We start from the raw sequence: 248,789 nt of genomic DNA, 5'->3' as shown, positions 1-248,789 counted from the left end.
GGGTGGAGTTAGTGCAGAATATACATTAAAACACATGGGTGTCTGTGTAAAAAATAAGTTTGCATGAACATAAATGAGAAAAAAGTGCTTATGAAGAATTGATCACTTTTGTTTGTCACAGAACAGACTGCTATTTCTCATAGAGAGCAAAACACTATAAAATGTTTTTAAAAACTGTATGCATTTGCCTGTAAGTACAGTAACGAGTCAACAGTGTTTAACAAATGCTGGTTATAAGAGAGTTAGTGCAGCACCTGAAGACATGAAAAATGATTCTTTTCTTTTTCAGTCCATAATTACTGGCAGCAGCACAAAATTCTCAGTACTTTTAACCTTTGCTACTTTAGCTCTTATTTTTATTTAGTGCTTTTATTCTTATTCAGCACTTTTTGGCTCTTATTTTTAGCTCTTCTTAGCTGTTTTATAGGTGAACGGTAAAACTGTTTTCACTACAAGCCAGTGTGTTCATAATTAAGACAGTACATTAAAATAATATGCTGAGAAACGCAGTATCAAGCAGCACAGCGAGAGTTTTGTACATCAAAAGCCAGCGGGAAGTGAATCACACCGGATTCTAAACACATTCCTCTACAGTGTGTAACTGACCACATCCATCTTACATGAAGAATAAAGTGGATAGTTTACAGATAATATCTCATATTAAACATTTACATAACCTGATTTATTGTCACTTCCACTTCGTATAATGTTCATTCTCTCTCTGCTGTCCATAATACCGTTTATATTAACACATAAATATATAGGCTACTTTATGTTGTATTTTGTTTTCTCCGTTCATCATAGACCACACATGTGGAAATTATCCAGATATGGATCGCTCCAGTTTCTCTAAACAGAAACTTCCACCAGCATTACTTGTGATTAACCGAACCCTTTAAAGGTTCAGTGTGTAATATTTAGGAGGATCTATTGACAGAAATGCAATATAATATACATAACTATGTTTTCAGTGGTGTATAAAGATCTTACATAATGAACCGTGTTTTTATTACCTGAGAATGAGTCATTTCTATCTTCTCTTAGAAGTTCATTCAACATTTTGCGGCACCATGTTTCTACAGTAGCCCTAAACAGATAAACTGCTCTACAGAGAGTGTTTCGTCACTATATGGTTCTTCGTTGGTGTTTTTAGACTACATTGAATACGAATGAAGAAGAAGAACTAGCAGTCGTCGTCTGGTTTATTAGAAACAGAGACCGTTCTTTGTTAGAAGTAAGAAGAACCTCATTGATTGACTGGCTCTCTGCGGTCTCAGACGACATCTTTGTCCTGTGTCGGCCAAAACATTTGGAATACTTTGTAAAGAAAGAAAGAAAGAAAGATAAATGTAATGGAAAAATGTTATGTTGTAAAAAGTATTATGGGTAATGTTGTTATCTTTAAAGGGGGAAAGAAATGTGAAGTTCCAAAGGAATTATTATTTTTGTTTTGAGTTAAGAGTAAACCAACTAAATGTTTAACACATTTCTTGAAACTATGCCTCATATTCTCAAAACAGTGTACGTATTAACCCAATTCCCCAAAAATCCTATTTTCAGGTCGAAATGAAGCTCTACACCCAAAACCATTCACTCTTGCTGAAAAACCAAACTTTGCTCTCAGACATCACACACACAAGCCCTCAAAAACACACACACTACAACATAGTCCTACACACTGCTGAGATAAATTCAAAACAATACTACAAAAACAAAAACCAGTGATAAGTTGTGTTGCTTGTGTTTCTCCCCCTCAAGGAACTTTTCACATGATGAACACGTGTGCATTTGCACATTTTTTTTATTCCTTAATGTACTGTACAGTACAATACACCAAACAACAACAAAAAATATTCTGCCCCAGCATCACATCTGGGACAGGCCAGAGAATCTCGTCAACATCACAGGCTGTACTGGCCCTGTCCAGGCGGCAGGGGGAAATCCTCTTGTGTGCCTGATCCACCCCCGGCACGCATCAACTGAAATGTCCAGTCAGGCTTCTTCCATTCCATCATCTCTGTGTCCTACAAAAATACAAGTACTGATTACTGTAACTGCAACACATCCTTTTTACAAAATAGAAGCAGACAGAAACTTTATCTGTACCCTAGTGAAAAATAAATATACTAAAATCGATTTGAAATACATTTATTTTATGTACTACAATTGCATTTACATTTGCAAGTACTTAATATAAATACCCTGCAATTGTACTTTTAGTGTACTAAATTGGTATACTTAAAGTCTGCTAAACTGGAACAAGTATTTTTGTGTTGAGGTCCAACTAAAGATATACTTAAGTATATTTGATTATGCTAAAGTGGAACTATTGCAAGTATACTTTAGGTACACTTCATATATCTTGCATTCAAATTATACAGTGATCATACTATCCTTACTAATAGTGATATTACAGTTTCTTACAATTGCTAACAAGCGTTTACCAATACTTTAAATACTTTTTCTAAACTCTTAACACAGCAACACACCTACATCACACAATTAGCCAAATAGTTGATTTTCTGCCCAAAACCATATTTTGTTATATAAACACAAACTCTACATTTCAAAATGCTAAAAACCTTTTCCACACATACTAACTCTATCAAAACACAGCAAACCTGATTCAAAAGAGAGCTGTCAAACACTAGCACTAGTTTTCTATCCAACATGAACATATTGTCAATCAAAGTGCAAAATACTAACAGTTGATGGCATTATGAAAACTGCATTACTGTCATATTTCAGTTCTACCAACAGAAAAAATATGAAATGAATAGTTTTTAAAATTCAGTTTCCTTACAAGTAAGCCATTCTACATTTTTGGTTGAGTGTTGAATGTGTGCATTCTTGGCAACATAGCAACTATCTAAAAGTGAATGAGTCATTACTTTATAATGTGCCCTACCATCACCAATAAATAAATTACTTTTAAAGCACAAAATTGTTTACAAGAGAACAAGTTTCTTCATTGATCTACAAAATGTTCCTCTGGTGGGCACAGATGTCCACCCACCACAGGCTTTAGCTGCTTTTCATTGAAAATAGTTGGCAATACACAGCAAAAGAGCATAAACCTGAAGGTGAATGTGTGGTGATCTAGAAGAGGAGAAGCACATATTCTCCTCAATGCTTGTTTAAGCAACAGTTCCTGGATTGTACATTAAGTTCACCACAATTCTATTCAGTTCATAAGCTGTCAGATGAGACAAAACATGTTAGAACATACGGAGCCCCGCACATGACATGCAAGAAAAAAATTAAATTGTGCGCACGATTTGCTCGGTGCACGATGAGTTTAACCTGTTTGTGTTTGTTCTGCAGTGTTTGGTGATGAGGAAGATGGATTGAAGAGAGTGTCAGTGAAGGAGGGAGATTCTGTCACTCTAGACACTGGTTTAAGAGAGAAATTTAATCTTATAAAGTGGAGGCTTGGAGATTTAGCCTCAATCATTGCTGAAATTGATACAAATAAGATCTCATATACTGATGATGAGAGATTCAGAGACAGACTGAAGCTGAATAATCAGACTGGATCTCTGATCATCAACAACATGAGAATCACAGACTCTGGAGATTATCATCTATGGATCGATCACAGCGCTGGGACCTCAAATCAGAAATACAATGTTACTGTCTGTAGTGAGGACACTTTTTTACTTTTCAGAATAAATAGTTTTGAATGTGTTTTTGTTTTATAAACTGAATTAAACAGTTTTAAAGTGCAGCAAATACGGTTATAATGTGTTCATCAGTCTTACAGTGTTGTAGTTTCTCAATATCACAGTCATGCTGTTGTTCTGTATATAATCACAACTGTGATTGGGCCGCAGGTGATCACATGACTGATATTCAGAACAACCCATTTTGATTTTATACCACAGTACTATAAAAATGAACAGTGATTGACTTACATTTGATTTCACACACATTATGAGCAGATATTTTTAGTTTCATGCCACCAGTAGTTATAACTCCAAAACAAGTCAAAGCAGGATCAGTCGTTCTGTAGAATAAGGAAATGAAACTGAACATAGACAGGTTTATGATAAACGTTCCTGTGCTGTTATATGAAATAAGATCCTTGTGGCCAATCAGAGTAGTTTATGTTTGATATTCATTGCTACTGTAATTGGTGGGTAACTCAAGTATTTTAAAGGGTTCACGCAAAAATGTAAATTCGGTCATCATTTACTCCTCAAGTTGTTCCAAACCTGAATTAATTTCTTTGTTCTGCTGAACACAAAGGAAGATATTTGGAATGATGTTAGTAACCAAACAGATCTCAGCCCCCATTGACTACCATAGTACCATAGGAAAAATAAATACTATAGTAGTTAATGGTGGCCGAGATCTTTTTAGTTATGTAATGATTGTTTATCAGATGCCTGTGAATATTAATGACTGTCTGTCTTTATCATTACAGGATCATGTCTGTCTCCAGGTGCTGTAGCAGGAATAGTTCTTGCCGTTCTGCTGCTGTTGCTGTTTTTTACTTTCGTCAAAAGTTCTTTAAATAAGAAAGGCCACACCATGAGTATTACAGCTGATATAGTTTAAAAATATGATTTTTGTTAACATGTTATTCCTCCCCTACTCTGTTCATTACAACATAAGGCGCTTCGATTATGTTAAATACGGTACGGTGTGCCATAGGTTGTTTTGCGCATGTGCAGCGCGGGTTGTTCAGTGTGTTCGAGACGGTGAGGCGAGAAGCTGAATAAAGTGGTGGAAATAATAAACGTCGTGTTTATTTGAAATAACATGGTAGCAGAGGATGGTTGAAGGATGGCAGCGAGTTATAAAGTTCCGCCGAAGTTTGATGAAGCCAGGCCATACGAGTGTTGGAAAAATGAAGTTAACATCTGGACGCGGGTTACAGATCTGGATAAAAAGAAGCAAGCCCTTGCTGTCGCTTTGGGGCTTGAAGGGAGAGCACGTGAAACGGCAATGGAAATACCTGCGGAAGATTTGGACTGCGATAACGGCATGGCAACGTTGATGGCAAAGCTGGACGGCGTGTTCCTTAAAAAGGAAAAAGATCGCGCGTATGAAGCATATTCATACTTTGATGGCATAACAAAGAATAATTCCGTTTCCATGGAGGACTACATAATTGACTTTGAACAGCGATACAACCGGATGAAAAGGTATAATATGACACTTCCTGATGCTGTACTGGCTTTTAAGCTTTTAGACACGGCCTGTCTCGATGATAAAAGCAGACAACTGGCACTGACGGCCAGCACCGAGCTGACGTTTTCCTCCATGAAATCGGCTCTAAAAAGGATTTTCGGAGGGAAAACGACAGGCTCATCAAACGCAATACAGGTGAACCAGGACGTGGCGTTTTTCAAAGAACAAAGACAACAATGCAGAGGAAAACGGATCACAACTTTCCAAAGCGGACAATTAAAGCAACCATTAGTGGGGACTAATCCACTGGATAAGTTCGGTAAGAGATCCAAATGTGCTATCTGCCAGTGTACATTTCATTGGGCTAAAGACTGTCCCCACAAGAAAACGGAACAAGTAAGATTAACTACAGAGGTAGAGGAATGTAACATCACTTTGTTTACAAAGGCCGCCATCTCAGATGCAGAGATATTTATGACTGAATCATTGGGATCGGCAATTATTGGCACTGCTTGTACTCGTACTGTGTGTGGGGAGAAATGGCTGAAAAGCTATATTGATGATCTTTCCCAAGATCAAGTAAACCAGTTGATGCAAACAGAAACTCCTAGTTGCAGACCATTTCGATTCGGCGATGGGAATTTGTTATATTCCACAAAAAATTTGAAACTGCCAGCTAAAATAGGACTGACAAAATGCCAAATTGAAACTGAAGGCTGACATTCCACTTCTGCTGAGTAAAACATCACTGAAGAAAGCAGGGACCGTTTTGGACATGGAAAATGATAGTGCAGTGATGTTCAAACAATGCATTCCTCTTGAATTTACTAGTTCTGGACATTACTGTGTCAATATCAGAGACAAAGAAACTAAAAGAGGTCAAACTGAAGAAAAAGTCCTAACAGTGACAGAAAATATGTCTCCAGATGAGAAACGCAAAGTCCTTCTCAAACTCCACAAACAGTTTGGTCACGCGTCGGCAGACAGGTTACGGAGACTCATTCACAGTTCAGGAAACAATGATAAAGAATGCTTTACTATTTTACAACACATAGTATCTGACTGTGAAATATGCCAGAAGTACAAAAGGACAAAGCCAAGGCCTGCTGTGGGGCTGCCCTTAGCTTCGGAATATAACGAGACTGTGGCAGTAGATCTACACGAGCTGGAGCCAGGTGTGTGGTATCTTCATATTATCGACCACTTTACACGTTTCAGTGCTGGAAACATTGTTAAAACTAAGAAGTCATCTGAAATTGTAAAGTGTCCATGGCGCCCCCCAGAGGCTGTACAGTGACAATGGGGGGGAATTCAACAATGAAGAGATCAGAGACATGGCTGAAAACTTTAATATTGAGACAAAAACAACAGCAGGGTACAGTCCATGGAGCAACGGACTACTTGAGAGGCATAATCAAACGCTTACTGAGATAATCCAGAAGGTCAAACGAGAAAATGGATGTGACTGGCAAACTGGCCCTCATGGCCAAGAACAGTATGTTGAATGTTCATGGCCACAGTCCATATCAATTAGTTTTTGGACAGAATCCGAACCTTCCTTCTGTATTAGTCGACAAACTACCTGCTCTAGAAGGAACCACTATGAGTGCAAGAGTTGGAGAACACATTTCTGCATTACATGCTTCTAGGAAAGCATTCACTGAAGCAGAGACTTCTGAGCGGATAAGAAGAGCACTACGTTAACAGCTCAGACCCACAGACGACATGTATGTGACGGGAGACAAGGTATACTACAAAAGAGCAGACTGTCCTGAGTGGAAGGGACCAGGAGCAGTTATCGGTCAAGATGGAGCTGTTGTGTTTGTAAGACATGGGGGGACTCTTGTTAGAGTACATCAGTCCAGGCTCTACAAGATAAACTCTCAGGATCAGGAACCTGCACAGCAAACTGTTCAGAACACAGACACAGCAAATGAAAAAGGCAGTTTAAACAACTCAGATGGTGAAGAAAACACAGACAGCGAACAGGAAAACATCAGCGACGATGAGGTGAATACAGGAGAAGTGTTCCATCCTATGACACAAACTGAAACAGATCACAATGTTAGTGATAACCCTGTCTCTTCTGCTGGTGTGAAGATAAGAGCAGGACAGACCGTGACATTTATGAAACGGGATGGTGATGGGCTACAGAGAGCTAAGGTTTTAGGCAGAGCAGGTAAAGCCTCCGGAAAATACAAACACTGGTTTAATTTGCAATATATTGAACCTGACGGCAGTGATGGACAAAAGGAGCCAGTGGATATGTCATGTGTTGATAATCTTAACATTGAATCAACTGATAGGGAGAATGATGTACTCATTACAAAAGACATTTCTTTTGATGCAGCCAAGCAGGATGAAATTATGAATTGGAGCAAAAACAATGTTTTTGAGGAAGTTGATGATGCAGGTCAAAAGTGTGTTTCTACCCGATGGGTCTGTAGCCTCAAAGAAACTCCCAGTGGCATTATCCCCAAAGCACGACTTGTAGCCAGAGGTTTTGAAGAGCTTAACATTCACAAGCTACAGAAAGACTCCCCAACATGTGCTTCCGACTCTCTGAGGCTATTGTTAGCAGTAATCTGTCAAAATAAGTGGCAAGTTCATTCTATGGACATCAAATCTGCTTTCTTACAAGGCATGCAGTTGTCCAGAGAAATCTATATCCGGCCCCCTCCTGAAGCAGAAAAGAAAGGCATTCTATGGAAACTAAACAAATGCGTTTATGGTCTCGCAGATGCATCACTGTATTGGTACAACAAGGTGAAAGACATCATGCTGAGCACAGGTGGGAGAATGTCTCAAGTAGATCCGGCAGTGTTCTATTGGTTGGATGAACAGTGTAAGGTTACTGGAGTACTCGCATGTCATGTTGATGATTTTCTTTGGGCAGGCTCAGAAAACTTTTCAACAGATGTGATACCCATACTAAAGTCTGCATTCCATGTTGGATGTGAAGAACATGACAATTTCTGCTATGTCGGAATGGACTTTGTCACTATTAATGGTGTAGTTCATGTACATCAACATACTTAAATTGAAAACCTACAGCCTATTCGCCTGCAAGCAGCACGTGCAGTGCAGAGAGATGCCTCGCTTAATGAGACTGAAAAAGAGCAGCTTAGGTCAAAAATAGGACAGGTACTATGGGTTGCAAAACAAACCAGACCAGACATTATGTTTGATGCAAGCAGCTTAGCGTCTAATATAAAAGATGCCACAGTCCAGTCTATTCATGAGACAAATAAGGTCATTAGAAAGATTAAATCTGAAGAGGTGACTCTTAAGTTTCAGCATTTGGGAAACAATGATGCTCTGAACTTTATTGTTTTCAGTGACGCTTCCCTTGGAAATCTCCCTGATGGGGGCACACAAGGGGGAACATTGATTGGTCTCATGGGAGAAGGAGGGAAATTTTCTCCTCTCAGCTGGCAATCTAAGAGAATTCGACGTGTGGTGAGGAATACTCTGGCGGGGGAAACTTTGGCCCGGTCAGATGGAATAGATAATGCTGTGTTTCTGGCTACCCTATTTTCTGAGCTCACCACTGGAAATGCTGAGATGAATGCTCCTCCCTTGATCTGTGTTACGGACAATCACTCTCTGTTTGATGCACTTAAGTCAACGAAACAGGTCTCTGAGAAACGACTTCGACTGGACATCAGCAGTATAAAGGAGCTCATACAGAACAAAAGGATAAAGAAAATACTCTGGTCTGATACAAAAACTCAACTCGCTGACTGTCTTACAAAAAAGGGAGCATCTGCTCTGGTGTTATTGAAAGCACTCAGTGAAGGACTATGGTGCTATGGAAAGCACTCAGCCTAGGACTGTAGATATTAAGCTTAAAAAGGAACATTTGAAAAGATTGAACACTTCCAATGGTGTGTGTAACAAATGTTTTGTTTACGGTAATTTTGGACTTTGTTATACAAGTTTTTTTATTTATAACTAAAAAAAAAAGGAAGAAGTTTTTATTTCTTTAAGTAAAGGGAGATTGTTAACATGTTATTCCTCCCCTACTCTGTTCATTACAACATAAGGCGCTTCTATTATGTTAAATACGGTACGGTGTGCCATAGGTTGTTTTGCGCATGTGCAGCGTGGGTTGTTCAGTGTGTTCGAGACGGTGAGGCGAGAAGCTGAATAAAGTGGTGGAAATAATAAACGTCGTGTTTATTTGAAATAACAATTTTAATATGATTTTTCATACTCAGCATTTCTACTTTTTTCCCACAACTTCTGCTCGTGATTGTTTGAGTACAACAATTAAATGTGTGATTATTCATTATTGAGCTGCATGACATTATTATACTGATTAATGAATTTCTCTGTTTAAAATGCAATGCAATTAACAGTACAGAAAGAAAAGGGAGTCAATATTCACTGATCATCTGAAAGAACACACATTGGGCCCTATTTTAACAATCTAAGCTCATGGCCTGAAGCACACTTTTGCAGGTGTCCGCATCCACTTTTGCTCGGTTAATAACAGGAAAAGTTATCTAAAAGGGTTGTACCTAGTTTCTTATTGAGTCATGGGTGTATTAGTATTTATTTTAATGCAACATGCATTAAAACAATCAGTGTCTCATCTCCGATTCCCTTTAAAAGACCAGTTGGGCTCGCGCCATGGCGGGTTGATATTTACATGGCATAATTTGAAAGACTCCATTCGCGCTCTTTAAATAACAAAAAAAATACTGTGGTTTGTGTTGGTCAATGGCGCAGTCGTTTTCAGTTCCTCAAAATAGCAACACGCCAACAATGCACCTGAACACGCCTCGTTTCAGACCAGCACACCCATGGGTAAACAGATGGGTGCAAATGCATTTGCTATTTAAACAACGTGGTGCTGGATGTGAAAATGATAACTGCGTTGGGCTGAAACTAGCAAAAAACACTTGTGTCGTGTATGCCATTGCATTGAGCCGGGTGTATGATAGGGGCCAAAAGAGCTACAAACATATAACCAGATTTGCAGTTATCAATTAGTTAATTAATTTAATAGCCAGACATAATTCATGAGTTTGAGTATAAAAATTTTAGATTTGAGAGTTGCAGCAAATAACCACTTAAATTTCATATAAAGCTTTAGTATGAGTTCAGAAGAAATGCTTATTAGCACACAACTTTTCTGCTGTTTTCAATGACAGTTTCTGATTTTCACAAAGACGGTCATAATAATCTGCCACTGGATGGAACAGAGATGAAAGAAACCTCAAGCCTTGTGTGTCTAGAAGAACAGACAGTACAGTACAAGTCAAAATGTTGTGTTTAGTGATATATAATGACTGATTTAGGCCCCATTTACACGTACATGAGACATTTCCCTTCATTTGTGCCCTTCGTTTACACGCAAACGGAGAATTTACCTCTGAAAACGAGTCTTTCTAAAAACTCAGACCAGAGTGGAGATTTTGAAAATCTTCATTTGCAAGTTTGTATGTAAACTGAGACAAACGGGTCTTAAGGTAGCCAACGTCACAGTATGCGCCAGAGCTCGCCCCCACGTCAATATATGTTTACATGTGATCATGGAAGCGTTCAGAGTAGCAGTCGCATTTATGTTGGTGCGAGTCTTCTCGTGTGTTATTCGTTGCCATTTATGTTGTTATTCATTGCTATTTATGCATTTATGTTGGTGCAAACTCTTCTCGTGTATTATTTGTTGCTATTTTCGGGATTCTGATTGGCTTACGTGGGCTTGAGCTTCTCGTTACACCGCCACCTACAGGTTTGGCATGCTCTTGACGGCATATATACACGGGTACGTGTAAATGAACACTTTTCTGAAAACTGACATGTGTGCACAATGTTATTTTTGAAACCGGAGAGGTTGAAATGTCAGTTTTTGAAAATAGCCGCCCACATGTAAACGTAGCCTTGTTAATTAGTTACATCAGATTCATTCATTTAGTTTTGTTTATTATTATTTATATGAAAGAGGTCAGTTCCTTTGTTTAAAACAATATATATGTTTTTCAATGGTAATTGTTGTCATATCTATAGAATTATGGCTACTCGAACAAATGTTAAAAATATATAAATTAATATTAACCAATAAATGTTGTGGAAAATACTCACATTAATGACAGATTAACTCTTGGCCTATGAAGACCTCAAGCAGGCCATTTTACAGCACGTCCGCCACTCTCCAGGACAGTATCGTCTTTACTAGCAGAGATCGTGTCATCTAGACAAGTGTTTCCCAACCCTGTTCCTGGAGGGAAAACTACAGTACACATCTTAGATGTTGCCCTTATCTGACCCATGCATTTTTGGTGTTGGAGTTGAATCAAGTGTGTTTGATTAGGAGAGTTGGAAAATGTGTAGTGTTGTGTGCCTCCAGGAACAGGGTTGGGAAACGCTGATCTAGACAATTTCTGAAGAGTCGACTTGACAGCCAGTGGCACGGATCCTCAGCAAAAGCGTCTCCATACCGGCGTGATGAGTCCAATCTTTGACCAGATGGATTAAATATTTGGACTTTGCTCATTTTTATCATTTCGTAGGAGCTGCAGCTCATTTGCATTTAAAGGGACACACACAAAAACAGTTTGTTGACCCTCAAAAAGTGACAAATTTAAAATGCTATAAAAATGATCTGTAGGGCAAAAAATTTAAATACATATTCTGGGAACATCAGAGACTTATTTTACATCTTGTAACAGTGGCATTATATGACCTCTTTAATAACCGAGTTTACATGTTCTGAAGGTGCGTGACTGAGTTCACAAATGTAAGACATGATCTTTTCTGCCCAAGCAAGACTGAACCTGGTGGTTGCTAATTTAATTTTGATGTCTGAGATCTATTTTTTTCTTTCACTAATTGTCTCTGTTTTTCAGATTCCACTGGAAACAGACTGAATGAATCAACAAGCAGTAGCGGTTTTAGGCACGGGCGAACCGGGCAGCCGCCCGGGGCGTCATTTTTTCGTGACACATTGGGGGCGGCAGCACGAGCAGATAAAAAAAAAAAAAATCCTCTGCGTCGCGAGGCGGCTTTTCATCATTTATATAATTTCACTGTGTGTGGTATTGGCAAATTGGCGCTCCCTGCTGCTGCCGGCGCCCCTGCTTGCTGAAAATGTACCATGCACAGACGCTGTGTGTTGTGAGAGAAGTGTAAAAGGGGGTGGGGGGAGAGGCGCGGGCGAAATTTCACCTCTGGGTCTCTCTCAAATGGAACGTACAGGGCGGGGGGGGGTGGACGGGGACGGGGGATCCACACCAAGGCTGCGTTCCAGTTTTTAAATGCCCTTCCCTCGCTAACTTCACTCGGTCTCGTTGACTCGGATGTACGTCATTGCTACGTTGCACGAGTGCCCACTTCTGGCGGAACCTTTGTATGGGCTGAACTGGAACGTCCTAAGCCCTTGATCACTTGGAATCCGCAATGGAGCTGATTTATTATTTATTTTTTCCCCTTACAAAATTGTTTAATACAGCATTCTATATGTATATATGTGTGTTTTAAATGTTTAAAAAATAATTAATATATCATAGAGTTGTTTGTGGTCGGGTAAAATAAACGCGATATGCGGTGACGTCACAATCGTGTTGCATTGTGGGTTATGGAGCTGCCTGAAGTGTACATATGAAGTAGACTCGCTCCCTCGATTTTGACCGAGGGTCTGTCCATATAAACTTCCCTCGTCCACTTCACGGTCTCGAAAGGGGTCTCGCCCAGGGTGTATTTCAATGTAGAACCGCCACTGTCAACAAGTATAGTGATGTCGCTGTTAAATGAAGAAGTTCCTGATGGAGTGAATGTACAGCAGGAGATGACTTCAGTTTGATAAGACACGCCTATTAGTGTCAATCACTCTGACATCAACAACCAGTGCTGATTATAAGCAGAAATGCATTTGTCTTGCACTATTTAATATTTCAGGTACTTGTCAGTTTTTAATCAAAGAAAAAATGTTTTGTTTCTTGCCTTCAGAGATTTTGGAAAATATGCCACTCTCCACAAGAGATTATTTTATGGCATATTTTGGCACTTTTTTAGTCTCATATCAGCAACTGCCTTTTATTGGATTGGGATGATGTTATCCGAAATCTGAATTGAATTATTTTTGATCGAATGTATTTAATTTCATTTTTTGCATTTGCATTGACTACTTTAGTACTTACAGTAATGTGCTATTATATATTCAAGGTTCCCCACCTTCTTGAAAGTACTTGAATTTCAGACTCAAGGCCTGGAAAGTCTGTGAAAACAAACACTTGAAAGTGCTTGAATTAAACTTGAACTCAATTTTGTTAGAGCAGCACGGTGCTATTGGCCTTTAAAAATTGGCCTTTATCTGTTGTGAAAGCCAGAATGAAATTCTTGATTATTTTATCTTCGTTATTTTGTGTGAAGGGAAAAACCGCTGAACTTCTACAGAGTAGTCATGTGATTCGCGCTGCACGGTTTAAACTGGTCAGCGCTGGTGAGATTATTTGGCTCGGTCCACTTTTGGTGTGAATGCGAAGATCAATATCATATTTTCACACAGCTTTGTAAATGTTAATCAATGGTTAAGGAAGCTAATGTGCTTTCAAAAAACGTAGAATAGTAAGACAGCTAGAATATTATATATAATCATATTTTAAATGAATACGTATAATCATTTATAATTTTGACTCGTCCATTTTCTTAAAAAATGGTTTAAAGGCTGAAATGTGATCTTTATAAATTACCTTAATGTACATTTGTATAAAAATCTTTTTGCTCAAAACATTATTTGAACTGTTGTTGAAATCATCATTTTATGGTTAGGATGTTACAATAAACACTAATTATTTGTGCAGGTTGTTGGAGAGGCTTTGGACTGTTAGGTTTTGATTCTAGTAAAGGAGGAGTAAACCCTTCTGAGTGCCGGTCAGAGCACCAATAATGAGGAGACAGATGATCAGGTTATACTTTTGTATTGGTAGAAAAAGGTAGGGCCACAGATGTACCGTCAAAGATGTATATAGTCTGAAAATAATAAATACAATAAAGATAATGAATAAACTAATATATATTTATATATATTTATATATATATATATATATATATATATATATATATATATATATATATATATATATATATATAAAAAACAATAATAACAACCCCCGTCATTAATGTCATTAATAACATGCAGTGCCTATATACTGATAGTAGTGGCGCAATCGAGCAGCATTTAAGTAAACATCGTTACATTAAACACAAAATAACAGTTAACAGATCGACATGATATTATTAGGAACCTATAGTAATCATCTGCATCTCCATATTGAAAGAAATAAATCTCAAGGGAAATAATATGACTGATCTGTATAACAGAATGATTGTTACAGGACATGTCTGGGCTTGTCCGTAAGATACAGATGCTTTTCAGATAACTATTAACACAAATATAAACAAAGGAACTTACTTTGTGGTCAATGACAAACACCCAACGGTTACATCTGCAGCAATTTCCCCGAAATTAACTGGAATTAGCGTTCTTTCAGCTAACAGCTCACACTGAACACCCAAACACAACAAATAGCAGCCAATCAACTAACTACGCTGCCCTCTACTGGAATGATATGGATTTGTTTCATAATAAAAGTCTCTCTTGTAGGAGCCTTTAATGCAGCCACCCCCAAAGATGCGGTGCATCTTTGCTTCCTGTAAAGGCGACTCAACTAATCAGGGTTGGGGGCGTTAAGTCCATCCTTTGGTAAGGCCGGCAGGATGACCAGGCAGGCTACTGGTCTGGTATAAACTTGGCCCTTTATCTCCACATCAGCTGACCTGATATGACCATCTGGGCTTAGGTGGGTCTTGACTACTTGTCCTACAGGCCATAGGCCCCGCGGTAGTTGGAGGTCTACAATTAAAACAAATGTTTTCTCCAAGTCAGGAGGAGAAGCTTGCCATTTCTGCCGCGTTTGGAGGCCAGGAAGATAGTCCCTTATGAACCTGGTCCAGAATCGCTCAGCTAGGACCTGAGAATGCCTCCAGAGCAGACAACTCAATATCTCTGATTCGGGATAAACTACCTGAGGTAGAGATCCATCGGGCCGCCCCATCAAGAGACTATTTGGCGTTACTGGGTCAGCATCAGCCACGTCTGACGAAACATACCCCAAGGGTTTTGAGTTCAGGATGGCTTCTACTTCCAGCAAGACTGTCATTAAGACTTCCTCAGGAACTGACTGTGAACCCAAAACTGTGTACAAGGCCGATTTAACGGATCTAACCTCCCTCTCCCAAACTCCACCAAAGTGAGGGGCCGATGGGGGATTAAAGTGGAAGTGGATCCTCTGGCGGGCAAGCTGACGCTGTAGGTTAGGAACCAGTGCGGCATAAGCTTCCCGTAACTCCCTTTCACCTCCGCGGAAGTTCGTACTTCGATCCGACCATAACTCAGCTGGTGTCCCTCTCCTCGCCACAAACCTTCTAAGAGCCATGAGGAATGAGTCTGTAGTCATGCTAGGGAGTAGGTCTAAATGGACTGCTCTGGTGGTCAGACATTTAAAGAATACCCCATCGCTTCTCTGTCCGTCTCCCAATTTTGACCAATAGGGGGCCAAAGCAGTCCACTCCACAAGAATGGAAGCCGAGTGTAGCCGAAGGCGAGCAGAGGGTAGATCCGCCATCTTAGGGATTGTCGGCTGGGCCTTCCACCGTTGAAACCGCCGAACAGCTTCGCGGCCACGTAGAACCCAGTAGTATCTCCGTATTTCCACGAACAGCCGTTCCGATCCAGAATGATGTAACTGATGGTCATAATGGTGAATGATCAAACGGGTGACTGGATGATTAGGATCTAGGACCACAGGATGTAAAACGGAGTCCTCAATGCCTACAACTCTCCTCAAACGACCTCCTACCCTGATCAGACCACTGGACAGATCCATTTCTGGGGCTAGGGTAACCAGTCAACTTCTGGACCTGACCGACTTTCCCATTTGTAACAGCTTGTAATCCTCAGGAAAGGATTCTTGCTGCACACATTTGAGGATATGAACCTCAGCCTGGCGGTAATCCTCAGCCTCTGGAGAAGTCCCTGGAGCAAGGCCAGCTCGAAGCTCCAGGGCAGTAACATCCAATAGCTCCTGCCAGGTGTTATAGTTCCATACATCAGGGTGACCAGACGAAAGAGATAAAGTATTGGTCCCACAGAAGGCAGATTTCCGCAGTTCCGCCTTGTCTTCCATGGCCTCAGTTTTAGGGATTACTGGCCATTCTTTGGAATCCTGGAGGAGGAAGGAGGGTCTTTGAGACCAACGGTTTGGTGCAGCAAGATATTGGAGAGGTTTCCCTTTCGTGAGATCGTCAGCAGGGTTGTCCGTGGAGCTTACATAACGGTAAGAACAATTTTCCGTCATCTCCTGGATCTCATAAATTCTGTTTCCCACAAAGACTATGTATCTACAAGACTCCGAATTCAACCATTGGAGAACTGTGGTAGAGTCTGTCCATAGGGAAATGGACTTGATGCATAGGGTCAACTCATTCTCAAGTAACTTAGCCAACTGCGCTGCAACTAGACTTCCGCAGAGTTCCAGCCTTGGAATGGAGTGAGCTCATTTAGGAGTGACAAGGGAGCGGGCCAAAATAAAGGGCAGGTAGGTCCGACCTTCCTGGTCGGTAGTCCGGAGGTAAGCCACCGCTCCATATGCCTGCTCAGAGGCATCCGAGAAGATATGCACTTCATGAGTAGCTCCATCCATTCCAACTTCAGCAGGAACGTAAGGCCGGGGAAGGTGATACAAGGAAGGTATTGGAGTTCCTCCTCCCATGCATTCCAAGACTGGAGGAGCTCAGGTGGTAGGTTGGGGTCATCCCACCCTCTCTGTTTGTCCCACAGTTGTTTAATGATGACTTTAGCTCGAGTTGTGAAAGGCAGAAGCCATCCCAGAGGGTCATACTGGGTAGCTAGGACCTTATATATGTTCCTCAAAGTGGGAGTCTCGTATACTACAGGTCGGTGTTTGTAGGAAAAGGTGTCCGTCTGCCAGTTCCAGCTCAGACCCAGCGTTGACTCAGGGATGTCTGACTTCTCCTGCGTTAACCACAGTTCTACATTCACAGCTCGGGCATTGGACGGTAGGTGACTTAGCACACCAGGATCATTGGAGGCCCACTGGCGAATTTCAAATCAGGCTCCAGAGAGGATGTTTTGTAGTTGATCAATCAAGCTTCGAGCTGCATCAGCAGTAGGCAGGCTCTGCAGGCAGTTCTCAACATAAAAACATCTCTCCACCGAAAACCGAATCGCCTCATCCGTCAGGGGGTGTTGCCGCACATGGCGTTGTAGTGCGTAGGTAGCACTACATGGACTGGAGGTTGTGCCAAAAGGTAATACATGCCGCTCAAGAATCTTGGGTGCCTCATCCATCTTCAGGTCCCGCCAGAGGAAACGGAGTAAAGGACGGTCCTCAGGGAGAAGACGAACCTGGTGGAACATCGCTTTGATATCTCCACTCACAGCCACAGGATGTTCTCTGAAACGGATAAGGACACCCAACAGAGAGGCACCGAGGGTGGGCCCTGGCAACAGGTACTGATTGAGGCTTTGTCCTTGGTATTGATGGGAGCAGTTAAACACAATGCGGAACTTTCCGTTGTGACTAACAATGTGGTGAGGGATGTACCAGCATTCAGGTGATTCGGGTATAGACTCAACCACTTCCCAAACAGCTCCAGTCTCAAGGAGTTTCCTCATTTCCTCTTTATAGACCTCAGCCTTTTTAGGGTCTTTCCGCAGACGCCTCTCAACACTGCGAAGAGTAGGTAGGACAGACTCATTAGGTGCATTCAACAAAGGCATATCCTTACGTCGCAGTAAGGGCGTAGCCAACCGATTGATTCCTTCCATTTCCAGAGTGAGAGTCTTCCTTTCCAGAAGCTGAAAAGCATCTTGATCTTGCTTGGACCGGGTTACCTCTTTGCCCTCCCACTGCGGAACCGTATCCAACTGCCACAGCCGCTGAACGTTCTGGAAGAGTTCGTCCTGAATTTGAGTCATTGAGGTTAGCAGACATTGCCGTGCAGCAGGAGACCAACCCATGGAAGGTATGGGTCCCTGTAGGGTCCATCCTAGGCGTGTGTGGACTGAGGCTGGTGCACCCAGGCCGCCCCATCGAACAGGCTCTGTCGGAGTTATGAGGTGGGGCTGATCAGAACCAATGAGAAGTAAAGGTTGGATGTCCATAAGTGTACGGATTGGGAGACCCCGCAGATGTCTATACTTCTGTTGTAGCTGTTCTACAGGGTAAGACTGGCGTGACAAGTTCAGACGGTCTGCAGTAAAGGCATGATTGATTTTATAACGGGTCTGAGGTTTACAGAGGGGAGATATCTGAAAGGATATGGAGGAACCATGAAGGACCTGAATATCATCCCTCACTGTCCGCAAAGGAAGATCTTCAGGGACACCCTGAATGCCCAGTGCCTTAACTGCAGTGGAGAGGAGAATAGTCCTCTCTGAGCCATCATCAAGAAGAGCAAAGTGTCCAGGGTGCGATCTTCATAATGTAAATTCACAGGAACCACTTTGAGCATAACTCGTCCTTCGACAGAGGGTTTATCAAGGAAGAAACGATCGGGAGGGGAATTTGTCAGGCAGCTCTTCTCCACATTGGCTGAATCCTCTTTGTGGGATGGATTCACATTCACCTCATGGAGCGGGCGGAGATGGGTGCCTTGACAGATGTTGCAGGGCTTCTTTAGGTCACATTGAGCAGCATGGTGTGCCCTGGCGCAGCGCCAACAACGGTTGTTGCTACGAATCCATGTCCTGACCTGATCGGAGGTAAGCTTAGCAAAAGATGCACACTGGCTCAGGTAATGCTCGGTCTTGTCACAGAAAGGACAATAACGTTTCACTTTAACCGGCTTGGTTTGTGAAACAGGACCCTTCCAAAGGATGGGAGTTTCACTCTGGGATTCTACAACACCATGCAGGATGGTCACAGTTCTCTTCCCAGAGTCTGACTTACTGTGCAAGATCTTAGACATCGGCTCAGCATCGTAACTGTGGCACCAGGTTTCATAACGGAGCCAGTTCGAAAGGTCAACCAGATTAGGGGCTGTACCAGGTTGGCGGAACATATGTCGACGAAACTCAGCACGCTGCTCAGGGGGAAGCTTACTTAGCAGTCGTGCGACATGGGACCCACAACTCAGCTCCAATTCACCATCATGTCCCAGGGTTCTCAGTAGACCCACTAGTGACTGCACCTGGAGAGCAAACCTCTGGAAGGCAGAGATATCACCTCGTTTTATGTCAGGACTCTCAAGGACAATAGCAATTCTCCTTAAGGCTAACTGATGCGGTTGGCCGAATTTCTCATGGAGCGCTGCCATTGTATCAGTGAATGGAGTTGGTGAGTTCAAGTAAGCATCTGCTAGCATTCTGGCTTCCTCAAGCTTAAGGTGATCCACTAAGATCTGGTATTTAAAAAGTTCAGTCCCGTCCGGAGGGAGCAAGTTCTCCAAAGCTATCCGGAGTCGAGCGAACTCACCCGGATCAGGACGACTGAACTTAGGGATCGTAGGAGCAGGTCCTCTGTAGACGAATTCAGACCCAGCATAAGGTGCTACAGGTCGTAGATTGGGCTCTGTCTTCAGTGTTAAGGCTGGAAGACTTGAATAAGCTGGCACCGCACTGAATCGTGGGGAAATGGGCACTGTCGTGTGGTGGGCAGGCAAGGGTATGGCCGCAGGTGTTAGCAACTCCTGAAGCTCTTGAGGTGTAGGAGGAGGAGGAAATCCACAAGCATCAGGAGCATAAAGCTTATAAGAGTGTGCTTGTATAGCTGGGAAAGCAAAAGGATATTTTCTAGGCCCTGGCACCACCGGCTGGTAAGTAGTGGCGCCCATGTCAGACAGTGTGAGGTTACCCATCCGTGTCCTCAGGTCAACATCAGGTTCAGGCCATGGCGGTGAGGGAAGCTCAGCGAAGTTTCCATCCTCCGCTACAGTTGTGGATTCATACTGCTTCACAGGTGGACTGGATAACTGTGATGCTGATGGCTGTGCTGGTGAGAGGTTCTGGCCTTCTGGCTTGACTGATGTCAGCTCAAAGGGACTGAGCTACTTGAACTAATTCTCTGACTTCCGCACGGACTTCTCTCAACTCCCTCAGGTCTGCCTGGAAGGACTGATGTGTCTGCATTAGTTTTACATGCTCACTGCGAAGATGCTGTAGCTCACTGTCGTGTGCGGAGGAAGTGAAATCAACTGCCTGAGGTGAAGAGAGGGGTGGCTGAGGGAGGGTGCTGTTGATGCTTATAACTCGAAGACATGACCTGTGTGCCATCAAAACATACCAGGTCACCACCAGGTGGAGTGGTGTAAGGCTGGAAGGATGTGGGAGGAGTCCAGTGAACAGGTGCCTCCCAGGTGCATACAATATCATGCTCTGTGACAGGTCTGCCTCGTCTATATTGTACCTCATACTGCTGGAGGTAAGCTGGAGGACAAGTATGGCGCTTAGGGTGAGCTCCTCCAATAATCTCCTCATCAGAGTCCATAATGTCAGATGGGAATACTCAATCCGGCTCGAAGGACCAATTTTGTTGGAGAGGCTTTGGACTGTTAGGTTTTGATTCTAGTAAAGGAGGAGTAAACCCTTCTGAGTGCCGGTCAGAGCACCAATAATGAGGAGACAGATGATCAGGTTATACTTTTGTATTGGTAGAAAAAGGTAGGGCCACAGATGTACCGTCAAAGATGTATATAGTCTGAAAATAATAAATACAATAAAGATAATGAATAAAATAAATATATATATATAAACAATAATAACAATCCCCGTCATTAATGTCATTAATAACATGCAGTGCCTATATACTGATAGTAGTGGCGCAATTGAGCAGCATTTAAGTAAACATCGTTACATTAAACACAAAATAACAGTTAACAGATCGACATGATATTATTAGGAACCTATAGTAATCATCTGCATCTCCATATTGAAAGAAATAAATCACAAGGGAAATAATATGACTGATCTGTATAACAGAATGATTGTTACAGGACATGTCTGGGCTTGTCCGTAAGATACAGATGCATACAAAGCTATTCAGATAACTTAACAGAAATATAAACAAAGGAGCTTACTTTGTGGTCAATGACAAACACCCAACGGTTACATCCGCAGCAATTTCCCCGAAATTAACTGGAATTAGCGTTCTTTCAGCTAACAGCTCACACTGAACACTCAAACACAACAAATAGCAGCCGATCAACTAACTACGCTGCCCTCTACTGGATTGATATGGATTTGTTTCATAATAAAAGTCTCTCTTGTAGGAGCCTTTAATACACAGGTGTTAAAGTCTTAAAAGCCTTAAAATTGCAGATATCCTGTACAGGTGGGTAACAAATATTTTAAATATTTTTGATGCCAACAATTACCTTATCTATATTTAATTTAATTGCAAAATTCATGTATGTAATATTCTCTCTATATTTTAATGTTTTAAATCAAGCTAATGATTCATATAAAAAGACAAAAACTAATGTGAAATAAATATTAAAAGCAGGAATAGGAAAGCTACAGACTGCATCCCTGGTTCAAACCCATCTCTTTCTGTACCAGCCCTCTCTCATAGGATTTTAAAAAGGACATATTCTCCTTAAATTAGATTTTTGTTGTCAGTATATGCCTTAACATTGCTGTATAATAATAGACACAGGTACTGTATGTGTTTGATGCTGTCCAGATTGGCAGTAACAAACCCACCTTTATTGTGCTTGATATAATATAAAAGGTGCTTTAAAAAGTCCTTGAATCAGGTGTAAATGAAAGAGTGGGAACCCTGTATATTGCATTATGTCAAATGTACTGTTTGTATTGTTCTCATTTGTATTTTGTTAAATGAATAAATGTTCATGTAAGGTATTGTCATCCATCATGAATCATGTCTCTCCTCTCGTGTGCAGAACTGACTCAGTTGCTCACTGATACAAAATATAAATATACATTTGCATATGAACAGGTTTTTGTTGTTGTTAGTTCAGACACAAGGGGGAGATAAAGCGCTGTATCTGAGTCTTCTGGAGGCAAAAACTGGCTGATGAAGCCACCAGACATTTCATCATTAGCATTTTGATGCACAAATGCACAGGCACTTCTCTAAGATGTCTGCTAAAGATCTAGGAAAACATCTGATAAACGTCTTAGAAAAAGCAGTTACATACATACATTCTAAAACAAACTTAAAGACATTTTCTACATGTCTATATGACATCTGACAGGAGGAGACGTATTGCAGATGAGCAAACACAGATGTAAATGGACGTCTCTGAGATGTACGTGTGCTATCAGGGAGTGTCTTAATTTGAGGCCATGAATGTTAATGCATGGTTTGTTAAAAGTGAAGGTAAAACATAACAAAAAAGTCAAACATAATACACATCATCATAATAATATTGGTCTGTTAGAACAGTTAACAATCTGTAGACCGTTTTATATACTTTTTTCTGCGTCAAGTCGAACAAGCCTAACCAGACGCGCGCCTTCTGCGCATGCGCATCAGCTTGATTCAGACTGAAAACGTTTTTTTGTCATGATTCGAGCATCTCGAAAAAACATTTATGAGACAATTGTTGTCAGATTTCATTGATGATTACAAATATTACATTTAATTGAAAGCTTGGCAAACAGCTTTGGAGAATTTGATGTTTCCCCATTCAGAAAGATGGGAGCTGCACTTGGATCAGTGCCCAAGGAAGTCGACCGGAAGTTGAAGTCGGCCGGGTGCCGCCATCTTGTAGCAGAACTTCACTTGCGTTAGCATCCCCATTGACTCCCATTCATTTTGGCGTCACTTTGACAGTGAATAACTTTACATCTGAGGTGTTTAAAGACTCCATTTGTCCATTATTTATTTCCAAAGATACACGACAATGTATAAAGGGCTCCATTACCTTCTATGTTACATTATGGCCCCGTAGAAACAGTTTTTGTAAAAATAGGCTAACGATTGCGTCATAACCACTCGACTCTCTGTCGCACATTAGAGAAATTACCGTACAGACAGGAGGAGAAGCTCGCAGGCAATCGGGGAGATTATCTTAATATGGCGTACTGGCGTTACATTTTAAAATACTATACAAAATAATTAATCAGAATACTTACTCCTGCTCACTCACGCCAAAGAACTCCCCGCTCAAGCTCGCCGTCTCTGCAAGATTAACGATGGCAGTTTGCACGCACAGCTACTAGAAGATTTACAGCTGTTAGACAGGTTGCTGACATCATCAAGCTTAGTGTGAGTCTGCGCGTCAGAAAAGGAAGTGCTAAAAATCGCTAAAAATGGGCTTCACTTGATTCAATTGAGTTCCAATGGGGTCGCTGTGTCCATTTCTTTTACTGTCTATGACTTGGATGCCCGAGAGGAGTTTCTAAGATGGCCGCCGAGTGAAATGACTTGTCTTAAAGGGACTTTGCTATTAACAAAGACTTTAGAAAGATATACCAAAGAGGTGCTCTTATATTACTGTGAATGGGAACGTTTAATGTGGAAAACCCTGTAATCACAATTTAGAAAAGGCAATTACAATGAGGAAAAAAATAATACTTTTTTCATTATTATTACTTCATTCTATTGCTAAAACAATAATTACTTTATAAATTGTTAAAAAAAATTATAATGTTGCTATCATTTTTCTATTTTATTTTTCATAAATCATTACTATCATTCCCCCTTTAGGTCTGTCTCTGGGTTTTGCAAATATTTAATCCAATGAAAAGAGCTTGTGACTAAACATCGTAACTCCATTGGATCATCAAACCGTCATTCAAACCTCTAACTCCACCCCGACTCTATCGTGAATGACGTGCCTGGCGCAGTGAAAGGATTAGTTCACTTTCAAATGAAAATTTCCCCAAGTTTTACTCACCCTCAATCCATGCTAGGTGTATATGACTCTCTTCTTTCTGATGAACACAGTCAGAGATATATTAAAGGGATAGTTCAACCAAAAATGAAAATTTGATGTTTATCTGCTTAGATGTAGGTGACTTTTTTTCTTCAGTAGAACACAAATGATGATTTTTAACTGCAACCAGTCAAATAATGGGAGTAGATGGGGACTTCTGCTATGAGAGTAAATAAAACTTGCTTAGACAAATCCGAATTAAACCCTGCGGCTCGTGACGACACATTGATGTCCTAAGACACGAAACGATCGGTTTGCTCAAGAAACCAAACAGTATTTATATAATTTTTTACCTCTCATACACCTCTATGTCCAGCATTCGCTTAGTGAGGTCTGATCGCGCTCTGACAGCGGCAGTGACGTCTGACACTCATTGAAGTATATGTGCGAGACATCACTGCCGCTGTCAGAGTGCGATCAGACATCACTAAACGAGTGCTGAACGAAGTTGGACTTTATATATTTGAAATTGTTCAAATATATTTAACCATTTTATATTTTAAATACCTAGCATCTAAATATCTAGTAAAATAACTAGTTCCCGTCAGACCGCCTTCTACGTACAAAAAAAGTGTAAAACTCTTGCAGTTCAAAAGGCTTACGCTATGTCCTACACCTTCCCTATTCAACTTACGGAAAAAGCTTGTTGGTCTCGTTCACTGACATTATAAAGCTCGGATGCGTCAGGATATTTATTAATATATCTCAGATTATGTTCATCAGAAAGAAGAAAGTCATATACACCTAGGATGGCTTGAAGGCGAGTAAAGCTTGTGCTAATTTCCATTTGAAAGTGAACTAATCCTTTAAGAACATCTCTGCTTGTTTGCAATGCAATGGTAAAGAAAGAACTGATTCTTTGAATAAGTACAGCATTTTCTTTACTTAAAAACACATATAAAGACTAACGTTTAGAGTATTTTACGCATCTGTAATCGAGTCACAACCATTACTGTCTTTAGCCTGTGTCACAATATGAGCCTGAGGTAAATCCTGGTCAGAGCATTTGATGGAGGTCAGATGAGCTCAGCTGCTAATCTCATACGATTTAAGTGTTATTGTGATCATAGCCGAACAACATCTACATTCCTGCTTCCAGAACCGGAGGCACAGAATGATTCCGGAGAGAGACAGAGAGGATCTGTTTACTCTCTAGTGCCGTAGGCTTCCCTTTCTCTGGCTGACCTCCATTCAACCGCAGCTGCTGCTGTCAATCACCTGAAACCCGATGTTGGACAGAGACACGCACAGAGACCACTGAGGGAAAGTTGAAGGCACTTGTGTGAATTTGCACTTATAAGGACCTTCGGCTGTCAGATCCAAATGGAGCAGGATGAAAACAATGAGGGTGGGTGTGAATATATTGTCTTCTATATGTAATTTTAACAGCTATAGAAAAATACAAACTCTGAGTAAAGTGAAATGTGGTTCCTGCGGCACAGGAATAACTCAAACACTTCCAGAGTGACAGGTGAAATGAGTCAAATGACTCTCTTAATGTCTTTTCTCTTAGATAAATGTGCATTGGTGTGTATAGGGAATGAATGACTCCATTAGTGTAGTGCGTATGAGCTCATTATTGATCTGTCATCTGTCATCAATCACACAGTGCCATCAGTTATGTAACACATCAAGAAGATCTGGAGCGAGAGACAGCATCTATACGCTTCATACTGACACCAAACACTTGTGTAGCTACTGTGTCTGTGTTTATGACACTTTCCATGAATGATAAGTACATATTTTTACAATTTAATAGTAAGATAAAAGAGTCTTATTCAGCAAGGACACATTCAATTTATATAATTGATATCATCAAATGCTGTTCTTTTGAACTTTCTATTCATCAGTGAACCTGAAAATCAAAATGTATGACGGTTTCCACAAATATATGCACTGTTTTCAACATTGATAATAATCATAAATGTTTCTTGAGCATTAAATCATCATAATAAAATGATTTCTGAAGGATCATGTGACACTGGAGACTGGAGTAATGATGCTGAAAATGCAGCTTTGATCACTGGATATAAATTATAATTTACTATATATTCACATAGAAAACAGCTGATTTACATTCTAATAATATTTCACTATTTTTACTGTATTTTTGATCATATAATTGCAGTGAGCAGAAGAGAATTATTTCCAAAATCTTTAGTAGTTGCTAAACCTTTAGAAAGTCAAACTAAACATTGTTTGAGCTGTTTTATTTTAGTTGTTTAATATGAGGTTTGATCTAAATGTTGCTGTTTTATTTTAAACTAATAAATGTAATCGTTAAACAGTTTGAAGATTTTCTGTTTATTTTAATGAGGTTTGCCATTTTTTGCAACATATCTAAAAATTCTGAGATGTCTAAAGTTTAAACCCCTGATTTATTTTCTAACGATACATATTAACACAAAAAATCATGAATGCTACATTAAACAAAATGTAATAAAATTGTTAACTGTTGCAGATTTAATATTCAATTAAACTCAGTAGCAGCTATAGTGAGTTTGACACCGAAAGATCGTTCTTCTTAAAATAACTGGTTACACTTTACAATAAAATCCATTAGATAATGCATTAACTAACAATGAGCAATGCATTCGTTACAATATTTATTTGGTAATGTTACATAATAAAAGCACAGCTGTTCATTGTTCATTTCAGTTCAGGTCCATTAAATAACATTAGATGTGAGTTTTGACTTTAATAATGTATTTATGAATTATAGTATATGGGGCCTTTGAATGAAGAAGTTTGTGTGTTTGCAGGCGTCGCTGCAGATGCTGAACTGGCAGCAGCGATTATGAAACGACACTTTCGTCCGTCATTGATCCGAACGGAAGCGTGGGAAGGCTACGGGTTTGCAGACATTGAGATTAAGATCAAGGAGTCGACGGACTGCTACGGGGCCGTTCTGTGGCCCTCGGTACGCATCACTCTCTCACACACTTCACATTGAGGAGCAGAACTAGTGTTAACTGTTATCTGATTGTGACCTTCTCTTTCAAGGCCATGGTCTTGTGTCATTTCCTCGACACTCACCGTGAGGAATACAACCTCATGGACAAGAACATCATTGAGCTGGGAGCCGGAACGGGCCTCGTTACCATAGTGACCAGCCTCCTCGGTGAGAGAGACCAGATACCGTGTGAAATATAATAATACTTCAGATACCTTGGTATTAAAATCGAGGTTGTGTCCAAAAAAAAAAAATCATAGCAATATTACAGTATTGTTTTTTTTAAATTGAATTCCAATAAAGTACAACACAAAAACAGTCAGAACCGCAATAATGTACCAAGCCAGAAGGGGGCACTAATCATTATATAAATTCACTAATCTTTATATAAATATTATATAAAAATAAATATATCGCTATTTAAATACACAAATCGCTATATAAATTTGCTAATTTTTATATAAATTCGCTAATCGCTATGTAAATTCAGTAATCACTGTATAAATTCGCTAATTGCTATATAAATACATTAATCACTGTATAAATGCGCTAACCACTATATAAATGCGTTAATCGCTATATAAATACGCAAATCGCTATATAAATGCACTAATCGCTATATAAATTTTCATATATAAATGTACAAATTGCTATATAAATACACTAATCGCTATAAAAATTTTCATATATAAATGCGCAAATCGCTATATAAATACACTAATCGCTATAAAAATTCATATATAAATGCACAAATCGCTATATTAATACACTAATCGCTATAAAAATTTTCATATATGAATGCACAAATCGCTATATAAATACACTAATCGCTATAAAAATTCATATATAAATGCACAAATCGCTATATAAATACACTAATCGCTATAAAAATGTTCATATATGAATGCACAAATCGCTATATAAATACACTAATCGCTATAAAACTGTTCATATATGAATGCACAAATCGCTATATAAATACACTAATCGCTATAAAAATGTTCATATATAAATGCACAAATCGCTATATAAATACACTACTCGCTATAAAAATTTTCATATATAAATGCACAAATCGCTATATAAATATGCTAATCGCTAAAAAAAGTTCATATATAAATACGCAAATCGCTATATAAATACACTAATCGCTATAAAAATGTTCATATATAAATGCACAAATCGCTATATAAATGCGCTAATTGCAATATTCGCTAAGCGCTATATAAATACGCAAATCGCTATATAAATACACTAATCGCTATAAAATTTTCATATAGAAATGCACAAATCGCTATATAAATGCGCTAATTGCAATATTCGCTAAGCGCTATATAAATACGCAAATCGCTATATAAATACACTAATTGCTATAAAATTTTCATATATAAATGCACAAATCGCTATATAAATGCGCTAATTGCAATATTCGCTAAGCGCTATATAAATACGCAAAGCGCTATATAAATACACTAATCGCTATAAAATTTTCATTTAGAAATGCACAAATCACTATATAAATACACTAATCGCTATAAAATTTGTATATAGAAATGCACAAATCGCTATATAAATACACTAATCGCTATAAAAATTTTCATATATAAATATGCAAATCACTACATGCAATAATCGCTATATAAATACAGTAATCAGTATGTAAATACACTAATTACTATAATTGCTAATCGTTAAATAAATGCTCTAATTTATATATGTGCTAATTGTTATATTCACTAATTGCTATATAAATACATTAATCGCTACATAAATTCGCTAATCGCTATAAAAATTTTCATATATAAATATGCTTATCGCTATATAAATCTGCTAACCCCTATAAATGCACAATATAAATATATATAAATGCGCTAATTGCTATATTCGCTAAGCGTTATATAAATACGTTAATTGCTATATACGCTATATACGTTAATCATAATATGCTAATCACTATACAAATATGCAAATCACTATAAATGATTTGCATATTAGATTTGCATATTGCTTATATAAATAAGTAAATTGTTATATAAATACAGGAATCACTATTTAAATACACCAATCATTATATAAATGCATTAATAATATAAATAATTGAATACTTACTGTATATGAATACTTTAATAGTTACAGTATCAGTATGTATATAAAAAACTAATAGTTATAAATATGCTAATAGTTATTTAAATACTAGACTTGCATAATACGCAATGCATCTTAACAGCTTTCTTGTCATATGAAGAATAGTCTTGATACACATTTTAATCTCTCTTTGGTTTGATTTTACTTTGTTTACATTTATGACATTTAAAACTAAATGAATAATGTTTTCAGGAGCGAAGGTAACGTCCACAGACCTGCCGGATATCCTGGGTAACCTGAGGCACAACGTGATGCGCAACACCAGAGGGCGCTGCAGGCATGAGCCGCACGTGACAGAGCTCAGCTGGGGGAAAGAGCTGGAGGAGCGATTCCCGCGCGCGACCTGCCACTTCGATTACATCATGGCCGCAGACGTGGTGTACTCACACCCGTTCCTGCACGAGCTCATGGAGACCTTCATGCACCTGAGTTCAGATGACACCATCATCTTATGGGCCATGAGGTTCCGTCTGGACCCAGAGAACAGCTTTGTGGACACTTTTGAGAAACACTTTCACCTGAAAGAGCTCTATGACCTTCCCAGCCTGAGGATAAAGCTGTACAGCGCACGCAAACGTAGACCAACACAAAATTAACAAAACGCCAACCATATATATATATATATATATATATATATATATATACAGCTATGTAAAAAATTAAGAGACCACTCCAAGTTCAGAAATCAATGTTAAGTGGTCTCTTAATTTTTTCCATAGCTGTATATATATATATATATATATATATATATATATACAGTATCTCACAGAAGTGAGTACACCTCTCTAATTTTTGTAAATAGAAGAAATGACACTTTGCTACAATGTAAAGTAGTGAGTGTACAGCTTGTATAGTGTAAATTTGCTGTGCCCTCAAAATAACTCAACACACAGCCATTAATGTCTAAACTGCTGAAAAATATATTTTGTGTGGCCACCATTATTTTCCAGCACTGCCTTAACCCTCTTGGGCACTGGAGTTCCATCTCCTTCACCCTCAGCTTCTTTAGCAAGGCAGTGGTCATCTTGGAGGTACCAGTAATTAATTTCCTTAGTCTGCTTGTCTTCAGCAAACTGTTTTTGTGCATCATCTTTAGAATAGAGGCTTTTTTCTGGGACGACTGATTTGATGCAGTGTGTGGCGTGTGGTCTGAGCACCGACAGTCCCTGAGCACTGTGCAGCCCACCCCTTCAACCTCTGCAACAAATCTGGCAGCACTCATACATCTATTTCCCAAACACAACCTCTGGATATGACGCTGAGCATGTACACTAAACTTCTTTGGTCGCCCATGACGGGGCCTGTTCTGAGAGGAACCTATCCTGTTAAACCGCTGTATGGTCTTGTCCACCGTGCTGCAGCTCAGTTTCAGGGTCTTGGCAATCTTCTTATAGCCTACGCCATCTTTATGTAGAGCAACAATTCTTTCTTTCAGATCCTCAGAGGGTTCTTTGCCATGAGGTGCCATGTTGAACTTCCAGTGACCAGTATGAGAGAGAGAGAGAGCGATAACACCAAATTTAACACACCTGCTCCCCATTCACACCTGAGACCTTGTAACACTAACAAGTCACATGACACTGGGGAGACTAATTTGGCTAATTGGGCCTAATTTGGACATTTTCACTTAGGGGTGTACTCACTTTTGTGGCCAGCAGTTTAGACATTAATGGCTGTGTGTTGAGTTATTTTGAGGGGATTCACACTGTTATACAAGCTGTACACTCATTACTTTACATTGTAGCAAAGTGTCATTTCTTCAGTGTTGTCACATGAAAAGATAATAATAATAAAATATTTACAAAAATGTGAGGGATGTACTCATATAGATACTATATATATAGATAGATAGATAGAATTTTTTGTTCTTCATAGTATTTAATATTATATAGTTTCAAGAACTGTTCTAAGGAGAAAAAATCATTTCAGTTTACATCTTGATTTTGTTTACATCTCGATTTTACATATATATATATATATATATATATATATATATATATATATATATATATATATATATATATATATATATATATATATAATTTTAAATCATCCTATAGATTGTATCTGACACTTTAATGGTATATTTATGTTTTTAATGTGAACATAAAATTAAAACGGACTCTGTTTACTTCTGTTTAACTTAATTTACGTTCCTGGTCTTTAGTTCCTGATTAAAACAACAATGATCATGTCTTCATAATCTTTCAAAGTTTATTCCTCCACCTCTAAAATAAAAAGATATAGATCACATGGCTACTGGACAATGTTAACTAATAGTCAAATGTGTTTTTAGTAGTTATTTTAGGCTGCTGTTGTAGGTGATGCAGCTTTCCGAAATCACACCAATCATTTAATGCAGGTTAATTTCATGATGATTACATCAATAATATGAAAATATAGCTGCAAGCAGCAATTAAGGGGTCAAGCACAACAGAAGCAAATAAGGAAGCTAGCAGCAGACCAACCACGTCATAATGGACTATGATAACAACTGAGACAAAGAGACTGCAGGTCATTATTGAAGTCAGTCAGACCAGCAGTACTGTAGTTAAAGCCAATTTCATGTTCTGTTCAAGTATAGCGCCACCAAGTGGTGCAGTCCCACTTTTTTATGTCTGTCCTCAGAGTTCCCCCCATACATAAGTGTCAAATGTGGTGAAAATATCTAATTTCATTTAGAAAATATTTATATTTATGAGCACATAAAAAATGGCCACCCCTGACTTTAATTGCATTTATTTTTGCCATTTACTATCAAAATTTTGACATATATAGGCAACGACCTGTTTCAGATTTTCCTACTGTGGTTTCATCTCAATTGGACAAACCGTTTCATAGATATTTGCATGTTTGGTATCTCTGGACTCGGCAAGAACTCCAAGGAGACTGCTCGAAACTTCTGCTGATGGCCCATACCGAGTTTCGTAATGATACGCTAATGCATTCATAAAATACAGTATTTTACTACAAAATTCAAAATGTCTGATGCCCAAACTGGCTGTTATGGGAAAATTGGATATCATTTGACTTGGCATGATGCCCCAAATCTAACTTTTATGATTTTTTGGCAAGCCATTCAGAAGTTTTGAATTTTTTTGGGAAGCTTTGCATCCAATTCGCTGTACTCTTTGTCAAATTTGTTTGCGTGTTATTCGAGAACGAAAGAGCTTTTCACAACTTTTTGCCAGCAAGGTCTGAAGATGATCTGATTTGATTTTCATGAAAATTGGACAAACTGTCTAGGAGGTTTTTTATTTGTTTGTTTTTTTTGGTGGTGGTGGGAACATTTTTATTACTAGAGGGGATTGAGTTAGAGACTCCCAAATTTGCTGTGGAGAATATTTGGACTGTCCTCAATCTGTGTATCAAATTTCACTGCAAGCGGTTTTATGAGCTCGAGAGTGGAAGAAGAAGAAACAGAAGGAGAATGGCAATGGATACAATAGCTGCCTACAAAATAGTAGAAGCAGTAAAATTTCATGATGACTTTACAATCATGTAATCCGTGTAAATGCAAATATGATCACTGTAAGTCATTCATACACTCAAGCAGTGCTGTTATTTTATATGATCATGTTTTATTACATTCACTCTCTCAAGTTTTTAAGACTTTTTGATAGAGACATTTTACTTCTACAGCTTTAACATGAGCCTTTTTATTATTGGAAATAAACATGAACATTTCTGATGAAAATAATAGTATGAGTGATTAATATCTTCATGTCAGGTTTCTTTCTCCAAATTATTGCTTCTTAAACATTGATTACATTTGGAACTTCTTGATGGTAAATATGGCCAAATAAGAAGTAGAACATGTAATTTTTCTAAGCTCAGAGGACAGTAACCAGATGTGTTCATGACTAACAGCACGTACCAGTAATGGTTTACAAACATGTTTTGGTTCTTCTGAGAACATGTCTGATGATGATATACACAGATATTTGATACTGGGATCATGTGCTTGAGCTTGGCAGTGTCACTACATCACACAAACATAGATACACCATATATGATCGATTTAGAAAACATCTGCATGAAAGCCAATCATTTTAACATTTTAATGAGACTTTTACCTGCACACATCTGCCAATGTTGCCAATGTAAATGTTGCTCAATGTCTCCAAGTGCCAGACCACCAAAATATACCAGGACCCTACATGGTGAAGGCGTTCAATCGCCAGCCGATTCCAGAGGGTTTTGACAGTCATACTAGAAACTGGAGAAGATACAGTGAGGATTTAAAGGCAGTTGGATGAGAGTTTACCAGTGTTGAACTCGTGGCCTTGAGAGATATAATGAGTGTTATATTGGGTTTCCCTTCTGTGGAATCCATTTAGCACATGCCATCTGCCTGGAATCATAGAAACCAATAGGGATATAATTATTGGGGCAAAAAATAATCTCACATGAATCTGAATTTCACATTTACATATTACATTGCACCACAAAAACAACAAAAAACTATATATGTATGCATTACAATAAATAATGCAATGATGTATAAATTATTACATTTACATGTTTTAATTAGGGAACCTTATGTTGGTTTTCTTGTTATTCTTCCTGAATGGGAGTCTATGGCAGCCCTATCAACCGTACATAGGAAAATTATGACATTTGGTACACTGATAGAGGAGGTCCTCAACAGTAATCTGACCAACTTTGGGGTCTCTAGGATAAACTCTATAGCGCCACCACCATTTCAAAAATCCACTTTTCTAGTGGTTATAACTTTTGAACTTTTTGTCCTAGAAAAAAAATTCTTAGTATTCCTGATTACTCTCTGCATGCTGGCCACAGTCAATATGTTATATTAAGATATATCCATTTTAAAATTGGCTCAGATGATCACTGGAACTTTGATATGGCTTTTGGTTATGATAACGTGAAGATAAAGATGTTGATGAGCATAAAATCTCAATGAACCGTTTTGAAGAATCCATTGATTGTTTTTCTTTCTTTCTGATTTTTGGGGTGAAACATGACCTGAACATACATGTATGTTCTTAGCAGTCTTTATAAGATTCACCCAGAAGTAAAATATTTGTACAATGCAATATATGCAGTGTATGTTTTACTTTAATTCTGAGCAATAAGAAACAACATATGCAGTGAGAATGGAGTTATTGTCATGCATGATAATGTGTGAGACGTGTGGAACTTCCTAGAGTCAAACCAGTGCTATATTATCTTACTATACAAACAGACTGCAGGCGTTAGCATTCTGAATAGCTCCGTTATCTCAGGGCTTTAGTGTTTATTTTCCTGATCTCTTTGTGCCAACAGAAAGTTGATTCCTCATATAGACCTGCACTGCCCATCACCTACATCATGCTCTATTTCTCTGTGTTTGTGTGGATGTCTGTGCCACTGCTTCATGAATCTCCAGCTAAATATAGTCATCCCAGTGTGACGCCGGAGTGTTGGATGATGCTCGTCTATAACCTCGCTGAGGATGCAGTTGCAGAAGCACTAACCAGAGAGCTGTGGACCGGACAGAATCAAGTAAAACCCACCTTCGCAGTCAGAAGACCCTTGGCTGATTTAAACCAGATGAAGATGCATCTGAATCTATGAAATGCATTTGAGGAAATACAGTAAGAGGTGATTTCAGGTAAATTTGGACACTTTTGACCTTTAAAAGCTGCTCTAGTGTATCTGATTGCACCAATTCCTTTTCACTTGCTTACTATTTAAGATTCTGAAATACCTTGTTGTTGACGTTTCTCCAAATGCAAAGTCCTATTTTAAAAAAAGACATGCTGATAACATCAAATTATGCACTTCATTGTTTTTGTTACTTTATTTGATTTTCTTAATTGTTTCACTTGCATACATCATAAAGTAATCTGACAAAACAATTTTTGAGAAAATATAGCATCAGTGGATTTTAACAGGTCAACATAAAAAAAAAAAAAAATTGTTTTGTTTTAAATCAGTCTGTCCTGTCAACGAGCAGATATCATCATGGATAGTTGTCCATCTAGAAATGCAGCAAAGATGGAGGCGAGCTTGAACACTGGGGAAGATGATACAGATGGTAAGTCACTTAAAAAATATTGTCAAATAATCCCAACCTTCTCTTAAACTCTAAATGCAAACATTTTAATGAGGAATGCATCTGTTTTTCATTGGTTATATTGAACAGAAGTTGAAGTCCGTGTGCCCAAGGCATCCTGGGAGCCCACTGTAATGTCCACCATTGGAAAGGAGATCCATTATTTTGCTGGTCATGAGATCAGAATCTGGGAGTCCATTGATTCATTTGGTTCTGTCATCTGGCCGGCAGTAAGACAATTACTTTATAACATATTTGAAATATTATAGATAACCCTGTTCATTAGTTTGGATGTTCAAATACTTTCTGGTGCGTCAGTTTTGTGTTAGTCAGTCAGTCAGTCATTGGTAGTTCAATTCCCCAAGAGTGAAACACTGTGACACTATCACAACATTGATCTGTTTGTCTGACTCAACCAATCACGTGAGTTTGGAGCAGGACTAACTGACTGACTGACCAATGGTAGACAGGGACTGGCTGGTGGTAAGAGTGTTTGAGAAACCAGTCTGAAACTAATTATTTTCACGACTACATTTGATGCCTCTAGTCTAGAGCAGTGGTTTTCATCCAGGGGCCAGGACCCACTGGGGGGCCTCAACAAACCCTTTTTACATTTGTTGCTGATTGATGTATCATCATAAAATAATAATCATGAATTCTTATGTAGGCTCTGGCTCTGTGTCACTACCTTGAGTCCAATCGAGCGACGGTTGATCTTCTTGACAAGGCGGTGCTAGAGATTGGAGCCGGCACGGGTCTTGTGTCCATCGTGGCCAGTCTTTTGGGTATGTACTAACAATTCTGATTGTTCAAAATATATTGTGAGCATATGGTTGTCTTATGCATATTCACACCAATATAAATCATCTCCAGGGGGTTGGGTGACAGCAACAGACCTGCCGGAGGTCCTCGGGAACCTGAGATGCAACCTGTCCAGAAACACACGGGGCCACTGCAGATACACCCCGCAGGTGGCGGAGCTCTCTTGGGGTTATGAGCTCGATAAGACCTTCCCTCATTCAGTCTACAGATACGACTACATTTTAGCAGCCGATGTGGTCTATCATCATGACTTCCTAGCAGAATTACTGGTCACCATGCGCCACTTCTGCCAGCCCGGAACAACCCTCATATGGGCCAACAAGACCCGCTTTGATTCTGATCTATTTTTTTTGGAGAACTTCAAAAAAACGTTCAACACCACCCTGCTGGCAGACAACGGAGAGGTTAAAATTTACTCTGCCACCACAAGAGATGAAAGTGGACTAGCAACGTCAAAAGAGACCAAAGGGGTTGCGAGGAAAGGAGAGGACCAAGATGAAGTGGTCAAGGAAGAGTCAAAGCAAGAAGGAAAGATTAAACTGACAGTAGAACAGATGCAAGAATATGAAAAGAAAAATGTGCAAATGAAACCAGGGTGTGCTGATATGGAAAATTTGGAGGATGAAAATGTGAACAATACAGAAGAAGAAGAGGAGGAAAACACAAACTTTGAAAGTGAGGACAGTGGAGATGAAGAGAACGATGGCTGCTCTGAGATGGATTCAACATTAGTAGAGCAGAAATCTGGTCAGTAACACATTCTGAAAATTAGACCACAGTCGCTTCTCTAATAAATTAAAAGTCTGATTTGGCCTTTTCTTTCAGAGAAAGTGAACACAGAGAATGAGTATGTGAGATCATGGGCACCAACTATTTACTACACACCTGGGAAAGAAGTTTACAATTTTTTGGGACAGGAAATCACAATTCAGGAGTCGATCGATTCTTACGGTGCTACTATATGGCCAGCGGTGAGACACTTTCAGCTGCAGAAATAATGTGAGACAAATACACAGAGTATATCTAGATTGAAATTAGTAACCAAAGAACTTCCGTCAGTATAAAGTCCAAGATAACAGGCATAGAATCAAGTAAAGCAGACACGGTGCACCTTTAAAATGTGATTTGTGTCCTTTCCATATAGGCACTTGCACTTTGCAGATTCTTAGAAACACCACAGGGTCGTCAACAGATTGACTTACTCGACAAATCTGTACTTGAGCTTGGAGCTGGAACCGGCATACTTTCGGTTGTCATCACGCTGTTGGGTAAGTGTTGTGATGAGACTGAGGTGTTAATCTATTTGATTTTGTATCTTGCAAGATAATCACTGAAATTGCTCTACAGGTGCCAAACTAACAGCTACGGATTTACCCGAGATTCTGAGTAATCTGACATGCAACCTCAACAGGAACACAAGAGGCCGGCGGAGGCACGAGCCCCAGGTAGCAAAACTCTTCTGGGGTCACAAGCTGGACGAGACCTTCCCTAAATCCACATACCAGTATGATTATGTGTTTGCGACTGATGTGGTCTATCACCACGACTTCTTGGCCGAGCTGCTGGTCACCATGCGTCACTTCTGCCAGCCGGGAACTACTCTTGTCTGGGCGAACAAGGTCCGCTATGCCTCAGATCTGGGCTTCATTGACAACTTCCTCAGATATTTTGATATCACACTGCTTGAAGAGTTGGATGATGTGAGGATTTATGTAGCAACCAGCAAGACACCAGAGAAGGAAGGTGACCAGGTTCAAGAGACGAGCGAGAAAGTGGAGGACAACTGTGACCTTGAGTCAAGCAAGCAGGATGCTAGGGAAACAAACTCTACAAGCGAGACAAGAAACAGTGCAGAGGAAGTCGAACAAGAGCAGGAATGTGACGATGCTCAAAGTTTAGAAAACATCACAAAGGAGAAACAAGTAGAGGAAGAACTCCAGGATTCTGGAAGATCTGTGGAGGAAGAACTCCAGGATTATGGAACAACTGTGGAGGAAGAGGAAGAAGGTAAGGCTTGCAAACTGTAAACTGTAATACCAAGGTGAACATGATTTCACCAAGTATATGTTGCTGGACCAACATCTGGAACATTCCAGGCATCAGATTTGAAGGACAAATTTGCAATTTGTTAGGTTTACAAGTTATGGTTAGGTTTAAGGGTAGGGCTATGCTGTCGGAGAGGAATATTGTTCCAGGATCAACAAAATGCGTCTTGGCAAAATCACAGTGACCCTAATACCAATGTGCTTGTATGGAAACCTATTTAATTGGATACTCTTCTTTCCCTCAGCTGAACCTGACAAGACAGAACCAGCTGAACAGAGATCTTGGGCTCCCTCTGTCTACTACAGTCATGGCATGGAGATCTACTACTTTCTGGGTCATGAAATCAGGATTCAGGAATCCATAGACCATTATGGCAGCGTAGTATGGCCAGCGGTGAGCATGAAACATTCAGTACCATTAGGCCAACCAATCCAATAAAGAAGAAACTGTGTGTACTTAGTGCGAAGGTAAAATGCATTGAGTCTATGAACACTTGGTTTTGAATGTCATAGGCAGTGGCCCTTTGCCGATTCCTGGACACCGCAACGGGCCGACAGCAGATCAATCTACTTGACAAATCGACCCTGGAGCTTGGAGCAGGAACAGGCCTCATCTCGATAGTTGCCACACTTCTAGGTAAGTCTTGGGGAGTGTTCCACTTTGCTTTTAGACACCCACTCACAAATGTTTCCCAAAGTACTCAGCAGATTATTGCAGAAGTGAATAATCTGCTAAGATTTAACCACATAATACTCTATGTAGTTAATACTACCTCAGGCTGACTGTTTCTTAGACAGTAGGTAATTGTATTAAAATTTTGTGCAATGTTATATATTTTCTCTAACAGCCCAAGCATACCTATAGGCATACTGAATGACTTTTAATGGTGAGACTTTTGTAATCAGGCTCTCAAAAATTATATAAAAATTTGGATTTAGAGTCATCAGTTATCGGTATCCGCCAAAATGTTCATATCAGTGCCTCCCTAATGTAAATAATAAATCAGCTCCATAGGTGATTCCAAGTGATTAAGGCTTCAGGACATTCCAATTCAACCCACTCCACGGGTTACGATAGTAGTAGGCGCTCATGTAACATAAGCTATGACGTACATCCGAGTCAATGAGACGGAGTGAAGTTAGCAAGGGAAGTGAAGTATAAAAAAGTGAAGTGGAACGCAGGCTTGATATCTGATGTAATCATCCCTGAGCTACTCTATACCAGGGGTGACCAATCCTGCTCTTGGAGGGCCAACGTCCTGCAGAGTTGAGATCCAACTCCATTTCTAGCAATCCTGAAAGATCTTGATTGGCTGGTTCAGGTGTGTTAAATTGGGATTGGAGCAAAACTCTGCAGTATAGTGGTCCCAGTATTGGACACTTCTGGTATAGACAAAGCAAAACTAAATAATGCTTTGATTTGTAGGTGCTAAACTGACAGCCACAGATCTGCCAGAAATCCTTGGAAATCTGAGGTACAACTTGAACCGGAACACCAGGTGGCAGCGAAGACATGAGCCTCAGGTTACAGCATTGGCATGGGGCTACAAACTGGAGATGTTTCCCCGCTCCACCCACCAATACGATTATGTGTTGGCAGCTGATGTGGTCTATCACCACGACTGTCTGGCAGAGCTTCTTGAAACCATGCGTCACTTCTGTGGACCGGAGACCACTGTAATCTTTGCAAACAAGGTCCGGTATCAGTCCGATCTTGTATTTATAGAGAACTTTCAGAAAACTTTTAACACCACATTACTGACAGAGCTGGATGAGGTGAGGATTTACTCGGGCACCATGAGAATCTGATGATAGGGGATGTGACTGATGTGAACTTTATGCACCGGCTTTCCAAACTACACTGCTGGCAGAGGTAGAGGAGGTGAAGGTCTGCATGGCTGTGGCTCATGGACAGCTTCTTTTTTTTTTAATGAACCAATGCCGTGTTCACATTGCAGGCAATTCCCATTTGTTTTAGAAACAATCTTTAGGACCGAATGACTGGCCAAAACCTTCTACAACAATGGTTTGACAGTGTGATAACTGGACTGGCCAACTCACCAAATCTTCAGATACCTACTATATAACATGTTGCGATTGACACGATCCTTTGAATCAGAAATTTTATTCAGATTTCAAACCACATAATGGCTGACCAAATAAGATTTTTTTTTTTTTTTTTTTTTACATTTACAAATTACAAATCAACTTATTTAACTGTGGTTTTGAATGATATTTCAAAACATTTATTTAATGTTTTTGCCGTTTTACACTTCTGCATATGTATATGTGCTTTCAAGTGGTATCCATTCCGGTATGAACAGTCAGACTGGAATTCATATTGTTTTGTCATCTTTCAGCTCAACAGATTTGATTCGGACTGATTGAAAATAAAACAGTATGAACAGTAATTTCTCCAGATGAGATTTGAAAAACAAATCTGGATTGTCTGCATTGTAAATAAAGCCATGCTGATGTTAAAATAAATATAGCTGCTTAAGGAAAACAAGTTTGCACGTATTAGCACAAAATTATTAAATAAAAACAGACCCTGTAAAATACTAAGAAAACGTTTTACCGTGCCTTGATGGAGAATCTTGTGCTTAAGAAATCAAAAAGTTAATTTCATATGAAATGCATTTCTTGATGAAAATGATGAATTAGGAATCGTATACCCTTTCTAAGCAGATGTTTTCAATACTATGGAGAGATTGTGGGGAGTAAATATGTGACCCTGGACCACAAAACCAGTCATAATGGTACATTTTTTGAAAATGAGATTTATATCTCAGCTGAATAAAGAAGCTTCCCACTGATGTATGGTTTGTTAGGACAGGACAATATTTGACTGAGATCCAACTTTTTGAGGGTGCAAAAAAATCTAAATATTGAGAAAATAGCCTTTAAAGTTGTCCAAATGAAGTCCTTAGCAATGCATATTACATACAAAAATAAAATTTGATATATTTATGGTAGGAAATTTACAAAATAACTTCATGGAACATGATCTTTACTTAATATCCTAATGATTTTTGGCATACAAGAAAAATTTATAATTTTGACCCTTACAATGTATTGTTGGCTATTGCCACAAATATACCGGTGTGACTGGTTTTGTGGTCCATGGTCACATATGCCCTATATAATCAGATTTTGTTTAAATGAATAAAATAAAGACAGGCTATTAAGTGACATTTCGCAAGATTTTGAGGTGGGATTATTTTTGTGTTGGTTGGGTGTTTATTTCATTTTGCTTTATTCTTATTTTCATAAAGGGAATGTATAAGATTTAACCATGTCAAAAGGTATAAAAATAGATTCTTTGGTTTCAAAGTCACATGATACTTTAATGCAATCAATATCGTTTTTGAGATTATTAACTGTTTTACATTGATAATTTTTGTATTTCCCTATAAAGATTGTTTGTATTCCCTTTTTTGGATAAATAAACAAAAATAATGTAAAAAAAATAATAATAATGCACATAACCATATATATTCATGATATCCCAAATATTGTTTAGCACATCATAGAACTATACATGTCCATCTAAAAAGGTAAATATCGTTCTTTAACAAAAAAAACAATTCTAATAAAATGCAACTCTACTGTTGTCCACAACATTCAACATGAAAAAACTGTCACAAAAATGAGCAATATGTTGTCAGTTCCAGATAATTTTATTCAGAATCTTCATCAAATACACCGTTCAGCACATTTACCGTGTTAACAAAATAACCGGCTGTTACTTCTGAAACGTCTCACGAGGAGTAATGGATATAAAATAACACCTACCTACTCTATGCATGAATTAAAATGACTTTAAAATATTGGCATTACCTAGTATTCATTTATACTTTATAAATACAAGACATCCATAAATATATCTGAAGATATTCAAGGGTTTTTGATACAGAATAATGTGATATTTCCTGAAGAAACGCAGAGGTGGACGGGGGTTGATTGTGAATATTTAAGGCCATTTTTTAAGAACCTGTCGTTGGAAACGCCTCGAGCCCTGAACAAACATCGCAAACAGGCATGATAATAAAATAAGTGAAAGCAGGATGTGACATGTCTGGAGGTACTGGATCCTTTGACACGGCGTACTAGAGAAAAACTGTAGCATGAATTGCTGGCTTCGTTTCTTTTGAAAGTTCCTCACCTTTCAAAACGGTGAGTTTAATCCGTTTCAATGTCTAAACCCTGAATGAAGTTCAAGACACAAAAGATGAGAACACGTTTAAACGTGTGACAATCTCACGACAAAAGGTGTTCGAGTCCAGGCTCAGAACGAGAGAAAACTGAAGATGGACGACTTTCAATCACACAAAATCTTCCAAGAACGTAAAATGACCCTTGTGTCTTTATAAAACATGCATACATTTGACATACATCAGGGGTCAATCACAAAAAACAAACAAATCTCACCCCCAAAATTTAAAAAAGAAAGCAAGAAAAGAAATAAGATTATATATTCTTTTGATTCTGGAGTGAAATACGGACATTTCACCCTCAGAACTCAACCGGACGTCCATCATATTGCCTTATATAAAATGTCCACCGAGCAAACGCCCAGTAATCACATTTCAAATAACAGAATCGGGTTATTGTACGAGCGTAACGCACAGATATGATAGGAACTGTGGGTTCAGTGCGGTGATGTGCAGAGATCCTCACGCAGGAAGGCATTGTGGGATCCGTGTGATATGAGGTGTTTGGTTTCTGATGGTTTCCAGAAGGCATTAAAAGTCTCCTCAGTTAAAAACTGCATGAGTGAGTGTGTTAGAAGGGCGTGAAGTCAGACGGGAACATGATGGGCAGCCAGTTCTCCGTGTAGGAGACGCAGTGAATCCAGCCGAGAGATCGCAGCAGCTGCAGGAGACGGACACATCCATCACTCGTCTGATTTCACACAGGAAACATCTCATTTATTGGAGACGGTCTCTTACCTGTATGCAGTTCCTCCAGTTCTCTTTGATGGGCTTGTCCTCGACGATCTTAGTGGCGTACTTCAAGGCCCGCGCGTACATTTTGTTTGCCAGCGCGTGTTTGTAGGAAAACGTTAAAACCTGCGGAGAGGGAATGGGTGTGTTAAATGAAATCTAGCAGATATTAAATCACTGTTAAACTCCTGAGCAGCTCACCTTAGAGTCGGTGAGCTCCGCCCACTTCTGCACCTCCCAGAAGGTGTCAGTCAAAGCTTTGGCCACGCCCTGCGGCTCGTCGTCAGAGCTGCCCACCTCACCGGCGCTGGCACCGTCCTGTGCCGCCGGCTGCATCAGCTGATCCGCCAGAGCGCAGCCCTTCCTGCACAGAGCGTCCAGCAGAGACGACTTCTGCTTCTCCATGTCACTGCAGAACACATGACACAACAGGAAATGACATCAGCTACACATCATCCTGCTCTGTTCGTGAGATGTGTTTGATGTTTACAGCTTTTCTCCAAACTTATAAAACTGTAAAAACTGAACTTTAAAGTTTCCCTGAAGTTTTTCACCAAAATAAAAGCTTGATGGTTTAATTTTTGAAAGAAGAATTTAAGACATTAATAGTAGTATTGAAATTGTACTTTTGTCTTGTAAAATAAAACATTAAAATATCATCATAATTATCAAATATTCATTTCATCAAACAGTACAAAGTCTTAATTTTTTAAAACATTGTTTAAATTAATATAATATTAAAAGCAATAATAATAATAATAATAATAATAATAATAACAACAAGAATAATAATCATTATTACTTATACTACTACTACTATTATTATTATTATTATGATGAATATAAATATATAAATAAATATATATATATATATATATATATATATATATATATATATATATATATATATATATATATATATATATATATATATATAAATTATTAAATATTGTTTAAAATAATAACAATAACAATTATAATAATAATAATAATAATGTTTCTTAAATATAGTTTTTTATTTAACAGTTTAATGGTAAAATATTGCTGTCTTCATTTTTAAAACATTGTTTAATATAAAAATATATTATTAAATATTAATAATTTTTCACTTAATTCAAAGGTAATATATTGCGTCTTAATTTATAAAACATTGTTAAATATAAATAATAATAATAATATTTTTGATTAAATATTAATTTAATTAATTCAATGGCAAAACATTGTTCAATGCAATAATAATAATAATAATATTATTATTTTCTTTTTTCATAATTCAGTGGTAATATATTTCTGTCCTAATTTTTAAAATATTTTTTAATATAATAATAATATTTTTTTTTACTTAATTCAATGGTAATATATTGCCGTCTTAATTTTTAAAATAAAATAATATTAATAATGATATTTTTAATAAATATAATTGTTATTAATTCAATAGTAATATAGTGCTGTCTTAATTTTATTAAATATTAATTGTGTAATTTAATAATATATTGCTGTCTTAACTTTTAAAACATTGTTTAATATAATACTATTTTTTATTAAATATTAATTTAATTAAATGGCAAAACATTGTTCAATGCAATAATAATAATAATATTTTTTTACTTAATTCAAATGGTAATAAAGTGCTGTCTTAATTTTTAAAACAATGTTTAATATATTTTTTATCAAATATTAATTTTTAAATAATTCAATGGCAATACATTGCTGTCTTAATTAAAAAAAATCATTAATAAAATAATAGCTTTATTAAATATACATTTTACTTTTTACAATTCAATGATGATATACTGTCTTAATTGTAAAATTATGTCTAAATTAATAATAATAATAAATAGCTCAAATTGCAATCACAGTATATGACAAAATAATTGCAATCTGACTTAGTGAAGTCACGAGCATGTATTTGCACACATCTCCGTCCCAGAATGCAGTGCTGTACACATGAGCGGCGGCTCCACACCTCTTGATGGTGGCGGCGTCCGGCCGCGGGTCCGTCTTCATGGTGAGGTAAACGGCCAGTGCCGTCTGGTCGATGTGTGACATCACCGTATCCGCCGCGGCCGCGATCTCTCCCAGCCGCTTCAGACGCTCCTGCAGGGAGACAGAGGGAGTCGGTCACGTGTTTGAGCGAGCGACGACCGAAGGTGCCGCGTGTCTGACCCGTACCTTCTCCGAGTCCAGCTGATGGAGTCTCTGGACGTGCAGCGGCAGGTGTGTGGGGAACGTCTCCTTCAGCTCCTCGTACAGCGAGCTGCTGTCCAACCTGACCACAGCAGCGTGAACTGATTACAGTCATGTGACAACAGATGACAACACTGAGATAACAACGACTGAAGACTGACTTGGTCATCCACTGGATCTTCAGGTCTCGCAGCGCCTCGCTGAACTCCTCCTTCACGTCTTTCTCCTTCTCCGCTTCCTTCTCCTTCTCTTTGCCGTTCTTGGTTTTGTTGGGAGCAGGAACCAGGTGGTAAAAGATCGGCACGATGTCCTGTGTGAGAGAGACGGCAAAGATGTGACCGCTGAATCACATTACCCACAAACCCTCAAACCCGTCTATTCACATCTGTACAGCCAGACTCATCGTGTCATGTGTGAGTTTAGACACCAACAACTAATGACTGACGATGGAGGAATAATGGAAGGACGAGTTTATCATGTGAGAGCGATGAAGACGTGCTACTGTAGGGTTATATATTACTGTCTTTAATTAATAATAATTTTATTAAATATTCATGTTTTACTTGCTTCAATGGTAATATATTGCAGTCTTATTTTTTTGTTTAAACTGTTTAATTTGTTTAATTAACTTTGCTTAATATTTTTATTAAATATAATTTTTTTTACTTAATTCAATGGTCTTATATTGCTGTCTTAACTGTAGAATTGTTTAAATTTAACATTAATAATAATAATAAACATTACTGTTTTACATAATTCAATGGTAATATATTGCTGCCTTAATTTTTATTAAATTTCTTTTTTTTTTACTTAAATCAATAGTAATATGTTGCCGTCTTAATTTTTAAAACATTGTTTTATATAATAATATATTACTGTCTTAAATTGTAAAATTGTTTTTAAATTAATAATAATGAAAATTTTATTAAATATTCATGTTTTACATAATTCAATGGTAATATATTGCCGTCTTATTTTTTTGTTTAAATTGTTTAATTTGTTTAATTCATTTTGCTTAATTCTTAATATTTTCATTAAAATATAATTTTTTTACTTAACAATTCAATGGTCTTATATTTCTGTCTTAATTGTAGAATTGTTTAAATTTAACATTAATAATAATAATAATAATAATAATAATATTAAACATTACTGTTTTACATAATTCAATGGTAATATATTGCTGCCTTAATTTTGCTGTCTTAATTAACATTGTTTCTTATAATAATAACAATATTATGTTTATTTATTTATTTATTTTTTTTTACTTAATTCAATGGTAATATGTTGCTGTCTTAATTTTTAAAACATTGTTTAATATAATAATAACAAAAATAATTATTATTATTACTACTACTATATGAAAAAGTAAATGTGATTATTTCTTTTGAATCTTTTGATTTGAGTCCATCAAGTTTAAAATTAAATAAAAAATAATTAAATACTTAAATTAAGGCAAGTAAAAACTAAATATATATTCCCTAGATTTTTTATTAAGACGATTATTTTGTATTACAAGTTAGTTAAGTGTTGTTTAAATATGAAAATGATGCATTATCTAATTAAATATGCACCAATTTGCATTAGATTAGCCGGGTTCAAAAACACTTGTTTGATTTTGTTGACATACTAAATTTAAAGTTTTTTGGATTTAAATAAAAAAAATAACTGATTTTCACCATGTTTTTAGCAGTAAAATGTTGCATAAATCAGGTGAACGATGTATAAACAACCCTTCTGAATATAGATATGAATAAAAGAAGTTTGGAGTGTGTAAAGATGCTGAAGTGAAGATTTATGACTCGAACTCACAGTAAAAGTGCACTAAAATAAACTCTTAAATGTGTGTTTTGGATGTTTTCTCACTAGTCTGAATGTTACTGAAGCCAAAACTGAGCAGTGCATGACAGAGTCTTGTCTTAAATAATTGCACAGGGTGTCATTTAATGGATTATAACACATTAACACATGATTAATCGAGTATTCAAAACATCTTGCTGTTGTATTTCCAGCAGAAACAACCTGAGATATAAGATATTGGCCATACTGTCCAGCACTAGTGTGTGTGTGAATATGCCATTTAAAGGGATAGTTCACCCTAAAACAGAAGTTAAGTCATCATTTACTCACACTGTTGATGTTCTAATGCTGTACGCCCTTCTTTCTTTTTCAGACCACAAACTATTCGCTATTCACCGCCATTATACAGACGAGCGTGAACATTTTATTAATCATCTCCTTTTGTGGTCCGAAGAAGAACGGCATCAGATCAACAGCAGGTTGACTTAATTTAGGGTGCACTGTCCCTTTAAATGGATCATTTAATTGAGCCCCTGCAGTATTATGATGTTACAAGGTTCTTTTGGATCTCTACCCGTCCAGTACCTTTTTAAATTTTCCTTGTCGTTTGGCTGATGCTTGTCCCTGCTGGTCAGAATAACACACATCAGAGAGAGAACACACACACACACACACACACACACACACGCTCTCTGTCCTCTCTATCCTCTGCTCTCTACTCCTTCACATCATCGTGATTCACTGTAAGTGCAGCAGTACAGGACGATCATATACAGGACAGTGAGACCAAACCCCACAGACGAGCCCTTCAACTCAGAAACAGACAGACAGACGCGCTTCATCACTGACACGGTGCTGGATAAACGCAGGCCAAATGCACAGAAACAGCTTTCCTGTATCAGCACCATGACAGTGGAAAAGCAACACATGTGAAAGACATGCTCTTGTTTCCTGTTACTGCACTCGAAACAAGATTCACAGAGTCAGTGTGAAGCACATCCGCCACCAGCTGATGAGACACAAATCAAGTAATGATCAAATATTGCAGTAAGGGTGTGCGATACGAATCATCTTCTGTATGATAATGTCAAAATTGCTGTTTTAATGATGAATGTCACTCATGTTGATGCAAAAAACACATGTTTCCTGTTTCTTTCCTGAACGAATCAATGATTCAATGAGTCATTCATAAAGAATCACTCATTCATGGGTTGAATGAATGATTCAATGAGTCACTCATTAAGATTTGCCGCCACCTACTGTCAAAGACCACACTTAAGTCTAGTCCCAGATTAAAATGCATGTTTGAGCCATTTTAGCTGAAAGGCTCATTAGTGCCTTTATTTTGTCTCAAGACACACACCAGTAATGTTTTTGTTTCTAAGGCACATTTATAAAAACTAATTAAATGTCCTAATTGAACTAAGGCTTAATCTAAACCCTGTCTGTGAAACCAGGCCTTAAAATATTTGATCATAAAGTCATATTTTAATATTGAAATCTAAATTATGCTCCAGATGCAGCTTTTGTGCCATTTTTGCAATGCAAAAATAGATTTTGTTTTCCATTTTATTGGTAATAGTGTCTTATTTCCAACTGAATTTGAATCAATGTATGAATTTGACAAAAGATTATTAATGCATCTAATAAAAGATATGAAGAACTGCTCTTATTAAAAATGTTTTATAATCAATAAGTTAACAAGTTGAGTTACATGTAGACAAAAATATTATCTGATTTAGCTTTATTTTGTCAATAACAGCGGTTTTTGCATCTCAGAGAAACACACAGCAGTGCTTCATTACTGAACAAATCAGTTAAATGAATGATTCAATGACTGAATGATTCAGCAGTTTGAATGAATCATTTAAATGAATGACTCACTCACTCATTAATTGATTAGTTCAGTTCAGAATGAAAATTCCCTGATAATTTACTCTCCTCCATGTCATCCAAGATGTTCATGTCTTTCTTTCTTCAGTTGGAAAGAAATGAAGGAAAACATTCCAGGATTTTTCTCCATATAGTGGACTTCACTGGGGTTCAACGGGTTGAAGGTCCAAATGTCAGTTTCAGTGCAGCTTCAAAGAGCTCTACATGATCCCAGACGAGGAATAAGAGTCTCATCTAGAGAAACCATCGCTCATTTTCTAAAAATAATAAAAATTATATACTTTTTAACCACAAATGCTCGTCTTGCACTGCTCTGTGATGCTGCACGCATGACGTAATCATGTTGGAAAGGTCACGCGTGACGTAAGAGGAAGAACCGATCCAGTGTTTATAAAGACTAAATCAAATGGTCTTTACAAAAAAAGGGTAAAACAACGATTTTGAAGTTGGAGGAGAAAATGAGAACCTTTCCAACATGATTACGTCATGCGTGGAGCATCACAGAGCAGTGCAAGACGAGCATTTGTGGTTAAAAAGTATATAATTTTTATTATTTTTAGAAAAAGACCAATGGTTTCTCTAGATAAGACTCTTATTCCTCGTCTGGGATCATGTAGAGCTCTTTGAAGCTGCACTGAAACTGACATTTGGACCTTCAACCCGTTGAACCCCAGTGAAGTCCACTATATGGAGAAAATCCTAGAATGTTTTCCTTCATTTCTTTTCCACTGAAGACAGAAAGACATGAACATCTCGGATGACATGGAGGAGAGTAAATTATCAGGAAATTTTCATTCTGAACTGAACTAATTAACCTACTGGCAGCTTTATAGTTTCATATTTAACGTATTAATTAGGTATAAAGCTGCTTTGAAACAATATGCATTGAGAAAAGTGCTATCTATACAAATAAACATGAATTTAATTTAACAACAAAGTTGTTAGGAGTGATCATTTTCTGTCAGTATCGCACACCCCTACATGAGAAGAGAGAAAGACACAGATGGGCTGATGGGAGCGAAGCGGCAGCATGCAGATCTACAGACGAGCTGAATGAACATCGTGTTTGAAGAAACTGCCGACTCACTGCTTTTTTGCCGAACTCACTCTTGGGCAGAACCAGAGAGCCGGTGATGTATCCGCCCGGACCGGCACCTTTAGGGATCCTGAAACACAAAGACAAACATCTGCATCCTCTGAAGGCTCAAAGTCGACAGCAGCGGCTGACGGACACTCACTTGTCATCGGGCAGAGCGGTGATATAGAAGGGCTGCGAGGCGCCGGGGCTCAGCGTGACGGAGTTGGCCTTCTTCTTGGCCAGCATGGCGGCGCGGTGCGTCTCGTAGACGTCCAGCGAGAGGGTGTTGGAGAGACGGTGCGAGACAACGAACGGCAGGTCCTTCAGACGCTCCAGCTCGCTCTGCTGCTCGTGACGCACCTGCAGACGCACCGTGTAGTCGCCCTTCTCCAGCTTCAGAGAGTACTGCGGGAGAGAAACATCATCTCAGAAACATGACACGATGCTGCGCTGAAGATATCATCTGCCGACATTTGTACCTGGTGTGGGTAGGCGTCTCCGGAGCCCATGAGCCTCTTGTTCTGGTCGAACAGGAGCCAGAGCTGACTGTCAAACTCAGACTCGTATAACAACTCACACAGCAGCGGACAGCTGGGCGTCACCTCGCCACTCTTGGGCTGAAAAATCAAGATGAATAACTCGATAAGAGTCGATCATACTGACTGAAGACGACAACATGAACGTGTAAAAACCCACCTGATGGAAATTATACGTGAGGACGATCTCATAGAGCTGTCTGTTGTTGGGTAACACATCTCTGACGCCCAGGGGTTTGATTTTAGCGCTCACAGGCCTGTAGAGGTGAATCATCGTGCATATTTCATGAAGACATATAAAGTATTTAAACGCTTGAAAAGCTCCCTGAGGAAGGCTTCGGCTCATTTATAAGAGTGTTTATGATCTTATAATCCCACTTTAACTATTTATGGGCATCAGTGAACATCATTCTGACAGCATGTTTGAGTATGTACACTGATGCACACTAGATCAGGATAGTGAGGTGCTTTAAAAGCAAGCTTAGGAAGTCATTGAACATTTATATGAAATGTATTTAAAGTCAGCATGAAACCAACAATACTGCAGTTTATCAGTGCACATTATTATTGTGTTAAATTCATAATCTTGAATCAGAATATCTTGCAGCAGCTCTTGTCTGATGACGAGGGCAGAGCAACCTGTCACTCACATGAGATCCACCAATAGCAAACCACAACCCTCCAATCAATTCCCTACACACAAAATCAAGCTCCGCCCTACATTTGTTCTTGTTTGTGAAGCGTTTCACTTGGATATACGACACAATAGAGAAGAAAAGACCAGCGCAACTTCACTTTCATGATGACTTTGATGAGCAGATGAGTGAAACTGAAGCGTTTCTGCATATTATTCAGTGATTATCTTAGTTGTGTGCGATTACCTGAGGGGCTGAACCCAATTCTTCAACGTGATTGTTGGAGAAACATCTTCATATCTCAATGGAGACCAGACCTCAAAACTAGAAATCCCTTCAGAGGCGTGCTAGACATACAGGAACACACAAAACAAGAGCCCTTAATGAACCACACATCTGACACATGGTGCTAAATCTACCGTTCAACAGTCTCTTCTGCTCACCAAGGATGCATTTAATTGATCAAAAATACAGTAAAAATAGTGAAATATTATTACAATGTAAATCAGCTGTTTTCTATGTGAATATGTAGTAAAGTGTAATTTATATCCTGTGATCAAAGCTGAATTTTCATTATCTTCAGAATTACATGATCCTTCAGAAATCATTCTAATATGGTGATTTGCTGCTCAAGAAACATTTATGATTATTATCAATGTTCATGTTTTTGCAAAAACTGTGATATATGTTATATTTTAGGATTCTTTGAGGAATAAAAGTTCAAAAGAACAGCATTTATTTGAATTAGAAATCTTTATAACATCATAAATGATCGATTTAATGCACCTTGATGAATAAAAGTATTAACAGGAAGGTGCTATTAAATACGAAAGCCTAAAGCAACTCACAATATGAATAGGCGAGGGTGATGTCACCAGCCCGTGGAAGGAAATGACATAATCAATGGTGACGTCACCGAGACTCGCCCACCAGCGAGCGACACAGAGTTCCAGAGTCCGTCCTGGCTGAGAAAGACACACACAGAGATGAACATGTGACCTGCAGCAAAACAAATATTACTCATATGTTAGACAGACAGTCTATGTATTGCATACCAGCACAGGAAACGCCTCTGTGAGCGAGCCTTTCTCCAGCAGAGACGAGAACTTGTAGAACTCATTGGCTCGATACGCCCGCTGCTTCACCAGATGAACCGCATGCAGGACGAACTTCGACGACACGTCTCCAGAGTGAGACGTCAATGAGATCTCTGAAAGGACAATCATAGTTGCATTGATGCATCATTCGTTCACACTTCAGAAGTCCAGTAAATGCCACTAATATTTCACTTTTCTCGGCCAGATAGTTCACTAAAACCATAACCACTTTAGACAACACTAGTTCACTCACACATTACCTGCCCATGATGCTCCGTGAGGGACGGTAATGAAATGTCGTCGTATCTGTCCTGGTCTGAAGTGGACGTCTGTGAACGTGACCTCCTGACTGCGACTATCAGCTACTCTATAAGACACAAAAACACGTCAGAAACGCACCATCACAGACGCAGGCGGCACAGAGAAGCTGGACTCACTTGGCAGGGATTATAACCGTTATAGGCACTCTGAAGAGAGGACCAGCGCTGAGAGCCGACGTGTCGAATCCACACACCTGCAAAACACCATCGTTACGACACATTACACGGCAGGACATTGAAATGCAGCGTGAAGATGGAGGGAATGAGCTGCCGTACCTCAGTGTAGTGCAGCCCCTCTCGCAGGCCCTGCGGGTCGATGCGGACGTTGAGGTGGCGGCACTGATTCATGAGCTCCAGGTGCGACGGACAGTGAACCCAGGTGGCGTTGCAGACCAGAGCCAGATGCAGCTGCAGAGAGATACGGGCCGAGTTCTCTGTGGAGGAAACATCACACAATCCGTCACACATGGGTACAAACTCACATGTGATTGATCGTAGGCCTCATTGATCTGAGATCAATCAGATCCAAAAAGAAATATAGCTGCAGGCAGCAATTAAGGGGTCAAGCACAAAGAAGGCAAGATAAGTCATGCCATCATGGCCACTGCAACAATGAGCAATTAAAGACATTAAGATGATTTTAGGCTGAACAATTCATAAAAATCATAAAAATAGTCACTTGTAAGGTGATTTAATGGTTTATTACTTTTGACCAATAGGTGGTGCTGTTCATGAAATTCATGTTGTGACAATGACACATGCCAAGTTTGGTGTCAATATGCCAAAGCATTGCAGGGATACAGCCTCAGTCTAAGAGGAGTTTGAATGACTGATTCAATGACTGAATGAATCTGCCTTTTAAACAAATCAGTTCAATGAATGATTCAACGATTGAATAAATCCGGCTTTTAAACAAATCAATTCAATGAATGATTCAATGACAATGAATCCGGCTTTTAAACAAATCAGTTCAATGAATGATTCAATGACTTAATGAATCCGACTCTGACCACACCATTGAACTGATTTGTTTAAGAGTAAGGTGACAATGACACATTCCAAGTTTGGTGTCAATATGCCAAAGCATTGTAGAAGAGTTTGAAAAAGTTGGTTTTAAAAGAAAATCAAAATGGCAGACAGGAAGTTCGGGCGACTATGGCAAAATTGGTATCTATGCTCTCGACATGAGCCAAGGAATCTATCAAGAATTATTACAATAGGCTAATGTAATAAGTTATTAGCATTTTTGCAATTTTTTTGACGCATACCGAATTTCATTTGTAAAATATACTATTTGGCCGATGCCCAAAATGGCCGATATGGGAAATTTGGGTATGATTCAACTCAGCATGCTGCACCAAATCTAAAAGGACCAGTTTTGTGATTTTTGGCCAAACCGTTCAGAAATCTTTGTTCTTGGCATGAGAATCTATCAAGACTAGTTTCATTACAATAGCCTGATTTAATCAAAAGTCATTAGCATTTTTGGAAATATTCATTATTTGACCACAAGGTGGCATGGTCTTAAAACTTTTTTCCCCTTCAGGGCATGGAAGACACATACCGAAGTTCAAAATGATACACCAATGCATTCATAAAATATATGATTTTACAACAAAATTCAAAATGGCCAATGCTCCAAAATGGCAGATATGGGAAAATTGGGTATGGTTCAGCTATTTTTCATACCTCCTGACCACTAGGTGGCACTGCACCAAAACTCTGCAGGTATCCTCAGGTCATAGTTGTCGTAACATACACCAAGTTTGGTCAGAATACACTAAAGCGGTGTGGCGTTCACTTTTGGCATGCTTTTTGCAGAATTCTTTCGCGCGGCTTGACAAATTAACTTGAATTCCATAACTTTTTGTTGCGTATTCTGAAGATGATCTGATTACATTTTTGAGAAAATTGTAGCAACAGCCTAGGAGGAGTTTGAAAAAGTCGTTTTTTTGGAAACTTCAAAATGGCGGTAAATGACGCATTTCATAATCGCACTAAGCCAAATCTTTTAAGCGCGATTTCAATGATTTTTTTCTAATCGTCCTATTAATCGTGCAGCCCTAGTGCATTTGAATCGTCTTGAGCCACGGAATCAGAGAAAAATTAATTTTGTTTCTAGCCATTATGGGTCAAAAGAAAGGTTATTAGCATTAACGAGTGGTGGCGCTAGAGGGATTGAGATAGAGACTCCAAATTTGCTATAGTGGCAGTTCAGACTGTCCTCTCTCTGTGTGCCAAATTTCACAACTTTCCCGCAAGCAGTTCTACGAGATGCCATAGACTCAAGCAGAAGAACAACAACATTTAAAAGGCGGCTCATTTTTGACCCGGAACACCAAATTAGGTATTTTCAGCACAGGGTTAAGCTCAAACTCTGAGTGAGCTCTAACACATCCAGCTCCTGTATGAAGTGTAGTGTGTACCGGAGTTCTCAGGAAACACAGGCTCAATGCCGACGCTGTGATCAGACGGGCCGGTGACGTGGGTCGGGTCCCTGAGGTAGATGCCTCGCTGCGATCCAACGGTCACGGTGAAGCCGAGGCTACTGGTGGGCAGCGACGCGTGCTGCATGAGGTAGTCGAAAGCCCGCTCCACCTGAGAAACACATAAACACAGTCATGATTCATGAAGACGAGCATGAGCCGGGCGTCACTGCTCTGCGTCAGTACCTGAATGATGCCGTGGCCCTGTGCAAACACTTCTATATCCTCCACTTTAAGAGCCGTGTTCTCCAGAGCCCGACGCACCGCCGGCACCGTGGGACGCATGCCGTTCTGCTTCAAACCTGCCAAAAACACACACAAGTTCACAGTATAAATATATGAGCCAAGGCTGTGCGATATGCATCGTATGATAATATTATTAAATATTGATATTATAAAACAGTTCAATAAACAATAAGCTAACGTTTTGAGTTTTATTTTGGCAATGAACATTCCCAACAAACTTTTCTGCATCTCAGAGCAACACATAACGGTGCTTCATTACTAAATGAACCCGGCTTTTAAACAAATCAGTTCAATGAATGATTCAATGACTGAATGAATCCGGCTTTTAAACAAATCAGTTCAATGAATGATTCAATGACTGAATGAATCCGGCTTTTAAACAAATCAGTTCAATGAATGATTCAATGACTGAATGAATCCGGCTTTTAAACAAATCAGTTCAATGAATGATTCAATGACTGAATGAATCTGGCTTTTAAACAAATCAGTTCAATGAATGATTCAATGACTGAATGAATCTGGCTTTTAAACAAATCAGTTCAATGAATGATTCAATGACTGAATGAATCTGGCTTTTAAACAAATCAGTTCAATGAATGATTCAATGACTGAATGAATCTGGCTTTTAAACAAATCAGTTCAATGAATGATTCAATGACAGAATGAATCCGGCTTTTAAACAAATCAGTTCAATGAATGATTCAATGACTGAATGAATCCGGCTTTTAAACAAATCAGTTCAATGAATGATTCAATGACTGAATGAATCCGGCTTTTAAACAAATCAGTTCAATGAATGATTCAATGACTGAATGAATCCGGCTTTTAAACAAATCAGTTCAATGAATGATTCAATGAATGAATCCAGAATGAATCTGGCTTTTAAACAAATCAGTTCAATGAATGATTCAATGACAGAATGAATCCGGCTTTTAAACAAATCAGTTCAATGAATGATTCAATGACTGAATGAATCCGGCTTTTAAACAAATCAGTTCAATGAATGATTCAATGACTGAATGAATCCGGCTTTTAAACAAATCAGTTCAATGAATGATTCAATGACTGAATGAATCTGGCTTTTAAACAAATCAGTTCAATGAATGATTCAATGACTGAATGAATCCGGCTTTTAAACAAATCAGTTCAATGAATGATTCAATGACTGAATGAATCTGGCTTTTAAACAAATCAGTTCAATGAATGATTCAATGACTGAATGAATCTGGCTTTTAAACAAATCAGTTCAATGAATGATTCAATGACTGAATGAATCTGGCTTTTAAACAAATCAGTTCAATGAATGATTCAATGACTGAATGAATCCGGCTTTTAAACAAATCAGTTCAATGAATGATTCAATGACTGAATGAATCCCGCTTTTAAACAAATCAGTTCAATGAATGATTCAATGACTGAATGAATCCGGCTTTTAAACAAATCAGTTCAATGAATGATTCAATGACTGAATGAATCCGGCTTTTAAACAAATCAGTTCAATGAATGATTCAATGAATGAATCCAGAATGAATCTGGCTTTTAAACAAATCAGTTCAATGAATGATTCAATGACAGAATGAATCCGGCTTTTAAACAAATCAGTTCAATGAATGATTCAATGACTGAATGAATCCGGCTTTTAAACAAATCAGTTCAATGAATGATTCAATGACTGAATGAATCCTGCTTTTAAACAAATCAGTTCAATGAATGATTCAATGACTGAATGAATCCGGCTTTTAAACAAATCAGTTCAATGAATGATTCAATGACTGAATGAATCCGGCTTTTAAACAAATCAGTTCAATGAATGATTCAATGAATGAATCCAGAATGAATCTGGCTTTTAAACAAATCAGTTCAATGAATGATTCAATGACAGAATGAATCCGGCTTTTAAACAAATCAGTTCAATGAATGATTCAATGACTGAATGAATCTGGCTTTTAAACAAATCAGTTCAATGAATGATTCAATGACTGAATGAATCTGGCTTTTAAACAAATCAGTTCAATGAATGATTCAATGACTGAATGAATCCGGCTTTTAAACAAATCAGTTCAATGAATGATTCAATGACTGAATGAATCTGGCTTTTAAACAAATCAGTTCAATGAATGATTCAATGACTGAATGAATCTGGCTTTTAAACAAATCAGTTCAATGAATGATTCAATGACAGAATGAATCCGGCTTTTAAACAAATCAGTTCAATGAATGATTCAATGACTGAATGAATCCGGCTTTTAAACAAATCAGTTCAATGAATGATTCAATGACTGAATGAATCCGGCTTTTAAACAAATCAGTTCAATGAATGATTCAATGACTGAATGAATCCGGCTTTTAAACAAATCAGTTCAATGAATGATTCAATGACTGAATGAATCTGGCTTTTAAACAAATCAGTTCAATGAATGATTCAATGACAGAATGAATCCGGCTTTTAAACAAATCAGTTCAATGAATGATTCAATGACTGAATGAATCTGGCTTTTAAACAAATCAGTTCAATGAATGATTCAATGACTGAATGAATCTGGCTTTTAAACAAATCAGTTCAATGAATGATTCAATGACTGAATGAATCCGGCTTTTAAACAAATCAGTTCAATGAATGATTCAATGACTGAATGAATCCGGCTTTTAAACAAATCAGTTCAATGAATGATTCAATGACTGAATGAATCCGGCTTTTAAACAAATCAGTTCAATGAATGATTCAATGACAGAATGAATCCGGCTTTTAAACAAATCAGTTCAATGAATGATTCAATGACTGAATGAATCCGGCTTTTAAACAAATCAGTTCAATGAATGATTCAATGACTGAATGAATCCGGCTTTTAAACAAATCAGTTCAATGAATGATTCAATGACTGAATGAATCCGGCTTTTAAACAAATCAGTTCAATGAATGATTCAATGACTCAACACCTTAGTTTCATATTAAAAGCATTTAAAATTTTAAAAAATTATTTCATAATTAAATATTGAAAAACATCTCTATTGTCTAATTATCGTTACTGACAAAATCCCAGAAAATTTGTCATGAAAATTCCGGTTGAGCGCACATCTCCAAACGGACGGTGTCGGTACCTGAGAGCACAAGCGCGATTCCTCCGCAGGCGTTCGGCGAGGACATGGAGGTTCCGTTCATCAGCTGCGTGCCGCGGAGCGTCCAGTTGGGAACGGAGGCGATGGCTCCGCCGGGAGCGCTGATGCTGACGCCCAGAGCTCCGTCCGTGCTGGGCCCGCGAGACGACCACGTGTACTGGTTCGGAGGAAGCTTCTCTCTCAGCGAGTATTCGGCCACCATCATGTCAGGGGTGACGTAAGCGCCCACACCTGCACATCAGGATCAACAGGTCAGTGTTTTCTGATTGGATGATCATATTATTATCTACTATTGTTTTATTCTAGGTCAATACCGATCACGCTGCTGGTCGTTCCTCCGGGGCAGCCCACGGTGGACAGACACGGGCCGTTATTCCCAGCGCTCGACACAAACAAAACATTATACTTCTGTACAGCCTCCGTGATGACCTCACAGATTCTCCTGAAGAACAAGCAGAGTCACATTAACGGCGTCATGTTTCTGAACACAAGATGGCGCCCTGAGGTTGTGGACAAAAACTAGTGTGTAGTTTTGCACATCTAATCAAAAGCTCACCCTGAGTTCGGCCAGTGCGTCGCCTCACCGTAACTGTAGTTCACGAGATCACACTTATAGTTCACGACTTCAATCATCTGCAAAAAACAACAAACTTTGTTTCAGTGTGTTTGAATCAGCTGCTGTTTTTGCGAGTTTTAGTAAAGGTATTAAGTCTGTAACACTCAAGTTTAAACTGGTGAATCTTATTACCAACATGATGAACATGATAATAAATAAACCCTTTTTTTGATATCTTGTATCTAATGAATGACATTCAGACATATTTAATGTGATTTAAGACCCTGTGAATGATTGATATTATATGTAAAATATTTAGTATCTATTATATTACATCATTACATTTAAAGATAGATGCATTTTATGAATTATCAATTTTTTTTATTTATTTAAATCAAATTTAATTTATTTTAATTCAATTATTTAGTTAGATTAATCTTATTTATCTTAATTTTACACTACTTTATTTAAATCAAGAATTATTTATTTTTATCATATATGTGTATATATGTGTGTATAAATTATTTAAATAAAATTACTGATTTTAATCATTTATTTACTTATTTAATCAACTTATTTCAAACCAATGAATTCATTTTTATTTACAATTTTGCTCATTTATTTTAATTTTTTACTTTACTCAAAATTATTTAATTAGTTTAAACTTATTTTTATTTATTTATTTTCTTTACTTAAATCAAGAATTAATTATTTAGTTTTATATATATATTTTAAAATAAAATTTTACTTATTTTAATCAATTATTTAAATTAATCCAATTATTTATTTATTTTTTAATTTTGCTCATTTATTTTAATTTTAAACTTTACTCAAATTTATTTAAATAGCTAGTTTAAACTTATTTTTATTTATTTATTTTTACATTTTTTACACTGTTTTTCTCTAAACATTTCCATGAAGCCCAGTTTGAAAACCCCTGATTTTAAGACATAATTGTTATTGTAAAATAATACTAACTATATATTACATGAAAAACCTAAACTTGGCATCTGAGATAAAACAAGTTCGACTTGAAGTACTAAATTACTAAAACATAAATAAAATAGAAATACTAAAAAAATATTTAAAAAATGACAAAAGCATAATAAAAATGGAAAATATACATTTAAAAGCTCATTCAAAATATTAATAAATACTATAATAGTATATAAATAACCCTGATTCGAGAGTTTCAGTAGTTCTTGATGATGATGTCATGCTGATTGACAGGTCTCTTACAGCTCGTATGAGGCCGGTGCCCGTCTCCATGGTGCTGAGGCGCGTGTCTCCTATCTTCACAGCCAGGATCTGAGCTCCCGGAGCCACGCCGTTGCGCTCGGGCTCGTCGGGGAAGTGACCCGCGGCGATGCTGGCGACGTGCGTCCCATGAGCTCCTGCAGACACATGCAGATCCGCGTACAATCACTTACACGTACATTAAATCCCATAAAGCACTGATGTAACTATCTATTTGTATCTAACAAGCGCCTCACTTTGAGTTTGACTATATATATTTTATAATAGTTTGCATTGATTCTGTTATTTTCCTGTTGCTTGATTACTTGATTAAGTTTATCTTAAAGTCATTTTGCATATTTTTTGCATGTTATTTAACTGGAAAATAGCATGAAAACACCCAACGAATGTAATGTTTCTGCTTGACTATTAACACCTCACCTCCGCTGGTGACGATACACAGCGTGTTTCCCTCGTCGTAGATGTTGACGGAGTAGTTGAGCATCTCGGCGTATCCCAGCGTGGCGTACTCCTGTCTCTCCCTGTAGGAGCTCAGGACGGAGCAGGACGACAGGTCTCCGGTCTCGGACGTGTCCACCACAGCCCTGACACACAAACACACTCGTACACTCAAACTGCCGCCTGTCAGTCATTCACATTCAACTAAAATCCAGGAATAAGTACAGTATAATGTGGTGGAAGCCCTAGTGTGTTTATTTTGTTATTGAGAGGAAGGCATGCAAAAACTAAACGAGGATGGCGTTGTGATGTATAATCGCTTCTGCTGGTTCAGTTGGGGATGTTCTGACCTCCATGTGACGCCGTCGTGCCACGATACACAGTCATAAACCGGCCCGGGGTCACTGTACTTCTTCTCCAGGGTTCCCAACAGCTCCACGTGACACTGCAGTTCCTCCTTCTGTAGTTTCTCCATCTGAAAACACAAACACACAAGATCTCAGTCATCTTCAGACGTATTCAACATGCAAAACAATCCAACAATACTTTACTTTCTTACGTTTTATTGGCAGAATTTACATAAGTTGAACAATTCTTATTTTTTTAATGGAATATTGCACATTATTAATGTGTTAAATTCATAATCTTCCCCTCCCTCTTGCAGCATCTCCTCTCTTCTCTGATGATGAGATCTACATTTGTTCTTGTTTGCGAAGCGTTTCACTCGGATATACGACACAATAGAGAAGAAAAGATGAGCATAACTTCCTTTTTATGCCACTTTAACCCTTGTGCGGTCTTCGTTTGGGAAGTACACTCAGGGTATTTGAGGTCTCCACAGACCCCAGGAAACAAAATGTAATTTTGTAACAAAATAATTGTTTTATTTAAAACAAATGTAATTGTAGTCTATTTATTAATGTTTTTACTCGACATTTGTGCAGTTTTTGGAGGATTTATCTTTATTTTTTTTAAATAGGTTTTTATACAAAAACAGCTTTTTATGTGAAATTCCCTTTATAAAAGACCCACATTTGTAACTTTCATTCATGGGGATAACATGGATAATCTGACATGGTTTAGTGTGAGATTTTTGCCCATCTTTTGGAAAATGCAGTTTTAAAAGTAAAAAATGATCACTTTATCCAGCAGATGGCAGCAGAGCTCCACTATTTGCTGTTTGACTGACTGAAAGACATCTTTTCACAAGTATTTTCAGCTGATTCATATCTAAATATTATCAAATCAAAATTATGACAATAAAAGCTACTTTTTGTCAAAGTTTAGTATTTTTGTAATAAAAAAATAAATTTTTCAATATTGTTACATTATGATGAGACCCCGCTTAAAAAATGGAAAAAATGAATCCTCAAAAATCAACATTTTTGAAAACCTTTTTTTTTTCCAGTACAAAAAATGCTAAACTTTGACAAAAAGCAGCTTTTATTGTCATAATTGTGATTTCATAATATTTAGACATGAATCAGCTGAAAATACTTGTGTAAAGATGTCTTTCAGTCAGTCAAACAGCATCTACTGGATAAAGTGATCATTTTTTACTTTTAAAACTGCATTTTCCAAAAGATGGGCAAAAATCTCACACTAAACCATGTCAGATTATCCATGTTATCCCCATGAATGAAAGTTAGAAATGTGGGTCTTTTATAAAGTGAATTTCACATAAAAAGCTGTTTTTGTATAAAAACATTTTAAAAAATATTTTTTAATTTATTTATATAAATTTAAAAGATATGATAAATCCTCCAAAAACTGCACAAATGTGGAGTAAAAACATTAATGAAGAGTAAAATTACATTAGTTTTTTTTTAAAACAATTATTTTGTTACAAAATTACATTTTGTTGCCTGGAGACCAAAATTTGTTTTATTTGTAGATCTAGAAAGTGTTAAAAAGTTTCATGTCATTTGGACAAAGAGAACATTTTTCTATTTTAGCAAACGTCATTTGTGGTCTAAAAAGTCCCTATAAGGGTTAAATAAAAAGAACGTTAATTATTCAAGTATGCAATTGTGTGACCTGTGACGGGTTCGGGTGAGTCTGGTCAAACTCTTCTATCCGGCGGCTGGCCTCAGCGAGAGCCGCTCTGTGCGCCGGATCCCACAGCTTCTCCTTGCGCTCCTTCTGAACCGCCGTGATGAAGACAGACATGGAATTATCATGTATAAACAACGCATTGGTTTAAAATCGAGTGCTGTCGAACCATCATGTGTTACCTGTATTCTCTCTTTGAGAGCTTTAGGGAAAAAATCATAACCGTTCTTAATTCCGATGTGATACTTCCCAGACGGATTCACCCAAGCAGCAGGAATCTGAAAAGAAACAGGAAAACCTTTAGTAGTTTTAGTAACCTGAGCATCTGTTGTGACGGATGAATATAAAGGTGCAGAATCAGAGCGCCGGCCTTACTTTGAGCGTTCGTCCCGTTAGTCCGGTCACGATCCCTTCCTTCACTTCCGCCACGGTGGACATGTTGACGTCGCCGCTGCCCGTCGTGTCGATGATGTCCACGATCTTGGGTTTCCCGTCTGTGGTGGTCTGAGTGAAAGAGCATGAGATACTTCAGCATGGTGTTAGACAAATCAGATCAGCTTACACGAAAAGATGCGCCTGAAAACTTGAGCTCGCTACAGAGCACATGATCCCAAGTGTTGCCGAATGAGAGTTACATAGGATCATTCTTCTTTTAAAAATGATCGGCTGAGGTGACAGACAGAAATGAGACATGCACGCCACATGAATCCCTCAGTAGTGTACAACTAGAACAGCTGACAGTTGAGTGAGGGATCAAAACAGCTGCTGGATCCTCTTACAGCTCCTTCGTGTGTTTCTGAGGTCTGGGATCCCCCGGGGGAAAAGCAGCGTAAAAATGTAAAAAATAATAAATATAAATAAGATTACATTTAAATAAATAAATTTGATTAATATGAAAAAGATTATAAAATAATATTTAAATAAATAAATAAATAATGTATACATTAGATTAAAATGGATTAAATAAATAATTAAACAAATCAATCAAAACCTTTGACCTTTGAATACAAAAGGATTCAAAAACAAATCTTGATTTAAATAAAATAAGAAAATCAGTGCAAAGTTTAACAGTAAATAAATAAAAATAAGATTACATTTCAATAAATAAATTTGATTATTGTGAAAAAAAAAATAATAATAATAATAAATAATAATGTATGCATTAGATAAAAATTAAAAAAAAATAAATAAATCAAAACCTTTTGATTAAAATAAATACAAAAGGATTCACAAATAAATAAATCTTGATTAAATAAATAAAATAATAAAATCAGAAAATCAGTGTAAAAATGTAACAGTAAATAAAAAAATAAGATTACATTTAAATAAATAAATTTGATTAATATAAAAAAAGATTAGAAAAAATAACATTTTATTTAAATAAAAAATGTATGCATTAGATAGATTAAAAATGAATAAAAAAATAAATATAAAAAATAAATCAAAACCTTTTGATTAAAATAAATACAAAAGGATTCACAAATAAATAAATCTTGATTTAAATAAATAAAATAAGAAAATCAGTGTAAAATGTAACAGTAGATAAAAAATAAGATTACATTTAAGTAAATAAATTTGATTAATATAAAAAAGATTAGAACATACATACATTAAAATAACTAAATCTAAATTAATTTAAATAAAAATAAAACATTTGATTAAAATAAATACAAATTAAAATAAATAAATAAAAGATCGAAATAACCAAAAACAATGAAAAAATAAAAATAAGAAAAGCAGCGTAAAAATAACTAAATGCACTGATTAAAATAAATAAAAAAACACATTATTAAAATAATTGCATTAAAAATAATAAATGAATAAAATACATCTAACAGCACAACACTAACAGTGAGCAGTAATGTTATGTAATGTTAATATATGAACTGAATATTTTACACATTTATAATTTATCAATTTTTCACAGTATTAAAAGAGTTTTTATTTGGTGATCATATTTGGAGGTCAGTGACACACAACACAGCACTAACTAGTGAGCTGCCTACCTAGACAGCAGTTCAGCCTTTGATGCTGTCTATATAGGGCAGATCACAGGTTTGGAAACAGCCATTGTCATAGGGAACACAATGATTATTTGATGTCTGTCATGACAAATGACTACCATAATAACTCATAATTAAATCTACCATATCAAATACCATGGTAGTGTCATAGTACATGTCTAAGGCACTATGATTTTACCATGGTGCTTCTTTGTAAGTCAGAGTCATTGATGAGGATGACACAGCTTGCCCTTTCAAACATGCCGTTTATGTGTTTAACAGCTTTAATCAGCTTAATTCGCTCCGGATGTGTTTGTGCTTCACTGTTTAAATATGACACCGGAGTCCCGGTAACGTCCAGTGTTTGTGGTCCCTTAAAAGGGAGTAAAATCCACTGCGGCCTAGTGCTGAGCCGCAGCCGCGGGCTCGATTTACCTGCATGCCCGGGGCCCCTGGATCCACCCCGGTGTCGAGGATCGCGATGAGGACCCCTCGGCCATCGTACTCCGGAAACTTGGTGAGGAACGAGGCAGCGCCGGTCTCTTTTTTCGGAAGCAGCCCGTGGAACGGGAACGGATCTTCAGCGGAATGAACAGACATGACCGTACAGAGCGAGGATGAAAACACAACACGACTGACTGACCGGTACCGACACAATGTGCGCGAGAGCGGAGCGACTTTCTTAAAGGGGCAGTAACACTCAATCTCAGTCACAATAAACATACACTACTTCACCTCACTTTCATAGCGGTTTGTTACATAATTATTTCACACATAATATTTGATCATTAATAAACTTATATAGGAATACAAAACAATAGTTACTCAAAGTTACGAACAAATGTTCTTCCAGTAGTAACATTAAAGGATTAGTACACTTTCAAATTAAAATTTCCTGATAATTTACTTATACTTATAATTACTTATGTCTTTCTCTCTTCATTTGAAAAGAAATGAAGGTTTTTGATGAAAACATTCCAGGATTTTTCTCCATATAGTGGACTTCAATGGACCCCAAACGGTTGAAGGTCAAAATTACAGTTTCAGTGCAGCTTCAGAGGGCTTTAAATGATCCCAGGTGAGAAATAAGGGTCTTATCTAGAGAAACCATCGCTCATTTTCTAATAAAAAAAAATTATATTAAAAATGATATAAATTTAACCATAAATGCTCATCTTGAACTAGCTCTCTTCTTCTTCTCTATTAGAATTCCAGCAGTGTAGATGCTGCTAAGTGTAATACTGCCCTCCACAGGTCAAAGTTTGAACTAATTGTTATATACTTGCACTTGCATATTGAATATGACAATTTAGTTCAAACTTTGACCTGTAGAGGGCAGTAATACTCTTAGCAGTGTCTACACTGCTGGAATTCAAATAGAGAAGAAGAAGAGAGCTATAGTTCAAGATGAGCATTTATGGTTAAAACGATAAAATTGAGCGATGGTTTCTCTAGATAAGACCTTTATTTCTCATCTGGGATCGTGTAGAACGCTTTGAAGCTGCACTGAAACTGTAATTTTGGCCATCAACCGTTTGGGGTACAGTGAAGTCCACTATAAGGAGAAAAATCCTGGAATGTTTTCATCAAAAACGTTCATTTCTTTTCGACTGAAGAAAAAAATACATGAACATCTTGGATGACATGGAGGTGAGTAAATTATCAGGAAATTTTACTTTGAAAGTGAACTAATCCTTTAAAAGAAGTTAAATGGTTTTTATTAATGTACTCAAAACATTAGCACAAAAACCTGTCACTCACATGAGATCCACATCCATCCAATCAATTCCCCACAGACAAATTCAAGCCCCGCCCTCCATTTGTTCTTGTTTGAGAAGCCGTTCATATCACTCGGATATACGACACAATAGAGAAGAAAAGATGAGCATAACTTCCTTTTCATGCCATTAAATAACATTAAATGTTCTTTAATAATGTACTCAAAGCATTACAAAAAAAACATTATTTATACATCGTTCATGGAACGAAAAAAAGTTTTAGTTGGATGTTCATCTAATGTTTTACTTGTTGCTTCTGAATGTTCTCTGAACGTTCTAAAACTAATGTTTGCAAAATAATACAATGGATTGTTTCCTTGAAATTGCATAATCAAGAAAAATATTGAAGAAATAAATCAAAGAACATTCAAAAGTAGCATTTTTATAACACCAATCGTTTGTAGAACACGTGTTTGTTAGCTGTGGGCAGTGGTTACTCTCTAGGGATGTGGATTAATTTTACAATACAACTACAGTAAGTGCAGTGAGGGTTTTGGGAACTTGATGCTAAAATGTGTTCAACCACTAGATGGCTTTATTGTTCCACTATGAGTTATTATTAGTGGCCATAGCAAGTTGTAGGGAGTCAAAGTCTGCAATATATTGTGCAATTTACACCAGCAAACTGCACAATTACTACAACAATGCAGTGAAATTACCAGATCACTCAATGTAAGAGAGGGAAATAATATAACACAGCATGTAATGACTTCTAGTGTTTGATGTGCATGAGAATCTGGGACAGAAGCGATTATAGAAACATATTAAAGCAGCACAATGGAGGCTTTATGAATATGGATTTTACTGCTGTGTTTTCTGCATTTCATTTGAATGTGTTGTGTATTAGGGACATGAAACTAGAGAGATCCGCTTTATTTCCCGTGCTAATCTCCATATGGATGCTGTGAATCCAGTGTGTTCGCTGTGAGGCATTACCAGCCCTGCGACATCAAGACATGCCAGCTCTATAATTTTGTGTGTGTGAACATCTATTTCAAGTTCATCTCTATTGTTTCTCTGGCTTGTGAGTGAAAGTGAAGCACTGTTGAGCATCTCTCCATCCTTCATTCAGCACAAATAAAGCTCACAGACACACACACACCCTCACACACGACACTGAAACGCCCTCTGCACAGATATGATGTTTGCATATATATATGTATAAAATGACAAAAAAAGAAGGGAATCAAATGTAAGCATTTATATTTATACCCACATTTGAAAGTGACCCAAATTGGATGTGAGAAATGAGTTTTTGCTGTTTATATGCATGCAAGATTTGCAGAGGAATAATCAGAATTGTTTGGCAATAAATGTAGGTCAGAATTCTGAATGAATGCTTATGTGTTAAATTAATAAATGCAAATGATCCTTTATCACTTCATACAAGAATAGAAACACAAGACTTATCCTGTAATGTAACACACACACACATTCACACACACACCCCTGATGGTTTACCACAGGGCGTAGTCAGTGCTGTTTTGACTAAAATAAAAGCATCTAATAGACGGTTACATTGACCTCATTACACACTGCCCTGTGTGTGTGTGTGTGTGTGTGTGTGTGTGTGTGTGTGTGTGTGTGTGTGTGAAAACAGACTCTTCCTTCACTTGCAACCTGTGATGTGATATTTGCATGCGGCTGGTGCTTGTGACAAAGTATTGTTTGTTTCAGAATGCTTTGTATATGCGTCAAAGTCTATCAGTTGCATCCATGCAAACGTCACTCACTCTGACGCGCAGCACCGGAGCAGTAATTAGCTTTGCTGCTATTTTAAAAGGGTCAGACACTAATACTGATGGAAGCAGTGTGGCAACAACAGTCCGTCCTCAGCGTCTTCCTCTTCACTGCTGACAAAGACTGGAAGGATGAAGCATCCGGCAAACAGTTCAATGAGCTTAAGTCCAACAATTAGCCCACACAATCGAGGCCCAACAGTTCTAGTCCGGATAAGACCAGCTTCAGGGTCATTAAAACATCACCCTGTACTTCATCATCCTTCAGTTAGAGGCTCAGGGACAAATCTGCCGTTTATACTGAAGCCTAATGGATGCATGACATGAGATCTGTTTTACAGGTTTACATTACACTCTTTCTCTTTTCACAGCCAAGGTGAGATTTCAATGACTGGTAACAAACTAGATGAGCTTTCAGTGGATTATAATATATATTACTTAGTCACATTATTATATCTTTATTCCATGTTATTAGGGGTTCAAGCACTGAAACTCTAGTGTTATTTTTTTTTTGAAAATAGGCTCATTTTCCAGCTCCCCTAGAGTTAAACAGTTGAGTTTACCGTTTTCGAATCCATTCAGCCGATCTCCGGGTCTGGCGGTACCACTTTTAGCATAGCTTAGCATAATACATTGAATCTGATTAGACCGTTAGCATCTTGCTCAAAAATGACCAAAGAGTTTTGATATTTTTCCTATTTAAAACTTGGACTCTTCTGTAGTTACATTGTGTACTAAGACCAATGGAAAATGAAAAGTTGTAATTGTCTAGGCCGATATGGCTATGAACTATACTCTCATTCCGGCGTAATAATCGAGGAACTTTGCTGCCGTACTATGGGTGCAGCAGGCGCAATGATATTACGCAACTTTTCATTTTCTGTCAGTCTTAGTACACGATGTAACTTCAGAAGAGTCAAGATTTATATAGGAAAAATATCGAAACTCTTTGGTCATTTTTGAGTGAGATGCTAATGGTCTAATCTGATTCAATTAACTATGCTAAGCTATGCTAAAAGTGGTACCGCCAGACCCGGAGATCGGCTGAATGGATTAGAAAATGGTAAAACTCAACTGTTTAACTCTAGGGGAGTTGGAATTAAAAAAAAAAAAAAAAATTATTTAAAAAAAAAAGTGGTGTTCCTTTAAATTTTTTTTTTTTTTTTTTTTTTTTTTTTTTAAAACCTACTTTTGTGAACAAGTCCGTTTTAGCCCAATGGGAACCAAACCAGTGCAGTGAGATTCTCCGGATTCTGATTGTCAATAGTTAGCAAGAAAAAAGTTAAAATTCTGATTCACGGTCCCTAAGGACCGCCAAAACGTTCAAAGTGGGCGGAGGCACTTTTACTAAAATGGCTATAACTCGTGAACGGAATGAGATATTGTCACCAAATTTGGTACAACTATGTTAGAGCTCATTCTGTGGTTGTGTGAAAAAGGATGTGGTGACTGGCCACTTGGTGGTGCTATAACAGGGAAAAAACATGAAAATGGCTATAACTACTTCACCGATGGTCTGATCAACTTGAAAACTGGCATGCAGCATCTTTGTCTGAGGTGCCATGATTGATTATGAGGACAATGACGCATCTCAAAAAACATGTCCATCATCGGCCAATGCAGTTTGAGCAGCTATCATACAAGGAAGCTCGCTGAGCCTGTTTGACTCACGGCCCTAGAGGCCTGTGAGAAATGTAAAAAAAAATTGGCCACTGGGGGGCGCCTTCATGTTTTTTATGTGCATAAAGTGATTTTTGCACACGCCCACGACATTTGTACCACATGGTAGAACTCCTCATTCTGAGCAACTTTGCCTCTAGGACCGCTGCTGTCCACCGAATCGTTTGTTAAAAATTGTAGATTATTTCAACAACCAACTTTGGCAAACTAATTCTAGGTTTTTGTTTCAACCTCGATAACCATAAATTCCTATGGTAAATTGCCTGTATTGGCTGTAAATGGTCTTTTACAGTGTTTACATGCTTGCTAAATAAAACATAATACCTTTTTACGCATGTGCTTCAAAGTGCTTGAACCCCGACATTGCTGCTCGCAGCTATATTGTGATATATGCATCTATCAAGCCAGATGAGGACATATCCAGCACATATTCCCTTAAAACAATGATTTTAACTGAGTTATTATTGTTAATACTGTAAAACTATAGCAGCTTTTTTTCTTTTAAAGATTCTGTACTGTGCAGGTCTCATATTCATAAATATTTTGTAATCCAGTTAACAAAAATATGCTCTAAGAACATTTGGGTAATGTTCCCATTAAGTTTCTGAATGTCTGAATGAAATATCAATATGGCATTGATGGTACAAGTTGACTAATTTGGTACAAATTACATGATAAACATGGTTCAAACATAAGTGCATTATTCAACAGTAAGTGTAAGTGTGTGATATTACTGACAATCGCGCCTTTCTATGATAATTAGTGCTTTCAGGATGACTAATTTGGGTAACATCTGCAATCAACGCGACGCGACCAAACTAGAAAGCTGATTTGGACGCGACGCTTTCGCTGTAGACGCGGTGTAATGTGACAGTCCCCGCCCGCTCCATGACGCAACCGCGCTGCTATCCAATCAGCGCATGATAAGCCTTTTCCAGACCCCTCCCCCTCACTCGCGTTTGAGCTGTGCGTTCGCGGCGCGCTGCTCAGTCCGGTGAGTCACCGTCCGCGCTGGAATACACGGAGAGAGAGAGAGACAGTGGCGGATAGCGAACGGAAAACGGGAACGAGCTGGAGCTGCGAGCATGGCGGTCGAAGAGGAAGGTCTTCGGGTTTTCCAGAGTGTCAAAATAAAAATCGGTGAGTTCTGGCGCGAAGCGTTACTGCGCGAGATCACTTTCCTTATTCTGACTGGAATCAAACGGTCGCGCTCAGTTTCTATTGTGAGGATAATTTGTGGATTTTCATACAAATATGCTCAAATGTACGTGCAATAATCTCATTCAGATGTTAATGGAGATACATAAGCAGCATTTTATCATATCACAAGCTAATATTTGTGTGAATGACGCCTCAGCTTAGTTTAAAGTCAAATAGCTGCACATCCAGATGCGCGAAAACACGATATCTGTCCTTTATTCGTGTCTTAAATGTGTGTTTTTCCTTAATAGACACAGATCAGCTCTGCTGTGTGACAGATAACACGTTTATTGTTCTGAAAACGTGGGAAGAGTGATTTGTAATGTTTTTCTGTCGTTATTTAAAAGGTTACAACATTCTCCTAACCGTTTTTTTACTCACAATATAACATTCTTTGAATGTTTATTTGTAATATTCATCAAGTACACTGTACATACGCATTATAAAAGAAATGTTTTCTCTCAACGTTATGTGAACGTTCTAAAAATGTTATCAGAACGTTTTATCTTAACGTTATAAAGAACGTCGTTCTAAGAACGTTTCTCTTCACGTCAACAGAACGTGTATCGATTATAAGAACGTTCTCTAAGTGTTATTAGAACGTTTTATCTGAACATGTACGTACAGAGCAGCAGTGAAGGTTGTGGGAACGCTCCCTGTGTGACAGATGTGTGTCTCTCACTCCAGCTGTAGATGTTTAAAAGGAGCAGGACATTTTTAGCCCTGGACTCATAAATGAAACTGGCGTTTTTTGTGTGTGTTCTGCATCTGAAATCATTTACACAGGCATTGCAACAAGTAAAACATGCATGTGGAATCATTCTTTCCGAGAAATGAACAGAAATACATGTGATTTTCTTCCTGGACAGACAGACAGACAGTCAGATGTTCTCTGTGTTCTCAGTTTGACTGGTGGCGTGTTGTTTCTGGTTTGACTGATGTAAACACGGTAAACACTCAGAAAAAGATTTCTGTTTGACTGTGCGTGACATTTGAAATTGTACATTTGTATTGCCAAAGTATAGAATCCCATTACAGCCACATAAGAAAAAAAATAATGCTTTATGTTTGTGATATTAAAACTAGATATGATGAAATGCTAAGTCATGTTTATGAGATGGAAAGTCAAAATTATGACAGAAAACATTATTACATAACATACATAGTCAAAAATGATCAGATAAAAAGTCATTATGACAAAGTGAAAATTATGAAGATATTTTTTTTTGTCTTAAAATGATAATTATGGCAAAAAAAATCAAAATTGACAAAGTTGAAATTTTGACTTAAAAGTCATTATGACAAAAAGTCGATATGACATGATACTAAGTCAAAATTTTGACTTAAAATCATAACTATGATATAAAATGTTGAAATTGACACGTCAGTTATCAGGTACAAAGTCAAAATTATGGCATACTAACTCATATTTATGAGATGAAGTCACAATTATGACATAAAAAGTCACAATTATTGCATATTAAGTCACAATTATTAGATGGAAAGTCAAAATTATGACATACCAACTTATATTTATGAGATGAAACGTCATAAATATGACATAAAAAGTCAAAATTATGACATACCAAGTTATATTATTAGACAGAACGTCATAAATATGACATAAGTCAAAATTATGACATACCAAGTTAAATTTATGAGATAATGTCATAATTATGACATAAAAAGTCACAGTTATTACATAATAAGTCTCTATTAGTTATAAGTCACAAGTTATATTTGAGAAAAAAACGTCAGAATTATGATATAAAAAGTTGAATTTTTGACGTAAAAGTCATAATTATGACATATAAAGTCTTAATTATCAAATATAAAGTCAAGAATATGACATATTTAGTTATATTTATGAGATAAAACGTCAAAATTAAGACATAAGAAGTCGAAATTATGGCTTTCTATGTTATAATTATGACTTCATATGTATAATTTAGATTTTTATGTCATAATTTCGACTTTATCTCATAAATATGACTTGTATGTCATGAATTTGGCTTTTTATGTCGTTATTACTACTTTATTACGACCTTATGTGGCGGAAATGAGCTTCCATACCAAAGCATTTCTGTGTGTTCATTTGTGCATTGTTGTTCTCTTCCTTCATCTCTGCTGGTCCAGCACACACACATATGAAGTGAGAGAGCTGCTGTCATTGAGTTGTTTTCGACTCAGATTAAAGCAGAACACACACACACACACACACGCAGTCTAATCTAATCTCTGTACGGCACAGTAAACGCGGCGCGGCGTCAGGCACGTGTTTGGCTCCGAGCGCCAGGCTCTTCATTTCCATATGGACCACAGTGGACACATTTATAAGAGCCTGCTTTAAATATCACTCCGTTTGATTTATAACACAAACATAAATAATGACCCGTACAAAAGCTAACCATGCACAGTTTCTGCCAGAAATACAGTGCAAAAGCGGGCATTAAAAAGTGAAATTGTTATCAACACTGTAAGATCTTATAAACAGTAACATCATGATTTTGCTGTAAAGCTGCTCTGAAGCGATGTGTATTGTGAAAAGCGCTACACTAATCATTTTGACTTGATCCAGATCAAATCCAGAACACTTTAGCTTGCTGAAACTCTCGTCCTGATTGCGACTGTTGTTTCCTAACATCTTCACGTCCCTGTGTGGCGGTTTGGTATTTTTAACCCGATTGCTTCACAGTTGCGCATGTTTTGGAGAAGTAGTTCCAGTCCCGCCTCGGTTCGACGGCTCGCTTCACGCACCTTCAACCAGCGAGAGGAAACCCAACGTGATCTTTCAGTGAAATCTTGTCTGTGGTAGATGTTATCAGGCTCATGAAGGCAGTCACACCCTGCTTTACTGAAAGTTTTGTGTCCAGCTGATTGGGCAGACGCACTGTAACGTCTCTCACTGCTAGTCAACTGTTGCCTTGTCAAGGTGTCCTGAATGCTGATATGAGGCTGGAGACTGTGAGAGCATCTGAGGTTTCTTTTGGGCATGGGGTTGGCAATTTTGTAACGACTGAAACAATATCTGTGTGACCACTGGATGATATAATGCTTCAAAATGAACAAAAATGGCCAGTGTGTTGTTCTGTCAGTAGTAATGGGTTTATAGTAAGTCCCATAATTGTTTTTTGCGATCAAAATGGCTGTGGTGGTAATTTCCAGAAATTCGCGAAAAATTACTACATCTGCCATATTATCTATTATGGCCAATAAACATCATAAATCATGACACAAGATAAATCATGTTTGTTTTGGTCTCTTATCAAATTTTAACCATTCGCTCATTTTTGACAGAAAAAAAAAATTACGTTTTGTTTTTTTAGAATTTTTTACTTCATTGGAATGTTACGAAACTTGGTAAAGGTTTTGGCACTTAGGGTAAAAAATCATGGACATGATTCGAAAAGGTTAAATGGTCCTGAAAAAATAGTCACACTTATGGGCCCTATCATACACACGGCACAATGCGACACCAGGCACAAAGTGTTTTTTGCTAGTTTCAGCCCGACGCAGTTATCATTTTCACGTCCAGGGCCACGTTGTTTAAATAGCTAATGCACTCTTGCCCATCTGTTCACCCATGGACTGAAAACAAGGCGTGTTCAGGTGCATTGTTGGCGTGTTGCAACTGGCTTTTAAAGAGAATGGGAGATGAGACTCTGATTGGTTTATTGCACGTTACGCCCAAAACACACCTATTACTCATTAAAAGAATAGGTACAACCCTTTTAGACCATGCGCCTGATGCGCAGATTATTTTTCCCATCGTTAAACTAGCAAAAGTGGATTCAGATACGCCCTAAGATCGTTAAAATAGGGCCCATAATGTTCACGGTCAAAAATGAGTGCATTTGAAAGGAATGAGAAATGAATTTCATCTAGTGGAAGCATTTGGTACTGCGCCCAAACAAAATCTGACTGAAAGCTCATTTTTTGAGATATCAAGCTCAAATTTGGAACACAACTTGTTCAGATTTATAGCTTTGATTTTCTCACAGTTTTAGAGTAAAACATGTTTTGGAAAAAAATGTATTTCATATAAAATATTACTTTTGTGCATTTTTCATAATAATAAACTTTTTTTATTTGTACTTCAGCAATAATCTGACAAGTGTCTTCTTTAAAAAGAGACCAAACTTCAGACTGTGATCCAAAGATTTACAAGTTGGAAATTTCATTTTTATGCTCCAAAAGTGATTAACAGGTAATAAATGTATCATAACAATTCCATACATATAATTTAATACCATAAAATCCACTAAAAATACAAAAAAAAATATAGTGTATCAATTTCAATATAACCGAAATCTTATAAGCAAACCACTGCAAAACAAATACTTGCCTAACATATGTAAAAAGTTCTCAAGTAATTACATAATAATAAAATAAGAACAATGAAACGAATGATGACAAATAAATATAACATAAAGATTCAGATACAAAGAGTTCTTTAAGTTTAAGTACATGTTTGATTGCGGGTATATTAGGTTGCTTTCACTTTAAACAATCTAAACGATTGGCTGCATAAATCTCTTACAGTTGTGTTTAACAATAACAATAATGACTGTTTCCAAACATGCTTCCAAACACTCATCCATCATTGGTCAGTCAGTCAGATAGCCACGCCCTAAACTCATGTGATTGGTTGAGTCAGAACTTGACATCACAGAAAGCAGCATCACAGTTTTACTCTTCAGGAATCAAAATAACAATGACTGAAAATGCTGAAAATCTCAACATTTTGATCTTTCTGCAGGTCAGATTGTGTTTAAATGTTGTTTCTTTGTTGAACTGGCATCCTTGATTCCTGACATCTCTTGTGCACAGGGCATTCTGGGTGTTTGCTGTGAATAATGGTGTCACGGTTAGTAGATTTGGCCGATGTGTCGACGGAAGGAAACGGAAGCTCCCTGTTCGCTGCGGTACATAAATGGAGTTCTGCTCCGGGTTTCCTGACGGAGCTCGTGTGTCTAGAGGAAACGCTGTCGGGCTTTTAGGGGTCAGGAGCTTCTGGTAGGGGGAGCGACGAGGAAACAGGAAACTGCTTCAAATCACTTCCTGATTTGGCTGGACGAGCTGCAAAGCTGCTTGTTTTTTTTGTGTGTTTTTTTCCATATTCCTGGGAAGCAGCGGGATAATGCAAACCAGATGGAGGTTCACTTGGACTGTCGGTGAAGAATCATGAATTTGTGTCGTTGCTTCCTTCTTTTCACTCACACCTCAAATCAACACGACTCTGTTTACTCTCATGATCATGATCGTATTATGCATGATTTATCAGTGATGTCAGTAATCTAATCATGCAGATGGTTAATGCTGTTAACTAGTAGTCAACTGTCTTGTTATTTAGGCACTCTTGTCAGTAGTTCAGCTGGTTAATGTGATGAAGGTTGCTAGTAAACCAGGACAGACGTGTGTGGTTTGTGGTGTTGAAGGAGGAGTGCGGTCGGTCGGTCAAGCAGAGGTTTGCAGACTTTGATTTGCACCGCCCTCGGATGAAGAAACCATCCCAGTGCTCCGTCTGAAGGAGGTCATGGGCGAGTTTATGAGGGGTTACGGGTTCTCTGTTCATCTGGCAGCGTTTCTAGACGTCCTCCTGTGGACCTGACCTCCAGCGACACTCTTCCTCTTCAGTAGTGGTCAAAATCTGCATGATAGTAATTTCTCCCCTATTGTGACGTATATCTAGGGCCCTATGAAATCCATTTTATTATTTCCCCAATTTTATTTTATTTTTTTCTAAATTTTCAAAAAAAAAAAATTATTGGACTCGATTTTAATGGTTAAACTTAATTTAGGTAATCAAAAAGCATGTCTAATTAATTGAAATCATTAAAAAAAATTTAAAAGTTGAACAAAAAATACATTTTAGGTTCCTGTGAAATACGTTTTATTTTTACCTAATTCATTTTACCAGATTCAATTTTAATGGTTTAATTAAATTTTAATAATCAAAAAGCATATTTAGGTAATTAATTGAATTCATAAAAACAACAAAATTTATTATTATTTAAAAAATTCATTTAAAATGTTTTTTTGTTTTTTAATTTTTCTGTCAATCAAATGAAGGCATAAAACGTTAATTTAATTTATCTTTTAATTATATGAAATTAAACAAAACATTTTGTCAAACAAAGTTCTGCACAACAGAGCTTTACTGTTAAAATGAATGGAAGAAAATTAAAAAAATAAAGTTTTAATTGTTATTATTGTTAGCATTATTATTGCATTAAGACGTAGCTACATTCTACTGCACGACAGTAATATATTTCTGTCACAATTTCTTCAAGTTAAACCAAACTTTTATTTTGACAGTGAAGACCTTTGAGTTATGATATTGATGATAGTTTTTCTCAAATGAAACCGTAAAATGCTGATGAAGCAGTGAATATTCTTTTTGCGGTTTAATATTCACAGACACTACTCTAAGTGTACTGACATACTTTTTATTTATTCATCAAAAAAATTCCACGTTATGCAGTAAATTCAATTTTTATTATTGGATTCTGCGATTCCGTCCATGTTTTCTGCATCACAGAAATCATAGGGCCCTAAATATCCAAGTGAAATGCATCACAAACAAGAACAAATGTAGGGCGTCCTCATCATCAGATAAGAGATGCTGCAAGATATTCTGATTCAAGATTATGAATTACACAATTATGATGTGCACTGATAAATCATCACTGCAATATTCCATACAAATGTTGATTTGTGATTTCAGCTCAGCTCATAGGGGAAGTGATGTCTCAGACAGTACTTATGACTCAGTTCCCGGCGCACAGATTGAAGTAGTATTCCAGGAACACCACAAAAGTATGTAGTGGTTTTGGAGTATTTAAGAAAACTCAAAGTGTAATGAGTTTAATGAATGAGCTGGTTTCCTGTCTTTGTGCTCGTCTGCTGGACATTTAACAGTGTTTTCATGTAAACCTCAACACGCATTTCCTGTTGACATAATCATGTTGTCATTGGAATATCTGCGTCTGTTGATGGTGGACTCCCTCGCAGGCCTGTAACATCCGCACATGTCCACCTGCCTCGTGTGTTTCTGTCCTTGTTTCCACCTTCCGCACTCATTCGGGGCAAACAGACGCACGTCCTTCAGAAGTTAACAGAGCAGATCCGATATATAACTCTCATACTGCAGGATTTATGGACCGGCACAGTCATGAAAAATGGGTTGACTAGTTATATATATATATAAATTATAATGCTGTGATTAAGGTGTTCTTCATGTTGGTCACAATTATTATGAATAATATAATATTAACCCTTAAATACACAAATGTTTCACTAATTATTATTACATATTTGGGTCTCCAGTGACCAGGATCTATAATTTATTTTATAATATTATAACACAGATGGATCTATAACTGCCACAATAGTATAAAACTCTCCTGATATTTTAATAACAATTACAAGAGAATAAAATTCATATTCACGTAAGCATATTTTGTTACCTTTTGGACCTTGGAAGGATTAAATTTGAACAGATGGTTTATATCAACATTGCTGTCGTCATCAGAGCTCATTTCTCCAGAGTTGAATTCGCCACAGAATTAATAACATCGCAGGGAGATCTAGTGGGAAGCATTTAGATTCTCTGTTATAAACTACAGGTATCAGATCAAACAGTGCTGATGTGGAAACCAGGAGAAATATTGAGTCATGAATGAACATGTTATGTAAGGCTCTCCAGTGAGTAACGCTAACTGTATCATGGTCACAAAAATAGTCAAATGTTTTTACATTATTCATTTCAAGGTTCATGCAAACTTTTGGGAGTGAAATTCAAGTACTTTTCAAGGACTTCACACTTTTTCCAGCACTTCAAATGTCTAAATATAATGAATTTTAATGTTATTTTAATGTGATGATTTGTAAAACTAAAAGTTTAAAGATGAAGGAACACTTTGGGCCCTATTTTAATGATCTAAGCTATTTACATGGTGGAATTTGCAAGCGGAAAAACTGAACGCTTCTCTAGTGAGGAAACGGATCTGCTCATGCGCAAGGTTAAAACGTTGTAATCCTTTTGTTGGTCAATGGCGCAGTCGTTTTCAGTTGCCTCAAAATAGCAACACGCCAACAATGCACCTGAACATGGCCAAACACTGTAGTTCAGCTGGTTAATGTGATGAAGGTTGCTAGTAAACCAGGACAGACGTGTGTGGTTTGTGGTGTTGAAGGAGGAGTGCGGTCGGTCGGTCAAGCAGAGGTTTGCAGACTTTGATTTGCACTGCCCTCGGATGAAGAAACCATCCCAGTGCTCCGTCTGAAGGAGGTCATGGGCGAGTTTATGAGGGGTTACGAGTTCTCTGTTCATCTGGCAGCGTTTCTAGACGTCCTCCTGTGGACCTGACCTCCAGCGACACTCTTCCTCTTCAGTAGTGGTCAAAGTCTGCATGAGAGTAATTTCTCCCCTATTGTGACGCATATCTAGGGCCCTATGAAATCCATTTTATTATTTCCCCAATTTTATTTTATTTTTTTTCTAAATTCCATTGTTTTTTTGTTTGTTTTTTACTTGATTTTAATGGTTAAACTTAATTTAGGTAATCAAAAAGCATGTCCAATTAATTGAAATCAATAAACACATACAATTTAACAATTTTTAAAAGTTGAACAAAAAATACATTTTTAGGTTCTTATGAAATATGTTTTATTTTTACCAAATTCATTTTACCAGATTCAAAATTTAAATTGTAATAATCAAAAAGCATATTTAGGTAATTAATTGAATTCATAAAAACAACAAAATTTATTATTATTTTAATAATTAATTTAAAATGTTTTGTTTTTTTCAGAAATTCTGTGTTGTGTTTTTTAATTTTTCTGTCAATCAAATGAAGGCATAAAATGTTAATTTAATTTATATTTTAATCATATGAAATTAAACAAAACATTTTGTCAAACAAAGTGCTGCACAACAGAGCTTTTTGTGATTAAAATTTGTGTTTATTCCTTAAAAAAATAAAGTTTTAATAATTATTATTATTATTATTACAGTCGTTTTCTGTTGCCTCAAAATAGCAACACGCCAACAATGCACCTGAACATGGCCAAACAGATGGGCGCGTTAAACAACGTGGCGCGGGACAGGAAATTGATAACTGCGTCTGGCTGAAACTAGCAAAAAACTTTTGCATTGTGCCTGTATGATGGGGCCCTTTTATTTAAAAAGACATGAAAGATGCCAGTAGATGGCAGCAGAAGAGCACTTATTGGCTTATTAGCCATTTTCACTCCCTAATATATTGGGGAAAAGTAGGAAAAGTCTCATGAAAAACAAAAACTTTTCTTCAAACTGTGACTGAATTACACAGAAAGCAAGTAAAGAGTGCTCATTTTATAATCACTGAAGCTGTCGGTCAGTTCATTTAATAAGAGAAGGTTTTTGCAAGTTAATTTGATCTACATCTCAATTCAAGCTCAGTGCTTTACTGTCACATTTCGATATATAAGCATGTAATACTATTAGTAACTGCACTTATTAATGCAAAACAACAGTAATATGATTTACAGAGCCATGCGCTATAAAAGTGATTTTTCAAAACTAAATAAAACTAAGATTATTGAAGTATGTTTAATGAGAAAATACTATTTTGGTCTTTTTTACTTCAGAATTTTTAATTGAAAGTGTTGCTTGCTGATTCTTTGTAATTATTTGTGAAATTTACCAGCAATTTCAAAGTAAATGTTTCCAGCAGAATTTATTTTATATGAAAAATTATATTTCATAGGTTGATCAAATGTGTAAATATTTTAATGAAATATTTCACTGAGCTTGTGTCTATTTCTGTAATGCTGGGAAGCTGGAGGTTAACTGGTAGTTAGACTTTAATTTCAGCAATTTCATCTTCACCATGTAATTTGATAATTTGATGCTGTTATACTGCACTGTTTCATTTAGTATCTTGCAGAGTGATTGTGTCACTGAACCTCACAGGCATTTGAATAAAGTTGCCCTATGGGAAGGGACGGCACCGGATCACAACTTACTGAAAACATGTCAACATTTCACGCATCATAACACTGAGGATTGACGAATCTTCTAATGCACAGACGTGAATGTGAAATATGAATCAGTCCAGAGTGTTTTGCTTTCACTCTCAAGCCTGTAAAGGAAATGCCATTTGAAACTCTACACCCACTTCCTGTTTTGATGCACCGGGTTGTTGACAGTAAATGGGTGTAGCATGCAGTCTAACTCTCAGACTTTTGTTTTTTAACATCACAGCGTTTGTCAAACCTGTTTGAAAACAGTCATTATTAATTCTGCAGGTCAGTTCAGATCAGAAAACACACAGTGCCACTTTAAAAACTTATAACATTCCCAAACAGTGCATTATTGTTTAAATGACGGGTGTAGATGTATTGATCTGTTTTACATTACAGGAATAATTCACTCAAAGATGGAAATTCTGTGGGATCGATCTAACAAAATGTAGTCGCACCAGCAGGACACAAAAATAATGATGCGCACCGATTAATCCTTTATAAATAAACGCATGTACGTGAGCACACGCATTGGCGGCTTATTATACATAATCGGGTTAAGAAAGTGCATGTAAACACAGTCATTGTTTCGTAACGGAAAGTTTGAATATGTGGAAATGCAAATAAGTTTTGGCAAGATTAAATTTCTCAAAGCTCTCATAAAGCACACTGTATGTGTCTGAACATGCGGCCGCTCTTCGTGTCCCAAGAACGCTCCTGTTTAGAGACGCTAAACTGCATCTTGAATGCAGTGGGAATTCCTTTCTTACGATCTCATTTCCTGTCGATGCCCCCTCTCTCTCTCTCTCTCTCTCTCTCTCTCTCTCTCTCAGCAGCTCTGTTGTGTCTTTATCTGTGTCTGTCTTTATCTGTGTGTATGGAGGGTTTGTGTCTGTTATTGGAGCCGTTTGTCCACTAACTGTAAATGGTCAAAGTGTGTGTATGTGTGTGTGTGTGTGTGTGTGTGTGTGTGTGTGTGTGTGTGTTTGAGAGAGAGAGAGAGAGAGTGCGAACTTTTAACCTAGTTTATAAGATACACCACTAGATCTACTAGATCAGGGATTCAAAAACTTTTTTATCAGCCGAACCCTTTGAGATTAAATATTACACCTTGATATTTTAAGTTTAAAAATAATTAATTCTATTCAATGTATTTTTTATTAAAGTTTTTATTAAATGTAATTTTACAGTAAAAATATCGCAAGAGTAATGTTTCTTATTTTTGTTTTTATTTATACATTTTTTTATTATTATTTTGCAGTAGTAATAATAATAATAAGGAAATTAATTAATTAATATTATTATTAAATAGCCATATTGATATTTGGGCCAAGTTCTGCAGCCCTACAACAAGCACAGCAAACCTGGATCATCACTTTTTAAAATTTAATCAGAAAAATCGCAATTAGATTTTTCCGCTAAATGGTCCAGCCATTGTTAGTAATGTAATTTAACAGTTGTGTAAAATATAAAATAATCATAACTGTTATATTATTTTCTTAAATATTTTTTGTATTTAATTATGAAAAATATAAATATACAAATATTTACAAAAAAATATAAATATAAAAATATTTACAAAATATTTCATAAATATTTTTATTTTTATTATTACTAAATACAAATAATAAATAAATAAAAAATATTACTTTTGTAATATATTTTACCATAAAACAATACATTATTATTATTGTAAATTATTAATGAATTTATGAATGAAAAATGATTATTATAATAATTATTATTAGTGCTGTCAAATGATTAATCATGATTAATCCCATCCAAAATAAAAGTTTGTTTACACAATGTTTGTGTGTGTAGTGTGTATAAGTATTATGTACAGATAAATACACACAAAAGCATATAAATATTTAAAAATATATATATTATATTTATAAATGTATAATATAAATATTTTTTAAATATATACATGCATGTGTGTATTTATATAAACAGTAAACACATATATTATGTAAACACAAATGTTTTTTGTGGATGCGATTAATTGCGCTTAATTGTTTAACAGCACTTATTATTATTATATAGCCATATTGGTATATAATTACAAAACGCTACAAACAAGCACAGCAAACCTGGATTTTATTCAATTGCATTTTAAAGCAATATATTCAGAATAATTACAATTAGATTTTTTTCACTAAATTGTGCAGCACTAGCCGTTCTTTATCCATAACTCTGTTCCTCTCATTCCCTAAATATCCCTGTATCTTCATTTTCACCTGGTTAGTTGGTTTTCTTCCTCTGTCAGCATCATCATCTCACTTTCTCTCTCTGTTTATTCCCTCTCTCTCTCTCAGGTGTCCTGACCTCATTTCCTGTGACTGTGATTTGCTCTTCACACCTACTCAGTGTGTTTGTGTTTGTGAGGTGTGTGTGTGTGTTCATGAGCCTCTTTATGTGTGTCTATAAATGTAGTCTCACACATTCAAATAAAGCAGGAACACATGATCATTAGTTGTCATCAGCAGCTCATAGAGAAATGATTGAGATCTCTTCATCTGAGATGACTGGAGGCTTTTTGTTCTCCTTTTGCTCTCGTCACAGTCGAGATGTTCCTGAAATCTCATGTGTGATTGTCTTTCCTCGGGGATGCAGAAGTAGAAAGAGTCGCCCGTATGATGACGCGTTACAGAGGAAGGCTATTTTTGGCTCTCGTTCAGTTTCACACTCATTTACACTGTCTGCTGAGGCCCGAAACAGGAAGCAGTTCCTGCAGTGAGTCTGTTGCCATGGCGACAAGCATGCGTTCCCACACACACGTGTCGAAGTGAATGTATTTACAGATGTTTCGTGTTTACGCCTCCGCAGTGTCAGGAACGCTCCTCGGGCCCAGATTCTCCAGGTCGGGGGCGTCGATTAAAGAATCACGCCGGAAACAAACTGGAAATGACTACATGGTCAGAAACGTTGTTCAACCTGTAATAAATTAAAGTTTCATGCATTCTGATTACTGAAATTTAATGTAAGCCTGAAAACATAATCCAGAAAATTAAGAAGGAAAAAAATGGAATCCAGAAAAATGTAAAATATATTTTGTTTAGACTAAAGTCACTTCAGTTTCATAGATGGATGCGAGTGTGAACAGCAGCATCACAGACGCTGACGGACACTGACATGGACTGTGATATCACATGATCACACAAGACGCTGCCTTTCTGTCCCTCTTGTTGAGAGAGGAAACACATGCCGGGAACGGAGAGCCGCACTTCCTGTTTTCCTGTGGTGTGAAGGCTTGTTGCATCGGGGATTAGTTGTTTTCTTAGCGCTGTGTGTGTTTTTGTGTGTGTGTGTGTGTGTGTGTGTGGGGTGATGAAAAATAGATGCTAAGGTAGTCTGGGTGGTTGCTAGGGTGTTGCTAACTTACTTTACTTCCAGTCTGGGGCTTAAGTATGAAAATGGTGAGTGATCACTTAGTAAAGTAGCAGCACACTTTCCTCAGAAAAACACACTCAACGTTAATATTCAGTGCCAGAGGTGAAGAACCAAATTATATTTTTTTACATTTTACATTCAAATTCCCATTTTAAATTTTCCTGGATTCTGTTTTAATGGTTAAATTACATTTTAGTAATCAAAAATCATGTCTATTTAAATGAAATAATGAAACAATTTAACAACAATTTATTAAAAGTTTATTATTGTGGATTTATGATTTAATATAAATGCATTATCAAAAATGGTGTTAAATGAAGACTTTTAAAATATAATCAAAGCAAATTCATAATTAATCCTCTTTTTTTTTAATTTTGCTGCACATACTTTTACTTTTAAAATTAAAACATGCACGAAAATTTGTGAAACGTTTCTTAAAAAATAGTCTTAAATTTTTTATCATTTTGTGATTATGGTTTATGGAAGTTAAGATTATTGATTTAATACAAAATTAAGACATAAAATATTAACAATTTAATTAATCTATTAAATTCCTTTCATTTTTTATAGTGCTATAAAACAGGTTTACTGTTTAAATTTAAAACAGAAGAAAAATTGTGATTATTTCATGAAGTTTTAATAATTTTATTGTTACAAATCGATTAATCATGATTAATCGAATCTAACATAAAAGATATATATATATATATATAATGTGTGTGTATGTATGTATATAAACACAAACACACACATATTATATATTTACAAACTTTTATGTTGGATGCGATTAATCATGATTAATCGATTTGACGGAAACTTTACAATAGTATAGTAGTAATTTCTGTCATAATTTCTTCAAGTTAAATCAAACTTTTATTTTTGTTTGTGATGAAGAACTTTGAGTTTGTGTGTCTCAGACGAGCGTCACGCGAGGCTTCAGATGTATACGGCGGCCTTTAACATTCACACACACTCATCCATATCGCCTTTTGATTAAGTGTGCATCTCTACTTTCCCAACATTTGCCAAATTCCCTAACATTCTGCGTTATACTGGATTCCATGAATTGCCGCATCATCGGACCCTACAGGTTGATCAGGATGCGTTCTCGCACTAGTGATGACTGAGCACACACAGCTCCAGTAATCCCACAATGCCGTGGTCTCCAGAGTGACCTGCGAGCTGTAATCCAATCAGGATCTGTGTGATTATGTGCACTGGGAGGGAGTGGACAGGAAATAGAGATGCTTCCAGATCCGGAATGTCATTCATGGATCGGCTTACCACGTCAGCACCTCGACACCGTCTGTCTGCAGCATCACTGATCTGCTTAGAGTCTCACTGCAATCCACTGACTCACTTCATTGCACGTTAAACTTTTATTTTGGCGGGTTGTGGTGAAAACGTAATATGTCAGTTGGGTCCCACAGATGCAACTGTTATTGTACAGCAGCCGGAGACGTGCTGGTGGAGTGCGCTGAGATTGATTGACAGCTTCAGTGGTGTGGGTGGGGTGTTGAGGGTGTAACAGGACACCAGTTCTTTCTGTGGAAACACACACCGCAACACACCCAACTTCCTCCCAAAGTGTTGCATTCTTCCTGCTGCAGGGCCGCAGCCGCGTGTCCGTGCGCGCGTGTGTGTGTGCGTGCGAGCGGACCGCCAGCATTCCTCCGCTCACGTGTGTGATGTGTGTATTGGGTTGCAGATCCCACACAGATTTTTGCGTTGAACCCACCCTGCCCCACCAGACTGGAGAATATTGAGCTGTATTGTTCAGTGCAGCAGCTGGAGAGCAAAGTTATGAGCAAACGTTCTTCCTGTAACGTTAATAGAACGTTCGTTCAACGTTATCTGGTCTTTAACACAAAAAACATACATCGCTCATGGAGTGTTTTAATTGGATGTTCTTCTGATGTTTTTTAAATGTTTCATTGTAACATTCAGAGTAACATTCCATTTTATCATTCTTCAAACATTGTTACTCTGAATGTTACAATGAAACATTTAAAAAAATTATGATGAAATGGAATGTTCTTCTGATGTTTTTTAAATGTTTCACTGTAACATTCAGAGTAACATTCTATTTTATCATTCTTCAAACATTATTGGAATGTTACTCTGAATGTTACAATGAAACATTTAAAAAAATAATGATGAAATGAAATGTTCTTCTGATGTTTTTTAAATGTTTCATTGTAACATTCAGAGTAACATTCCAATAATGTTTGAAGAATGATGAAATGGAATGTTACTCTGAATGTTACAATGAAACATTTAAAAAAATAATGATGAAATGGAATGTTCTTCTGATGTTTTTTAAATGTTTCACTGTAACATTCAGAGTAACATTCCAATAATGTTTGAAGAATGATGAAATGGAATGTTACTCTAAATGTTACAATGAAACATTTAAAAAAGAATGATGGAATGGAATGTTCTTCTGTTTCATTGTAACATTCAGAGTAACATTCCATTTTATCATTCTTCAAACATTGTTACTCTGAATGTTACAATGAAACATTTAAAAAAATAATGATGAAATGGAATGTTCTTCTGATGTTTTTTAAATGTTTCACTGTAACATTCAGAGTAACATTCCATTTTATCATTCTTCAAACATTATTGGAATGTTACTCTGAATGTTACAATGAAACATTTAAAAAAATAATGATGAAATGGAATGTTCTTCTGATGTTTTTTAAATGTTTCACTGTAACATTCAGAGTAACAATGTTTGAAGAATGATACAATGGAATGTTACTCTGAATGTTACAATGAAACAGAAGAACATTCCATTCCATCATTCTTTTTTAAATGTTTCATTGTAACATTTAGAGTAACATTCCAATAATGTTTGAAGAATGATAAAAATGGAATGTTCCCTTAACGTTCACATAACCAAGAAAAAACGTTTAAAAAACTTTTTTCTTGGTTATCATAACTTAATGGGAACATTAGAACAACGTTCTTAGAACGTATTTTTGTTTGCTGGATGGTTGTGAGAGGATTCTGGTGCATTTTAGTTACTGTGTTTGTTTTTTGTTTTAGTTCGTGTTGAATTGTCTTAATAAATCTCAAAACATCGACACAATTGCAACAGGATGTTAAAATACTGCCTTTTGCAATCACCAGAATGAACGGTAGCTCAGACGTGTGTCTCACGCATAAATCATCATCCTCATAAACGACTGAACGACTGTCTGTCTCTCTGCAGGTGAAGCCAAGAACATCCCTCCGTATCCAGGTCCGAATAAAATGCGGGATTGTTACTGTACAGTGAATCTGGACCAGGAGGAAGTTTTCCGAACCAAAACCATAGAGAAGTCTTTGTGGTGAGGACACACACACACACACACACTCATGCATCAATCTGACAATGAAAAATAATTTTATTAAGATACAGAATAACTGATTATAATTGAATCTCTCTCTCTGTCCGCTGCAGTCCGTTCTACGGCGAGGACTTTTATTGTGAAATCCCGCGCAGTTTCCGCCATCTCTCCTTCTACATCTTTGACAGAGACGTGTTCAGGAGGGATTCCAGCATCGGTGAGCGTTTCTCATTAATATCTTTTCTTTGAATCGCAGGATGTCGCAAGATGTACTTCCTGCAAGATGTATCTTTTCGCAGTACAGTTCATTTTTGTGGTCCCCATGAGGAAAACAGCTTAAAAAACATAATAAATGAAGTACTTTGAAAATGTAAAATAGCAGAAAGTTTTCTGTGAAGTTTTCAGTTTTCCTGTGTGCGGAAAGAATATACAGTTTGTTCAGTATAAAAACCAATACATCTATGGGAAGTCCCCATAAAACATGCAAATCTGTGTCTGTGTGTGTGGGCTTCCATTCAGCCAATGAAAACATTTCATTGCGACCAACCACGTCGTTACGATTCATTCATGATTAACGCAGCTGCAGGCTTTAATATGTCACAGAGATATTGAGGAGGAAAGAGAATGAGAAAGCGTTCAATTGTTAACTAGAAACTTTCTCATTCTTTGATGCCAAAATCTTAAAGATCCAGAGCATGCTAAGACATTTCTAGGGTGTTCTGGGTAGTTGCTAGGTTTTCTGAGTGCTTGAGATGTGATCATGTGATGAGCTGATCTGTAATCTGTGATGTGTCTTTAGGTAAAGTGGCCGTGAAGAAGGAAGACCTGCAGAAATACCACGGTAAAGACCACTGGTTCCCGCTGCAGTCCGTCTGCGCAGACTCTGAGGTGCAGGTACGTGTTCAGTGTGTGTGTGTGTGTGTGTGTGTGTGCTGGCGTTCAGGTCCAGCGGAATTCAAAACAAATACAGTGTGTGTTGAGCACAAACATGAGTGAATCCATTTCACCTTGAGCTCCTGAATGTCACATGACCACTAACAGAGCTCCAAACGGCCATGATTTGCACAGGAACTCAGTCTGAGCTCTTCCTGCTCTCTTCATTTGATGCTGAGATGTCGGATCCGCAGAAACACAGACGCATTCATTGAGAGGAAGGATGTGTGTGTGTGATGAAGAGCGACAGTCTCTGTCCATAGAGCGCTCATTGTTGTGCTGTGTGTGAAGAAGAGCCGCCCATCCTCTTCTCAAGGCTCATTTGTATATTGATGATGTCAGCTGAAGTCAGACAGAGAAACTTTGTTTCGACTGGAGGAAAGTTTCATTTGCTCAGAAGAAGAGCTGACTGACATATAAATTATATTATAAGACTCAAAACAGACACACATCAGATCACATCTACTGCACCGTAGTACCGCCCACCCCGAGTGTTTTGTGTGACTCATCACCCAGCAAAGACTCATGGGACCCTGCAGTCGTTCTTCATTGGTTTCTCTCCTCCGTCTCTCCCTCTCTTCGGGTGGCGGGAGTAACCATGGTAACGCTGCTCTCTCTCTCTCTCTCCTCCGCAGGGGAAGGTTCACCTGGAGCTGCGTCTCAGTGAGGTCATCACAGACAGCGGTGTCGTCTGCCACAAGCTGGCAACACGGTGAGCCAATCACAAGTTCCACACAGCCGCCCGTCAGCCAATCAGAGCTCACGAGTGGCAGCGCTTGTGTCTCATCTTGTTTTCAGAGAGCCTGTTCACAGTTATTTTTTATATTTGGTGTTTTCTTACCTTGGCATTAAATTACATTAAATTAAACTAATTAAGTATTTTTAAGAGTTGAAGAGAGAGATGTGAAGACTTTGCCTTCCAGCAACCATCTAATCAGTCGTATTGACTAATTTATCTAGATTTCATCCTTGTTTTTAGCTTGTAACGTTGTTTAGATGTTCACATAGTGTCTGGTGTGTCGGATTAATGTTAAATCACGGAGTCAACCAATCATGTGCATTTGGAGGCGGGACTATCTGACAGTCTGACCAATGACTGATGAGTGTTTGGAAAAATGTTTGGAAACAGTCATTATTCTTGCAGTGAATGTCTCAGTTGAGCTTTATTTATTTGTATTCGGTTCATTTCACTGTGGATTCTTTGGTAAATCAATCGCATTTCAGTGCAAACAGACTTTTACGATATGAACTCGACAGTAATGCAACAACATGTCAGTAACTGTGTTCATTCTGATGCCTGATCTGATATTAATGATTCATGTACAGTCACATGATCTTTGTCTGTGTGTCAGTAAATCAAACCAGCGACTAAACTTCACCTTGTTTCTCTTAGTAGGTTAAAATAATCTGTTAAATAAACGGTGATTAAATTATATATAGAAATCAATCAAAAAACGCTCCCTTTGCAATCGCTGGAGCTGTCAATCAAACTGAGTTTTTCAGTGACTGAGTTCTGGACCGTTTTATTCAGTGAATCTCTTAGTTTTATGGTGTTTGCACTGTTAGTTATGATGAAAGCATTCGTTAGCGTGCAGAAATGAACAAGATCACTGCTTTCATGAGCTCAACAACATGTCTGTGATCGAATACAGTGTTCATCACTGCAACCTTTCATGCCACGATCTCAATATAATGCAACACTTTTCATGATTAGTTAACCTTGAGAGCTTTAATAAAAACACTAGAAAGTAATGCTTAGCTATTTCATATGCAAAAATGTCACGGAGACACGCCCCCTAAAACAGAGCGTTCAAATCAGGGTAGGAAAAATGCCTTTTATTTCTAAATTATGGCAATTTTGATGTAAAAAGCATACTAACATTATAAGTACACTCCAGGAAACATTATAAAATAATAAAACAACGCAGTTCATGACCCTTTAAAGATGGGTTTATCATGTTGTCAGTCTAATAGTTTCTAAAATGAACATGAAAAATGCCTGTTCTTTGTTGTTTATGTATCTAGCTCATGGGTTTGATTCCCAGGGAATGCATGAACTAATAAAACGTATCCCTTGAATGTCACTTTGGATAAAAAGCATCTGCCAAATGCATAAATAAAAATATAAATCAGTTCATTTTAGAGCATGTGATGATCACGAGAGCTTTTGCCTTCAATCTGCACTTATCAGTGTTGCATTTTCACAATTCCAGCTCTCTGCTGATCCGTCACTGTGAATGTGGTTTGATTAGCATTTGCCGCTTTATTTTAAGAGACGAGAGAAACGCAACACTCAGACTGAGAGTAAATAAGTGAACTGATGTGTGCACGAGTGCGTCTGTGCTGGACTCTGGGTTATCTGGATAAAAATGAGCTTGTTTGATGTCGTGTGTGTGTGCTCATATAGGCGACCGTACAGCACTGCATGTCTTTGCTTTCGCAGCATCAGTGGCTCCATGTCTGGACCGTTTCCCACACTGGAGCACTCTGGGTAATGAGCTTAGTGTCACAGTGAGCAGCGCTCTCATTCACAGGATATTTATGCAGCTTCCATTTTAAGACACAGTGAGGATGACGTCTTCACACACACACATATTCACTCATGACTGCGCTGCTGTGAATGTGGTGTGAGAGACTTTGACATGGGAAGGTTTTTTTTCTCTTAGACAAAACAAGCAATGGTCAATATTAGAAATGTATTTTTGACACTGTTTTTGATATTGATAGCCAAGTATAATGATGCAATCTGCAATCATCAGTGCTTCAGTGTCTGCGATGTTGCAGCGCTGGACGTCACGGCTGGTGTATTTATGGGCGGCTGTATGACCAGGTCAGACCGCAGTATTATATAAAGAGGCTTAACACACAGGAAGTGCTCTGGAAGGATCTGATGGTATTAGAGATGCTGTAGATCCTATTCATTCATCAGCATTAGAGCGCCGCTTCATTTACATTATCTGAATATAGAATAGCACTGTACGTTTGTGACGTGTTGACATTATTTATTTTTTATAATGTCAAAAAAATATGTTTTTCTACTTTTCATGATTGCAAAAAATCTAATTCTGAACGATGACTGAATTACCAGCACTTTAAGTTTATTGTCTCTTTACGATTAATCACTTGTTGTATCTCTAGGCCTAATCTCTAATTGTCTGATTGTGGTTATTCTATCTAATCACAATTATTTGAGATAACCACAATAACTGTGCAGTTTAAATTTCAATCACACATAAAGAACATAAAGGCCTTCCTTCATACGAAATTAATGTTTGTAGGTTTAATCAGACTGCAATATTATATTATAGGTGTGTGGGTTTAATCAGCAAATTTTTTATTTTATTATTATATTATACTGTATATGATTCCATGTAAAAAATACCATTATTATGAATAAATGTACTGTATATTAGGTCTGACAATTGCGAGCTGAGCACCAATATTTGAGTCTAATTACCAGCGCTTGTTTTCCTACACTGATGTGAATTTAGTGTCCTTCACTTCATGGTGAGCTGTTTATTTAGGGTGAACGCACTTGCAAAACGCTCCCAGCAGCTCTTGCGTGTGAAGCTCATAATGATTTTCTTCCGCAGGGTTCTGGAGTGTCAGGATCTGCCGATCGTGAATGGCCAGTGTGATCCGTACGCGGCCGTGTCGTTACTGGGCCCCTCCAGGTGAGATCAAACCCCAAAGTTTATCCTCTCATCCAATTTACAAGTGCCGATTAAGTCTTTACTATGGCGTGGTTCCCACCGCAGCTCAAGGCTTAGCGTGTGACCTTAGAAGAATAAACATACGCTTGACAACAACGCACATGCATTGCTTTAAAACGTGTAATATGTGAAACTCAGTGTTTCCCTGGTTGAAGCTGCTGTTTCTATCACATGCAACAAAGGAAGCTAGCAGCAGACCAACAACGTCATAATGGACTATGATAGCAACTGAGACAAAGACACTGCATGCCAATTTTGAAGTCAATTAGACCAAGAGTACTGTAGTTAGAGCCAATTTCATGTTTTGTTCAATTATAGTGCCACCATGTGGCGCAGTGCCCCATTACTTAAGCTTGTCAAATTTGGTGAAAATATCTCATTTCGTTTAGGAGTTATAGACATATGAAGACATAAGAAATGACCCACTTCTGACTTTGATTGCATTTTTTTGCCATTTACTATCAAAATGTTGACATTTGGCCATTAGTGTTTAGTCAACGACCTGTTTCTGATGTTCCTACTGTGGTTTCATTTCGATCAGACTAACGGTTTCTAAGATATTCGCGAATGTTGTTTAAACACTAAATCACAACGTTGCACAAACCATAAAGCAAAAACTAGCATGTTTGGTAGCGTTGGACTCAGCAAGGAATCAGGAATCCAGTGAAAATAAGATGACAATATCCAAAGTTATAAGCATGTAAATATTTTTTTTCCACCACTAGGTGGCGCTGGTCTGAAACTTCTCAGACTCCTTCAGGGCATCGTGCCGATGACCCATACCGAGTTTCATAATGATACATTCATGCTTTCATAAAACACATTTTACTACAAAGTTAAAAATGGCTGACGCCCAAAATGGCCGATATGGGAAAATTTGATATAATTTGACATAATGCCGCTTTTATGATTTTTGGACAAAAAATTTAGAAGTTATAAGCAAAAATAGCCATTTTTTGTATCTCCAGACCAGTAGGTGGTGCTGCACTGAAATGCAGCATGTAACCTCAAGTCATGCTTGTGATGATATGTACCAAGTTTGGTCTGTATATGATAAAGCGTTGAGGAGATTATGTCTATTTTCGCAATCGTTACGTAAAATTCGTTCACACGTTTTTCTGAAATTTTTCAATAAATCAACTTGAATTCCACAACTTTTTGTCGGCATTGTCTGAAGATGATCAGATTCTATTTTTGTGAAAATCGGCACAACGTCCTAAGTGGAGTTAAAAAAATTCAAAATGGTGGGAAAATTTTAATGATGGAAAATGACGTCATAGAGTCTTCAGTGTCACATGATCCTTCAGAAATCATTCTAATATGCTGATTTGCTGCTCAACAAACATTTACGATTATCATCAATGTTGAAAACAGACTGTAATACGTTTTATTTTTCAGGATTCTTTGATGAATAGAAAGTTCAAAAGAACAGCGTTTATTTGAAACAGAATCTTTTGTAACATTATAAATGTCTTTACTGTCACTTTTGATCAATTTAATGCGTCTTTGATGAATAAAAGTATTAATTTATCACTGTGATTCAGTCACTGGTTTCAACTTTGCTGTTGCTCACGTCACCTAAAATAGCTGCAAATCCCTCCTCACAGGTCAGAGGCCAAGAAGACGAAGGTCAAGCGGAAAACCAACAATCCTCAGTTTGACGAGGTCTTCTTCTTTGAGGTATCTGCACGTCAACATAATAACACACTTGTTTATGTGCGCATCAAACATGTACGCATAAAGAATCTACACAGTGAAAGTGTGATTTATTTTCAGTAAAGTCTTGAGATGAGTGATGAGAGCGTCAATGATGTTTCAGATTGAAAGTTTAATCAATGAGGTTTCAGGTGTTTATACTCATGGATTGTGGTTTCTCACTTTAACACTTCTCACACCCTCCACACACATCTCTCTCTACATAATGCCAGTATTTTAGCGTTCAGACGACAGCCGCTCGTGTTATCAGACGTGACAGCTGTTTTCTCTCTGTCCTCGGCTCTGGACTGGATGAGTCACGCACACACACAAACGCGTCCCAGAGGACGACGAGACAAGAGTGTGATTGATTGTGAGACACACAATCCGCTCCATTTATCTCGCAGCCCTCGCGGTCTTTCCCACCCACACTGGACACACACATTATTATCATCATCAGTGCAAATATAACTCCGTATCATCAAACACACGTTATTCGCGGATTAGTCAAGTGGTTTGCTGTGTTTCAGACAGACGTTACCTCGTCTTATATGTGCAGAGGCACGTCTCAGGTGTGTCATGTGTCCTGTTTCATCACACAGGTGACCAAACCGCTGAGCTACACCAAACGACAGTTCGACGTGGAGGAGGACGACGTGGACAAGCTGGCGCTCAAGTGAGTGTGTGATTCTCAGAAGTTTACACTGAACCAGTGACGTAACTGAGTGTGTTAGTGTATAAACTTCCCATGGTGCATCATGGTCTGTGTTTACGAGTCACACTTGCAGCAACTGCCCCTATTATGATTTTCGGATATTGCCTTTCATGTAAAACGTAAATAAAAAGTTTCAAAGACCAAAGTGCAGATAAATTGAGTTTTTGTCTCCTAAAAGGAAGAAGTGATTCTGAACTGAAACGAGTCGTCAGCAATTTCAGTCTCACTTCCTGCTGAAACTGCATAGGTTTGTAACTCATTTGCATAATGCCAGCCTCTGGTCTTCATTGGCTGAACAGCGTCTCTTTGCCCCGCCCTCAATCACTGTAGTCTGAGACTGGAAGAGTTTGGTTCGTGTTGTTCGTGGCGAGAAGATGTTGTTTTCTGCTGAGATTGATACGGTAAAACCGACGCCATCGTTACTGTTCGTATCACTGTGAATCAAGAGCTGAGATTCAGATATGATAATGAGCGTCTGGTTTTTGGCCAATCAGAGCAGAGCAGCTCTCAGAAAGGCGGGGTTTAGAGAGACCGAATCCTTGATCGAAGCGTTTCAGACACTGAGAGAAAAGAGTTGTTGTTTTGTAATCTGTACGCAGTGAGAGTAACATGCTAATCATGCTAGCAAAACATGGTAATTATGCTAACTCATGTTAACAATGTGTTAAAGCATGCTGGCAACATGTTATAACAAAGTAGCAATGTGTTAAATCATGCTAACAATATGCTAATAATGCTAACTCATGTTAGCAATATGTTAGATCATGGTAGCAACATGTTAACAACATGGTAATCATGTTAGCAACATGTTAAAACATGTCAGCAATGTGTTAAAACATGCTACCAAAATGCTAATCTTGCCAAAACATGTTAACTCATGCTAGCAATGTGTTAAATCATGCTGGAAACATGCCTAATCATGTTATAAAATGCTAGCAACATGTTAAATCATGGTAATAAAATGTTAATCATGCTAAAACATGTTATCAACGTGTTAAATCATGTTAACATGTTAGCCAACTGCTAATAATGCTAACAACATGTTAAATCATACAAACAACATGCTAGTAGTTTGTTGAATCATTGTAGCAACGTATTAAAACATGCTAGCAAAATGCTAATCATGCTAAATAATGTTAAGTCATATTGACAATGTGTGAAATCATGCTAGACACATGCTAATCGTGTTAACAACATGTTATAACATGCTAGAAATGTGCTAAATCATGCTAACAACATAATAATCATAGTAACAATATGTTAAAACATGTTAACAACATGTTAGCACAAAATGCTAATAATGCTGAAACATGTTATGTTAAATCATGCTAATATGCTAGCAACATGTTAATTAATGCTAACAACATGTTAAATCATACAAGCAGCATGCTAGCAGGGTGTTGGATAATGGTAGCTACATGTTAAAACATGCTAGCAATGAGCTAAATCATGCTAGCAACAGGCTAGTTCATGCTAACAACATGTTAAATCATACAAGCAACATGTTAGTAGTTTGTTTAATTATGGTAGCAAAATGTTAAAAAATGCTATCAACATGCTAAATCATGCTAGCAAAATGCTAATAATGCTGAAACATGCTATCATGCTAATAACAAAAACAAATACTTTCTGCAAGTAAGACCTTCAAATTTCAAGCTTTTCAAAGTTATTTTAAACTTTCAGACCTGACTTTATCAAGCCAACACAAACTTTACCCCTCTAGTTTAATATTATTATTTAATTTGATTTCATCTTTACTTTAATGAACGCTCTGAGTCCAGTAATGTGAGCGCAGACTCTCTTCTCAGGGTGGACCTGTGGAACGCCAGCAATCTGAAGTTCGGAGACGAGTTTCTGGGAGAGGTACGGGTGCAGCTGAAGGTGCTGGGACAGTCGGGTGTTCATGACGCATGGTACGAGCCTCGTCACGCGTGTTCTGTGTGAGCCGCTCGTGTTTCCAGGGCAGGAGCTCATCCTCTGCTCTCTTTCAGGTACTTCCTACAGCCCAGAGATAATGGACATAAATCGGTGAAGGCTGATGAGCTGGGCTCGTTACGGCTCAACATCGTTTACACGGAGGACCACGTGTTCCCCACGGAGCATTATAACCCGCTCCGTGACCTGCTGCTGCACTCGGCGCACGTCGAGGTCAGTGAGGTCAAGGCAAAGGTGTGTCTGGGGGTTTGGACTGACTAAACAATGATGCTCTTCCTCAGTATTTCTGACTTGTTTTCCAATACAAACATCTAAACTTAAATCAAAACACAATCAAAAAAGTGACTTTACGCTTAAAACAAAACAAATATCTGCCAATGGGGTCCGAAAAATAATCTTGTTTTTCCTTTGAATAATTAAGATTATGTTTCTGACTCCACTGACAGATTGTTTTAAGCATGAATTCAGCTTTAAAGGATTAGTTCACTTTCAAATAAAATTTTCCTGATAATTTACTCACCCTCATGTCATCCAAGATGTTCATGTCTTTCTTTCTTCAGTCGAAAAGAAATGAAGGTTTTTAAAGAAAACATTCCAGGATTATTCTCCATATAGTGGACTTCAATGATGCTGCTAAGTGTATTACTGCCCTCTTCAGGTCAAAGTTTGAACTAATTGTTATATACTTGCACTAGCATATTGTATATGACAATTTAGTTCAAACTTTGACCTGTGGAGGGCAGTAATACTCTTAGCAGTGTCTACACTGCCAGAATTCAAATAGAGAAGAAGAAGAGAGCTAGTTCAAGATGAGCATTTATGGTTAAAACGTATATAATTTTAATTTTTTTAGAAAATAAGCAATGCTTTCTCTAGATAAGACCCTTATTTCTTGTCTTGGATCGCTGTAAACTGTAATTTTGACCTTTAACCCCAGTGAAGTCCATTATATGGAGAAAAATCCTGGAATGTTTTCATCAAAAACCTTCATTTCTTTTCAACTGAAGAAAGAAAGACATGAACATCTTGGATGACATGGAGGAGAGTAAATTATCAGGAAATTTTAATTTGATAGTGAACTAATCCTTTAAGCTGCTCTAAAAACACAAAAGTGTCTTTTTCAGATCAATTCAGTTATCTAATAGTGTCGGTGCAGTCAAATCGATAATGCACAAATTAATCTAATTTGTCACTATTGATCAATCGCAGTGCTTCTCTCTACAGCCCGTCTCGGCGTCGGCGGCTCATATCTTGGGCGAGGCGTGCCGTGAGAAGCAGGAGGCGGCCGTCCCGCTGGTGCGACTCTTCCTGCACTACGGCAAGATCGTGCCTTTCCTCAGTGCCATCGCACACGCAGAGATCAACCGCACACAGTGAGTAAAACACACTTCATCTGCCTTCAGACGTCTCGACTCGTTCCTCACCTTCCTCTTGTCTCCGCAGGGATCCCAACACTATATTCCGGGGAAACTCGCTCACGTCGAAATGCATCGATGAGACCATGAAGCTGGCGGGGATGCATTACCTGCGTGTCACGCTCAAGCCCATCATTGATGAGGTGAGTCTCCTCTCAGCCTCTCCTGCGTTATAACTCAGGAGCGCTGCGTTCACCGTGTTGTTTGTGTGTAGATCTGCGCCGACCACAAACCGTGCGAGATCGACCCCGTCAAGCTGAAGGAGTCGGAGAACTTGGACACAAACAGGGTGAGTCTGTTTGCTTTTGCTTTGGTGAATAAACTCGTCATTTGTCTTTTCTTCTCTATTGTGCTATATATCCGAGTGAAACGCTTCGCAAACAAGAACAAATGTAGGGCGCGGCTTGAGTTTGTTGATTGGATGGTTGTAGTTTGCTATTGGTGGATCTCATGTGAGTGACAGATTGCCCCGCCCTCATCATCAAAGAAGATATTCTGATTCAAGATTATGAATTTAAGACATTTAGAATAAACACTGCAGTTTCGATCGATTGATCTTGCACTGGTGTCACGGCTTGTCCGTTATTGTCTCTTCAGGAAAACCTGCGTCAGTACGTCGACCGGATCTTCAACGCCATCACCAGCTCGGGTGTCAGCTGCCCGACGGTCATGTGTGACATCTTCTTCTCGCTGCGAGAGTCTGCGGCGTCACGCTTTCAAGGTAAACGCTCACAACAAACATATGTTCTAAGAACGTTTCGCTAACATTCATGTTAAGTTGTGAAAATGTTATTTCTGAATGTTCTCAAAATGTTAAAAATGTCCAGGGCTGCATTTCCCAAAAGCACTTCCAACATTATGGGAACGTTACTTTTGAATGTTCTCTGAACGTTCTGAAACAAGTAGTAACATTTAAAAAACATTAGATGAACGTCCAACTAAAACCTTTCAGAAAAAACGTTCCATGAATTTTGTGTTTAAAGACCAGATAACTTTGAACGAACGTTCTTTTAACATTACTGGAAGAACGTTTCTTAATAACTTTGAGAGAACCTTGCCAGAACGTTTTCTGTCAGCTGGGGATTAATGCAGTTAGAATCAATAGAAAGAGCTTTAAAGGAGTTTGAACAAAGCTCAAGCTTAGTGAAATGATATGAAATGTGAAATCATTTTCGCCTCTCAGATGCTGCAAGACGACACCAGAAATCTTTCATTTGTGGTTTTGAAAGTAGTTTAACAGCAGCTGATAAACATTAAGATGTCAGATTTCACTGAAGTGTTTCTCAGGCTGTCGTTAGCAGTAATAGCTGTACTGTCGACTCAGGCATTCGTGTTTTTTCTCCAGAATACTCCACAGCTTTCTGCTGTGTTTACCTGTCAGTGTTATACTGCCACCTCCTGATCACAGATCAGTACTGCAGAGGACAGGAATGGCTTGTTCTCAAACCTCTCAAAGTATGAACAAACGTTCTTCCTAGAACGTTAATTGAACGTTCATTCAAAGTTATCTGGTCTTTAATATTGTTCTCAAAACATTAAAAAATTCTATTTATACATCATTCATGGAATGTTTTTTTCCTGAAATGTTTCAGATGTTCGGAATTTTGAGAGAACACTCAAAACTAACGTTCCCATAATGTTTGAAAAATGGATTGTACCCTTAACAGTAGACATTAGAAAAAACAATGTTTTGAACGTTCTGAGAACATTCAGAAATAATGTTAATGGAAACGTTATCAAAACATTCTGAGAACATATTATTTATTATTTGTCACAGTCTTAATTGAGTGTCCCTTCTGATGATGCTGTGCTGTGTGTTTTTGCAGTCGATCCGGACGTGCGGTACACAGCCGTCAGTAGTTTCATCTTCCTGCGCTTCTTTGCTCCTGCCATCCTGTCACCGAGCCTCTTCCACCTGCGGCCGCATCACCCGGTGTGTACCACGCCCTCCCGCACACGCTCAGTTTTTCGTCGTGATCTGATGCTTGATGTTTATCAGTTTTGTCTCTTGTTGTCTGCGTAAAGGATCCGTGCACATCTCGGACGCTGACGCTCATTTCCAAAACCATCCAAACTCTGGGAAGTCTGGCCAAGTCCAAATCTGTAAGTGTGCTCGCAATAATTATTTACAGTTACACATCCTAAAGTGATACATTATTTATAATATAATATAATGTAATATATAGAATTATTCATATAACATTATAACATTAAAACATTCTAACTATAATGAAATACTCATAAGTACTGTAAGAGAAAGCGTTATGATGTCTCTGAAAGATCCAGTGTTAATTTTGTGTCATTTAAATACTATTACAATATCATATATATATATTAAAAAAAAAAAATAGCTTTAGTAATTTTTAGATTTTTATTAGTTTTTTGTTTGTAAATATTTCTATATCTTAAATGTATAAATGCTACTTTAAGTTTTAGTAATTTTTAATCTTTAAAACTTTAAGTTTTAGGTATTTTGTCATGTGCTTTTGGCCTTTTCATTAGTTTGTGTTTTGTATATTTCTAAATACATTTGAATGAATACATTTTTCTTTCAGTCTTATTTTTAATAATTTTTTATGTGCTTTTGACATTTTTATTACTTTTTTATATTTCTATATAGATTTAATTAATAAATTTTATTTTTTAAGTTTTATTCATTTTAATATTTAAAACTTTTTTCAGTTTTTTATGGCTGACTTTTTTTTTCTTTTCTTTTTTTAGTTTTTCATCTAAAATTAATTTTATTTCATTTCAGCTTGATTTCACTTATCGAAAATTATTTTTAATAGTTTTAGTGAACAATAATAACTCTAAAGATCAAACCATTATTTTTAAAAGCAGGTAATGTTGCGCATAACACGTTTGTTTTGCACAAAAAATGTATATGCATGATATTTTCATTTTAATAAAAAGCATTTAGGTAGTAAATTCAATGCTTTTTATTCTTTATAACCCATTTAAATGTAGTGATGGTGACATGCAGACTGATATTCTGATCAATAACATAAGAACTCAAACGTTTCAGTTGGACGTGCATCTAACATTTTTTAAATGATACTTCTTGTTTCAGCACATTCAGAGAACACTCAAAAGTAACATTCATATAATGTTTGCAAAATGGAATGTTCTCTTAATGTTCAAAACAAACATTTAAAAGTGTTTTTCATAACTTAATGGGAACGTTCTTAGAACATATTTCTCTTCTCGCCGTTACAGGCCAATTTCAAAGAGTCCTACATGGCCGCATTCTACGACTACTTCAATGAACAAAAGTACGCTGACGCAGTGAAGAACGTGAGTACATCTACACATCATTTATCTCGTATATCTCTGTGTCAGCGTGTTCTGACGTGAGCTGTGCGTGCTCTGTGTCATAGTTCCTGGATCTGATATCGTCCTCGGCTCGCTGGGATCAGAAGAGCATCGAGACGCCCATCATGCTGAAGGAAGGGTGAGAGACGCTCATGGTCCAATCATACGGCTCATACGGCCGTCACGTGTCACAGAGGCTTTATCAGTGTGAGGACGAATCAGCATGTGTGTGTGTGTTTGTGTTTCTCTGCTGGACGCAGGAGCGTTAAACTCGTTATTAAGAGGTTTGATGCCAAGGGCTCTGGCAGGTAAGATGCCGTTGTGACCTTTGACCCTTAATACGTGACCTCCTGACCCTCCCCAGCATCTGAGACCGAATTAGAATAGTTCTAGTCGTGATGTTCCTGCTGGACTCTCCCTTCCCGATTATAGTGGGCACAGAGCCACACCCACCTATGATATCATCACCACAGGCCAATGGGAGTTCACAGGTGTTTAGCAACCAGAGTGAACTTTTCCAGAAAGCTGTTTCAAACTCCAAACGAACTTCCTTTTGGCCTGATTTTGTTCTAAATTAAGTCACAGCAGTTCATTCAAGTCTATCGAGGCCTTGAGTGACACACAGACCCTTTCTAGTGCTCGTCTGATGTTTAGAGAGCAGATGACAGATAGATGCAAACTGAGACAGAGAACAAGACTGATCATTGCTGCTTCAGAGAACATGTGACTGAACTTGATCCAACAAATCAGACTCAAACGAGTCACTAGTCGTCATCCAGTAAGAGTCCAGAGATATAAATGAACGCAGAGCAGCTTAGATCATCTGATGAGAAATATTTGCTGTAAATCTCACTGTTGCGAGACACTATTATATTTTGAATTTGTGTTTTTGTCTGTTTTGTTTTTAGACATGTTTTAGTAAAAGTACATTTTATGTCATTTTTATTGCAAAAGTTTATTTGCCCATCAATTGAGATATTTAAATGTTTTAAAAACATTTTTCTTGGTTATGTGAACGTTCCATTTTATCACTCTGCAAACGTTATCGAAACGTTTTAAATTGAAACATTTAAAAAAACGTCAGATGAACGTTCAACTAAAACATTCAGTGAACAATGTATAAATAATGTTTTTGTGTTAACGTTCTGAGAACATTATTAAAGACCGGATAACTTTGAACAAATGCTCACTGGAATAACGTTTGTTTGTAACCTTGAGATAACCTTCCCAGAACGTTCCCTGTTAGCTAGGAATGTGAATCAGTGATTTAGACTGGAGGGAGTTTGAGTTTCTGAAGGGTTTTTCTGCTCTGACCTTCCAGGTTCATGATCAAACGAGCTCAAGGGCGAAACCGCTTCGGTCTGAAGAACTTCAAGAAGAGATGGTTCCGCCTCACGAACCACGAGTTCACCTACCATAAAACCAAAGGTAACGCAAAAGGTTTGTCCCAAACTCTCATTACAGGTGTGTGAGGCGTCTGTTCGTCTGTGATCTGATCATCAACAGAGCATCAACATTGCTGAATAGCAGTCCAAAAACACTGATTCTCTTTGATGCACGAGTTATTAAAAGAAAACAATAAATAGTCATTTCACATGAAGTGCTCATCGGTCGACAGAAATAATGGCAAATATTCCAGATGTTCGATGCATATTTATGTTGTCATTAATTGAAAAAAACACACAAAACATACAGTACAGTTCAAAGGTTTGGAGTCATTTTGAGTTTTTTTTAAATACTTTTATTCATTAAGGATGCATTAAATGTATCAAAAGTGACAGTAAAGGCATTTATAATGTTAGAAAAGATTTTATTTTAAATAAATGCTGTTATTTTGAACTTTCTATTCATCAAAACATTCGGAAAAATAAAATGTATCACGGTTTCCACAAAAATATAGTGTGAAAAACACTGATTCTCTCTTTCATAAGTTATTAAAAGAAAACAATTAATAGTAATTTCACATGAAGTGCTCATTGGTCGACAGAAATAATGGCAAATATTCCAGATGTTCGATGCATATTTATGTTGTCATGAATTTAAAAAAAAAACACTAAAAAAAATTAATCTGTACAGTTCAAAAGTTTGGAGTCATTTGGAGTGTTTTTTTTAAAGACTTTTATTCATTAAAGATGCATTAAATGTATCAAAAGTGACAGTAAAGACATTTATAATGTTAGAAAAGATTTTTTTTTAAATAAATGCTGTTCTTTTGAACTTTCTATTCATCAAAACATTCGGAAAAATAAAAAACGGTTTCCACAAAAATCTAGTGTGAAAAACACTGATTCTCTCTTTCACAAGATATTAAAAGAAAACAATTAATAGTAATTTCACATGAAGTTGCTCATTGGTCGACAGAAATAATGGCAAATATTCCAGATGTTCAATGCATCACCACTTTGGTCAACCATTATGACTATTTATGTTTTCATGAATTAAAAAAAAAAACACAAAACATACAGTACAGTTCAAAAGTTTGGGGTCATTTTAATACTTTTATCAATTAAGGACGCATTAAATTTATCAAAAGTGACAGTAAAGACATTTATAATGTTCTTTTGAACTTTCCACCCATCAAAACATCCTGAAAAATAAAATGTATCACGGTTTCCACAAAAATATGAAGCAGAAAACACTGACATGCACTAATAATTCAAAGATTTTCCTGTCTATTCGCCGTTTATAAATCCATCCATCCATCCAGTCCAGTTTGTGTTGGTCATTGATGAGTTTCGTGTGTTCTTCAGTGCTGATGTGTGTCTGTTGTTGTGTCCAGGAGAGGGCGCTCTGTGCAGCATCCCTATAGAAAACATCCTGGCTGTGGAGAGACTAGAGGAAGAGTCCTTCAAAATGAAGAACGTAAGAGGAACTCTTTCAGATTCAGATTTGATTTGTGTGTGTATGCAGCATCCGTGATTCTTCTTGTTCCTCCAGATGTTCCAGGTCATCCAGCCAGAGAGGGCGCTCTACATCCAAGCCAATAACTGCGTGGAGGCCCGCGACTGGATCGACATCCTGACCAAGGTCAGTCAGTGTAACCGCAAGCGTCTGAGCACGTACCACCCGTCGGCCTACCTCAACGGACACTGGCTCTGCTGCAAGCTGTCGGCGGACGCGGCGCCCGGCTGTACGCCCTGCACGGGGTGAGTCCCGAATCCGTTTTTTTGTCTCCCAAAAGAAAGAAGCGAACGAGTCGTCAGTAATTCCAGTCTCAAACCTGTGGAGGTTTATAACTAATTTGCATAAAGCCAGCTCATTGGCTGCTGGTGAACAGCGTCTCTTTGCCCTAGTGATTTTTTTTTGTCGTAGGAAAGTCTAAAACAAATCGAGCAACTTTTAAAACGGCAGAATAGACTTGCTTTAATTTAAAAAAACAGCTGAAAACATGCTGGAAAATACTGTGATGTCATCATGTCTGTGTTCTGTCGCTCAGGGGACTTCCTGCCAACATCCAGCTGGACGTGGATGGAGACCGAGAGACAGAGAGGATCTACTCGCTCTACAGCACCTACATGTCCAAACTCGTGAAGATGCAGGGTGAGCGAGAGACAACACACACTATACACACATGATCCGTCACGCTGGCATTCATGCATGAGGCAGACACTTTAATCCAAGCATTCTCGTTATACATTCATTCATTCGGGGTCAAGCACTGAAGGTCAGTAGGGCGTATTGTAATCTTTGAGGTTCTTATTCTTCTTCTTCCTGCACTATGGAAGTCTTGCTGGAAGTTTGGCACACTGATAGTCCAATATTAACCACATCAATTTTGGAGTCCCTAACTCAATCTCTCTAGCACCACCACCTGTCCAAAATTTCACTCATTTTTGCTAATAACATTTGAACCGTAAGGGCTAGAAACAAAATTCTGTTACGAAATTTGTTCTGCCCAGTGCTTCCCACAGGTTTGAAATATACTTGCTATTACCCACAGCACAGAAATTGTCTGCTACATGTGACAAACAAATAATGTGTGATTTTTTTTACAGTTTTTTTATTTTTTTAAATTAATTTGAATTACATAGCATACTATTACATTTAATTACTTACTAATATTATGCACTATCATGCATTGTAAATTATGCAAAATTACAGCATTTAAATGGTTCACCTTTTCCTATGTTCTCCTTGCTGTCATATAGTGTCTCTTTCAGTGAATGGGACACAGATTTTACTAGTAAAATTTATATAATGAATAATATATGTGTCAAATAATGTTCTTAGTCTTTTCTTCCTGTGGGCGAGACTACAATAATTGACTATGAATTAAATGGAAATCAAATTAAATACGATTTACTGTGTAACCAAAATACCAATAATGCCCAGAAGAAAAAGAAAAAACTTAGCGTGTGACTTTTAATTATAAACAAGCCCGGAATACACCGGGACTCTTATTGTGAAATGTCTGTACTATTGCCGGCTGATCCTTCAGATTCTCGTCTAAAACATTTTATATAAAGGCCATAAAGTAGACATTTCATTGATTGAGAATCACTTTGAAGCAGTCTGAAGCTCTGTTGCACGAGCTTGTAGAACGCACAACAGCGCCCCCTTGTGACTTTTCAAAATGCAGCACATGTGAGAATGTCAGCAGGAGTAAACAGTTCTGACGCACACATAACGAGCAGGTACGAAACTATTTTATCGATCGCGGATGGTTTTTTTATCTTGGGTGGATATAAAAGTATAAAAGGATAAAAATAATAAAAGGTAAAATGCGCCTCCAAATATACTTGGGCGGCCGTTATTGTACCTGGGACGGCCCACCCAAATAAAGTCTATGTGTGGGAAGCACTGGTTCCGCCACTTTGAATTTTTCTGAAAAAAAAAAAACTTTTTCGAAGTCCTACTAGACACTTTGTCCAAATTTCACGAAAACTGAACCAGATCATCTTCAGACCATGGCGACAAAAAGTTATGGAGTTGATTTGTCAAAGCGTTCTTGAATAATGCGCAAAAGAAATTTGCGAAAATAGACGTAAGGCTGTATCTCCACAGCGCTTTATCGTATTCAGACCAAACTTGGTCCGTGTCATCACAAGCATGACCTGACATTACATGCTGAATTTTGCTGCAGCGCCACCTACTGGTCTGGAGATATGAAAAAATGACATGCCAGTGGAATGATATCCAATTTTCCCTATTTTGAATTTTCCGAAAAACGTTCTTTTCGGACTCCTCCTAGATGATTTGTCTGATTTTCATGAAAATTTAACCATCTTCAGACCATGCCGACAAAAGTTATGGAATTCAAGTCAATTTGTCAAACCTTTCTTGAATATTACACAAATTAATTAATTAAAAATAGACGTAAGGCTGTATCTCTGCAGCGCTTTATCATATTCAGATCATACTTGGTCCATGTCATCACAAGCATGACCTGACATTACATGCTGAATTTTGCTGCAGCGCCACCTACTGGTCTGGAGATATGAAAAAATGACATGCCAGTGGAATGATATCCAATTTTCCCATATCGGCTATTTTGAATTTTCCGAAAAACCTTGTTTTCGGACTCCTCCTATATGCTTTGTCTGATTTTCATGAAAATTTAACCATCTTCAGACCATGCCGACAAAAAGTTATGGAATTCAAGTCAATTTGTCAAACCTTTCTTGAATATTACACAAATTAATTAATTAAAAATAGACGTAAGGCTGTATCTCTGCAGAGCTTTATCGTATTCAGACCAAGCTTGGTCCATGTCATCACAAGCATGACCTGAGGCTACATGCTGCGTTTCACCACAGCACCACCTACTGGTCTGGAGATACTTTTTTTTGCTTATGAGATCTGAATGGTTTGCCCAAAAATCGTAAAAGTTGTTATATTCAGGGCATCATGCCGTGTCGAATGATGCAAATTTCCATGCAAATTGAACCAGGTCATCTTCAGACCATGGCAACAAAAAGTTTGAGAATTCAAGTCGACTTGTCAAACAGTTCCCGAATAATGTGCAAATTATTGCACAAAATAAGTTTGCAAAAATAGAAAATGGCATTGGCCATTTGGAGAAATATAAACATATCGTTACGAAACTCAGTATGGGTCATCGGCACGATGCCCTGAAGGAGTATTTATGCTTTTTCAGCCATTTTGCCTACAGTCATCTTAATATGTCTTTAATTGCTCATTGATGCAGTTGGTCTGACCCTCCCAGCCATGCTGGCATGACTTATCGTGCCCCTTAATTGATGCTTGCAGCTATATTTTTATCAGTGCATGCATTCCCTCAGGAATCGAACCCATGACCCTGATGTCTACTGCACATTAGAATAAGCATGATGAGGTTGCAAACGTGATGCATCAGTGCTGTAACGCGTCTCTTCTCTCCATCCAGAGGCGTGTGGCAGTAAGTCCGTGTACGACGGCCCGGAGCAGGAGGAATACTCCACGTTTGTGATCGACGACCCGCAGGAGACGTACAAAACCCTGAGACTCGTCATCTCAGCCGTACAGACACTGGAGCAGCAGCACATGCAGTACAAACGCGACAAGTTCAGGAAAACCAAGTATGGAAGCCAGTAAGTAGTCAAGTGCTTTTCACGTCGTTTCAAAGCAGCTTTAGAAAGTAGGAAATAGACTTCCCTTTTACGTTACAATGCATCATGTTTGTGTTTACAGGGAACATCCAATCGGCGATCAGAGCTTCCAGTGCTACATCCGGCAGCAGTCAGAAAGCTCCACCTACTCCATCTGACCACTCCCACTGCACGGTCTCCACGGCAACAGTTGTGATTGACAGGAAGGCGGCCACAGACGAAAGCTAAAACTGGTGTTTTTATACGATAACCAACCGACAGCTGAACGGCGTCGGCCGCGCACTTTATGCGTTGCGCGCTCCGGAGGACGATGTAGCTTCGCCTCGCAGCGCGTTTTAACATTTCCCGATGTTTTTAAGCTAGAAGGCAGCGAGACGTCCTCTAGTTGTGGATGTTTTTATAAACGGAGTATTCCAGTCGAAGTCTTCAGGACCACAATCCTTTGCTTTCACAGGGTTTTGAGATGTTCGGCTGAACCTGATGTTTTTAACTGGTGTAACTAGATGATGAGAAATGTTCTGCTCTGTTTCTGCCTGCACTTGCCCTCCGTTCAGACGTGTCCAGTGTTGACTCACCCTCTCGGTAGCAGCTGAAGAAGTGCTGCATTGTGGGAAACGTGTCGTGTCGTGTGTGTCGGAGCATGCCAGACGTCCTCATCCCAGCATGTGGCGTGACACTGAACGAGTTTCTCACGGTTTGTGGGTCCAGTCGTGTTCAGCGTCACATGAACGAGATTTTGTGTTTTTATACTTTCTGTTGTGTCTCACGTCCTGTAGGAACGTGTTTTAAATTGTGTGAGTGTGAGAGAGTGTGTGTGAGAAAATGAAGCGAGCGCGCATGAGTGTGTTCTATTGAGTAATAATGAATAATAACTCCCAGTCCATCTTTATAGAAACTTTTGATATGGATGTGATTATTTTGATGCATTTCATGAAACCTGTCAAGAACACGTCCTGGTCATATTTCACCCTAAAATCAAAATAATATATATAAATATATATAAATATTATATATATATTTAAGATTATTTGGATAAAAGTGTCTGCTAAATGAACTAAATGTGAATGTGTGTGTGTGTCTATATATATTTATATGTATATATATAATATATATTAGAGATGCACCGATACTAAATTTCTCCACCGGTACCGATAGCCGATTATTCAGAGTGATATCTGCCGATAATTTAGGGGTTCTGCCTTTTACACCTTCTTTTAAATTAATGATAATTTCATTATGAATAATAATTAATCATTATATTTTGAAATAAATGCAAAGAAAAACTTTATTCTCTCCATTTCATCAACTTGTTTCAGAGTAACTGGTATCAGTTATAAACAAACACATTACTCCAATTAATATTAACATATATTAACTAAATTCTGAAGATTAAATTGATATTTCTTAACTTTCTCAATGTTATTCATAAATATAATTAATGTTAATATTGAACATCAAACTGGTTTCTTATCATTTACTTTACACAAAGCCCAAATTCAGTGCATTTTCTGGCCGTCTTTTGATTGACAGGATAAATCGGCCCTGATTACCGGCTGTTTTTATAAAAAGTGAAAATTTGTTTTTATCGGCCGATACCGATTATTGACTGATATATCGGTGCATCTCTAATATATATATATATATATATATATATATATATATTTCACACTGTCGGCTATTGAAAATTAGCTTTTATCGGTCGATACCGATTATTGGCCGATATATCGGTGCATCTCTAATATATATATATATATATATATATATATATATATTTTTTTTTTTTTTTTTTTTTTTTTTTTTCCTCACACTATCGGCTATAAGAATATTTGTTTTTATTGGCCAAAACCGATTATTGGCCGATATATTGGTGCATCTCTTATACCTATATTTTTTTTTTTTCTCACTATCGGCTATCAAAAAATGTGCTTTTATCGGCCAATACCGATTATATTTTAACATATTATATATATATATATATATATATATATATATATATATATATATATATATATATATATATATAAACACACAAATATTAATATATATATATATTAGTTTTTAAAGAAACTCGAAGCCATTTGTGAGCATTCTGACATTATTTTGACGATAATTTAACGCATTTAACCCTGCAAGTTTCTTATTTTCTAATGATTTAGGGGTGAAATATGCGCTGGAGATTCACGTTTCTGTCCGCAGATGTTTGTATGGTGTTGTATTTTTGTTAACACACAGTTCCTGTTCGTCCTTCAGTCATGCATGTTTCAGTGCTTATCATTTCAGCCCTGTTTTCCAGCCCAAATGAATTGCTATTTATTTTTATATCACAGAATAATGCTTTTGTGAAGAAAAAAAAAACTCAGAATAATCCAAACGCACAGTATGAAGTATGCAATAATGTCACTTGTGAGTAATTCTCCTGTTCTTGATGTGTTCAGTAACTGATGAAGGAGCTCCAGAATGGTGTGTGTACAGACCAACTGAGTGAATGAGATGCACCTTTCTTTTGTCCAAATGAAGGCAATAGCAAAGAGATCCGTGTCTGAGTCTTTATTCTCAAAATCTGTTAGCTTCTCAAAGACACTAAACATAAAAGAAAAGTTTAAGCTCCTCAAGAGCTCAGATGTTTCTCCTAAAACATCTTTGGAGAAATAAAATGAGTTCAGCTCGTGTCATTTAATGGGAAATGTTTGAGATGATATTGAGATCTGGTATCCTTGGAAATCACTTTTTGAGATCTTTTCTGAAACTTTTTTTCCCCATTTGTCCAGTAAATAAAAACACAAACTGAAGAACTGGAGAAATTAAGAGGTTAAATTCATTATTTATCAAGAGCAAAATCAGCTTTAATTTCTGTTACATAATTCCCTGCTGGAGCGCATTCACCAGCCGAGGGCTACTAGTTGACCCATGGTTAACCCATACTGGTCAGACATGAGCTCGCTCGCGCTGTGCTTCTGAACTAGAGGAAAGTGAACGGGAAGAATCGAGTGTTTGAATTCGGATCCGAACCGGAAGGCGTTTGGAGTGTGACTGACTGGATCACACAGCGCGAGGATGAGGAGACTGAAGGCGGCGCGGCGCGGCTCTCTGCTCGGCCTCGTGCTGCTGCTGCTGCGCGCTGAACTCTGCGAGTCTCACCGATGTGAGTAAAACCGGTCAAACTAATGAATAACGTCTCGGAGAGAGAAAAACAGCTCTTTTACGCGATGTGATTAAAAGCGCCGTAGCAGCAACCGTTACTTTGATGAGCCGCTTGTTGAACAGTGTTTACCTTCACATTACCACAGTTTATCCATAATTTAGTTAATGTTACTACCGTAAACCTGTGGTAACATGGTATTAGTCGCTGTCATAAAAAAATAAATCCAAAATGACTAAAATTCCGAGTCTTTAAATCAGATCTCATATACTGTGGTTTTATATCAGAAACAATAACTAGTAACTGTGGTACTTGGTAGAGGAAACTATACCATGGTTACCATAGTAATTTTTGGTAGTACATGACATTAATATGATGACCGTCTAATAACTTGTAATTAAATGATTCATACAGTGTTACAATGTAGCAGTGTGTACAAAAGTTACTGCAACAGTGTTGCCAATAAATACTGTACAAAGTAACGATGTAGCAGTGCTTACAAAATTATCGTACAATGTTGATAAATTAACAGTATTTAAGAAGTAACAATGTATCATTGTTTACAAAAGTAACTATGTTGACAAAATTAACAGTATTTATGAAGTGTTTACAAAATTATCTTACTATGTTGACAAAATTAACAATGTTTACAGCATAACAATGTAGCAGTGTTTACAAAAGTGTCCAAATGAACAGTATTTACAAAGTAAATAAGTAACAATGTAGCAGTGTTTACAAAAGTAACTATGTTGTCAAAATTAACAGTAAGAAGTAACAATGTAGCAGTGTTTACAAAAGTAACTGTAACAGTTTTGCCAAATTTCACGTTTTTTATAACATGTAACCGTGTTTACAAAAGTAACTATGAAGACAAAATTAACAATATTTACAAATTAACAATGTAGCAGTGTTTAGATGAACAGTATTTACAAAGTAAATAAGTAACAATGTAGCAGTGTTTACAAAAGTAACTATGTTGACAAAATTAACAGTATGAAGTAACAATGTAACTGTTTACAAAATGATCTTACAATGTTGACAAAATTAACAGTATTTACAAATTAACAATGTATCAGTTTACAAAAGTAACTGTAACAGTTTTGCCAAAACATGTAACCGTGTTTACAAAAGTAAATAACAATGTTGACAATATAAACAGCTTTTATAACGTAACAGTGTAGCAGTGTTTACAAAAGTAACTAAGTTGACAAAATTAACAGTATTTCTGAAGTAACAATGTAGCAGTGTTTACAAAATGATCTTACAATGTTGATAAAATTTACAATATTTAAAGCATAACAATGTAGCCGTGTTTACAAAAGTAACTAACAATGTTGACAAAATTAACAGTATTAACAAATTAACAATATATCAGTTTACAAAAGTAACTGTAACAGTTTTGCCAAAAGTAACTGTTTTTATAACATGTAGCCGTGTTTACAAAAATAACTATGAAGACAAAATTAACAATATTTACAAATTAACAATGTAGCAGTGTTTAGATGAACAGTATTTACAAAGTAAATAAGTAACAGTGTAGCAGTGTTTACAAAAGTATGTTGATAAAAATAACAGTATGAAGTAACAATGTAACTGTTTACAAAATGATCTTACAAATTTGACAAAATTAACAGTATTTACGAATTAACAATGTATCAGTTTACAAAAGTAACTGTAACAGTTTTGCTAAAATTAACAGTTTTTATAACATGTAACCATGTTTACAAAAGTAAATAACAATGTTGACAATATAAACAGCATTTATAACGTAACAATGTAGCAGTGTTTACAAAAGTAACTAAGTTGACAAACTTAACAGTATTTCTGAAGTAACAATGCAGCAGTGTTTACAAAATGATCTTACAATGTTGATAAAATTAACAGTATTTACAGCATAACAATGTAGCCGTGTTTACAAAAGTAACTAACAGTTTAGCCAAAATTAACAGGTTTTATAACATGTAGCCGTGTTTACAAAAGTAACTAACCATGTTGACAAAATAAACAGTATTTCTGAAGTTACAATGCATCAGTGTTTACCGTGTAACCGTGTAACAACATTTAACTATGTAACCAGCATGATCCAGAACTGGTTTAGAACTCTTTACAGAAGTGACAGTGTGTAGTGACTGAAGATGTGCAGTGTGCAGTGAATCTGTCGTGGATTATAGAGTGTTAAAATCATGTTTAAACTAGTCTTGTGTCAGTGTTGAAGATGTTTGTTCTGTTATGATGTTTATTCCAGAAACGTCATTCTCTCTAGAGACTCCAGCAGCAGCAGCAGCAGCACGTGGGGAACAAATCCCTCTGTAACACAATGAAGGGATTTAATGGGGTTAAAGCTGACATTCATGAAGCTGACTCATTTCTGTCATCTGTCTGGTGTGCAGTGCGGTTTATGTTTTTATCTAATGTTTGAATTCTTGTGTACATTGACATAAACCATGACTGCAATAGTAATGTACCGTGGTATTTACATGACACTCAATGTAGTGAAGGACTGATGTATGTAGCCAGCCTGATCAATCAGAAATATTGGCTGATAGTGGAGCACATGTTTGTCCGACAGAAGCTATAGCTCGTGTTTGAGAGTCTAGAGACTGTTTGTAAAGGAATCATGTTCTGTTTTCAGCATTTCTGAGTAAATATTGTGCACTCTCACTTGCATCACCATTGGTCATTCAAAGCCGCGGTGATTGACCAAACAATCGATATTTTCTAGTTCTTTCACAGAATCAAGCCTCTCAGTTCCTGCAGCGACACAGACGCGCCAACACTCTGTTCGAGGAGAGCAAGAAGGGAAACCTGGAGCGCGAGTGCATCGAGGAGCTGTGCAATAAAGAGGAGGCGCGGGAGATCTTCGAGAACAATCTAGAAACGGTGAGTTCTGCTCGTCCGATCAATACTGTGATGTTTGTGTTGTGATCCGTCACGCTGTTGACTTTGACATTGACCCGTCCAGCTTGTGTTTGTGGAGGGAATGAATCACTGGATGTTTTTGCTGTGAATAATCTCATGTTCTTTTAATCTTCCAGGAATATTTCTATCCCAAGTATGTTGGTAAGTCGCCCTCATTTTTGTTTTTTTGTGCAGATAAACACTTACTGTAATCCACAGCGTGTACAGTGCTGAATAAGTGATCTGTGATGTCACCAGGCTCCGCCCACCGCGGTTGCGTGTGGGGGAACACGCTCGGGTTCACGTTCCAGTGGCCGTCACACTTTAATCTGATTGCAAAAGCCGCTTGGACTCAGAGTCGCTCCGTTGAACACTGACCCAAACATGACAATCACTATAAACATGATATGAAGAAAATAAATACAAATGACACTGCAGGTGAACGGGGAGAAACCAACAGATCTCGTCATACTTTCAAAGCATACATTAAATGTAATGTTTAAATATGCAAATGAGGCATTATCTAATTAAATATGCACTAATTTGCATACATTTCAATTGAACATTGGATAAAGTCAGATTCAAAACTCTAGTTTGATTGACACATTAGAGTTAAAGATGGGCTTCTGGATATAAATCAGAAAATACTGTCAACAAACCATGTTTTTAGGAGTAAAATGTTGTATAAATCATGATATATGAACAAATATAGATGTGTAAAGTTTGGCTTGTGTAAAACTGAAGTGATTTCTGACTCAAACTCAACGCCTTTAAAGAGATGGATTGAGATCAAATAAACACTTAAATGTGTGTTTTGGATGTGATGGAAGCAAAATAGAGCTGAAAACTGGTTTTGCCTGTAGAGTCTCGCCTTAAAAGAAAAGCAATGATGACAGAATGGCTGATCTGGGGTGCGTTTCCCGTACGATGATGATGTAACTCGCTGATCTGTTACCGCAGTAACGTGGTCGCGTCACATTGGTTCAACAGTACTGTCGTTAATGACGTCACGCAGATGGAGATACTCCGGTCGTCACACACAGCGGTGTTTCGTTTCTGAACAAATCCGTGTTTTTAAGCGAACCAATCGGGTGAACAAATGATTCAATGATCTATTCATAACGAAAGCTGATAGGCTTGTTCGAGATGCATCAGCGCGGCGTAGACCGATCGGCGCATGACATCAAAGAGAGCAAACGACTCCTGTGCTTTTGAATCTCTCTCGCTGTACTTTGATGTCAAACGTCAGTCGGTCAGTGATGCGTTTCGAACAAGATTATTTACGTCATTCCTGAATGAATCAGCCTTTGAAGAAATCGAATGAATGACTTACTCATTTAGACATTTACCGCCACCTACTGGCAGTTTTAGTTTCTTGTTTTAGTTTCTAAAACATTATGGGTCCTATCAAACACCCGGTGCAATGCGGCGCAACGCAAGTGTTTTTTGCTAGTTTCTGCCCGACGCAGTTATCATTTTCATGTTCAGCGCCACGTTGTTTAAATTCCGCTCACGCCCATCTGTTCGCCCATGGGTGTGCTGGTCTGAAACCAGGTGTGTTCAGGCGCATTGTTGGCGTGTTGCTATTTTGAGGAACTGAAAACGACTGCGCCATTGACTTTAGAGCAGGTTTCAGTTGGTCAATGGCGCAGTCGTTTTTAGTTGCCTCAAAATAGCAACACGCCAACAATGCACCTGAACGCAAGTATTTTTTAGTTATTTTTTTGTTATTTAAAGAACGTGTTATTAATGCGCCTATAGGCACTCTGCTTGTTACACACACAGGGACGCGCAGCATCGCACAAACATGACAAATATTAAAAATTAAAGAATTCCTCGTTCCGTTTTTCCGCTTGCATGTAAATAGCGAATCCGTCATGGCGCGAGCACAGCTGGCTTTTAAAGGGAATGGTAGATGAGACTCTGATTGGTTTATTGCACGTTACACCCAAAACACGGCCATTACTCATTAAGAGACTAGAAACAACCCTTTTAGACCATGTGCCGGGCGCACCGATCATTTTTTCCGTCGTTAAACTAGCAAAAGTGGATTCGGACACGCCCTAAGTGCACCTGCGTCGTGTCCTTCAGACCAAAATAGGGTCCTAAAATATCATATTTTGGGGATAGTTTGCCCAATAAGTAAAAATTCTGTTTACAAACCTGTATGACTTTCTTTCTTTTGTGGAACATAAAAAAATATATTTTGAAGAAAGTTGGTAACCAAACCTTTTTTGATCTGTAAATATCTAAATACCAATTCAGATGCAGCTTCTATAAAAACTTAAACGTTTTTGTGTAATAAATTCTATATTTAATCAAATATTTCTTTCTAAAGCTAATTTTTGTGATGTCTATTTGATGCTTTTTTCATTTAACACAATAATGACTTTACATTATCTCTTAGGGATCACTTCTCAGTCAAATTTGGTGTGCCGTTAAATTACGATTTATTATGTATTAATGTATTTATTATGAACATCATGTAATTAATTAGATATTTGCGACACTTTTTACAAATTGAACTATGTTGGTAACCACGAAACTTGCGACCATAGTTGACTAATAAGGGTCTGTTCACACAGAACGCGTTTTTCGTGTTTTTTTTTCGCTACTTTTCCATTGTTTTTCGATGTAAACGCACTAGAAAGATGTGAATGACACTCGCGTCTTTCCTTTTCCCTGCATTTTTAAAACGCTGTGTAAAATTAAAAGAATGTTAGCATTCGCACGCAGCGTCGCTCATTAATGTCAGTTCCAAAACAGTGGACCAATCAGAAGAACTCGGAGGCGGGGCAAGCGTTGTGTGCGTTTTGTTTACAGTAGCATGTTGGCATGGCAACTGTTTTAATTGTTCGTTATTGCAGTTATTGCATCACGTCTCAAAAGTGCATCTCGAGACCCTCCTGTTCTGCGCTGGACTTTTTTAAATCATTCCTGAGCGTTTTTAGACGCGTTCTGTGTGATCGAGCCCCAATGCTTTCAGGAAACGCACCCCTGTTTGTGAATAAATGAAGGACTTTTATCATGTTTTCTCATGTTGTTGTGCTTTAGTGTGTCTGGGCTCTCATCGCGTCGGGATCAATAATCCAAACTCCCAGAATCCAGGAATCCCACAGAACCTGCGCACCTGCGTTCAAGGTGATCCCTCGCTAGTGAGCGCTGCTGATGGAGAGATCTGGCTGTGCTGAGCTTGAGTTTGAGTTTGAGCTGCTGCTGTGTTTCAGAGATCAGTAACCAGTGTCTGCCGCTGCCGTGTCATCCGGAGGGTTACGAGCGCTGCGTGGACGGTCAGGGGTCGTACACCTGTGTGTGTAAACCGGGCTGGAGGGGTCAGCGCTGTGACCAGGGTGAGACAGAGTTAGAGTCATCTGATCCATCATTATCAGTTTATTTTCTCGCGTTTACCGACTCATTTTCTCACAGATATTAATGAGTGTGAAGACCCAGAATTCCCTGCGGGCTGCAACCAAATGTGTTACAACCTCCCCGGGAGCTTCGTGTGCAGCTGTGAGAAGGGCTTCTACACACACGACAACATCCACTGCATCGGTGAGCATCACTGCACAGGGCACAGGTCAGAGGTCAGAGGTCAGCCATGCTTTGAGTTCTGCAGGAGTGAAGTGTGCTGGACTGTTTGCTTCACGTCTGCCAGATGAGTTTGAGCTGTTCCAGGAATTCTGGGATTTTCCTGTAAAGGAGAAACATGATTCCCCTCCAGCTGTGAGGTCCGTGTTCACGAGGAAACCGCATCGACGCGTTGAATGTGGCTCAATCCACCGAAACAGTCTTAAATGTTCATTACGTAACAGTGTTTTTAAAGTCGTAAATCATCAGACGCCGTTTCGCTCCAGCGCAAACAATGAGCCTGCGAGTTTATCTACAGGACCCACAATGCCGAGCGTGTGTGATCGTGTTGTTTGTGTAGCTGCACACACATCTACTGGTTTTGTTAGAATAATAAACTCTGAAATCACAACAGTGGAAGTCTGGGAATGATGAAAACTCTCTAATGTTTGAGTTTTGAAACACTAGTGAAGGAGAAACGTGTGTGATGAGCGAATCATGAACTCATTTCAAGCGTTTGGATCAGATGATTCAGTCCGATTGTGATGATGTCGATCATGTGTCAGTGTTCAGACAGGATGTTAGATAACTGTTATTATCGATAACTGAAAACTGAAGCCAGAAACATTTATGTTACTTAAAATAACCATTAACTCAAATGAAAACTTAAAACTTGTTTTATTTCAGCTAGTTACCAAGCATTTTCATTTAAAGTTGAAATACTAAAATAACAAAAACTAAATTAATAAATACTATATAGATATAATTTTAAAAAATTACTAAAACTTTAAAGATTAAAGTGAAACATAGAATATAAAAATATAGACATTTTAAAATATATAATAAAAATAATAAAAACAACAAATACTAAAAAAAGTGAAAACATAAATATGAAAAGTGAAAAAACTCTAATAAAAGAACTAATAAAAATCACAAAAACAAAATTAGTACAACTAACTAAAAATTTAAGTGAAAATAAAATATAAAAATATATAATTTATTTTTTTAAACAAAGATTAAAACTAACTAAAAATTAAAGTTAAAACGTAAAATATAAAAATATAGAATTTAAACAAAAATAAAAATCACAAAAACAACAAATATTAAAACTAACTAAAAATTAAAGTTAAATCAAAATATAAAAATATATAATTAAAAACATCACAAAAACAACAAATATTAAAAATATTACTAAAAATTAGTATAAAAATAAAATATAAACATATTTTAAAAAACTAATACAAACCACAAAACCCAACAAAATTAGTAAAAATAAGTAAAAAGTGAAAACATGAAAATATAAAAATAAAAATAGACCATTTAAAAAAAAAAAAAAAAAAATCACAAAAATAACAAAATTACTAAAACTTTAACTAAAATGAAAGTTTAACAGTTAAAATACAAATAAAATCTCTAATAAAAAAACTAATAAAAATCACAAAAACACAAAATAAGTAAAACTAACTAAACATTTAAGTGAAAACATAAAATATAAAAATATATAAATTTTTTTAAAAAGAAATAAAAATCACAAAAACAACAAATATTAAAACTTTAACTAAAAAATAAAGTTAAAACAAAATATAAAAAATAAAATATCAACATTAAAAAAAAACCTAATAAAAACCACAAAACACAATAAAAGTAGTAAAAAGTAAAAAAGAAAAAAAATGTAATTTTTAAAAAAAAATCACAAAAACAAAATTACTAAAACTTTAACTAAAAATTAAAGTAAACAGTTAAAATACAAATAAAATCTCACTGAAAATAAAAACTGTAATAGTGTGTCAGTGATACTGGGGCAACACAGGCTCGTGTCTGTAATACTGCAGTGTGTTTATGTATCTGATGGTGTGTGTGTGTCGTTGCAGATATCAATGAGTGTATCCTGTTTCCCAGTGTGTGTGAGGAACCGTCTAAATGTGTCAACGCTCTGGGGTCATTCGAGTGCCGCTGCCCGCTGGGATACCATTACAACAGAACCTCACGCGAGTGTGTCGGTGAGACAATAACACACACCTTCATCGCTGTCACACCATCATCATCCTCGAAACTCATGTGAACGCTCTATTAACGTTTCTGGAAGAACATTTGTTCCCTGTGGATCTGCGTATCATGTGACTCAAGCTTTGCTTTAGGAGAAACTCGGATGTTTTATTACGTTTCATTAGATCTGGACGAGTGTGAGCAGGACGTGTGCGACGGCGAGTGTGTGAACACCATCGGCAGCTTCTCGTGTCACTGCGACGGACGGAAGGGTGTGAAGCTGGCGGAGAATGGGCACGTCTGTGAGAAGATCCCGCAGTGTCTGGATCTGTACGACTACAAGCACGAGGAGATGCTGTATCTGGGAGAGCAGTTCTCCGGATTACCCGTCATTTACCTGCGCTTCCGTCTGCAGGCCGACACCAGGTATGACTGCCACCGGGATCATGAGCCGATCTGAGCAGGGTTAACTTTTCCTGAGCATCATTTTCTGTGATTTATTCAGAGAGAAATGTCTCGAATTTAAAGATGAGAAACTGTGTTTCACTGATTTTCACACAGGTTTGCAGCTGAATTTGATTTCCGCACGTTTGATCCGGAGGGAGTGATTCTGTACGCAGAGTCTTCACCGGACTCGTGGTTCATGCTGGGTTTACGGAGCGGCCGCATCGAGGTCCAGTTCAAGAACGAACACTCCGTCAAAATGACCAGCGGAGGAAAAGCCATCAATGACGGACAGTGGCACGTGGTGCGTTCATGACTCACTGATTATAGATCATAAACATCATCATCAATGTTCTGCTATCTGGTTTACTGTCTGAACTTTCACATTGTTCTGCACAAACATTCACATTTCCTTCAGGAAACACTCATTTTCGATTAACGATTATTGACGATTATTTTGATGATTAATCGGATATAAACAGGTGCATTTTAAAATGTTTTAACTAATCATAGGCTGTGACTAACGATTATTTTGGCATTCGAGTAATCGGTCGATTATTTTAGTATTCGAGTAATCAGTCGATTATTTTGATGTTCAGGTAATCGGTCGATTATTTTTGGTATTCGGATAATCGGTCGATTATTTTAGTATTCGGGTAATCGGCCTATTATTTCAGTATTCGGGTAATCAGTCGATTATTTTGGTATTCGGATAATCGGTCGATTATTTTAGTATTCGGGTAATCGGTCTGTTATTTTAGTATTCGAGTAATCGGGTGATTATTTTAGTATTCGGGTAATCGGTCTGTTATTTCAGTATTCGGGTAATCAGTCGATTATTTTGGTATTCGGATAATCGGTCGATTATTTTAGTATTCGAGTAATCGGGCGATTATTTTAGTATTCGGGTAATCGGTCTGTTATTTTAGTATTCGAGTAATCGGGCGATTATTTTAGTATTCGGGTAATCAGTCGATTATTTTGGTATTCGGTTAATCAGTCGATTATTTTAGTATTCGGGTAATCAGTCGATTATTTTAGTATTCGGGTAATCAGTCGATTATTTTAGTATTCGGGTAATCAGTCGATTATTTTGGTATTCGGATAATCGGTCGCTTATTTTAGTATTCGGGTAATCGGTCTGTTATTTTAGTATTCGAGTAATCGGACGATTATTTTAGTATTCGGGTAATCAGTCGATTATTTTAGTATTCGGGTAATCAGTCGATTATTTTAGTATTCGAGTAATCAGTCGATTATTTTAGTATTCGGGTAATCAGTCGATTATTTTAGTATTCGAGTAATCAGTCGATTATTTTAGTATTCGAGTAATCAGTCGATTATTTTAGTATTCGGGTAATCAGTCGATTATTTTAGTATTCGGGTAATCAGTCGATTATTTTAGTATTCGGGTAATCAGTCGATTATTTTAGTATTCGAGTAATCAGTCGATTATTTTAGTATTCGGGTAATCAGTCGATTATTTTAGTATTCGGGTAATCAGTCGATTATTTTAGTATTCGGGTAATCAGTCGATTATTTTAGTATTCGGGTAATCAGTCGATTATTTTAGTATTCGGGTAATCAGTCGATTATTTTAGTATTCGAGTAATCAGTCGATTATTTTAGTATTCGGGTAATCAGTCGATTATTTTAGTATTCGGGTAATCAGTCGATTATTTTAGTATTCGGGTAATCAGTCGATTATTTTAGTATTCGAGTAATCAGTCGATTATTTTAGTATTCGGGTAATCAGTCGATTATTTTAGTATTCGGGTAATCAGTCGATTATTTTAGTATTCGGGTAATCAGTCGATTATTTTAGTATTCGGGTAATCAGTCGATTATTTTAGTATTCGGGTAATCAGTCGATTATTTTAGTATTCGAGTAATCAGTCGATTATTTTAGTATTCGAGTAATCAGTCGATTGTTTTGGTATTCGGATAATCGGTCGCTTATTTTAGTATTCGGGTAATCGGTCTGTTATTTTAGTATTCAAGTAATCGGACGATTATTTTAGTATTCGGGTAATCAGTCGATTATTTTAGTATTCGGGTAATCAGTCGATTATTTTAGTATTCGGGTAATCATTCGATTGTTTTGGTATTCGGGTAATCAGTCGATTATTTTAGTATTCGGGTAATCGGTTGATTATTTTAGTATTCGAGTAATCAGTCGATTATTTTGGTATTTGGGTAATCGGTCGATTATTTTAGTGTTCGGGTAATCAGTCGATTATTTTAGTGTTCGGGTAATCGGTCGATTATTCTGTATTCGGGTAATCGGTCGATTATTTTAGTGTTCGGGTAATCGGTCGATTATTTTGGTATTCGGGCAATCGTCGATTTATTTTGATGATTATTCGGATACAAACACACCTGCATTTTGAAGTGTTTTTTTTTAAGCGACTAACGATTATTTTGATATTTGAGTAATCAGTTGATTATTTTGATGATTAATTGGATACAAACAGACACATTTTGAAATGGTTTAACTATTCTAGGGCTGTAACTAATGAATATTTTGGTAATTGAGTAATCATTTGATTATTTAGATGATTAATCCGATACAAACACACCTGCATTTTGAAGTGTTTTAACTAATCATGGGTTGTGACTAACAATTATTTTGGTATTCAGGTAATCGGACGATTATTTTGGTATTCGGGTAATCGGTCGATTGTTTTAGTATTCGAGCAATCGGTCGATTTATTTTGATGATTATTCCGATAGAAATAGGTGCATTTTGAAATGTTTTAACTAATCTAGGACTGCGACTAACGATTACTTTGGTATTCGGGTAATCGGTCGATTATTTTGGTATTCGGGTAATCGGACGATTATTTTGGTATTCGGGTAATCGGACGATTATTTTGATGATTAATCAGATACAAACACACCTGCATTTTGAAGTGTTTTAACTAATCATGGGCTGTGACTAACAATTATTTTGATAATAGAGTGATTGGTTGATTATTTTGATGATTAATCTGATTTTTTTGTGGTAATTAAAATAGACCTAAGTCAAACAATGACCTTTAAAATGACTTAAAATACATATATAATAACAATTAGGCCATAATAATTGGTTCAAATAAATAAGCAACTCAAACTCACAGCATATGCGGAGATGGCGTTTGTTAGCCGAGCTGCTGAGACGTTATGTTGTCATGTTTAGTCACATCCCTAATAAAAATGTTATAACAGCAGTGTATGTACATAGTCCGATGATGTTTGTTCTGTGTGGTTCTGTAGATCTCGGTGGAGGAGCTGATGGGAAGCGTCAGTGTGAAGATCAGTAAAGAGGCCGTCATGAGCATCAACAGCCCTGAGCGTCTCTTCACACCCGTCAACGACAAACTGGAGACGAAGGTTTACATCGCCGGTCTGCCCAATCGCAACGAGAGCCTCATCAAACCGGCAAGTGTTCACTGACACCCCTACAGTCAGAGCTGTGTAATTACACATTAATGCATTCCATTCACAAACTTCAAAAATCAAAAGGAATTTTTTTTCATTTAACTTATAATAATAAATTATAATTGCACTTAACTAATGGAATTTATAATTTTAAATAATTTTTTTCATTGCATTAATAAGGGTTTGCTCAGGATTTAGTGAAAAATGTGATTAATTGTCATGAAAATAATACAAAAAATTTGTAACACTTTACTTAAAGCCTTTGTTTAATGCATTAGTAAAGGTATTCATAATGTACATCATAACGCATTATATTTTTATCTTTATTATAGAAAATGGTAACCAAAGTTAAAATGCTTTTATAACATTTTCACATTCCTTGTTACATCTGAAATTGGTTGTTTGTTGTGTGTTTTTAAGTATTATACATTCTAAAAGTGTGTTCAATGAAGAATTATGATGTATTATAACTGTGGTTACAGTTATTCATGAGATCATATAATGCATTATAAGGTGTGTAATTAATCCATTAAAAATACTTTTATAATGCATTAAATATGAGGGCTTTAAGTAAAGTGTTACCCAACATATTTTACATTGACATTTGTTGATTTAGTAGCGACAGCGTTTGTGTTACTCAATTACAAATGAGTAACACAACAAGCGATTCATCTTAAAGCGGCAAAGAGAATATAATTTCTTGTTTGTTTATCATGATTTCTGTGGTGACTTGGACAAGTTTCTGATAGATCTTGTGGTGTTGATGTGGCCGCTGTGCGTGTGATAGTGTTTTGTTTATTGTTGTTTGTGTGGATGTGGATCAGATCAACCCGAGGCTGGACGGCTGCATCCGCGGCTGGAATCTGATGAATCAGGGCGCGTCTGGAGTGAAGGAGGTGATTCAGGAGAAGGAGAGCAAGCACTGTTACGTGTATGTGGAGAAGGGCTCGTTCTTCAGCGGTGGAGGTCTGGCGTTCTTCAACATCAACTACAGTGAGTTCACACTCAATCTGATCTGTTACTGGAACATCCGGAGCTAAATAAGGTCTAATGGATCTGAAGCATGTCCGTTTCCACAGAAAACTCAGTTTGAACTCGGATCATATTTAATAAGAGCGCTTTGCTTCAGTCAAGTCAGCTCTATTTCTACAGCAATTTATACAATACAGATTGACTCAAAGCAGCTTCACAGTAATGAACAGAAAAATAATGAAACAAATTCAGTTCAGTGTTGATTCTGTTCAGTTCAATAACAGTTTCAGTGTTGCAAAGCTTATCAATTATGAAACTAAATCAGTTCAGTTCAATGTTGATTCAAATCAGTTCAAGAACTGGTTCAATGTTGCAAAATTCATCAGTTATGAAATAAATTCAGTTCCGTTTAATGTTGATTCAATTCAGTTCAAGAACAGTGTCAGTGTTGCAGTTCATCAATTATGAAATGAATTGAATTCAGTTCAATGTTGATTCAGTTCTGTTCAATAACGGTTTCAGTGTTGCAAAATTCATCAATTATGAAACAAATTTAATTCAGTTCAGTGTTGATTCGAATCAGTTCAATAACTGGTTCAATGTTGCAAAGTTAATCAATTATGAAGCAAATTCAGTTCAGTTCAGTGTTGATTCAATTCAGTTTAAAAGCTGTCAATGTTACAAAATTCATCAATTATGAAACAAATTCAATTCAGTTCAGTGATTCAATTCAGTTCAAGAACTATTTCAATGTTGCAAAATTCATCAATTATAAAACAAATTCAGTTCAAAAGCTGTGTCAATGTTACAAGATTCATCAGTTATTAAACAAATTCAGTTCAGTGTTGATTCAATTCAGTTTTAAAACAGTGTCAATGTTGCAGTTCATCAATGAAATTAATTGAATTCAGTTCAGTGTTGATTCAACTCAGTTTAAAAACTGTCAGTGTTACAAAATTCATCAATTATGAAACAAATTAAATTCTGTTCATTGTCGATTCAATTCAGTTCAAGAACCATTTCAATGTTGCAAAATTCATCAATTATAAAACAAATTCTATTCAGTTCACTGTTGATTTAATTCAGTTTTAAAACAGTGTCAATGTTGCAGTTCATCAAATATTAACTAATTCAATTCAGTACAATAATTCAATTCAGTTTAAGAACTATTTCAACATTGCAAACTTCATCAATAATGAAACAAGTTCAGTTCAGTTCAGTTCAATGTTGATTAAATTCACTTTAAATTTGTCAATGTTGCAATATTAATCAATTATGGAACAAATTCAATTCAATGTTGATTCACTTCACTTTAAATTTGTCAATGTTACAAAATTCATCAATTATTAAACACATTCAATTCAGTTCAAGAACTATTTCAATGTTGCAAAATTCATCAATTATGAAACAAATTGAATTCAGTTCAATGTTGATTCAATTCACTTCAATAACAGTGTCAGTGTTGCAGTTCATCAATGAAATTAATTGAATTCAGTTCAATGTTAATTCAGTTCTGTTCAATAACGGTTTCAGTGTTGCAAAATTCATCAATTATGAAACAAATTGAATTCAGTTCATAAGCTGTGTCAATGTTACAAGATTCATCAGTTATTAAACAAATTCAATTCAGTTCAGTGTTGATTCAATTCAGTTTAAAAACTCTGTCAATGTTACAAAATTCATCAATTATGAAACAAATTCAATTCTGTTCACTGTCCATTCAATTCAGTTCAAGAACCATTTCAATGTTGCAAAATTGATCAATTATAAAACAAATTAAATTCAGTTCACTGTTGATTTAATTCAGTTTTAAAACAGTGTCAATGTTGCAGTTCATCAATTAAACAAATTAAATTCAGTTCAATTATTCAATTCAGTTTAAGAAATATTTCAACATTGCAAACTTCATCAATAATGAAACAAGTTCAGTTCAGTTCAATGTTGATTAAATTCACTTTAAATTTGTCAATGTTGCAATATTAATCAATTATGGAACAAATTCAATTCAATGTTGATTCACTTCACTTTAAATTTTTCAATGTTACAAAATTAATCAATTATTAAACACATTAAATTCAGTTCAAGAACTGTTGCAAAATTCATCAATTATGAAACTAATTGAATTCAGTTCAATGTTGATTCAATTAATTTTAAATTTGTGTCAGTTGCAAAATTCATCAATTATGAAACAAATTCAATTCTGTTCACTGTTGATTTAATTCAGTTTTAAAACAGTGTCAATGTTGCAGTTCATCAATTATTAAACAAATTCAATTCAGTTCAAGAACTATTTTAACACTGCAAAATTCATCAATAATGAAACATTCAATTCAGTTCAATGATGATTCAATTCATTTTAAATTTGTCAATGTTGCAAACTTCATCAATTATGAAACAAATTGAATTCAGTTCAATGTTGTTTTAATTAATTGTAAATTCGTGTCAATGTTGCAAAATTCATCAATTATGAAACAAATTCAATTCAGTTCACTGTTGATTTAATTCAGTTTTAAAACAGTGTCAATGTTGCAGTTCATCAATTATTAAACAAATTCAATTCAGTTAAATGATTCAATTCAGTTCAAGAACTATTTTAACACTGCAAAATTCATCAATAATGAAACAAATTCAATTCAGTTCAATGTTGATTCAGTTCATTTTAAATTTGTCAATGTTGCAAAATTAATCAATTATGGAACAAATTCAATTCAGTTCAATGTTGATTCAGTTCATTTGAAATTTGTGTCAATGTTGCAGTTCATCACTTATGAATTATTCAATTCAGTTCAATAATGGTTTCAATGTAGCAAAATTCATAAATTATGAAACAAATTGAATTCAGTTCAATGTTAATTCAATTCAGTTTAAGACCTATTTCAAAGTTGAAAAATTCAATAATTATGAAACAAATTCAACTGTAAAGCATCTCTACTGTAGACTATAATGACATATATTCAGCTCTGTTCAGTTCAATTCAGTTCAATAACGGTTTCAATGTTGCAAAATTCATCAATTATGAAATTACTTCAATTCAGTTCAGTTCAACAACTGTTTTAAGTGAATCAATCATTTATTCAAAGGCAGCTCTACAGAAGACAACATGCATTCAAGTGCTCACATGAATAATTGAATTAATAAAGCTGTGACTCTGTTCTTGACGTCGCAGACAGAAGCGGTCAGTGGAAGGTGGATGTCGTGATGAGCATACGTCCGTCCAGCAGCACCGGTGTATTATTCGCCCTGGTTACCAACAACACTGTCCCTCTGTCCGTTGCCGTGGTAACACGGGGACCCGACGATGCGGTAAGCTGCTCCTCTGACATCACATCCTGTTGAAGTCTCCAGCACTCGCTACACACACGTTCTCTTGTGTTCCAGGACCTGCTGGTGTTCGTGGACGGCGTCAGCGTGGCGACGCTGCAGTCTCTGATGTTGTGTTATCCGGATCGGATGGTGGTGGAGATGAGAGCGTCAGCCGATGGACTCCACATCACAGCGAACTCCTCGAGCGTGACCTACAGCGACTCGGAGACCCTGAGAGAGGCTTTAGCTAAACTCGACCGCGCCATGCAGGGACACGTCGACACTTACATAGGAGGACTTCCAGGTCAGTGAGCTTCTTTACTTCATTTTTTAACTAGATTTCTGTTTATAAAGATGACTTGCCAATAGATGCTCACTAATATATTGATAAATCCATGCTTTCCATGGTGCTTGCAACACCAAGGTTATGGGTTTGATTCCCTGCAAGCTGACCCTGGAAAGCTCAATTGCTTGGACAGCATTTCTGTCTGAGCGATGTATAGTGGGCGTCCATACGGGTTTGATGCGGGTTCCATGACGACACATGCTAGTGGATGAGTTGAATCAACTCCACAGCAACTACATCAATTTATCCACTAACCATTCAGAAACGTCTAAAAGTTGTAACTTCTTCCTGAGTCTCTCCATCAGTGTCGACTCCGGTTTGAACAATGTAAGGCTGAACACTTTCCTCATTTTGGCTGCGTGAGATTCTCCAGCTTTGTTGTTGTTGAGCTGTTAAAGCTCCGCCCTCTTCTGGAAAGTGGAGCTCATTTGCATTTAAAGGGACACACACAAAAACGGCGTGTTTTTGCTCACACCCAAATAGAGGCAAATTTGACAAGCTATAATAAATGATCTGTGGGGGATTTTGAGCTGAAACATTCTGGAGACACCAGAGACTGATATTACATCTTGTGAAAGGAGCATTATAAGTCCGCTTTTATCCTGAAAATCAATTTAGAGTATTAATAAAACCTATAATAGTATCTCAGTCATACTGAAATAACACTGGTCTCCAATCTTCAGGCTTCAGAACTGCATTTAACTGGTAAAGTTAATGTCAGCATCTCTGCAGATTCGCTCTGACGCCAACACTCCTTCAGTTCCTGACATCTAATCGTCTTAATCTTGACTTTAAATCAATACATTTATCAATAATGGTGTCTTATAATGGTTTTAAAGCACTAACATCAGACTGTACGTCCATTCTGAACACCAGGTGAAGATGATGTTGGTAAATCCAGTCAAATGTCGTATATATATCCGAGTGAAACGCTTCTCAAACAAGAACAGATGTAGGGCGGGGCTTGATTTTGATTGGATGGTTGTGGTTTGCTATTGGTGGATCTCATGTTAGTGACAGGTTGCCCCGCCCTCGTCATCAGAGACGATATTCTGATTCAAGATTATGAATTTAACACAACAATAATGTGCACTGATAAATCATTGATATTTTCTCTGTCTGTGTGCAGATCTCCCTCTGTCCATCACTCCCATCTCAGCGTTCTACCACGGCTGTCTGGAGATCCGTGTGGACGGACAGCAGCTGGACTTGGACGAGGCTGTTAGTAAAGACAACAGCATCAAGTCTCACTCCTGCCCTCCTGTTTCTGCCCCGGACACGCCGTTTCGCCGAATCCCAGCCGCAGTAAACAGGAAGTGACATCACAGGAGACACGTGACGCGCTGCCTTGGTCTAGAGTTCCCATCAGACACGAAATCCGCCCTGCTTCTGGATTCAACAGGGACGGGGAATGCATGATGTTTCTTTGTGTTTTAAATGAGTGTTTTAATTGATCCACTCATTAGACTAACCTGTGAAAGTGTGAAAGTGCCTCTATTTAAACATGCGACAGACTTTCATCCTGACGGTGGTAGTATTTTTATTCCTGGCGTGTCCGTTGTCTGTCGTTAATCAGGTTTTTCTCTCAGTATAGAGCCGTCAGTTTTTATCTTGTATATAACACTAATTTGAATGTGATGTGAATATGTTTAGGTGGATACTGAACACTAGTGCCACATTAATGCAAAAATTCAATAAATAAAAGAAAAAATTAAATGCAGCATGTTATTTTTGTCGACGTCATGGAATTCAAATTTCATCTTAAGAAGTAAAATCCTGTTTTGGACATGAATGAGAATGTTAAATTAACTCTAAGGTCTCATTAGTTATTGGATTAACAATGAGCAATACATTTGTTCCAGTATTTATTCATCTTTGTTAATGTTACTTAATAAAAATACAACTGTTCATTGTTAGTTCATGTTCGCTCATGTCCATTAAATACTATTAAAAGATACAACTTTTGATTTATATAATGTATTAGTAAATGTTGACATTTACATTAACTAGGATTAATAAATTCTTTAGAAGTATTTTCAGTTTTAGTTTGTGTTAACAGTAATGTAGTTAACAAATGAAACCTTATTGTAAAGTTTTACTACATTTGTGTTTTTCTCACGGGAATGCAAACGAAAAATCATTGAAATATTGTTTTTCCTCTCATCTCATAAAGCAGTTCATTGTGGTTTTTGGAATTTTTTTTCTAAGAATTGCCGTGTCTATTAATGGGGTAAAACTACAGTAACGTCTTTAGCTAGTCAGCTTGAGATTCATCCGCACACACTGAGCCGAAGCACAACCAAAACAATGTTCTTCCGCAAAATGCATGCATTTTTATTTTTTAATCACTAGAGGGATATTTGCGTTTTGTGAGTGTAATCTTTATATGTTAAATGCTTGTCTAGAAAAAAACACTAAAAGTCCTGGAAATGAATTTCCCTGAAGGTCTGGAAGCTGCTGTTATTAATAGCAAGTGCTCTACTTTTGACTCCCTTTTTTGTGTAGTTTAAAGGCACATGAATGTTTCCATATGACAATAACTGGATCTTAATCTCTGCGAAGCTGACATGAGATATACAGTGTGTTTTACAGATGGACGCTGACCTGACCTCAATGTTGCATAAAAAAAAAACAGATGGGAAATGGGAGGGAGGAAGAGAATGAAAACACTGGGTCAGAAAAACAAGAGGAGAGCGAGCGAGGTAAACACTGAGAACAGCTGCAGGAGGAGGAATGTAACCTCACATCAGAGTCAGATCAACAAACATCTGATCAGAGTAGGTCTGTCCAGTTGAAATAATACTAACAATATCAAAGTTATGATAAAAATAAAAAGTAAAGATTTCACAGCCGAAAGACACCTTCAGGATGACATTTGTATAACTATACTAAAAGAATTTTACTTGATAAAAAGTCCAAACTATCAATCAGATGTCATCACTGATGTCATTAATAGATAACTGGAACAGTTCACCTAAAAATGAAACTTGTGTCATCATTGATTCGTGTCGTTCTGTATTCTGTGGAACTCTGCAGATTCACTGGAAATCTGTCGCAGCTCTCAAATGTGTCGCAATCAGTTCCACTTTACTGACATGTGCCAGCGAGGAGGCTGCCAAACACTGAGCAAACAAAGAGCATGATGGGAAACAACTTGATATGGCTGTTAACCTGCTTGTGATTGTGCATTCGGTGTAGACGGATATAAAATCATGTTCCTCGTAATCTTGAATCAGAATATCTTGCAGCATCTCTTCTCTTCTCTGATGATGAGGGCGGGGGAACCTGTCACTCACATGAGATCCACCAATAGCAAACCACAACCATCCAATCAATTCCCCACAGACTAAATCAAGCTCCGCCCTACATTTGTTCTTGTTTGTGAAGCGTTTCAATCGGATATACGACACAATAGATAAGAAAAGATGACATTTAACCCAGTGGTTAGGTTAAATGTTTTATTTAAATGTTAAAACAACTCATTCGCTGGGTTAAAACACCCTTTTGCTGGGTTAAAACACCCGTCCGCTGGGTTAAAACACCCCGTTCACTGGGTTAAAACACAAAACACCCGTTCGCTGGGTTAAAACACCCATTCGCTGGGTTAAAACACCCGTTTGCTGGGTTAAAACACCCGTTTGCTGGGTTAAAACACCCGTTTGCTGGGTTAAAACACCCGTTCGATGGGTTAAAACACCCATTCGCTGGGTTAAAACACCCATTCGCTGGGTTAAAACACAAAACACCCGTTCGCTGGGTTAAAACACCCGTTTGCTGGGTTAAAACACCCGTTCGATGGGTTAAAACACCCATTCGCTGGGTTAAAACACAAAACACCCGTTCGCTGGGTTAAAACACCCGTTTGCTGGGTTAAAACACCCGTTTGCTGGGTTAAAACACCCGTTTGCTGGGTTAAAACACCCGTTCGATGGGTTAAAACACCCATTCGCTGGGTTAAAACACAAAACACCCGTTCGATGGGTTAAAACACCCATTCGTTGGGTTAAAACACAAAACACCCGTTCGCTGGGTTAAAACACCCGTTCGATGGGTTAAAACACCCATTCGCTGGGTTAAAACACAAAACACCCGTTCGCTGGGTTAAAACACCCATTCGTTGGGTTAAAACACAAAACACCCGTTTGCTGGGTTAAAACACCCGTTCGATGGGTTAAAACACCCATTCGCTGGGTTAAAACACAAAACACCCGTTCGCTGGGTTAAAACACCCGTTTGCTGGGTTAAAACACCCGTTTGCTGGGTTAAAACACCCGTTCGCTGGATTAAAACACCCATTCGCTGGGTTAAAACACAAAACACCCGTTTGCTGGGTTAAAACACCCGTTCGATGGGTTAAAACACCCATTCGCTGGGTTAAAACACAAAACACCCGTTCGCTGGGTTAAAACACCCATTCGCTGGGTTAAAACACAAAACACCCGTTCGCTGGGTTAAAACACCCGTTTGCTGGGTTAAAACACCCGTTTGCTGGGTTAAAACACCCGTTTGCTGGGTTAAAACACCCGTTCGCTGGATTAAAACACCCATTCGCTGGGTTAAAACACAAAACACCCGTTTGCTGGGTTAAAACACCCGTTTGCTGGGTTAAAACACCCGTTTGCTGGGTTAAAACACCCGTTCGCTGGATTAAAACACCCATTCGCTGGGTTAAAACACAAAACACCCGTTCGCTGGGTTAAAACACCCGTTCGATGGGTTAAAACACCCATTCGCTGGGTTAAAACACAAAACACCCGTTCGCTGGGTTAAAACACCCGTTTGCTGGGTTAAAACACCCGTTTGCTGGGTTAAAACACCCGTTTGCTGGGTTAAAACACCCGTTCGCTGGATTAAAACACCCATTCGCTGGGTTAAAACACAAAACACCCGTTTGCTGGGTTAAAACACCCGTTTGCTGGGTTAAAACACCCGTTTGCTGGGTTAAAACACCCGTTCGCTGGATTAAAACACCCGTTCGATGGGTTAAAACACCCATTCGCTGGGTTAAAACACAAAACACCCGTTCGCTGGGTTAAAACACCTATTGGCTGGCTAAAAACACCCGTTTGCTGGGTTAAAACACCCGTTCGATGGGTTAAAACACCCATTCGCTGGGTTAAAACACAAAACACCCGTTCGCTGGGTTAAAACACCCGTTCGCTGGGTTAAAACACCCGTTCGCTGGGTTAAAACACCCGTTCGCTGGGTTAAAACACCCGTTTGCTGGGTTAAAACACCCGTTTGCTGGGTTAAAACACCCATTCGCTGGGTTAAAACACCCGTTTGCTGGGTTAAAACACCCGTTCGATGGGTTAAAACACCCATTCGCTGGGTTAAAACACAAAACACCCGTTCGCTGGGTTAAAACACCCGTTTGCTGGGTTAAAACACCCGTTTGCTGGGTTAAAACACCCGTTCGATGGGTTAAAACACCCATTCGCTGGGTTAAAACACAAAACACCCATTCGATGGGTTAAAACACCCATTCGTTGGGTTAAAACACAAAACACCCGTTCGCTGGGTTAAAACACCCGTTTGCTGGGTTAAAACACCCATTCGCTGGGTTAAAACACAAAACACCTGTTCGCTGGGTTAAAACACCTATTGGCTGGCTAAAAACACCCGTTTGCTGGGTTAAAACACCCGTTCGATGGGTTAAAACACCCATTCGCTGGGTTAAAACACAAAACACCCGTTCGCTGGGTTAAAACACCCGTTTGCTGGGTTAAAACACCCGTTTGCTGGGTTAAAACACCCGTTCGATGGGTTAAAACACCCATTCGCTGGGTTAAAACACAAAACACCCGTTTGCTGGGTTAAAACACCCGTTTGCTGGGTTAAAACACCCGTTCGCTGGGTTAAAACACCCGTTCGCTGGGTTAAAACACCCGTTTGCTGGGTTAAAACACCCGTTCGCTGGGTTAAAACACCCGTTTGCTGGGTTAAAACACCCATTCGCTGGGTTAAAACACCCATTCGCTGGGTTAAAACACAAAACACCCGTCGCTGGGTTAAAACACCCGTTAACTGGGTTAAAACACCCATTCGCTGGGTTAAAACACCCGTTTGCTGGGTTAAAACACCCGTTTGCTGGGTTAAAACACCCATTCGCTGGGTTAAAACACATAACACCCGTTCACTGGGTTAAAACACCCGTTTGCTGGGTTAAAACACCCATTCGCTGGGTTAAAACACAAAACACCCGTTCGCTGGGTTAAAACACCCTTTTGCTGGGTTAAAACACCCGTTCGCTGGGTTAAAACACCCTTTTGCTGGGTTAAAACACCCGTTCGCTGGGTTAAAACACCCTTTTGCTGGGTTAAAACACCCGTTCGCTGGGTTAAAACACAAAACACCCGTTCGCTGGGTTAAAACACCTATTGGCTGGCTAAAAACACCCGTTTGCTGGGTTAAAACACCCGTTCGCTGGGTTAAAACACCCGTTCGCTGGGTTAAAACACCTATTGGCTGGCTAAAAACACCCGTTTGCTGGGTTAAAACACCCGTTCGCTGGGTTAAAACACCCGTTTGCTGGGTTAAAACACCCGTTCGCTGGGTTAAAACACCTATTGGCTGGCTAAAAACACCCGTTTGCTGGGTTAAAACACCCGTTCGCTGGGTTAAAACACCCGTTCGCTGGGTTAAAACACCCGTTTGCTGGGTTAAAACACCCGTTCGCTGGGTTAAAACACCCATTCGCTGGGTTAAAACACCCGTTTGCTGGGTTAAAACACCCGTTTGCTGGGTTAAAACACCCATTCGCTGGGTTAAAACACAAAACACCCGTTCGCTGGGTTAAAACACCTATTGGCTGGCTAAAAATACCCGTTCGCTGGGTTAAAACACCCTTTTGCTGGGTTAAAACACCCGTTCGCTGGGTTAAAACACCCTTTTGCTGGGTTAAAACACTCATTCGCTGGGTTAAAACACCCGTTCGCTGGGTTAAAAAACCCGTTTGCTGGGTTAAAACACCCGTTCGCTGGATTAAAACACCCTTTTGCTGGGTTAAAACACACATTCGCTGGGTTAAAACACCCATTCGCTGGGTTAAAACACCCGTTCGCTGGGTTAAAAAACCCGTTCGCTGGGTTAAAAAACCCGTTTGCTGGGTTAAAACACCCGTTCGCTGGATTAAAACACCCTTTTGCTGGGTTAAAACACACATTCGCTGGGTTAAAACACCCGTTCGCTGGGTTAAAACACCCGTTCGCTGGGTTAAAACACCCTTTTGCTGGGTTAAAACACACATTCGCTGGGTTAAAATAGCTGTTGTTAACAGTTGTTTTTAACCCAGCATTGTTTAGTGTTGGATAATGCAGAGCAGTGTGAACATTCTGCTGAGTGTCTCCTTTTGTGTTCCTCTAAAGAAAGAAAGTCACAGGGGTTTGAAGGACATGATGAGAAACAGTAAATGGGGACAGAATGCTCATTTATTTTGGGTGAACCAAACCTTTAAAGGGTTATTTTCTCTGTGCTAGTGTAGTTTGTGCTGCAGTGATCTGCTCTTGCAGAGGAAAATTCTGCATCGGGAACTCCCTGCGCGTGCTGCAACTTTCACCAATAAACCGACGAATCTGCCGCTCACGTTTGTGGAGAGAGAGAGAGACAGAGAGAGAGAGAGAGAGAGAGAGAGACAGAGGAGCCGAATACAGAGAGTGCTCAAGAGAGAAAGAGGGAGGCTGAATGCGCCGCAGAGACGCTCGTGTTCGGGGTTGAATGTGGCGGTTCAGTGCAGGATTCTGATCCAGAACGAGCGAAAGTTTGCCGCAGAATGAACATGAGAGAGTTCGTGTCGAGCTGCTGCTTCGTCCTGCTCTGCATCGGCTGCTCCTCGCAATGTAAGTACACGAAACAAGCCGCTATTCCTGCGTAGTGCAGCAGCGCAAACTTGTCCCGGGCAGAAGTTGAGAGTCTCTGCTGTTTTCAGTGTCCGTGTCGCCGAAGCAGGCGAACGAGTTTCTCCGCAGACACCGGAGGGCGAACCAGGTGTTCGAGGAGACCAAGCAGGGTCACCTGGAGAGGGAGTGTGTGGAGGAGAGATGCACTAAAGAGGAGGCGAGAGAAGTGTTCGAGAATGACCCTGAGACGGTAAGAGAGTCCGCCGCAGACGAGCTGACGACCGATTAATCGGTTAGTGCACGCGCTGATGTTTTATCGGTAAATATGTATCGATCCCTAATGATTCTCTGCCGCTCCCTAGTTAGTGTGCACTATGTAGGGCTGCAGTGGTCCATTTGACAGGGCGCCTGTCACATTTATAGAGCATGTCTTATTATTGGTAAAATATATTGAATATTTGTATTGAACATAATGGAATTACAGTGCTAAATCTGTGAATATATATATATATATATATAATTTTTTATTTTTTTTTCCCACAGATTTAGCACTGTAATTATATATATGAACCAAACCCTAATTCTAACCCTAACTCTATAGTATTAAGTACTCAGTACTCATGTTTAACTACAGTGTAACTAGGGCAGTGTAACCCTTAATGTGAAATATAATAAATCAGAAGTTCTCATGCTGCATTGATGCTATTATTACCGTCATATTTTCCCATGAGGCTGTGCGCTGCACCTGATTTCACATCAATAACCCCGCATGAATATGACTCCTCATACACAGACTGTTCTCCTCCGGGAGCTGATATGCAAATGAGCCTGTAAGTGGCACTTCTGATTGGTCCCTGAGGGGCGTGTCACTGTGTTGTTGACTGACTGTTGAGCCTGGAATGTGTTTTTGATACAGAATGAATTCCAGTGTGGCGGCGCGCGTCTGACTCGTCCAGATTTAATCCTGTTTGGCCTGTAAATAAGGATCAGGGTATTCACCGTGCGGATTGGGAATGTTTAGGAAGTGTGAAAGATTATGATGACATCATCAGAGCTCTAAAGCTTTCTATTTTTAGCTTGACCATGATAAATTGTGGAATCAACTTTATTTGATTGTCGGAGTGCCAGTGACTGTCAGTGTTGCAGAATTTCTCAAAGCAGAAGACAATAGTGTCATTATTCAGCTCAGCTCAAGGTTTGCAGTCAAATCAATATTATTACTGGATATTAAATGTCTTTTCAGCCCCAGCTAAGGTGAATCAAGGTGATGTGAAGAGACGCGGGTCTCTGTCGGTGAGGTTTGCGTGCCTCTTCCTCCTGGCCGTGTCAGAGACGTTGGATTTCCAGTCCCTGAATGCATTATTCACCGGCAGCGCGTGCGACCGGCTTCTCTGACGCTGCAGATTTCTCACTGCAGTGTGTGTGAGTGAGTCAGCACGCCGGTTCCCAGCTGAAGTTTGACTTTAATGCATAGAGGACTCGACATCGATTATCTCAGAGCTCGTGTGAGGACGTCAGTGGTCATCGCAGTCACACGTCTAATCGTTTGCTCTCATTAATGCTGCTGGATTTATTAATGTACATAGACAATGACAGAGAGAGATTAAAGTCAACTGTGTAGATTTACTCCACCCATACCTCTGCAGAGAGAGAGTGTGTGTGTGTGTGTGTGTGTTCTTTCATACCAGCTCAGAAACATTATCCACCCTGATGTAAGACAAGATATGAGCTCAACATGTCAGGACAGGATCACAGACGCTCTGTCTTCAAATCTGACATTCATTCATTAACAAAAATCCTGTTCATAATAATGAATCATTTCTCTTTTATAGGATTATTTCTACCCCAAGTATCAGGGTGAGTCTCCTTCTTCTCTCTGTTTTTAATGAAGGTTGGAATCATTTAAAGGATTAGTTCACTTCAGAATGAAAATTTCCTGATAATTTACTCTCCTCCATGTCATCCGAGATGTTCATGTCTTTCTGTCTTCAGTGGAAAAGAAATGAAGGAAAACATTCCAGGATTTTCTCCATATAGTGGACTTCACTGGGGTTCAACGGGTTGAAGGTCCAAATGTCAGTTTCAGTGCAGCTTCAAAGAGCTCTACATGATCCCAGACGAGGAATAAGAGTCTCATCTAGAGAAACCATCGGTCATTTTCTAAAAATAATAAAAATTATATACTTTTTAACCACAAATGCTCGTCTTGCACTGCTCTGTGATGCTGCACGCATGACGTAATCATGTTGGAAAGGTCACGCGTGACGTAAGAGGAAGAACCGATCCAGTGTTTATAAAGACTGAATCAAACGGCCTTTACAAAAAAAGGGTAAAACAACGATTTTGAAGTTGGAGGAGAAAATGAGAACCTTTCCAACATGATTACGTCATGCGTGGAGCATCACAGAGCAGTGCAAGACGAGCATTTGTGGTTAAAAAGTATATAATTTGTATTATTTTTAGTAAATGTCTGATGGTTTCTCTAGATGAGACTCTTATTCCTCGTCTGGGATCATGTAGAGCTCTTTGAAGCTGCACTGAAACCCGTTGAACCCCAGTGAAGTCCACTATATGGAGAAAATCCTGGAATGTTTTTCCACTGAAGAAAGAAAGACATGAACAACTTGGATGACATGGAGGAGAGTAAATAATCAAGGAATTTTAATTCTGAACTGAATGAATCGTTTACTATAATGTGAGTCGATTGTTTGCTGAATCTGCTGATCCTGATGAAGATGTTTGATTCTCTTTAATAATAAAGCTTGTTTGGACAAATTTGGAGGCTCTGAGAAGAAGAAATCGGATCTCATCACCTGCGTTCACAGTGAGTGTCTCTCTCTCTCTCTATCTATCTATCTATCTATCTATCTATCTATCTATCTATCTATCTATCTATCTATCTAGTGCAGTGCTGCAGTGCGTTTGAAGCTGTCGTCTGCTCTCCTCTGGAGTTATTTATATCTTCAGAAAGCGCTCATGGGTAGTTTGCTCTTGCATCTGAACGTCTCTCTCCTCTCGTTATCATCCTGTCGCCCAACATCTCAGTAAATCACACTAATGTGAAGGTCTGAGGTGTGTGTGAATGAGTGGGCGTGTGTGTGTGACGGTGTTCGCTGACGTCTGCTGGAGGCTCGTCCTGCTTTACTCGCTTCTGCTGATTCGGAGGCAGCCTCGTGCTGCGCTGTGATTGGTCGATCTGTGTCCAACAGAAACCCTGAGTCAGAGAGAGAGAGGGACGCTGCGTCTCTGAGCTCTTCCTGTCTCTCTCCTCTGTGGTCGGACGTGCTTCGTGCGCTGTCAGCAAACACATCACTGACAACCGGAGAGTCATCGGAATAAAGAGCTGGGACTGGATGTTCGTCCTCATAATCTGTCATCAGCTTCCGATGTGCATTTTCAGCTGACGTCATGTGATGTTCGTTAATATTTACACTAACACTTTACAAGAAGGACTCATTATTTCACAATGAATTAAAGGGATAGTTCACCCAAAAAATGATTTGCTCTCCCACAAGCCTTTCAGACGAACACAATCTGAGATATATTTAAAAATATATCCGAGCTTTATAATGGGAGTGAATGAGGGGCGAGATTTTGAAGTCCAAAAAAGTGCATCTTGCATTTTCTCCCGCAGACATTCCAGACCAGTGTTCCCCGAACCCCTGCAATCATCTCGGGATGGTGCGCTGTGAGGACAAAAAGGGCGGATTCCAGTGTCACTGTTTCACCGGATGGAGCGGCGTCAGGTGTGAGAAAGGTACAAACATGCCACATGTAAAGATGACGATGGTTGTTGCTCTCTGGATTTATTCATTCACTCAAAACTGCAGTGAATCTGTATCTGAACACCTCCGTTATGGTTTCATATTCTCAAAGATTGCATTTCTAAGAACCTCCCACTAGATTTTTAAAAGTTGACAAACTGCACAGCAACATGTTGGAGAGTTTCTGCAGTTTGAGTCTAGATGTGTTCAGCACAGATGGGCTGTGACTCATCAAACCCGATGAGAGCGTCCAGGCCGAGCACAGAGCCGCATTCATCACCGTCTGCTCAGGATGTTCTTCATCACGAAAGTGTGGCCGGTTTCTGCCAGGCCGCCCGACACTGAGCCTCTGTGTTCCTGCAGGACTCCGCCCGCCGGCTCCGCAGGCTTTGAATCCTGAGCTCCACCTGATTGGCTAACGGTGCACTGTCTGTTTGTGATTGGCAGATGTAGACGAGTGCAGCAAAGAGAACGGAGGCTGTGAGCACGAGTGTAACAACAGCATGGGAAGTTACCACTGCTCCTGTCGTGACGGATACAGGCTCTCGGGTCACCACGCGTGTCTGGGTAAGTGAGGATTTCAGTGTCGAACCAAACACAAATAACAATAACTTTATTTCTGTAGATTTTGATTTTTGCAAAAAGATATCTCAAACATTAGATCAGGAGTTTTGAACCTTTTAGATGTAAAAAGCCCCCAAATATCATCATCCTCGTGCGTTTTTAATGTATAAACATACAATTTATACAATGAAAAATTAATATTATATATAGGTGAAACATCTTATTTGGAAAATATTTAGTTTCTGTTATGTTACATTAGGCTTTTAACTACCTGCTAGTCAGAAGCGGTCTTTGCAATTCGGAGGCTTGTTTCAAAGAAACTGAATTTATGTTATCTCTGTTATATTTACCATGTTATCTCATATTTCACTCTTAGTCAATTTATAATTTTATTATAATCTCTTTAACCAGAACTATTGTTAGAATCACGACCGAAAACAAAACCAACATTCAATCTTCATCCCTCAGCTAAAATGAAATTATACTAAAGCCACCAGTAGGTGGCGGCAAATCATTGTTTTAACGAGCGAGTCATTGAATCAGTCAGTCAAACGATTCGTTCAAAATATCTGATTCATTCAGGGACAAAGCTGAAGTGACTGAGAGAGTCGTCGAGTCATTCATTAGAAAAACGTGGATTTATTCAGTAACGAAACTGAAACTGTTCCTTGGAGACGTGCAATAGGTCTATATTTTGGAACTATTTTTGTTGCAAAACAGACAATATTGTGTCACCTAATAGCCTATTATTGTTTGTTAAAATGTATAAAATCAATATCTCATTTGCAAACGTGCTAATAGTCGGGAAAACAGCATTTTTGCTCGTGTGATTTTTGCTTATAAATATTAAAAACAAGAACCTATACAGAGACTTTTTTTGCACCGTATCTTGGTTTTTGGAAGCATTTTTATTCATTTTGACCGAAAACAAAAACAGCATTCAATATTCCCTCAGCTAAAATGAAATTATACTAAAACTGTCAGTGGGTGGCAGCAAATCATTGTCTTAATGAGTGAGTCATTGAATCATTCAGTCAAACGTTTCATTCAAAATGGCTGATTCATTCAGGGACAAAACAGAAGTGACTGACCCTGCATCCCAATGTGCATACTATCCACCCTATACACCCTAAATAGTACTGAATATTACTAGTTTCACATGCTATTTAGGATGGATAGTATGCACATTGAGACGCAGGCTGAGAGAGTCATCGAGTCATTCATTAGAACGATTCATTCAAAAACGAGGATTTATTCAGTAACGAAACTGAAACTGTGTTCTTTGGAGACACGCAATGGGTCTAATGTTTGGAACTATTTTCGTTGGCAAAATGGAGGAAAAACAGACAATATTGAGTTAAACTGTTATATAAAATCAATATCTCTTTTGCAAATGTGCTAATATTCGGGAAAACAGCACTTTTGCTCATGTGATATTGCTTATAAATATTGAAAACAAGAACTTATACAGAGACTTTTTTGGCACCATATCTTGGTTTTTGGAAGCATTTTTATTCATTTTGGTGGCATTTTTGTCGCAATTATGTTATCGCTGTTATATTTACGATGTTATCTCATATTTCGCTCTGAATAGTGAATTTATAAACATATTCTATCTCTTTAACCAGAACTATTGTTACAATTGGGACCGAAAACAAAAACAGCATTCAATATTCGTCCCTCAGCTAAAATGAAATAATTCTAGCCAGTAGGTTGTGGCAAATCATTGTTGTAACGAGTAATTCATTGAATCATTCAGTCAAACGATTCATTCAAAATGGCTGATTCATTCAGGGATAAAGCAGAAGTGACTCATTGAGTCGTTGAGTTAAAATGATTCATTCAAAAACACGGATTCATTCAGTAATGTTGCTCAGAGACGCGCAATAAGTCTATTTTTGTTGCCAAAATTGAGTCACCTTAGAGCCTATTAACTTATTGTTCATTGAATAGTTACATAAAATTTACAAATGTGCTGATATTCAGGAAAACAGTACTTTTGCTCATGTGATATTGCTTATAAATTTTCAAAACAAGAACTTATACGGATTTTTTTGCACCATATTTTGGTTTTTGGAAGAATTTTTATTAATTTTGGTGGCATTTTTGTTGCATTTACCTTTATTTTGCGGCAGAAACAAGCTTCCAAACTTTCTCCTCCAGAATGAAAACTACAGCAGAAATCACATTTGTGATCATATTCTGAGAAGCGCATCAGTAAGAGTGCAGTGCCTGTATGATCTCCAGCGGTAGAATCGCTGTACATGTGAACGGAGTGTTCGAAAGTGTTTCCTGGTTTTCTCCACAGATGTGGACGAGTGTGTGGAGACTCCAGATGTGTGCGGAACCGCGCGCTGCTCCAACCTCGTCGGGAGCTACGACTGCCTGTGCGAGGAGGGCTACGTCTACGACAACATCACCAAGAGCTGCGCAGGTGCGTTTACAGGACGTTACCATGAGCCGAAGCTACGAGACCGTTTGTGCTGAGAGTTTCAGAAGTGACTGAGAGCAAAAATACTGATCAAGCACTCGTATGCAAATGAGCATCGTCATGAGAGTAATGAGATGTCAGTAAATGTGTCTGCATCAGTCATTGAGATACTCTTATTTGTTTATTAATATTTAGAATTTGGTTTTATTTTCATGTTTTCCATTTTGTTTTGTTTTTTGAATGTCTATATAGTTTTCATAAATTTTTATTTTACTTTTAGTTTTACTACATAAAGTAAAACTAAAAGAAAATGATAAATGTTGTCTTGGCGTATATTAAATTTTAAAATTTGATTTTAGTTAAAATTTTCATAATTTAGATTTTTTTTTTTTAAACATGTTCGTGACCGCAGATTAACCCTCGACTGGACAGCTGTATGTCTATATAGTAGGGCTGTCAAGCTATTAAAATTTTTAATCTAATTAATTATGATGTGCCGATTAATTAATTAATCGCACAAAAAATTACCCCCATAAGATCATTTAAACTCATTATTGTGTTAAATAAGAAAAGCATTAAATAGACATTACAAAAAGTAAGTTTTGAGAGGAATATTTTATTTGATTCAACATAGAATTTATTAAACAAACTTTTAGGCTACAACAACCATAATTTGTTTTCAAACATTTATGACTTTCTTTCTATTGTGGAACATAAAAGAAGATACAATGGAAGTCAATGGAAACCAAAACAGTTTAGTATCTTCTTTTATGTTCCACAAAAGAAAGAAAGTCATACAGGTTTGAAATGACCTGACAGTGGGTAAATGTTCACAGAATTTCCCTTTTGTTTTTGTTTTTTATTAATATGGAAAAATGAATTTATAATTTTGTTTAATGAAATGATACTCTAAATAAGAATCTAAGCTGGCGGCAAATGTCTAAATCATTCATTCGATTTGTTCAAACGGCAGAATCATTCAGGAATGAAGTAAATGACTCTCTTTATGAATGAGCCATTGAATCAATCACCTGATTCATTCAAAACGTGGATTCATTCGGAAACTAAATGCTGTGTGTTGCTCGGAGATGCACAGCAGTTCTGCTCTGACTTTATAAGTAATATTTGAGCAAAAGTGAGCAAAAACAGACTATATTGTGTCTAAAATATAGCAGAATATTAACTTCTTATTTATTGAACTGTTGAGCGTCCTGCAGCAGTCTGAAGGAACTGATCATTTCCTCATAATGTTCATCCTGACCTTCATCCCTGAACTCGCTAAAATGTCTCTCAGTCTCAGTACAGGAGGTTTCAGTCTCATTATCTCATGTGTTTTTGGGAATATCTATTTTTTTGTGACTTTTCACCTAGTCAGAAATGTTGAGAGGAAGTGTTTTCCGGTTACATAACTCCAGCTCCGCTTTAGTTTCCGACACTCTTGAGCAGGGAAATTCTTGCTGCTTATTTGTGGTCAGTTCATCTGAGCGTCTTTCATGGTCCAAAACAAGAGGAAGAAGGTTATATAATGTGTCTTTCACTTCAGGTCACTTCCTGTTGACTCATTTAAGACACATGGAGCAAAAGCATTTATTCCAGATTATGGTTTATAAATGAGAGGAAAAAATAGAGTTTTATGATTTGTGTTTGATGAGGATGTTCTGATGATGTTGAACTAATTTTTCCCACCAGACGTGGACGAGTGTGAGACGCGTGTGTGTGAGGAGGAGTGTGTGAACACAGCGGGAAGTTTCCGCTGCTACTGTGACGGACGGCAGGGGAAGAGACTGGGCCCTGATTTCAGGAGCTGTGAGGTGATCTCACACACACACACACACACACGGATCTCTAAACTCTCATGGATGGGATATTTATATGAGATTTTTCAGATAATCTTCCGTCTATACAGAGTCACATGATCAGTGACACTCATTTACTAAAGGCCCCGATATACTCTCCAGTGTGTTCATGTTTTTACTCGCGACGGACTGAACAGAAGAAATGAACCGGAGATGATTTACACCTCAAAGAGGGTGGAACCTCAAAGCCACACCCACCTGTTACATCATCACCACACAGACCAATGGGAGTTCAGAGGCGTATAACCAGCTTTTTCAGAACGTTCACTTTGACAAGATGTTTCAGACTCCACAAACGAATCGTTTTGTCCTGATTTGAATTGACGTCACACCAGTTCGTTCTGCGATTTCACTTGAAGTATTTCGGGGTCTTTACATTCGATCAGTCACATAGAAATACAGCACAGTCTGAAAGATGATATTTATTGTTATTATTTGCATCGTAACTTGTCGTAACATTGAAAATTGTTTAAAATTCTAAAGCTTTATTTCCAGGTTTAAAATAAATATGCATACATAAACATATATGCAAGATAGAAGATCAGTATGATTCATATTTCATATTTTTTCAGATGTGTTTTTTCAGAACGAACACTTCCTCACACCCTCAAACTGCAAACGGAAAAACGGCTTTGTGTCTTTGATATTGTAATTTCATTTTGAAAGTTCGATTTCAGTTAAGTTTCAGCTTTATCTTTCACTTTTAGCTGGTGCTGAAGTAATTTTACTTTCATTTCTGTCTTTTGAAAATGACTTCTAGTTTCATTTCTGTTTTTAGTATCAGTGTTAGTATATGCGGTTTCTTCATGCTTTCATCAGAAGTGAATCATAGTCACAATCATGTCAGACTGGACTAGTTTTACCACTGCTGCAGAGCATTTTAACTATCATAACTACAAACCTGATTCCAAAAAAGTTGGGACACTGTACAAATTATGAATTAATAAGGAATGCAATAATTTAAAAATCTCATAAGCTTATATTTTATTCACAATAGAATATAGATCACATATCAAATGTTTAAAGGGAGACATTTTGAAATGTCATGCCAAATATTGGCTCATTTTGGATTTCATGAGAGATACACATTCCAAAAAAGTTGTGACAGGTAGCAATTAGAGGCCGGAAAAGTTAAATGTACATATAAGGAACAGCTGGAGGACCAATTTGCAACTTATTAGGTCAATTGGCAACATGATTGGGTATAAAAAGAGCCTCTCAGAGTGGCAGTGTCTCTCAGAAGTCAAGATGGGAAGAGGATCACCAATTCCCCCAATGCTGCGGCCAAAAAAGGAGTTTCTCAGAGAAAAACTGCAAAGAGTTTGAAGTTATCATCATCTACAGTGCATAATATCATCCAAAGATTCAGAGAATCTGGAACAATCTCTGTGCGTAAGGATCAAGGCCGGAAAACCATACTGGATGCCCGTGATCTTCGGGCCCTTAGACGGCACTGCATCACATACAGGAATGCTGCTGTAATGGAAATCACAACATGGGCTCAGGAGAACTTCAAGAAAACATTGTCGGTGAACACAATCCACCGTGCCATTCGCCGTTGCCGGCTAAAACTCTATAGGTCAAAAAAGAAGCCATATCTAAACATGATCCAGAAGCGCAGGCGTTTTCTCTGGGCCAAGGCTCATTTAAAATGGACTGTGGCAAAGTGGAAAACTGTTCTGTGGTCAGACGAATCAAAATTTGAAGTTCTTTTTGGAAAACTGGGACAAAAAAGTCATCCGGACTAAAGAGGACAGGGACAACCCAAGTTGTTATCAGCGCTCAGTTCAGAAGCCTGCATCTCTGATGGTATGGGGTTGCATGAGTGCGTGTGGCATGGGCAGCTTACACATCTGGAAAGGCACCATCAATGCTGAAAGGTATATCCAAGTTCTAGAACAACATATGCTCCCATCCGGATGTTGTCTCTTTCAGGGAAGACCTTGCATTTTCCAACATGACAATGCCAGACCACATACTGCATCAATAACAACATCATGGCTGCGCTGAAGAAGGATCCGGGTACTGAAATGGCCAGCCTGCAGTCCAGATCTTTCACCCATAGAAAACATTTGCCGCATCATAAAGAGGAAGATGCGTCAAAGAAGACCAAAGACAGTTGAGCAACTAGAAGCCTGTATTAGACATGAATGGGACAACATTCCTATTCCTAAACTTGAGCAACTTGTCTCCTCAGTCCCCAGACGTTTGCAGACTGTTATAAAAAGAAGAGGGGATGCCACACAGTGGTAAACATGGCCTTGTCCCAACTTTTTTGAGATGTGTTGATGCCATGAATTTTAAAATCAACTTATTTTTCCCTTAAAATTATACATTTTCTCAGTTTAAACATTTGATATGTCATCTATGTTGTGTTCTGAATAAAATATTGAAATTTGGGTTTGTCATAATAATTCTGCAACATTGACTGGATCAACTTTAGACAAACCAGCAATAAAAACAAGCCATTCATTCTCAAGCTGTTTAATGAGTTCATCCAACATTTCACCTCCTCAAGGTAATTCAGCTAAGAATTTTCAGCTGCATTATTTCCTGCTTTCAAAGGAAGGTACAACTGTGTGTCATCAGCAAATTTCTTAAATATAGAGCCCAGTGGAATCATGTATAGAAAAAAAAGCAACGGTCCTAAAACAGAGCCCTGAGGCACCCCGTAACTTACAGGAGCAGCAGAAGAACAGTTATCCCCAATATTTACAGTGAAAGTTCAACGCTTCAGGTAAGAATGGAAGCAATGTAAAGCCGCCCCACTTACCCCAGCAAAGCTTTAACAAAATGGTGTGATCCAGTGTGTCAAAGGCCGTGCTCAGGTCTAACAAGACAAGACCGACACAATTTCCATTGTCAACTGCATTGTCGCTACCGCATGTTTCAAACTCGCTGGCGCACAACCTTCAGCCAGACTTTTGTTTTGATTGATAAAATGTATGGACCAAAAATGTCAAAAACATCAACAAATATCAAAAAATAATGCAGGAAAACCTGTTAGAGCCCAAAAACAACATCAAGACCTTTGCGATTTTTGGGCGTTTTTGCTCTTGTGCAAATTCTCAGTTTGATTATTTGCAGATCTTTTGATCTTCTTCCTCTCTGTGTGTGTCTGAAGACCATCGAGCTTCACCTGCCGCAGGACATAAAGAGGAACTCGCGCTCGCTGTATCTCGGACGCATGTTCAGCGGGATTCCTGTGGTCCGGCTGCGCTTCCGCCGCAGGGTCCAGACCGGGTGAGCGCAGATGACGGGATCACATGATCTCAGTGACGTAAACATGCAGCATCACTTCAGTAGCTCTGTTTCCCCTCAGATTCACAGCAGAGTTTGACCTCAGGACCTACGACCCCGAGGGCGTGATCTTCTTCGCCGGCGGCCACCTAAACAGCTCCTGGATTGTTCTGGTGATGCATAATGGGAAACTGGAGCTGCAGCTGAAATATGGAGCCGTGAGCCGAGTGACGAGCAGTGGACCGCAGGTCAATGACGGCCAGTGGCATAAGGTGAGAGGTCACTGCAGGGGTCATGACTGAAACACAGAATCACACTCAACACAAAAGAATCACGTCATTAAAGAATCTGATCACTTTTTCAGGGTTTCTGCAGTTCTTAAAAAGTCTTAATTTGAAAAGAGCTTAAATCAGTCATGGCATTATGATGGATTGTTTGTATGTAATGAATTCATAAGTACAGTCGATCTGCTGAAAGCTGTATTTATAGCAACTCTTCGAGTGCCTGTTCAGAACACACAATGATGTGCGTGATGTCACAGATCTCCGTGGAGGAGCAGGGGCGGAGCCTCGTCATCAAGATCGACAGGGAGGCGGTGATGAAGATCGCAGTGAACGGGGATCTGTTCACGCTCAATAAAGGCATGCATGAGCTCAACCTGACGGTGGGCGGTGTTCCCTTCAGAGACGACGGGCTGGTCAGCAGGGTGAGCGTGATGAACTACAGCTTCAAATTATAATGATAATCCCAGAAGGCATCCCGTGCACGTTACATATGTGTCTTGATATGTGCGGCCCGTCTGAACACTGATCATGTGTTCGTGATCGCAGATTAACCCTCGACTGGACGGCTGTATGAAGGACTGGCGCTGGTTAACTGGTGAGGACACGTCCATTCAGGAAACCATCCGGAACAACGAGCGCATGCAGTGTTACGCCGTCGAGGACCACAGCGCCTTCTACCCCGGACACGGCTTCGCCTACTTCAACCAAAGCCACGGTCTGATTCATATTTTAAATTGACTTTTAGTTTTCATTTTAGTTTTTGTTTTAGTCATTTTTGTGCTTTTTAATAGTTTTTGTGCTAACACTTTACTGCAAGGTTCCATTTGTTAACACAAACTCACTAAGAAAAGTACTTGTAAAGCATTTATTAATCTTAGTTAATGGTATTTCATCTATTTATATTTTGTGTTATTACAGATTTTTCAATTAGAGTTTTAGTTAATAACAATATGTGTTATTTTGTTTGTAAATAGTTGTAAATAATTGTTTTTTTATAACAAATGTAATTTTACTCTGTTTATTAATGTTTTTACACCCTGTTTGTGCAGTTTTTGGAGGATTTATCTTATCTTTTAAATTTATATAAATAAATTACAAAAATATTTTTTTAAATAGGTTTTTATACAAAAACAGCTTTTTATGTAAAATTCACTATAAAGACCCACATTTCTAACTTTCATTCATGGGGATCACATGGATAATCTGACATGGTTTAGTGTGAGATTTTTGCCCATCTTTTGGAAAATGCAGTTTTAAAAGTAAAAAATGATCACTTTATCCAGTAGATGCTGCAGAGCTCCACTATTTGCTGTTTGACTGACTGAAAGACATCTTTACACAAGTATTTTCAGCTGATTCATATCTAAATATTATGAAATCACAATTATGACAATAAAAGCTACTTTTGTCAAAGTTTAGCTTTTTTTGTAATAGAAAAAAAATCAGTTTTTCAATATTGTTACATTATGATGAGATCCCACATAGAAAACGGACAAAATTCATCCTCAAAATCAACATTATTGAAAAGCTGCTTTTTTTCAGTACAAAAAATTGTTACTTAAAATTGTTAAATTAAAATTGTTAAACTTTGACAAAAAGTAGCTTTTATTGTCATAATTGTGATTTCATAATATTTAGATATGAATCCATCTGAAAATACTTGTGTAAAGATGTCTTTCAGTCAGTCAAACAGCAAATAGTGGAGCTCTGCTGCCATCTGCTGGATAAAGTGATCATTTTTTACTTTTAAAACTGCATTTTCCAAAAGATGGGCAAAAATCTCACACTAAACCATGTCAGATTATCCATGTTATCCCCATTAATGAAAGTTACAAATGTGGGTCTTTTATAAAGTGAATTTTACATAAAAAGCTGTTTTTGTATAAAAACCTATTCAACAAAATATTTATTTATTTATATAAATTTAAAAGATATGATAAATCCTCCAAAAACTGCACAAATATGAAGTAAAAACATTAATAAACAGAGTAAAATTACATTTGTTTTAAAAAAACAATTATTTTGTTACAAAATTATATTTTGTTGCCTGGAGACCCTGAGTGTGACTTTATTTCTACACTAACATAAAAACAAGATATCACTCTAATTTTTTTATTATTATTATTTGCAGATCTAGAAAGAATGAGCAACTGTACAAAATTTCATATCAAAATTTCAATTTTATTTAATTTTAGCAAACGTCATTTGGGGTCTAAAAAGATCCCAAAGACCGTATAAGGGTTAATAATCGTTTTAGCTAACGATGATATCCCTGCTTTCCGTAGGGGACGATCAGAAGCTCCATGTGCACATGACTCTGCGTCCCGCCTCCTCTGTGGGCGTCCTGTTCGCTCTGGTTCGTCAGGACAGGGTCCCGTTCTCCATCTCTCTGTCAGACTATCATCCCGGGACACTGGAGTGGACTGAGGTGTGTGTGTGTGTGTGTGTGTGAGATGATGGTGTTTGACGTGTCTGATCTGAAGCTCCAGATGCATCTCGTGTTGATCTGTGACCCTACAGCACGTGCTGGTGTCGTTCGGTGAGGTGGTGGTGGCCAGTGTCCCAGTGAACCTGTGTGACGGTCAGCAGCACACAGTGACGGTTAATGTGTCCGGGAACAGCTCCAAACTGGAGGTGGACGGGCAGCTTGCTCAGATGGAGCTGGTGGAGAATGTAGACGCTCTGGATCTGACGTCTTCATACAGCACCTTTATAGGAGGCATCCCAGGTAACGTCTCATTCGTGTCTGAGGCACATGTAATTTCATCCAATTTAAAGCAAATGATCTTAAAATGACCCCTGAAATCCCACTTTCTTTACTGTTCCTTCAAATGTGGCCAGTGCTTGTGTGTCATATTTGCTGATTTCACCAGCACTGGTGAAAGTTGTTCACAGGCTGTGAGTGAATCTGCAGACTCTTCACATGTGCTGAATCTGTTGTTTGTGCAGATGTATCGTTGGTGTCCACCCCAGTGTCGGCCTTCTTCACGGGCTGCATGGACGTGCAGATCAACGATCAGCTGCTGGACGTGGACGAGGCCCAACACAAGCACAACGACATCCGCTCTCACTCCTGCCCCCTGGTGGGCGCGCAGCAATAACAGCCGGACGTCACGTCAGACTCCTTCAAAGTGCTTCCGACTGCTGGAGGATGTTTAATCAGGATCCACTCGACCGATCCACGAAGGCCTTAGTCAAGCCCGAGATCCTCGCCACACTCGCGTCACGCACATATAGCACAGCCAGAGACGCGTCCACACTGTATCGATGTATTATTACTCACTGACACGCTTACATTAGACCAATCGAACACAAGCTACTGAGAGTGTGCTGTAAAATACTGTACCTGTACATATGCCACTGTAAAATGCTTTAGAGGAGGACGACTAAAAACAGCCAACGACCTTCACGCTCATCAATAAAGGCCCTCCGGCCTCGATGTAGGTGCTCAACTTCATCATCATCATCATCATCTTCATGGTTTCATTCAGTGGTTTGAGTTGGAGTTTTTCTAGTCCCTCGTTTGAGTTTTTTAATCTTGTTTTTATTGTTAATGTTTTGTATTTCGTTCATGTTTGCTCTGTGTGTGAGACTGAAACGCTTGTTGAAAACAAATAAAGGCGAATGTTGTTATTACGACCAATTCTGTCCTTTAAGTCCGCAGACGTTCAGCGGCTCGCGCAAACAAAACCTGATGAGAGCAAAGTGTTACTTTTGGGATTCAAACACCAGAAAAAAAAAAAAAAAAGACTTCTTGAAAATGTTAAAATGTTGAGGAAAAAATATTTCTGAAATAATTCTGCAGTTTAAAGTAGAAACCTTAAAATTTTGTGAAGATATTTAATATTTTTCAGGGAAAGGAAGTGATGTCGTAAATGTGATGTCCTCAATTTTGTCTTCCAGCTCAATTCAGGTGTTTGTGATTTATTTAAAGATAACATATTACAGAATGAGAACTTATGAAAACATGATATTATAAACTGAAATTCATTCTTTATAGAGACATTTTTAAATTTCAGAGGTGAGTTTGGTTGATCATATTTTCAGACATGATCTCCATCACAAAATGGATGTGAATAAAATACTGAAATTAATTTATCAATGAAATAATGACAGAACCAAAGGTGATTCTGTAACATTAAAGAACAAGTGATTCTATAAACCAAAGAAAAGCTCATGATTAAGATGAAATTGATAATTTTTTAATTCACACTGGTAACTTGCAGAGACGAACGGGTTAAGAACATCTTGAGATATTTCTCTTGAGAGTAAATTGACGGGCTTTTGTACAACTTTTAAAACTTCACATTAGTGAATCCTAACCATATATTTGTCCATCTATGAACTCTTTAAGTAGCAAACACGTGCTCATTTATGTTAATGACAATAACTACATTATAAAAAACTAAAATCTTGTAATAGTCATATAGCAGCTTCAATGTTTATTATTTGAAAATACCAAATAAATTCATGGGATTTAAGACAAATTGGTGGTTATCCTAACTTTAGGAACATTCAAAGAATTCTAAAGTTTAGCCTTCGGACATGAGAAAAAAAATACATTAATATTTTTGTGAAAACAGAATATTCTTAATCTTGTTAGAAAACATGAGGTAACAATAAAGTCCCATTAGTCAATGCATTAACATTAACTAGTTACAGTATTTATTAACTCTTTCCCCTCCAGCCAGTTTTTCAAAAGTTGCCAGCAGCAGCATTTCTGATCATTTTCACAAAACTTTCATGGCCCCAGAATATTTTGTTGTATAAATATCTGAACATCATCAAAAGAAAGAACAGAGCCTCTGCTTTTAAACAACAAAAATGTTTTATTCTAGCTTAATGCATTCTTTTTTTATCTCTTGAATGTGGATATGCTTCATAAAAAAAGCAACATTTTGAACAAAAAGCTGAGAAAATCAAAGTCTTTGTCTGTATGATCAAAACCTCAAAGCTTCACAGTCGTTTCCTCTTCATGGGTTCGACATTTCGTTCAGTAACAGACACTTTTGATTTATATGCTGTTTAATGATCATGTAATTTATGTGCGTCAGCAATGCTTCTATTGCTTGTTTCTGCTGCTTCTTCACCTCTGTTTTGATCTGGAGATTCTGTACTCTTTCAGAAGATGTGTAATAGCGCCCCCTAATGTATAACAGTCAGAGCACAGATTCACGGAAAAAACTTGTCAATGCCGGGGAAAGAGTTAATATTTAACATTAGTTAATAAAAATGCAACTGTTGATTGTTAGTTCATGTTAACTAATGTAGTTAACTAATGGAACCTGTTATTAAACCATACGTGTTATTCAGGAATCTGATATAAACATGACGACACTTGTCTTCAAACTGATGACTAGTTGATCCGCCCGCAGAAGAAGAATAAAGCACTGTGTTGTACTCTTGTGTTATGACTAGAGTCGGACACATTTCACAACACAATAGCTTGTTCAGCCGGAAGCGTTTGTGTTGTGATCCGGTGAATCAAACAATGAAGATCCCACCACAGGAACAGGGAGTTAAACATTAAAGTTCAGAGGTAAACTACTGAAGAACAACAACATCGATCACATTTGCTACGAGAAACACTGACGATTACAGAGGTCATTAGCGGCGACGGTCACACAGATCTTCACGGGTCAGACGTCCCGTCAGAGGTCAGTGTTCCTGGTTCAGGTGTTTCAGCAGGCGTAGGGCGGAGGCTTCTCGAAGGGCCCTAAGGAGTGAGCGTAGAGCGAGGGAGCGTTTGGAGTCAGCATGTATCCGCTGGTGTCCTGAGACGAGGTTTGAGTCGGTGGGCCTGGGTTCGTCCCGCTTTGAGCGGCCGGTTGAGCCTCATCAGACGGGGAGGCCGAGACCTCGGGGATGGACGGACTTGCGGATGGAGCTGGGTAACCGTTCAGATGCTGGAAGACAAAGAATCAAAAATAATGTCAGAAATGACCAGATTAAAGCATTGTGTGTTGACTTTATAGCAGCTGCTTGTTTAAATTATTTAGAGGTGGGCAATATAACCCAAAAACTTTACTATGAAGTCAGTCATTTTCAACCACTGTAAGGAAATACATCATGATATAGTAATTCTGCCTGAAATCAGACACTTTACAATTTGAAATTTAAGTCAGTTACATTTGGGCAAAGTTAAACTTTCATCAGACACTTTGACAACCAGCTATTTTTCCACTTAAGAACAAAACGGACCGATATTTAAATCTGTTAATAGAACAAAACAAACCGATATTTAAATCTGTTAATAGAACAAAACAAACCGATATTTAAATCTGTTAATAGAACAAAACAAACCGATATTTAAATCTGTTAATAGAACAAAAACCGATATTTAAATCTGTTAATAGAACAAAACAAACCAATATTTAAATGTGTTAAAACAAAGACTAATATTTAATTCTTTTATAGGCACAAAACAAACCGATATTTAAATCTTTTATAGGCACAAAACAGGCTGATATTTAAATCTATTAATAGAACAAAACAAACCGATATTTAAATCCGTTATTAAACAAAACAAACCGATATTTAAATCCGTTAATAGAACAAAACAAACTGATATTTAAATCCGTTATTAAACAAAACAAACCGATATTTAAATCCGTTATTAAACAAAACAAACCGATATTTAAATCCGTTATTAAACAAAACAAACCGATATTTAAATCCGTTATTAAACAAAACAAACCGATATTTAAATCCGTTATTAAACAAAACAAACCGATATTTAAATCCGTTATTAAACAAAACAAACCGATATTTAAATCCGTTAATAGAACAAAACAAACCGATATTTAAATCTGTTAAAACAAAGACTAATATTTAATTATTTTATAGGCACAAAACAAACCGATATTTAAATCTGTTAATAGAACAAAACAAACCGATATTGAAATCTTTTATAGGCACAAAACAGACGATATTTGAATCTGTAAAAAAAAAAAAAAAAAAAAAAACAATATTTAAAATCTGTTAATAGAACAAAACAGACCGATATTTAAAATCTGTTAATAGAACAAAACAAACCGATATTTAAATCCGTTATTAAACAAAACAAACCGATATTTAAATCCGTTAATAGAACAAAACAAACCGATATTTAAATCCGTTATTAAACAAAACAAACCGATATTTAAATCCGTTAATAGAACAAAACAAACCGATATTTAAATCTGTTACTAGAACAAAACAGACCGATATTTAAATCTGTTAATAGAACAAAACAGACCGATATTTAAATCTGTTAATAGAACAAAACAAACCGATATTTAAATCTTTTATAGGCACAAAACAGACCGACATTTAAATCTATTAATAGAACAAAACAAACCGATATTTAAAATCTGTTAATAGAACAAAACAAACCGATATTTAAATCTGTTACTAGAACAAAACCGACAACATTTAAAACTTTTAAAGGAACAATATTTTGTGCTAGACAACACTATAAATACAACACATCCAGATCTAAATCGGAGGATCACTCGTATCATCTTTAAACATCATAATAATCACCCAGCACTAAAACTGAAGCACTACAGAACTACAGGCATAACAGCATGACTTTCTGTAAAGTTGCTTTGAAAATTGTGAACAGCACTATAGAGATACAAATGAATTTGAAATTTGCAATGGCAATTTATTCTTCATCTCTGTGATTGTGATTGATCAGTCATTCTGTGCCTAATACTGTAATTAATATTTATTGAAGCATGAATGGAATATTACTCAGTCATGTTGGTATCCGGAGAGCGGTGGGTTGGTTAGCGGCGCTCACCTGCATGGGCAGCGGGTAGTTTGGATAGGCGGGTAGAGTTTGTCCGGAGGGGCAGAAGCCGGCGTAGGTGATCAGGTGTTGGCTGGGATTGTACATGATGTGAGGGGGTGGAGCCGGACTGGGTGTCATGTGATTGTGAGCCGTAGGCGCCTGAACACACACACACACACACACACACACACACCTCTACATCAACTACAGACTCATGAAGACATCAGAGACACATGAACGTGGAAGTTATGACACTGACAGTGAGAATCATTCCTGTGAAGCTGCTTTGACGCGATCTGTATTGTATAAAGCGCTGCAGAAACTGTGAATTGTGAAAGTTTATTGAAGACTCACCAGGTCTTTGAAGGCTCCCAGTACGGCGGCGTTGATGATGCCCAGAAACACTCCCAGCACGTTGAGCGTCACACCGGCCCACATCAGACGGTACAGATTCACCACGTCCCAGCAGCTGCTGACGCCCGTGAACTCGTAGTACTGCACATGATAGTCCAGACTAACACACACACACACACACACACACACACAGTTACTGCACACACACACTCTGCTGTAAATGTGCAGTGATTCATGAGCGTCGCTCACCTGTCGCAGTGGAATAAGTCGCAGCAGTAGCAGGTGTTGCTCTTCACCTTCATTTTACACGGATTACAGTGAACCTGATCACAGCAGAGCAACAGTCATTTATGGGAAAATTTAAGATGTTTACTTAGATCCTTCTATTATCTACTGAATCCCACAATATTATTTAAAATAGCAGTAAGATTAATATATATAAAATTGTCTGTCCTGAACTTAAGAAAATTATATTGAAATAATTTTTTGCAATTTTTTCCCATTGTAGTTTTAAAAAAAATATAGTTTTGATTTCTTATTATTTAAAAAAGTTAAATTTTCATGATTTAAAAATAAAATAATACTTTTATGTAAAAAAAAAAAAAAAAAAAGTCCCGCATGTTCATGTCACTACAGAAACAGTGTGTGTTTGAGACTGATTTTAACACACTTCTACATTTCTGATCAGGAGATATTCCTCTCACAGCCTCTCTTTCACAGCAGATAGATCATCATTCTGAGTTAAATGTGTTCAGAAGTCTGAAAATCTGTTTGGAGCTTTAAGACCGTCACTAACAAACACCTTTTTCTGCAATTAAGCAAACTTTTTTGGGTGTTATTCAATAAAATGTAGTTTTTATGTGTGAACAACGGTTCAGAACTGTGATAGATAACCATGTGCTGATCAGCATCTTTGAGCGGCTCAAAAGTGTTGAAAATTGTCACCACATTTTGTTTCAGTTGTGACTGTAGTGAACACAATCATTTATTTGGGGGAAATAAACAATTTTAGCACAGTTATTCAAATCATTAGTGTTTTGATGTGTTTTAGTATGCAAGTTAAATTGTGTCATGTGATGTGTCACTACCAACACATTACTGTCACTACTGAAACTGTGCATCACTACCGAAACATGGGATGTTTTGTCAAAAATAAAGTATATTGAATGATCAGCTCAGAAGTTATTATAGTGTTTGGTTCAATGTTTATTCAAACTAATGAATCCTTCACTTTGAAATCAGTTTGATAAACTTTATGACTTTTACAAAGAAAGATTGGATTCAAAATACAACAAATCCCATAAATTACACTTTAAATATTGTTAAAATTGTAATTGTTATTGATTTACCTGTGAAAAATTTTTTTAAATAGCAAAAATATATATATTTCAAAGGTAGACGTAAACAAAATCTTAATAGGTCATTGTGAATCTTCTTATGAAATGATTTATTATTGTGTTTCGGTCGTGACAAATTCAGGGAGAGGAAAAATATTCAAAACTTTCTGAAAATACAATGAGAATTAACTGCACAATTACTAGAAATGTGTATCTTGGATATTATACAACTATAAATTAGTATATATGTAATAAAAACGTATATATTATACGTTTCAAACTCTGACTTTGAACCAGTTCTGTAGAATGACCCAAATATACGTTCAAATTTACAGCTTTATATTTCTGATTGAAACTGATGTCATGTTTATATCTGACCAGCAGAGGGAAGCAGAGCACATGAACACAAACCCTGCAGCGCTCCATTGATCAAGCCCGTCTCTGAATGTTTCTAATTCATGTTCAAGAGTGTGAGGTCATGATGCTTCAGATGAACTCACCTCAGTGTAGTAGCTGTCATAGGAGTAAGATGATGAGCTGGAGTAAAACTCACAGCGGCCCTCCATCAGCGGCCTCCTTTCCTACACACACACACACACACTCTCAGTATGGATGATTTTCTGCATGAGCAGTGAGAGAGCAGCATGTGAGCAGATACTCACGATGAACTCGGCTGCGATGATGCCGTCGATGATGGAGCAGAGGAAACACGACACGACTCCCAGACTGATGAAGATGATGGACGCCACCAGCTGACGGACACAGACAGTGTTAAACTCACCGTTTTATAGAGTATTGCAGTACTTATTCATTATTGTGTCAAATTCATAATCTTGAATCAGCATCTCTTCTCTGATAATGAAGCACCAATAGCAAACCACAACCATCCAATCAATTCCACACAGACAAAATCAAGCCCCGCCCTACATTTGTTCTTGTTTGCGAAGCGTTTCACTCAGATATACAGCGCAACTTCTGTTTCATGTTGATTTATTAAACTGCTGCAGACTATTTGATGTTAATTTCTAAAGCATACTATATCAGACTCAACATAAAGCACACGTGTGAAATAAACTGGCCCATTTCAAAAATTCAGATTTTTCTGAGTATTATTTTATACGTCAGGCTTTACAGGGTTAAAATCATCATAAATTAAACAGAACACCACACAAAATCCTCAGGCTCATACAGCGAGAGCAGAAGGTTTGGGTTTGCGGTGTTTGCTGCAGGTGAGCGTCTGCCGTCGACTGACTGCAGTAATAAAGTAAATGTAGAGCTGTGGCGCCTCAGTCTGCTGGCACAGGGCTTTATGGGTGATTTACTGTCCCGAGAGCAGCACACCACACAGGAAAGGTCGCTCTCATCGCAGCGAGTCTCGTCATGTCGCTGCGTTTGTTTAATCAAGGCTCTGAGCAGCTGAAGCTGTAAATACTGACCAGATAAAACTCACATTCACACGCTAGAGCTGATCACTGGAGCAAGAGACCACACACACACACACACACACACACACACACTGATGATGATAATGATGGTCAGGGTTCAAATCATTAACTAAAACTGTTAATTGAAGTAAACAGAAAAAAATCAAATATAAATATTACATACAGTAGTGGCCAAAAGTGATGAGCAGCCTGTAGTAAAGTCACACCTTCAGCCTTTATTCAAAGATTATTAAAGGTGCCCTAGAATCAAAAAGTGAATTTACCTCGGCATAGTTGAATAACAAGAGTTCAGTACATGGAAATGACATACAGTGAGTCTCAAACTCCATTGTTTCCTCCTCCTTATATAAATCTCATTTGTTTAAAAGACTTCTGAAGAACAGGCGAATCTCAACATAACACTGACTGTTACGTAACAGTCGGGATCATTAATATGTACGACCCCAATATTTGCATATGCCAGCCCATGATCAAGGCATTAGACAAGGGCAGCCAGTATTAACGTCTGGATCTGAGCACAGCTGAATCATCAGACTAGGTAAGCAAGCAAGAACAACAGCAAAAAATGGCAAATGGAGCAATAATAACTGACATGATCCATGATATCATGATATTTTTAGTGATATTTGTGAATTGTCTTTCTAAATGTTTCGTTAGCATGTTGCTAATGTACTGTTAAATGTGGTTAAAGTTACCATCGTTTCTTACTGTATTCACAGAGACAAGCAGCGCTATTTTCATTTTTAAACACTTGCAGTCTGTATAATTCATAAACACAACTTCATTCTCTATAAATCTCTCCAGCAGTGTAGCATTAGCCTTTAGCCACGGAGCATAGCCTCAAATTCATTCAGAATCAAATGTAAACGTCCAAATAAATACCATACTAACGCAATTAGACATGCTGCATGACGAACACTTCGTAAAGATCCATTTGATGGTTATATTAGCTGTGTGAACTTTGTTTATGCACTGTATTATAGTCAAGAGATCGGGGGGGCGGGGAGCACGATATTTAAAGGGGCCGCGGCCTGAATCGGCGCATAGTTAATGATGCCCCAAAATAGACAAAAAAATTAATTTAAAAAAAAATCTATGGGGTATTTTGAGCTGAAACTTCACAGACACATTCAGGGGACAGCTTAGACTTATATTACATCTTGTGAAAAAACGTTCTAGAGCACCTTTAAAGAGTTTGTAATTATATTGTGTAGTTGTGCTTGGAGTCAATTTTTGATAACACAATGAAACAACAAATTCTCTGACGTAATGTTTTGGCAAGAGAACTTATGAACATGTGAAACCGAGAGAACCAGCAAAATAATAATAACTGATAATGTTGTAGTCAGTGTTTGCTTTTTGTTTTTCTATGCTTTATTTAAAAAGTAAAACAAAACCTGTAGCCTCTAACTTCTTTTTTGCCAAATAATTTGTCAGATAAAATACCTTCAACAAGTTTAGTGTTTTTTTCTCCCTTCATATATGAGTATTTAAAATATATAAAGTATTTTCAGCATATTTTGATGGTTTAATCAAACTTGTAGTGTCATTAAAAACAAACATCTCCTCTGGTGATCACTTTTGGACACTACTGTAAATATTAATAAATATGTTAAAATATTAAAAAATATATAACAATATTAATTGCCTTGGCAATTAACTGAAATAAATTGCAGTTGCAGCTCTAAAATTACTAAGTGTAAAATAAATAAAAAATAAAACTGGAATAATAATCAAAACTAACAGAAACAGTCAAATAAACATAAAACCACAAACTCAATTAAAAAATGTAATTAAAAACAGAAAATATAAAAACTAAAAAGGTATTTCAAAATATTAATAAAAATTATAATAGTAAATAAATCATACTAAAATCTCACCAACACTCACAACATCTCACATTTTGATATTTTGTAACTTCATTTGAAAATTTGAAAAGCTTCCGTTTGATTTCAATTTATATAAATATGAACATACTGATATGATTGGTCAACAAATATGGGATGCTTTAATGAACAGTTAGGCTGTCTGAATATGCGCACTTCCCTATATAGTAGGCAAAAAACAGTATCGGGAGCATGTATTCATAAAACAGATGAATGTTGGTTTCTGACACAGCCAGATGCGATGAGATTCCAGCGACAATCAATCCGTCTGTCCATACCAAACTCGACAACTACGAAACACGACCAAATCGATCAAATCACAGCCAATCAGAAGATCGTGTGGGCGGAGTCTCTCTGTGCTAACTAACTCTGCTTACCTCAAGAGTGTGTTTATAATTCATCTGAACACATAAATAAGATCATTTTCTTAGTATCAGGGTGTTTCAGATAAATGAAAGAATATCTTTATGGTCCACTAGAGTGGAAATTTGACAAGCATCCATATAATCATCTAAATTTTAAACAATTATCTACTATCCCACATTTCTCCTTTATAAGATGATTTGTGGTCAGTTAAATATCAAATATCATCACATTGACATCTGAATAATGAGACTGTCTTCAGAGCTGCTTATAGCTGAACTGAATTTGTTTCATAATTGATGAACCGTAATAAACAGGAAAATAACAGTGCAACACAAAAGAAATAAAGCTGACTTTCTGCTGAATTCATGACACATGAGATAAAGTTCGATCTGTCACGTATCAGATTGTCAATCATCTGATTACTGAAGTGCTGCAGAAACAGATCATCATCAATCACTGTTAACGAGCTTTTAAAGGCTCCTGACAGACCTGCAGCTCTACCAGCGTGTCATCTTCCTGCTTAATTGTGCTAACTAAATTCATTGGTGATAAACGAACCGAGGCAAAACATCACATGACCTCAGAACAAACCAATAAAACGAGTCACCTGCGATCATTAAACCTGAAACTGATCCAAACCGCATCATCAGTCAGCTGACCGGACTAAAGTAAACTGCAAGTCACTGGTGACTATCTGATCTGCCATTGTGTGAATAAAACAATCACTTAATCAAAAAAAAAGTAATCTAATCTAATTACAAGTACTTGATTTTTGTAATCGGATTACATTATCAGTTACTTTCAGCTCTGCATGTAGTTTGAGTTTCACTGATGTTCAACAAAAGCTTTCCTCAGGCCCTTTTTTATTTGTTTAATAATGACATTTTAGCAAGAGATACGCCGACTTCATCTAACCCACAAACTCTGAACACGAACGCTTTAAAGATGCATGTGAGAAGCTCCGTGTCAGTAACTCGACACCGGCTCTCTGCTTACCTGTCCTCACTCCAGCTCCACTAACCACCGACATCCACGAACCAGCGGAGGTAATTAACAATTAAAACAGACATGATGCACGTCTACACACACACACACACACACACTGAATCAGCACAGGACTTGTAATCTTTCAAGGGCAGGTGCTGTATTTGAAGGGGAAGAGAGCGTCTGCTGGAAGATTATGACACAGACAGAAGAGCGCTTGAGCTGAAGATGAAGAGAAATGTGACAGATCTCACTGATTCAAACACACACGAACACTGATTCTTTGATGGAAGCTCATCCGACTGGCCTTTTTACTGCACAAAAGGTTCTTTACAGTGGATCTTTGGGATTAAAAAAAATACTGAAAGGTTCTTTGGAATCATTACAAAAAAAAACAGCATTTGGAACCTTTATTTTTAAGCGCGCACTTCTTAAAAGAACACTATAAAGAACCTTTAGTGGAATGGAAAGATTGCATGGACGTTCTTCATGGAAGCATTAATGCCAGTAAAGCAGCTTATTATTAAGAGTGATGATAAAACAGAAGAAGCGGTTCTGCACCTGCGAGTGTCTCACTTTATCTTTAAAGCGTTTCATAATGGATGATGTTTGAGGATCTTGTTCTCTGAGGCTGAAGGTGACGACACCGAAACATCTGAATCATCATCATCCTGACGTCTTATTCTATTACAGCCATAATTCTGCAGCGTTTGACCTCCAAACTCGCCGGCAACAGTGTTCTGGTCACTTCCTCTCATCTCTGAGGGGTCAGAGGTCACGGGACTGTGTCTTCAGTGACACCCAGGAAATGAAACATAAAGCTGCAGTGTGATACGGGCTGTTGCACATTAATGTGTTCATCTGAGCGCCTGCTCTCAGCTTACTCTGTGTGTGTGTGTGTGTGTGTGTGTGTGTGTGTGTGTGTGTGTGTGTGTGTGTGTGTGTGTGTGTGTGTGTGTGTGTGTGTGTGTGTGTGTGTGTGTGTGTGTGTGTGTGTGTGTGTGTAGAACATATAGAACCGTCTTGTATAATGGAGTGTGTGCATGATGATTTTGTGAATGAGTGTGTGTGTGTGTGTGTGGGTGCTCATTAAATGTTAAAGGCTGTACTGGGATCAGAGCTCAGGACACAACAGAAACCTAAATCAGACGTCTCACAGACTAATGACACGTCACCATGGTTACAGACCCACAACTTCCCTTCACCGTGGTATCATTCTGATGGAGTTTGTGTGCATTAGCAACCACATTGAAGGCGTTAGTCACATAGCAACACCCTAGCAACCACACTGAACACATTACAGTCACATAGCAACACCCTAGCAATCACACGAAACATTAGTCACGTAGCAACACCTTAACAACAACATTGAATGCATTAGTCAAATAGCAACACCCTAGCAACCACACAGAACACATTACAGTCACATAGCAACACCCTAATAACCACACTGAATGCATTAGTCACATAGCAACACCCTAGCAACCACACAGAACACATTACAGTCACATAGCAACACCTTAACAGCCACACTGAACGTATTAGTCACATTGCAACACCCTAGCAACCACACGAAACACATTACAGTCAAATAGCAACACCTTAGTAACCACAACATTGAACGCATTAGTCAAATAGCAACACCTTAGTAACCACATTGAACGCATTAGTCACATAGCAACACCCTAGCAACCACACAGAACACATTACAGTCACATAGACACACCCTAGCAACAACACGGAACACATTACAGTCACATAGCAACCACATTGAACACATTACAGTCACATAGCAACACCTTAGCAACCGCACTGACTGCATTAGTCACATAGCAACACCCTAGCAACCACACAGAACACATTCAAATCACATAGCAACACCTTAGCAACCGCACTGAATGCATTAGTCTCATACCAACAGCCTAGCAACCACACGGAACACATTACAGTCGCATAGCAACACCTTAGCAACCACATTGAACACATTAGCCTCATAGCAAAACACCTTAGCAACCACACTGAATGCATTAGCCCCATAGCAACACCTTAGCAACCAGATTGAACGCATTAGCCACAAAGCAACACCCTAGCAACCACATGGAACACATTAGTCACATAGCAACACCTTAGCATCATGCTGGTGAGTTTTAGATAGGCAAACAGCAAACATCTGGTGTAGATAACCCTGTAAGTTGATCAGGAAGGTGGGCGCAGCTCCTGTAGCCCAGTGATGCTCTTCTGGGGCATTTGCTTCATATAGTCATCAATGCTAATCTAATTCATCTAAAGCTTCGCCTGACATGTCAGCCAATCACGTTCAGCATTACTGAACACGTGTCCAATCGCGCTCATCGATCTGACAGAGGATGTGCCTTGTGAGATATGGGCCATCAAATTGTGTTTCTACCAGGAAACACGAGTAATATTATCTGAAATATATTTCACAGGGACAGAAACAAACAGCACCTGAAATACACCGGCTGTAATTGTATTGACAAGCCATTATGCCACTCAGAGATCCGATACTCTGTTTACCCGCGTCTAAAATAGACCGTAAAGCCTTTTTTGCTGGTTTTGAGCTGGTACTCACCATCGGTCGCCGATTCTCCACCAGGTTCAGACCAACAACGCCCAAAAACGTTCCAAAACTCAGCTGCCATCAACAAGAGAACAAACCAACACTTGATTTAGTATGCAATAATAACCTGAATTCATCTTTCAGCCAAATAATGACAGACTTTAAGGCTCAAACACACCACACTCACACTGCTGCTGTCCTGGTGTTTTATTGCACGAATGAAAGGACAAAACAGAGTTCATTAAAGTAATGTGAAGTTTTCTCCTCACTCACTATAATCCCGGGATAGTATCCAGACACGGCCACATTATCCGTCTGCGTGGCTGCCAGCAGCCCGACCACCAGAATCAGAACTGAGAGTCCGAACAGAGACACTGAACACCAGAGAGCCGTCCGCCGCCGCTTCACAAACACATCTGTACAAACACACAACACAAGTGTTAGTCTCTCGGACTGGGTTACACTGGCACAAACGCCCAGTCCTAAAACGTGCACTATGGTAAAGCACTGAAGCATTATAGAAATAACAGAATGACTTTCAGTAAAGATGCTTTGAAATCATGTGTATTGTGAAAAACACTATACCAAGCAGCTTCTTATATGTAAAGTCAATTCTGCCTGAATACATACAGTACAATCAGCTCATTGACGAATAAGGTTTTTAAATGTGTATAAAACAAAAACATAATGGAGATATAATTAATTTTGAAGTTTTATTAAGTGTTAACAATGAGATTATGTGGTTTTTATAATCAATTAACACTGCTTTTGTCTTTTTTTTTTACAAGAGGGACAAAAAAAGTCATTTGGTTTAACCAAAACTGCGGTTTTACCGAATGACACTTTTGGTTATACCGAATGACGATATTTTCAATCAATGCTAACAGGCTGATATCTAGCAACAAGACAAACAAACATTTTATATTTAGTACAAGTTTTCAAATATTCCAACATTTTCCATGTTTTATAGCGGTTGCACCGAATGACCTGATGTTTCGGGACATGCGTATGATCAAGAGAAAACATGAATTTATCAAATAGTTAAGAGAGAGTTAGTTACTTTGCTTCATGACCATGTGGTCCTTTGCAGGTGTCTGAATGATGTCACATCCTGTCACATGATATTGACCACATGACTTGATCAAATGACATCAATGAAATTAGTTTTTCCGGACATTCTTTCTCATAACAAAGCAACGACTTCTACACATAATTTTAATGTCATTTTGCACTATGTTGATATATGATGTTATAAAATCATGCCAGAATAAAAAAATATATACATTTATTAAATTTTAAGATATTTTAATCACAAATGAAATGGCTGTATTGGCCTTTGGACGGTTAAACGAATGACCTTTTGACAATCTTTAAAATACCTTTATATGTAGAAAAATATCATTAAAACCTTTTGGATTCAATAAAAGAGTACTACCTTACATACTTTGGATGTCATATCTTTATAATTATTATTATTATTATTATTATTATTATTATTAAGGACTTTGGACAAAAAAAAAAAAAATTACCAAACACGTCACTGACCCAATCACATAATGGGAACAATGTATATCGCTTTAAGTTATTTCAGAATGTTCTCTGAACATGAAACTCTAATCTGCTGATTGTGACAAAGAATGAAGATATTATAAACATTAACATCTCTAAAGCTCCTCAGAAACAATTTGTTTTGTGAAAAGTGCTATACACATGCAACGGACTTGACTCGTCTCTTATATTAAATATAAAAACAAAATGGACAGTAAACATGTCGACCAGCAGCGGTGTGTTATTTGTTAAACATCCCAAAATGTAAAACTTTACTGTATCATATGCAATTCTGAGGTTAATAAATAAAACGTGTTAAAAAAAAAAAAAAGGGTAACACTTTATTTTACAGTGTCCTTGTTAAATGTAGTAATTATAAAAATAACTATTAAATTATGCATAATTACATGCAATTAACCCTAAACCTAACCCTATAGTAAGTAAAAGTAGTCAATTCATTTTACTCAGTTCTTAAATGTATAATTCCACTGTAACAAAGACACTAAAATAGTGGGTTACACTTTATTTTAAGGTATCTGTGTTACACTGTAATTAAGTACTGAGTAAAATTAACTACTTTGAACTTACTATAGGGTTAGGTTTAGGGTTAATTGCATGTAATTATATATAATTTATAGTTATTACATCTACAGTAACAATATGTAACGTGTAACAAAAACACTAAAATAAAGCGTTACCAAAAAGTGTAACCAAAAAACTAACCCTGAACTTCATTATAAATAGATATATTTTACTTAAGGTACTCCACAGAATATTTGTACTTTAAATTCATAAAAAAATGTTATATTGCTTGACAAAAAAAAAAAAAAAAATGAACAACACTAAAAATAAACACTTACACGCAGTCCTCATTTTAATTACTAAATAAACAGTTGTTTATAAACTCATGCATCATCTCTAATGATGGTCTGTTATTACAGATCAGCTGCCGTTATCATAGATCACATTATGTAACCTTAATGAATTAACTGATGTTATTAGATGAGGGTTTATTAGAGGAGCAGAACTCACCTGCTGGATCCGCGTTCTGCTGCTGCTGCATCGCGTCTGATGTTCCACACACACAGACAATTCTATCCACAAAATAAAGTTTATAATTTCCTCTGTATTTGTAACAAATCCTCGCGGTAAGTAAGCACGCGCAGCTCCGCTCAGGTAAAGTGAAGCGCGCGGGACTGACAACAAAAACTCACGCGACTGAGCTGACGGTGACGCATGAGCGGAGGAGCGCGCGCGCGCGCACACACCGCGACGCGACAAAACCAGACAGAGTTCAGGAGAATCCGTTTCACTGGAAATAAATTAATCTAGAGCTCAAAGACAACATGCAAAGTAGAGTTCAAGACAAACTTTGAATGTTGGCCTGAAAACATTTAAAATCAATGCATTTAGTTCAATTAGATTAATCTTATTTTACTCCATTTTTCACTTAACCCTGGTTTAGCAGATACATGCATGAATAAAACCATAAACATTCAATCCTTCTGAAACAATAATGGATTTCAATAAATCAGAAAGAGCTTTAATAAACTCAGAGGAAACAAATCAACACTGAACATTTTTTATTTACATAAAACATCACAACATTAAAAAAAAGCAAACATACATGAAAGAAATCTAGATTTGTAAAAGAACAATCTTAGTGCTCACTGAAGATGAACATCAGTTTTTGCATCATAAAATGCATGAGTTCAGAACTTCAGCAGGGCGTGAGGGTCGATCACTGCGTCGGGCACGCGTTAGCACTGACGCTGGCATCATGCTTTGAGGGCGAAGCGTCAGAAATCTTCCACCAGTCGTCTAGCGGTGTGGCACTGGATGCGACGGCTGCGCTGGAATCTAAAACAGAATCGGCACAATCATTCATTTCTACAGCGATTTATACAACAGAGAGTTTCAAAGCAGCTTCACGGTAATAAGAAAACTGTTAATGTCGTGAAATTCAATTATGAAATGACTAAATTCAGCCGTAAAGCAGCTCTACAGAAGACTAATTGAACTTTGCAACATTGAAATGAATTGAATCAACACTGAACTGAGCTGAATAATACCACCATCTTTAGAGATTAATTGAATTTTTCATAATTGATGAACTTTGCGGCAATGACCGTTATTGAAGTGAATTGAGCTGAATAATGAATGACTGTCTTCTGTAGAGATTACTGTATTCAGCTCAATTTATTCAATTAAGTTCAAAAGGTATTAATGTTGCCAAGTTTAATATTCTGTAGAACTGCTTTACAGCTGAATTGAATTTCATAATTATTGAATTTTGCAACATTGCCACCGTTTAATTCAGTTGAATAACATTGAACTGAATTGACATGAATAACACTATTGTCTTCAGAGATGAATTGAATTTTTCCATAAAATCGATGAACTTTGCAGCATTATCCATTATTGTCTATCAATAATAACACTATAGTCTTTAGAGATTAATTGAATTTCATAATTGATGAACTTTACAGCAATGACTGTTATTGAACTGAATTTAATAAATTGAGCAGAATAATGAAAGTAATTTCAGCTTTAAAACAGCTCTACAGAAGTCAAGTCATAATTCAGCTCAATTTATTCAATTCAGTTCAATAAATATCAATGCTGCAAAGTTCAATTAGTCTTCTGTAGAACTGCAGCTGAATAGAATTTCTCATAATTTCTGAATTTCTTCAACATTGACAGTTTATTTAATTCAGTTGAACACAGCCGAACAACACTATTGTCTTTAGAGATTAATTGAATTTCATAATTGATGAACTTTGCAGCATTGACCATTATTGAAGTGAATTGAATAAATTGAGATGAATTATGATGATTGTCTTCTGTAGAGCTGTTTTACAGCTGAAATTGAAGGTATTAAGCTCAATTCAGTTTGATATTATTTTGTGATCTCATGCGATAGTGTCAGTAGGGTCAGATCAGTAACATTTTTATAAATATTAATCATCTTTTAAACCTCAAGCGGTCCAGTCAGAGCGACAGTGACGAGGAAATAAAACTCCATCAGGTGACCGTAATGAAGAACCCAGGCACCATTATAGAGTGTCTGAACCAGAAGCAACAAGATCCTCCCTGACACCACACCAGTCAACCAGGTGATGTTGATCTTTTATCTCAGTGTGGCAGGTTAGGAGTTAAACACTGTAAGAGTGTTAGTGAGAAACACCCCACACGTGCAGTTACCCTCTTCATCACTGTCTGAAGAATCCTCGACTGGATCAGCTGACCAACACGAAACCTCTGACATCAAAACACACAGTGAGCATTTAAAACTCCTGTGCGACACAACTAGGGCTGTGCGACACATCCACATTAAATCATGATATGGCCATTTACACGACAGTTTTCAACTTAAACCGGAAAACTATGCGTTTTGTTCATTCATTTACGCGACAACAGCGTTTTGGGAAACGCAAACTTTTGAATACAGGATTCAAAGTGCAAGCTTTTGATAGTTATCGGTCTCTGCGTAAACTAAAATAAATTTGTAAAAAATTTTTTAAAGAAGTGATGTCATGCATTTACGCGTTTAGTCTATAGGTGCGTAGTGTTTCTTTACAAAGTGACAGCGCCATCTACTGGCCTGACAGCAGAATACAGCATTTCATGTAGATGAACTATCTATTCAAGTCATTTTTGTAATATCACAGAAAAACGAAATATCACAGTGCGAGTTTTTCCCAGTATCTAAGACCTAACACAGCGCTCGAGTACCTGGAACCGTCCCGAGGCTGGAGTTGTCGAAGAACTGCGTGGGATGGTTGAGGGAGATGGGAACGCTGGAGCGCACATCAAAGAACTTGCTCTTAGGAGAGTCCAGGAAGGCCTTCTTGGGCGAGTTGACTTCGGTCTCCATCAGAGGCGGCTGGCGTTTGGTTGGAGTGGACAGAGCGTCTTTCCTGCCCTCCTTAATCTTGTACGCTCGCCGCTTCCACTTGTTGATCTCCTCCTGTTGTTTGCTCAGCAGACTACATGAAGCAGGAAACAGGTTTGATTAGGGTTAGATGATGTATACTTTATGTCACCATTCAGCCTAAAATACAGATTTGATTTTTGGTCCATATCACCCAGCGCTATGGAAGCTTTTAACACTTAAAAAAAAAAAAAAGAAAAAAAAAAAAGGCAGAATCGTAAGTTTGCCCCCCTCAGTTGGACATGATTCGCACTTCCGACTTTATATCACACAATTCTGACTTTATGATTCGCAATTCTGAGGAAAGAAATGTCAGAATTATACGGAAGAGGATTAGGGCCAAGCAATAATAAAAAAATAAAACCATCGAGATTAAATTTGTTAAATTTCAAGAAAAAAAAAAAAGTTTAAAAAAAATTGAGAATAAACTTGTTAAATTACAAGAACAAATTCGTTAAATTATGAAAAAATTGTTAAATTACAAGAAAAAAGTCGAGATAAAATGTTGAGAATAAAAACATTCAATTACAAGAAAAAAGTAATTGAGAACAAATTCGTTAAATCATGAGAAAAATGTTGTTAAATTACGAGAATAAATTTGTCAAATTATGAGAAAAATTTTGTTAAATTACGAGAAAGTAGTAGAGATAAAATATTGAGAATAAAGTCATTAAATTACGAGAACAAATTCGTTAAATTATGAGAAAAATTGTTAAATTACAAGAAAAAAGTAGAGATGAAATGTTGAGAATAAAGTCATTAAATTACGAGAAAAAAATTAAATTATGAGGACAAATTCGTTAAATTATGAAAAAGTCGTTAAATTACGAGAAAAAAGTCATTAAATTATGAGAAAAATTGTTAAATTACAAGAACAAATTCGTTAAATTACGATAATAAATTCGTTAATTTAATGACATTATTCTCAACATTTTATCTCGATTTTTTTTTCTCAATTTAACGTAATTTCTCATAATTTGACGAATGTGTTCTCATAATTTAATGACTTTATTCTCATTTTATCTAGACTTTTTTCTCGAAATTTAACAACTTTAATCTGAAGATGATTTTTTTATTATTGCTTGGCCCTAATCCTCTTCCGTAGAATTGAGAGACAAAAAGTCAATTACCTTTTTTATTTTATTTTTTATTTCATGGCGGAAACAAGCTTCAATACTAACGCCATTAACCATGAAACTCCAAAATGTTGCCATGCAGATCACCACATCAGCCATCACAACATCTGGAGTCACTCCTGTATTCTGTTCACACACTGAATCGCAGTGTGAACGCCACTTAATCAGCTGATCTGAAGTGATGTTTGAGTGCGGTCACCTCTCAAACTGAGCGTTCTTCTTCTGCAGCTCCTCCATCTTCTTGTCTTGAAGTGATGTGACTGGTCTGTTTGAGCCCAATTTCAGGTCAAACTCCTCACCTTCTGCGACTGCAGAAGACATTTACAACACTTATAAAGTCACATGACAAACTGTTCCTCTCTAAAAGAGAATTTAAAGATGTGAAATCTGCTTTAGATATAAACTCAAATGGATTCAGGGTCTTCTAAAGCGTGATCAATCGTTAGTGAATTCAGTAGCTAATCGAGCAGCGTCTTACAGGACTGTTCATCGTCCTGCTGCATTTTCCTCAGGGTCTCTTTCAGCTTGCGAATGACGTCAGCTCTGTGCTCCAACATGGAGCTCATCTGTGCGATCCTAGAAGAAAAGAAAAGAATCACAGAAAAACGCATGATTAAACCGCACGTCACCGGATCATCACTACACTGATAAACGGCACGCATACTCTTTCTCGTGACTTGTGGTGACTGCGATGTGATCCAGCTCCATTTTGACGAGTTTGTCCTTCAGGGCGGCGAGTTCAGCGGCAGCTGGTGTCATGTTCCTCTTAGACAGGACCTGCAGGATAAATTTAAGGAGAAAACCAAGTGTGATGTGAATACTAAGAGAAACCGAAAGGTGTAAAATCATCTGATGGTATGGCAGCGGTGAGGTCAGTGTGACACTGTGTGATGGCTAGAGGTTTGACACAGCTAGTCAACCATTAACAAACCTCTGACTCTTTTAGTTTGGCTTCTAACTTCTGAATGAGAGCTTCCTTCTGCTTCAGCTGGGCACAGAGTTCCTGGATTTGAAGATGTTTCTGGTTCAAGGAATCAGACTGAACCTTCAGTTCCTTCATCTGGTCCTGAATCTCCTGCCAGACACACAATTTACAATCAGCCCTCATTAGTCAATGCGTTAACTAAAACTACCTGCCATTAAGCAATTCATTTGTTGCAGTATTTATTAACCTCTGTTAATGTTATTCTTTAAATGAAATGACACCAATTCTGAAAGTCGACCTGACTAGTAACAAAAGAACCCATGCACGGACGAATTGTTCAGTAACATGCACATCTGACACTTTGGGCCGCTCCGTACCTCCATCTGCTTCTGCGTCTGCTGCAGCTGCAGCGACAGATGTTGATTGTCCCGCAGAAGCTCCGCCTCAGTTTTGGGCAGGGTGCCGTTTTGCGCTTGCAGCAGAGTTACGGTCTCTCTTCTCAGATCCTTCAGCCGCCGCTCGGACTCAGAAGATGATGATCTGAGCGGGGCGCTCTCGGACTCACATTCGTCCAGCAGAGCCTGTTGACGAGCACAGAAGGGTCAGGAGAGGAGCAGGACAAAAACAAATAAAACCATTTCAGAAATGCATCACTTACAAAATAACGTGCTTTCAGATGATCTGCCGCTTCAGTGCGCCGAGCGATTTGTTGCTCGTGCAGATGTAAAATAGCGGCGGTCTGAGGAGATCTTAGCAGAGCCTTGAGATCCTCGAGCTCACGAGTCCTGTGCCGACACTCCTCTGACATCATCACTGCGTGTTTGGCTAAACCGTCCTCTAGAACCCTTAGAACGCTCTCCAATTTCTGATGAGCACACACACACACACATACACACAAATTACCAGAGAGTAACACATGAAATAATAACAGTCAAATCACATTTACTGATTTATCAGTACGGAGTACCACAAGGCTCAGTATTAGGACCGTTCCTATTCACCCTAAAACCCTTCGGAGATGATATTAGCAAACATGGTGTTTTTCTGCTAATGATACTCAGCTCTATTTTTCAATCTGGCCTGACGAAAAGTACCAATCCACAAATCTAACAGATAGTATAGCTGATATTAGGGCTGGGTATTGACACAATGTTCATGATTCGATTACTATTCACATTCTTTCGATTCAATATCGATTATTTTGGATGCAGTATTTCAGTTTCAGCACATGGCAAATTTTCTAGAGGAAATAAATCTCAGCTAATGCTGTAAACTACACATGAGAGTCAGCTGGTGCTACTATAATAATACTGAAGATTAAATTAACTTATTTATATACAAACACTTAAATTACACTCAATGTTTTTATTATCAATAAAGTTTAGAATTACATAATCATATTTCTACTCCAATTCATTATTTATTTTTTTATCGCAGCTGTCATAACTGATTTATTCAAACATGCATTAAATATTGAAGAACATGATAATGAATATGTAACGGTGCACAGCTATATTTATCTTTCTAGAGTCACTTTTCTAGCTGACTAATGAGTTTATGGTCACTGAATGTTTTTCTGAGGTAAATGTGACGTCACGTGACATTGAAGCTGTTTTATTGAGGTTGAAGCACTGATTGAGCGATTACACGAGACATGATACGGATTTCAGTAAGTTGTACTGTATATTTTAACATACCTTCAGATGTTCATGATTATTTTGCAGTAACTGTATTAAAGCGGAGGAGAGGATGATCACATGCTTCTCTTTAACTGAGGCGCTAAAGCGATCCGTCACGCCACATTAAACAGCGCCGAAACGCTATTTATTTTCTGAATCTCATAATAAGATGGACGTCATTTGAAATCTGAGACTTTGCTTCATATCAAAAGTAACAAAGATTATTGTGATTTATTGAATGGGAGGAGCTACATATTCTGCTCATTCATCCACTGAAAACAGACCAAACTAATCGATTCTTGTAATTTAAGAATCGATATCGGTTCATAAAAATGAGAATCGATTAAAAATCGAGAAATCAATATTCTTTCGCATTTTTTTCCCAGCCCTAGCTGAGATATATATATATATATATATATAAAAGAAAATCGTTATTTGTGAATTTTCTGGGGTAAATGCCTGTGGCCAAACAATGACCATGATCTTACCTGCAGGTACTGCTGACGTCTTTCCACCAGACATGACAGTCTCTGATCCCAGACCTGCTGGAAGTCATCCTGAAGATATCGGAGAGCCCGTGACGGATCCCGAGTCATGAGCAGGTCCTGCAGTCGAGACTCCTCAAACGAAGCCAGGTCACGCTGCACCTCCGTCTCGAAGTGCGTCTTGCAGCGCTGCGCCAGTCTCCTGTATGCCTCCTACAATGGTTTTTCCTTCCGTTAGCAACTCAGTTTGACGAAACCATCAATCAGATATTGTCTGTGCCGACTCTTACCGCAGTCTTGATCAGCAGGTGATTCAGTCTGGTGGTTTTAGTGGTGTGTGTCACGTGGACGCTCCTCTGAGCCAAAGGAATGAACGGCAGCAGCTGATAGATCACAGTCCATTCTTCACGGTTCACATCAGATAAAGCGTCAGTGGGACGATCGATGATCAGCTGGAGCTTCGCAAACGCCGCCTTCACATGGAAGAAAAACCTCACGTCAGTCTTGAGAAAGTTCACATGCAAACCAAATCTTTCAGACATCAGCATTTACCTGCAGCTTCTCATCAGACGCATCAATCTCAGAGATCAGATGTGTGTGTTTGAGCTGATCAGAAGACACGCTACAGTTCACCTCAGTGAGAGACTGAAACACAACAACACTCGGCTTTATGGGTTTGGAACGACAGAATTTGGTTATTCTGGGTTAGAACATGAATCAGACACGCACCTGACTGAGAGAATGGACTTCAGATTCCAGCAGGATCTTCTGCTTCTCCAGCTGCTCTGCTTTTGACTCAACATGTGTCAGCTGTGGTGGAGAACGACGGCAGTGTTAACACAAATACACGCTCACTAACTAGTGACCTGAACTCTGAGGTTTATTAGTTCACGCACTCTTTCCCGGCACACTTTAAGACCTCACCTTCTCCAACTTCCCCTCCAGCTCTTGTCTGAGTCGATCCCTCTCTTCTGTGACGTCTCTTAGAGACTCGAGGACCTGCTCAGCGCGAGTCTTCTCATTCTTCAGCTGATCGGTCACTCCACTGAGAGACTTGAGCTCCTCAGTCAGCTGGTTTCTCTAAAGAAACAGCAGATTACTGTAAGAAAGGAGCAGTTTTCATGGCAGAATGAACTAAAACCCCCAGATTAACACGCTTACCGTCAGCTCGCTCTTCTGAAGATCCTGTTTCAGCAGGTCTTCCTCCTCTCTCGTTCTCTTCAGCGTCTCCAGGAGCTCGTCCTTCTCTTTCGTAAGCGAGGTGAGGTTCGTCTGGAGGTTCTGGATCTCAGTGTTGTGCTGGTCTCGTACGGCCGAGAGATCTTCGCTCATTTGACTCAACTGAGAGGAAACAGAATTTAGTCAAAATAAAAGTACGGTTTACCTTGAAATTATGACAAATATTTTACTATTTCAAAGACACACACACATATTATATATATTTTTATTATTATTTCTTCTTTATTTTTTAATGTTTTAATTTTAAATCGTAAACCTCAGTTTGTACAGCAATTGGGTTATTTTATTAATTTTTAAAATATAAATGTTAATTTTATTTTATTTTTTATGTCTTTTATGAGCACACTGTTTTTAACAATACATATTTATTAAATCATGCATGAGGAAAAATTTATAAAGACAGCACTGAATTTTTGAAAGAAAAAATAAATGATTAAATTGTTAAAGTTTTATAAATTCAATTGATTAGACATGGCTTTTATTTATTAAAGTTTAATTTAACCATTTAAAATAGAATTAGGGTCCTAAAAAATTTATAAATTGTTGTTAAATTGTATAAATTTCATAACTTCAATAAATCAGACAGGCTTTAACTATTAAAATGAAACGCAGAAAAATTAAAATGGTAGAACACAGAATTTGATGGGTCTGTAACTCACTCGCTGCTGAAGCTGGGACTCTTTCTCCATCAGGTCTTCCTTCTCTTTCTGCTGCTGCTTCAGTTCCTCTTTAGTCACATGCAGTAAGTCCTGATACATTTTAGACTGCAGGAAAGAATAAAGAGAGTCAGTGGTGTTGTGAGGATGTCAGATGACATTACAGAGATGACATGAAGCCTCACAATCGCTGCTGCCTCCTGAAGGTCTTTCCGGAGCACCTCCCTCTGACTCCTCAGAGACTCCAGCTCCTCCCTGAGAGCTTGAATCTGGACGAGATCACAAAGAAATCAAGCACACATTTTTTAAAAATAAAAATTCTGTATTACAGTGATGCAATATGTTAAAATGCATTTAAAGAATGCACAGACTGTTACACACCTGCTCGAGCTGAACTTTCTGCTTCTCTGTGGGACTCAGCTGATCTGACACCTGATGCTTCTTCTGTTTGAGCTCTCCTTGGACCTGGATCAGCTGAAGAGAGATTTTAATGAGAAAACACACTTAAATTGCTTCATTCACTCAGAAAGCCAAACGGGTCAGAAATCAGTTACCATGAAATCAACATTAATAATCATTATCACAATATCAGGAGAAATAATGATGCGTTACTATATTACAGTTTTTTTTCTATTTTATAATTTATATATATATTATATGTATGCTATTTGCATTATGCAAAATAATGCATTTGTCATGCAAGTACATGTATGCCACGTATTAAGCTGTCCTTGTGTTTGTTTAACTATATATTTAAGTTCTGAGTAATATTAATTAACATGTACTTTAATGGCTTAGATTAGTTGCATGTAATTATGCATAATTTACTGTTATTACTATTAATAAAGTGTTACCTAAAGATGACTTTTGCTGCTAAATGTACGTTTAACAATTACTTCAATCAAGCAGAACACATTTGTTATCAATAAAACTAAAGAATTTGACATAAAACAGATACATTTAATACGGTAAATTATAAAAATGGCCCAGAAATCTGTTCCGGGGCCCTTTAATGGAAGAGTTAAGTTCTGCCCCTGCTGCCTGTGTGTCGTTACCTCTCTGACGCCCTGCAGGATCTCCTGAAGGTCTCCTCCCTCAGTCAGTGATGTCATACTGGTGGAAGCGCTGGATTGGTTACATGCAGCGTCTCTCGCTCTCTCTGCCAGCAGACGGTCTCTCTCACCACAAGCAGTCAGCAGCTCCTGCCTCAACAGCACCATCTGTGGATCAGCCGAGAAAAAACGCACTTGAATCACAGGAGCCGATCATGTGCATGAAGCTTCAGCAACACTTTATTCTCTAACACTGCACCTACATATCAGCTAACTCTCAGAGTATTAATAGTCTGCACGAGTGCGCCGTCTTTGCTTATAATGAAGTGTAACCGAAGCGTCTTACCATCTCGCTCTTCTCCAGCTGCTCTCTCTGGAGCTGCTCTCTCTCGTCTCTGACGGTCTGCAGCGACTCCAGCAGCCGGTCTCTCTCTCCAGTCAGAGCGCTGATGTTAGCTTTAGCCGCCTTCATCTCCTGCTGCTCTCTGGTTCTCTCAGAAATCAGCTGCTGTTTCTCTGCAGAAGACGACTGAAGCTCTTCACGCAGCTGCAGCATCTGATGAGGAGGAAACAAGATCAGATTCTTCAGAAACTTTTCTGACCCCCAGGATGATTTAATAGCAAAAAAACGAGAGAATATTATTTTAAACCCGAAAAATAAGTTAAACATGCAGTTACATAAATTTAACTGCAATATTAGTGATCAACTGCACTGATATGATCAGATTGAAAATGCTAAATAAGTAAATGTGACCATGATGTAAAAAGAGCATAAAATCCACTTGAAGATTGTGAAATGTGTTTTTTAATATAGATTAAGTTAATTAGCAATGAGGCTCACGGTCTCATCCTTCTCCTCCAGCTCTCTCCTCAGCTGGTTCTTCTCCTCTCGGTTGAGCTTCAGGATCTCCAGGAGCTGCTCTCTCTCCTCGCTGACGGAGGCGAGGCTGGTCTGCACCTCCTCTAGAGTAGTCTTCTCTAGATCGCTGATGGTCTTCTCAGACAGCAGACCGTCTCTTTCGGCACAGGCGGACCGCAGCTGCTCTCTCACCTGGACCAGCTGGGAATGAATCATGGGAGAACGGTGATTTACATTTGAACATACAGGAACAGAGCAGACGTGAACTGAAGAGAGTCTCACCGTCTCGTCCAGTAGCTGCTGATCTCTCTCGAGCTGCTCGCTCTCGCCCGTGAGCCGCTGTACAGTCTCCAGCAGCCGATCTCGCTCCTCGGTCACAGAGCTCATGTTGGAGATCATCCGGTCCATCTGCTCCATGTCTCCGCTTCTTTCAGAGGACAAGCGGTCTCTCTCGGCACACGCAGACTGGAGCTCTGACCTCAGCTGGGCCATCTGAACAAAGGGAACACTTTATTAATATAGATATATAAACTCTGGTGTCTCCAGAATGTGTGTGTGAAGTTTCAGCTCAAAATACCCACAGATCATTTATTATATTTTGTCAAATTACCGTCTGGTCTCTCTCCTGCTGCTCTCTCTTCAGATGCTCCAGCTCGTCTCGGAGGCTCTGCAGGGTCTGCTGGAGCTGGTCTCGCTCTTCCGTCAGCGAGGTGATGCTGGCCTTCATCTCTATCATCTCAGGGTCATCAAGTGTGTTCATGGAGCGCTCCAACACACACACGCTCTCCGACTGCTCTCTCAGCTGCGTCAGATGTGGAAGGAGAAACGGTCTCATTTCTGATCTCAAACCATGATTCAATAATTAATATTACTGTACAATTCTTGAATGCTGCCATTACTAAAGCCAAAACTAAGAACGTGTGTCTTGCATTTTTAACTGCAAAAACACGCATTTTTGCATATTTTTGCAATTAAACCAGATCAGTAGAACTTGTGTCTTGCATTAACTGCAAAAACACGCATTTTTGCATGTTAACTTGTGTCTTGCATTAACTGCAAAAACACGCATTTTTTTCTATGTTAACTTGTGTCTTGCATTTTAACTGCAAAAACACGCATTTTTGCATGTTAACTTGTGTCTTGCATTTTTGCATGTTAACTTGTGTCTTGCATTTTTGCATGTTAACTTGTGTCTTGCATTTTTGCATGTTAACTTGTGTCTTGCATTTTTGCATGTTAACTTGTGTCTTGCATTTTTGCATGTTAACTTGTGTCTTGCATTTTTGCATGTTAACTTGTGTCTTGCATTTTTGCATGTTAACTTGTGTCTTGCATTTTTGCATGTTAACTTGTGTCTTGCATTTTTGCATGTTAACTTGTGTCTTGCATTTTTGCATGTTAACTTGTGTCTTGCATTTTTGCATGTTAACTTGTGTCTTGCATTTTTGCATGTTAACTTGTGTCTTGCATTAACTGCATGTTAACTTGTGTCTTGCATTTTTGCATGTTAACTTGTGTCTTGCATTTTTGCATGTTAACTTGTGTCTTGCATTTTTGCATGTTAACTTGTGTCTTGCATTTTTGCATGTTAACTTGTGTCTTGCATTTTTGCATGTTAACTTGTGTCTTGCATTTTTGCATGTTAACTTGTGTCTTGCATTTTTGCATGTTAACTTGTGTCTTGCATTTTTGCATGTTAACTTGTGTCTTGCATTTTTGCATGTTAACTTGTGTCTTGCATTTTTGCATGTTAACTTGTGTCTTGCATTTTTGCATGTTAACTTGTGTCTTGCATTTTTGCATGTTAACTTGTGTCTTGCAACTGCAAAAACACGCATTTTTGCATATTTTTGCAATTAAACCAGATCAGTAGAACTTGTGTCTTGCATTTTAACTGCAAAAACACGCATTTTTTTCTATGTTAACTTGTGTCTTGCATTAACTGCAAAAACACGCATTTTTGCATATTTTTGCAATTAAACCAGATCAGTAGAACTTGTGTCTTGCATTTTAACTGCAAAAACACGCATTTTTTTCTATGTTAACTTGTGTCTTGCATTAACTGCAAAAACACGCATTTTTGCATGTTAACTTGTGTCTTGCATTTTAACTGCAAAAACACGCATTTTTTTCTATGTTAACTTGTGTCTTGCATTAACTGCAAAAACACGCATTTTTTTCTATGTTAACTTGTGTCTTGCATTTTTGCATGTTAACTTGTGTCTTGCATTTTTGCATGTTAACTTGTGTCTTGCATTTTTGCATGTTAACTTGTGTCTTGCATTTTTGCATGTTAACTTGTGTCTTGCATTTTTGCAAGTTTAATTTTGTCTTTCAATTTTTCTATGTTAACTTGTGTATTGCATTTAATGAAAACTTGTGTCTTGCATTTTTGCATGTTAACTTGTGTCTTGCATTTTTGCATGTTAACTTGTGTCTTGCATTTTTGCATGTTAACTTGTGTCTTGCATTTTTGCATGTTAACTTGTGTCTTGCATTTTTGCATGTTAACTTGTGTCTTGCATTTTTGCATGTTAACTTGTGTCTTGCATTTTTGCATGTTAACTTGTGTCTTGCATTTTTGCATGTTAACTTGTGTCTTGCATTTTAACTGCAAAAACACGCATTTTTTTCTATGTTAACTTGTGTCTTGCATTAACTGCAAAAACACGCATTTTTTTCTATGTTAACTTGTGTCTTGCATTAACTGCAAAAACACGCATTTTTGCATGTTAACTTGTGTCTTGCATTTTAACTGCAAAAACACGCATTTTTTTCTATGTTAACTTGTGTCTTGCATTAACTGCAAAAACACGCATTTTTGCATGTTAACTTGTGTCTTGCATTTTTAACTGCAAAAACACGCATTTTTGCATATTTTTGCAATTAAACCAGATCAGTAGAACTTGTGTCTTGCATTTTAACTGCAAAAACACGCATTTTTTTCTATGTTAACTTGTGTCTTGCATTAACTGCAAAAACACGCATTTTTGCATGTTAACTTGTGTCTTGCATTTTTAACTGCAAAAACACGCATTTTTGCATATTTTTGCAGTTAAACCAGATCAGTAGAACTTGTGTCTTGCATTTGTGTCTTGCCCTCTGGGGCCATTCTCACATGTTTTTGCAGTTAAAAATGCAAGACACAAGTTCTACTGATCTGGTACATATCACAGTAAATGAGAAGTCAATCAGTCACATGATGCACCTGCTGCGATGCATTTTCAGAGAGTTTAGACTCCATGAGCGTCCGCTGAGACTCCAGCTCCAGTACGGTGTTCTGAAGATCCTTCACCTTCTCAAGAGCTCCTCTCAACTCATCTTGATTTTCAATCATCTGCATTTGAAAATGAGTATAAATAAATAATCTCAAAAAGGTGCAATGACATTGCAGCCTATATGTGGTTCAGAAACCCTCAGATTTCATCAAAAATATCTTAATTTGGGTTCCGAAGATGAACGAAGGTCTTTCGGGTGTGGAACGACTTAATGACAAATTTCCATCTCACCATCTCCACATTCTCCTGTAGATCAGACTTTAACTGGTTCTTCTCCTCATTCACAGCATCCAGTTCCTCCTTCAGCAGCTGAATCTGAGAAACACAATTCACTCATTATAATAATCATCACGATCATCAGTATCTGAAGAGCTCGTGAAGGTCTCTGACTACCTGCTGGAGGAGTTCATCGTGATGTGTGTCCGTCTGCGGGCCGCTGCGATCCTGCTGAACCTGCATAAGCTGAGAAAAACACTTCCTATAGAAACACATGCACCTCACTTTAAAGAGGACCAATTACGCTTTACATTTATGGTTTTGAGCATGAGAAATTATTCACTATATCAGTGTCACCGTTTCTGAACTCCCTGAAACATTCAAGCACATAAGGCCAAAAACAACATCAAGACTTTGTAAGAGCATAACAGGTCCTCATATATATATATATATATATATAAAAATGTTAAAAAGTCTGAATTCAGTATTTACCATCCCATTACTCTCCTCGAGGTCGCTCTTGAGCTGGTCTCTCTCGTCTCTCAGGCCCTGTAGGATCTCCTGCAGCTGCTCTCGCTCTTCAGTGATGGAGCTGATCGTGCGTCGCAGGTTCTCCGTCTCATCCGGGTCGCTCTGAACTCGCTCCATCTTCTCAGACAGAAGCGCGTCTCTCTCGCGGCGAACAGACTCCAGCTCTGAGCTCAACTGCAGCGAAAAACAGTGTTAAATCACTGCGGTCTGGTGGTTGATGGGACTGTGTGTGGTGTGAACGCACCTTCTGCGTGGCCTCCTCTAACGACGCGAGCAGTGCGCTCTTCTCCGTCTGGAGCCGCTCTGAAGTCTCCGTCAGCTGTTGGGTCAGTTCTGCTTCCTTCAGCTGAGCGTCGACCAGATCGCTCTCCATCTTCAGCAGCTGATCCTGAGCGTTCGCCGTCTGCTCTTTCAGCCTCTGATGATCTTCATTCAAACTGGACTGAGCTGATATCAGAGCGTCTCGCTCCTCTCTAAGAGAACGCAGCTCTTCTGACAGACCAGACACCTGAGAAACACCAAATATATTCACGTGTGTCACATGCATTTAGTGACGTCTACATCAAAGCTGAGTTTCAGATCTCCACCTGTTCAGATGTCTCTTGAAGGTCTAATGTCAGCTGGTTTCTCTGCTGTAATAAAGTCTCAAGCTCTTCCTTTAGCGTCTGGATCTGTAGAACATGTTGATCAGATTAACCCGCACAAACGCTCACATCATGTAGAGCAGAAGAACAATATCACAAACCTGCTGAAGCGGAGCGCCGTTCTCCTCACTGGAATCATGATGTTCTCGCTGTTCCTGTAACTCTGACTGAACCTGCAGCATCTGAAACAAAACACGTCCATTACAGATATTTCAACAGCATCACTTACACGTCACATGCATTTATTATTCTCGTGGCCTAACTCTCTCACCATCTCATTCTTCTCTTCCAGGTGTGTTTTCATCTGCTGTAGTTCCTCCTGAAGCTGATCTCTCTCCTCCGTTACAGATGTGAGATCTGCTTTGATCTTCTCCATCGCGTCAGACAGCTCATGAAGCTCCGATCTCTCCGACAGCAGTCGCTCCTTCTCACCCGCAGCAGCGCTGAGCTCTTCTGTCAGCCACTTGATCTGCAAACAAACAGCATATAAATTAAATAAACTGCGCTTTTAGTTTTCTATCTGATGGCAGCATTTAGAGCTGCATGATTAATCGTTAAAAGCTGGCAATCTCGATACAAAAAACCATGTGATCTTATTCCTAAATGACGATGATGTGAAGTATGAACAGCGTTCAAATCTGCGTTCTGATCCAGAGAGAGCTGTTGTCATGTATATCTGTATGAAAGCTACACAAACAGTCTTTTCAACAATCACAGAAGTACTGCGATAAAAGTTTATAGTTCAGATATAAACACTGACGTCTACTGAAGTGATCAAAAGAGCAAATCACCCTTTCAAAGTAACTTGACACTTCAAATAAAGATTGTATCAATTACATCATTACCCCAGTAGGTGGCAACAAGTGACATTTATTCTAGGGGTGCAGCGGTTCTCGGTAAAACAAAAAACAAACCGTACAGTTCTCCACTTACGATTCGGTACACACTTGCACCGCGGTCCATCTCGAATGATGACGCATCTATTGGTTAATATGGTTTGTTTAAAAGGTCCCGTTTTTCGTGTTTTTTTGAAGCTTTGATTGTGTTTATAGTGTGCAATATAACATGTGTTCATGTTTCGCGTGTAAAAAAAAAAGCAGTATTTTTCACATAAGTAAATTATCTGTATACGCTGTTTCCACTGTCATAAAAACGGGCTGATGACTTCCTTGTTCTATGAAGTCCCTCCTTCAGGAATACGTAACGAGTTCTGATTGTGCCAGCGGTTCCTGTGTTGTGATTCGACAGCAGCTTTTTAACGCTCCTTGCCCGGAAAGGTCACGCCTCTTACCATAACGTGTGCTGCACATAGTTTTACATGTGGATTATTGTGGTGTTGTGCCGAATGAACACAAAAGACAATAATTCCCGAGAGACTGAACTCTTTAATCTCCACAAGCAGCGACAGAAAATGTACAACGTTAGCACTCACTCAGAAGAGTCCCTCATACGGAAAACAGCCATATACATAAACATAGTCCCCTCTTGTGGCCATTATGTGCACTGCAGTCCAACATTAACTACTGCAGTAAGGATACCACAATTATAATTTTCTGGAACCGAGTTAAACATAGATTGTAACCATGATCTCTAAGTACAGCGTCCCTGGGAAGGCCAAACAAAGGTGATTGGACTGCGGGATGAAAATAACACCGTTTCGACGACATGGCGACAAACACACTCTACAAACGCAACTCTTGCTCTTCTCCGTGGGAGCGCAACAAGACCACGCCCCCTTTTTTGTGTATTCCTGTGGGCGGAGGTTAATAAAAACGTCATTAAAGAAGGAAGTAGAGGGATGTAGTCCAAACTGGCCGTTCGATGTAGGCGACTTCTGTTAAATAAAATATCTTGCTTGGCATTGAACTTTGAGCTTTAACATTTAACAGATTTTATTTATACTCTAACAACAACATTACACACTAACTAAAGTTTGAAACCTGGGATCACGAAGAACGGGACCTTTAAAATAGCAACGTGGAAAACAGACAGACAGAGTTCAGATAATGTATGTTTTAGTCGATGGATGCGCAAAACATTACAACAACGATAATCAGAAAGCGTGGACAAATCACTTTTCTTTAAAAATGTTAACGGCGAGTGCCGTCTGCTCTCATGTCCTGTCATCTACGCCGTCATCACCTGGGTGTTGATAGCGCGTGAGCGCAGGTGAGACCTGAACAGCACACGCTGCTATCTGTGTTTAAACTAACTCATTTAAGCCTTGCTGATCTAAACCTTCAGGAACAAGACGCGAAAGAGAACTCGCACGCGCTGTGAGAAGATTTGTGTGCGCTCATCCGAAGCGCGCACACGCTTATTCCAGTCAGCGCGCAAATACTGAGTTCTCTTTCAAGTCTTGCGCTTCGGCGGACAAATTCATGCAAAAATGATGTCAGCATGCCCGTCATAGCGAGTATCCCAGCAAACATAGTCGGTTATGTCTTAAGTGAACGTATATTAGTCGAGAAAGACAGTGCATGTGTAACAGTACTGGATCGTTCATGTCTTAAAGGGAAAAACAACTATTCCTGCTGCCTGTTTTTAATGTTAAATCAAACAACAAATCACAAAAGTCACTCACTGCTCTTGACTGAACAGTTTTTGTAACTTCAATAATGATTCATCTTTATTTATTTTATACAGTAAAAATAATATGCAGTGATATTTTATATTTGATTACTTTATCCATTTTCTGTACGTGAAAACGACTGTTAGATACCTGAAAACCACTGTTTATTTTATTTGAATATTTGCTTTATTGTATTTAATATGTGATGTTGCTTGTACTTTGTTCTTTTTTTATTTGACAGTAGTCCCATTTTCCCTAGACATAGCACATACCGAACCCTAAGGCCGTGTGTCCACCTAAGCGTTTTTTCCAGCGACTAGCGTACTTTTTCCAATTGTTTTCAATGGGAACGGCGCGTTTTTTAAACACCAGGAGCATAACGAGGCGCTGAGCGTCTTTTTCACGCTCAAGCGCTGAGATCTCTGCGTTTTTTACCGGTCGCCTCGAGTTGAAGAATGTTCAACTTTGAGTAAAATGCTGCGCTCATCACTGTCACTTTTGACACAGACAAGACTGAATGCACTGATTTTCTCCTATACACTTAGAAAGAAACCGACTGTTTACGTAAATTTTGAAGCTCAAAGTATACTTTGCTTGTAAGCTTTTCACTCCGCCTCAGAGCACACGAACAGAACGTTCTCGAGCCGTATAATACCGTTTAATATCAAGCACGTCCTGCAGTAGACATTTCACATTTTACGACACATTTAACTGGTTTTGAAGTTAAAGTCTGGGCTTCTAGGGAACAATGAAATCACACTGCTGTGAAGGAAACACAAATCATCTCAAACAATAAACATTTTATCCGCATTATCTTCTTTCCAAAATCAAAAACAGCTCTGATTTACAAGCACCTGATCATCTTTGCTCTTCTGGTCCTCATGTTGGTCAGCCGTCTGAACTCTCTGTGACTCCAGAGTGTGTATTTTTCCCTGAAGGTCCTTCACCGTCTCCTGAGCATCTCTCAGTTCTGCTTGAGTCTCAATCATCTGCAGTGAATAAAGTAAAGGGTTTGATCGAGTGAGATCACCACGTTTGACCTGGCAGCAGTCTCGTAAGCGCTCACCATCTCCACATTTTCCTCCATGTCGCTCTTGAGCTGGTCTCTCTCGTCTCTCAGGCCCTGTAGGATCTCCTGCAGCTGCTCTCGCTCTTCAGTGATCGAGCTGATCGTGTGTCGCAGGTTCTCCGTCTCATCCGGGTCGCTCTGAACTCGCTCCATCTTCTCAGACAGAAGCGCGTCTCTCTCGCGGCGAACAGACTCCAGCTCTGAGCTCAACTACAGCGAAAAACAGTGTTAAAATCACTGCGGTCTGGTGGCTGATGGGACGGTGTGTGGTGTGAACGCACCTTCTGCGTGGCCTCCTCTAACGACGCGAGCAGTGCGCTCTTCTCCGTCTGGAGCCGCTCTGAAGTCTCCGTCAGCTGTTGGGTCAGTTCTGCTTCCTTCAGCTGAGCGTCGACCAGATCGCTCTCCATCTTCAGCAGCTGATCCTGAGCGTTCGCCGTCTGCTCTTTCAGCCTCTGATGATCTTCATTCAAACTGGACTGAGCCGATATCAGAGCATCTCGCTCCTCTCTAAGAGAACGCAGCTCTTCTGACAGACCAGACACCTGATAACGAACCATAATGGATGAGATTCAGCCACGTAGAAGCAAGATTGAGACCGTGATAGAAGTTTCTCTAACCTGTCTCAGTAATTCATCCACTTTAACAGGAAGTGTCTCCAACTCCTCCATCTTACTCTGCAGACTTCGCTCCCGCTCGTGACTCTGATCAAGCTCCTTACGCAAGTCACACACAGTTTTCTCCAACACAAGATTATCGGTCAGATCTGTGAAGGGACAGAAGACCAGGAACGTGAATTTAGACAGTAAACGCAGTCAGTTTTGATTCACATGACGGTTCTGCACCTACTTTTGGGCACTTTTCCGTCCAGCAGAGCGGTGAGTTTAGTGTTCTCGTCGAAGGCGCCCATCAGCTCTTTCTGAAGATCCGTTTGCATCTTCTTGAAGCGAGACTTCTCGTGCTCGAGCTTGTCCTGAAGCGTCTTCACCTCAGCTTCCATCTTCCCATAGTCAGTTGTCAGGGTCACCTGGGCGAAAGTCACATGACTCACATTAATCACTCCTCATAACACACACGGATCTCTCCCAGAGCTCCACTCTACTCACGTCTCGCTCTTTGAGGCAGATGTTCTCGCTGCGCAGGAAGGCCCATTCTTTCTTGGTATCCAAACTGAGAGTCTCCGCATCATCTAGAGAGCGCCGCAGACGAGTCACTTCGTGCAAAAGATCCTTGTCGCTCTGCAGATTGAAATATAGCATAAATAAATATGAAATATGATATTGTATTAATAAATATTTTGTGAACAAACTAATAGTGCTGTGACTCGGTGACGTACAAAACTCTGCAGCTCAGCGTTCAGATCCGTCTTCTTCTGAAGCTCGGATGACATCATCGCCAGATCAGCCTATGGAGAACAATGTATATCACATGTGGACATTTTACACACGTTTATTTGAAAGCAAATAAAGAAAGCGAACAGACCTTCAGCTGCTGGATCATTTCTTCTGATCGTTTTGAATCCTGCTGCAGTCTGGAGTTTTCAGCCTCTAGTTCTCTCTGAATTAAAACAGCGGACATGGATTATCAGTGGAAGGAGAAGAACATGTAAACGAGAAAGCTGAGAATTAAAGCTCTGATCACCTCATACTCTCTCTTGCTCTCCTCCTCTAGTTTCTCAAACTCATCTGCGTCTCTCCTCTCATCGATGTCCTTCTGCAGGGCGTCTTTGTCTTTCTGAAGTGAGTCTTTCTCAGTCTTCAGACTCTCCAGTTCTTCGTTCACCAGCTGAAGCGTGTGTTTGACCAGGTCTCGCTCAGCAATAACAGCATCCTTTACAAAATAAATAAACATGATGTTTATTCGCAGGGTTCACACATGATGCATTTATAAAAAGACAAAAACAAACAAAAAAAAAACAAAAAAAAAAAAACACAGGATGATGTTCACTCACCTTCTCAAACCCGACGGTCTCACAGAGCTGAATGGCCTCTTCCAGATCTCTCTTCATCTTCATAAACACATTTTAAATCAACAATCACAGTCAGGAGAGAAAAGAGAAAACATCACTGTAAACACATAAAACAGAGCTGCAGTTGTACCTGTTCACACATGTTCTGAGAGTGCAGGAGGGCTTCTGAAGGTTTCTCCAGCTCCGCCACCTTCAGCTCCAGCGCGGCGCTTCTCTCCTCAGCCGTCCGTCTCTCCTGAACCTCCGTCTCTAGTTGATGCTGCAGCTCCGCAATCTGTTTCTCCAGCTCAGAGACGGGCTTCTCCTCTTCAGAGGGCGTGGCTTGAGCCTCCAGCTTGTTCTGCAGCTCAGAGATCTTCATCTGGAGCTCAGCGCTCATCTCCTCTGCTCTCTGTTTGCTCTGAGTCTCTGCCTCCAACTGACGCTGCAGAGACGCCACCTTCAGCGTCAGCTCGCTCGCCTGGGGAGAATCGAGGAACGGATTCCTGAACAGAGAGGGGAAATGACAAACGTATTCATGATGCAGAAAAGCATGTGAGCAACGCTGAATAATGAAAAGATTACGTGTTTGCATAAACAAGGCATGCAGAAGTTCATGCAAAAGTGAGAAATGTAACGGCAAATTATGCAATTTTTTTTTGCAGTAAACAAAACTATACAAATACTTTTCCTTCCAGAATATAAATTTTTAGCTGTAAATAAAACTGGGCAAAAAATTTCAAACAGCCCATTAGAGAGTCACAGCGGTTGTGATCGTGTGGTGAGGATGATGATGTGTCCTCACCCCTCCGAGGAGCTGCGGACAGTGATGCTGCTCATCTCCATGTCCATGTTGGGTTCGTCCAGTGCAGTGAAGTCAAACCGGCTGTCGAACTCATCCATATCTGGACACAAAACAAAATAACTGAGTAAACACCTCATGAACCTTTAGGGACAGACACACAAAAATTAAGAAAAAGTTCTTATTAGGTGCAGATCTTAAAGAAAATATTTGAGGAGATTTTTTAATTTTATCATTCTTTCAAGAAAATTATATATTTTTATATTTTATATTTTGGCTTGACCGGAATTCAACAACCATCATTGTGTTTTTAAAATAATTATTTTTAATGAGCTCATTAGACCAGGTGGATGCTTTTATTTGCACTGCCTTCATATGCTTAATTAATCTTACATAAGCAAAAAAAACAAACAAAAAAAATATCATGAAAGACTAGAAGGATTTAAGACCACATGAAGGATATCCTAACTTTAAGTTATTTTGTTTAAATTGTATATTTTAAATGTCACAAAGTTTTGAGCCACTCAGATGGAGGAAAATCTGTCAAATTTTACAGTTTTATACAAGCAACAGACTAAAATAATAAAAACATTTTTCACATTCAACAATTTAAATTCTTCCTAAGTTTTGTCTCGAGAATAATGGCAAGAAAAAAAAAAAAAAAGGAATTCTTTAGTAGTATTTTTGGTAAAACAAAATAGTTCTAACTTTTTCCTCAAGTTAGAAAACAGCAGTTTTGAAGAACTTTATTCTTAAGAGTGTTTTGTGGTCAACACGATAGCCTCGTGGGCAGCACGCCGACATATAGCATTGTTGCGCTTAAGGCCGACCCAAGTTCGAATCCCGGCTTGCGGACCTTTCCTGATCCCGCCCCCCTCTCTCTCCCACTTCACTTCCTGTCTATATACTTTCCTATTATAATAAAGGCAAAACCTGCCAAAAAAAAAAAAAAAAAATAATAATAATAATAATAATAATAATAATAGTGAATCTGGTGGATTTTGTGAATCCAGTCCCTGGTGTAGCACTGACCACAGTGACACAGTGATTATCTGATTAAGGTTTTTTTTGGTCAAAATGTTCATTCTGAAAATGACGTTGCGCTTCACAGCTACTGCAGAATCATTTTCTCAAACGGTAAGGCAGAATTCGTACCCTCTCCCTCCTCGGGCAGAGAGCAGTCGGCTCTTCTCTTCTTGATGTACGGCTCTGCGAAACTCATGTCAGTGCAGCCGAGATCTTCCTTCAACAGATGTGCAGATCTCAGGAGTTTCCCGCCCCACGTCACTCTCCGCTTGGGAACCTTAACGTGTAAATGCAACAATCAGATTCACAGACTTCACTAACACTGAGATGTTCAGACTGGTGATCTCATTACCTTCGGGATCAGGGCAACATTTGAGGCAGTGACGAGTAACTTGGTCAAGTTCTTGATCCGGTCCTCCTGCTCTCTCTGGAGTTGGTCTTTCTCTTGCAGAAGCTGACAGAGCGACTCTCGCTCGGTTGCGGTTGTTTGTGTGACTGACGAAACCTGTGAGATGAGATGGGAAAGCGATCATGTGAGGAGATGATGGGTCATGTTATTACCGCACAACTGTCAAACATGTGATGCACACGCTCACCTCTTGCAGACGCCGTTTAAGATCAACGATCTCATTGCGGTATCTTCTTAGTAGAGCGCCTTCATCGGACACCTCCGTCACGTGAGGGTCGTTCTTCATGCGCTTCGCCGCACTCGCAAACTTTAAATGGCAGTAAAAACACAGATGAATTCAACACATCTGCCCATATCCCAGCAGACCGCAGTGAAGAAGAGTGTCGTCTCTTACCTGTAAGGTGCTGACGGTCTCGTCCACGGTGGCCGGCGTGATGGTGCAGATTATCACAGTCTTCGCATTCCCACCCAACGAGTTCTGAAGGATTCGAGTCAGTTTGCTGTCTCTATAATTCAAGAAGCCCCTTTTGGATGGAACGGAAACAAGGCATTATGGTTTGCTGCGGTTTGCAACCAAAAACAGTGTCATGAAATAAAACTCACTTCTGACTCTCATCAGATAACTTCTTAATGACTTGACCCAGTGTGAACAAACTGCGGTTTATGTTGCAGCCTTCTTTAAACCGGGTTCCTGAAACAAAACAGAGCTTTTAACAGATAAACTCATTTAAGCTTTTCAGAAAAGGCTCACAGTTTGGATGTATACCATCATTTTGACCAGAAACAGTTTTATGCAGTAGAGATGCACCGATTGCAATTTTCTTGGCTGTTTACGATTTCCGATTTTTTATTAGTGAGATCGGCCGATTCCGATTTTCTTTCTAAGAACTATAATTGACAACATATACAAAGAAAAATCTACTTTTCTTCATTGCAAAGTTTTATTTTCATTAAAAGTCAAGTAAATTCAGTAATAAAATGCTGCCTGCTGTGAAAGAATACCAGATTTTATGCTTGGAAAATAAACATTTGGATAGGGGTGTGACGGGACAGTTAGCTCACAAGTTGAGACTAGGCATGTGATGGTATCAAATTTTCATGTTGCGATTAATTGCTGAAGCTTTTATCACGGTATACGGTTTTATTGCAATATTGAAAATTTGCACAAAAAAAAAAAAAGTGCTGTCATGGTATAATAGGTTTAAGAACTCTTTCTTATAACAAAAATAACTGTTTAAATACAATACACAAATATATAACATTTTCAAACAGATTAAAGTGCAAAATAATTATAAAGCACAAAAGATAACACTTCATTATTTAATGCATTAACTAAGATTAGTTAGTTAATTGTCATTGAGAAATTAACTAAGATTAATAAATGCTTTATAAGTGTTTTTCATTGTGAGTTTGGTTAACATGTTAACTAATGAAGCCGTATGTCTCAGTTTTACTGAACAATAACACATAATCAGAACATTTATAATCATTAGTGCATGTTGTAGTCCACATTAAAATATAAAAATGTTTAAGTTTGAAATAAATAGCCTATTAAGTCATTAAGTATTAAGTATTAGGTGCTGTGATGAACAACATTGAGATTACAAAAAAAAAAATTAATGGCTGTTTGAAGCATTTTAAAAACTTCAGTTGCTTTGTTTGCAGGGTTTCCGGGGTAACCGCTGCATTTCTGCTGTTCCATCAGCGCCCTCTGCTGTCAGAGAGTGAACATGCGCCTTCATTCAGCGCTTCACTCGTTAGGCCATGTGCTTTTCATGCACGTTGGGCTTAATTACATCCGAGTGTGTGTCCCTTTGACGCAGAATACAGTGGTGCTGTGCATTTTATACGGTTGATGGGGAAAGCATTCTTAAATGCATTATAAAAATTAATAATTGGTAATAAATTATTATTATTTACAGTATTTTTAAATTCCAATGATAACAATATCATGCATATTCATTATAGTGACTGTTTGACTAGTTGAGACATGACAGTCAGTGTTATTATGCAATTTTGACTCCTAAATTCTTGTGTCGTGGACAAGAACGCCATCAGACTTTGCGACCACTCATCGCTCGTCTTTTTAGCGTGATGTCATCAAGAAGGTGGAACTAGTGACTGAATCCCGGATTAATTCTTGCATTCCATGTCATTGTCGTGTACGAATCACTACGACAATCCACGTCAACGGTTTGTGCCAAAATTGGGTTGATATCATATAGTTTGAACCCAGCTTTAATCTGTGAATGAATTTAGTCAATTTTTCTGTTCAAAACAAGCAACAGACGAAAAGAATCAAGAATAAAAACACAAATCATTACCTTCAGCTCCCGTCTGACTCGCTCGTTCAGCACCGGCAAGATCCACCAAGTTCTACAGAAACAGGAAACGGTGCGTAATAAATGCTGCTTATCCACATGACATCACACAAAAGGCTTGTGGTCCGTTTTGAACTCACCAGGTGCGACACTATGATGGCTCCATCAGCGTTTTCACCAGACGCCGGATCACTCCTCTCACGGCTCTCCAAGATCTGACAGACAAAACAAACCAGACGCTTCAGAGATGAACCTTAAATCAGAGTCCAAACATGCTGCGGTTCAGATCACCTCTTACCATGCGGAAAATGGTGTGCGAGCGGCTGCTGCGCTGGTTCATTTTCGTCTTTCCATAATGCCGGTTTTCTATATGAATCAAGTGACGATCACATAAGTACTGCAGTATGGCGAAATAAAGAACGAGTGAGTGAGTGATGCAATGACTTTACTTTCTCCTTTGGTGATCCAGGACAGGGCTTGTTCCGGTGACGTCACCATCTCTTCGGTCAGATCAGCCACGTACACGTTTTTCTGCGGACAGACTGAAAGTTACGAAATGAAACTACGCAATGAAAACGCAACGAAAGACGAACGACTTACGTAGTTCCCTTCACGAATTTCCAGAGGTTTTCTTTTCCAGCTTTCACAGAGCAAATCTGTGACCGTCTCGTTGTAGATCTCCATGTAGCTCACGCGCAGGAGGAACTCCTTCTTTGGGCACTAGAAAAGATGCAAGCTATTAAATGCTCACTGCCATAAAGGCATTGATTATTAACAAATGTACAAGACAGACGTACAGAAATAAGTATCCACTACTCTTTAAATCAGGTCTTCAACAACAATAATTCACCCCAAAATGATAACGGCGTCATCATTTTTAATTATTCGTGAGGTGAAAGACTGAAATGTAAGGAGGAGCGCTCAGATCTCAAAAGTTCGCTTACGTTTTTAATAGTTTTGAAGACGTCAGCCATGGCGAGAGGAATCACTCCGGGGTTATGCTCACTTCCCATCATGGTGAAAGTCTTTCCGGAAGATGTCTGTCCGTAGGCAAATATCGTGCCTGAAAATAGGAGATTATGCATTTAGATTTAACAGTAAAACACATCTAGTGCACAATATAATCCACCTGTGTGCATTGTGCTCATACAGCAAGCATTTTTATTAGGGATGAACCAATATGAAAATTTTGGCCGATAACCGATAAATCTAAAGCAAAGTTGAACATACACATCAGTCAAAAGTTTGGAAACATTACTATTTTTAATGTTTTTGAACAAAGTCTCTTATGCTCATTAAGGCTGCATTTATTTCATAATAAATACAGAAAAAACTGCAATATTGTGAAATATTATTACAATTTAAAATTATGGTTTTCTTTCTTAATATACTTTAAAATATAATTTATATCCAGTGATCAAAGCTGAATTTTCAGCATCATTACCCCGATCTTCAGTGTCACATGATCCTTCAGAAATCAAATATGATGATTTGCTGCTCAGTTATTATTAATGTTGAAAACAAGGTTTTTTTGGAACCTGTGATACTTTTTTCAGGATTCAATGATGAATAAAAGGTTAAAAAGAACAGCATTTATTCAAAATATAAACATTTTCTAACAATATAAATCTTCACTATCACTTTATCAATTTAACACATCTGTACTGAATAAAAGTATTAATTAAAATACTTTAAAAAAAAAAGAACGGTAGTGTATATTGTTACAAAATATTTCTATTTTAAATAAATGCTGATTTTTTTTTTACTTTTTATTCATCAAAAGAATCCTGAAAAAGTATCACAGGTTATAAAATAATATGAAGCAGCACAACTGTTTCCAACATCATATCAGAATGATTTCTGAAGGATCATGTGACACTGAAGACTGGAGTAATGATGCTGAAAATTAAGCTTTAAATCACAGGAATAAGTTATATTTTAAAGTATATTAAAATAAAAAACCATAATTTTAAATTGCAATAATATTTCACAATATTTGTTTATAAATGCTGCATTAATGAGCATAAGAGACTTTGTTCAAAAACATTAAAAATAATAACTTTGGACTGGTAGTGTATATCGGCCGATATACCGTGCATCCCTAATTTTTTTTTTCTCTACATTTGTGTCTTATATTGCACAATGTCTTCAGAGGGATCAAATGGATCTGATTTGCTGTGAGATTGTAGTTGCATGTTCTGGACTCACCGTTATAGCCTTCGACTGCGGACACGACCAGCGGCTTTGCGATGTCCTGGTAGAGCTGACCGGTGCTCTCTTCAGCACTGAACACACGGTCTGAAACACATGAAGGTCAGATTCACTGCTCTGCTGGTCACTCTGGTGGTCAAGATCCACTGAAGATCAACTCACCAAAACTGAAGCTCTTAGTTTGAGTTCCATCATCATCCAGCTGATGGATGGCCTGTTTGTCTGCTCTCCAGAACAGCTGGACCGGTTCTGAACTCTCAGACTCCTCCCTGAAAACATCAGTGTCATCATCAGATGAGTCTAAAAACACTGAAAATCTACTTTAAACACAACATTAATGGAATAAACTGACACGAACCTGCAGGTTGCATAAACCGCCAAAGTTAGTCATTTAATTTTTTTTCTTTAAGATTAAATCATAACTTTTTAGATACATAAAGTAGATACTATGGTCTAAAAAATGAGACTATTATTAACCGCTAGTTGGTCAGATTAGCTCTTAAGACACACAGAGGACGTGTTTATGCAACTGGCTACTGGTAAACCAGCGAAATATGAAGATATATTATTATTGAATTGCTCAAATTCCGTTTTTAGAAAACTTTTACTTAAGAAATATGACAAAAAACAACCTTTTGTATTGATTTATGAAGATGTCATTAGCAACTGTTCACTCCTCCCCAGAGAATCTGTCAGCAATAACTGTTTTATGAGTTAAATTTACCTCCATGCTCAAAATATAAATATTTTCTTACCTTTTAATAAGGGGTCTGACCCTAACGCACACTTTGACGGCGGATTCTTCCGTCATTTTCGGTCACTCCATTAGCGCTGAACTGAGCTGTTGAAACTGACTGAGCGCTCAGCGAGATTTAAAAATTTAACAGACTTTTCATTGGACGGCGAACTGTGCGCATGCGCAGATCAGCGGCCGCTCTCATTTGTCCCTGTTGAAATGCTTCTGGAGAGACTCCGCCCATGTGATTTTAAACGAGATCTGATAGAATATGCATGAACGTACATGACGCCTCATGAATATTACAGTTCGTGGAAAGTCGTTATGTTTATACAATTCATTAATTTCATTAGTTTAATATTTTTGAATGTTTCCTTTTCCGTGTTTTTTTGTTTTAATTCAGGAGTGTTTTACTTCTTAAATATATATTTAGCCTATACGTTTTGAGTATAGTATTATTACAGGTGTTTTTCTCAAATCAGTCAATAAACAGCGTCATTAAGCCCCAATGTTAAATGAACAATATGTTTGGGTTTTTGGGAAGTGTGGAAATGTTCAATAGCCTGTTTTAAAGGATTAGTTCAATTTCAAATTAAAATTTTCTGATAATTTACTCACCCTCATGTCATCCAAGATGTTCATGTCTTTCTTTCTTCAGTCGAAAAGAAATGAAGGTTTTTGATGAAAACATTCCAGGATTATTCTACTTATAGTGGACTTCAATGGAGCCCAAACGGTTGAAGGTTAAGTCCTTACCTAAACGGTTCGGTGTACCGTTACACCCCTATTAAACATTCATGTTATATTAGAGGTGGTTTGTGACATGCATAATGAATGAATGCTGATGGGAAATGAGGAAATATGGGATCACTATTAAATCTCTTAATAACAAGCTTTTGAAAAAAGAGTAGCCTAAAAATCACTCACATTCACTCAATCAGGGACGTGTTTTCTAATGGCAGAAACCAAACCATTATGACACTCAGTAGAAGTGCTTCAAGTTAATTCCTTCATGACTGAAACTTTAAAGAATGAATTCAAATGTATTGTTTATAACTTTATCTTATATAATCTTTTAATTAATTGTGTGAAATCTATGCATCACGTGGCTTTGGGTACGTAGCCATGCCGAAGTTTCAGGATGACCTTAGAGTCATTGGGCCCCATTTCAGGGCATAGAGGCGTCTTGTAGACGGGGCTCTAGCCTGGGAGATAGTGTTTAGCACACTCTCGGGGAGGTCCACAGGCTCCCATCGAGAAGCCAAAGATGAAGTGCCCACAGCTCGGGATGGGGGTGCCAGATTGTTCTGTTCGCCTGAGGGGAATGGGCCATGGGGCTGTTACGAGCAGCTGAGGTTGGTTCTTCCAGATTGGGGCCACCAGAAGCACCCTGTGGTTGTGTTCCCTGATTTGCCTCATGACCTGAGGGGCAGTGAGAGTTGGGCAATGAGAGTTGTCTTCTGAGGTGAAGAGATCGATCTCTGCCTTCCCGAAGATCTCCCAAATTTCTTGAATCGTCTGGGGATGGAGCATCCACTCCTCTGAGGGAATGTTGCTCCGGGGCAGCATGTCTACTCCCTGGTTCAATTTGCCCAGAACATGCAATGCTCTCAGCGAATGCAGGTTGGGCTGCACCCATTCTAAGAGGTGCTTCGCCAGCACGAAAAGACTCTTTGATGATAGCGCCCATGGGCGTACGGGACACCCCCGCAGCCCCCGCGGCGCGTGGGGCCTCCACCCTATGATGGGCCCCATCGCAGATTCACCTATTTGCTATATAACCTTTGCTTTCTTTAGAACTGAACTCAATTGACTCAAGATGAAAATAAAGTGAAGACAAAAAATGCAAGCAGAAGACCATAGAAAAGAGTAGTAAATTACCAGAAAAGAGGGAAAAATTCACCGTTGTTTCCATCGCTCATAAGGTAGCCAAGACAACAGCGTTGACTCGCTATATTAGCGGACGTGTGCCGTTAACTGAGACAAATAAACATGTTTGGTCTTTGCTGAGACATTATTATTATTATTATTATATTTTGCACAAACGTAGGCCTATTTACCCCATCGCAAGCTCTGCTAATGGTCAGCTATCGGAATGGCTGAAGTCAGCTATCGGAATGTAGCCTTTATAGAGTTCTTTATTCTTTTACTGTAAATACATGAATTTAGTTTAGGCCTATATCATTTGATGCACCGATCGAAATTACTGAAAATTTGCCGCCAGAAACAGCAATTTTTGTTTTCGGTCGAAATAGTTTTGGAGGGCTGAAATCATTGGACGAAACTGCGAGGTTTAGCTTCTTCTCACGTTTTGACTGTGTTCTAATTCGTGAACATCGTGGATGAACTACAAATATGTTGATTTTCTTTTTTTATTATTATTAGGCTATTGATAGCCTATGTATTTTCAAGTTCAATCTTTCAGTCTTTTTTTTTTTTTTTTTTCAGTTGATGCGTGAACAAAACTACACTAAAATTTGTAGCGCACCCATCCAATAATAACAACAATAAACTCTGTTTTAATATGAAACAAAGTCTTTCTCAATTTTTAAATCCTGTCAAAAACAAAATTTTAAAAGATCATTTTTAATCTCACAATTCTGACTTATTTCCTCAGAATTGAGAGATATAAAGTCCAATTCTGAGGGGCATTTTTTCTCAGAAATGCAAGTTTATATCTCACAATAAATTTATGCACGAATTTGCGACTTTATTTCATGCAATTCTAAGGGGGGGAAAAGTCAGAATTGAGAGATACATTTGTAGTTATATTTTATTATTGTTCATTGACGGAAAAGCTCAGCTCAGACAGCACGGATCAAGCGTGAACTAATCATCTCTTCCTCTTTAGTCTTCTTTACTACTATTACAGCAGCAACTTAACATGAATGAACAGCAGAAAGAATGTTGAAAGGTACAGAACAATTTCCCGAAATGTATCGCGTATCAAACTATTGCGTCTTAATATTGCGTAATCGATCAATCAGTGTTTCAACCGCGGAAAGACGACAATAAATAACGCCACATTTACCTCAGAAAAGCCATTCAATGACCATAAACTGGATAGTTAGCTAGAAATAACCCTAAAACAGCATTTCATATACATAGGGCCTATCTGTATTCATTATATTTTGACTTAACCTGTTGTTGTCTTCGTTAATGTATGTTAAGTATACCGCCATCATTTAAATGTTTATATTTAACCAACAAATTGTAGTAGAAACAATTATTTTAAAAAGTTTATATAAAAATTCCTTATATAGCTTAATGTTTTATTTTCAAAATTGTAGGCTATTTGATTGTTGATTATTAAATGCATTTTATTTAATTAATTGATTAACCAAATTTATTTTCGTTTTCCGTTCATTTTGTTTCTGTAAAAAAAAAAAAAATCGGGGCAACACTAAAATTAATTGAACTAATTAAGAAGTTTAATATTAATAAAAATTATTTTTTTCTAATGGAACCTTGAAGAAACCTGCCATTTTTTGGAGCAGAGGCATGTTTAGCTGCAAGTTCATAAAATATTTAGGGCCCGAGCACCGATGGTGTGAGGACCCTATTGGAATTGCTCAGCCAATTCTTCTTCTTCTCCAAAATGAATCGCATTTTTGAGGGCCTAAACATTCTCAAAAACTCATAAAACTTTGCACACGCGTCAGAAGTGGTGAAAATTTACATCTGATATGGGTTTCAGAATTAGGTGTGGCAAAATGGCTCGATAGCGCCACCTACAAAATTTCAATTAAGCGCCCTTGGTGCTACGTTTCACTTACAGTTATGAAATTCGGTAGACAGATGTAACAGCCCAATACCTACAAAAAAGGGTGCAAAGTTTGTAAACCCAACAGGAAGTGAGATATTTTGAATTTTCTCTACAAAATTTTTGGCAGTTTTTGCCATTTCCACATGTACTTTAACGAACTCCTCCTAGAGCTTTAATCAGATCAACATCATATTTGGTCAGTCTAATCTAAAGGCCTTTGAGACGTTAAATTGCGAAGATCTAGAGTTTTCGCTGAAGGGCGTGTCCACGGCGGCCTAGCAAAATTCGATGTTTCGCCATGAAACAGGAAGTTGTTGTAACTCGGGCATACAATGTCCAATCTGCCCCAAACTTCACATGTGTGATAAGAGTCCTGGCCTAAAGACATCTATATGACAATATACAGTTAGCTATAGCGCCACCTGTTGGCAGCAGGAAGTGTGGCACTTTTACATGATTTTGCCATAATTCTCCTGTATTTACTTGCTCACATGCATGGGCCCTTTCATCGCTGCTTGCAGCTTTAATATTCCTGTTGGGATTTTAGTTCAACTAAAAAAACTAGGTTACATATGCCAAAATTACATTATATGAATGTTAATAATAACATTAGAAGCATCAGTACAATGATAACTGCATACGGGGTACAGCAGCAGCAGGTGTGTGCACAACAAAATGTCATACGTGACGTCACTGCTGGTGGGAGGGGCCCCATCTCATGCTTTGCGGGGGGGCCTCACAGATGTGCGGTATGCCACTGATAGCGCCCCCTGGCATTTTATGTAGGACACCACTGTCATGATCTCTGACCGAACAAGACGTGGTGACTTCTCAGGTCTGGCAGGAACATCTGGAAGAACTGATAGCATCTCTAGGCAGTTGATGTGCAGCTGACTTTCCTCCTCCGGCCAGGAGCCAAAGGCCGGTCTGCCTTCGCACAGAGCTCCCCAACCGGTGTTGGACGCATCTTTTGAGACAACCTTCCTTCTGGGACCATTCCCTGGTGCACACCTCGGTTGAACCAATGTGGGTCCTTCCAGGGGGCCAGGGCTGTCAAGCATGAGGTGGAACCTGAGGTTTCAGCCAATCTGTAGGGGCTGCATGCATAACAGGCCCAGCTGAAGTACTGGGGAGACAGAGGCCATAAGGCCTAGCAACATCTGAAACGATCTGAGAGGAAAGAAGCCACGAGCCGTTGAATGGCCAGAGCATTCTCTGGCGAGACTGTAGTCCTTATTTGGGCTGAATCGAAAACTGCCCCAACTGTCTGAGATCTAGGATGGGCCAGAGGTCGCCATCCTTTTTGGGGATGAGGAAGTAGCGGCTGTAAAACCTGACTCACTCTGGACTGGGGGAACCATTTCTATGGCTCCTTATCACCTCGGAGCCGAGGACGTGAGCATCCTTTGCTCTCAGTGAGGTGGGGAGCACGCCGCTGAAACGCGGGGGTCTTCGAGCGAATTGAAGTGAGTATCCTCGTTTTATAATCCCCATCACCCAACTTGAGAATCAGAAGTAAATCAGTGAACATTATTAAAGCAGTGCAGAATCAAACTAACTCAAAGTTTACTGACGGACGATGTGGAGCTTCACAAACATCAGAATCTGGAATGAAACTGAAAATAAAGATGCAGAGATTTTGTTTTCAGTAGTAAATGTTGCTCTAAGATTTTTCTTTATTTTGCTCTATCAAAGTTTATTTGATAAACTTGCAGAATGACAGAATCAGAGTATTATATCACTGTACACATTTTCCTGTCTATAACACTTGAGGCTCTTTTGTGGTTTTCTAATATGAAGTTTGGTTTTGTTTGCTGATGCGGCTGCATGTACATTAAGTGTAAATGATGTTTAATGCATCTTCGTTTGATGTTTCCAGAGTTATTCAGGCTATAAAAAAGCAGCTCATAAACACCATCATCTTCTGATGAACAGCATCTTCAGTCTGCAGTCTGATTCCTGGTAAGATCATGTCGTCTCATGTGTGAATTATTGTGTCATTGTGTTTCGGCCTTTAGTCAAACATGTTGTTCAGCTTGTTGACTCTCTAGTGTGCTTGTTTATGTGGAACAGTGTAGAAGAAAGTAAAGAAATTACAATGGAATTATTTAATGCAGCTTTGGAAGTTTTCTTTCAGGTCCTTGTTGGACCCACTTTCCATTTTAGGTTCTTGAGATTCATTGATAATAATGATGATCAGCTCATAAACATCATCATCTGTTTTGTAGTTTGATGTTTATTATGATTCCAGGTCAGATCATGAGATGAAGTTTATATTGTCAGCTATCTTTGTGTTTCAGCCTCTGGAATCATGTGATCATTTGTGCTTAAACCAGTTTCATTTAATTAACCTTGTGTGATTTCTGTACAGCAGATCCAAATGGAAAAACTAAAAGTTTACTTCAGTCATCGTAGCCGAACCAGTTCTGGAAGTAAATAAAGCTCTATGTGGATGGTAATTGTCTCTCATGTACGACTGTAAAAATAAATTTGCATTGCACCTCAGTGATCACTCAAACATTCAGATCGCAATTTATTCACAGAGGAGTTTTGTGCAATCAGCTTCATGATTGTCTGCTGTCAATTAAAATGGCACATGCTTGGAACAATGAGACTAAATTCAAGTTAAAGTAATAAATAATATTTATTATTTGATTCTTAAAATCTTTTGACTTTAGTTAAGATTAGTGATGGTTGATACCGGGGCTCCGACGCAGTTTTTACATCACTATTGTATCACACACCGTACTGATGCTTGTATTGAAATGACAATAACATGTTATTGATGAAGCTTTGAACTTCATGCAGTTTTGGAAAGTCGGGACAGCGGATTTTTGATGAAAGCGGCACAATTTGATGGAAGCCTCAAACGCTTCAGAAAGACTCAGCTTCCCATCAGCAGTTAAGATCCAAGTTTAATAGGAAAATCCAGAATCGTTGTCACAGCCAGGCAAATGGTCAAAACACATGAAAACAAAAAGAGCAAGAGTGCTCAGACGTACAACGTAACAATAAAAAAACCTAAACTGACAGAAACAAACCAGAATGACATAAGTGAAGACAGCTGTGCGCAGTGATCAGTGACGAGTCTGGAACAAAGGGTTATGGGAGATGGAGTCCGTGATAGTGAGACAATAGTCCGGGGTGGAGTGCACTCCAGCAGGTTATCATGACAGATTTAAATAATCAAATAAATAGGAAGAAAGACACGCTAAATATAGTTGAAGTGATTTTGTCTTGCATTTGATCTCAAATTATGTCATTTTAAAAATGGGGAATTTAGCGGAACTAATGCAGCCTCTTACAGCACATGAGGTAGGCTAAACACAAAGCTGCTTGGTTTATATTCTAATGTAATTTTACATAATAGTACATATTTTAACATTTTATTGCACACCTGTTGCTGCCAGAACAACTGCCATTCGTGATTTATTTCTCTCTCTCCTTTTTGTTCTTAAAATCTTCCCACCGCTGTGCTGGATGAGGTGATGAAATATTGTTCATGTAAATAATTTCCAGAATGTATGTGTTACGGTACTGGTGTAGAGATGAGGCAGATGCAGATTTCCACAATCAAACACTCTTTAATATAAACAACGGCAGGGAATCACCAAACATACACATAACACAACAGAGAACGGACCAGGAGTGAAGGGAGTGAGTGCAATATATGGGGAGTGCTGACAATGGAGTCCAGGTGCAGGTGATGAGTGACGATGAGGAGCTGACGAGGGAAGTGAGTGCAGGTGTGGAGAACAGGAGGATCTTGGGAAATTGAGTCCAGGGGAACACGGGATCTGTAACAGTACCTCCCGGTAGGCGTGTCCTCGCGCCGTAGATGTAACAACCGGGAGGGGGGCGGGCGCCCTGGAGACCTCAAACCGGAGCAGGGGGAGGAGTAGACTGGAGTGGAGGTCTCCAGGGCAGGCTCAAAAGCCATGGCGGGTCAGGGGCCGTGGGCAGCCATGGCGGGTCAGGGGCCGTGGGCAGCCATGGCGGGTCAGGGGCCGTGGGCAGCCATGGCGGGTCAGGGGCCGTGGGCAGCCATGGCGGGTCAGGGGCCGTGGGCAGCCATGGCGGGTCAGGGGCCGTGGGCAGCCATGGCGGGTCAGGGGCCGTGGGCAGCCATGGCGGGTCAGGGGCCGTGGGCAGCCATGGCGGGTCAGGGGCCGTGGGCAGCCATGGCGGGTCAGGGGCCGTGGGCAGCCATGGCGGGTCAGGGGCCGTGGGCAGCCATGGCGGGTCAGGGGCCGTGGGCAGCCATGGCGGGTCAGGGGCCGTGGGCAGCCATGGCGGGTCAGGGGCCGTGGGCAGCCATGGCGGGTCAGGGGCCGTGGGCAGCCATGGCGGGTCAGGGGCCGTGGGCAGCCATGGCGGGTCAGGGGCCGTGGGCAGCCATGGCGGGTCAGGGGCCGTGGGCAGCCATGGCGGGTCAGGGGCCGTGGGCAGCCATGGCGGGTCAGGGGCCGTGGGCAGCCATGGCGGGTCAGGGGCCGTGGGCAGCCATGGCGGGTCAGGGGCCGTGGGCAGCCATGGCGGGTCAGGGGCCGTGGGCAGCCATGGCGGGTCAGGGGCCGTGGGCAGCCATGGCGGGTCAGGGGCCGTGGGCAGCCATGGCGGGTCAGGGGCCGTGGGCAGCCATGGCGGGTCAGGGGCCGTGGGCAGCCATGGCGGGTCAGGGGCCGTGGGCAGCCATGGCGGGTCAGGGGCCGTGGGCAGCCATGGAGGGTCAGGGGCCGAGGGCAGCCATGGAGGGTCAGGGGCCGAAGCCATAGAGCAGTTGAGCCCAGGCGGCGCTGAAGGACCGGCGGGAGATGGCGGAACCAGCGGCTCCGCCGACCGAAGCGCAGCCGGGGCTCCAGAAGGCCGCAGTTGAACACAGACGAGAGACAACAAAGTGAACACCAGGGGGAGTGAGGAAGCCAACTGGAAACGAGGGACGGAGCGGAGACGGAGGAGTGCAGTCCAGAGGGGAGGGCAGGCTGACGAGGGACCAAGGTGTGAACGGGGGCAGGATGGAGACTTGTGAGGCTGGAGGACTGATGGGCCATAGTGGAGACGAGGGAGGTTGGAGCCAGAGTGTAGGTAATCGCCCAGAGGTCCGAGGTGGAGATCTGGGTGAGGGGGCTTGAGGTGGAGGTGCAGTGTAAACACAAATGGATGGAGGTGGGAGAGGGAGGCAGGGAGGGAAAATAGTCTTTGCAAAGTTCATAATTGGAGCAGAGGGCTCGGCGGCGGCGGCTGGAGCGGCAGGCTCTGTCCAAAAGTCTATAAGCCAGGCCGCATCACTGGGCGGCTTGTGTGAGGCTGGCAGAGGTTTGTAGTCCATACCCTCATACATAATTAAGATACCCGTAGGGACGGGATCGGGCTCTGGAGACACTGGAGCGGGCTCTGGAGACACTGGAGCGGGCTCTGGAGACACTGGAGCGGGCTCTGGAGACACTGGAGCGGGCTCTGGAGACACTGGAGCCGCTTTCTTCCTCCTCCTCTGCTTACTGGGCCCAGTAGAGAAATGTGGGTCCAGCATGGGGCAGGCAGGGAGTTTGCTGGAGGGGTATGCGGAGGAAGACGGAGATTGTCTGACTGGCCCGGCCAGCCGTGTTTCTGGATGGACTAGAGATAGACACCCATCCTGAACCCAATCAACTACGAATTTGGAGTCATTTAACCATAAAATGGAATTTATAGTTTCGCTCAAGGAGAATCGGTAATCAGGTTCATCAAAACGGATGGTGTCATCCTCTAGTCCATCCAGAAACAGAGAGCTCAAACATGCTTCAGGCCAGTCAGACAAGGAAGCGAGCTCAACGAACTCCTCCACATACCTCTCCAGCGAACGACCTACCTGCAGGAGCCCGATTAGGCGATCGCCGGATGACAGGGTGAGAGGCGTTGGAGGAGCTGGAGCCAGGGAGCCGGGGAAAGTCTCCATCCCTTTTTTGTGGAAATCCAACGGTATGGGTCCGTTCTTCTGTTACGGTACTGGTGTAGAGATGAGGCAGATGCAGATTTCCACAATCATAAACACTCTTTAATAAACAACGGCAGGGAATCACCAAACATACACATAACACAACAGAGAACGGACCAGTAGTGAAGGGAGTGAGTGCAATATATGGGGAGTGCTGACAATGGAGTCCAGGTGCAGGTGATGAGTGACGATGAGGAGCTGACGAGGGAAGTGAGTGCAGGTGTGGAGAACAGGAGGATCTTGGGAAATGGAGTCCAGGGGAACACGGGATCTGTAACAGTATGTAATGTAGGCTAACTTTAAAATGTGTGCAAATTACAGTGAATCTCAACACTTATCACACGGTGGCCAAAAAGGATTTAAACCATTTTGGATTCAGACGGCAATAAAATGACAAATGGTGAAAATACCTTACGCCCCCTGAGAAACAGCTACTGTCCGAATAGTTTTTAATAATTAGTTTATCATTGTTAGTTAATCGTGTCTTCTCACAGTTTCACACGTTGTATGAGATTGTTTGTCATTTCCTACATCAGATCTACAAGCTTTAAAATGTGTTTTTCCAGTGTAGTGAATGAAGAGCTCTTCAAACCCGTGAAACATCTGTCAGTCTGTGTGCTGCTCCACAAACCTTCTGCTTCCACTCGCTTTGACCTGCAGAACAAACACACAAACTACTGTCAGTAACGTAAGTTCTTCCAGATTTATTCCTCCATTAATAAACCACTGAACATTTGTACTGAATATTCACAACAACAGTTATTGTTCAGATGGAGGATTTTCAATCTTTAATCTTACATTTAACGTATTTTAAGCATTTTAATTTTAATCTGTATTTCACTCTAAAGAAATATAAATCAAACTAAGGAAACTGTATTTCAACAATCAGAAAACAAATTATGCCATATATTTTTCCTATTGTTTTTAATAAAGAAAAATATATTTACAACAGGAAATGAATGCATGTTTTAATGACTGGTTTGTTATTTAGTGCTGCCTGTCAAGATTTCATCAAACAATGGAACAAAACACCAGCTTCAACGGAACAACTGGAGTAAATAATGACACTGAAAGGAGGATTGATATTCCATTATATTTCCGGATCATTTCAGCCATTGAGTTTCCAGTCATGATCTTAACTCTGGTGGCGTTGTGTGCTCTTATCAAATCTCAGCGCTCTGCTCCACTTTTTGTTATTCATTTGATTCTTTCAGATTTCATTCAAATCATTTGTAAGTTAATGATAACAAGCAAATTGATACGTCAAGTGGATGCAATCTTTCCCATATTGTCAGTTGCATATGTTTACAGCTTGATTGCGGGTCTGTATTTTATGGCATGTGTTGCTTTTGAACGATATCTTCTGGTTTCTCATCCAATCTGGTACAAATCTCATCATTCACTAAAAGTCTCCTGTGTTACTTCTGTGATCGTCTGGTTTGTTCCTCTGATCTATGTAGGCCTAGCCGTCTGTTTGCAGGATTTTAAATCTCTGTCCCTATCGATCGGCTGTTTGATCCCATACCCGATAATCATTCTGTGTTTTGTTGGGACTTGTCGCGGTCTTTCACACGCAATATCTCTTACTTCTCTAAAGCGCAAATTAATTTTGGGCAGATTGTTCCTGGTGCTGCTGACTTACACATTTCTCATTCTGCCCAATGTAATCAAGTATTTTATTGAAGAGAATTTTCCCAAGTTGAAGGACAGTTTATTATTTAAAGTTTTTCATTTTCTTAGTGCCCTCTTGTTTCTGAACCCAATCGCTGACTGTTTGCTGTACTTGTTCATGAGGCCTGATGCTGGTGATTTAATGAAGTCTCTTCGCTGCTGTTGTAGAACTGACACACATCAGAATTCGACACACAGTCGGGACGAACACTCTCAAGACAGTAGAGCCACGTTTGCCTGCTGTGTTTCAGTGCAAAATCCTGCGTCTCATTCACAGACCGCCTGCAGTTCAGTTTAAACTGATGAAATAGAGCTGAACTGAAGAAATGAAGACGTCATTCTGTGAAATACAGCTTTATTAGAGAAACTCTTGATTCAGAAAACTCAAAATCACTGTTTGCTGTCCACAGAATATATATACAGTAAACAGATTTTAATTAAAATATGTATTGATGAACACTCACTGTTGATGCTTCTGCTGACTGTAGTTTAGTAGTTTAGTGTCATATTCCTGCTTGTCAGCTAGTGTTCATAATGCATGCATATTTATCATGCTCTTTTTTTAGCAAATAATTACTATTCACGCTATTAAAAGGATAGTTCACTCAAAAATGAAAAATGACAATTTACTTGCTCTCATGTTGCTCAAAAGCTGAATAACTTTCTTTCTTCTGTGGAACATAAAAGACAATATTTTTTGTCTATACATTGTAAGTCAGTGGACAGTTTTGGGTGATTCCTAAAAACACTTCATTTCAAGTGCATGAAGGACTAATATTTTGGGACTATTTGTAAGTCGTGTAACAAGAAGGCTTTAAAAACAGTTGAAACATGTATAATAAAAGTCCTTTAATCTTTTCCTTTGATATGTGATCTAATCTGACTAGATATATACTGCTGTCTTTATTTCTTTTGTATTTATTCTGTACTGTAATTTCTTCTTTCTGTGTTCAGACTATATAATGTTGTAAGGAACTCAGAACGAGCGTGTCTGAGTTCGGGACTCTTATGTTGAAGTGTTGTCATGTCTGTCTTCACCTTGTGCTTGCCCTCACTCCCTTGTTAGTTACTTTGGTCACCCTAGTTAATTGCCTTGATGATTTTCCCCTCCCCTTGTTACCTCATTAGCCCTCTCTGTATAAATAGGTCCCTGTTTTAGTCAGCGGGGGTTGGTTATTGTTGGAGTTTCTCAACTTAGTGTTTGTGTTGTTCTCCCATGGTGTTCTTGCCTTGCCTTGCCTTGCCTTGCCTTGCCTTGCCTTGCCTTGCCTTGCCTTGCCTTGCCTTGCCTTGCCTTGTCTGGAGTTAATGTTATTGCCATGCCTGGATTCATACCTTGCTAACCCGTGGATTACTTTGTCATGCATGGAACCAAGTTTGTATTCATGTGACTTTTAGTGTGGAATAAACTGCTTTCATTTAGATCATCACCCTCCTTCATTTGAGACAACACAGCAGACGTTACAGAATAACCAACCCTCACAGATGGATCTAGCAGCAGATTTTCCTCCTGGAGCTCGTCTCCTCCTGTTACACCAAGGTAACCGTTCTATAGAAGATCACACTCAAGATTTCCTGGACCTTGCATACCAATCTGACTTTCCAGATAAGTGTCTTGCTGCTTTTTATCGTGCCAGCCTTAATGCTCCCTTGAAAAATCAACTCTTTAGTGGAACATTGGCTGACACGGTTGAACGGGCTTTATTATTGAGTGGTTCCGTGTTTACTGTTGGATATGCAGATGAGGAACCCCTCAATCACGCAGTACCTGCTATCCCCGAGCCTGTCCATGTCATGTCAGGACTTGTTAATGTCATGTCTACTAAGTCTGAGCTCTTTCACAAGATGGCCGCCGCCACACCCGAGCCTTCAACTAAGATGGCCGCCGCCACACCCGAGCTCTCAACTAAGATTGCTACCATGCCAGAGACTTGTCACGCCATGCCAGCCACACCAGAGCCTCTCCAGGTTACAGACGCTACACCAGAGTCATTGACAAGGATGATTACCATGCCAGAGGCTCCAGCCAGGATAACTACTAAACCAGAATCTCCAGCCGTCAAGGAAGGCACTTCAAGGTTCCCAGTCGAGTTACACTTTGCTAACAAAGATAAGACTTTGTTTATGAATCTGCTTCCAAGTCTGCTTCCGTCCAAGAGTCTGCTTCCAAGTCTGCTTTACGGTCTGATACAGTCCATGAGTCTGATTCGTGGTTTGCATCAATTCACAAGTCATCTGCCGAGCCTGTTTCAACCATTGACTTCCCTGCCTCCCTTAATATAACCATGGAAGTCTTCCCTGAGTGTCATGTCTGTCTCGACACAACTGCAGAGGTTGGACACGAACTTCATGTCTGCAATGATGTGACCACTGAGGTCGTACATGGACTTTCTGAAAACCAGAGACAATGTTCTGACCATGTCATGTCCATGGAGGATGCCCTCTATTCCCCTGCCTGTTTTGACAAGACCCCTGTGCCCAATGCTAACTCCTCTCTCTTTTGTATTTCAGTTTTGCCTGTTGAAGCTTTGCCTTTCTTACTAGATATGCCCTGGGGGTCTTTGCGCTCATCAGATTGGCTATGGTGGTCTTCTGCTCCGCCATGGAAGACTATAGTCTCACCTGATCTTCTACAATGGTCTTCTGCTCCACTATGGAGGACGACAGTCTCGTCTGATTGGCTATGGTGGTCATCCGCTCCACCCTGGAGGTCGTCTGCCCTATCAATCCAGCTTGAGCTACTCCCTCACGTCATGTCTGCCCACGATTTCCCTAAAGAACTTTTTGGGGGGGACTATGGGTACCAAGCTCCAGCAGATGTGGAGCATGGCCCACCACTGCTCCATGGTCCAGGCCCACCTATGCTCCACAGCCTTCCACTGCTCCATGGTCCAGGCCTGCCAATTCTCCACAGCCTGCCACTGCTCCATGGTCCAGGCCTGCCAATTCTCCACAGCCTGCCACTGCTCCATGGCCCAGGCCCGCCTATGCTCCACAGTCCACCACTGCTCCATGGTCCAGGCCCACCTATGCTCCACAGCCTGCCACTGCTCCATGGTCCAGGCCTGCCAATTCTCCACAGCCTGCCACTGCTCCATGGTCCAGGCCTGCCAATTCTCCACAGCCTGCCACTGCTCCATGGCCCAGGCCCGCCTATGCTCCACAGTCTGCCACTGCTCCATGGTCCAGGCCTGCCAATGCTCGACGGCCTGCCAATGCTCCACAGCCTGCCACTGCTCCATGGCCCAGGCCCGCCTATGCTCCACAGTCTGCCACTGCTCCATGGTCCAGGCCTGCCAATGCTCGACGGCCTGCCAATGCTCCACAGTCCACCACTGCTCCATGGTCCAGGCCCACCTATGCTCCACAGCCTGCCACTGCTCCATGGTCCAGGCCTGCCAATTCTCCACAGCCTGCCACTGCTCCATGGTCCAGGCCTGCCAATTCTCCACAGCCTGCCACTGCTCTATGGCCCAGGCCCGCCTATGCTCCACAGTCTGCCACTGCTCCATGGTCCAGGCCTGCCAATGCTCGACGGCCTGCCAATGCTCCACAGCCTGCCACTGCTCCATGGACCAGGCCTGCCACTGCCCCATGGTCCGGGCCCGCCAATGCTCCACAATCTGCCACTGCTCCATGGCCCAGGCCTGCCAATGTTCCATGGCCAAGATCCACCCATGCCCCATGATTCAGGTCCTGTCCCCCTTCATGGGCCTGGCCCTCCATCCCTCCCCCAAGACCACCTCCACTCCACCACCACTGTTATATTTGGAGCGTCTGGAATCCGCTCCTTAAGCGGGAGGCTCTGTAAGGAACTCAGAACGAGCGTGTCTGAGTTCGGGACTCTTATGTTGAAGTGTTGTCATGTCTGTCTTCACCTTGTGCTTGCCCTCACTCCCTTGTTAGTTACTTTGGTCACCCTAGTTAATTGCCTTGATGATTTTCCCCTCCCCTTGTTACCTCATTAGCCCTCTCTGTATAAATAGGTCCCTGTTTTAGTCAGCGGGGGTTGGTTATTGTTGGAGTTTCTCAACTTAGTGTTTGTGTTGTTCTCCCATGGTGTTCATGCCTTGCCTTGTCTTGTCTGGAGTTAATGTTATTGCCATGCCTGGATTCATACCTTGCTAACCCGTGGATTACTTTGTCATGCATGGAACCAAGTTTGTATTCATGTGACTTTTAGTGTGGAATAAACTGCTTTCATTTAGATCATCACCCTTCTTCATTTGAGACAACACAGCAGACGTTACAAATGTAAAAGAAGACAGACACATTCAGGCTCAAATGGCTATGTCGCTCTTTCAGAACGGGTGGATTCAGCATTTGAGGGGGAAAATATCAAATGGAGACAGAAAATGAGAGCATTGGAGTGAAGAAGAGAGCGTTTCATTCTTACCTTACCTTAAGGGAGCAATCTGAGGGTGGAATCTGTAATATATATAATTACTTTAGAACTTATTAATTCCATGGCGATGCATCATGTATCACTTTTATTTTGTTTTGTTTTTTATTCAAAATATTCGCAAATTTGTATTTGAAAGTATATATTTGTGATTGTCAAATGTGGAAATGAAAGTGTTTTGTCATTTAAAACCCTTGTGCATCTGATATGAATAAAACATTTTGTCAAATTATAATTGAAAAGATTATTATTGCAGCTTCCACAGACTTCAGTGTATGGAATTTGAACTGAACAAATTATGAATAGTTTTTTGAATAGTAGACTTGTATAATAGCGTTACAGTACAGTATGATTCGGGATGGTAAAGCCTGATCCGGCTTGCGTTTCCACCGCTAACAGAACCGTTCCTGGAGAGGTGTGGTGTAGGCTGGAGAGTAGCGATTGACGCCATTCTTATGTGAAGAAGAATCTGACACAGTAAACAATGGAGGACATACAGCAGATCTTGATCTTCGTCCTGTGTCGGCCAGACGGCCACCGTAGCTTCTCTATGTGCTTCGAAAGGGAGGGGTGAGCGCCGTTGGTTGCAGTTCGCAACCTCATCACTAGATGCTGCTAAAATTTACACACTGCACCTTTAAATCAGTAGTGTGACTTTTCCCCCCTCAACATCCACAGATAATGCACAGAGTCACCAGAGGTGTATTTATGGCAAAAAAATTATTTGAAATCATAATCATGGCAACTATCACATTCTTCATAAGTACTTCAACAATCAGTGCAACCTAAAGACATTTACAGCTTTTTAAATGGATAAAAATTGGGTAGTACTGATATATTTAGTGATGTGATAGTTTTACCATATTTGTGGCAGGGAGGCAGTTTTGCAGCTTTGACTAAATGTAGTTTACACGAGACTAGATAATGATCTGAGATGTCGTCACTCTGCTGCAGAATTTCAACGGCATCAATATCGATCCCATGTGACAATATTAGATCTAAAGTATGATTGCGACACTGAGTGGGTCCTGACACGTGTTGTCTAACTACAATTTACTAACTACTAACTACATGTTTAAAATGTCTGTAAATGCCATGTAAATGCATTATCTACATAGATATTAAAATCACCAACAATAAGGACTTTATCCGCAGCCACTACTAACTCCGATAGAAAATCAGCAAATTCTTTGATAAAGTCTGTATGGTGTCCTGGTGGCCTGTATACAGTAGCCAGCACAAATATTAACTTACATAACGTTACATAAAGCACCATCACTTTGAAGGAATTATATTTGAAAGACTTTTGAGTAATAGTGAAGATATTACTATAAATTACAGCAACACCTCCCCCTTTGCCTTTCAGACGAGGCTTGTGTCGATAATAATAACCTTGAGGGCTAGACTCATTTAAAGTAATGTAATCGTCTGGTTTTAGCCAGGTTTCTGTCAAACACAGCAAATCTAGATTATTGTCTGTGATAATATCATTTTGTCTGTTTTGGAAGCAATTGATGGTAAAATTTTGGAAGAAACAGTACAGCACTTTAAAACATCAACCTGCGCCCTTGACACACTTCCCACATCTTTTTTCAAAAGCGTGTTTAACTGTTTAGAAGCAGATCTCCTAGAAGTGGTAAACGCCTCATTTCTCTCTGGGACTTTTCCAAAATCCCTGAAAACTGCAGTTGTCAAGCCCCTCCTGAAAAAGAGCAATCTGGATAACACCATATTGAGCAACTACAGACCAATCTCAAATCTTCCTTTTATAGGCAAGATCATTGAAAAAGTTGTTTTCAATCAGCTGAACAAGTTCTTAAGCTTGAATGGATACTTTGACAACTTTCAATCTGGTTTCCGACCGCATCACAGCACAGAAACAGCACTCATAAAGATAATAAATGATATTTGCCGAAACACAGATACATGTAAATTATCAGTGCTGGTTCTACTTGACTTTAGTGCTGGGTTTGACACTGTTGATCACAACATTCTTCTTGACAGGTTGGAAAACTGGGTTGGGCTTTCTGGGATGGTCCTTAAATGGTTCAGGTCATACTTAGAAGGGAGAGGTTATTATGTGAGTACTGGTGACCATAAGTCTGAGTGGACATCCATGACATGCGGAGTCCCTCAAGGTTCAATACTCGCACCCCTCCTCTTCAACCTATATATGCTGCCACTGAGCCAAATAATGAGAAAGAACCAAATTGCATATCACAGCTATGCAGATGACACCAAGGTTTACCTAGCCCTATCACCTAACGACTACAGCCCCATTGACTCCCTGTGCCAATGCATTGATGAAATTAAAAATTGGATGTGCCTAAACTTCCTTCAGTTAAACAAAGACAAAACTGAAGTCATTGTGTTTGGAAACAAAGATGAAGTTCTCAAAGTGAACACGTACCTTCACTCTAGGGGTCAAACAACTAAAAATCAAGTCAGGAATCTTGGTGTGATTTTGGAGTCAGACCTGTGTTTCAGTAGCCATGTAAAGACAATAACTAAATCAGCATATTATCATCTCAAAAATATTGCAAGAATTAGATGTTTTGTCTCCAGTCAAGACTTAGAGAAACTTGTTCATGCTTTCATCACCAGCCGGGTGGATTATTGTAATGGGCTCCTCACTGGTCTTCCCAAAAAGACCATAAGACAGCTGCAGCTCGTACAGAACGCTGCTGCCAGGATTCTGAGCAGAACCCGAAAACATGAACACATCACACCAGTCCTCAGGTCCTTGCACTGGCTTCCAGTTGCATTTAGAATTTATTTTAAAGTACTGTTACTTGTTTATAAATCACTCAATGGTCTAGGACCTCAATACATTGCAGATATGCTCATAGAATATAAACCTAACCGATCACTCAGATCATCAGGATCAAGTCATTTAGAAATACCAAGGGTTCACTCAAAGCAGGGAGAGTCTGCTTTTAGCTGTTACGCCAGCCGCAGCTGGAACCAGCTTCCAGAAGAGATCAGGTGTGCTCCAACAGTAGCCACATTCAAATCCAGACTCAAAACACGTCTTTTTATCTATGCATTTGCTGATTGACCACTGTGCTATGTCCGAACTGTTTGCACTTTATTTTATACGTATTATCTTTTTATTCTTTTAATTCCTTTTCCTGTTTTTATTTCATTTTTAATGTATTTTATATTTTTATGTATCTTGTTATTTCTGACTTTTAATGCATTTTAAATATTGCTGTCTGGTTGAAAGAGCTGGGAGAATTAGGAAGAAAGCATTTGTGATTAGGTTAAAATTTGGTAAATTTGGATAAGGGGACAAACCATGGGGAAATCTGAGATGTGGTGCATGGTTAAGATATCTCTGGATTACAGTCAGGACACTTTCCAAAGGGGAAATTTGAACTGCATTGCATAGATAAGATATCTCTGGAAGGGGGATTAGGGCTGTGTGGTGCAGCTTGATGGGGTCTTGGCAAAAGGGGAGATTGAAACTTTGTTCATCAGTTTGAAGTGCCTTAACAGGTAGCAGTCCTGTCGTGTGAGGAAGATCCAGATCTGCTCTGATGGATAGATCCATTTAGATCCACTCTGACGGGCAACAACAACAACAACAATAACAACAAAAAAACTCCCTAAGTCTTCCCAACTCATCCATCCAGATAGCAAAATTCTGTTTTTACTGTTATTTCTATTCCTTATGTTCTATTTTTATTATTCCTCTTTATGTAAAGCACCTTGAATTACCATTGTGCATGAAATGTGCTATACAAATAAAATTGCCTTGCCTTGTCTTGCCTATTTAAAATAAGTGCTTTTGAAGAAAAGGATCTAATATTCAGCAACCCAAACTTTATCATTTGTTTATCAGTATTATATCTGGGTTTTTTTTATTTGTTGAACATCAATTACATTTCAACCCTTAAATGGGTTTGGGGTTTTTTTGATGATAGTCTGCTAAGTATCTCATCACTCTGACGAACAGGAAGGGGTCCAGAACAAATAACAGTGTCTGACATCATACTTGCGAGTTCACGCACCTCTTTAATGTTAATTTTAGTGATCTCTGACTGGCGAAGTCGAACATCATTAGTAGGAGAATGGAATTTGTTGAATAAAGTTGTTATTTTTGTTTTGTTTTGACAGGTGATGTCAGAAGAATGCCAGATTATTCTATAACTATTCTAAAAACTTTTAGTGCTGCTTGGATTTAATCCACCTTATATAATAAAATTACATGATGTGTTTGTTAATTTTAATCGTCATGCAGGATGGGCGTTAAACTGCCTTCCTCCTAGCTCTTCCATTATAAAAAGTGCAATATTCCAGATTTCCAAAAAACAAAACTTTAATCCAGTTGATATAGGATACAATCCTGAGATGCTGTTTGAGAGAGTGTTTATGTGTAGTATGTGTGTGGTTTCCTACAAAGAAAAGAAGAAACACTACACACTATCACTGAATTAAATGATAGGCCGCTATCTTTACATAGGTTATAAATCATATTTCCTATCAATATAGATTGAGTGACAGTGAAGTAAACTAACACTGAAACTGCGATGATTAAAATGGCGGCTTAAAGACACAATAAGGTGCAGACAGAATACTATACAGTGACATCAAAATTAGTTTTAATAAGTTTAGAATCACACCGAACGCTATTGTGGTCGTGAAACTGTAATGAGTATTACATTCAACAGTCAGCACGCAATGATAACAGATACACTTTCAAGCAAAATAATCATATTCAAGCATTTAACAGTTAAGTTAATTACTTAACACACACAATACTGCACAAATTAAAGAGATCACAAAGAAGTAGGGTCAAAGGTTACTCTCTCTGTCCGTAACTCGTACAGTCTGGGCCAATATAAACTAACACAGTAAGGTGGATACCTCATCCCATAAGTTATATTTGGTGGTATACTGCCACCTGTTGGCACAGTTGTGTAACTTAGAGCAGAGATTAAGTTGTGATACAACGTGCAACCTCTTATATTTTGAATGTTTTGAAAGCATAAAACTCACAGAAAGTCACAGATATTGTGCAGATACTTTCAGTAGGAAACAGTAAATATTTGTGTTATATTAGAGGTGGTTTGTGACATGCATAATGAATGAATGCTGATGGAAATTAGGAAATGTGCGATCACTACTAAATCTCTTAATAACAAGCTTTTGAAAAAAGAGTAGCCTAAAAATCACCCACATTCACTCAATCAGGGACGTGTTTTCTAATGGCAGAATCCAAACCATTATGACACTCAGTAGAAGTGCATCAAGTTAATTCCTTCATGACTGAAACTTTAAAGAATGAATTAAAACTGTATTGTTTATAATTTTAGCTTTTATAATTATGTGTTCATGATCAACATGTTAATGAAAGTGTTCATTACTATCATTATTTACCATTAAGCTCAGAAGCTGTTTGATTATTCTGCTGTGAAAAACGTACTTGGTTACATACATAACCTTGGTTCCCTGAGATACAGGAATGAGGCCATCTTAGCTATGCAGAAAGAACCCGTGCATGCAATGCTGGTATAATCCAGGTTATGAAACCAAGCAAAAGTGGAGGACGAGGACCAGCCGGCCACCATACATATATCGCCAATGGAAACACCACTAGACCAGGCCCAAGAAGAGGCCATACCTCTAGTGGAATGGGCTCGTACTCCAATGGGGCAAGGCAGGCCCAGAGAAGAGTAACAGAGAAATATTGTGTCAACAATCCAATGTGAAAGTCTCTGACTCTAGCGCATCCCCATTTTGGGGCCTGAGAGTGTTATTACTTGTGCTCTAAAAGCAGCAGAAAGCACTTTGAGTTTGTAGCCATGCCGCAGTTTCAGGATGACCTTAGAGTCATTGGGCCCCAATTCGAGGCAGGTAGGGATCACAGAGAGAGCCTGTAAGTCACCTACTCGCTTGACTGATGCTATAGCTAGCAGAAGGTCAGTCTTAAGCGTCAGGGGCCAAAGGTCAGTGGATTGGCTCAAAAGGAAGGCTCTTCAGAGCTTCCAGGACTGTGGAAAGATCCCAGGCAGGAATGGTGAGAGGACAAGGCAGGTTGAGCCTCCCGGATCCTCTCAGAAACTGAACAACTAGGTTGGTCCTTCCTACCGACTGGCCGTCAATGGGAGCATAGAATGCTGTTATGGCTGCCACGTACACTTTGAGCATGGAGGGGGTGAGGCCCTTGTCCAAATGTTTTTGAAGGAATGACAGTATCGATGATACGTCGCAAGAGGCCGGGTCTTCGTTCAGAGCTGCGCACAAGGTGGAGAACACCAACCATTTTAGGGCATAGAGGTGTCTTCTAGATGGGGCTCTAGCCTGGGAGGGTTAGCATGCTCTCTGGGAGGTCCACAGGCTCCCATCAAGAGGCCAAAGATGAAGTGCCCACAGCTCAGGCCGGCAGGTGCCAGATTGTTCTGTTCAGCTGAGAGAGGAGGTCCCGCCTCAGGGGAATGGGCCATGGGGCTGTTACGAGCAGCTGAGAGAGCTCAGAAAACCAAGGTTGGTTCTTCCAGAGTGGGGCCACCAGAAGCACACTGTGCTTGTGTTCCCTGACACGCCTGATGACCTGAGGGATCAGAGCGATTGGGGAAAAGTGTACAGGAGGAGGCTGGTCCTTCAAAAAGTAGGTTGGGCAGTGAGAGTTGTATTCTGAGGCTAAGAGATCGATCTCTGCTTTCCCGAAGATCTCCCGAATTTCGTGAATCGTCTGGGGGTGGAACATCCACTCCTCTGAGGGAACATTGCTCCGGGACAGCATGTCTACTCCCTGGTTCAATTTGCCCAGAACATGCAATGCTCTCAGCGAATGCAGGTTGGGCTGCACCCATTCTAAGAGGTGCTTCGCCAGCGTGAAGAGACGGTTTGATGATAGCGCCCCCTGGCGATTTATATAGGTCACCACTGTCATGCTGTCCAACTGGACGAAGACGTGGTGACTTCTCAGGTCTGGCAGGAACATCTAGAAGAACTGATAGCATCTCTAGGCAGTTGATGCGCAGCTGACTTTCCTCCTCTGACCAGGAGCCAAAGGCCGGTCTGCCTTCGCACAGAGCTCCCCAACCTGTGTTGGACGCATCTTTTGAGACAACCTTCCTTCTGGGACCATTCCCTGGTGCACACCTCGGTTGAACCAATGTGGGTCCTTCCAGGAGGTCAGGGCTGTCAAGCAGGCCTGGCTCTCCCTGATACATAGGCAGCTGGGCCGCCAAGCATGAAGTGGAACCTGAGGTTTAAGCCAATCTGTAGGGGCTGCATGCATAACAGGCCCAGCTGAAGTACTGGGGAGACAGAGGCCATAAGGCCTAGCAACATCTGAAACGATCTGAGAGGAAGAAAGTTTGAAAGAAGCCACAAGCTGTTGAAAACTGCCCCCAACTGTCTGAGATCTAGGATGGGCCAGAGGCCGCCATCCTTTTTGTGGATGAGGAAGTAGCGGCTGTAAACCTGACTCACTCTGGACTGGGGGAACCATTTCTATGGCTCCTTGTGCCAGCAAATTCATCACCTTGGAGCAGAGGATGTGAATGTCCTTTGCTCTCACTGAGATGGGGACCACGCCTCTGAAACGTGAGGGTCTTCGAGCGAATTGAAGTGAGTAACCTTGTTTTATAATCCCCAAAACCCAACTTGACACTCCAGGGATTGTCTGCCTGGCTTCGGATCGCACGCCAAGGGTTTGGATTAGATCGGACGGCAGGCCGCTGTGTAGGGGAGCTTGGCCTGAAACACTTGAAGTATGGCCATGGTGTGGAGTGCTGAAGCTGCTTGGCCGGCCGAAGAGTAGGTGTGTCCAGCGAGAGCTGAGGTGGTCCTACACGGCTTGGATGGAAGGGAGGTCTTGGCTTTCCATCCTATGGCAGCAGGCGGGCAGAGGTGTGCGGGCACTGACTCGTCCAAGGGCAGCAGCTTCTCGTAGCCCTTCTCCTCTGAGCCGTCGACAGTGGTGAGAGATTTAGTCAGCTCATCATGGACCTCCAGGAAAAACGGAGCTGCACGCTGATGGTGCCCCGGCAGGTACCATTCGTCCAAACAGCTGCGTGTGGGCTCCTCTGACGGAGACCAGTGGAGGCTGAGCTCCTCAACAGCTCTGGAGAAATGCAGAAAAGATCAGCGTCTATCCCAGATCTGGCGTCGATGGGCTCTAAAGATGCTAACAGGGAGGAATCTTCAGCAGGGCCCATCCACTCCTCCGAAAGCCGCTAGTGACATGCTGTCATCCAGAGGGTCCTCCTCCAAGCCGCCGAATGAGACCATGTCACTCGCACCGGCAGAGGGAAGCTCGTCAGGGCGGGAGAACAGGACAGGCGACGGCTCTCTGTGGAGAGAGTGAGGCACGCGGGGCTTGGGCCAGTGTGAGCTCTCTCAAATACAATGAAGCCTCAGATTTCCCCAGGCACGAGACGCAGTCACTGGCAAACAGGCGTTCAGTAGTCTCGGTGTCATCGAAACGAAGAAGATCGTCGTCGCTGAAGGAGAAATGATCTGAGATCCTGCCAGAATGCCTGCTTATATGCCTGCTTTTGCCTGCTTTTCCGAATATGTGTCTAGCGACGCAGTTTATCACCATTTATCACTACATCAGGTGTCAGTAATTAGAATCAGAAGTAAATCAGTGAACATTATTAAAGCAGTGCAGAATCAAACTAACTCAATTTACTGACGGACGATGTGGAGCTTCACAAACATCAGAGTCTGGAATGAAACTGAAAATAAAGATGCAGAGATTTTGTTTTCAGTAGTAAATGTTGCTCTAAGATTTTTCCTTTATTTTGCTGATGACAATCAGAGTATTATATCACTGTACACATTTTCCTGTCTATAACACTTAGGGCTCTTTTGTGGTTTTCTAATATGAAGTTTGGTTTTGTTTGCTGATGTGGTTGCATGTACATTAAGTGTAAATGATGCTTAATGCATCTTTGTTTGATGTTTCCGGAGTTATTCAGGCTATAAAAGAGCACTGAGCAGCTCATAAACACCATCATCTTCTGATGAACAGCATCTTCAGTCTGCAGTCTGATTCCTGGTAAGATCATGTCATGTGAATTATAGTGTCATTGTGTTTCAGCCTTTAGTCAAACATGTTGTTCAGCTTGTTGACTCTCTAGTGTGCTTGTTTATGTGGAACAGTGTAGAAGAAAGTAAAGAAATTACAATGGAATTATTTAATGCAGCTTTGGAAGTTTTCTTTCAGGTCCTTGTTGGACCCACTTTCCATTTTAGGTTCTTGAGATTCATTGATAATAATGATCAGCTCATAAACATCATCATCTGTCTTACAGTTTGATGTTTATTATGATTCCAGCTCGGATCATGAGATGAAGTTTATATTGTCAGCTATCTTTGTGTTTCAGCCTCTGGAATCATGTGATCATTTGTGCTTAAAAGAGTTTACTTTGATTAACATTGTGTGTGATTTCAGTACAGCAGGGGCATATTCTTCGTACCTCGCTTAATACATCTGAGATGATTTGACAGATGCCAGATCTTCTAATCATGATAACTGAACTCTGGCTAATTTGGTTCTTCAAACGAATTTGCAGATTGGATTAAAATACCTGGATTAAGTTGTGTAAGATTACTGCGCGTTCTCGTGTTCCATGAAAAGAGCAGATGAATCGATACACAAAACCACGATCAGCAATGCAGCGATTGGCTGGAGTCAAGACGGCAACGTAATGACATCATAGAATGAGAAAAGACACCTGACGAAAAACTTGACGAATTTCTAGACATTTAGACAGCCAAGCGAATAAATGACAGAACGACATAATTAATGTTATAATAGATAAATGAAATGTGCACTATTTTTTTTTTTTTACATGATTACCCAATTATTTAGGCTATATTTACAATTTCTAGTATTTGTACAGGCAATTTTTGTATTTCAATGTTGTAATTAGCAACTAATTTACCTTTGAAGCATATTTGACAGCATTAATTAGGGTGATATCAGGTAAAATGGGCAATTTAAGGTTTGGGGGTCCCAGCCCCTCTGGAATTTAGAGCCAATGACTGCAAAGGATTTCAAACTGTTGTCATAACTGTGCTTGACAAGTAACAGGTGATTTGATTGGTTTATGGTTGCTATGGTGGACGGGGCAATAATTCAAATCAAGACTGCACCAGAAAGCTGCATGGTAAGTAGCCTGGCATAGCAAATCTAACTAAACTATTATAAGGAGTGTGTGAACGTGTGTGAGTGTGTGCATGCGTGTTTTTATGACATATCAGGACACAAATGTGTATAATGACATGGGTATGACAAAAAAAAAAAAAAAAACAGACTTATGAGGACATTACAGCATGTCTCCACTTTTCAAAAAGCTTATAAATCAGACAGAATGAGTTTTTGTGAGAAAGTAAAAGTGTGCACAGTTTCCTGTGATGGGTAGGTTTAGGGGTAGAGGTAGTGTAGGGGGAGAGAAAATACAGTTTGTACAGTATAAAAACCATTACGCCTATGGAATGACCCCACAATTCACAAAAACAAACGTGTGTGTGAGGGTGTGTCTGTGTGTGTGCGTACACACACACACACACCCATGCACATACACACGCACACACTCGCACACCGACCGACACACACACACACACAGGTTGCACACACGCACACACTCACCACGACCCGCCTCCCATAATAATGGTGGTGGATATTTTATTTACAGTGCGTATGGCAAACGAAAAGGAAGTGAGAAGTGAGGTGAGAGGGAGAAGGAAAGACAGAGGATGTGATAGGAAGGATGAGAGAGAAGACAAGCAAAGGAGACAGGAAATGAGAGAAATTGACTTTTTTAATTGCAGATTTGAATATGTGGGTTTGCACCCAAAATGTGTTTTTTTTTTTTAATGGCACATATGAATATGTTTGTTTAATGCAGTTTAAATGTTATGTGGCTGTATAAGCAGTTGTGTTTTAAAATTGATAAATTGCTGTTTCCCTTTGCAGTTTGACTTGCCCATTTTACCTGAAACTGCTCATGCAAAGAAAGTTGGCACAGCTGATGTTTCAAGAACTGTAGGGCCTAAATAATTACATTTTATTACATAATTTTAACACAAAATTATCAAAAACAGTCATTATTAATCATAAAAACACATGGAAAAGGTATATATGGTATTGTATTGTTGTCCCAAGTGATTTACCAAAAAGTGGCCCAATTTAGCTGATATCACCCTAAAGTTTCTTAAGGGTCAAGATCAAGTTATCTGCATCTCCTGCGCTTCATCAAGCCACCCCCATAATATCTGTCGCGGTTCAAATGCACAAATGCATGTACGGCATCGACATCTGTACTCCAATAAAAATTGTTACGTAATTATTCCCTCACGAATGAATCTCTCAAAGAGTAAAACTGTCGGTGTCTATATTATGACACTACACGGCATTATAGTATTATTCGCACATTTATTTTTGCATCATTATTATTGGTTTACATTAGGGTACTCCTGTGGGAAAGTAGCAGAGGCTGGGACAGACTTTAAGCATCACCTCCGCTTAAAAAGATGCAATCTAATCCTGTTTACGTGAAATAAGCCTGCTCCCGAGCAGGTTTAAGCTTACGGACCTGTTGCTATGACAGCAAGTCCAGGATGAGCGTCGAAGAACCGAACAATCCAAGATCATGCCAAATCGCCATCAGTCAAATCCAGCTAAGTGAGTTAGCGACGTACGAAGAATATGCCCGAGATCCAAATGGGAAACTAATAGTTTACTTCAGTCATCGTAGCCGAACCAGTTCTGGAAAGTAAATAAAGCTCTATGTGGATGGTAATTTTTTCTCATGTACGTCTGTAAAAATAAATTTGCATTGCACCTGATCAAACTCAAACATTCAGATCGCAATTTATTCAAAGAGGAGTTTTGTGCAATCAGCTTCATGATTGTCTGCTGTCAATTAAAATGGCACATGCTTGGAACAATGAGAATAAATTCATAGTTAATGTAATAAATAATATCCTATTTATTATTTGATTATTAAAATGTTCCTGTTTAGGAAAGATTAGTGATGGGACGGTTGATACCGGGGCTCCGACACAGTTTTTACATCACTGTATCACACACCGTACTGATGCTTGTATTGAAATGACAATAACATGTTATTGATGAAGCTTTGAACGTCATGCAGTTTTGGAAAGTCGGGACAGCGGATTTTTGATGAAAGCAGCACAATTCAAACGCTTCAGAAAGACTCAGCTTCCCATCAGCAGTTAAGATCCAAGTGCAGTTTAATAGGAAAATCCAGAATCGTTGTCACAGCCAGGCAAATGGTCAAAACACATGAAAACAAAAAGAGCAAGAGTGCTCAGCCTCAGACGTACAACGTAACAATAAAAAAACCTTTATGAGGCTACGTCTACACTAATCCGGAAAACGCTCCGCGTCCACACTATCATTTTCAAACGTTTTCCAAAAGTTGCTCATCCACACTGAAACGTATGAAAACGCTTACATCCCCCTACTGCGCATGAGTAAGCTTCGACCTGCGTCATTCCCGCTAGGTGTTTATTTACTTTCCGGATCTTTGAAACTTTGATGTCGAGGAAAGGCACTGAGTTTTTTTAATGGACCGACAGTGAGGTGGAGTTGTTGCTGCGAGTAACACAAAATGGCCAAAGCAAGCGAGAATGGGAGACCTCTTGGCTGAATTGGTCATATGACTGCATCACATTACTAAAAATGCGTCATCGTATTCAAAAGCCTCCGTTTTCACAGTCCACAGACGCGAAGACTGCGTTTTCAAATATATCCGCTTTGGAGAGCATTTTCCAAAAGCTATGTTTTCGTTGACTTATCTCAGCTATGTTTTCGCCGTCTCAGTGTGGACGGAAGGCCAAAACGGAGAGAAAAATATACGTTTTCAAACGAAAACGTATTAGTGTGGACATGGCCTGAAACTGACAGAAACAAACCATAGGCAGAATGAAGTAAGTGAAGACAGCTGTGCGCAGTGATCAGTGACGAGTCTGGAACAAAGGGTTATGGGAAATGGAGACAATAGTCCGGGGTGGAGTGCACTCCAGCAGGTTATCATGACAGATTTAAATAATCAAATAATAAATAGGAAGAAAGACACGCTAAATATAGTTGAAGTGATTTTGTCTTGCATTTGATCTCAAATTATGTCATTTTAAAAATGGGGAATTTAGCGGAACTAATGCAGCCTCTTATTTACAGCACATGAGGTAGGCTAAACACAAAGCTGCTTGGTTTATATTCTAATGTAATTTTACATAATAGTACATATTTTAACATTTTATTGCACACCTGTTGCTGCCAGAACAACTGCCATTCGTGATTTATTTCTCTCTCTCCTTTTTGTTCTTAAAATCTTCCCACCGCTGTGCTGGATGAGGTGATGAAATATTGTTCATGTAAATAATTTCCAAAATGTATGTAATGTAGGCTAACTTTAAAATGTGTGCAAATTACAGTGAATCTCAACACTTATCACACGGTGGCCAAAAAGGATTTAAACCATTTTGGATTCAGACGGCAATAAAATCACAAATGGTGAAAATACCTTACGCCCCCTGAGAAACAGCTACTGTCCGAATAGTTTTTAATAATTAGTTTATCATTGTTAGTTAATCGTGTCTTCTCACAGTTTCACACGTTGTATGAGATTGTTTGTCATTTCCTACATCAGATCTACAAGCTTTAAAATGTGTTTTTCCAGTGCAGCGAATGAAGAGCTCTTCAAACCCGTGAAACATCTGTCAGTCTGTGTGCTGCTCCACAAACCTTCTGCTTCCACTCGCTTTGACCTGCAGAACAAACACACAAACTACTGTCAGTAACGTAAGTTCTTCCAGATTTATTCCTCCATTAATAAACCATTCAACACTTACAGTTATTGTTCAGATGGAGGATTTTCAATCTTTAATCTTACATTTAATGTATTTTAAGCATTTTCACATCTCCTATAAAGAAACATAAATCAAACTGAGGAAACTGTATTTCAACAATCAGAAAATACATAATACCATGTATTTTCGGCTATTGTTTTTAATAAAGAAAAATATATTTACAACAGGAAATGAATGCATGTGTTTTTTTGAACTAATGACTGGTTTGTTATAGTGCTGCCTGTCAAGATTTCAAGAAACAATGGAAAAACTCAGCGCCATCGGCGGAACAGCTCTAAATAATGGCACTGAACAGACGTTTTTGATAATCAGGATTCAATTTCCATTATATTTCCGGATCATTTCAGTCATTGAGATTCCAGTCATGATCTTAACTCTGGTGGCGTTGTGTGCTCTTATCAAATCTCAGCGCTCTGCTCCAGTTTTTGTTATTCATTTGATTCTTTCAGATTTCATTCAAATCAGTTGTTTGATAATGATGACAAGCGAATGGACAGATGAAGTTGCAATCGTGTACAAATTTAAAAGTGCATATTTTTACAGTATGATGGTTGGTCTGTATTTTATGGCATGTGTTGCTTTTGAGCGATATCTTCTGGTATCTCATCCTATCTGGTTCAAATCTCATCATTCTCTAAAAGTCTCCTGTGTTATTTCTGTGATCGTCTGGTTTGTTCCTCTGATCTTTGCAGACATAGACTCTGATTGGCTGTTTAACCCTCTGCCCCGATCGATCGGCTGTTTGATCCCATACCCGATAATCATTCTGTGTTTTGTTGGGACTTGTCGCGGTCTTTCACACGCAATATCTCTTACTTCTCTAAAGCGCAAATTAATTTTGGGCAGATTGTTTCTGGTGCTGCTGACTTACACATTTCTCATTCTCCCATTTGTAATCATGGGTTTTATTGAAGAGATTTTTCCCCAGTTGAGGTCCAGTTTATTATTTTCTGATGTTCTCTATTTTTTTAATCAACTCCTGTTTCTGAACCCAATCGCTGACTGTTCGCTGTACTTGTTCATGAGGCCTGATTCTGGTGATTTAATGAAGTCTCTTCGCTGCTGTTGTAGAACTGACACACATCAGAATTCGACACACAGTCGGGACGAACACTCTCGAGACAGTAGAGCCACGTTTGCCTGCTGTGTTTCCGTGCAAAATCCTGCGTCTCATTCACAGACCGCCTGCAGTTCAGTTTAAACTGATGAAATAGAGCTGAACTGAAGAAATGATGACAATGTCATTCTGTGAAATACAGCTTTATTAGAGAAACTCTTGATTCTGAAAACTCAAAATCACTGTTTGCTGTCCACAGAATATTTAAGGTAAACAGATTTATATTGAAAGATGTATTGATGAACACTCACTGTTGATGCTTCTGCTGACTGTCTGTAGCAGCAGTAATTTGAGGGTTAAAGCTAAATGTAATCCAGAGTAATGCATGAATCGTTTGCCTTTTATTCTCACTTCATTTCCCCGCTAGACTGACAGATGAACAACATCAAGTAGTTTAGTGTCATATTCCTGCTGGTCAGCTAGTGTTCATAATGCATGCATATTTACTCTTTTTAGCAAATAATTACTATTCACGCTATTAAAAAGATAGTTCACTCAAAAATGAAAAAAAAAACATAAGTCAATTTTTTTTTGTCTATACATTGTAACTCAGTGGACAGTTTTGGGTGATTCCTAAAAACACTTCATTTCAAGTGCATGAAGGACTAATATTTTGGGACTATTTGTAAGTCGTGTAACAAGAAGGCTTTAAAAACATTTTTATCTGACTAGATATATACTGCTGTCTTTATTTCTTTTGTATTTATTCTGTACTGTAATTTCTTCTTCGTTCAGACTATATAATGTAAAAGAAGACAGACACATTCAGGCTCAAATGGCTGTGCCGCTCTTTCAGAACGGGTGGATTCAGCATTTGAGGGGGAAAATATCAAATGGAGACAGAAAATGAGAGCAATGGAGTGAAGAAGAGAGCGTTTCATTCTTACCTTACCTTAAGGGGGCAATCTGAGGGTGGATCTGTAATATATATAATTACTTTAGAACTTATTAATTCCATGGCGATGCATCATGCAGCCACACTGTATCACTGATGTATGTATCACTTTTATTTTGTTTTGTTTTTTATTCAAAGTATTCACAAATTTGTATCATGAAGTATATATTTGTGATTGTCAAATGTGGAAGTGAAAGTGTTTTGTCATTTAAAACCCTTGTGCATCTGATATGAATAAAACATTTTGTCAAATTATAATTGAAAAGATTATTATTGCAGCTTCCACAGACATCAGTGTATGGAATTTGAACTGAACAATCTATCAATAGTTTTTTGTATAGTAGACTTGTATAATAGCATTACAGTACAGTATGATTCGGGATGGTAAAGCCTGATCCGGCTTGCGTTTCCACCGCTAACAGAACCGTTCCTGGAGAGGTGTGGTGTAGGCCGGAGAGTAGCGATCGACATCGTTCTTATGTGAAGAAGAATCTGACACAGTAGACAATGGAGGAAATACAGCAGATCTTGATCTTTGTCCTGTGTCGGCCAGACGGCCACCGTAGCTTCTCTATGTGCTTCGAAAGGGAGGGGTGAGCGCCGTTGGTTGCAGTTCGCAACCTCACCACTAGATGCTGCTAAAATTTACACACTGCACCTTTAAATCAGTAGTGTGACTTTTCCCCCCTCAACATTCACAGATAACGCACAGAGTCACCAGAGGTGTATTTATGGCAAAAAATTTATTTGAAATCATAATCATGACAACTATCACATTCTTCATTAGTACTTCAACAATCAGTGCAATGCAACCCCAGTGCAATAAAAATTGGGTTTTCAAAAAGTCGAGCTACTGATATATTTAGTGATGTGATAGTTTTACCATATTTGTGGCAGGGAGGCAGTTTTGCAGCTTTGGCTAAATGTAGTATACACAAGACTAGATAATGATCTGAGATATCATCGCTCTGCTGCAGAATTTCAACGGCATCAATATCAATTCCATGTGACAATATTAGATCTAAAGTATGATTGCGACACTGAGTGGGTCCTGACACGTGTTGTCAACTACAATTTACTAACTACATGTTTAAAATGTCTGTAAATGCCATGTAAATGCATTATCTACATGGATATTAAAATCACCAACAACAAGGACTTTATCCGCAGCCACTACTAACTCAGCAAATTCTTTAATAAAGTCTGTATGGTGTCCTGGTGGCCTGTATACAGTAGCCAGCACAAATGTCAACTCACATAACGTTACATAAAGCACCATCACTTCAAAGGAATTATATTTGAAAGACTTTTGAGTAATAGTGAAGATATTACTATAAATTACAGCAACACCTCCCCCTTTGCCTTTCAGACGAGGCTTGTGTCGATAATAATAACCTTGAGGGCTAGACTCATTTAAAGTAATGTAATCGTCTGGTTTTAGCCAGGTTTCTGTCAAACACAGCAAATCTAGATTATTGTCTGTGATAATATAATTTACAATAAGTGCTTTTGAAGAAAAGGATCTAATATTTTACAACCCAAGCTTTATCATTTGTTTTTATATATGGGGTTTTTTTTTTATTTGTTGAACATCAATTACATTTTAACCCTTAAATGGTTTTGGGAGTTTTTTGATGATAGTCTGCTAAGTATCTCATCACTCTGACGAACAGGAAGGGGTCCAGAACAAATAACAGTGTCTGACATCATACTTGCGAGTTCACGCACCTCTTTAATGTTAATTTTAGTGATCTCTGACTGGCGAAGTCGAACATCATTAGTAGGAGAATGGAATTTGTTGAATAAAGTTGTTATTTTTGTTTTGTTTTTGGCACAGAAAGTATTCTCGTTGCTTCATAACATTAAGGTTGAACCACTGCAGTCACGTTGACTATTTTTGAACAATGTTTTTACTACTTTTCTGGACCTTAAATGTGGTAATTTCATAGCTGTCTATGGAGGATAAAAAACCTCTCGAATTTCAATAAAAACAATTTGTGTTTTGAAGATGAACAAAGGTCTTACGGGTGTGGAACGACAAAAAGGTGAGTAATTAAAGACAGAATTTAAATTTTTGGGTAAACCAACCTTTTAAGCAGAATACTAATTATGAAATGATGTGAAATTAAAAATCTAAATGGCAAGATGCAGTCGAGGTTTGCTTTTGTTACATTTAAAATTGACTCTAACTCTAATAATAAATAAATAAAAATGACATAAAAAGAAAGTGACTATGCAAAGATGTCAAATCCATTTTTATCCATATTTTGAAAGATTAAAATGTCAAGTAGTCCTATATTTACAAGATCAGAGCACATGGTGAGTCTCTGACTGACTATACATATACATATGACCAGGAGCATTTAGTTTCCAGCCTTTCATCACTGGAGCCCATTAAAACAGTGTGCTCATGATTTATACTCTTTTTCTGGACTGTTTTAGATATGAGTTTATATAAATCATAATTACATGCAGTAGCGAGTCGAGCTGCTCCATCGTTTCAAACAATAAAAGACATCTGTGAAAAAATCATCTTGTTTTCTCGACATAAAAGTTCTTTTTACAATGATTGATTCTGAAACACACTGCAACAGGATTCTACTGTTCCTATAGTAACAAACAGCTTTCACGCGCATCTGATCGATGGATAAACTGTGCGCTCTTATATCTTGTGGATATTTCAGCAAAATGTTTACTTTGCTTAATAACAAAGTCTACACTAAATAAAAAATATAGGCTAATCAATCGCTGTTCATTCAATGTAGGCTAACCATTTTATTTGTGTAATTAACATGTTCAAATGATCAAATCATCAGTTGATATAGGATACGATCTTGAGATGCTGTTTGAGAGAGTGTTTATGTGTGTGGTTTCCTATAAAGAAAAGTAGAAAATACAATAGATTACACACTATCACTGAATTAAATGATAGGCCGCTATCTTTACATAGGTTATAAATCATATTTCTTATCAATACAGTGACATCAAAATTAGTTTTAATAAGTTTAGAATCACACCGAACGCTATTGCGGTCGTGAAACTGTAATGAGTATTACATTCAACAGTCAGAACGCAATGATAACAGATACACTTTCAAGCAAAATAATCATATTCAAGCATTTAACAGTTAAGTTAATTACTTAACACACAATACTGCACAAATTAAAGAGATCACAAAGAAGTGGGGTCAAAGGTCACTCTCTCTGTAACTCGTACAGTCTGGGCCAATATAAACTAACACAGTAAGGTGGATACCTCACCCCATAAGTTATATTTGGTGCTATACTGCCACCTGTTGGCACAGTTGTGTAACTTAGAGCAGAGATTAAGTTGTGATACGACATGCAATCTCTTATATTTTGAATGTTTTGAAAGCATAAAACTCACAGAAAGTCACAGATATTGTGCAGATACTTTCAGTAGGAAACAGTAAATATGTTGTGTTGTGTTATATTAGAGGTGGTTTGTGACATGCATAATGAATGAATGCTGATGGAAAATTAGGAAATGTGCGATCACTACTAAATCTCTTAATAACAAGCTTTTGAAAAAAGAGTAGCCTAAAAATCACCCACATTCACTCAGTCAGGGACGTGTTTTCTAATGGCAGAGACCAAACCATTATGATACTCAGTAGAAGTGCTTCAAGTTAATTCCTTCATGACTGAAACTTTAAAGAATGAATTAAAACTGTATTGTTTATAATTTTAGCTTTTATAATCTTTTAAATCATCATATGTGAAATCTATGCATCACGTGGCTTTTGTGTTCATGATCAACATGTTAATGAAAGTGTTCATTACTGTCATTATTTACCATTAAGCTCAGATGCTGTTTGATTATTCTGCTGTGAAAAACACACTTGGTTACGTACACAACCTCGGTTCCCTGAGATACAGGAATGAGGCCATCTTAGCTATGCAGAAAGAACCCATGCATGCAATGCTGGGACATCCAGGTCATAAAACCTAGCGAAAGTGGATGGTGGGGACCAGCTGGCCGGCACACATATATCGCCAATGGAAACACCTCTAGACCAGGCCCAAGAAGAGGCCATACCTCTAGTGGAATGGGCTCGTACTCCAATGGGGCAAGGCAGGCCCAGAGAAGAGTAACAGAGAAATATTGTGTCAACAATCCAATGTGAAAGTCTCTGACTCTAGCTCATCCCCATTTTGGGGCCTGAGAGTGTTATTACTTGTGCTCTAAAAGCAGCAGAAAGCACTTTGAGTTTGTAGCCATGCCGCAGTTTCAGGATGACCTTAGAGTCATTGGGCCCCAATTCGAGGCAGGTAGGGCTCACAGAGAGAGCCTGTAAGTCACCTACTCGCTTGACTGATGCTAAAGGTAGCAGAAGGGCAGTCTTAAGCATCAGGGGCCGAAGGTCAGTGGATTGCAGTGGCTCAAAAGGAGGGCCCGTGGAAAGATCCCAGGCAGGAATGGTGAGAGGACGAGGCGGGTTGAGCCTCCCGGATCCTCTCAGAAACCGAACAACTAGGTTGGTCCTTCCTACCGACTGGCCGTCAATGGGAGCGTGGAATGCTGTTATGGCTGCCACGTACACTTTGAGCGTGGAGGGGGTGAGGCCCTTGTCCAAATGTTTTTGAAGGAATGACAGTATCGATGATACGTCGCAAGAGGCCGGGTCTTTGTTCCGAGCTGCGCACCAGGCGGAGAAGACCAACCATTTCAGGGCATAGAGGCGTCTTGTAGATGGGGCTCTAGCCTGGGAGATAGCGTTTAGCATGCTCTCGGGGAGGTCCACAGGCTCCCATTGAGAGGCCAAAGATGAAGTGCCCACAGCTCGGGCTGGGGGTGCCAGATTGTTCTGTTCAGCTGAGAGAGAAGGTCCCGCCTCAGGAGAATGGGCCACGGGGCTGCTACGAGCAGCTGAGGTTGGTTCTTCCAGAGTGGGGCCACCAGAAGCACCCTGTGGTTGTGTTCCCTGACACGCCTGATGACCTGAGGGATCAGAGCAATCGGGGGAAAAGCGTACAGGAGGAGGCTGGTCCTTCAAAAAGTAGGTTGGGCAGTGAGAGTTGTATTCTGAGGCTAAGAGGTCGATCTCTGCCTTCCCAAAGATCTCCTGAATTTTGTGAATCGTCTGGGGGTGGAGCATCCACTCCTCTGAGGGAACGTTGCTCCGGGACAGCATGTCTGCTCCCTGGTTCAATTTGCCCAGAACATGCAATGCTCTCCGTGAATGCAGGTTGGGCTGCTCCCATTCTAAGAGGTGCTTCGCCAGCGTGAAGAGACGCCCTGGCGATTTATATAGGACACCACTGTCATGCTGTCCAACTGGACGAAGATGTGGTGACTTCTCAGGTCTGGCAGGAACATCTGGAAGAACTGATAGCATCTCTAGGCAGTTGATGTGCATCTGACTTTCCTCCTCCGACCAGGAGCTGAAGGCCGGTCTGCCTTCGCACAGAGCTCCCCAACCTGTGTTGGATGCATCTGTTGAGACAACCTTCCTTCTGGAGACCATTCCCTGGTGCACACCTCGGTTGAACCAATGTGGCTCCTTCCAGGGGGCCAGGGCTGTCAAGCAGGCCTGTCTCTCCTGATACATAGGCGGCTGGGCCGCCAAGCATGAGGTGGAACCTGAGGTTTCAGCCAATCTGTAGGGGCTGTATGCATAACAGGCCCAGCTGAAGTACTGGGGAGACAGAGGCCATAAGGCCTAGCAACATCTGGAACAATCTGAGAGGAAAAAGGGCTCCAAGTTTGAAAGAAGCCACAAGCTGTTGAAAACTGCCCCCAACTGTCTGAGATCTAGGATTGGCCAGAGGCCGCCATCCTTTTTGGGGATGAGGAAGTAGCGGCTGTAAAACCTGACTCACTCTGGGCTGGGGGAACCATTTCTATGGCTCCTTGTGCCAGCAAATTCATCACCTTGGAGCAGAGGACGTGAATGTCCTTTGCTCTCACTGAGGTGGGGACCACGCCTCTGAAACGTGAGGGTCTTCGAGCGAATTGAAGTGAGTTTTATAATCCCCAAAACCCAACTTGACACTCCAGGGATGGCCTGCCTGGCTTCGGATCGCATGGCAAGGGTTTGGATTAGATTGGACGACAGGCCGCTGTGTAGGAGAGCTTGGCCTGAAACACTTGAAGTATGGCCATGGTGTGGAGTGCTGAAGCTGCTTGGCCGGCCGAAGAGTAGGTGTGTCCAGCAAGAGCTGAGGTGGTCCTACACGGCTTGGATGGAAGGGAGGTCTTGGAAGGGCAGAGGGACGCTGGTCTGGGCAGGAGAACAGGACAGGCGATGGCTCTCTGTGGAGCGAGTGAGGCACGCGGGGCTTGAGCAGGTGTGAGCTCACTCAAATCCAAGTGCTGAGTTCCCCTGCCCCGCTGTTTTTTCCTCACAGGCTCCTGGAAGGAAGAAAACAAAAGCTATCCGCGAGCACAGAGCAGTTCGTCTCAGTGAGTGCAGCCTCAGAGTGGGATTTCCTCAGGCATGAGACACAGTCATTGTGCCCGTCATTTGCAACAACACCGCAAAGCTCTTTTAGTAGGAAATTTGCTCTTTGCAAAATAAGCTCTTTTAGACATTCGCCGGATGGCAGCAGGGGAAGCGATGATCAAGCTGCTTGCAGGCGTCAAGGCGGCTCGAGAGCAGAGTAAGAGCGAGTGACTGCATGAGCGCTGAAGCTGAAGCAGGAGTCTCAGCTCAATCCAGGCGTTCAGTAGTCTCGGTGTCATCGAAGAGAAGAAGATCGTCGTCGCTGAAGGAGAAATGATCTGAGATCCTGCCAGAATGCCTGCTTATATGCCTGCTTTTGCCTGCTTTTTCCTATATGCATCTAGCGACACAGTACGAGTGTAGTATGGAAAGGGACCTCTAGTGTTCACCATATTTGAACATCAATTAGGTTTTCTCCATTTATCACCACATCAAGTGTCAATAATTAGAATCAGAAGTAAATTAGTGAACATTATTAAAGCAGTGCAGAATCAAACTAACTCAAAGTTTACTGACGGACGATGTGGAGCTTCACAAACATCAGAGTCTGGAATGAAACTGAAAATAAAGATGCAGAGATTTTGTTTTCAGTAGTAAAAGTTGCTCTAAGATTTTTCTTTTATTTTGCTGATGACAATCTGAGTATTATATCACTGTACACATTTTCCTGTCTATAACACTTGAGGCTCTTTTTTTTAAGAGGTTTTCTAAATTGAAGTTTGGTTTTGTTTGCTGATGCGGTTGCATGTGCATTAAGTTTTAATGATGTTTAATGCACCTTTGTTTGATGTTTCTGGAGTTATTCAGGCTATAAAAGAGCACTGAGCAGCTCATAAACACCATCATCTTCTGATGAACAGCATCTTCAGTCCACAGTCTGATTCCTGGTAAGATCATGTCGTCTCATGTGTGAATTATTGTGTCATTGTGTTTCAGCCTTTAGTTCAGCTTGTTGACTCTCTAGTGTGCTTGTTTATGTGGAACAGTGTAGAACAGAGGTCTTCAACCCTGCTCCTGGGGACCCACTGTCCTGGAAAGTTTATTTCCAACCTTCTTCAGCACACCTGCATGTGTAGTTTCAAGCCATCCTGATTAGCTGCGTCAGGTGTGTTTGATTAGGGTTGGAGCTAAACTCTCCAGTTTAGTGGGTCCCCAGGAGTAGGGTTGAAGACCTCTGGTGTAGAAGAAACTAAAGAAATTACAATGGAATTGTTTAATGTGTCTTTGGAAGTTTTCTTTCAGGTCCTTGTTGGAACCACTTCCATTTTAGGTTCTTGAGATTCATTTGATAATGATGATCAGCTCATAAACATCATCATCTTTCTGTAGTTTGATGTTTATTATGATTCCAGGTCAGATCATGAGATTAAGTTTATATTGTCAACTATGTTTCAGCCTCTGGAATCACTGTGATTTAACTAGTTTACTTTAATGAACATTGTGTGTGATTTCAGTACAGCAGATCCAAATGGAAAAACTATTAGTTTCCATTACTTAAAGAAAACAGGCTTGAAAAGCAGCAGAAGAATCAATATTTCAGGAAGATCATGTCATTCTCTCGTGATCATTGTGGATTTCTTATTTTACTGAGGATATGAAAAACAACTTTAAAAATGAAATCAACCAGTGAGCTGCTTTGTTTTATATTTAATGTAATTGTATATAATACATACTTTAAAATGGTATTGCACAGAACAACTGCCATTTGTGCATTCTGGATTCGGACAGCAATAAAATGACAGACTAGTCATTTTTTTAATATTACTAGTTTCATCGTTTTTAATAATTAGTTTATCATTGTTAGTTAATCGTGTCCTCTCAGGTAGTTTCACGTGTTGATCAGATTGTTAGTCTGTAATCTCAGTCATTTCCTACATCAGATCAACAAGCTTTAAAATGTGTGTTTTTCCAGTGTAGTGAATGAAGAGCTCTTCAAACCCGTGAAACATCTGTCAGTCTGTGTGCTGCTCCACAAACCTTCTGCTTCCACTCGCTTTGACCTGCAGAACAAACACACAAACTACTGTCAGTAACGTAAGTTCTTCCAGATTTATTCCTCCATTAATAAACCATTGAACACTTACAGTTGAGCTGAACTGAATATTCACAACAACAGTTATTGTTCAAATGGAGGATTTTCAATCTTTAATCTTAACGTATTTTAGCATTTTAACATCACACACATCTCCTCTGAAGAAACATAAATCAAACTGAGGAAACTGTATTTCAATAATCACACAGAAAACATGTTATACCATATATTTTCCTATTGTTTTTAATAAAGAAAAACATTTTTACAACAGGAAATGAATGCATGTGTTTTTGAACTAATGACTGGTTTGTTATTTAGTGCTGCCTGTCAAGACTTCATCAAACAATGGAACGAAACACCAGCTTCAGCGGACCAACTGGAGTAAATAATCACAGTGAACGGATTCCTTTGAAAATCAATATTTATATTCCATTATTTTTACGGATCATTTCAGTCATTGAGATTCCAGTCATGATCTTAACTCTGGTGGCGTTGTGTGCTCTTATCAAATCTCAGCGCTCTGCTCCACTTTTTGTTATACATTTGATTCTTTCAGATCTCATTCAGATCAGTTGTATGTTAATGTTCACAACCGAATGGCTACATAAAGAGTTCATTGAAGTCAACTATCTGCACGGAGCATATTTTTACAGTATGATGGTTGGTCTGTATTTTATGGCATGTGTTGCTTTTGAACGATATCTTCTGGTTTCTCATCCAATCTGGTACAAATCTCATCATTCACTAAAAGTCTCCTGTGTTATTTCTGTGATCGTCTGGTTTGTTCCTCTGATCTTTGCAGACATAGACTCTGATTGGCTGTTTAACCCTCTGCCCCGATCGATCGGCTGTTTGATCCCATACCCGATAATCATTCTGTGTTTTGTTGGGACTTGTCGCGGTCTTTCACACGCAATATCTCTTACTTCTCTAAAGCGCAAATTAATTTTTGGCAGATTGTTTCTGGTGCTGCTGACTTACACATTTCTCATTCTCCCCTCTGTAATCATGGGTTTTATTGAAGTGATTTTTCCCCAGTTGAGGTCCAGTTTATTATTTTATGATGTTCTCTCTTTTTTTGGGCAACTCCTGTTTCTGAACCCAATCGCTGATTGTTTGCTGTACTTGTTCATGAGGCCTGATGCTGGTGATTTAATGAAGTCTGTTCGCTGCTGTTGTAGAACTGACACACATCAGAATTCGACACACAGTCGGGACGAACACTCTCGAGACAGTAAAGCCACGTTTGCCTGCTGTGTTTCCGTGCAAAATCCTGCGTCTCATTCACAGACCGCCTGCAGTTCAGTTTAAACTGATGAAATAGAGCTGAAGACAATGTCATTCTGTGAAATACAGCTTTATTAGAGAAACTCTTGATTCAGAAAACTCAAAATCCAATTGCACAGTTTGCTGTCCACATATACAGTAAACAGATTTTTATTAAAAGATGTGTTGATGAACTCCACACACGAGCAGGTTTCAGTGTGAACACTGATTCAGGATCAGTTCTGATCACTACATCAGTGCAGACGCACACATGCACACAAACACCCTTTATTCTCACTTCATTTCTGACTGACAGATGAACAACATCAAGTAGTTTAGTGTCATATTCCTGCTTGTCAGCTAGTGTTCATAATGCATGCATATTTATCATACTCTTTTTAGCAAATAATTACTATTCACGCTATTAAAATGAAAAATGACAATTTACTTGCCTTCATGTTGATCAAAAGCTGAATAACTTTCTTTCTTCTGTGGAACATAAAAGACAATATTTGTAACAAGAAGGCTTTAAAAACAGTTGAAACATGCATAATAAAAGTCCTTTAATCTTTTCCTGTGATATGTGATTTATTCTGACTAGATATATACTGCTGTCTTTATTTCTTTTGTATTTATTCTGTACTGTAATTTCTTCTTCGTTCAGACTATATAATGTAAAAGAAGACAGACACATTCAGGCTCAAATGGCTGTGCCGCTCTTTCAGAACGGGTGGATTCAGCATTTGAGGGGGAAAATATCAAATGGAGACAGAAAATGAGAGCATTGGAGTGAAGAAGAGAGCGTTTCTTTCTTACCTTACCTTAAGGGGGCAATCTGAGGGTGGATCTGTAATATATATAATTACTTTAGAACTTATTAATTCCATGGCGATGCATCATGCAGCCACACTGTATCACTGATGTATGTATCACTTTTATTTTGTCTTGTTTTTTATTCAAAATATTCACAAATTTGTATCATGAAGTATATATTTGTGATAAATGTGGAAGTGAAAGTGTTTTGTCATTTAAAACCCTTGTGCATCTGATATGAATAAAACATTTTGTCAAATTATAATTGAAAAGATTTTTTATTGCAGCTTCCACAGACATCAGTGTATGGAATTTGAACTGAACAAATTATGAATAGTTTTTTGTATAGTAGACTACTTTATTTATAGCTCATTTCCACTGAGCGTTACAGTACAGTACGATTCGGGACGGTACACAGCAAAATCCCCAGAGTTAAATCAGCTCTGCTCAGAGTACATATGGTCCCTCTCTAAATAGTGTTAAAATAACACTGAAGCAGAGTTAAATTTAATGAGATAATTAAGCACTTCATTAAGTAATGATTGCACATTACTGATGAACACCTGCTGTTAACAAGCAGAATCACTGAAGAAATAAGAAAAAAACAAGAACTACATGTGACTTAAGTCACAGCCTTATTAATTGCTTAATAGGGGTGAGCGCTGTTGGTTGCAGTTCACAACCTCACCACTAGATGCTGCTAAAATGTACACACTGCACCTTTAAATCAGTAGTGTGACTTTTCCCCCCTCAACATTCACAGATAACGCACAGAGTCACCAGAGGTGTATTTATGGCAAAAAATTTATTTGAAATCATTATCATGACAACTATCACATTCTTCATTAGTACTTCAACAATCAGTGCAACCTAAAGACATTTACAGCTTTTTACATGAATAAAAATTTCAAAAAAGTCGAGCTACTGAGGTCTTTTCTAGGGCACTTAAAAAGCGATTCATGCACAGAAGCGTCTTTGTGTTCGTGGCAACAGTGGCAGGACTAGTTAACAGCATCTGTTTAACCTCTAATCTCTCTGTTAACCCATCACAGTGAACGACCGCAGACAGGGTCATAAAACACAATCACAATCAATCAAGGCATTAATTAAAGCTGTTAAAATAATTCACTAAGACCAGTCAAAAACATTGAGGTTTCAAAGCATGAAATCAGTTTAATAAAAATGAGAAATGCATTGAATTATTCACTCAACCATTTCACAGCAGACTCTGTATTATGTTCTGTTGCATGTAAGTGATTATAAACACAAATATACACATTCTCAGGATTCAGATCAGAGAACAATGTCAGTATTACTCATATATAATAGTATGTAATATTTATTTACTTTCACGTACAGTTGTTTTTCTCATTTACTGACCTGTATGGATGTCAAAAAGACGACTGCAAAGCATTTCCCTCTATTCTTAGATATTCTGTTAGAAGCCTAATGCGAGTCATGCTTGAACAGGAGAGTGCATGTAAACTCACTGAGCGCTGGAACTCAGTTTATGGTTCAATAAACTCAATAAAATCAATAATCACTACTGTAAATACTGAGAGCGACGCCCCCTTTAACCGTTTAAATAGCTGAAGCTGAAGTAAATGTGGTTGTGATCAGTACAGTTCTGCGCCCGTGTGACTATGAGACGCTGCAGGTGGAGGATTTGGGCGGCGGCTGCTCCAGGATGGACTCCCGGCGCAGGTCGTTGGGCACCGTTCCGTTCGGACCCCACACGTTCAGCTCGCCGAAGATGCCCGTCTCGATCATCTCCTCCTGCCACGGGATGGAGATGTTTCCCGACGCAAACTCGTCGAAGAACACCTTGTCGTCGTCCTCCAGGCCGACCCCCTTCACCGTGGAGAACGCGCCCACGTCGTCCAGATCCTTGGCGTAGACGGTCTTGGAATCCGGGACGAAAGGAGGCGGCAGAATCCCTGTGGGGCGTCAATGTGGCGTTAGTGCACTCAGAAGACAGCATTCAGAAAGATTTGGCTCTTGTGCTCACTGCATTTATTTGATCAAAAATTGGTTATTAAAAAGTGATCAAAGCTGAATTTTCAGCATCATTACTCCAGTCTTCAGTGTCACATGATCCTTCAGAAATCATTCTAATATGCTGATCTGCTGCTCAAGACACATTTATGATTATTATCAGTGTTGAAAACAGTTCATATTTTTGTGTAAATTGTCATACATTACCAATCAAAAGTTTAATTCATCAAGGACGCATTTGATCAAAAGTGACAGTAAAGACATTTAGAATGTTACAAAAGATTCTATTACAAATAAATGCTGTTCTTTTGATCTTTCTGTTCATCAAAGAATCCTGAATTTAGCTTTTAATTTTATTTAATTTTATATTTTATTGTATTTTATTTTTAATTGTATTTTATTTTATTCTATTCTGTTTTATTTTATTTTTAATTTAATCAGATAATTTTATGTAATTTTATTTCATTTTACATTTTTAATTTATTTTTTAAATTTTTAAATTTTATATTTTATTTTATTTTATTTAATTTTATTCTTAATTTAAATTTTGTTTAAATTTATTTTATTTATCATTTTGTTTTATTTTTATTTTATTTTTAATTTAATTAGATCATTTTAAATGCACTTATATTTCAATTTACATTTTTTTTTATTTAATTGTATTCTATTTTCATCCTGAGTTTAATTTTAATTTTATATTTTATTCTATTTTATTTTTAATTTTAATTAATTTTATTCTTAATTTAAATTTTGTTTACATTTATTTTATTTTTATCTTATTTTATTTTTTTATTTTATATTATTTTTATTTAATTTGATCATTTTATATGTAATTTCATTTTATTTGACATTTTTAATTACATTTTTAATTTTATCATTTTGTTTTATTTTTATTTTATTATTTTATTTTATTCTCTGTTATGTTTTGTTTTATTTTTTATTTATTTTAATCTTTTTTTTATGGATATAAAGTCAAACCAAAAATTATTCTGATATTTTTTATATATTTTATATTATATATATATTATACCCAAATTCTTCATACAGTGGACTACCAGTAAAATTGATAAACATTTGGAACCAAAAATGATTCAGACACTTCAGATCTTTTTTATATTTTATTACCCTTTTTTAAACTACAGTGAATAAACTGAATTAATGAATGAAATGTTCAAGGTGTCTGAATAAAATTTGGTTTGACTGTATATAAACATCATAAAGAGCGTCTGTCTGTCTTTGGCAGGTTCACATCTATAACGTGGACGAGACACATTTTATTATTCAGGATTCTTTGATGAATAGAAAGTTCAATTTTTTTAATTTGAAATAGAATCTTTTGCAACATTATAAATGTCTTTAATGTCACTTTTGATCAGTTTAATGTGTCCTTGATGAATAAAAATAATAATTTCTTTAAAAAACACAAAAATCTTACTGACCCAAAATCACAGTTTCCACAAATATATGCACTGATTTCAACATTGATAATAATCATAAATGTTTCTTGAGCATCAAATCATCATATCAGAATGATTTCTGAAGGATCATGTGACACTGAAGACTGGAGTAATGATGCTGAAAATTCAGCTTTGATCACTGGATATAAATTACACTTTAATGTATATTCACATAGAAAACAGCTGATTTACACTGGAATAATATTTCACTGTTTTACTGTACTTTTGATCAAATAAACGCAGACTCTTTCAGAAACATTACTGATGTCACGTTTGAGCGGTGCCGTAAAGGTAAAGCGTTGCGTCTGCACCTGCGTCGAGTTTCCTCCAGTTGAGCTCGCTGAAGAACGGATGACTGCGGAGCTCGTCACACGAGCCGTTCTTGAAGCCCAGCCTCTTGTCCACCTCTTTGGCCAGCAGACCCTCGCAGACGGACTTGGCGTTCTCACTGAACTTCTCTGAGTAGGTCACGGGGTCGTTCAGGATCCGCTTCTTCACCTCTTTATTCTCCACCTGAGCCGCACAAACAATCACGAACAACAGCGGCTGTTTACAGACTGTCACGCATTTATCAGACACTTTAACCCTTATTGACACACAGGTGGCGCTGTCTCCAAATGACTGCAGCATCCTCACCACAGGGTAAAAAGCATCTATCAAATGTGTGGACATGATGTAAGAATGAGGCTGAAGAGCACCTTCTCTCCTCGAGTCCTGAAGGGTCCTTTAGCGGCGATGAACTCGTACAGCGTGACCCCGAGAGTGAAGTAATCCACGGAGTAATTGTACTCCTCGCCCTTCAGCAGCTCCGGAGCCATGAACCCTGAAACACACACACACACACGGCATGGACTGAAATAACTCTGGACAGAGCTGTCACTGCTTCAACACAGGAAGTTGATTCAGTTATCAGTCAGAGATGAGAGTGAGGTAATATAGTAAATGAATACAGGTTATGTGGTTAGTTATTCAGTTCAACAGACACATCGAGTGTGTTAGACAGCAATTACAACTTGTGCTTGTAATGATTCAAATATAAGGATAACATGACAATATTAGGATAATATTTGAAAATTTTAAATTGTTGATCCAAAGTTGCTGTCATCTCTAACTGTATCTCGCTGACAGTAAATAACCCTGACCTGGTGTTCCAGCGTAGCCTTTGATTTTCTCCTGACCGTCTGCGAGCTCCACAGCCAGACCGAGATCCGAGATCCGGACGTTCCCTGAAAACAGACGCGTTCACACAGACATGACGTCATGTGACTGAACCATCAGATCATGAGTGTGAGTTCATCATCATGTTCACCTTCATTATCCAGCAGGACGTTCTCTGGTTTCAGGTCTCTGTAGATGATTCTCTTCTGGTGGAGATGCTCCATGCCCTGGATGATCTGAGCGGCGTAATAACAGGCTCTGGCCTCGGAGAACCCGGGGTTATTCTCGTCCACGTTATAGATGTGATACCTGCCGCAGACAAGAACAATGACTCAATTCAATTACACATAAAATTAAACATAAAATAGAATAAAATAAAATTAAATTAAATAATGAAATAAAATAAAAATAAAAAACCAAAATAAAATACAAAACAGAATTAAACTAATTAAAATTAAGTAAAATAATACATATAAATAATATGATATATAATATATATACAAATAAACAAATAATAAAAAATAAAATAATAAATAAAATATAAAATTAAATATAAAATAATAAAATGGAATACAATTAAAAATAAAATAGAATATATAATAGAATTAAATTCAATAAAAATAGAATAAAAAATTCAATAAAAATTAAATTAAATAAAAAAACAAAATAAAATATGAAATATAATTAAATTAAATAATGAAATAAAATAAGATAAAATAAAATTAAGTCAAATAATAAAATTAAATAAATTAAATAAATTAAATAAAAATAAATATAAAAGAACAAAATAGAATAAAATTAAAACATGTAAAATAAAAATAAAATGAAATATAAAATGATAAAATTAAATTAAAGAAATGAAAAAATAGAATAGGATAAAATATAACAGAATAAAATTAAATAAAAAATTTAAATAAAATATGAAATGATGAAATTAATGATGAAATGATAAAATTAAAATAGAATATAAAATAGAATTAAATTAAATAAAAACATTAAATATAATAAAAATGATATAATTAAATAAAATTACAAGAAAAAATATAATATAAAATAGAATTAAATAAAATTAAAAATAAAATAGAATATATAATAGAATTAAATTAAATACGAAAATAGAATAAAAAATAAAATAAAATTAAATTAAATAAAAAACTAAATAAAATATGAAATAGAATTAAATTAAATAATGAAACAAAATAAAAACAAAATAAAATACAAAATAGAATAAAATAAAATAAAATTAAGTCAAATAATAAAATTAAATAAAAATAAAAATAAATATAAAAGAAGATAAAATAGAATAAAATTAAAAAATGTAAAATAAAAATAAAATGAAATATAAAATGATCAAATTAAATTAAAGAAATAAAATAAAATAGAATAGGATAAAATATAACAGAATAAAATTAAATAAAAAAAATTAAATAAAATATGAAATGATTAAATTAATGATGAAATGATAAAATTAAAATAGAATATAAAATAGAATTAAATTAAATAAAAATAAATATAATACAAATTATATAATTAAATAAAATTAAAAATAAAATAGAATATATAATAGAATTAAATAAAAAATAAAATTATTTTATTTTATTAAATTATTTAATTATATTTTATTTTAAATTATTTTTTAAATTAAATTAAATAAAATTGAAAATAAAATATAACAAAATAAAATTAAAAATGAAATCAAATAAAAAATTAAATCAAATATCAAAATTAAAAATCAAATTAAATTAACTCTTTCCCGTCAGCATTTTTATTTATTTTTTTTTTTATTAAGTGTGTGTGAGTCTGACCTCAGGTCTCCTCCGTTCATGATGGTCATGACGAGACACAGCTCTGTTTTGGTCTGGAAGGCGTACGCCAGTGACACGATGAATCTACTGTGAACTCGAGCCAGGATCCGTTTCTCCACCATGGCTCCCTGAGGAACCAGAACAACACGACTGATGATCTTCAGCTCAGAACATCACACTGTCAGAGTCATGAATGAGCGGGACCAAACACACAGCGGGAGGTTCAAATCAAATAATCATATCAGTGTGGCTGATCACGTGACTCTCTCTTCTCACATTCGTGTTCACTCGACTCATCACAGCACTGCAGAAAGCACACCTTTATAGATGTCAACACACATGCAGACAGAGCTAAATATAGGCTATATAATACGGATTTCCTGCAAATATATGACATAATTTGCACATGAACCAATTAGACTACTGTCACTCTTATTTCATGCATTATTATATGAAGGAGGTTTCTGATTTACAACCGATGATTCACAGATTCGACAGAAACATGATGAAGCTCGAGCGAATGTTTCCAAACAGCAGAATACTTTGTTTTTTAATGTTTTCATGTTTATAACTGTGACTGATAAACCAGTCAACAAAAATATGTTCTAAGAACGTTTTTCTAACGTTCCCATTAAAAGTTATTTCTGAACGTTCTGAAACAAATGATAACATTTAAGAAACGTTAGACGAACGTCCAACTAAAACTTTTCAGAAAAACGCTCCATGAGCGATGTATGAATGATGTTTTTGTGCAAACATTTTCAGAACATTATTAAAGCCCAGACAGCGTTGAATGAACGTTCCATTAACGTTACTGAGAGAACCTTTGCCAGAACGTTCTGAGTTGGACACTCAATTACGGTCAGTATCATCCTGTGCCGATCGCATCTCCAGAGTTCCTGCTGTCCAAGATTTCCACGACAAATCTGTTCCATATTTAAATGTGTTGGAGTGGCATTTCATAATGAGCTGACGGCTAAAGCTTCATCAGCTCTAATACTGCGGCCTGTTAGCAGCGCTGCTAATGCTAGCTGATGTTTACATTCACACCTGATCAATCCTGACCAGAAACAGGAAGATGCTCTGACTTCTCGTCCTTTAATCAATCAGTAAATCACTGATAAAAGCACAAACTGGTTTGGAATGATGAGACCTTTCATAAGCTGTGATCTGAAACAGGATCGTTTTGAGGAGGGAAGCGCTGCTAAAGCATATTAGCCGCAGTAAAGCCTTCACCTTCATCATGAATGTCACGTCTGAGCTGCTTAATCGCACAAAATCCATGTCCTGTTATCTAAGTGTTACCATTACCAGTCTATCAACACATGGCCATTAACATTATCTCCTCAAACACATCATTATGAATAAAACTAAGATTTGAGTCACAAGAAAGTGTCATTTGTGTGTATATTTTTTGATTATTTCATTGGAGCAGTTTTGTACTGCTGAACTTTCCAGAAATCATATTTACCCATTTCAGGCCCAAAGTACCAATAGTCAATTACTAGGCCTATTTCAACCCCATCAACTTTACAATTACTAAATTGCTTATTAATAAATGTTCACCTTTTGATTTGCATCTACTAATTATGTGTCTGATTTCATTTTGGGTTCATTTTAAGCCAGACATATAGTCATTTTTAATCAAAAGTTGAGTTAAATCCATCACGCTGGTCAAACATTTAACCCAACCACTGAATCAAAACAACCCAATCGCTGGGTTTGTCCATATTTAACCCAACTTGGGTTGTTACCCAGCAGTTTTTAGTGTTAATTACCCATTTCAAGTACCATTACTAGGCATATTTCAACCCTGTCAGCTTTAGAATTACAATACTTGTGGTAGTATCCTGTTATATTTAGTGTTTAAAGAGGGAACGTTCTGGCAAGTTTCTCTCAACGTTCTTCTAGTAACATTAATAGAACATTCGTTCAACGTTATCTTTAATAATGTTCTCAAAACGAGCACAAAAACATTATTTATACGTCATTCATGGAATGTTTTACTGAAACATTTTAGTTGGATGTATATCTAAAGTTTTTAAATGTTGCATCTTGTTTCAGAACCTTCAGAGAACATTCAAAACTAACGTTCCCATAATGTTTGAACAAAAGAATTATCAAATGAATGTTCCCTTAACGTTCACACAACCAAGAAAAAAACATTTTAAACCATTTAACAAAGACTGGAATGTTCAGATAACATTGAACATTTTCATAACTCAACAGGAACGTTCTTGGAACATATAATTATGACCAAGACGCTACCAATAGCACAGTTTCCTGAAAAAAAAGACCTGCATGTTTCCTCATAATTCAACGAGCTGCTTCCATACCTCATAGCCTTTCCTCTTCTTCAGCCTCTTCTTGTTGAGTTTCTTGCAGGCGTACAGCTTCCCCGTGCCCTTCATCTGACAGGCGGACACCTCTCCGAATCCACCTTTTCCCAGAACACGGAAGTCCAGGAACCATTCCTCGCCTATGGGCTGCATCTCCAGCCACTTCCACTGCAAGAAGCGCTTAAAGTACATGGTCTCTAGATAGAAGGTGAAGGGAACCTCTTTGAGGAAGTTGAAGACGCTGGCCAGGATCTCCACGAACAGGTCGTCCGCCGCATCCTGGTGTCGTTCCTTCACCTTGGTGATGTCGTTCTCGGGTAAAAACGGGCAGAAGAGCTTGGCCGAGGGCTCCATGTAGCGCTGGAGGATTTTCGTGGCTTTCTGAACTCGATCCTTATCCTCGGCCGTGTCGTACGCCTCCACGTCCTTCCAGAGACGACTCGGGCCCTTGTACTCGCTGGTGGTTTCCAGGTACTCTTGAAACAGCCGTTTTCCGATGGGCTGCTCCACGCAGATGCTCTTGAACTGCAGATCCAGGGTTTCTCGCAGATCTTCGCACAACGTGATGTGGGGCAGCTTGAGCTTGTCGTGGTACTTCTTGTCTCGGTTGGCCGCCGGGTTTGCCGTGCCATCGAAACTGCCGCGGGCCGAGATGTACGCCGAGTTGGCCACCACCGTAGTCAGGCCGCCGATGTCCATGTCGAGGTATAGGAGGTGAACGTGGACCTTCGGAGTGAGAACGAGACGAGACTGGCAGCTGAAGGATCACAGCGAGAGCATTGAAGCCGAGCACGTGAGACTGGAGAGAGTGCGATTAGATCATGAGATCCAGATGAGGTCCAGATGTCCCAGAGGAACGGACCGTGACCGAAGGATCCAGCACGACGTCTTGTGTCTGATGGCAAAGTGAACAATAAGCCCTGCAACACACACACACACACAGATCTACCTGACTCAACATCTTTCATAAGGCCTTATCCTCTAACTCCATAATACCTTCCTCAGGATAAAGCCCTTCACTGATGGAGGAGTGAGAACCATCTCTCGCTCAGTGGTAAATAAACCCCTGAAACAAGAAAGATATTGCTGAATTATTACTAATAACACTTGGCCAGAAACACAGTGCCAAGAAGAAACAAGAAAAGCTGGATGAAGATGGTCAGCAGTTTTCTGACACGATGACAAATCCCTGCTGCTCACTGCTGACATTAAAGCCCAAAGTATACTTCACTTTTTAGGCATACGTGAGGGTCAGCGTACAGTGCGCGTGACGTGAATTTCCTCATCAGAAGAGTACGAGTGTACTGTACGCGCACCGCCGGATTTAGCCACAGGTATACTGTGCGTGTTTTTTTACACGCACAGCCTTGCAAAGTATACTTTATTTGACTTATGCGTAGTTTTGAGCCTGTGTACGCGTACAAGTCAAATGAAGTATACTTAGTAAGGATGTGCACTTGACTGTTTAGTAGGCCTGGTTTTAACCTGGTAGAGTTGAGCTGGTCAAGTTGGTTAGAGCTGGTAGACCATCTTAATTAACAACAACCCAGCTTGATCATTTGACCATGATGCGCTTCAGG

General features: G+C 38.5%; 9 protein-coding genes across 20 annotated transcripts; 5 read left to right on the top strand and 4 right to left on the bottom strand.

The window, feature by feature from the left end:
* The first annotated feature begins 25,163 nt into the window (after window positions 1–25,163).
* On the top strand, window positions 25,164–29,787 carry mettl21e (methyltransferase like 21e). Its single transcript, XM_067404864.1, has 4 exons — window positions 25,164–25,414; window positions 26,829–26,986; window positions 27,070–27,187; window positions 29,357–29,787. The coding sequence occupies exons 1-4, from the start codon at window positions 25,390–25,392 to the stop codon at window positions 29,758–29,760; spliced, it is 705 nt and encodes a 234-aa protein (XP_067260965.1). The 5' UTR covers window positions 25,164–25,389; the 3' UTR covers window positions 29,761–29,787.
* Window positions 29,788–34,642: 4,855 nt separating this feature from the next.
* Window positions 34,643–41,351, top strand: LOC137031599 (uncharacterized). Of its 2 annotated transcripts, none has more exons than XM_067402654.1 (11): window positions 34,643–34,781; window positions 35,127–35,207; window positions 35,316–35,455; window positions 35,893–36,010; window positions 36,099–36,794; window positions 36,873–37,018; window positions 37,192–37,315; window positions 37,395–38,054; window positions 38,338–38,486; window positions 38,606–38,729; window positions 39,519–41,351. In XM_067402654.1, the coding sequence occupies exons 2-11, from the start codon at window positions 35,135–35,137 to the stop codon at window positions 39,899–39,901; spliced, it is 2,613 nt and encodes an 870-aa protein (XP_067258755.1). In that variant the 5' UTR covers window positions 34,643–34,781; window positions 35,127–35,134; the 3' UTR covers window positions 39,902–41,351. The 2 variants fall into 2 exon arrangements, with proteins under 2 accessions (XP_067258755.1, XP_067258754.1); XM_067402653.1 differs by having other exon boundaries at window positions 35,107–35,207; window positions 39,519–41,350.
* Window positions 41,352–41,742: 391 nt separating this feature from the next.
* On the bottom strand, window positions 41,743–65,414 carry tpp2 (tripeptidyl peptidase 2). Of its 3 annotated transcripts, none has more exons than XM_067402649.1 (29): window positions 65,175–65,414; window positions 63,112–63,240; window positions 62,919–63,014; window positions 62,722–62,826; window positions 61,035–61,159; window positions 60,667–60,830; window positions 60,229–60,383; window positions 58,990–59,066; window positions 58,748–58,875; window positions 58,416–58,664; window positions 55,257–55,372; window positions 55,011–55,182; window positions 52,861–53,018; window positions 52,702–52,778; window positions 52,525–52,631; window positions 52,223–52,377; window positions 52,016–52,132; window positions 51,414–51,514; window positions 50,693–50,789; window positions 50,476–50,613; window positions 50,157–50,401; window positions 50,006–50,084; window positions 47,611–47,652; window positions 45,387–45,535; window positions 45,211–45,307; window positions 45,005–45,135; window positions 43,240–43,447; window positions 43,045–43,164; window positions 41,743–42,967 (listed from the first exon to the last, which is right to left on the bottom strand). In XM_067402649.1, exons 1-29 carry the CDS (start codon window positions 65,337–65,339, stop codon window positions 42,878–42,880), a joined length of 3,792 nt encoding a protein of 1,263 aa, XP_067258750.1. In that variant the 5' UTR covers window positions 65,340–65,414; the 3' UTR covers window positions 41,743–42,877. The 3 variants fall into 3 exon arrangements, with proteins under 3 accessions (XP_067258750.1, XP_067258751.1, XP_067258752.1); XM_067402650.1 differs by having other exon boundaries at window positions 47,611–47,649; XM_067402651.1 differs by lacking the exon at window positions 47,611–47,652 and having other exon boundaries at window positions 41,744–42,967.
* A 5,499-nt stretch (window positions 65,415–70,913) lies between these two features.
* Window positions 70,914–110,668, top strand: rasa3 (RAS p21 protein activator 3). 5 transcript variants are annotated; one of them, XM_067405282.1, is made up of 25 exons: window positions 70,914–71,076; window positions 77,864–77,955; window positions 87,755–87,872; window positions 87,986–88,089; window positions 88,672–88,766; window positions 89,441–89,517; window positions 92,399–92,479; window positions 94,126–94,198; window positions 94,816–94,889; window positions 96,737–96,841; window positions 96,920–97,097; window positions 98,088–98,236; window positions 98,307–98,421; window positions 98,493–98,567; window positions 98,876–98,999; window positions 100,105–100,211; window positions 100,304–100,381; window positions 101,495–101,572; window positions 101,656–101,729; window positions 102,912–103,030; window positions 104,370–104,452; window positions 104,528–104,736; window positions 105,027–105,130; window positions 107,937–108,120; window positions 108,221–110,668. In XM_067405282.1, exons 3-25 carry the CDS (start codon window positions 87,796–87,798, stop codon window positions 108,294–108,296), a joined length of 2,439 nt encoding a protein of 812 aa, XP_067261383.1. In that variant the 5' UTR covers window positions 70,914–71,076; window positions 77,864–77,955; window positions 87,755–87,795; the 3' UTR covers window positions 108,297–110,668. The 5 variants fall into 5 exon arrangements, with proteins under 5 accessions (XP_067261383.1, XP_067261382.1, XP_067261381.1 ...); XM_067405281.1 differs by lacking the exon at window positions 77,864–77,955 and having other exon boundaries at window positions 96,920–97,076; window positions 102,912–103,018; XM_067405280.1 differs by lacking the exon at window positions 77,864–77,955 and having other exon boundaries at window positions 96,920–97,076.
* Window positions 110,669–111,019: 351 nt separating this feature from the next.
* Window positions 111,020–130,361, top strand: pros1 (protein S). Its single transcript, XM_067405284.1, has 14 exons — window positions 111,020–111,280; window positions 114,000–114,157; window positions 114,313–114,337; window positions 117,230–117,316; window positions 117,403–117,525; window positions 117,602–117,727; window positions 119,614–119,742; window positions 119,914–120,154; window positions 120,290–120,476; window positions 123,428–123,592; window positions 124,417–124,585; window positions 127,731–127,867; window positions 127,943–128,171; window positions 129,343–130,361. Exons 1-14 carry the CDS (start codon window positions 111,193–111,195, stop codon window positions 129,531–129,533), a joined length of 2,055 nt encoding a protein of 684 aa, XP_067261385.1. The 5' UTR covers window positions 111,020–111,192; the 3' UTR covers window positions 129,534–130,361.
* Window positions 130,362–135,828: 5,467 nt separating this feature from the next.
* Window positions 135,829–151,824, top strand: gas6 (growth arrest-specific 6). The gene is made up of 15 exons (XM_067404746.1): window positions 135,829–136,051; window positions 136,141–136,301; window positions 137,884–137,908; window positions 138,813–138,875; window positions 139,686–139,808; window positions 140,263–140,382; window positions 142,688–142,813; window positions 144,500–144,621; window positions 147,791–147,909; window positions 147,989–148,178; window positions 148,448–148,612; window positions 148,737–148,905; window positions 150,476–150,618; window positions 150,711–150,918; window positions 151,140–151,824. The coding sequence occupies exons 1-15, from the start codon at window positions 135,985–135,987 to the stop codon at window positions 151,289–151,291; spliced, it is 1,953 nt and encodes a 650-aa protein (XP_067260847.1). The 5' UTR covers window positions 135,829–135,984; the 3' UTR covers window positions 151,292–151,824.
* A 591-nt stretch (window positions 151,825–152,415) lies between these two features.
* LOC137032666 (transmembrane protein 255B) lies at window positions 152,416–167,626 on the bottom strand. 4 transcript variants are annotated; one of them, XM_067404530.1, is made up of 9 exons: window positions 167,498–167,626; window positions 165,191–165,333; window positions 164,930–164,992; window positions 158,321–158,410; window positions 158,159–158,239; window positions 156,571–156,644; window positions 156,322–156,481; window positions 155,977–156,126; window positions 152,416–154,096 (listed from the first exon to the last, which is right to left on the bottom strand). In XM_067404530.1, exons 1-9 carry the CDS (start codon window positions 167,526–167,528, stop codon window positions 153,872–153,874), a joined length of 1,017 nt encoding a protein of 338 aa, XP_067260631.1. In that variant the 5' UTR covers window positions 167,529–167,626; the 3' UTR covers window positions 152,416–153,871. The 4 variants fall into 4 exon arrangements, with proteins under 4 accessions (XP_067260631.1, XP_067260632.1, XP_067260633.1 ...); XM_067404531.1 differs by lacking the exon at window positions 167,498–167,626 and adding an exon at window positions 165,978–166,009; XM_067404534.1 differs by having other exon boundaries at window positions 153,964–154,096; window positions 155,928–156,126.
* Window positions 167,627–168,068: 442 nt separating this feature from the next.
* Window positions 168,069–196,318, bottom strand: cenpe (centromere protein E). Of its 2 annotated transcripts, none has more exons than XM_067402974.1 (56): window positions 196,213–196,318; window positions 195,620–195,726; window positions 195,455–195,544; window positions 194,191–194,309; window positions 193,847–193,966; window positions 193,696–193,777; window positions 193,545–193,612; window positions 193,387–193,461; window positions 193,250–193,301; window positions 191,529–191,616; window positions 191,320–191,449; window positions 191,113–191,232; window positions 190,869–191,021; window positions 190,646–190,793; window positions 189,494–189,593; window positions 188,840–189,194; window positions 188,692–188,748; window positions 188,382–188,570; window positions 188,223–188,297; window positions 188,077–188,145; window positions 187,847–187,978; window positions 187,590–187,767; window positions 187,361–187,506; window positions 187,022–187,285; window positions 186,738–186,950; window positions 186,526–186,660; window positions 183,371–183,568; window positions 183,201–183,281; window positions 183,043–183,126; window positions 182,700–182,963; window positions 182,417–182,629; window positions 182,102–182,182; window positions 181,940–182,023; window positions 181,639–181,767; window positions 179,041–179,232; window positions 178,713–178,922; window positions 178,413–178,631; window positions 177,918–178,127; window positions 177,575–177,739; window positions 176,901–176,993; window positions 176,705–176,788; window positions 176,523–176,627; window positions 175,786–175,965; window positions 175,549–175,704; window positions 175,354–175,434; window positions 175,177–175,269; window positions 174,915–175,097; window positions 174,628–174,837; window positions 173,119–173,325; window positions 172,838–173,041; window positions 172,467–172,610; window positions 172,200–172,312; window positions 172,014–172,111; window positions 171,735–171,843; window positions 170,201–170,454; window positions 168,069–168,325 (listed from the first exon to the last, which is right to left on the bottom strand). In XM_067402974.1, exons 1-56 carry the CDS (start codon window positions 196,266–196,268, stop codon window positions 168,207–168,209), a joined length of 7,884 nt encoding a protein of 2,627 aa, XP_067259075.1. In that variant the 5' UTR covers window positions 196,269–196,318; the 3' UTR covers window positions 168,069–168,206. The 2 variants fall into 2 exon arrangements, with proteins under 2 accessions (XP_067259075.1, XP_067259077.1); XM_067402976.1 differs by having other exon boundaries at window positions 182,102–182,170.
* Window positions 196,319–239,361: 43,043 nt separating this feature from the next.
* Window positions 239,362–248,068, bottom strand: grk1a (G protein-coupled receptor kinase 1 a). The gene is made up of 7 exons (XM_067403184.1): window positions 247,207–248,068; window positions 244,871–244,998; window positions 243,217–243,374; window positions 243,050–243,133; window positions 242,606–242,730; window positions 242,219–242,420; window positions 239,362–240,392 (listed from the first exon to the last, which is right to left on the bottom strand). The coding sequence occupies exons 1-7, from the start codon at window positions 247,906–247,908 to the stop codon at window positions 240,097–240,099; spliced, it is 1,695 nt and encodes a 564-aa protein (XP_067259285.1). The 5' UTR covers window positions 247,909–248,068; the 3' UTR covers window positions 239,362–240,096.
* Between the last annotated feature and the right edge of the window lie 721 nt (window positions 248,069–248,789).

This window comes from Chanodichthys erythropterus, chromosome 12 (assembly GCF_024489055.1).
Source record: "Chanodichthys erythropterus isolate Z2021 chromosome 12, ASM2448905v1, whole genome shotgun sequence".
NCBI lineage: Eukaryota > Metazoa > Chordata > Actinopteri > Cypriniformes > Xenocyprididae > Chanodichthys > Chanodichthys erythropterus.
The sequence above is the reverse complement of the archived record's forward strand: the minus strand, read 5'-3'. Positions and strand labels throughout refer to the sequence as shown.

What these genes read in the sequence shown, in the direction of transcription:
- mettl21e (XM_067404864.1), top strand. Translation starts at nt 25,390, where the DNA reads ATGGAGCAGGATGAAAACAATGAGG. An exon ending in GCAGGATGAAAACAATGAGG is followed by an intron (nt 25,415 to 26,828) that starts GTGGGTGTGAAT and finishes GTGTGTTTGCAG; the next exon opens with GCGTCGCTGCAGATGCTGAA. An exon ending in CATAGTGACCAGCCTCCTCG is followed by an intron (nt 27,188 to 29,356) that starts GTGAGAGAGACC and finishes TAATGTTTTCAG; the next exon opens with GAGCGAAGGTAACGTCCACA.
- LOC137031599 (XM_067402654.1), top strand. Translation starts at nt 35,135, where the DNA reads ATGGATAGTTGTCCATCTAGAAATGCAGCAAAGATGGAGGCGAGCTTG. An exon ending in ATTAGTAGAGCAGAAATCTG is followed by an intron (nt 36,795 to 36,872) that starts GTCAGTAACACA and finishes CTTTTCTTTCAG; the next exon opens with AGAAAGTGAACACAGAGAAT. An exon ending in GTGCTACTATATGGCCAGCG is followed by an intron (nt 37,019 to 37,191) that starts GTGAGACACTTT and finishes CTTTCCATATAG; the next exon opens with GCACTTGCACTTTGCAGATT.
- tpp2 (XM_067402649.1), bottom strand. Translation starts at nt 65,339, where the DNA reads ATGTCTGTTCATTCCGCTGAAGATCCGTTCCCGTTCCACGGGCTGCTT. An exon ending in AAGATCCAGTGGATGACCAA is followed by an intron (nt 45,308 to 45,386) that starts GTCAGTCTTCAG and finishes TGCTGTGGTCAG; the next exon opens with GTTGGACAGCAGCTCGCTGT. An exon ending in GACGCCGCCACCATCAAGAG is followed by an intron (nt 43,448 to 45,004) that starts GTGTGGAGCCGC and finishes TGTGTTCTGCAG; the next exon opens with TGACATGGAGAAGCAGAAGT.
- rasa3 (XM_067405278.1), top strand. Translation starts at nt 71,022, where the DNA reads ATGGCGGTCGAAGAGGAAGGTCTTCGGGTTTTCCAGAGTGTCAAAATA. An exon ending in GCAGAGATCAACCGCACACA is followed by an intron (nt 98,237 to 98,306) that starts GTGAGTAAAACA and finishes TTGTCTCCGCAG; the next exon opens with GGATCCCAACACTATATTCC. An exon ending in TCAAGCCCATCATTGATGAG is followed by an intron (nt 98,422 to 98,492) that starts GTGAGTCTCCTC and finishes GTTTGTGTGTAG; the next exon opens with ATCTGCGCCGACCACAAACC.
- pros1 (XM_067405284.1), top strand. Translation starts at nt 111,193, where the DNA reads ATGAGGAGACTGAAGGCGGCGCGGCGCGGCTCTCTGCTCGGCCTCGTG. An exon ending in GTTCTTCAACATCAACTACA is followed by an intron (nt 124,586 to 127,730) that starts GTGAGTTCACAC and finishes TTGACGTCGCAG; the next exon opens with ACAGAAGCGGTCAGTGGAAG. An exon ending in TTACATAGGAGGACTTCCAG is followed by an intron (nt 128,172 to 129,342) that starts GTCAGTGAGCTT and finishes GTCTGTGTGCAG; the next exon opens with ATCTCCCTCTGTCCATCACT.
- gas6 (XM_067404746.1), top strand. Translation starts at nt 135,985, where the DNA reads ATGAACATGAGAGAGTTCGTGTCGAGCTGCTGCTTCGTCCTGCTCTGC. An exon ending in TCTCATCACCTGCGTTCACA is followed by an intron (nt 138,876 to 139,685) that starts GTGAGTGTCTCT and finishes TTTCTCCCGCAG; the next exon opens with ACATTCCAGACCAGTGTTCC. An exon ending in ATGACGGCCAGTGGCATAAG is followed by an intron (nt 148,179 to 148,447) that starts GTGAGAGGTCAC and finishes GTGATGTCACAG; the next exon opens with ATCTCCGTGGAGGAGCAGGG.
- LOC137032666 (XM_067404530.1), bottom strand. Translation starts at nt 167,528, where the DNA reads ATGCAGCAGCAGCAGAACGCGGATCCAGCAG. An exon ending in GCAGAACGCGGATCCAGCAG is followed by an intron (nt 165,334 to 167,497) that starts GTGAGTTCTGCT and finishes GTGTTTGTACAG; the next exon opens with ATGTGTTTGTGAAGCGGCGG. An exon ending in GACTTATTCCACTGCGACAG is followed by an intron (nt 156,482 to 156,570) that starts GTGAGCGACGCT and finishes TGTGTGTGTTAG; the next exon opens with TCTGGACTATCATGTGCAGT.
- cenpe (XM_067402974.1), bottom strand. Translation starts at nt 196,268, where the DNA reads ATGACGGAAGAATCCGCCGTCAAAGTGTGCGTTAGGGTCAGACCCCTT. An exon ending in AGAGCAAGAGAGAGTATGAG is followed by an intron (nt 188,298 to 188,381) that starts GTGATCAGAGCT and finishes GTTTTAATTCAG; the next exon opens with AGAGAACTAGAGGCTGAAAA. An exon ending in TCCTGCAGGGCGTCAGAGAG is followed by an intron (nt 176,994 to 177,574) that starts GTAACGACACAC and finishes ATCTCTCTTCAG; the next exon opens with CTGATCCAGGTCCAAGGAGA.
- grk1a (XM_067403184.1), bottom strand. Translation starts at nt 247,908, where the DNA reads ATGGACATCGGCGGCCTGACTACGGTGGTGGCCAACTCGGCGTACATC. An exon ending in CGTCCTGCTGGATAATGAAG is followed by an intron (nt 243,134 to 243,216) that starts GTGAACATGATG and finishes GTCTGTTTTCAG; the next exon opens with GGAACGTCCGGATCTCGGAT. An exon ending in TCAGGACTCGAGGAGAGAAG is followed by an intron (nt 242,421 to 242,605) that starts GTGCTCTTCAGC and finishes TGTGCGGCTCAG; the next exon opens with GTGGAGAATAAAGAGGTGAA.